General features: G+C 44.3%; 1 protein-coding gene and 1 long non-coding RNA gene across 3 annotated transcripts; one reads left to right on the top strand and one right to left on the bottom strand.

Annotated features, from left to right (window-relative positions):
• Window positions 1-53,950: 53,950 nt before the first annotated feature.
• LOC138267857 (hydroperoxide isomerase ALOXE3-like) lies at window positions 53,951-265,116 on the bottom strand. Of its 2 annotated transcripts, XM_069217078.1 has the most exons (14): window positions 264,844-265,116; window positions 144,972-145,176; window positions 126,877-126,961; window positions 112,209-112,331; window positions 111,008-111,111; window positions 107,882-108,054; window positions 89,045-89,188; window positions 86,869-87,072; window positions 86,539-86,625; window positions 83,317-83,486; window positions 57,446-57,567; window positions 56,889-56,989; window positions 55,935-56,105; window positions 53,951-54,623 (listed from the first exon to the last, which is right to left on the bottom strand). In XM_069217078.1, the coding sequence occupies exons 1-14, from the start codon at window positions 264,988-264,990 to the stop codon at window positions 54,444-54,446; spliced, it is 2,016 nt and encodes a 671-aa protein (XP_069073179.1). In that variant the 5' UTR covers window positions 264,991-265,116; the 3' UTR covers window positions 53,951-54,443. The 2 variants fall into 2 exon arrangements, with proteins under 2 accessions (XP_069073179.1, XP_069073180.1); XM_069217079.1 differs by lacking the exon at window positions 112,209-112,331.
• On the top strand, window positions 169,684-207,424 carry LOC138267858 (uncharacterized). The gene is made up of 4 exons (XR_011199884.1): window positions 169,684-169,799; window positions 180,472-180,591; window positions 185,416-185,531; window positions 206,559-207,424. It is a non-coding gene; the product is annotated as an uncharacterized lncRNA (long non-coding RNA).
• Window positions 265,117-288,358: the final 23,242 nt, after the last annotated feature.

Genomic DNA, 288,358 nt, shown 5'->3' with positions numbered 1-288,358 from the left:
TGCCAGCCTGTTGAGCTCTGACCATTGGCGCATCTTCCCATACCAATATACCAATGGGTTTTGATCCACATACACCTCTTTCAGGTCATCCAGATTCTCCAGTAACAGCCTCTGAATGGTCATTGGTGCTATCACCTGCTCAACTACTTTTTCCTTCACCTCTGTACTGGACTTAAGACCTGCCACTTGAAAGCAAGCCAATGCAAAGATTGGGTCCAATTCTTCTATTGCTTTTGTTGCTAGTTTTCCTGTTGGTGGATGTGAGACAAGACTGCCCTCTCTGTAACTTGAAGGTGGCACCCCAGAATTGCAGAGTGGGACCCTAAGTTCCAGCCGTTCTTACAGTTCTCCTGCTTGCTTAACAATCCACCTCTTGTATTGTGAAACATCCCCTTCAGAAAAAGGAAAGACAGCGTAAAGAATTGTTTTGTAGTGTGGATCAGGTAGGCTGCCACAGATGTACTCTTTAGATGAGACAATGTCATTTTGCAGCCTTGCATAACAAGTCAAGCAATAGCTTAAGCTATTAACCCAGGCATGCACTTCTAGGTTTTCTATTGCACCCCTAGCTCCTCTTTGAATGACAGTCACTGATCTTTTGTTACTGCTCAAACAGATGTTGAAAAATATAATATGTTGAGTTCAAACATGTTGGCACCTCCTGTATCAGGACTTTAACTGGTACTCTTATCACGCTGAATAATCTGCAACTGTTTCTAGGCTTTAAAAGAATTGATGAAATGAGTGCAGATGTGTCTGCAGGGGGTCAGTGTGTTGCTGACTAGGTCTGTTTTTTTAAGGAAGTCTTGCACAACCAGGTTGATGCCATGCACCAAACATAGGACACTGAAATAGTCACTGTCTGCCATGGCGTAGTCTAAATTACTGCCATTGGCCATGGCAACAAATCCAACGAAAATACCTGAGTTGCAGCCATTCAGACGATCTTGCTATTAAATTCCTCCAAGATGTTTGCAGCTGTATGTAACTTCTCCATGGTGAACATTGCTACTTTTGCATGTTGCCTAATGCTCTTAACAATTTCTTCAGGGCCAACACCTGTAGACAGCTTTTGCTTTACCCCCGAGAAAAGAGATCCATTGACCACTGATGCACATGTACTCAGTCGCCTGACAACTAGTCCACGTCTGTCGCCATGTGAATAGCGTAGACAACACTTTGCCTGACCAACCAATTGCAGCATATCATGTTTCAGCACTGTAACAGAAACTCTGGAAAAATAGGTCCGGCTTAGAACCTTCCTTTTTGGGCGGAGGGCTGCCACAAACTATAAGAATCCTACTCCTTCCACATAAGGAAACGATAAGAGGTCCAGCGCTAAAATGTTTGCCATATTCCCATTGTACAAACATGCCATTGGGTGGTTGTGGTTGTAGAGCCCCTCCTGCCTAAACATGTCCGTAATTGTAGGCTGGATTTTCTTCTTTTGTGCGGCCACTGACACAGGCAACTTTTCAGATGTAGGTGATGGTAGACTCAATGGCTGTCATTGTGCAGTCACCGTATGCTGAGGTGTCTCCAACTGACTGAGTCTTCCTGTGCTATTGTGAGGTTGCAGCGGCAGGTGATTCTGGCACACTCTGGGGAATACGGCTGCTTTGTGCAAGGATGTCACCCTCTTATTCCTCACCTTCCACCATGATTTGACCAATTGTAGCTGATGTTTCTTGGCTCTCCTCACCTTCACCACTGTGACCACGTTGAGACTTTTTTTTTTGTTTAAAGGTGCTCTTCTCATCGGATTGCGTGATGGTTTTTCATATGGGTAGTCTGTCTTCCAGTACCATAATGTGAACCTGGCCTACCTTGACAAATACTTGAGTTGCAAATGGAGCATATGGCAATGCTCTCCTCCTGTTTGCCAATCGTAAAAAAGTCCCAAACTGGGGAGGAGTACTCTATTGAGCCACTACCAATGCCTGAAGAAGAGCTCGAGATAGGTGGGTGTGTAGATTGCCTCTCAGCAGTGCATACTTCTACTGAGGTACAGGTTGGTTGAGGTCTCTACTAGGGCCTTACAAATATGGGAGCTGGCGGTACTACCTGTGCCACATCCCTCAGAGCAGGTTAGATAGTAATGTCAGAATCCTCTGTGCCAGCTTCCACTATGACTGGCTCGTCTTCATCTCTTTTCATGATTTTCAGGCTTTCTGGAACTTTTCTTTTCCCTTGCCTCTCCTGGCATCTCCTCAACTCTGCCGGAATCCACTCCACTTCCCTATCATTGCCATCAGAAGTGGTGCTTAGAGAAGATAGGGGAGTAGTACCCTTCCTTTGTCTTGCTGGAGATCTCGGAGTCCCCGATTCTAAAAGAGGAGGTTCTTGCTCGACAGAGAGCTGGACCTGTTCTGCTCCAACTTCGGGAAGATCTGACTGCTGTCCACTTTGCTCTGTTTCCTGAAACAATTGGGTACTACTTTGCAAAAGAGGCAAATCCAATTCACTATCCTAGTTTATCGGCATCGCCATGATTGCAGTGGCTACCTCATTGACAGACATTGTCTTGGAGTGGTGATGTGATGCAGGAGTGCTGCTCCCAGGTTCCTCCCCGGAGGCCTGTGTAGCAGGCACACACGTCTCCTGAAAAAGGTTGGGGTTGGCACACCACTGGCAGAAAGCTTCTTCTGACTGGTCACTTTCTTGGGAGCAACTTTCTTTGGGTCCATCTTAAGCTCTAGGCACTAAGATGCACAAGCCAAAGAGTTTGGCGCCTGTGGACTGAGTTAGTGAAACATGGCATTGTTGCATGTTGAAAATAGTACAGTGAAATCCCATCTTACTGCAGTTGGTTACTTATGTAATATACCCATTTAATCAAACATTGTAAAGGCACACCACCACATCATAAAAAACATTAGATTTCAAAACAGACAGCACTACAGACAGATCTAGCTCTTTGCTTTATCTCCATCTGTTTTAAAAGAGACATATGGGGTAGTCAGTGAGAGGTGCATGGTTAAATGGAATAATTCTTTAAATGACCTATGGCAGCAAGGTGGCCCTGGGGAAATTGAATAATCATCTACAAAATGAATTATGCTGTTGATTTGTTTGCTGCGCTCCACAGCCAGGGTGTCCTGGAGGAAATGGAATTACACCTAAGAAAGTGAATGCTGTAGTGCAGCTGTGCGTCTTTGGTGGATGGATAGATGGAGGAATGGATGGATGGACAAGGCAAAATGCAGAGTTAAATAAAAATTAAAAATTAAAATAAACATTCAAATAAAAAAAAATAAAAAAAATGTAAAAATGTGAACAAAACTAAAATAAAAAACTGAATGTAAAAATTAAAATAGAAAAAATAAAAATAGAAACTTAAATGATCAATAATTAACTATGTTTGCATGCAAGCCTATGGCAAAGGAAAACTAGCTGCATGCACAAAATGGCTGCCAGCCACATGGTCAAACAACATCCCATCAAATATTATTAGCTCAGCAATATATACACTTTTTGCAAAATAAATGAAATGCAAACAATAGCCTACATTTTAAATTTAATCGCATGCCATCCCTGCCCAAAATGAAGTTTTAAAAACGTACCACGGAAACATTTATTTCATACACTGATGACTACTAGTACTGGCCTGGGCCAACTGGCTAAATTGCCCTATGGGAATCTAGGCCACATACTAAATTAATATTGCAAATGTTACAAACGGGTAGAAAAGGTACTGAGATGTGCAACAATTTTCCCTTAAAAAAGGTGAAAATTACATGAAATTCAAAATAAATAATACCTAGGTCCATACTTAAACTCGAGGCCACCCACCACTATCAATGTTTTAAACCAAATTAAAGTACAGAGAAATACTGGTGCATGTCCAAGGAAACAAACAGCCCCTTATTCAATCATTTTATAGCTTACTTGTGTGATTTCAGAAAAACAAAGCCCTTAAATCCAAAGGGATATCTAGGAGAGACAGAGTAATCCTTTCACCTTTAAATCGACAAGAAAATTGACCAGGCGATGGACAAAGCACTGGCAGGAGTCTGCTGGACAGGAATGGGAAATTGGAGTCGGACACTTCCTTCCTATTTGGAAAAAAAGGCTTCTGAATCTGAAAAACAAATTACAGGGTCCACTAGAGAAGAAAATCTAGTCAAAAAATCTTTTTGACTAAATTTAGTGGATCTGAAGTAGAACATCTACTTCAGAAGGGCACTTGTGCTCACGAACTGCCCTATTTTGGCCGCTTGCATGGCTGGAAGCAACGCAAGAGAACTTGAAGTCTTGCACGCACTCACTAGTGGCCCTGGAGTATTGTTCAACTCGAGAGAGCACCAAAACCCAATCTCGGTGGTGTGATCAAACTCCGCGCTGGAGTGCGGAATTTGGGAACCATATTCTAATCCACGTTGCGCAAAGTGCCTGAATCCTGCAAACTCCGCCAGCAGAGCTCTACACCTAGACCTAATTTATCTCTTTATTTTTTCTTAATAAGAGATAATTAAATATTTAATATATCATCGACATCTTCTGTAATAAAAATGCCAGATCTCTCTTGGGTTTCAAATTCACCAGTGGAAGGAGCACTTGGGGTAAAGAGTCATCAAACAGTTACAAAGAACTACTTTGTTTTTTGACCTATTTATTCTAGATCCATCCACAGGCTCCTGAAAGATGTCCAAAACCCTCTGTAGTGTGACATCAGGTTTTAAAAACAATGTCATGTTAGCAGCATATATTTTGATTTTTGCCATCCCCTTCAGAGGTTGTTTGCTATTAGAAATGAGTGTGTCAATCGCTAAAGGTTCTATAAAAATTACAAATAATGGATAACAATGGGCACGCCTGTCTGGTGCCTCGATTTATCCTACAGGTGCCAATATCATCAGAAGTTACTATGACTAACAATATAGCCCACTCCCCCACTCACAAATTTTACACATGGTCTCAATAAAATGTATAGGAAAGCCAAACTTCTCAAAGATTTAAAAAAAAAGTATTTTCCAACAGACCAGGTCAAAAGCCTTCTTGGCATCCAGTAACAGCCCCTGTGCCGGAACCTTTTTATTATGTTTACAATAATCTAGATCTTTGACCAAAACGTTTGTATTCAATGAAAATTGGCTATCTAAAATATACCACACTGATCTGGATGGATAAGGGTTCCTATTACTTTATTCATTGGATTGGCCAGTCGTTTCATTACTATTTTATAATCTGTATTTAGGAAACAAATGGGAAGCTACAAGTTCTCAGGATTCTTTTTTTTCTTTAAGAAAATAGACCACGATAGCAGTTTTAGATGATGGGGATGTTGCCAGACTTCAGAATATGGTTAGCACATTGCGCAATTTGGGATTTCAACAAAGACATTTTTTAATAAAATTCAACTGGTAAGCCATCCTACCCACATGCCTTCACTAGATGGCCTCTTCAGTGGCTGAAGCAGTCAAAGCCTGCATCTGATTTTTATTTTTATTTTTAGCCTGGAGTTCTGGGGTCTTTTAAGGAATCTTTCAAGGTGTTCTACACTGGTTTTCTGCCTAGTACTATAAATCTGTTCAGTGTTTACGAAACTCGCCCCAAATTAGTCCTGAATCTGTAATTGGGGTCCTAGTCTCCTCGTTATACAGTGACAAATTATTATTCTGGGCCACCTTCTCTTGAGCCTGCCACACCAAAAACCTCACCATGTACTTCCTCTCCTCATACACCTTTTGTAAATAGGCACAACTGGCAAAGTAGGCTTTCTCGTGGTAATAGACTTGTATTAACTGTCACTTTTCTGAGTTCATTGATTGTTAAGACTGTTTGCCACAAGGCTTTTCCATTGGCTTTCTTCATGCACTGCTCTAATTTAATTCTTAAATTTTTTCACTACAACACTTAGAGGTAATTCAAAACCATATGGTCACATAGAAAGCATCCCATATGATTTCTAAGCTGGCTGCATGCTGATTGGTCAAATTAGTACTCAATTTCAACCTCAATCTCCTTAGACCAATCCTCATCCTCTAAATTGACCATACTAAAAGTCCATCTAGCACTGAGTTTGTCGGACAGTATCCCCACAACTGAAACATTTACTAGAGTAGTAAACAATCCATTTGAGACATGCATATAACCCCATAGGCCCAATGGCTTTCCCCCATCCCTAAAATGGGTCTGCTGCAGCAAAACAATATTGGGGGAATGACCTCTTATCCAATCTTCGACTGCCATACAATTTCACTTGTTGTTTGGATCATTAGCATTGTATGAGATTTTAAGAGCATCTACTTGTACCTTCATTAGGTTCAATTTTCCTTCAAACTGTCACAAATGAGGGGGAACTCATTAATATTGAAAAACCGCAGATCAGAGAGTCGTCTTTTCCCTCAGCTGCCTCTAAGAAAACATGCACTGTTAAAGTGCCAAGTGCAAGTTGCCACAAAAAATCTTATCTTTATCTGAGATAGCTTCACTATGGCATTTCCAAGCCAGAAAAGTACTTCACTCAAGAAGAATGAACTGCTAAGTGCCAGTCTACAACATGCAATGTACAAAAGAGCTCAGATGTATAAAATGCTTAGGCATGCTTTATTGACCATCCACCCGTCTTTAACCAGCACAGCAGAAATGGCCAGTCTTGCTGCTCTCACATCTTTCACCGAGAGAAAAAGACCCATTACTCAAAGTGCAAAAAGTTCCTGAACAATTAAATAAATTGAATTGCTTAGCAAGAGAAAAGATACCACTAAGCAAGGTGTGATGTGCCAAAGTATTAGCCTGAACCATTATGGCTCAATCTCTTAGATGTCTCATTATGTGAACTCTTCTAATTTTGTAAAATTCTGCCTCCCACACACAGTGCCATCTTCCCTTTTTCTGAACTCCTCCCATGTGACCCCCTGCAAGCCCCCTCCCCAGTGTGGTCCCTGAGCTCCAGCTTTCCCAGTTTGGCACCACAGTTCTGTGCCAAGCTTTCTCACCCCCTCTCATCTCCCACCCCACCTCCAAAAGGAATATAAAGATTAGTCCACAGTCTGCCAAATTTATGCACTCTCAGAGCTCCTGCAGGAACTAGTGTGCTTCCTCTACCCTGGCACACAAATTAAGCCGACCTTCATGCAATATTTCAATTTTGGCAGGGTGGATGAGGTTAGCCTGTACCCTCACTTGACAAAACGCTGTAAGTAATGCTTTAAAATCCTTTCTCCTCTGAGCGCATACCACTGCCATGTCCAAAATCTTCTCATTGAGCACCGATTGTTCACCTCACTTACTTTCTCCTGGAATGCCTTCCTTTAAAACCTTCACTTTAGTACACAAATCAGCAACATTTATCAACAGCCTGCAGGGGAGTTCAGGATTAGCGGGAAGTTGGGTAGATGTCCAACATGCATACACAATAGTTAAGTCCTGTGGAAAACTGGCAAGTACATTTTATAATCAAATGGTTCACATAATTGCGCACACTGCATTCTTCTTAAGCTCCGGGTGCCTTTGATTCTAAGGTTAGACCTTCTGGAGTGATTTTCCAATTCTTCATGTTTTATCCTTAACACTGCCAGCTGTTTGTCAATTGGCTAACAGTCCCAGAGACTGACCACAGTTTATACCTCTAAACTGACTGCGGTTTTCCAGTTGCTTTGCGATTATTTGTTGAGTGACTTTCATTAACTTTATTTTTGCCAGAATCTGATATAGAATACCTTGCAGGGCACCAGGATCATCCATCAATTTCAGCAGTTCCACTGGAGTGTTATTCCACCAACGGTTAGGAAGCGTTAAGCCCTTAGCTATGGACAGGCTCTGATCTTCCATCGGGACTTGGGGGACTGCTGCTCATGAACCTCTGCTTGCCCTGAAGGTGTATCTGAGTTCAAGTGGGTGCAGGGGGGCTGACTTTAATGATCTCGGAGCCCTGAAAGATTCCTCTGCTCTGGATACTCGTTTTGCTCTGGAAGAGCGGAAAGAACTCTATCTTTGCTGCTCAGGACTCTCTCTGCCCCCCACATTCTTATTGCAGCAGTGTTGTGTAAAGACTTCAACACCCTCTCTTCCCTCATGCGGTACTGATCCAGTTTCTCCATTTTTAGGCACCAATTACACCCTATCATCAGTGGCCAAAGCATGCGATTACCCCCACCGTTGTGTCCACCAGTGACCCCGGACAAAAGGCTGCTTGCATTTGTGATATCTGGCACAGCTTTATGGAGACCCATAGTCACTAGTGATTGAGAGGGAGAGTCGTCTACCCAGCTCAGAGGTCACCATTTCTGACCCAGACCAGTTTGCCGCTAGTGTCACCTGGTGCTTTTTAGTCATTTGTCCTTTGACATCATTTGGCCATATAGTACCTGAATCTCTTGAGCCCCCTCCCATTAAACAAGTAAGCTTCCTACTTGAGTTCACCTTTTTAACCTTGGTGCCTCCTCTGAAGGATTTTATTGGCATAAACACTATCAGTCCCCTTCAAAAATGGCACTGGCCCCTTTAGAGAACCCCCCCCCCCCAAATACTTGCACACCCTGCTTACCTCTGGTGCGGACACTCCACAGTGCAACAACCACACCATGTCAGATCTCTCCAGTTGTGTATCCAAGGCAAGGTGTTTTCTTTGACTGCAGTGATGAATATCCATTCACCTCAAATGTATGTGCACCATACTGAAATTGAATCTGATGTTTTAGATGATTTAACCAATATTGTGTGAAACAATGTAACAATTGATGTTTGGACTTTAAAAAAATCTGATGTGGGCAAGATATTGAGGCCCATATTTATACTTTTTGACGCAAAACTGCACAGACGCAGTTTTGCGTCAAAAATATTACCGCCGGCTAACGCCATCTCAATGCACCGTGCGGGCGTCAAGTTTATACTTTGTCACACGGCGGCGCAAACCCCAGGTGTGAGTCATTTTGATTGACGCACACCACAGCGTCACGTCGTAAAGGAAAACTACGTTAACGCAGCAGAAATGTCAGAGCCGTTTCACGACACCCCAAACCGGATATGCGGCGTTTTTTGACGCAATTGCTGATTTGTGTGATTTGGCTACTACTATTGTTGTTGACCAACTGTGTGACCATCACAAGATGCATTATAACAAATATGATTGTATGCATGTGGAGTCAATGTGTCCAACCCTCAGATGCAAGTCAGTGTGGAAATGAGAGAGGACATGTGTTAGTCATACATGTAGCAACAGCTGATGTGTGCACTTTCTAGTTTTTGGGTAACAAACACCACAAATGATAAAGCATGCACTGGATAGATAACAGACGGTTGTTCATGTCAATGGTCCAAAACGTGGTCATCACATGTCCTGGAATGTTGGATACTACTTCCTCTGCACTTGTTGGTTAACCCACAATGGGTCAGGCACGGGTACATACTAAGTGGGTACCGTGTTTGTGACACGGAGACCCACAGATAAATCACATTTGTAATGTTACGCCACAGTTGGGGGTCATATAACTGAGCCACGACTCTCCTGTGGCCTCCGCTAGGCCCAGAAGACCAAGCAGCACGTGGCCACATATTTCCAGTGGTCAAATGCACAGAGGTGTCTGGTTCATGTGTGTGGGCCAATGTTTACCCTGTATATTTTTAGGGGTCTATGTTGTCACTGTTACGTCCAGGTCTAGTCATGTGTCTGTGGCAGCTATTCCTGTATCTACTAAGTATCCTTCGGAGATCAATAGAAGTAAAGCCAATGAGGATTTGAGAACCCACATGGGGATGGTCCAGCCCTGTCACTGGAGACATGTTATGAGACTGTCAACAGGGCAACCTTGGTGTACTGAGTAAGTTAATATCACAGGATTCTTGTACCGGCAGGTGTCATCACAACATTTGTACACAGGTTGGCCTCTAAAATTTCCACTGCATCTGGGAACATCATAGCCTCTGTGCTGATTATTCTCGCAGCTATTCACCACACATGCCCCATCAATATGTTGTGAGCAATGTGAATAAGCGTGTGGACTGTCAGGGTCCTAACATGTGTAGACATTTCATGCACATTATCTGATGTCGCTGGTTCTGCTGGAGGCACCATACCCAATCCCTGCATACGGCCATGGTACACTGTCATAATTTGTCACTCATGCATACATGAGACCCAGACAAGGGATAGGCCATGATTTGGTTATTTGGAGACAAGTTCCCAACAATGGTACGATAAATAAACATATTGTGCTATACAATGTATTTGAGTATGCATTGTAGACCCACCTGACAAAATACCCCTGGAGGAATGTGAGGGTTGGGAAAGCAACTATGATACAAATGTAGCCACAAGGAACCTTTAGGGTGACACACAGACATACAGGCTAACAGGATGCAGGGTCAATCAGGATCCAGACATTTCACAAGGTAAATACACAGTGGTCAGACTGAGACTGGTCAGAGGAGGAACAAGACAGTTGAAATGGAAAACTGTGTTTGTCCTGTGTTTTGGAATGTGACACATTAACCCAAGGGCTGTGTTACACAGCTGAGTTAAACGACAATGCATAACAGTGTTATCGATAAAATGGCACCTTCTATGCTGTTCCAAGCATCTGCACATGGGAATCACTGTACAGGTGATAACAGGTCTTAGAAACTACTAGCCAGTGCATTATTTAACGTGACGTCCATGCAGAGAGAAGTACAATGACTATGGCATAACATACTAAAGGGGGAAGCACACTGGATTAACATTGTGAGTCTGGGAGTGTGTAGAGGAGGGATTATCTGGGTACACATATTACCATTCAAGGGACCTCTCAAAACGGGTGGGGTGAGACCGGGAACATGGGTGCGTCAGGACTTAGGACATGGGCTGACATGCACATGGGATGTCATGTGCGCAATGCTCATCATACCTGTGGCACTTGTGCTATCTATTTGCTGCTTATATGGAATTCTAGTCACACATAGTCCTTGCAAAGATAGGTAATGTAAAAGTTACTGCTGTCAAGGGTCTGGTCATACATTCATGTTACTAATGCAATAGCACATCCACTGCCTCATGTATGATGCTTTTTGTTCCATTATTGACTGATGGTGTCTTAGTTGTGTGCCATATGCTGCAATGAACCATATTGCCAAAATGTATGTGTGAAATAGGTGTGGTCCTCTGATATTGCCCTTCAAATGTGAAATGTACAGGATATATGTCATTTACAGTGTGTGTGAATGTGACTGTAGATTCATACGCATCACAATAGCTTTGGAATTTTCTGTGTCCTGATCGCAAAAATTATTACCCAGACCATGATATGGTGATAATTATAGGTGTTTATTTACATATGTTAAAACAGTGGTGATGGTGAGTTGAGTCAAAAGAAATTGTGGACAATATGTTGGCACCTACGCAATCCTGCAGCTGTGTTTGGTTGGTCCCCCTCATGTCGATGGCCAGCATCCTCCTCTTCCTGCTCTTCAGGCATGTGTGGCTCTGGTTCAAATAGGGGAATGTTCCTTCGTACACATATGTTGTGCAGGATGGCACAGGTCAAAATAATCTTGCAGACCATTTCTGGTGAGTATAGGAGGCTGCCTCCAGTGATGTCAAGACACCTGAATCTTGACTTCAGGATGCCAAAGGTCCTCTCGACTATGGTGTGTGTCCTCCTATGTGCCTCATTATAGGCACGCTCTGCCGCAGTGCTTGGGTTGGCAAATGGTGTCATAATCCATGGCTGGATCCCATACCCCTGATCAGCTGAAAGACAAAATGATTGAGAACATGTTGATGTAGCTTGCCCCATAAATATCACCTTGCATGGCAGTAGTTCTCTTGTGTTGTCTGTGACTCATTGGTTATTGTGTCGATTCCTAGGCTTCTAGGATGTACCATCAGCATTGGGTTGTTTCTTTAGCTGAACGAGTGTTGGCTGCTGACCGGATGTCAGCAGTATTTTTGGAGAGTTGCAGTACAGTGTGTACTCCCTTGCATTGTGACTTGTGATACAGGTGTCCCTTTGTCTTAACTGGGGGTGAGATGATAGTTCCATACACAGAATCAAATCGACAGTGGTGGTAACACGTTTGCATCTATGTACCCTGGACATCCCATACATTTTGATATATGCAATAGATTAATGTAACCATCAGTGAGACCCTTAGATTTTGCAAGGTGACAATTTGCCAAACTTCTCCGTACGTTGTGATCACTGACGTGTTAACATTTGACCATACACTAATTTCACATGTGTGACAAGTTCACTGCAGACCTATTTCTCTGCCCTTGCCAAGTTGACTCAGGTTGTAACGTGTACCTAGACTACTGCACATGTTCTAGTTCAGCTGGTTAACTTGGTTGTGAGGTTGTCATTTTGAGTTTCAGAAGGTCTGTATGGCAGTACATCTGTTGTGTGTGTGTGTGTGTGTGTGTGTTAATTTGTCACAATGCGTATGTGTAGGAATGTGCACTTTCCATATTGTCCCATCAAGATGTTTCCTTCGCACAGTCCACTTGCCTCTTGGTAGTGGGCAATGTGAGAGCAGGAGTGATGTGAGATATTGGAATGGCCTCAATGATTGCATGTGACCTTTATTGTAGTCATCATAATGCTGTGTGTGTCATGGTGTTTGACCTGCAGCAAAAAACATTCCACACCCCTTAGACAGTACGTATTGATTTGAAGGGTGTTTGATTGAGTGTTATTGATGTGATATTGAAGTTTCATCTTCGCAGATGTACTGCCAGTTGGGGCCATGTGTTTGTCATTGTGTTGTTTTACATTTTCCCCTTGTGTCTGTGGAGTGGCATCAGTTGTTATTTGGAACGGTCATTTGTTCCTAGGTGTGTCTCACATTGGATGAAGATATCAAACATGCCTAGTGGTGTCACAACCGCAGTGTGTTCCTGTCCACATGTCGATGTCGTGGTGTATGTGTTCTGTGTCCTAGAGGGTTGCTGTGCAGTGTGTACATAAGTAGGTTTCTGGACTTACCAACAAGTAGTCCATTTCCATATCGTCCATCCTGGAAGTGTTGATTGATGGTGCAGTGACGGAAGATGAATGAATCATGGACACTCCCAGGATAATTTGCCACAATGTTGGTGATCAATCCCTGGTGATCCACAATGGCCTGCACATTGATGGAGTGTGTGCGCTTCCTGTTGCGGTATAGGTGTTCAGTTGCAGCAGGTGGCACAATGTCGACATGTGTGCAGTCAATGGCACGAAGGACATGTGGGGAAGCCATTCATTAGGTAAAACCCCTGCTTTGTCTCCTGCTGCTTCTGCTGTGTGTTGGGGAAGCAGATGTGGCGGGATGTGAGTGAGATGATGGCATCGGATACCTTGGGTAGGGAGGCGGAGAGTGATGGCTGTGAGATCCCAGCAACCAGGGCGCCAGTGGTTTGAAAGGAGGCACTTGCCAACATGTGTAGTACAGCTAGCAGCTTGGTTTATGGTGGAATGGTGCGGGGTGTCTCAAGCTGGTGCCAACTGTGGCTCAATGTTGCGCAACAGCTGCTGAATGGCTTGCCAGTTCAGCCTGTACCTCTGGATGATGTCATGTTCCCTGAGGCCATGAAGGGTTTTCCTGGTGTTGAATATCCTCCACTATCTTCTGCGTTGCCTTTGGGGTCCATGCTGGTGTTGTGGAAGCTGCTGTTGCTGGTCCTGTGCTCTGCGTCTGTGTGCATACTGGATGGGAAGCACCTCCATGTCTTCCTTTTGGAGCTCTGCTGTTGCTTCTGTGTGTTTTCATTAAATACAGGTGTGTTTGCCCCATTTTAATGCCTGCTCTGACCCAGGCGTTAATTTTTGACGCAAATCGGGCTGTGCGTCATTTTCCGACTCCGCCTACCAGCCGTGCAGCATTTTTGCGCGCTAGCATAAATAAGGCGCACGGGTGTTTGATTCATTTTTTGGATGGGAACGCCTACCTTGCATGACATTAATGCAAGGTGGTTTCCCGCATCCAGAAAATGATGCTCACGGCGGGATTTTGGTATTCGCGGGCTCGTGCGTCAAAGATTAAATATGGTGCATGGTTTGCTCTGAATGTGTGTCAAAATTGTTGAGGCACATTCGGCGCAAACAGAGTATAAATATGCCCCTGAATGTTCAACCTACTCATGTTGTTTTAAAGGAGAACTCTGTACTGCCTTGAATTCCACACTACCGGATATCACAAGAAGGCGAGTTCGGCTTTAAGAAGCGAGTATTGGTAGAGGCAAAGGGGAGTGTATGAAACTCCCCATTCTCCCCAGAGGGAAACGAAGCAAAGAACACTTAAGACTTGATGAATGGTGTCTTGTACAAGACCTGCACAGAGATAGCATGACTTCCCTATGGTGCTTAACCCCATCACTATTCTTACAACCATACCTTCATCAGCCACTTACTAAATCATTTAAAGATTTGACCAATGTGTTCCCCATTCCCTCCATTTATTTTCATTTACATTCAGCCAACACAGTTTTTTGTGGACACGAAACCCACAAGGGTATACAGAATCACCCTCAGTTTATTCCAAAGTATAAAAGGCAGATCTCGACCAACAGGTTTAGGAACCAGGGGTGGGATTAATACAAAATGTAGATGACTTCCTAATAGCAGCCAACATGGAAGTACAGTTCACACTAGCTACTGTAAACATACTTCGCTTCTTAGCATCCAATGGTCAAAGTATTTCCAAAACAATTACAGTTCTGTAGAAAGCAGGTCTCCTATTTAAGATACCGGATTTCTAAAGCGGAAAGGTGAATATCACCAGAACGCATCTGTGCAATAATGCAATATCCTGTGCCCACAACACAGTAGGAAGTACGCTCATTTTTAGGCATGCCAGGATATTGGAGAAAACGGAGAGTGAATTTTTCCACCATTTTGTAACCGTTTCAAGATTTGACAGAGGTTACTGATCCAGTTCTTTGTATGCAGGTACATAATGAAAGTTTCCAAACCATTAACCCCTTCACTGTTATGTTTTTTTCCCCTGTGGTAAGCCTTTTTATGGCTATTTAGGGTAGTTTGCACTTAGTTTCCCAAACCTTTTTGTCTGCATAAGCTATCCATGCCAAATTTGCATCCTTTTTTTCCAACATCCTGGGGATTCTAAAGGTACCCAGTGTTTGTGGATTGCCCTGGAGGGGACCGAGAAAATAAGCAAAATGTTGGGGTTTTTGGGAAATATGGGGAATAAGTGCAGTAGAAGAAAACATCTATTTTTTTCGTGAAAATAGCATCAACAAAGGATTTTAAGGTGCTAAAATCACCATCTTCCCAGATTTCACAAACAGGCAGACAAATCAGAAAAACTAAAGTTTCAACACAGGTTTGACATTTTACTGAGACAAAGCCTGTTTTTCCTATTTTTTGTGCTTTTAGTCTCCTTCCAGTTAGTGGTAGAAAATGGTGTGAAACCAATGGTGGTTTCCAGAAAGATATACATTTCTGAAAGGTAGACAACATTTTGAATTCAGCAATGGGTCATTTGTGTAAATCCTTCAAAGTTTTTCGATAGAAAGTAACAGTTGAAATAAAATATTAAAATAGAGTTAAAAAACCAGCCATTTGTGTGTCTATTTTCATCTGTAACTTTTTCTATGGCAGAATTCCAAAAGCAATATACCCCTACATCTGCTGGATCCTTCTGGTTGCGGTGCTATTTAGGGCTTGTAGATTCACCAAGCACCTGAGATACCCAGAGCCAATAACGAGCTGCACCTTGCAATGGTTTCTCATTTTGTACTGGTATACAGCAAATCATTTGGTAAAATATAAAGAGTGAAAAATAGGTTTCCTATGTATTTCCAAAACGGGCACAAGATCTGAAGTTTAGAAGCAGTGGTTATTTGCAAATGTTTGAATTTGTAGGTCCCCGTACTAGCATGTGAATTAAATTGCAATTCTCCAAATTACTTCTTTCTTACATACATTCTTACATCTGGAAGGCACAAATGCGGAGAAAGACAATTGCTAACACTTGTTCTGCTATTCTGTATTTCCCCAAGGTTCCCAATAAACATGGTAGCTCACTTGTGTGGGTAGGCCCAGCGGCCGTGACAGAAAACAGCCCAAAATGCAACATGAACATATCACATTTCTCCACTGAAAATAGACCATTTTTTTCCCAATGTGCCTAGCTGTGGATTTTGGGTCCTAGCTCAGCCTGCATTTAGAGAACCATAGCAAACTAGCACATCTTTGAAATCTGGATTCCTCAAGGAATCCAGGATGGGGTGAATTGTGTGGCTCTCTCAAAGTTCTGTTACCCAGAACCCTTTGCAGATCACAAAATGTGCCAAAAAAACATTTTCCTCACATTTTGTGGCTACCGATCAATATGGTGTGTTTTTAATCATGGTTACTTTGCACAAAGGTTAAAAATCTTGATTTTCATAATTTGAATGTTTGTGACATCACTGAAGTAAAAGACTTGGTAGCCTGCTCGCTTCTTGTAGTTGCTGATAGTAATTTGGTACCCACACATGGTTGGATTTGGCACAAGAGTGAGCAAAGTTTCAGAATGTAAAATGTTATTAATAGATTTCACAAAAATGAAAAGAACTGTTAATTGAAAGATCATAAAACTGAACCTATGACTCTGAGCTAATGAGCTGTAAAGCCATGTTAAGCCACAAACCGTTTTACAGTCCATTCACACACTTTTAATACATGACACAAGACCCTTCACGCTGCCAGCGATGGGTCCAGCACATTACAACACTTGCATCAACAGACGTCTGTTTGAAATAGGGTCTCTGGTTGGCAGTCAGTTTGCACTCTGCCCAAGCAGGGACCCTCACTCTAGTCAGGGTAATGGAGATACACACCTATGATAGTCCCTGTTCACCCCCTTGGTAGCTTGGCACAAGGAGTCAGACTTATCTCAGAGGCAATGTGCGAATAATTTATACCAACACACACACACACACAGTAATACACTGAAAACTCTACAAAATGGACACAACACCAGGTTAGAAAAATAGCTAATATTTATCTAAATTAAACCAGACCAAAATTACAAAAATCAAACATACAAAGTAAAGTCAGGAATTTTTAAATTAAAGTCTTACTCCATAGTAAACAATTGATGCGTTGAGGTTACACAAAGTACCTGGTTTGCATCAAATTTAAAGCCGCACGGGCGAGCATGCTTCAGAAAAGTCAGCAATGCATCAATTTCTTACTCGCAAGTGAGGCCCTGCGTCATTTCTTCTGGGCATGTAAGAGATGTGCCGTTTTTCTCTCCCTCAAGAGAGCAATGCTTCGACTTACCTTACTGGCACCTTGGGTCCACGCAGGTTTACATTGATTTTGATGCCCAGCAACAATGCATGTGAAATCTGGCCACACCATGACGAGGAACCGCGCTGCATGGGGGTTGTGCTGATTTTAGCCACTTCAAGCAGGTGTTGCACTTTCTCCAGCCGCAATGCAAGTTATGTGTCAATTTCCCAGCCGCAATGCAGGTGGTGCATCTAATTTTTCCTGCATGGATTTCAGTCCTACTTCCACCAGTTTCACCTTTCAAGTGCCCAGGGACTGGAGTGGGCACACCTTGGAGCAGTGGTTCCCAAACTGTGCGCCGCGCCTCCCTGGTGCGCCGTCAAAACTAGCCAGGGGCGCCGCACACAGTCTGGAAACCACTCGGAGGTGCTTTGAATTGGTAGCTTTTCCTCGTGGTATTGGAAAAAAATACCCTGCATTAATTATTCTGACCAGCGGAGGGCGCCAAAGTACCATTAATAATATCCCTGTAACAAAAATTGTTTCCAATAAATGGTTTTCAGCAACGTGAAGGAGAGAATAAAGAAGACAAACGGTAAATAGTGTAGGTACAGGTACAGGCTGGGATTACGTTCCCCCACCCGCCAAAAAAAGTAACATAACGGGGAGCCGTGGCCAACACGGCCAATAGGTCAAAGGAGCCGGGGATCAAAAAAGTTTGGGAACCACTGCCTTGGAGGGTAGACATCTCAGCAAGAGCCAGGTGCTGGAAGAGGAAGTCTTTGATGGCCCTGAGACTTCAAAACAGGAGGCAAGCTCAGTCCAAGCCCTTATAGAAACTTCACAATTAGGATTATACCACAAAGTCCAGTCTTTGTCCTCTTTCAGGCAGAAGCAGCAACTGCAGGCCAACCTAGAAACCACAATCACAGGCAAAGGAGCACTACCCCTCCTTCAGCCATGCAGCTCTTCTCCTCTGCAGAGGTTCCTCTTGACTCCAAGAGTTTTGGGTCCACTACTTATAACCCTTTCTACATTTGAAGTTGGCAAACTTCAGAGGAAAGTCTCTGTTGTTGACAAGATCCTGTCTTGCCCAGTCCTAGCTCCAGACACACACCGGGGGTTGGAGACCTGGAGACTGCACTGTGTGAGGGCAGGCACAGCCTTTTCAGGTGTGTCACTCCTTCCTTCCCACTCTAGCCCACGAGACTCATCAGGATATGCAGGCTACACCCCCAACTCCCTTTGTGTCACTGTCTAGTGGAGATTCACACTCAGCCCAACTGTCAGTCTGACCCAGACAGGGAATACTCAAACAGGCAGAGGCACAGAATAGTTAAACAAGAAAACACCCACTTTCTAAATGTGGCATTTTCAAACTGACAATCTAAAAACCAAATTTACCAAAAAATGTATTTTTAAATTGTGAGTTCAGAGACCCCAAACTCCATCTGCTCCCAAAGGGAAACTGCACTTCAACTTTATTTAAAGGTAGCCCCCATGTTACCCTGTGAGAGTGATACGCCTTGCCACGGTGAAAACTGAAATTGGCAGTATTTCACTGTCAGGACCTGTAAAACACATCAGTACATGTCCTATCTTTAACATACACTGCAACCCTGCCCATGGGGCTACTCAGGGCCTACCTTAGTACCCAGACGTTAAATCAAACATGCTATGAAACTTGGCATCTCCCAACTGATCAATGAGCTCATCAGCTCTGGGGATGGGGTGCGCGTCAGTCTTCGTGATGGTGTTGAGTCCACGTAGTCCATATGAAACCTGAGTTCCGGGGTGGCACCGGGGGCAACTGCCTTTGAGACCAAGACCACTGGGCTGTACCCAAGGACTGATGAAGAACTCAATTACCCCTAGCACTAACATCTTGGAAATCTCATCCTTGGTGCTAGCCCTGACCTTGTCAGTCACTCTGTAAATTTTGTTTTTTTGCAGGTGGAGTGTCCCCAGTGTCCACATCATGTGTCCACGGATGAGTGTCCCCTGAGGGTGTGCTGACCACAGAAAAAGTTTGGAGGGGAGCCTTACATTTCCCCCCCACTCTTCCCACTTGCTTGAAAAGTTTGGCAAGACCTGCAATACGCAGAGTGAGTGCGCATTTGGGGCCAGTAAAAGTGGGTGAATCCTTTCAAAGGTCTTGTCCTGCCCCAAATGTCCTGCTAAAGGCACATCATGAACCAAACCCAGTAGCAAGGCTCTGAAGCACTGGGGTTTCACCAGCACACGTGCTGCCCCATGCTCACCAACCTTAGACTCACTATAAAGAGGCCATCCTCCCAATTGATCCAGTGGGATTCAGGCTCCTTGCCAGATGCTTGGTGTGCAGCCTGGTAGGCAGCCTGCTGCTGCAGACCCTCCAGTTAATGGCATAACTTCTGTGCCTCACAGAATTCCTTCCTGGTAGGACCCCCTTCCTGCTGCCAATGGGTCCACTCGGGCACCCCCCTTAGTTAAGCCACTTGTTCCCCGGTAGGCTCCGTAGCGTCCCCCTCAGGTTCAGCCTCCTCCCGGACCGTGGGAAGCTCTGGGGTTTTCCACACCCCTTGCCCTTCCTCTTTCTGGCAGGCACCTGGGCCACTCTTTCAGGCTCCAGGGCCTCTTGATCACCTCAATGGGGCTGCCTTGATGAGGTGGTCACACATGCCCACCCAGTCAGACCCAACATCTCCAAGTGTGACCTGAGTTCCACCTCACTCCAAGGGGAATTCTCCAGGTCATTGCCTAGCAGACAATCAACAGACATGGTTGGACTCACAGCTACTCTCAAGGAACCGGAGACCCACCCCACACTCAAAGGGAACCTGCACCTCTTTGCACAGGCACTCTGAGATGTCTATTGCAACTACTTGGTGAAGTACAATGGGAACTATCTACTCTTCAGAGACCAAGTGACACTTCACACTGTCTTTTGTGTCTCTCACAGACTCCACCCTCTGTCCATTGATCGATCGATCAATCAATCAATAATTTATAAAGCGCGCTATGTACCCGTTAGGGTTTCGAGGCGCTAGGGTTTCGAGGTGGGTTGATTGTAACCCACTGCCTGTACTTCTTAGTGTTCTCAGGCATGAGGGTCTTCTGGACCATCTCACTGTCCCCTAGTTAGACAAGGGTCATACCATCTGGCTCCCACCCTTCTCCTGAAACCAACTCCTCCACAAGTGGTACACTGGCCAAACCCGGTGACTGAGCACTAGTGGGTGCCTGTGTCCCCATGTGACCTCCCTAATCACATGCATAGCACCTGCAGGGACAAATCTGTGCAGGTTTCCCTGTAGAGGCCCATGGTTTCTTCTCACTGGGGAAATTGAAGTCCTTACCATGGGAACAGCTTCCAGCCCTTTAGCGAAATCCCTGTTTGTCATTCCCCCCCATTTTTTTCTGATGGGGATTCTGCCCACCCTTGGCAGTGTCTCCCCCATACCTCTTTTGGACCCTGGTTGTCTCCCACCAGCCGTCCTCCTGAGAAGCTTCCTGGGGTCAGTCAGCTTGCTCTCAATTAGGTGCTGGCGCTGCTCGGGAAAACAAAGACTATATAAATGCTCCCAAGCAATCAAATTGTACAGCCCCTCAAAAGTTGTCACCTTACTGCCCTTCACCCAGCCATCCTCTGACCTGCAGAAAAAGTCTACATATTCAAACCAAGTTAAGGATTCCTTTTCTTATTTGATCTAAACTTCTTTGTACTGTTCGGGAGTAAGACCATATCTGGTGAGTAGGGCGTCCTTCGTGATAGAATAAGTGAGTCCCTGAGGGTCCTCTAAGGATGTCAGAGTGTCCCTCCCCTCTACCTCAAAGTGCTTCTACAGACCGGCCTCCTAATGTGCTTCAGGGACAATGTTCATGTGGAGAGCTAACTCATACCCCCTTAAAACACAGATAGATGTCATCCTCCCTCTTGTAATCCTTTACTAAGTCCTTTGGAATGTGTACCCTCCTTTCAGACTGCACTGAGGTACTGCTGCAACCATCTATGCTGGACTAGCTCCTTTGGTCCAGTTCCCTGAACCTTAGCTCATGAGCCAAAGGCATATTTTTCTCCTCTATGGCCAGTCTTCTCTCTTCCATCTCCATTTTATGTTTCTCTAAGTCCAACTGGTGCACCCTCTCTGCTTGTCTGTCCTGCAACTGCTCAGGGGTCAGGGACTGGAGTGAGCACCACTTGGCAGGGTAAGAGTCTCAGCAAGAATGTCCAGGTGCTGGCAGAGGAAGTTTTTGATGGCCCAGAGACTTCAAAACAGAAAGCAAGCTCAGACTAAGCCCTTAGAGATTCTTCACAAAGTCCAGTCTTTGTCCTCTTTCAGGCAGATGCAGCAACTGCAGGCCAACACAGCAAAGCACAGTCAAAGTGGTAGTACTCCTCCTCCAGCTTTTTTCCTTGGCCGATGTTCCTCTTGACTCCCGCAGTAATCTACAAATCTGGGGTTTTCGGTCCACTACTTATAACCCTTTCTGCCTTTGAAGTTGGCAGAATTTAAAGGAATGTCTCTGTTGTTGACAAGATCCTTCCTTGCCCAGGCCTGGCTCCAGACTCACACCAGGGGGTTGGAGACTGCATTGTGTGAGGGCAGGCAAAACCCTTTTGGTGTGTCAGCTCCTCCTCCCCAATCTTGCCCAGGAGACTCACCAGGATTTGCAGGCTACACCCCAGCTCCCTTTGTGTCACTGTCTAGTGGAGATTCACAAACAGCCCAACTGTCAGTCTGACCCAGACAGGGAATACACAAGCAGGCAGAGGCACAGAATGGTTAAGCAAGAAAATGCCCACTTTCTAAAAGTGGCATTTTCAAACTGGCAATCTAAAAAACAACTTTATCAAAAGATGTATTTTTAAATCGTGGGTTCAGGGACCCCAGACTCCATTTCTCGATCTGCTCCCAAAGGAAAACTGCCCTTGAAAGTTATTTAAAGGCAGAGTCAATGTTAACCTACGAGAAAGAGAGGCCTTGCTCTAGTGAAAACCAAATTTGGCAGTATTTCACTGTCAGGACATGAAACACACATCAGTACATGTCCTATATTTAACATACATTGCACCCTGCCCATGGGGCTACCTAGGGCCTACCTTAGGGGTGCCTTACATGTACAAAAAGAGAAAGTTTGGGCCTGGCAAGTTGGCACACTTGGTTGAATTAGCAGCTTAAACCTACCCACACAGACACTGCAATGTCAGATCTGAGCCATGTTTCCAGGGGTACTGATGTGGGTGGCACAATCAGTGCTGAAGGCCCACTAGTAACATTTGATTTACAGGCCCTGGGTACCTCTAGTGCACTTTACTAGGGATTTACTAGTAAATCAAATATGCCAATCATGGAAAAGCCAATTACACATACAATTTACACAGAGAGCACTTGCACTTTAGCACTGGTCAGCAGTGGTAAAGTGCCCAGAGTATCAAAATCAGCAAAGAAAGTTCAGCAGACAGTCAAAAACAGAGGAAGCAGAGGCAAAAAGATAGGGTAAACCACGCCACGGATGCCAGGACTAACAGCATTATTCAATGGCCCAGCACGTTTGTACACCCACATGCCTGATGCAGCAAACACACCACCCACCAAATGCCAGCTCACGTACTGCTCACAGTTGCTCCCAAAAACTATTTTGTGCATGGTACAATGTAAAACATGTGGGCACACGTAGCCCAGGTTTGGAAGGACACTCAGGGCAGTGCATATGATTTTCCTCCTGCATGCCTTTTCACATACTAACTTTACATCTCTTAAAGGGATTGTTTTTTTTTTAAGGGGATGATGAATGTAATCAGCAAAGTGGCGGTCTTTTCATCTAGCCACATCCTTCACCACTCCAACTCTTGGAACACTTGCTATTGTACTACAACACGGCTGTCTATTACAGACTGTTGAAACTGAACAAACATTATCTTTGACTCTGGAGAACAATCCTTGAAGACAACAAAAGCGTTGAAGGTTCCTAAAGGGAACAAGTGGATAGCCAACTTCTTATACCATATGTTAGCCTTATTAACAGCACTGTAAAGTTCCAACCTCTGATGTACACCACCTATGTGCTTCTTGTAGTCTAAAATGCACACAGGTTTCCGCACTTCAGTAACCTGACCCCAAGCAGTCACAGGTGAAGTTCTCTCATCATGGATGGGAGACAGCATGTAGACATTCCTCCAGTCAACAAATTTCATAGCTAGCAGTTCATCACTACGCAAGGCACTGGACTGTCCCCTCAATTTATTTTCAATTTGTTTTTTACAATGTCCTTTGGATAACGTTTACGATTAGAGCGGTCTGTGCCACAAGCAACATTGTCAACTTTGAACAATTAGCTGAACAATTACACACCAGTGTAGAAGTTATCTATGTATAAATGGTAACCTTAGTTTAAACGTTCTCTACCATGTTCCCACACAATTTTTTCACTAACTCCAAATGTGGAAGGACAACCAGGGAGATCAATTGTAGCATCCCTGCCAGTGTATACCTGGAAATGGTACGCATATCCTGTACTTCTCAGATAGCATATATATCTTAATACTAGGAGTGTACTGCCTAAAAACAAACAGCCCCTGAATAGGACTAAAGACTCATCCACAGCTATCTCTTTTCTGGGAACATAGATCTCTGAAGATTGATCTACAGAGTGATCAAGGGCAGGCCAAATCTTAAAAAGACTGTCACAATCAAGGTGATCTTATGGCAAAGCTGAAACATTATCAACAAAATGCAGCATCCGAAGCAGAAGCAGATACCAATCACGACTCACTGCATGAAAAATAGCCATTGCCAACAAGGGACTAGTAGACCAATATGAAGACAGTGACGGCTGCCTTATGAAGGGCTTCAAAAAAGTTAAACCCAAGAATTCAACTCATCCAGATTTGTAGACATGCACAGGGTAGCTCTATAGCGAGTCTTAAATCTGGCATAGTTGTCCCTCAAATACCGTTCAGTATCCAAATTTGTCTGCTCAACAATCGCATCCACTAATACATCATCCATAAACAACTAAAAGAAATTTATAGGCAAAAAGCTTTCAGTATTCACTCTACACCCTGCAACGGAGTAAGCAAGGTAGGCAACTCCGGCTGCACCATATTTGGGGCAACCTAGAGTTCAGCTCTTCCAATGGGAAGCCTTTAGTCCCAGGCCGCAGTCCTGATGCCTCTTGCTGCACTATCCCCACATCAGTGTCCTCCTCTAGAAAAGGCACTTCCTCCACACAGAGTTGCTTCATCAGATGATTCTTCTTAGAAAATTCACTGCTATGATCTTGCACTTCCTCATCTGCCTCAGATGCAGAGTCAGTCTCAATCATGGTCAGTTGAATATTCAAAAAGCATTCCAACAACCTGCTGAGCGATAATCCTGTGGCAAGCCATTATCCTTACTAATAAAAGTAACTTAACAAATGAGTGGGACAGAATGCACACACCCCACCAGGCAAGCGCCACTCAACGTACACCGCCAGACAAGCGTCACTCAATCTGCAAAGTCAGACAAGCGTCAGTCCAGGCACACCATCAGCCAATCATTCAGAAACTTTACCTGGTGCCTAGTGGTTGACTGACCCCTGGGGGCGGTTGGGCCTAAAAAATGGTGGATCTTCCCACAATGGGGGGCAGAAAAGTCCAAAATAATTTCCCCATAAAGGGAAGCTACTCTTTCCCAGTGGGGCCTCTTCCCAACATTGTCAAAATGTGAATCCCTGGTGGCCTGTGGTTTTGTCTCCCCTGGGGAAAAAGGGCCTAAAAAAATTGCCGTTTTGCCCCGCTGGGGGCAGAAATGGTCAAAATAATTTTCCCCTAAAGTGGAGTGGCCTCAAGCTGCGGCAGGCAGTAAAGCAAAAGGGTATTCTTAAGGAAAGGATTGCCAAAATGCATAGAGACTGAGTTAACTTGGGTAGATATGTTGCACTTAACGCTTCTCAACATATGCAGTACAACAAGTACATGAAATTGCTACTGGCAGATTGATAGCTAAGTGGGGGCTTCGAGAAAATGTTTTTGAATCAACACTGAGAGACTACTGCATTTCCCTAACTAAAAGACAATGTTTTGTACAACCATGTAAAGGACACCTTGCCTGCATCATCCTCAGCTGAAGGACACGGTCTCTAGCCCCGAGACTGGGTCGTTACTAAGAGCTTTCAGTGCAACAACTGTCTTAAGCAGAAGTGAAATGGCCCCACTCATGCTATTAACTACCAACACTGCAGTGAAATGTCAGGAGCATAAAAGCTGTATACACGGTAGCCATCAGAAGAGGGCGGATCCACCCACATCTACAGATAATCCTTAGCATCTACACACTGCAGATGTACCACCGCATACCAGTAACCCTTGACACAATTTGAGTCTAAGACCACCTTCTGAGTCCAGCCAACAATAGCTTGTCTATCAGACTCCAAGCTTTGACATGTTAGTAATCTCCAGTCGAGGCTTGCGGATGTTAAAGGGGGTGGCACGTGGGGGGGAGAACCAGGGGGTTGGGCGGGAGGGGAAAAATAATAAAATATCAAAATAAACTTACCTGAACGCCATGCTCTGTCTGCAGCTGCTCACCGTCTCCTCAGTATGCTGCAGGCATAGGCTCCCAGCCGGCCCTGCGACCAATCCAGACGCTGGTCAGAGCAGCATCAGGATTGGCTGGGAGCACCTAGCCAGGGCACTCCCACGCAGACTAGGAGTCTGTGCAGGCTCACTCTAGCTCAGCAACTGGCTGCTGGGCTGGAGAGAGCCCTGTGCGCGTGTGTGTTTGGCCGGCCCAAGACAGCCGGCCAAACACACATGCGCACTGAGGGGAGTGCTCTCTGCACTCCCCTCAAGTGCTTGTCACCCCGTGGCCCAGTTTGTTATCTTTTTCTTGAAAAGGTTTTGCAGCTGCCGCTGCTGGCAGGGGGCGACGCTCCTCTGCCCTTATGGAGGATCCACCATTGGTAACCTCTCTTTGCTTTGGGGTGGTGACGAGTCTACACATATTGATATCATTCATGTAAAAGAATGAAGGAACCGCGACAATTACAATGAATGACAATTTTGTGATAAAGATTAAGCAAAACAAACAAAAAACAATGCCCTTACACAATAAGAGCCAGCCTCATACCATTGGACATGGTACTTGTTATTATGGAGTAAATTATAAAGAAAATTGACCCCTATATGCACACCATGGATTCTTTTTCCTTTCTAATGGAATGTATTCCAATATCTATAATGGTACAGACGATGTGGCAACATGAAGGGTGGAAAAGTCAGATAGTGTCCAACTCAACCATCTCTGCAATAAAAAGCATCACTTTATAACTAGAAAGTATATGTAAGCCACCTCAAAACAAAATAAGTATGCAATAGAGTTCATACTAGCCCAGGAAAGAGGAATTTGCACTACAGAGAACAATAAGTGTGTTATATTAGTTTGCAATGCAGAAAGAAATATAACCACACAAACTGAGGATATAAAATCTTCAAGGCCTGGTGTTAGAAAAGGGGTCTCTAGTTGACAGTCTGTTTGCATTCTGTCCAAGTAGGGACACTCGATCTATTCAGGAGAGATACCCACTCAGATAATCTCTGCTCACCCACTTGGAAGCTTGGCACGAACAGTCAGGCTTATCTCAGAAGCAATGTCTAAAGCACTTGCACATAACACACAGTAATAAATGAAAATACTACAAAAGGACACCACAGAAGTTTTTGAAAAATAGACACTATCTATATAAAACAAGACCAAATATGAAAAAAATCCACCATACAGTAATAAATATGAATTCTGCAAGATTTACTCCAAAATACAGTTTCTTGAAGTCGATAGCTCCACCTGAGGCTATCACGGTGTCGTGATCAACAAAACCAACAGTTCAGTTCAGGCCAGCTGCAGTGTCACGTGCCAGCTACGGTTTCAGGACTTTCAGGGCGTCTTGATGAGCTCCAGAAATCGGAGTCGCTGGCGTTGTGGTGTCGGTTCCAGAGTCGACGCAGGAGTCGTCAGGCCCTTGAAGTCACACGCCTTGCGGATCGAACTCTGGGCTGATGAAGTCAGGAACGCTGGCATGGATGGAGCCAGGGCTGCAGTGCACAGCAGGACGGTGCAATGTGCAGTGCCCACAGGAGAAGTCACACGCCTTTCGGATCGAACTCTGGGCTGATGAAGTTGTCGAAGTAAGCCTCAGTAAGGCCTACTATTGCAAGGGGTTCGCCCTTGTCTGCACAAAGTCCTCAGACCATATAGGAAGAAGTTTGCACAGAAACTGAAATAAAAGACAAAGTTTATTAAACCTCATGAGGTGGTACTACAGTTCAAACAGCACCCTTTGGTAATGTTTGAAGTAGCACACTGAACTAAGAGAGCATGCAGGGGTTAAAGGAGGTGGTACAATTATAGAAGCAAGACTTATATGCATATAAGGTCATATGGAAATGCACAGTCAACAGGTAGGAGGGGCTAACAGTTTTCAAAGACTAGTTGACAAATTACTGTCTGTTACTAATTACTAACAGCTGCAGATCTTACTGAGCATGTGCAAAGTTGGAGATGCTAAATATCACTTGTCACTAGAAAGATTTTCAAGAGTAGTTAACAGGAAGGTAGGACAGAGCACATGGCGAGCACATGGCAGCATGTGGCAGAGAAAATGGCTGCCATGAATACAAAATGTATTCCGCGAAATGTTCACAGTAGTTGCTAAATACAAGATGTCTTTTACTAATGCTTAATCTAATCGCTACTAAATTACAACAGACAACCGTTTCAGCATTAGCTGAAGACATTCGTCTTTCTGGGCTAATCTAAGTATTCATCTTGTATATTTATGCTCATCATTTCAGCTATTTCCTTATCCAACACGTGTTGTGCTTTCATTTCTGTAATATCTCTTTTGGTAGGCATACAAGCAGTAAAACACATGGAGCAGAACATTGGACCACACTGAATACAGATACAGCATGTGAAAAATATTGCAATCATTACACATGGGATAGTCAGTAGTTTCCAGCCCCAGGCGGAAACAAGAGCCCAAAACCATCCAGAAAAAGTCCAAGTACCAGTCTCTGTGTGAATTTCTGCAGCAATGTTATGCAATTTAGATATTGCATCATATACTGAAGGTGAGTGATCTGGAATGAAAACGCAGCAACTACTACCAATGATGCGACATGCACCACCTCGATCAGCTAATATCACATCTAGTACCATACGATTTTGGAGCGCTACAATCCTCGCAATTTGGAGCTCCTCAGTAATATTCCCAAGTGCCAGAGCTGCCTGATTGGTAACAGCTTCCACAACCCTAGTCAATCGTCTCACTTTCCTACTGTTTAATGCAGCTCCCACAAAGGAGAACATCCCTAAATTAAAATCAACATATTGTTGCAGGCTAGTGTCCGTTTGGTCTACCTCGTTTGTACTTATTGTCCTTTTTAATGATGTCATTGAACAGTTTAAAATCTTGGTGATATGATGCAGGTGCCAAAAACACAGGGGGTAATAGAAAAGATACATAACACACACCTGACCACCAAACAGGTAGTTGGTAATATCCATAGTTACCACAAACAAACTATGTATTATGTGAAGCTGTGAAACTACTATTATTTGCACCCTCAATAGTTAAAATCAAGGTACAATCGCTTGTCACCACTGGAATTCGCCCATTGCTACGTATACATAAATCTGCTTTAGTTTTTGTAACAGAAATCACAACTTGTTCTTTCTTGTCAGAGTCTCTTATTTTTGTGAAGACATATGGTATTGAAACATTGTCCGGTTGATACTATTCCCATTCCCATTTAGTTCCTTTGGCTTGGGGATACCCATCTTTGTCTTGGTAGCATACTTTATTAAGGCGAAAAAGAAGTCCGCCCTCATTATGAGTATGATGCAACATCTGAATGAAAGTATTATTGAAGTACGATTGACGGTGCTTCTGCTCCTGATAGGGAAGCGTAAGGTAATAGTGATCCTCTGGCACTGGAGTAGCGGCAACAAAAAAACTCACGAGCAGGGGCCTTCTTTTCAACAAACCAGGTGATTATTGCCATAACCACCAAAACAACAACAAACCCCATAGTACTAATGATCACTTTGTTATTCATTTTAGCAACTGTGATAATCGACCCTTCCAGAAATTAATTAAAAACAATAGCTGGAGCTCTTATCCCTGGGCAGCCGCTGATTTCTTCACCACGGGCCAAGACGGGTTTCACTACTCTAATGCATGGATGATCCCCCCCCCCTTGCCACATTGGCTCTCCGTTTCACTAACCCAGGGCGGTAGCTCAACCAGTTTTTTTCTGCATTTTTTCAGATTCTTTCCTCGGTCTCCAATTATATCGCAACACTCCAGAAATCTTATGGTCCGGGAAGGACTCCGCAGATTAGTCAGGTGATGTAGCACGGCCTTTCTCCATAATCCAGATCTCTTGATGATTGGTCAGCACAGCAGGTTCCACCAAGGTAGGTAGCACTCTCTTGCAGTGAGTACTATGGACCCAATTCTTTCGGTTCGTCACTCGAACTGCTGTCCTTGTCACAAGGAGCACCTGCTCTGGGCCTCGCCACCTTGGTTCCAAGCTGCTTGATCTTTCAAAGGACTTAATATTCACCTGGTCACCAGGTCGGAGTTCATGGCCTTCACCTGTAGATCTGTCAGGAAGTGCTTCTAGAACTTGTTGATGAATAGAAACCAAATTGTCGGTTAACTGTGCCAAATAATCATTCATCAGGACACAAGGTACATCATTTACAGAATTTGTCTTAGGAACTCCCCAAATGTTCATTGGCCTTCCAAATACTATTTCATAGGGGGTAAGGCCTGTTCAAGAGTGTGGCACTGACCTAATAGGCAATAATGCCAATGGTAATGCATCCGGCCCAGTAAAAGACGTGGAAGCCTGTATCTTCGCTAACTTCAGCTTCAAAGTAGCATTATACCTTTCCACCAACCCTGCTGATTGTGGGTGGAAAACCGCATGGAACTTCTGTTTGATCCCTAATCCTTTCAGGGCATACTTAATAACTTCCCCAACAAAATGAGGTCCGTTATCATTCCATAAAAGTCTGCAAACACCAAGCCTAGGGAAAAATTCTTTCAAAAGCACCTTCGCTGTGGTAATGGCAGTATTATCCTTTGTGGGGTACGCCTCTATCCATTTACTGAAGGCACATACCACCACCAAGACATACTTTAAAATGTTACAGCGTTCAAGCTGAATATAATCCATTTGTAGAACTTTGAAAGGTGCAGTTGGTGTAGCAAACCCTCCCCCAGGAGTTTGTGTCCCTTTTCCAGGATTGGATGGTAAACAGATCAAACAAGACTGTACTACTCTCTTAGCTGTACTGGAAATTTCTGGATGATCCCAAACTTGCGTAAGCAACTTCATTATTGTTGAAGCTCCAACATGTGCCAGCCCATGTGCCATCTGAACCATAGGTCATACAAAAGCTATCGGCATTTTCCATTTATCCATCTGCTTATTCTGCCAACAGCCCTCATCATCCAATTCTCCTTCTTCAGACCATTGCTCACGTTCTTTCACAGAAGCAGATTTCTGTATATCTAATACGTCTTGTCTAGCATTATGCCAACGTTCAGCTTGTGACTTCACTACATACATAGAAGTAGTACTTCGCTGCATCGCAATCTCACGTGCTACGCAGTCCGCAAGGGCATTACCTTGCCCTATCTTATCGGTCACTCTCTTGTGTGCACTACATTTCACAATAGCTATTTTCTTTGGATATGTCAATGCAGTCAAGAGGTTATGCACTAATTCTCCGTGCATTATCTGCATCCTGTGGGATGTGAGAAAGCCTCTCTCCTTCCAAAGCAAACCAAAATCATGAGCCACTCCAAAAGCATAGCGCTGTCTGTATAAATGTTCACACATAAGTCAGTACTAAGCTCACATGCCCGCGTTAAAGCTATTAGTTCAGCTGCTTGAGCTGACTTCTGTGGTATACGAGCTGTCTCTACTACCGTGTGTATTGTGGTGATTGCATATGCAGCTGAGGTGGTACCTTCTGGCAACTTCAAACAAGACCCATCAACCCACAATTCCTCGTCTACTTCTGGAAGGGGCGTATCTTGCAAATCAATATGTCCCTTTGTCTGTTCTTCGGTAAGGAATGTACAATCATGTGTTTCTTGTGACTGAGGCTGATTCACCGGATATGGCAACAAAGTGGCTGGATTTAGTGTTGCACATCTCTTCAGTGTAATGTGAGGAGCCAGCAATGTCAATTCATATCCTGTCAGGCGAGCGCTAGTTAAATGTTGCATCTTTGTTTGATTTAAAAGAGCATCAACCGCATGGGGTACTAACACTGACAGCTTATTTGACAAAACTATCCCTTCACTCTGACATTTTGACACAGCTGTTGCCGCAACTGAACGAAAACACCCAGGCAACGCTTGAAGGACAGGATCAAGTACTGCTGAAAAATATGAACAGGGACGTTGCTTATCCCCATGTGTCTGTACTAAAATTGACAATGCACATCCATCTTTCTCATGTACGTAAAGTGCAAAAGGCTTCTTGTAATCTGGAGTACCTAACACTGGTGCTGAACAAAGGGCTTGTCGTAGCTGCCGGAAAGCAGTCTCACATTCATCTGTCCATGAGAGGGGCATTGGAGTCCCTTTAGTCAAAAGTGCTAGCAAAGGTTTGACAATGTGTGAAAACCCTAATATCCATTGCTTACAAAAAGAAGTAAGACCAAGGAATGCACAAACATCTTTCTGAGTAGAGGGTCTGGTGTGTCTAAAATTGCTTGAATACGATCTGATGTAAGTGCACAGCCCTCCTTAGACAAAAGGTGACCTAAATAGGTCACCTTTGGTCTACAATATTGCAATTTCTTTTGTGACACTTTATGATGGTGTGAAGCAAGAAAAGAAAGTAAGGACAAAGTGCACTTTTCACATTGCTCAGGGGTATCAGCTGCCAACAAAATATCATCGACATATTGTATGAGAGCCACACCTTCAGGCAATACAAAAGAATCAAGTTGTCATTTTAACGCTTGACTATAAATACTAGGACTCTCAGTATAGCCTTGAGGAACTCTGCAAAACCTAAATGATCATTTATTCAAAGTAAAAGCAAACAAATATCAGCTGTCAGAATGAATAGGAATCGAAAAGAAAGCATTCTTCAAGTCTATCACAGAGAACGTAGTTGCTGTCGGGGGAACCAAAGTAAGAAGTGTTGTGATGTCAGATACCACAGGATATTGTGGTACCACAATCTTATTCACTTCTCGTAAATCAATAATGAATCGCTAAATCCTAGTATCAGTATCCTTTTTCAGAATAGTAAGAATCGGACTGTTACAAACATTATACCGAACTTCCTCAACAACTCCAACTGCAATAAGATCATGCACAATTCGTGTGAATGCTTCTTCGCCCTCCTGTGTAATTTTGTATTGAGTCAAACGTGGCAATACAGCTCCCTCCTTGACACTAATATGTACCGGTGGAATAATCATTTGTCCCACATCAGTATCTGAAGTAGCCCACAAAGTACTAGGGAGTGAAGCTAATGCAATATTTTCTTTAACAAGACAAACTCTTTCCATCACAGGATGATTATCAATCAAAATAACATGCACACCTTCAGGAGAGCATCGTATTGTACCCCTGAAATACTTGAGCATATCAAGACCCACAATATTGTCTGGTGTATTTGGAGAAAGCAAAAACGGACATGGAGCAGTACATTTATCAACATGGAATGCAAGTGGTTGTGACAATGGGCTAGGGGAAGGTGTTCCATCTAAACCTATTGATGTAATGGTTAAGCAAGACAGGGGAGCCCTTGGAACCAATTGTTTAGACAAGGCGCTACGAGTAGCTCCTGTATCAACCAGAAACTGATCAGTAGAACCCAAAACATGTGCTTTAAAATAGGGACCCCTCTGACCTACTGGAACTTCAACTGATTCCTTACCCCATCCTAGGCAATCCTATGCATAAGTAGAATCTTGGAAATCAGGCTGCACATAGTTATACATCTGGTATTGGTTCCGTCTCTCAAAAGTGTTAAACGAATCCTGCCTTCGTACATTAGCATCAAACCTAGCATGATCATTCGTGCTTCTTCTGGGCCCTGAATATCCTGAGCGATTTCTCATTTGTCCTCGACCACGTGAACACTGCTGAACATGTAGTGCTGGACAATCGACAGCCCAATGCCCAAATTTCTTACAATACGCACACTGATCAACAGACAAATTCGAACGAGTGTAAGAAGAACCATAAAATCCACGTCCACCTCTATCACTACCTCTAAAAGGCGGACCATAAGCTCGAGCCAACATATCCTTCGTCTTTAATTCTTTAATCTTTTTATCCTCGCTACCTTTTGCTTCTAATTCCTGACGTTCATAATACTGAGCCATAGTCAAAAGAGAAACCGGAGTAGAGGTAGTCCATGAACTTTCACTAGCTTTTAGACGACTAACTATTCCTGGTAACAGATTTGCAACATATTTATCGACGAACAAATGTCTGCCCGTATCATCTGTCAATAACTGGCCGCTAAAATCATGAAATGCTTCTTCAAAGCGTGTGAAGAAATCAGAGACCGATTCATCTGCCTTTTGCTTACAAGACGCTAAAAAAAGTCCAATCTATCTTTTTAGGGGGAATAATCGTTTTTAACTTAACTAATATGGCTGCAGGAAGATCTAGAATCAACGAATACGGCTTTTTCGCAGGTTCCCTATTCCCGTCCATCTGTTCTAATTCTTTCCATGACGCCCCAAAAACTACACGATCATCAACTTTACGAACAGTTCTCCACATATCTGGCGGTAATATCAATCCGAAAAATAAATCAATGTCAGCCAAAGTCATAGTACAAGAACTAATTGCTCCCTCAACTTCCTCATAAAAGGCGGCTGGATTTTTCCGCGGGTCAGGTAATGCTGTTTTAAGTGCCATTAAATCTGCCCTATTCCAAGGAGTATACACCCAATTATAAATAAAATAACCCTTAGCATCAACAGAAGTTTTGTCATCACTTGTACCCGATCCTTTAGGCGGAACGTACAAAGGCGCTGCCTCCCGCATTGGTTTCACGTGAACTATCAGTCTTATCTGTTCCGAAGATGGAAGCTTGCACCCCTCCGGTCTGAGATGTCCGTGCAACTACGTCCACGGCCCTTTTCTGTTCTTGCAAACAGTCTGCTGCAACACATAATTTCACCAAACGCCTGATTGCATTAGCCACCTGGGAGAAAACAAATAGACCATCACGCATTTGCTTACGATCAGCTGCTACATCACCGGGCTCTAACTCATCAGAATATTTCTGAAATAGTTCAATAACTTCTGTGCCAAATGCCTCAGTAAAATATAGCTGCTCCTTTTCCGTCCACCCTTTCATGTTGTCTAAAAGTTCAGAAGCAGAGACAACGATACGAATTGCTTTACAAGCAATAGATCTAAGCTCAGACGCACGGTCAGCGGGCAACATAGAGCAACTGTCTCGTATCTTCTGTTGCTCCGTACCGGAGACCTCAGCTAACTCCGAAGGAGTAGGGCAGAAGGAACGACATACGGAGGTGGAGGGCGATCTAGTAACAAAAAATCATTGTGCGGTTCATTAAGGATAGGATAGAGATGTTGCCGTACAGTGTATTGGCCAGTTTTCTGTAATTTACGTTCTTTCTCTTCTTTCTCCTTTAAATCATTTATTTCTTTCTTTCTCATTTCCAATGCTTTCACATATACATTCTTCCGCTTCTCTTTCTCAAGCAAGGCTTGCTCATGCTTCACTCGTCCACGCACTTCTTTCTCCCACATTCGTACACAAACATATCTTGCCTAGACCTTTGCTTACACATACATTGTTCCACATACTCAATCTTCCACAAATCAAATGACCCATGCATAGGCCAACGTAACTCAGGATCCGCACGAGTGTATTTATTCCATAATGTGCTGTACATTATAGAAGAAAGACCATGTTTAACATACATATCTCTATTGGGCGTCCCCCTCTGGGGGTGCCGGTTGCTATTCTTTCAGTCTCAAATTGGTACTATTACAAAAGCAACACATCCTACGAAGTGCGATAAAAACAGGCATGCCAAAGATAGTGCAGAATATGCAGTATTATAATCAAAGTAACACTTAAGGTGCCGTTCAAATCAAAATTAAATTGGAGAAAATTATCCACATTACCTACCTATATAAATTGCAATTTATATATCAATTCAAAGGACACAAATTGACTAGTCACCCAAAACACGAGAGCCACAGTAAGTGGTGAAACAAAGGCATCAAAACCCACAGCAAGTGCCGTAAAACGGCTCTTACCAATCACAGGGCGTCCAGGTTCCAACTGCCAAGTTCTAAAATTGACCAAATGGTCACTGCACGACGAATGAACAAAAAGCATCTCAGTCGAGGACCCGGCCACCTAGATGGTCACATCAGAAAGAAGGAAAAAACGCTGTGGTTGCCAAGACTCGGGTCTCCTCAGGCACTGATCATCCGCAGCGAGATCCCAATCCTTCGTCACGACCAATCAGTCGGGCATCCGAGTCGCCGATGAGTCCCTGTTTGGGTGCCAATTTGTCGAAGTAAGCCTCAGCAAGGCCTACTAGTGAAAGGGGTTCGCCCTTCTCTGCTCAAAGTCCTCAGACCATATAGGAAGAAGTTGGCACAGAAAATGAAATAAAGGATAAAGTTTATTAAACTTCATGAGGTGGTACTACTGTTCAAACAGCACCCTTCGGTAATGTTTGAAGTAGCACACTGAACTAAGAGAACATGGTCCTTTTATACCCACGCAGGGGCTAAAAGGAGGTGGTACAATTATAGAAGCAAGACTTGTATACAAATAAGGTCATATGGAAATGCACAGTCAACAGGTAGGAGGGGCTAACAGTTTTCAAGGACTAGTTGACACATTACTGTCTGTTACTAATTACTAAGAGCTGCAGATCTTACTGGGCATGTGCAAAGTGGGAGATGCTAAATATAACTTGTCACTAGACAGATTTTCAAGAGTAGTTAACAGGAAGGTAGTATAGAGCACATGGCAGCATGTGGCAGAGAAAATGGCTGCCATGAATACAAAATGGATTCCGCGAAATGTTCACAATAGTTGCTAAATACAAGATGTTTTTTGCTAATGCTTTATCTAATCGCTACTAAATTACAACAAAGTCAGGAACTCTAGCGTGGATGGAGCCAGGGCTGCAGTGTGCAGCAGGACAGTGCGATGTGCAGTGTCCACAAGTCACGGTGCAGGCAGCGGCTCAGTAACGGTCGTCCAGCAGCGTCGGTGTCACCAGGTCACGGTGCAGTCAGCGGTGGCATCGTTGCAGAAGCGCTACCGTCAGTAGGCCCAAGCCGGTAGTGCGGGACAGTGCTTTGTGACCCTCACGAGCGGTGTCCACAGGCCACGGTGCAGGCAGGATGCAAGGTGACAAATGCAAAAAGAACAAGTGATGGACGGAATGCTGAACAATGTCAAACATTCGCCCCAGTACAGAGATCTGGGCCTAAATCCATCATTTTTTTGCTGCCCATGCCATTCCAGTATGTTCTTGAGGAACAGGGTCAAGACTGATTTGCATATGGCTGGGTCCAAACTGGGGTGGCATGGTGAGCAAAAGAACAATGGATTAAACCCAGATCTGTGACTGGGGGTGAGTGTTTGCATTGTTCAGCACTCTGTCCATCATCTTTTTGTGTTGCTAAGGATGCAAGGTGACAACACTGAAGTTTATGGTGCTGCGGCGGTGGACCGATGCTGCAGTGCAGGACAGTGCTTTGTGTACCTCATGAGTGGTGTCCACAGGCCATGGTGCAAGCAGCGGTGCTGGTGTCCGCGGGAGCGTCGTCTGGGATGCCCTGGCTGTGGTGTGAGCAGGTGATGCCAGAGTGTGGGGCCCACAGGTAACGTTGCGAGCAGCTCCTCAATTAAGTCGTCCAATGACTGCATCGGTGAGACCAGGGTTGTGGTGCAAAGAGGGGCAGTTTCCGTGCGGCTTCGGCAGGTCACGTTGCAGGCCAGCAGCGCCGCAGTGGTTTTTCCTATTAAACAGCACAAAACACACAGTTCCCAGTGCTGCAGGTCAAGAAAACTAAAGTCTTTGGTGTCCCCTGAGACTTTCAACAGGAGGTAAGCTCTACTCCAAGCCCTTGGAGAACTTTCTCAATAAGGATACACAGCAAAGCTCACCCTTTGCTCTCTTAAGCCAGAAGCAGCAACTGCAGGCCAATCCATCAAAGTAACACAGCAAAGGCACAGTACCCCTCGTCCTCGAGCTCTTCTCCTTGGCAGAGGTTCCTCTTGCTTTCCAGAAAGATTCTAAAAGTATGGGGTTCTGGGTCATCTTCTTATACCCTGTTCTGCCTTTGAAGTTGGCAAATTTCAAAGCAAAGTCTCAAGTGTTTGCAAGATCTTTCCTTGTCCAGGCCTGGCCCCAGACGCACAGCAGGGGGGGGTGAATCCTTCATTGTGTGAGGGTAGGCACAGTCCTTTCAGGTGTAAGCGACCATGCCTCCCTCCACTCTAGCTCAGATGGCCCATCAGGATATGCGGGCTACACCCCAGACCCCTTTGTGTCACTGTCTAGAGGGAATTCACAACAGCCCAACTTTCAAACTAACCTAGACGGGGAATCCATAAACAGGCAGAGTCACAGAATGGTTTAAGCAAGAAAATGCCTATTTTCTAAAAGTGGCATTTTCAAACTCACAATATAAAAACCAACTTCACTAAAAGATGTATTTTTAAATTGTCAGGTCAGAGACCCCAAACTCCATAGTTCTATCTGTCCTCAAAGGGAATCTGCGCTTTACAGTTATTTAAAGGCAGCCCCCATGTTAACCTATGAGGAAGATAGGCCTTGCAACAGTGAAACCCGAGATTGGCAGTATTTGACTCTTAGGACATGTATAACACACCAGTACATGTCCTACTTTTTAAATACACTGCCCACGGGGCTACCTAGGGCCTTCCTTAGGGGTGCCTTACATGGACAAAAAGGGAAGGTTTGCCCACTTGCCAGGTCGAATTTGCGTTTTAAAACTGCACACAAACTGCGGTAGCAGGTCTGAGCCACGTTTACAGGACTACTTATGTGGGTGGCACAATCAGTGCTGCAGACCCCCTTACAGCATTTGATTTACAGCCCCTTGGCCTCTCTGGTGCACTTTACCAGGGACATACCAATAAATCAAATATGCCAATTATGGATAAACCAATCATCAGTACAATTCACCAAAGGGAGCACTTACACTTTAGCACTGATCAGCAGTGGTAAGGTGCACAGACAATAAACCAACAAAAATAGAGTCCAGTAAACCATAAAAACAGGAGGTCAGAAGGCAAAAAGAGTGGAAGACATGCCAAAAGGCTGCCAGGTCTAACACCTGGTAAGTGATAACTGGAAGTGAGCTCGGTCCTTTAGTAGTTGGGGGCTGGATAGTAAAAGATATAATCCTCCTGCTAGTAGTATTCATTTTTGTTGCATTTTAATTCAGGCTCTACCATCCTGTATTACCGCCTTTATTTCTAAACTTTCAGGCAAACATTAGGAAATCTATGGTGTCTCAAACAAATGCAGGCCAGTCTGACATTCTACAAATGATGAAAATAGAAATAGAGTGAATGCATGTGATAGGGCATTTAAAGGGGAGACTTGAGAATGACTCATTTTTATTCCAGTTATTTGAACTTCAGTCCCTTTCTGCTGAAAAAAGAAAAACATGTTTACCAGTCTATTCGAGCATGCTTAGTTTTATGGAGAACGTTAGTTTGAGTTTGTTCACAAATAAATGCCTTCATTAGAATGTTTTTTTCTATAGTTCATGGAATGCTCATCTGTTGCTTAGCTCTGTACATTAACAGGGGGTCAAAGAGAACTGTTGAAGTCACTGTTGTGCAGCTGTTCACATAAGATTGTATACAGTTACGTTAACTCGGTTCTGTTCTCAAGATTGGTAATAAAAATATTGTATGAAGTGTTTCAAAGAAGTAAGTAAAGAAGTTAATCAGTTGTTGGTAACAGTAAGTAGCAAAACTGTGCGAGAAACTTCCTGCTGTTGCTGCAGTCTTTCAATGACCTTTGTGTTTTTGATAATTTACTATTGATATCATTTCCATTATATCTAATGTGGTTATCAAAAGTATTTAAACTGAGTAGCCTGTAAACTGTCTCAGACTCTCTGGTCAAGTGATTCAAAGATAATTATCATTACTCTAGCAAGATAATAAATACTGGAGTCTTTCACATGACTGACTCCTTTATTTGAAAAGTAATTTTAATTGGGTTATCAAATACTGTACAAGGTACATATTCTGACAACCAGAAACACCAATTTCTAACAAGCAGGAACCACAATCCAACAATTCAGGCAGACTGCGCTGGAGCGCAGGCTAGGGACAAGATCCATGCAGGCCCAGTAAACAGAGTACCTTGATCCTGACCACTACAGCGAGATGTGGTGAGGTGATGAAAGTCCGTCGAGCGATGGCTCCATGCTGGGCCTGCAGTTGAGATGATGGGTGGATTTTCCTCACACAGTGGTGGTGATGCGTTAGCTCAGAGGACGAAGCACAAAACCGCAATACATTGGTTCTGAAGTGCAACTCACCAGTTTTTCTGCACAGTGGAGAGGATGTGCCGATCTCTGAGCTGCTGCGATGCACAGTTCCAAGTATCAGGGGTTCTCAAGGCGACTGGTTGGTGCTGAAAGTCATGCGCAGGTCTGCTCTGGCAACAGGGTTTATGCACCAGTTCTATTCCAAGCAGGCTGGAGATAAGTCGATTTCTCTGGTGCAAGTATCTGGGACCAATTCCAGTGAACCGGGCACAGGAGCAGGGGTAGAGACTTTGATATTCCAGAGTCCCAAGCAATGGGAGGCAAATCAACAAGCCCTAGAAGATCACTTGGTGTGCAAGACAGCATTCATCTCTCCCTCAGCAGGGTCAGAAAGCAGTAGGCCATTTGGTGCCCCTGCGGACTGCTATACGCAAAAGGTTAAGTGCAGGATCCTACAACATAAGAGTAGGATCAGGTGCAAAAAGCCAGGCGCTCCATTGGTTGAACACTATGAAACACTACAACATAAGTGTGAAGATGGCAAATAATGGAACAAATCTCCTTCGGACCAAAGGGCGGAGACAAAGAGTACATCTTATCAAAACGAGAATTATTCTGGATAGAGAAATGTGGCACTATCAGAGAAGGACTGAACACAATCGAAGACTGGCGTCACTCTTCCCTATAAAATACTTCACCATCAGATACACATACACGCTATGTACATTCCGAACTCCTGATCCTTTGGTTTTGCGAAGTCACAGCTAGACAGAACATACGCAGTATACCTTATAATCTATGCAATGATGGTTTTTCCACATGTACAAACACAACTTGTTCCACTGGATAATCCATGTACATCAGCAGTGTACAGATGACCCAATATGGCTCTCTACATAACCAATAATGGCAGGATAATTTATGCTTACAAACTATGTGATTGTATTCATTGATATGTTTCTCTATACTGTATAAACAATAACTGTACAGCTTGATGTTCCATGGACACGGACATATGATCATACATGGGTCTCCACCTAGCATACCATGATACATTATTGATTGCTATTTGGCCATTACTATCACCACATACCACTCGATGTGTTTCTCCCAGCCATTTCAACTCGCATCATGAAACACGCTATGCAAGTGTATTCACTTTTCATTTTTTTTTTTTTTTCATTTGTATGTTTTATTGTTGACTTGTCAATACAAATATTATCTTGAGGGATTCATTCCCCACAATGTCCCGAGGGGCATGTCTCTTCCATATCTCAGCTATACAGTACCTTATTAGACCCTGCCACTCCACATTATCCCACACGTTTTTTTTGTTTTTTCGTTAAACCTCGGATGTACAGGACATTCACAGATCTCGCGGCCTACATGCGCCTACTCAAGGTGTGCGGACCAGAAGGGAAACCTTCCCTTCACGGTCCTCCGGCACCCGGCAGTATTCTCCTATCGCCGCCCTGCCATCCAAGACCTCGTCTTGTGATTGGTTGCTCTAAGGACCAATCACTAGACTGAATGCTTGCTCCAAAATGGATGCGCAGCATTTTTAAGTTGATACGTCCACCATACGTGCGGCTTCATTTCTTGCAATACAAGATACATCGTGTGCATATCCAGGAGTCTTTGAATTGCCCTGGAAAGCAGAATACTCGCTCATGACTCACCCTGGCATGCTGAATGTAACACCATCAGCTTTACCTGATAAGTGTTCACACACTCACTCTATTTTAATTCAATTCTACTCCTGGAGTAACACTCATTATAATTAGTATATACCACCATTGTTTTTTTTTTTAGATAAATCGAGCCTGAGATTTTATCAGCGCTCTCTGGCACCTTGACCGCATACCATCTACTGGATAATTGTAGACCCCCAGATCCTGGGACACTTCCATTACCTATACGTTTTTTATAGCTTAAATGATGATTACAATCTATACAATTATTTTTAAACTGATTACCACAAGCATTGTCATTTTCCTACCAGGAAGATGCCCCTGACCACCAGATTGTTTTCTTACACTGGAGGTTAGGTGAGTGTTGTATCCCCAATACGATTAATGCTATAAACTGATAAACCAGACTTTTAGTAATGTAGTAATTTAAATTACCCATAGGTGCTACCAACTGGAATCTTTTTGTCCTGATGATGACCCTCTTTTGATTCACCCTTACTACAGGGTTGAAACATCGACATCTCTAAGAGTGGATGATACAAATATAAAGTTTCAGGGCTTCCTGGATTAAAGGAGGCACTAGAAGTTCATAATTTTCTTAATACCACCCTCTGTACATACTGTATATATCACCTTCACTTACCTGCACCTTTTCATCACCTTCACGGTTTTTATTAGGAGCACCTATTTAGACCAATGCAAACTTTATGTTCAGAATAACATGTTCAAACACATGTACATGCAAATGTCTGGCATAATATATCCAAAGAAATATATGACTTAATAAATTTCTGTTGATGTTACATTAGTTGTACACAGAGAATTACTTTAGTCATTTAATCACCGTGGAAGTCTAGGTTACTTACCCCTTGCATTGAACTTTTAATTTAACCACAAATTTAGAAGCAGAGCATAAGCACGGAGGTTCTGATTAGCAGTGACAGTCAAACACTATATACGAAACACACATTAGGCCATAAAGTATGAGCACTGGGGTCCTGACCAGCAGGATCCCAGTGAGACAGGCAAAAACATACTGACATACAGGGAAAATGAGGGTAACATGACAAGAAAATTGGTACATCCCTACATCAGTGTAATGTCTTGTCATCGGTCAGGGTGGTTGTGTTCTGGCTACTGTACAAGCACTGCCCTAGAAACGTCCTTCACGGGGAGGGCGAGGGAAGGCGCGTGACCATCTGATACACAAGTACATCATTTAACGCCTCCCTTCCCACTCTACATATAGATGAACAGGTCCCCTGCCCTTTCAGAGAATAGTAGCGTCACCGGTGCCTGTGCAGCGATGAAATGAGTAACAGCAAAAAATGGCATTGCAAAACTGAACCGTAAAGGAATCGGTAGGCGAGCAAATAGATGCAATCATGTTTCATAAGAGGGATGTTCTCAAAAGGCTTGTGACGCAAGAGAATGGCTAGGATTGCCTGGGGTGATGCAGAACTATATGCACAGATTCCACAATTATGATGTGATGCTCTGTGCCAAACTTGTCATCAAAACCAGACTCTCTCCGCCTGGTGCTGCTGCGGCCATTATGCGTTGAATGCCCTGTCTGCCCCATGCAAATGTATTTATAAATTTAACAAGTGAGGCATTTTAAAACGTTCTGCCTTTAAAATACGTGTGCCTATACGTGATTGTCAATTATATTTCTTAGATGTAAAATTCTGATTGTTAAACTGGTTAATTTTACACTGATGACCACGTAGGAACCAAAAAAAAACAACAACAAAAACGGTAGAATGCTGCATAAGTGAACCTCGCAGAGCTCACAAAAGTGCCCTTATGTTGACAATGTGCCACGCCCCAACAAATGGTACACTGAACACACCCAGCACGCCACAGCTAAAGGGATACCGTGGGCCTTAACAGAGCCCCACAGTCAATTTTCCATTTCTTCTGCAAATCCTATTTAACAAAATTGAGATACATTTTTTTAAATAAAAAGAACCAAAATAGCTTTCATTGGCCTGGCTTGGTAGGCAAGCCTGACTTCCTTCTTTAGCAATGTGTACAGCATCAAGACGTTTTGGGGTTGATCTCTCACTCACAACATGTTTGTGAAATAAGTTCTCCTCTCCATGTGAATATGTCAGGCTGATATATAGAGAATAATACCATAGGTAGGGGCTTATAATCACAATTTTAATGATGTTGCTGTTGCATAAAAAGTTTGGAGCTGTCTATTGACATGCCAGAGATAAAATGGCATTCAGGATGGTCCAACAGAGTCAATGCCTTCTTAGTCCATACAATATATTGTTTAGTTTTCCCATACTGAAACTCAAGATCATGCATAAAGGCAACTCACATACACTAAAAATACAGAAACATGGAGAGAAAATATATACATGTTGTAATGCTGTATACCGGCTCCCTGAGCCCACACAGCACTGCGTATAATGCCCGTATACCAGCTCTCTGAGCTGACATAGTACTGCATGTTGTAATGCCATACACCATCTCCCTGAGCCCACACGGTACTGCACGTAATGCCCGTATACCAGCTCTGAGCTGACACAGTACCGCCTGTAATGCCAGTATACCAGCTCCCTGAGCCCACACAGCACTGCAAATAATGCCGTATACCAGCTCCCTGAGCCCACACAGTAATGCCCGTATACCAGCTGAGCTGACTACCGCATGTAATGCCTGCATACCAGCTCTCTGAGCTGACAGTACCGCATGATGTAATGCCAGTATACCGGCTCTGAGCCCACGCAGTACCACATGTACTGTCCGTATACCAACTGAGCTCACACAATCACTCCTCGGTCCTACTTTGAAAGAAATGCCAACCTGCCGAAGTGACTACTGCCACCTCATGGTGGTTGTTGATGATCACCCTGTAGACTATATCACTAAACATATTGCTTTGCCATCGAGAAATTGTCGTACAATGTACATTCTAGTTTAAGTTTAATGTGTCTAAAGTATACTCTTAAACATAATTATGTTATAGTTTACATAAGAGACATGTAGAGTTTTAACTTTAGCAGCAAAATATAAAGACTAATCTCATTTAAAAGGAATGTGTCTTTGTTTTGATTGAGTGCAGATCTACTCAAGTGGGACTTTTTAGTAGAATCGGTTCGAAGCTATTACACTGAGTTACAGAGTATGTTTTCCCACGGATATGATTTTATAAGACAGAAGGAATGCAAATAACTTGTCTAACCAGGGCTCACACTGATTTTCACATACCACCATTCAGTGATCAAACATTCGATGCACTGTTTTTGTCCTGAAAAACTGATGCGAGCCTTTCCGCCTGTCACCACACCCTTGCCCAGCTCGTCACGGGGTGAGAGGTCCCACCACGCCCTCTGGCAAGTTGGGAAAGGGTGGGGTGACAATGCTCTCCACTCCCTGACTGACGTGGAGGCTAAGCACTTCAGGGCTTGAATAAAAACACCCGGGGCTAACAGCCTCTGCGTCATCAGGGAGTGGAGACTAGGCCTTGATGCTTGGACTTTGCTGAGCTGATGACCTCACAGGCCTCAGGGCTGTGAGATTATCAGCCCGGCAAATACACTCACTTTGGGCCTGCCTACAAGGGAGCCGTTGAAATGAGCATGTGACGTCACATCACTTCACTTGTCCAGCAACAATAATGCTGGTGTTGGCTGAGTGGGGGGGGAGAGAGTGCCCCCTGTTTTCTAAAGTTTTAGAGGTATTTTTTTATTTAAAAAAATGATCACTTTGTTTTTAAAGTGATTGGAGCCCCGACGCCCATGTACAGAAACCACCATTGCACGCGGCCCCTTCCTGCAGTCTTCAGCTTGTTTTATCCGGATGGATTCTGAGGAGACCGGAGTACAGAGTCTTTGTTTCCTCTTTCCTTGTCTTTTCCAGCTCTCTCATAAGGAGGCGTGTGGTCTGAGAACTATTAACTGGTTTGCTTACAAATAAAGGAATGTACAGTGTCCTACCTTCAGACACACCTAGGATTTGCATAAACAACTTTCACACTTCTAAGAATTTGGCCGTGACTATGCAAATATTTCTAGAGAAAAGGCTCCTGATAGCTTCACGTTGTCTTCTGCTGTATTAAAACACAATGTGCATCAAAATAGACACTCTGGTTTGAGGCTTTATCTTTACATCACCTGCTGAACAACCGACTCAGACGACAGCCGTGAAACTTATTCACAGAATAAAAATACATTTCCGGGGAACATTCACACTGCCTAGTCAGCAGTGGCAGCTGGTGAGGTTTGTGAGTGGTGGGGCTGGGCTTAGCAGCGAGGGGGATGGGCGTGCGCATTTTTTCTGGGAGGTTAGTAGCAATTTTCCATTTCTTCTGCAAATCCTATTTAACAAAATTGATACATTTAAAAAAAAAAAATAACCAAAATAGCTTTCATTGGCCTGGCTTGGTAGACTTCACTTGTCCAGCAACAATAATGCTGGTGTTGGGTGAGTGTGGGAGATAGTGCCCCGTTTTATAAAGTTTTATAGAGGTATTTTTTAATTAAAAAAAAAATGATCGCTTTGTTTTTAAAGGGGGCGGAGCCCCGACACCCATGTACAGAAACTGCCACTGCTAGTGAGAATTCTCACTTATGTTTTCAGAAAACCAAACTATTTTCATAGCTACACGCAGTGGTCTAAGTGCATCAAAAAAGTGCAGGGAACTGTGAACCAAAGTATTAGGGGGTCACAGTCACTGAGTAGGGGACGAGGTCCAAGATATGCTCATTGTCCCTCCTTGGGGCAGTTTTGTTACCGCCTTGGCCATCTACCCTGTTACATGGATAATTGCACATTTGCCAATATGTTTGACAGCCAGCAAACTTTTTTCCTTTTGCCTCTCCTTCACGCTCACGCAGCCGTGACGCTCTGAATTGGCTCACCTATGTCAACTGTTTGCTTTTCATTTTCAATTTATGTGGCAAGAAAAGTCCAGTTAAGAATTTACAATGCTAATAGCGCTAACTCGAGCAAATGCGAGACCCATTGCATTGCAAAGCTGCCTGCAGTTGTAATGAGTTATCCGCCGCATTGGCCACCCTGCCTTCACTACCCTTCAATCTTGTTTTCTCTTGGCCCCGAATCCATTGCACTGTGTGTCCGATGCAGAGATGCTGCCCTTGAAATATTAGGGAATGCTGCTCATCCTGCTGCGACATTTGCGTCTCTTGCATAGCAGAAGTCAGCAGGCAGAAGATGGAAACCGAGCTAAACCTGCCTTCGCTTTAAGAGCTAAAGTACGCGCCAAACCCTGGAAACGTTTGTCATGAAGATTATGCTATAGCTGTTATGCAAAATTATGACAAAACACTTTAAAATTAGAAAAACATCTTTAATGTTTATGCTTTGATTTCGTAGATTATATTGTCTTTTGCGTACTATGGAACCTGTAGCTACACATCAGCATTATAAATGAATAAATATGACTGAGTGATATAAATTAGAATATTTCAATTACTTCTCCCTTTAAAGGCTCTGGCCTTGCCATGTGCGAGTCAAGCGACAGTTAAGTGTCACATAATTTATATATTTCGCAAATATGTTGGTTATATTTGGAGCCAATAACTATAATAGTGGGTGACCAAACAGTAAATGGCACTGCATGTCATATAGCCAATATATTTCCTATACTACTGATGGTGCACTTGGAAGATCACCCTCTGCTTCTTAATCGCAGTGACGAATCACTGAAAATCATGTACATGTATATAAGGCACACATCCAACATAACACGTGTTTCGTCAGGGGTGTGCTCCATGACTTCCTCAGGGCTGCAATTATATATACATTTCAAATTATCCATACAATCCATCTTACAATCAGAAAGTAATCATTTTTATAAATCACTCATGCAAATAGTGGGGAATGTGCATTAAGCAATTCATGCCAATCCTCCTAACAAATAATATTAAGTGAAGTCTGTATTCCAAAAGAGCCGATTTAACACCCTATTAATGATAATGCGTGTACAAATTCATCATGCAATTACAAAAAGAAGAACAGAAGCAGGCAGGCACTTTTGAATAGAAAAAAACTCTGTGCTACTCCATATTTTACTTATATTGTCAACCGCAGTCTGGTTCCCCAATGTGCAAGCATACAAGTGTGTAAATTATAATTAGTCTTAACAAGATATTAAAATAAAAATTGTAAAAAACGAAAAAAGGAGAACCCTCCACCTCACATTAAGTACCTGATGAATCTATATTTATATCTTAGGTTTCTTATGAATCTCAATTGATGACTCCTAAAATGAAATCAGTATAATTACGGTGAGCGGTTCGTTTATTTTTGGAATTATAGGCTTTTGTAAGTCATATTTACATAATTTCTGAATGAGCGTTTATAAATGGGATACTCGAAAAGCTCCCCCGGTAATAGAATTGGGAGGGTGATGTTTTTGTTGGTTTCTTATAAATATATTTGTGGCGAGTTCTGAAACTTGGAACCGGCTCGGTTTATGGGATATGGCGTTCGTGCTGTCGCTCCGGTGCGGACTCACGGGGACATTTATAATGACGGGAGCCGCATTGCTCTGACTTATTTACTGAGTGCGTTATGTTCTAAATAATTGGCAATATAGCATAGGAATTTTAAGTGACTGATCGCGTTTACACGGAATCAGAGTGTACTCTAACAGACTGGGACCTTTTTATTGCAAAGTACAGGATGGGTCATTAATATTTTATATACTTGGATCTTCATTGGATAGTGTTTAGAGGTATATGGTGTGAATTATACTGATTTCATTTTAGGAGTCATCAATTGAGATTCATAAGAAACCTAAGATATAAATATAGACTCATCAGGTACTTATTGTGAGGTGGAGGGTTCTCCTTTCTTTTTTACAATTTTTATTTTAATATCTTGTTAACACTAATTATAATTTACACACTTGTATTCTTGCCATTGGGGAACCGGACTGCGGGTGAAAAGATTTGTAAAATATGGAGTAGCACTGAGTTTTTTCTATTCAAAAGTGCCTGCCTGCTCTTATTGTAATTGCATGATCAATTTGTACACAGACTACACTTATTTGTTAGGATTGCCATGAATTGCTTAATGCACATTCCCCACTCTTTGCATGAGTGACTTATATAAATTATAACTTTGATTGTAAAATGGATTGTATGAATAATTTGAAGTTTATAGAATTGCAGCCCTGAGGAAGTCATGGGGCACACCCCTGACGAAACACGTGTTCTGTTGGATGTGTGCCTTATATACATGTACGTTATATTTGGAGCAACATTATAGTCTATCAAACTATGCCCAAATGAGATTTGATTAGCAGCCGCTCTTTTTAGGGTGGTAGGAGCTATATAAAACTGTGGTCACTCCAAGCTGTCCCTATGTTTGACAATCAAGGGGAATGAGGCGCATTCAAGTGAAGGGATTTGCTTACAGTGTAAACAGTTTGGTTGAGCCAGGAAGCCAGGATTTGAGCCCAGATGTCCCTAGCCTCAAGTCTGCAATGCAGCCACTGCACATAACTCCTCTCCCAGTTAACTCCTAAGAGTAATACTTTTCATTTAATGATTTCAGGAGGTAATTAGTAAACTGTGCTCAGTAGAGGTGATAAGCAAATTGTCTCATCTAATGTTAGATAAATCTGACATTGTATAATAAGTCTTTCTAAACATCAGAAAGTATTTACTAGCAAAGGGGAAAATGCAGAAACAATAAGGAAGCAAATTACAATAATGAACTACCAAGAATGATTGTTCTTGCTCCCTTATCCATAACTCACTAGGATGAAGAGCAGAAACAGTTTGTTACCAAAAGGTGGCAGAGATCTGGTTGAGTTTGCGACGAGGATCCACGTTCACACTGGAGGAAGGAGACTGCCGGCATTACTGAGATCCAGTCGCGCAGTACAAGTGCAGCTATTTCAGTGAAAGGCAAGGAATGAGTATCAAAATACACTTGGTGATGGGGCATAGAACTGTATGTCAGCATAGCGAGGCAAGATACATTGTGCTGGAGGACGAGCCTGCAGTCCGACAGAAGGCAATCTGTTTAGGTAGCCTCGAACCCTCATCTTTTACGGCAGTAATTCTCAAGCACCTAGAGACAATCAGTTTGCAGTGCGCGCAAACATACAAAGTGCCCTCTCTCGCGCCGTTGAATGCCGTTTCACCCCTTTGTTTGGTGACAAGCCCATGTACTGTGCTGTGCTGGTGCACGTATACAATATACGAGCGCCGATGTCCTCCTTGGAGCGATAAAATAACCCGGGAGTGAGCCAGCTCGAGTGACCGCTGTGAAAAGCAAACCGATACATGCACAGTATGCACAGATACACTGAACCCCAGCTAACTATACACAATATACTACCCACCATAAACACTGCGCACCAGATGTGCGCATATGAATCCACCACCTGGCACATCTAAAGGCACACGCCGCACCACAAGCTACACGTACAGCCTCTGTTATACACTGCACGGATACGGTCTTTCAGAGCGTGTACACGTGCAGTATCTTGTGTGCACAGACACATTCAGAACACCCAAAACACGTGACGTACCTGCGCACACACCTGACACCGCTCTTGGTTCCCACACAGCACGCTTTATATTTAAGTGCAGTCGACGCTGCACACGGACACACTTCAGCATCTGAACAGAACACAGAACTCGCATCACTTTACGCCAATTCCACACATACGTCCCAGCCTCTAAACAAATATACACACAGGCATCCCACACCACCGACAAGCGCACAAATCATGACACTTTTACAAGGATGCACACTCACCCAATGCCACCAAAACCCAAATCCATCACCCACATAGAACACCAAACTCTTTACAGGTATACAAAGGGTCCAGGAACTACTGCGCGACCGCACACAGCATTATTCACACACCACATACATACAACGTGCCACACAAACACGAGCTGCCATCCACACTTAAAATAGCCACCCCAAACACATGGTATCGCCCGCTCCAACAAATATGAACACCCCAGTATCATCTAAACACACAGAGTTCCCTCTGCACACACATGCGCTGCAGAGGCGACTGCTGAGGTGACAGTGTCGCTCCGATGTTTTCTGAACCAGTTATGCATGCTACGCTTCCCACCCACCTTTCCGGTGCTGCAAGCCCGAGAAGGGTCATGTGACTCACGAAGCCCCTTCAACGCAGAGCTCGTCACTCAGACAATTGCTATCAGTGTCTCATTGGCTGGATGTGCAGTGACACCTTCTCATTGACACCTAAATGGGAAACACCAGGCAGAGGTCTGCTGCCCCCTCTGCACAATGTCACCACTCTTTCTATACGACGGGAGACTAAATAAAATAGACAATGAGACCATTAGGGTGAGTGGGGAGTACTCGTCAGTGAATTCCGCTCCACCGGTGGTTGGCAGAGTAGTTTTGCCAAACTAGAGGCAAAACTCCACCGGCAGAGCAGAGTATACTGACCACTCCTACACCACTTTGTATCCAATAGCATCTTCAAGCTCCTAGTCTCGTCCGCACCCCCCACACACCCCAAGCACAGTACTAAAATCACCCTTCCGAAAGTAGGACATCCTCCAAATAGCAGATAAAATATGGCTCAGTGCTAGTCCTTTTTTGACCAGTCTACGATTTACACAGTAAACTCACCATTTTTCGGAACCACCTGCAGTCTGCTGCCCATACCTCAGACTAGTCCCCGTCCCCTTTCAAATACTTTCTGAAAGAGAGATGCCAAGTAGTTGGACTGAGAGTTAACCTACCAGTCATGCCAGCTCTTTCAGCATCCCCTAGGTTTCCTCCTGCACACCGCTAACATTTTTGTAAAACCTTGCTGGATGTCACCTCCCACATCCAATTCCACTTCTACACCAGTGCCATTCAACTCTACCTGAACGTCACTTGCCCCAAACAGTGTACCACGCTTGTATAGGCCTCAAGGTCTTTGAAACGTAGACAATACTGCTTACTCCAAGAATGAAGTTCTAGTCTTTAGTCCATCTCCTAAAACAGATTGAATCCCTCTGTTCCCCAGCCACACAGCTAGATGCAATTTAATTATGCAGCGTAAAAAGACATCTTTGCATGATCACCCCATTATTTTTAGACCGATTTATTTTGGGCTCTGTACACAGCGACCCTGCTAACCAGGTCCCAATTGCCTAGGCAAACTAAAATTTTCCGGGCCTAAACTTTTCTTTATCTTGCTTATAAGTCACCCTGAAAGTAGGCCCTAAATGCCTGTAGGTAAGGGTGCATGGTATTTAAAAAGTAGGACATGCTTACTTGTGTTTAACATGTCATAGCAGTAAATATCTTCAAAGTTGTTTTTCACAGCACAGTGGCAAGATTGGCTCTGCCATAGACAACCAGTTGATTACATTATAACTCCTTAAAATGGACATCTTCAGTTTGGGAACAGCTAGAACCATGATTTAAGGACTCACATTAATAGTAATTTAAAATCTAATGAGTCAGGTTTTTAAATCACCATTTTGTCAGTGACACTTTCAGAAAATGTGCATTTTCCTGTCTAAGCCTCTAGTAGCCTTTCAGAGTTCCTCCCCAACTGTCACCTGGCAGAACGCTAGCCCCTGCAAGGAGATGTCTATGGCTCACCAGGAAAGGGAGCAAAAGCGCCATGGGTGGGAGATGTGACCTATTCCCACAGGATGGCTTAGGGCAAGTGTCCACCAACTTCACAAGCTTCACAGGGGCATCCCCCGTCATAGGCAGAAGCAACACACCTCAGCCTGCCCTTGTACCAGTAGCCAGAGTGGCATCAATGTGATGGGAAAACCCGTTTCAGAACTGGTTTGAAGGAGGAGTTCCTCAGTTCACTAAACACCTAAGGGGTGTGCCCAGAGCTCTGACCATGGGAAGAAAAGTTCTGCCTTGTTGAATTTTGGCAAAGTACTGTGCAACTGTTAAGGGTCAAACCACTTGGAAACCATGAAAGTGGCTATAGTGGCCCCTGAGAATTGCCCGCCCCCATTGGCCATGCAGTTTCCCCTAGCCACAAAGGAGTGTCAGGCATAAAGGTGGCAATTCTGGGTTTCTTCTTCAGACCACTTTTGGATCTATACAAGACAGAAGAACTGCACCTGTTTTGAACCTGTGGAGAGACACCCCAAGGGCTGGACCTACTCCCACTTGTACCCAAGACTGAAGAGTGGGCTTCAAGTGCTCCTTGGCTCCCTGGATCGATTTAAAACAGCTGGCTTTGGGGATGGAAATGCAAACCACCAGAGGCAAGATAATGGGGAGGAGACCAGTAGCAAATATGAGATGAAATGATTAGTAAGAAATTCCTGGAACTAAGAAGTGATGAAGATGGTGTGGAGCCCTCTAAGGTGGCAAGAGGTGCAGGCTAGGCAATATAGTAGATAGTGAATGTAGTGAACAAAATGTAAAGCTCAATGAGCATGCAAGTTAACACAAAGCATCTACTAGGGAAGACTGCATCTCACCAGAAGTATGGCTAGGGAAAAAAGTGAACCAGTGTCCACATCAGCTCAAGTATGAGATTCTGCATGTGAAAAGAAATCCAAGCCGAGAGGGACAGGATGTGCCACTGGACGATGGAAGGGTTGGGAGAAGTCAGGATCGATCCAGTTCATAGAATGGTTCACAAATTAACACTATACAAGTTAACCAGGAAAGACCACGTGATGGGTTTGATACATATTCATCAGGACAGGAAGTGGCACATGAAATCAGATCAGAGGGTCAGCATAGGAAGAACAGCCATGACCAAAACAATAAGAATGAATGAGCAAAACTAGAAATGGGAAAACAGGAAAGGAGCGGTAACCAACAGTAAAAACAGGGGTAAAGTGGTGAGGAACTAGGGCGACACAATCTTGCCTCAATGCAGTGATATAAAACACATTTCAGTGAATGCAACATGAAAAGTGACACGTGAGTTGTTTAAGGAAGCATTATCTTTTCCTTCTCCCCATACCTAGGCTCAATTGTAACCGACTTTTATGTAACAATTTAATTAATTATGGAATTATAGTCTCCATTTATTTCAGGAAAGCAATGCATCAGATAGCAGTGATTTGCAAAGGAGAAGTACAGACCTGGATACAGAGGTTGGTATGGATGGATAGATAGAGCAACCTGGCAAACCAAGCTACATCATCTGTTAATATTGACAATATTAAGGTACTTTATTTCACTGATGCAGGTGTATCATTATGGCAAAGAATCTAAAGTCTGGTTGGATACACAGAGTACTGCATTTTTACCAGCACGTTTGTCTTCCAACCATGGCAATTATTGAACGACCGACTGAGTAATTCTCTGTGCGGGCATATGCATAGGTGCGTCATATTTGTCACAGTGTGTGTTTTTATGCATTCTCCCTCTAACAAATTGCTCGTCAATATGGTGAAGTGTGCATAACCTTAGTCTTGTTGATGGTTACTTACATCCACCTGAATCTACCTCTTGTACTCACGTCCTTCACCTCAATCACTACAGACCCAGAGTAACATTTTCGCCAATGATCACCTGTAAAGGCACGTGGACACAAGTACACATTTCTAAATAGCTAAGAAAAAGGACAAATTTTATGGTAATGTCTCGAATTTGAAAAGCTTGTTTATTAAAGGCTCTTACAAACAGGAACAGATAATCAGCGTGCCTGCATTTGCATACACAATATTGTTCGCTCTGTTATTTCGTGAATGGTGACAAATTTGCAGCAAATACACATCACTTCCTCTTAACGAATCGATCTTTAAAACCTAGAGGAACAGGGAAATCTGGTTTCTTCATCTTTTAAGTTCTTCTAAGGCAGATGTATAGAAGATGCCAGGTGTCAATTAGCTCTTTTTTGTAAACAAAATGCATTGCTTTCTGTGAATGCTTCTCTTGCTGAACTTGACCTATTCCCAAAAACAGGCGGTTTCTGTTTTTAGTTCCTGCAACACTAGAGCCCTTGACGTGACCCCTGACCAAGGTCCAGTGATGCTAATACTTGACCGGTCAGAATCTAGAACAGAGTGGGATGTGAGCCAAGAGATGCAATTTCCTTACTAGGAAAGATTGTGGGATGTTCTTGCTGGTTGTTTAGTTATATGGAGACGCTGTTCTCAACCACTTTGGGGTTCAGGTAGGTGTACTTGAGAGGCAAGGATTTGTTTCTGCTTTCAATCTCGGCGGATATCTGAGACAGGCGTTCCTGGAAAGCCTTGATGCACCGTTTGGGTTCCTCTTCTGTAAAAAGTTCGTCAGGGAATGTGCCTAAAGGCCTCTAAGGAAAAACAAAATGTAATTTTATAAATAAAGAAAATACATTAGGGAAGCAAGAAACAAAAGCAAGGGACACTGGTGAATATTTAAGGGATCATGTTAGTTTAGAATAGCCTAACATGGAATCAACCTTACTTGCCTCTCAGCTCCTTGTGCTGCTCAGTGGTTCTCTTACCTTTTAGCTCACTCTAAGATATCACCACTGATCCCATGACAACTCTTGGTCTCTCAAGGGTCTACCCTTGGCCAGTTACTATTCTTTTTATAAGCCAGCTCCCTTCAATGGCATCTCCTTGGCTTCTAGTATCACCTTTACACGGTCTGTACAAATATCTTTTCACACCCTCTACACATGAATCTGACTGCTTCTCTGATCAGATGTTGGATTCGTCTCATGTCTCTCATTTAGCTTCCCACAAGCTGAGGTTCTTCACTTTCTCTCCACCTCCACATCCCAGTGTCCATTTCTATAGACTTTCATTAAGACAGCTAAAATTTCTCATACTCAGAAGATTTAGTGTGAACCCCAAGGTTTCTAGCTATCACAGAAACTGCAGCACAGGACCACATGTTAAATGTAAGAAAAATAGCCACGTCTCCTTTTTCATACTAGCAAACGACTTTACCTCCTCCATGGCCACCCTAAAAAGCCCGGTTATCCACTAGACAGGGTATGGAACTGTGCCTCCAAAGACTTACACAACCTGCCAGGGCACAAGGTCACCACTCCCTTTTTGCCAAGGCTGGGTTGTTCTTGTCGAAAATCGACCCTCTATAAATCATTCAAAATCACATAAAGTGGCCACAGGACCTCTCCAGATAAGCTTTTCAGTGGCGTGCCCAGCTACACTCCCCCTCAGAACTCACTGGTTACACCCAACCCACAGCGTACAGCACATACATTCCATTTGCACCAGTCTAGTCTCCATCACTGGAACTCACTGATTCCAAAGAATGCCTCACACTCTGCTTCAAAAATCACTCTAAAAAAAACACCCAATAAGTCTGTAAATGCAATTAAAGCACACTGATAAAATTGTAAATAGGTTTACCTTGATACTATACTAAGTATAATTGTATTATTTTTGGTGTGTTGCATTCTCTATTAAAAAAGCAGCTGTTTGGTTTGAAGAGTGAATCACCTTTCTGGTTTATTCCCTCATACACTACCTACATAACACTCCACCTTACAGAAGACACTGTTGGACAAAATGTCATGCCAGTTATTCTTAAGTAAACAACTCACGAGTGGGTACTGTTTAACCTCAATTTAGAACTCCTAACATGTGCAAGGAGAGAATAGGATGCTTACCATGTCACCAGGCTCAGTACTCAGGAGCCGGACAGTCACCATTGAGCTGGCAGTAGTGCCCACCTCTGGCAATATCTCCAGGACACTTTCCAGGGTTGCTCTACCTTTGGTCTTCGGAGGAGGCTGTCGCATTGAACTGGGACTGTTCGGCATCCAGGCAAGGAAATCAAACTATCGTGGCAGAAGCCAGAAAGAAAGAAAAGTTATGTTAATTAAGTAGATTTATGTAGCACCAACAGACACAGGGTTGTCAGTGTGATATAGGAAAATATTTTTTCACTAGAAAATCCTACATATGCTACATCAAAAATTATTCCTAGATAAACAAGAGCTCATGACAGGAATCCTCGTTTGCTGGGTATATCACCGTTGGCGAGAAGTTTGGAAAAGTATCTGCTTTAGTCAGGAGCATGAATGTCAGTTTCTATACAAGGAATTATCACAGACCAGGGAATATTTCTAAAATGATATGAACAATGAGTCCCTGCTTAAGGCATCCTCTCCCAGCTGGTACCGTACCATCTTTCAAAACAGGTCCTGGTTACTAGAGTGCAAAGGGGAACAACACCTGCACAATGACCCACCGTGAGTAAAGGCTGTCCAGATTGTCTACATTCAGATTTGCACCAAATGTGCACCACGCAAATTAGTGAAGACTTAAGGAATCCTGAACTTTCCCATCCAGAGCAATAGCCTCGGGTAAACCTCTGGACTGCCTCAGGTCAACTTCCAATGTAACTCACTAGGTGCTTTACTGATCCCTTGTACAGATGTATGTGTGTGAGATTTATATCTGTCTCCCCTAGACTCGAGATCACAAACTACATACACCATACCACTGCTTGTTCTTAAACACCTTAAAGATGTAAATGGTACAGATGAGTTTTCTAGACTAACACTCCTTTGGTTATTTTCCCCCCCACCACCTACAGTACCAGAAGCATTCACAATTACCTGCCCACTGTTGACAGCAGCATGCTGAGCGGAACTTGTGAAAATGATCATAGTGAGATACTTGATCAATTCAGGGCGTGTCTGTAGATAAGATGGCACTCCTGAAAGAAAAATACCACAAAAAATTTAGGAAGACACATTTAACTGTTAGATCCTGTGCATCAAGGATCACCTGCAGTTGTGTGGTTGAAACGATGTGTGGAGTATTTAATTTTGGCAAAGTTACTACAGATTTACATTAAGGTGCTATAATCCAGTGGCAAGGACTGCATTGTTGAAAAGGTTTTATGAGTTCTATTACATTGAAAAGGGGAACAGAATTAAAGATAAGATTGGGTTCAGAACCCAAATTTAGCTTTTTAATAGGATTTTAAAAAATGCAGTGTATAGAAACGTTTCAATTCTTAACTTTGGATGGCACTTTAAGCATATAAGCTCCTAAAACCTTTGATTTCACAGTCCATCTCAATGTTGCGAGTCCACTATCAAGCCATAATGGTGACAATGTGAATGGGGAGGATGAACAAACACTTGGGGACAAGGTCAAGCAATCATACCTGAGGACTCCCTTTCCAGGAAGCCTTCTTTGAAGATCTCCCTCACCCACGCTTGAAGCTCCTGGTCCTTCTGGATACTCTCATCACTCTTATAGTAGAAGTCCACAATGCCAGACACATAGCTAAGAGAAAATGGAGTAGTGTCAGTAGGTGAAGGACCATATGCAACACCTCCAGATCAAGCTCTACCTCTTACTACAGAGAAAGTAAGCATTGTACACCTCACATTTTTCAGCATGTGTTTATAAGTCAACAGTATAACAGTAGTTCGGCTTGTGTGTCTTACAGAGAGACACCTTCTTGGGTCAGCAGACCACCAGGTCTAAGCACCTTTTTCAATGCAGCTTGTTTCCCTAAAAAGGAAACACGGATGCATTTAAAAGTTTTATTTTTTGAAAATGTTTAAATTTGGGAGTGGTTTCCATGGCCCACCTCTTATTCCCTTAACAAGATTTTTTAAGTTCACAAAACAAATTTGGACGGGGGTGGGGGGGGGGGGGGGAAGAGGGCCTCTGGCATGAGATTCTACTTCATTACCCATTTATAATAAGAGTAAAACCTTCTTGCATTATGAGCAAGTTGACCCAATCCATCTAATCCAGAGAAAGGACCACATTTATGAAGTGTTGGTGAAGCACAGCAGGTGATCTTGATGCGCTTCCCTGCTTGAAAAGGAAAGGGCAGGAATGCACTGCATCTAGGTGATCGCACTAGACAGCCAAAATGTTGCCACCACAGTTGTAACGAATAGGTCTGCTCTAACAGAGGCACTCTTGCACCATGCACTGTCTGCAGAATTGTTTTTGTGCATGAAGAGACACCTTCCTGCACAAAAAGATTCCAGGTGTTCTTTCTTTTTCAATATATGCTGCATTTGTATCACATGTAGAAAGTGGAAAGAATGAGGAGAAATGAACATATTTCTGCCCATTGCGCCTCCACTGGGTAGGTGTGTGATTTTGGTAAATCCCCGGGTTCACAGGCTCTCAAATCAGGGGATTGATCAAACTCCATGGGTGTTGCAAGGGAAAACCCACTGCAGTGCACATGGAACACCTCCCTGTTGCAAAGTAAGGAAACACAGCGACTTGCGCGGTCTTGCCTTACTCCATATTTATGAGGCCTTTCAAAGCCACATCAGGTGTCTTTGCTTGACCCAAGATATATTTGAGGGGTTTGCGCTCCCCTTGCAATACTAAGTTACAGATTAGAAGCACAAGCCTCTAATAAATATGCTCCCAAGTGTCTGATCTTTGAGTATACATGTAGAGTAGCCACATTAACACTGCTGTATCAAGTGGAGGTGTGATCAGTGTACACCACAGGGGAAGTTGGTGTCAAATGTACAAACCTATTTTAAAAATTGAAATACTGAGTTCATTTACATTTTAGGAATCCGCAAATTTACTGACCCCTAAAATGGGATTATGAACCCATTATGATTAACTGTTTGGAAGGGGCTTGTTATAGGTGTCCCTTTTAATTTCCTCATCAGTACAAAATAACTGAAATCTGGTTGCAAGACATTGAAAAATTTGACTCCTGATTTGAGGCGGGGCCTGCAGCAAGCCGAAAACACCTTGCCTGCTCCCCAAATTAAGATATCCACATGAGAGTAGGAGCTATAAAAAGGGAGTCTTTGCAAAGAGCACTGATCATTCCCACTCTCCCCAGAGAATGATTAACAGTAACGCAGGATGTTGAAAACAAAGATTGTTTGCTGTGCATGGAAAGATTCTCTTTGGAAGATAGGACATGAACGAAGAAAAACAAATTTCACTTTTAAGGGTCTTCGGAAATCATTTTTTGTTCTGCTTGCAAAACTGTTTGCCAGGTAGCTTGAGTGTTCTCTTATATGCTAGATTCAGTTCGCAGTTACAGGACTGGGTGTGTTCCATGGAACTATGAAAGTTGGGCAAGTCAGGCCTTTGCACAGTTAGTGCCTTGATTAAACCCACGTTTGGCACCTGTCTTGGTCCTCTTCACAGCTTCTTTCCAGGGTGCTGATGTTGTAATCTCACTGGGGCACCCTTTTGTATTTGGCTAAGGAGAACATGCACCTTGCTCTGTTCCACTCTATTCAAGACTGTTTTAAATGTTTTGTCTCAGCAAACAGAACAACCATGTACGCTCAGTGAGGAACCCTTCCATGGTGGTAAGGCAAGCCCTCTGATCATGGCTTCAAGGTAAGGATACATCCCTCAAGTGTACCATTCCTGAAAAGGAACGGACCTTTCACTGGGCCAAGACTGACAGATGGCTGCAAAAGTTTATTAAATGGACACGTCTTTTTTGCCTTTCACTGGTAAAAGCGAAGGCCTATTGGCAGCTGATGGTTTAAAAAAGAAAAATGCCTAGATCTAGCATTTTACTCTTTCCACATGATGTAGGACATGGATCGGGAACATATATGGGGATGGCAAGTAAAACACACTAGAGCGATGGAAGGTGAAGAGAAGTTTATTGAATCTAACACCCCAGCCAGAGAACATCACTGATCCAGCCATCAGGATTCACCTGATGGAATGTTGGTAAGAAACATTGTAAATAGAGCCATTAGGGGGTGGGGGGAAGGGGGGAAACAAGGACAAAGAAGGAACCATTACAGGAGATACTACACATCCCATTTTGTTACTGAACAAGGAGAGGGTCTATGCAAGGAAGGCAAAATGGGAGGGGAGAGGTCCTTGCATAGAGGATAAGAGCATGGTTAACCACAGATGAGGAAGAGAAGGGGGTGGATACAATAACCTGAAAAGGGGAGATGCAGTGCATGAAGAAAATTATTACTGTTCACATACATCTTGTGAGCTGTAAAGGGTGGGAAAGTAATGTCATTACAGATCTATGCCACCCGTAGAAACCATAGTATAAACACAACTTTGTTCACATTAGAAGGCACAATGAACTACTCTTCAGTCTCAGGCATAGTCCCCCAAATATCATTATGGTCTGATGGGCTGTGTTCATACTCTAAAGGGAAATCTCCCTGAGTTGTCCTGGTTTTTAAGTGACTGATGACCAATCAACAGTACCACATAGTTTGTCTTTATGATTGACATTGTGGCTGGATGTATTCATGACCATAGAGTGGCTTAGTAAATCTATTGTTCCTAGATTACATATCCTGCCATCATCACTTTTCATAGCATTGCAAAATAGTTTGACTTCTTTTATGGCTTTCACAAATTGAGTCTTTTGCACACCCAGTGGGAGCTTTAATCTTTACCAAGTTTCCTACTGCAATCTTCAGCCTCTTAGCATGATTTTCTCGGCCATACTTCTCATCCCTTGATATTTGATTTCCAGCTGTCTCCATGGCTGCCTAGCATTTACATCAATCCATCCCTTTTCCCATTTCACCCATGGCAGGAATGGACGCAAATTAGGTTTCATTCCTTTTAATTCAAAGTGTGTTTTCAGGGTGCTTTGGTGAGGTGAAATTCAATATCTCTATTGACAATCTCAGTTTTCCAATTAAGATTGTTGATTTTAGCCAACTCAATTCCTTCCTTTAAAGTCTTGTTAAACAGTTCTACTGCTCTACTAGCTTCTGGGTGGTATAGTGCTGGTCATAAATATGTAATGCCATTCTGCTATAGGAATGTTTGCATTTCCTTAGAGCAAAATTATACTCCATAATCAGTATTTATGAGGGTAATCCTCTCTCAACTATCTAACAATTTTGTAACACTGCTGTAGCTAATGTTGGAGGTAATGTTTCAATTTCAGACCACCTTGAGTACAGATCTATTAAGTCTGATGTGGGGTGTGGCATTTTCACCTGCCAAAGCACTGATCTTCAGAGCCAATTCATCCCAGGGGTGCTTTGAGAGCTTGTGTATGTGCATGGGTGGTTTCCTTTAGATAACATGGTCACTCATTGTATGGTACACACTCCCTTATGCACCTTTCAATTTGAATGTTCATTCTTAGTCTTTCTTTGGTCTTAGACATGCCAAAATGACCTTTGTGTGCTCCGTTGATGAGCGGTTGTCTCAAGTTCCTAGGGGCAGGGGCGGAGGAATACATTTAGTGCCTCTGAATAGACACTAGTCGTGTTTTGCTAATTCATCTTTAAAGCACCAAACTGCTCTTAATTCTTGTTTGATGGCATTCTTCATTGGCCATTTACTGTTCATATATTTTAAGACCATTTTCAGAGTCTCATCCTCCCCGAGGTTAATTTTCCCCATTCGGTTGGTTATCACACCTTCAGATATCATGTACACATTCGAAAAGGCTACCTCTTCCACATCACTTTGGGGAGTTTCACCTAAGATACTGTTTGCGCTGGGAGGTAGTCTGGAAAGACAATCCACTGCCTTAGTTTACACTCCTGGTATGTACTGGACAGTGAGCATGCATTCTTCTAGGTTGCTAAACCATTTTCTGATGCAGCTTGAAATTCCATCTACACCTTTCTTCTCAAAGATTTTTTTTTTTTGTGGTTACTTCTGATTTTAAATTCACCACCCAAAAGAACTTAAGTTGTTGAAGGGCCCAACATATGGCAAACGCCTCCATTTCAATCAGAGTAGTTGGCTTCTGCACCATATAATGATCTTTAGGCAAAGGCTATTGTGATTTCAGCCTTTCCATCATTTGGGATAGCACAGCTCTGAATCCTTTTGTGCTGGCATTGGTGGTTACTTTTACTGTTCTTCCTGGAATAAAGGCATTCAGCTTGGGTGCATTCCTAAGACATTGTTTTATATCCTGGAATTTGTCACATGTAGTGTTCCACATTAATCCCATTCTGAATTTCATCAGTGATCTCATGTGGAATATTCTTTCAGCAAAATTTCGAATGAACTTGCTACAGAACTCAACCATTCCAAGAAATGTGCAAAGTTCATCTTTGATGGATGGAGTTGTCATGTCTGATAGAATTCACCTGGTCTTCATTGGGTTTGATTCCTTTGCTTGAAATGGTATGCCCCGGGTAGGCTATTTTTGGACATGCAAATCTACATTTATCCATTCTCAGTGAAGCTGAATTTCTTAAATCTTTCAAGCACCTGCTCAACTCTTTCCTGGTGTTCTGTGTCGGTCGCCCCACAAACCAACACATCTTCCTGGTACTAAAACACTTCTGGAGTGTCAGAGTATAGTTGACATGGCTTTCTGGAATACAGAGGATGCTGAAATTATCCCAAAATGCATGCTTTCAAACTTATAACCACCTTCATTAAGCCTCTGGAGCATATGTCTTGTGATTCTGGGTGAAGTCTGATCTGATCTGATAATACGCTGATGCCAAGTCGAGAGTTGAAGACTTTGGCCCCTTTTAAGGCTGTGAACATGCCTGCAATTGTTGGTAGTGGAAACTTGTCCACCACCACTTTTGTTTAGTGCCCTTAAGTCAATACATAACCTCACCTTGTCAGCTTTTGGTGTCACAATGATAGGGGCTAGCCACTTTGTGGCTTCAACTGCTTTGATGACATTTTGTTCACATAGTTTTACCAATTCCTTTTTCATGTCATCTTGAATGCTTACTGGTAAACGCCGGACTTTGGAAACAATGGGGGTTGTGTTCAGCTTCACTTTTATTTTGTGAACGTAAGTTTTGAGACATCCTAGTTTTTCAGTGAATACTTCTTTAAATTTGTTTACAAAACAATTTAACTGGACAGCTTGAACTTTGATTTAAGGTGAAGCATTAGGGTCCAAAATTACTCCCAAGTTTTTCAACTGGCAAGCTTCGAATATGGTCATCCTTTTCAGCCACACACTTTATTTTGAGTTCCAGTCCCACCGTACTGAACCGTTGCACAAAAACAGCATCTTATGTTGATAGGTTGACACCCATATCCACCAGGTTGTATGTCCATGTTTAGTAACTTTAGCCGGTTTACAAATTTACTGTTGAATATCTGGTCGGAAATAATTCAACAGTGGTTATCTATTTTTGATGTCTTTGCGATTACCTTCACCTGAATCATCCATTTTCAACACATTTCTTAAACTTTAGAGATTTTTTTCACAATTTTGTAATATCTACCACACAAAATAAATGTCATTCTTGTCACAAAACTCCATTACCTCATTTTCTTTTTTTTTTTGGGGGGGGGGGGGGGGGGGGGGAGAAGGAGGTGGTTCATCCTTGAGTCGCAACTCTTCTCACCTTATGTTCCATATTAATAAAAACTGATCACAAATATGCTCATCCATAGTAGCACCAAATGTACACAATGCTGTTAACATTCTCAGATCAGACAAATCCTATGCTCATCCTCGGATTCCTTTTACCAAAATGATACCTTTCTAGAATGGTACATATCTTGGCCTAAAAGTGTGTCTAGTTTCTTTATATATATTTCACAAGCATTCAAGTCGTTTTCCTCCTCCGCATATAGATCTGGGATATGTTCTAGTACAGCCTTCCCTTCAGCTCCTAGGCAATGTGCAGTAATGCCACTTTACTTTCAATATTTGTGTTAGGACCATACATATGTTAATTGTTAGTGTTCATGAAAAATTGGGTTTGTGATGTTTTGCATTGTCAATGATGTGTGTGAACAGATTTATGTAATTATGTCAAGTGTACTATATGCTGCAAGGAAATTAGGCCCAATATGAATGTGTCCCCACAATATTAAAACTTTCACACCATGTAATAGGAGCTAACAACCACAAAATAAAGTGCACAATATACAATAGACATGTACACTTTCACCATAAACATTCATAACAGAATTTATACATATGATTTCGTAAACTTCGCACTTGTATAGCACACTACTCACCCGTTAGGGTCTCAAGGGGCTGAACTCATACCACTGTGGAACCCCTCCTGGCTTTTCCCTGTGAGGCGCCCACTCCTGGGCAACCTCCAGAGTGAAGCCAGGCATCCAAGCACTGTCAGGGTTGTTGTGGAGATTAAGCAAGCTATTGCCCAGAGTTAGAGTGGGACCTATTAATTATATTAGGCACTGAGGTGAGAATTATCTGCTCCAAGGGAATTAAGCCCAAGACCAGCTGAGGCGGAAATTGAACCCTGGTCCCGGGCCAGATCTCTGCATCAGGGTCTGCCGCTCTAACCATTGTGCCACACTTCTCCACTTTGTACACCATTTTTTGTCATCACCAAAGTAACGGTCTGTGCAAAATATGGTCCTATGGCACAAGTAAAAGGTGGATTCTTAGTGTGTGGATCACTGCATTTCCGCACAGGATCCACAGTACTCCGGAGAAATGAGGCTTAATAGAAACTTCTGCTCTTTAATAATCCAATATCACCCATTTTAAGACATCCACCAGATGGCGCTGTGTAAAGAAAAGCTCTTTATAGAATCGCTCCTTCCTTGACAGGAAAAGGAATTAGTCATGTGGGATAACACTATCGAGTTGGAATGAAGGACGACGGGTAAAAAGGTGGCGAGGTAAGATTTTCTGTTGATAGTTTACTATTTTATTACTATGCCGTGCTGATACAGGGAATACAGTGGGAGACTTTAGATTTCATGGCGCACACTGCATCGGTGATCACAAGGTTTTCATCAATGTTTCAGGGTCTGAATATGCTGTGCTGAGGAAGGGAACACAGCAGGAGAGTTGGGGCCTAATTAAATCTTGGTGGTGTTACCACCAACCCACACTGGCAGCGGGCTTAGTCAATGGTGTTCCACCTGTCATTTATATGCATTGTGGCTGAGTTGAAGACCGCAGTGACCGAGTGCTCTACTAAGCCATATTTAGATGTTGCAGTTGTACATGCAGTGTCCTGCTGGCTGTTTGTTGAGTGAGGACATCACTGGTCCCAATAGACATCAGACAATGGCAGTAGCTATGGAACACAGGTAAGCCACACACACTACCCATCACGTCTCCCTTCATCACACACACCACCACATACATAACATCCATTGCCATTCAACCATCACATGTACATGCCACAAACATTGATGCACATCCATGACAACACACACCAGTGATACTGCACCCACAAATGACAACCACCACCAACATCTACACACATGACAATGACTGCCACACACCGTGCACCAACACAACGTCCATACCATATGCAAGTGGTACACATACTGACAACTACATCATACTAAATCTCCCTGCACCTCATCCCAGCCAATCTGATTGCACACACACACAGAGTTAGACACACGACTATGCACAATACAACAGGTAAAGGTCCCCTTGAAATGTGCACACATCGGCACAGTTGACAAGTGTGAATCTACTGGCAATGAATACTGGCAAAATGACAGTTGTGTATGTGTTTTATGTGTTGTATGCCAGTGTCCCCATTTGTGTCTGACCCACGCATGTCCCCGACCTATGCAGGTCACAAATTTTTACAAATTACTGTGACGTGTATGTCTGCAGTGGTTCCAAGCTCATGTGCAGTCAGGAGCTACTACAAAAGTACACAATGCACACTGCCTACATTTGTGTCCAGTGAGGGGATTGTGTTTTCTCTGCAGTCCCGTGGCAGCAGAGGTTCCTGTCCAGTCATGTCCAGCTTGAAACAAAAGTTGAATCAGGAGAAACTTTACCTCTTCCCCCTCCGCCCCCAAGCCCCCAATAAGTGGAGGTCAGACAGCCACATTTTGCTTGGCAGCATGGCACATACAAATCTGCTCCGTGGTAAGTGTGGCTGGAGTTCTGCTATCAGCCACACTTCCCCATTGTGCCAATGCAGCAGATGGGAATGCTTGGCGGAATTGGTGGGATTTGGATGGGTTGAGGTCATAAAACCACCAGGAACTTAATACAGCAGTTGGACTGGTTTGCAGAGGGAAAAACGACTTAAATATTACCGTCAAGATCTAAAGTCAGGCCCTTCAATTTCATGGCACACTGTGCTTGGCATCGGCGGTGACAAGGGTTTTCTCAACCAATCTTTCAAGCTCTGTGAAGAGCCTTGCTCTGCAGCAGCAGCTGTGAGAAGTCGCTTCAGGTGATTAGAATGATCTAAATGCCGCCCGCTGTTGAAAGCACCACAAGCATGCGATGAATGTGAGCCAGCAGGCTGTCAAAACAAGTGTTCAGAGGCTCGAATAAGAGCAGAGAAAGGGGGCTGGCTCACTAGCACCTTCCACCAAGGGTTATAGTCGCAAATATATCAGCTAGACACAGGACTATCACTGCTCGACATTCACCCAACACAGGCATGATGCAACCTGACCATAAAGTAATCAATAAGTTTGAACTTTAAGAGGAATAAATCCTGTTACATGCACTATATACCAGTAGTTCCCAGCCTTTGGGGGTCCGTGACTGCTTAGAAAATGTAATATTAACAGATTAGGTCGGTGGCTTTCAGTGGGGGTCGCAGGGTTCCATTACTGGTAAAGTGGGAGGGCCACAGAACTCAAAAGGTTGGGAATCACTGCTATATACCACTGTCAGAGGCTGACTAATTATCCCACAGAAGGAAGTAAAGACTGAGCTATTCACAACACGGAAAAGAATAGAACTCCTCTCACTAGTGCAGCGCTCCTTCAAACCCTTTGGCTCTGCAAAGACACCCTGACACACAAAATTCCCAGAGTGTGAAATAGGAAAGTCATGGCCTCACTGAGAGGTTTTAAGTCTGAGCAACATTCAAACCAGACTTCATATCAGACAAGCCACTTACGAACTGGCGTGTTCTCTACCCAATAGCTGCATCACATCCAAAGACAATTTAGAGCGATGGAAGGTGAAGTTTTTTTTAATAGAATGCCAAAGCACATCACTAGTTGACCCTTCCTCAGTAGGCAAGCCCTTATTGGTCAGGATTCACCTGTTGGAATGTTGGTGAGAATCATTGTACCTAGAGCCATGGTGGGGGAGCCAGAACAAGGAGGAAATCATTACAGAAGAGACCACAACAGGTTTGCTCTGATTGCAGTGGTGCAGGTTTCAACTGCAAGTGTTGTGCTTGACTATAAGGACAGGATACCATTCTTGAATGCATGTATATAGATATCTCACAAAATGGACTGGAAGTGAGTTTGCAGGTTTTTTTTTTTTTTTTTTTTTTAAGTGTACATCTAGATATCCCATAGCCAACATTTGAATTGAGGGAAGTCTGTATAAGTTGGGCATTGGTGTTACAAAATAAATGATGCCGCCCCCCCCCCCTTGTGAAATGTGAAAAAAGGGCCTTTGAATCTCCTATATCTCACAGCTGTTCATGTTCTTGTTTATGTGGGACCCTCTGATGGGTTTGGGGAGTCCTGAAAGATTGCTGTCCCCGTACCCCCCCCAGCACGTCCACCAGGCACCACAGGGACATGTTATGCTCTTAGCTGAACTGTACAGTAACTGTCCATTTTAGTGTAGACAGACTTATTACATCTTCCCAAAAGTACAATTGCAGAAAAATATAAAATTGTGCAGTGACCGGAGTCCGCTTTCCCTCTTCCGTGCTTAGTTCTTATCCACTGCCAGGATATACTTATCTCCACATCCTCTTCTAGATGATAACAAATGATGGCTGTGTTCGCCTCTCTGGGCCACCACCCACATGAGTCATGAACCCACTTTATAAGCTTGAGCAGAGAAGTGGTTATCAGTGTGTAAGTATGTGCAAGATGAAATCTTGCAAATAAGGATTATGGCTCTTGACTTTGAATGGAGATAGTTGTGTGCAAACAATAGCATGATGGAGCACTGGGATGGGGAAAATGTGACAAGAAAGTACAAAAGTTGAAATGGCAAAGAGGGTGGGCCAGAGGCGGTTTGTCCGGGAGGGTAGGGGAGCACCACATGTGAGAAACAGAAGATGGCAATACCACTCTTCTATCCCCCACCCCCCGATGTGCGCCCTGCAGTGCCCCAGACCCAGAGGCAAAAGACATGGGGGCATATCCTCCTCTGTCGATTGGCAGCAGAGGACTAGAGTAGTGGCTGGGTGGATGCTCCAACATATGCATGTCACTTTGGCCAGCTGCTTTTCACCAGCCAAAGTGACATGGGCACTTGGAAGCTCTCTACTCAACTGTCTTAAGACAGCTGGGTGATCAAGCACAGGCCTCCAGGGCTCTGGGGGAATGTCCAGCCAGCCTGATCCATCCAATCCAGGCATTTCTCTCATGCTGGTTAACAGCATGACAACAGTGTCTGGATAGGTCAGGGCAGCTTCATAGCAAACTGCAGTTTGCAGGCAGACCGACCGCAGCATGTCCTCGTGCGTGTTAAGTACCTTTTATTTTAACATGGGGATTTGGAGGGAGTATTTATTATTATTATTTATTCGGGGCATTTGGTGGGGTGGAGGGTGTTTTATTTTCTTTTTTGGGAAGTGGTGGGGCACTTAGCTTGCCCCACCACTTTTTAAGGTTGCCAGCCGACCCTGGGGAGGGCTGGAAAACAGGAAGGGTGGCAAAATGCACATTTGTGTCTGCCAGTCAGGTATTAAAAATTGATACAAACTCAGTGTCTTTTTCTCTGCTTACCTTTTACCACAATTAATCATACTACACAGGTGTTTTTGAGCTAAAGGACTGAAGTTAGCTCCCTTTAGTACATCATGCAGAGTTTTACAAATTAAGAAACGTTTATTTAGGCTTATTGGTGCTAATTAACTACTTCGACCAGTTCAGCAAGGCTCCAATCTAATACTTAAGCGGTAAACAGCCAAGTGTTTAACAATTCACTGAATTTAAAATAATCTGACTGAACACAGATAAGAAGAGTTCATAAATTCCAGAGTGTTGGTCCTCGATCATGGACTGATCTGCGACCCCATGTGGTCAAGTTAAATTTAGAACAAGGATAAAAGTGGGCTAAACAGAAGATCCCAATAGATTAGTAGGGGTCTATTTCTTGAATCTGCTAGAAAAGAATAATAGCACAGAGACCAAAAATGTTCTATGCATCAGACAGGCAACCTTAAATTGGACTCATTTGTCCACTTAGCAATGTAATTACACCATACGGGCGATGTTATCAATTTGTTTTTTTTCAAGTTAAAGACTAGCCTTACTGCATCATTTTGGAATTTTTGGAGACTATCCAGACCTCTGTTTTGGGAGACACAGATACACACTGAATTACCATAACACAGACTGGTTGAATGAGTGGACTACAAAACACATTAAGAAAAGAACATCTATGGCTATATCCTCCTAACTGGTTTTAGCTGAAAGGATACAAGTTTGTGTAACAGCTGAAGTCTGAATTCAGCAAGAGATTGTCATCAAGTATGATGCAAAGATTACAGGCAATTTCCAGTTTGTGGGACACTGACCCACTGCATGAGGCCAGTGTTGGTTCCCATATTTTTGTCATTTTGATAATCAACTATATTTGTATCTTGCTAGAATTAATCCATTTTTGATAAATTCTAGCATTTAGGCCATGTCAGAAGTATGCTCAATGAAATTGGCAGAGAAACCGCAAATACATTGCATGTTGTCTGTATAAAAGTAGGTCTTGATTCCATATTCTTAAATCAAATATGCAGATGGACTTAAATCTAAGTTAAAAAGGTATATAGTTGATCCTTGTGCCACCCCAATGAGCAAAGGTTTTGGAGTGGAGTGATCATCCTCTGGAAAAGATCTGTAAAAAGGAAATATTCCATTGTAGAAAAGTCCCACTGATTGCTAGGCCCTTAAGATATTGAAGAGCAACACTATGATCAAACATGTCAAACGATTAGAGAAGTCCTAAAGAAATACAATTTCTCCTTCCTTCCCCCCCCCCCCCCCCAATTCCCCTCACCATCATCCACCACGTGATGTCCTTTGGGACTCTGGCCCTACTGGTTTAAGAGTATTGCATGGAGGTTTACTGCAGGAGGAGAATGCTATCCAGAAGAGGTGATTTGCAGCCAGGAGATTGCACAGGAGCATTCAAGAAAGCAATGTGCCACAGCACAACTTTTGGGGGGTGGGTGGGAAGCAGCCCAAAGTTTACTTTGGTGAGGACTCTTCTGTTCCTGTCAGCCAGTATTCAGCCCTAGTTGCTCCCATCTGACCTCACGCTTACTCAGGCTACCTACCTGATCAAGGAGTTATCAGGGTTGCAGACACCTGCAAGTATTCAAAACCTGCAAATCAAATCCAAAAACCATATAGGTGCAGCAAAGATAGTCACAGTTTAAGATCCACTTCATGTATGCCTCTGTCACAGACCACGTTTGAATGTGTGTGTGATCTGTAAGGGCAGGAAATCCTGACTGAAAGATTCTGTGATAATGGCTATAAAATGTGTTGCTCCAAAGAGCAATCCTGTAGTGCTGAGAATGAAAGAATTAAACCAGATTTCAGATGGACCTTAGTCCCCACCACCTCCAGCAGCTTTGAAGCACTGTGCATTGCACAACTGCAACTCCATTTTCACCACTGGACCTAGGAATCCTGGTGCTTGGGCACCACTAACCATCTGTAGCCACCCCCTGTATTCTCCCTCATTAAGACTACCTCTCACCTCATCTCTTCATGGCCAGCAACTGATGTGCCAGGGCAGACTCGGGCCATTGTTTGGATGTGTGGATGGGTAGGTAGGGTAGGGTTCAGTAAGGGGTGCAAAAGTTCAGAAAAAGGGAAGAAGCCAATTTGTAGTTAAAACTATGCTGGGCAAGTAGCTCTGCTTCACCAATGTGCCTCCCTTATATCCAGCACAACCTTGTTCTGTCCTGACTCACCACCCTCTGCATGAACATATGTGAAAGCCATTAGATGATGGCTCTGAGAACACCCAAATGACCCAGGTAAGTTGTCAAGAGTGTTCGGTCTACTGCATTGTCTTGAGTGGGGAGCTCAGATAGTTACTATAAGAGATTGACTTACTCCCTGAGAATCCTGTTAATCTGATTTCATCTAGTTTCCTCCTTTGTAGATTTTATTTCATGTGTAGTATTAAAGTAATTTTATCTTTAGAAGAGAAATCTCTGGTTGGACATTCCTGTCTCCTATCGAGCACTTAGTAAGCCTTGGACCATTCAACCTGGCTACCCTGAGGGTCAAGTGCTATATGGGTGTATTTGGTGTCCAGTTTTTGGGTCAAACAGTAAGATGGCCACAGGACAAAATGGTAAATGGCTACAGTTGTTACAAATTACTCCCATTAGTCCCATTACTGCTGCTCCACTATGGAACTCCCCTACCCTAAACCAGTTCTCAGAATGAGCCAAAGAGCTCACAACAAAATGTTTGTTGATTGAGGCTGACCCAAAGCCCACTCTTTCTATAATTCTCATACTTTAAGAATTTGTAACATGAGCCCTCACCACAGAAGGTTAATGCTTTCTGTAGCCACACCTAACAAACGAAATGAAGATTAGAATTCCAAAAACCTCTATCCTGCCCTAAAACCTTGAAACTGAAAAATGTTAATTCACAATTGAATGCCTAATTTTCCATTCGGGTTTGTTTCTAAAAGAGCAGGAGGCCTAGCAACTTTTATTCTTTTGAGAAACTTACTTTATAGTTTTATAGTCCACTGCAGAATGGTATACCAGTCAAAAGGCCCTAAACCCAGAGTAGGCCTGAGCCACAGGTGAGGTACTGTAATGATAGGCCTTACATGTATCAATTAGTAAAGGCCTATGAGCTATATTAGACTATTCCACCAATTTAGAGTAGAACAGTCCAATAATAAACAAGGAGCAACAGAAATAAATATTGGGATGTTGGCTTTGAGCTACTCAATGGTTTTCAATTTAGCACTCAGTTCTTCAGTGTTCTAGTAAACCAAAAAGATTTTAATTCTAGCAGTAAAGAGATATAAAAAAAAAACCTGATAAGTTATGTACAGTGAATCATAGGCTTGACAGGGGAGAAAGAAAAGCACCCTCATTTTCATCAAGTTTAAAACAGACTAAGGGTCAGGTCTGGAAATTCAAGCCCTCCTTGAAATAGGCGTAGAATTTGCAACATTAATTCCGTTGTGCATGTCGCACACTTGAAGTTCCAAAGGAAACAGTTGGACTATTAGGATGGCTAAACAGAAGAGAAAGATGTCTATGGCATTTCTGCCACGTCATTTGTGAAGTTTAATACCCAAAATGTCTTTCAAAATAGTTGTGAGAAAATGGACTAGTAGTTGGGGTTGATGGTAGCCCAATAAGTAATAATGTCACCATTGTTAGCTCCCAATAAAAGTTCAGCTCCAATTAATAAAAATAGGGCATCTTAAATGCATAAGATAACACCAAAACAACAAAAATACAATGAGGAGAATTAGACAGATCTGAGGTTTCAAAGTTTTAAACCTAACAAAATGGTTCCAGAAAGCACAAAGTGCCAACTGCAGGCTATTGGTTGTGCTAGACTGGGGCAGAGGCCAAAGTTAGGCAGATTGCAAGCAATTGCCAGTTGGATACAGAGAGTGGGTTTGTCCTAATCAAAAGCTACCTTCTTTCTTAGAAGCAGTTCACCGGTTTGTCATCATAGCAGGCAACAAGTGGAAGCTGGAGCAGGGCTTGAAGGAACCTGGCTGCATTAGACAGGGTCCTGATGCAGCAGTCAAAGGTGGGAGAAGTTTGGGTTTCGGTGTTGATAGAGTCCTCCCGATAGCTGCAGTGACGAAAATGCAGGATGGAGTTGAAATGCCCCTGACTAATTCTGACATACAGTGGAGAACTTAGCAAGAGCTATAGAGAAGTCAGGCCCACCTGTGATGCACACAGAGGATCAGCTTGCAGGTTGGAACCAGTCTTCTGTCAATACCCCAAGTAGAAAGTCTTTAAAAAGTTGAAGTCTCAGCTTTTAGGGTTAGACAGGAGGTGTACACACACTGGCACCAGCACTAAGGTTACCAGACACTCAAGAACAGCACATGAGTCAGGGCTCTCTCCAACAGAAGCCACCAGAAAGGTCCATGGAAGTTCAGCTGATGTAGGATGCTGGCCTGGTTTGTAGTGGTTACCTAAGGTACTTACACCTTATACTAGGTCCAGTCATCCCTTATTAGTGAAATGTAGACAGTGTCTAGAAGCCAGGCTCTCTAGGGGTAGTGTGGATGAGCAGCCAAGGCCTAACTAGGCAAAGCTCATGCAATACCACTGTAGTAACAGTACTCACATGAAAGAAAATACTCAGTTATAAAAATAAAGGTACTTTATTTTGGTGACACAAATGCCAAAAATACCATAGAGACTACACTCCCTTCGGAGGTAATACACAAATTATATGCACTTGTATGCAGAAACAGGTGTAAAAACAGTTAGAAAACAGTGCAAATAGTGAAACATTACAATACATAGCAATGGGCCTGGGGAACACAAACCATAGACTAAGTGGAATGCGAAAGTTGGTTTTCCGCCTAGGCAAGTGTATTGTGTAGAGGGGTGCCTAGAGTATTGTAGAACACCAAAGGTAAGTAATAGAACCCACTCCAGAGCCCAGGAAAGCAGGAGTAAATCACAGTAACTTCCCCAGAACACACAAGAACACATGAAAGATATTGCAAGAACCAGAAGAGACCGCAATACACCAATGATGGATACCTGGACCTGAAGACCATTGGAAGGAGGGGACCAAGTCCAAGAAGCACTGTAGAGTCCAAGGAGAACAGGAGCCCCTGCTAACCCGGACGAAGGTGCATTAGAAGAACCACCAGTGAACAGTCAGTACTGCTCCAAGAAGGTAGATGCGGGTTCCTGGTTGATGCAGAAGATGTCCCAAGCCAGATGGATGATAGCAGAATCCAGCGATGCAAACAAGCCTTGGTACACGCAAAGCTCACGGTTAAAAGAAAATGGCACTGCCTGGGACCGAGAGGAATCTGGTGGACCCTACCCAGGTGGGGAAGCCAGAGGGGGCTCTCAGCAACTCCGAGCCCTCAGAAGACCAGGCAGCATGCACAGGAGTCCCACAGCACGTGGGCAAAGAAGGTGCAAAAGGAGGCCCACACAGAACTACGACACAGGGTCCCACGCTGCTGGAGAACCACGCAGGAAATTGTTGCAGGAGAGTGCGCTGGGAGAAAGAGCTGCACGATGAACTTAGTGGAAGGGTACCAACAAGCTTTGGTAACTGCATAACATGGTGCATGGGGGTAATGTCTTGCGTGGGGAGTCAAGCTCTACCAAAGTTGGACGTTCGAACTACTTCAGTCCACCACCCATGATGCAGGATCCACGCAGCTCATCAGGAGAGGGGTTCCACACAACCAGTTGTCATTGCAGAGGGGTGCCTGCTGAAGCAAGAGTGACTCCTTCACTCTAAGGGAGATTCCTTCATTCTTCTTGTGGAGGAAGAAGACAGGCTGCACAACCGGGAAACAGTTGAAGTTGCTGGCAGGAGCTGAAGATACAATGTTGCAGAAGTAGTCTTTGCTTCTTTGCTGTAGTTTGTACAGATCCGGGAGGGTCCAGAGGCAGTTTCTTCGATAGGAAGGTGAAGTAAAATATGCAGAGGATTCCTGCTGGAGTCTTGCAATTTGAATCTGAAGCACCACCCAAGAGAGACCTTAAATAGCCCTTAAATGCAGATTTGTCAGCTACACAGGTAAGCAACTATCAGGAGAGGGCTCTCACATCACCTGCTGGCACTGGCCACTCAGATGCTCCGAGAGGGCCCTGCCAACTTGGAATCCAAGATGGCAAAACCTAGGTACCCTCTGGAGGAGCTCCGAGCACCATCCTTAGGGTGGTGATGGACAAAGGAGTGGTCATTCTCCTTTTTGTCCAGCTTTGTGCTAGAGCAGCATCTGGGAGACCCTGAACCAGTGTAGACTGGATTATGCAAGGATGGCACCATCTGTGCCCTTCAAAGCATTTCCAGAGGCTTGGAGAGGCTACCCCTCCAAGCCTGTAACACCTATTTCCAAAGAGAGGGTGCAACACCCCTCTCCCAAAGGAAATCCTTTGTTCTGCCTTCCTTGGCTGAGCTGCTCAAGCAACAGAAGGGGAGAAACCTACCTGAGGTGGCAGCAGCTGGGGCTGCCTGGAAAACCTCAGAAGACAGGAATGGCAATGCTGGGTGTCCTCTAAGGAGCCTCCAGAGTGCATGGAATCATAAAAAAATATATATATATATGTTGAAAAAGCATTGGGGTATGATCAACAAGTTTGATACCAAACATGCCTATGTTTGGAGTTACCATTCCAGAACAGGTGTAAAATGGCATCCCCGCATTCACGAAGTCTGGGAAAATGGTCCAAGAGGTCGTGGGGGCACCTCTGCTAGTGCAGGGGTGCCCTTGTATACAGGTACTCTGCACCCTGCCCTCAGGGCTGAAAGGCCTACTATTGGGGTGACGTATTGGTGACCTGGTGCAGTGTAAATGGCAGTGAAAGGGTGCATGCACCTTTTCACACAGGTTGTAATGGCAGTCCTGTAGAAGCATTTGTATGGGCTCCCTATGGGTCGCAAAAGAAATGCTGCAGCCCATAGGGATACCCTAGAACCCCAATGCCCTGGGTACCTATGTACTATACACTAGGGACTTAATTGGCACACTGGTGCCCCCTTGTGTTTGAAATACTGGATTACCAGTATGCAGTAACCATAATGTTAAGGGAGAGCGCTTAACTACTGGGGTCCCGATTAGCAGGATCCAGGTAGACAGTCAAACACTGACAAACAAGCCAAAAGTGGGGTGTAACCATGCTAGAAAGAGGCCGCTTTTCCCCACAGCTGAAACTAGTCAGCTGGGCTCCTTCAGAAAAATGGGGTTCAGCAACTTGCGTCCCTGTAGCTTAACAGGTCAGCAACCTGAACTCTGGAGTCCGCTTCTTTGTCCTGGGTACATGTGGGACCAAGTCAAGCCCTTAGGGGACTTCTCAGATGTCACAACAGGAGGTGAAGTCCTTCTGTGTCCCATCGGTCTAGTAGAGTCCTGCAGAGCTTGGCTATAGGTGCCATGTTTTTGCCTGGCATTACCCTGTGGGTGGGCAACACCTGACCCTTCTCTATGACCACTAGGAAAAGTGTTGACAGGAGTAACTGTACCCACTTTTGCAGCAATGCTTGTGTTCCCTATTGCAAATAAGCCCACAGTGCCCCCCCCCCCCCCCACCTAAATTCTATATAGCAGAACCTTGCCTCCCTTGTTCAGAGCTCCTGCTCTAGAGGAGTGGCCAGGGACATTAAACCCTCCCCTGTGGTCATTTAAAGGTAGCAAATCTCCAATTTATCTACTGAAGTGTGGTTTGAATTTGCTCATGAATTGGGCCTTGTTGCAATGATAACTTCAGAATCTCACATGAGTGAGACCTATATTGAGGCATAAACTTTAAGTACTTTCAAAAAGATCAGGAGAACATGGCTCCATTCTGAAGCCTTGAAAACAAAGTATTGCATATAGTAAAAATGCTGGAATGGTAACACTGTTCTGCACTACATGCGCGACAGCAAAACTGTTCAGTCAAAATGAGACATTCTAATGTGCTTGCACAGCTGAACTGGCTTATGAACCGGCTTATGAACCATTTGCACATTACAGGATATACTAAAAATGAGTGTTCGAAATGAGGTCTTTGGTTGGCAGTCAGATTACCCCCCTGTCCAAGCAAGGATTTTCACTCTAGTCAGGATAAGTCACACACAATCCAAATTATCCTGTGCCCACCCTCTGGTAGCTTGGCACTGAGCAGTCATGCTTAACTTAGAAGGAAATGTGTAAAATATTAGTGGTGTATGATTTATTTAGAAATATATACGTATTGCATGTTAATCATTTTTATCCAGATATTATATATGTTGAGATATCACTAAGAGTGATCAGAGTCTTTTTGAAAGCAATTAGTCTCTTTCAAGCACAAAGTACCCGATTCATGTGCAAAATCTCCGCAAGGAACCACAGAGGAGGTGGTGCATGGAAACAAAGGGATGTGCGTCAATTTCTCTGGCAGCACACAGCGATGCGCCTGAATTTTCACGCAGGGACGGCTCTGCGTCGATTTCCAGCACTCTCGTGGATCTTCTTTGGGCTGCAGCGTTTTCAGATGCCCTGGGGATGATGCATTGATTTCCTGTGCTGGCAGGACAAAGTCACAGGAGCTGCGTCGATTCAGTGGGTGTTGTGTCAGATTTTCTACTGCACGGCAGGCGCTGCATGGATTCCTCTGAAAGTTGGGCTGCGTCGTCCCGGCATCGATCCGGTGGGCCGTGCATTGCATTTCTGGTCACTATGCTGCCACTGCATCGATCTTGATGTGAAGTCGGGCTGTGTCATTCCGGTTCGGCGTGCAGTGAATTTCACTGCAGTGCAGGCTGTGCGTTGTTTCTGGCAGGCTGTGCGTTCCAGTTTCTTCTCCAGGAAGAGAGTTGGTAGGGGCAGGGGCCCTGCTTAAATACCCAAATGTGCCTTTGAAGTGGGGGGAGACTTCAAAGAGTGGCTTAGAAGTGCACAAGGTCCTCTTTCAGTTCAATCCTGTCTGCCAGGGTCTCAGTAGGGGGTGTGGCCGTCCTTTGTGTGAGGGCCGGCTACTGTCCTTTGACAAGCAAGTCTCAGGCCCTCCACCTTTCCAGTCCAGGAGGACCCATTCAAAATGCAGATGTATGCAAGTGAGGCTGAGTATCCTGTGTGTGGGGTGTGTCTGAGTGAACGCACAAGGAGCTGCCAACTAACCCTAGCCAGACGTGGATTGTAAGGCACAGAAGGATTTAAGTGCAGAGAAATGCTCACTTTCTAAAAGTGAGATTTCTAAAATAATATTAAATCCCACTTCACCAGTCAGCAGGAATTAGTATTGACATTCTGGCCATACTAAATATGACCTTACTCCTTTTAGATCAGCAGCTACCACTCAGTGTATGAGGGAAGTCCCAATGTTAGCCTATAAAGGGAGCAGGCCTCACAGCAGTGTAAAAACAAATTTAGAGGTTTTACACTATCAGGACATATAAACTACATAGGTACATGTCTTCCCTTTCGCCTACACAACACCCTACCCTAGGGGTTACCCAGGGCACACCTTAGGGGTGATCTATGTAGAAAAAGGGGAGTTTTAGGCTTGGCAAGTATTTTCAAATGCCAAGTCCAATTGGCAGTGAAACTGCACACAGGCTTGGCAATGGCAGGCCTGAGACAAGGGTGAGGGGCTACTTAAGTGGGTGGCACAACCAGTGCTGCAGGCCCACTAGTGGCATTTAATCTACAGGCCCTGGGCACACAGTGCACTCTACTAGGGGCGTATAAGTAAATTAAATAGTCCAATTGGGTATGATCCAATGTTACCATGTTTAAAGGGAGTGCATATGCACTTTAGCACTGGTTAGCAGTGGTAAAGTGCAGAGTCTAACAAGCAGCAAAAACAGTATCTAAAAAGTGAAGGGAGGAAGGCAAAAAAGGTTAGGGGTGACTACCCCAAGGCTGTCAGGTCTAACAATGAGAATCTATAAAAAGATTCCCATGGCAGAGAGCCGATTGTATAGTGAAAGAAATTACACAATGCTGGTGGTTAGTTGAGCATTCCTCACTTTGGTCTGTCATATTTAACTACTTGGGTTCACTATTAAGCATGCTTCCTCCCATCTTCTGTATTGAGATTAATCATCCTGGGAGTTCTAAAAACCCCATACTTTGATTTACCCACTTTTTCCGTTTCTCATATTAACCTTGCTTTGATCATAACCTCATTTGGGCTACCACTTTACTTTTATATGGCTGACTCATTGGTCTACATTTCCTTTCAGTCCCTTACCCATCCCCCAGGTTCTCTATCTTTTGGATGACAAGCTGATTGCTCTATGATCATCCCTTTTGCATCTGCTGCTTGCAACCTTGGTTGTAATTTAATCAGAACTAACATTTCATAACCCTACTACTCAGACGTGATTCTCTCCAACTCCTAATATCAAGTACTGGTGCTCCAACATCTCAGCTATCTATGTACTGTACACGGATGCCCTGTCTATTATCTTTTTGGTCTATCTTGTCCTCAAAAGACCGCATTCTATGTAGGGATTTCACTCAATGTTTTTTCCCCTCCAGTCACTTGACTTATACTCTCAAGAGGGATGCAATTTCATTGCTTATTTAATCCCTAGAACATCACCAAGTCATCAATCTGATTTATCAAGCATTAACCCTTTTTTGATCTGCACTTACCTATATTGAGGTAAGTTTGCCTACCTCTGCAGAATATCTGGACACTACATTGCCAACCCTTAATTTCAATTGACAGCCTAATGCATTCTGGGAGTAGTATTTTTAATTCACTGTCAATCGGATAAGCACAACTGTCAATGATCTGTAAAATAAAAGGAGGTTCAAAGAGGCGGCAGCTTTGACTATTTGATGGCTGCATTCAGGCAGATGCGCTGATAATTGCACCATACTTCTATAAGGGCTGCTTTTTGCTGCTACAGTGTGCATGTTGCTCAACTGCACTGTTTTATATGCTTTTGTCTTACTTATCTCGGGTTAATCTCCTGTTAAGTGTTTTTTTTTTTTTTTTAACAGGGCGCCAAAAGGAGTGTTAGAGCTCCATTCTCCCTGCCTTTCCACTCCCGCTCTAGTTGGAAGGAGTGGTGGCCTTTGTCTAGCTTTGACTACTTGATGGCCACATAGACACCAACACAAGCAAGTCTGTTTGCACCCATCCACGCCCAGACCCCAGCCAGCACAAGCAATGCTGCTCATTTCCATGTGGAAACCGTGAGACAACCTTTTTTATAAAAACAAGGAAGCTCTCAATGCTCAAACACTTAAGTACCCTTATTCCACCTGCTGTTCCCCACTTCAAGCACTTTTACCTGCCATTGTGTTTTGTTTTCTGCCTAACACTCAGTTCTTTAGTGTTAAAAGCCGGGTACTAGTACTACAAAACAATTTAGTCAAAGCACCTCTAAAACATCTTAAAAGCATACTTAATGTTAGATCTCTTCCCAAACAAAATTGAGATCTGAAGTTTACTTCAGAATCATTACTGGAACTTGGTCTTCCTATCAGAAACTTGGCTTACTCCTAGCTCTGGCCCAGATTTCGCTCCAGCTATACCGGTTGGTTATTTCATTTCAAACTTTGACAGTAGACAAAAAAGGGAGTGATATTGCCATTATATACTGGTCCAACCAGCTGTCCTCTGGATCTAGCACAAAGCTCAGAGGCCCTATTTTTACCATTGAAAAATTGTAAACTTTCGGGTTCCCTGATTTATTGCCATATGCATCCGGACACTAAGTTTACTGAACTTCTATCCACAGCAGCTATGTCCCTCTGTCTTCAACATGGCATTGTTCTGCTGTTAGGTGATTACAATTATTGTCAACAATATGAAAATTACAAAGTCACTCGAAAATTGACACTTTCGGATTTAATCTTTTAGAAAAAGTCAAGGTCGCCACTCAGTGATGGGCACACACTGGATATAATCTTGTCTAACATTCCTTCTCTGGAAGTTGACTTCTCTATGCCTCTGGCCTGGACAGAATTTCCTAGTTCTGTTGCTAGAATCAAGCCTTTTAAATCATCGTCCTATTGTCCATTGAATTCTGACAGATTTTTTTGTAATTCAGCCTGTTCGAGTAGCAGTCTACTTGTATGGACTATGTCAAAACAGCTGTTCTATCCATTGATACAAATTTTAAGGCCACTCTTGACAACTTGCTACCTCCAAGAGACTAAATATAGGAAATCATCCCCTTTGGCACCTCATTTTTCAGCCTCCCTCAGCAGAAAAATATACATTGCAAAGTTCGAGAGAAAGTGGCAATGTAGCTTCCCGGAGAAGGAACTAAGTTATCAAACATCCCTTACAAAGTTCAGGAAAAACAATAAAGGCAAAGCTTTACTGTTTGTGAAAGGAATCACCAAATACAATAATGCACCTCACACAATTTTTAAAATTGTGGGCTCATAAAATTAAGCCTAAGGCTCCATCTAAAGCTATTACAACCTCTCAAGAAATATAATTGACAAATTTGTTTTCCATGTAAAGGTATTTAACATACACTCTAAATGTCCTAATGCTAAGGTCTTGCATCCGGCGCTGGAGAATTCTGATTCTAATTTGCCTTATGGCTCATTGTCTTCTTTCGAGAAATTCACTTTTGAAGACTAAGTGATTCCGTAAGGTTCACTCTGGATCCCCCTCTAAATCTATGTCCGCCTCACTTTCTTAAAAGGGCATTGAAGTCTTTAAATCTTGTGATTAATACTTTTTAATCTCTTGACTCCGACATAGTACCTTATAGCTGAAAACAGGCCTTGGTACTCCCTCTTTTGAAAAAACCTAAATTTGATCCCTTGTGTTCTACTAGTTACAGGCTCATCTCACTTCTTCCAGCCTGCAGAAAAATGCTGGAATCTGCAGTTAGCCATCAGATCACAAGATTTTAGAGATTAACAATATCCTCCACCCTTCACAATCAGGATTAATATCCAGGTATAGTACAGAGACAGCCATATCAGAAGTGCCAGTTTATTAGAACCCACCCCCCAATTTGGCTACTAAAACCATTTTAAGCCTGTTAGATCAGTCAGCAGCCTTTGACACTGTCCCACATCATCCTCTTGTAAAGACTTGGTGCCAACAATTCCAGTCACTATGTAGAACTTGATTAATTATTTTCTTTTCAACCACAAGCAATCTGTTTCTATTCCTCCCTTTACATCAGAACTCCACAAGGTCATATGTGGGGTCCCACAGGGTTAAGCCTTGAGTCCCTGTCTTTTCAACATCTATATGCCCCCCCCCCCAAATAAAAAATACCCTTTGCAGCTTCTGTTCAACAATGAGGCTTTAATGTGTTCTTATGCGGATGACACCCAACTAATGTTTGCTTTTGAACATATCATTGCCTCAGTGGCTGCAAATTTTCAGGGTTATCAGCAGTTGTTAGGTTGATTAGTGTCAGCCGGATAAATCAGAAATACTGATTTGAGACATCTCCCATCTCAGATTTGGCTCTCCTTTGGCCTCTGGAAATAGGATCTCCTCCAATCACTATCACGATGGCCAAAAATCTAGGGGTCAAGCTTGACAATGTCCTTTCCTTACGACAATTTGTCAATGCCCCTTTCGGTGCCCGTTCCTCACTGTTTAAACCCTTAAGGAAAACTTTAAAATTTCTACTAGATTACTAAAGAAAGAACATTATTCATACTCAATTATGCTAACGTACTGCTCTTGGGCTTCCCTTAATTTCTATTAAACAGACGTTAACTGTTCCAAACACAGCAGCTAGGCTTGTGCTGTACGCTCCTGAGAGGCAATCTATTAGATCAGTTCTAAAGAGCCTACATTGGCTCTCCATTAAGCAAAGAACTGCATTGGTAACTCGGACACTGACATTTCGGGCGGTCAGAGGGTTGGTGTACATTAAGAATAGAATCAAGCATTATATTCCATACAGAGCTCTTTATTCTGCCAAGCAGAACCTGCATTTTCCAAACCAGAAAGGCAAGAGCAGGTGCATGTTCCTTTTGTTTTCTGGCCCTGAAACTATGGAATGTCCTACCAGATCGGAGGAGCATCCTCAGAGACTCAATTTAAGAGTTTTTAATTTATTTTTTTCCTTTGAGACCCTTTCATGGGATATTTTGTTTTCACTTGCTTTTATATTGCATAGTCCACTTACCTAGCACCAGGGCACTCCTTATTGGAGCAGTTTGTGCTCTATAGATTTTTTCATTCATTCAAAGATCACAAAAGAAAATAATGGAGTGAGGCAACACTCAGCCCAGATCTAGAGTGGACACTGGAAGCCTCTGGCAGTTATCAGCATCTGGTCCAAGCTGTGTGAGGCATTATCAATGTTTCTTCTGTTGTCCCAAGCTAATACTGGTCGCTTTTTTTTTGTAATATGTGATTTTCCTTCTTTTAGCTACTTGGTCGCTGTGTCATTTGAATTTTGTTATCCATCGGTCAATAAATATTCTCTCTCATTTATACACATACACTTAACTATTCACATTTTACATACAATTCTTTAGAGCAAGGGATTCCATTATATCAAAAAATTATAACCCATCACTGGAAGCAACAACCTACCAGGGACAAAGAATTTATGTCTCACCTATTGATGGCTGACCATATCTTCAACCCATCATCTCTGTAGTAAAAGTTGGGTAAGGACTCAACCTCACGGGATTTGAGATTGTCTGGGATGCAAATTGAAGTGTAGGTCACAGATTGCATGTCTCTTGATATAACCTCCGCAAGACCTGCTACTCCAATTGCAGTGTTCTGTGAATGAAAATTGCAGTTAGGTTGGGTCCCTTTTCTAGGCTGCTCCTGATTGATCTATGAGTTACAAACTCATTAATTGATACATTTTTGGTATTGTATTCTCCTATGTATTTAGTGTGTCTACCAATGTTGACTCATTCAAGATTTGGGTGTATAATTTGCCACAGAGGTTCTGCTGGACGATTATCCAATTGCTAATACATTTCATGGGACAGTAAAAATCCAGCTGCTGTTACAGGTGGACTAATTTTGGGTTAGAAATGATGTAGCTTATGTGACTGTATTGAGCATGACTGTGGCTCTGTCTAATGTGTTTTGTGAAGCAGTGGCACCAAAGTGTACAGGTTCTTTAGTAACTAACATGTGGAGTAGTGTAATGTGTTTTTGTTGTCTGTAAACAGTTGGTGCTGTAAGTAGCTATGTTGAAGCTATTCTATAGTACCTTGGATATAGTGTTAGCACTAGATTACCAGTATAGGTTGTGCTTCTGTGTACCATCATTCTAAGTGACCAATATGGTCTTGTATGTAAAATGTTCTGTTGAATGTTTCAGTAAAATAAACAGCAGTAAATGCAGGTCAGAGCACAAGGATAGCCAAGTATAAAGCATATGTGCGTATCCGATTTAATGACAATGCCTTCACCCTCTTCCCAAGTGCTAAAGAATTTGTTTGGATAACAATGGGCTAAATGAAGGTCTTTCTCCAGTGATCAGAATGCCCACAAATTTTTAAATGAACCAAGTCCCACAAAAACAACGTAGTGAGAACATGGCACACAAGCAACATTTGTGAACGAGGAAGGCCAATCCAAGAGGCCATAAGCTGGACTACAGATGCTATGGCAGCAGCAATCAAAAGAGCAAGGACAAGAGGGGCTCATTTACAGAACAGAGGCTCACATTTGGGCACTACTGGTCAAAGCTAGCTGGTTCCTGTCCAGGTTATGAAGTATCCACTTGAAGGAAAAGGCATATTTTGTTCCCTAGGATATGCACGGTATCTAGGAGGTTGGAATCGTTTATTTTTCAGGTGTATATGGTGTTCTTCTATAGGCAAAAAAGCACAAATGGCAAAGCTTCCAACCTCCATGTCATTACAACGGAGTCTTCACTTGAAGTAGTTGGGGAAGCACTTACAGTGGATAGGTATTTGATCATTGTATTTGGCACATCCACTTGAATCCAAGTAGAACATTTCCATAATCTGAATTGCTGCTTATCCTCAAACGAGATAAGACGCTGCAGTCATGACATGGAGGCTGAAAACATTGCTATTTGTCCTTTTGTCCCTATAGAAGACCACCACATACAATTTGAAGATAAACAGCCCCACCAAGATACAACCTCTGAAAAACACTAACAATTCAGGTATTGGAGATAGATTAATTAAATGTTCTAGTTCACTTAAAGTAGATATGCCCAATACAATGATCAAATGCCAGTGCACTGTATGTGCGTCCCCAGCTACTTCAAGCAAAGACTCAGGACATGGAGGCTGGAAGCTTTGCTATTTTTGCGTTTGTACCTATAGAAAAAAATATATATAAACCTGGAATATAAACTATGCCTACTTATAGATACCAAGCGTATCCTCAAAGAAATATTTTTGTTCTTCCCTTTCAGAGTAATGAGAAGTACATAAATGAGCCCCTCCTGCCCTTACGCTTAGATTGCTGCTGACATGCCATGTGTAGTCCAGCTTATGGCCTCTTGGATTGGCCTTGCTTGTTCACAAATGTTTGTGTACCATGTTCTCACTACATTGATCCTGTGGAACTTTGTTCATTTAAAGAGTTGTGGGCTTTGTGATCACTGAAGAAAGATCTTTATCTAGCTCATCTTTTTCCAAACAAGTTATTTTGCCCATGGGAAGGGGGTGAAGGGATAGTCATTAAATAGGATAAATATACATGCCATATGCTTGCCTAACCTGGTGCTCCCACCAGCATTCACTGCTGTATTTTACATACTGAAACATTCAAAACAGCATTTTACATACAATACCATATTGGCCTCTCAAAATGATAGTACACTGAAGCACAACATGTAACATTAATCTAGTGCTAACACTAAACTTCAGACGCAACCTCTCATATACCCAACATAGTATAGAAAAGCTTACACATAGCTACTTACAACACTCACCATTGACAGACAACACAAAACATTAGACCCCACTCGATACGTTGGTTACTAAAGAACCTGGACATTTCCTCAGTGCCTCTGATTCACAAATAAATTAGACAGAGCAACAGTCAAATAAACTACATTATTTGTAACCCAAGCTCAGTATGTCTAACTAAAGGTAGCTGGATTTTGACTGTCCTGTGGAACGTATTAGCAATTAGATAAATCATCCAGCAGCACCTCTGTGGAGTTTCATACACTCAGTGGCGAGAGAGAGGAGTACTGACAAGGGAGAACCACGTAACTGAATTTCTTCTAGTACAACAGCATTCCCTGCTAAGTGGCAATGAGGCTCGACCAAACAAAAATCCCTTATCTGGACTCATTTATGTAGCATTTGTATGTGTCTGGTTGAGACTGGGAAGATTCCTGGTTAGGTGGTTACTCAAACATGTGGCAACAAAATACCTTTTTTGGTAAAGAGAAAATGATTAGCCCATGGGAAAAGGCGACAGGTGCATTCACTGTGAACTTGTTTAATAAGGATAGTTTAGAATAAAAAAACGTTATAACATACACATGGTTAAGGGACTGAAAATGCTAATCTTATCCCTAGCAAGTCCCATCCATCTTTGACAAAATCTGGGCTCCTCACGGTGAGATCATAGTCCTCATTCCATCCCCTTTATCTAGCTGGGTCTGGTGGCTCAGTGGACTAATGCATCCATTCCATAGGTTCAGTGTTTGACCTCATGGTATTAGGTTTGAGTTGAGTAACCAACATCTTATATCAGCACCAAGAGACCGAAGAGTGAACATGGGCATTACAATATCACATACTATGCTTTTTTGTATCTTTCTTCAACCTGGCTGGCCTCTTTTCAATGCCAGAGGGTCTACAAAGATAAATTCCAATCTTACCTGATCGAAGGATCCTCCTGGTCCAATAAGGCTTTCTCTTGCAAGCGCATTAATTTGCAAAGTATAGCGATGGTGGGGGATGAGGAGCTAGAGACAGAGGGATAGGAGTTATTAGAAACACAGGCACAGTGATTGCCTCAAACCGATCCTATATCCTCACTATCAAAGCACTTTTATAACATGAAGCCATATACTCTTCTGGTAATGTCAAGTCCTCCAAGAACAAGTCATGCTTGAGGTTTTGTACAGTACTTGGGCAGCATGACCCATGAGCGCCAATTTATTGAGCTTGGAATTAACATTTTGAACAGTCAGATTTGTCTTTCTTACCTTGTACAGAGGATGAGACATTGGGAGTTGCCTCAACGTAGCAATGCAAAACACCTCTGCAAAGACGTGCGTACGCAGGAAGTGGGTAAGAGCCTGGTGGGTGGAAAAATTGGAGCTCCTCACCCACATCTTGGCAAGCAACCAGTCCCACTCGTTATCACTCGGCAGGAAGATGGGATTTCCTGGACCTGGAGTCTGATTAATCTGCAGAGAAAGATGCATAAGCAGCAAGTTACTGGACTTTCGTGGTCACTGACCACACAGCTGCTGTCAGAACTTAACTCAAGAGTGAGACAACACATTAGACTTAAAGAATGTTTGTATGATGTTTGCTGAAACAGAATGCCTAGAACATTTCAAACCTAACATTACCCATTCTTTAATTTTCAGAAATCCTACAGAAAATGACAGCTGACAATGATCTGAACCCATAGTGAGAAATGTTAACCCAACAGAAAAGTGTGGCGCAGACAGTGGAAGTGTGTTAGCTCTCAGAAAAGGAGCTGCTAAAATTAGGTGAGTATCAATCACATATGGACTCCGTCCACTGTGGGAGCCTTTTGACACAATAGACGGATTCGTGCTCTCAGACGTGGGAGTCAGTTTACTCACAGAATAATGTTTGGTAATCAAGCACAATTTAAGCAACAGTTCTTTTGTAAAATATATGTATCTACTTGAAGGCAGAAAGCATTGATTTTTATTTTGTAAACAGGTTTTGTGTTTGTGGGTAATGTGTATAGTAGAGTATGTGAAGTCTGATATTGGCCAGAGGAAAGATAACAGAACAAAGCCTTTAAAGATGAGACAAAGGCCATCTACAAAATGACAATGATAAAGGAGACGACATTAGCATCTTCTCAGGAAACAGATGGCCTACAGAAAAAAAGTACATCTCCCTTGGTTACTGTGGACAGCTCAGACGGAGCACAGATGAGAACAGGGGTATGTGTGCTGAAATGGGCTATGAGGAAAATATATTTGCACTGCCTAATACTACACTGTAATAGTTGTTTATATAGATCATGGGGCATAAATATAAATAAAAAAATGTATTAGTGATTACAAATGCAAATGACTAGAAGAGTGTTTAAGAGTGATGTTACTGAGCCACACATTTCCTTACCATGGTTCAGGTACAATAAAATCCATGTACTTTTTTTTTTTTAGGAAAAGGCTTTTATGGAACTGTGCATAGGAAAACCCCAAATACAGAAAGACTAAGGGCCAGATGTATGTAGCTTTTTTCTTGTCGCAAACAGCCAGATTCGCAGAATCTGGCTGTTTGCAACAAGGAAAAAGCATTTTGGCATGTACAAACCCCATTTTGTGATTCGGTAATCTATTTCCAAATCGCAAAATAGGTTTGCGAGTTGCAATTCGGAAGGGGCGCTCCCTTCCTAATTGCTAGTCGCAGTGCAATGTATGATTATTTTGTGACCGTGGTCACAAATCAATCGCAGTTACCACCAATTACAAAATCGGTGCTAACCCATTTTCAAACAGGAAGGGGGCCCCATGGGACCACTTCCCCTTTGCTCCGAAAAAAAATATTTTCCCTACCATTCACAGACAGTGGTCCTATGGACCAATGCCTGCTCTGAAAAAAATGAAAAGAAAAAAAAACAAAAAAAAAAAAAACTTTATTTTGAAATGCATCCCATTTTTAAACAGGCTGCATTTAAAAAAAGAACACAAAAACTGCTTTATTTGAAAGCAGTCAGACATGGTGATCTGCTGTCCCTCCCCAGCAGGCCACTATCTCTGTGAGTGCAGCCACTCCCAATGGGGGTCGCAAATTGCAACCTACCTCAAATATCAATGAGGTAGGCAATTTGCAACCCCATTGGGAATCACAAACGGTGATGTACATATGGTTTTGCGACTCTCAAATAAGTTGCAAATTGCGAGTTACAAAACTCTGGGTCATACATCTATCCCTAACTCCATGGCACAAAACATCCTCAGTCATAATAGCAAACCTTTGAGACAGTAAAGGGCTGTGGCATGTTGGGTCTAGCCAATGTGAAAAGAAAACTAGTAGCCCATATTTTCCAAGTAACAATTCAAACACTCAGGATGTGGATCACTTACATTTATTTACATTCTGAACAATTATCTTTTTTCAGATTTCAAAATTCTAAACAGGCTGGATGGCTCAAAGACAACACTTTACCTGGATGGCTAGGGGTATCATCTCATCCTTGGGTGAGAGGTAGAGAAGACACAAGGGAGCAGCCAGGTACTGATTATGACCATTCAATATATTCCCAGGAATTCCTTCTAATATCTTATAGTCCACAAGGAAGATTTTTCCTCTCTGCAAACAGAGAAAACAGTACAGTTGAGCTTTGCTTCAGAGGAGAACATACCATCAGCAAACATACAGAATTGCAAGATGGCATGGTGGTGCAGAAGAGATCACATCTGACTATTCACCCACCGAGGACAATATTCTTGTCTAGATGCAACAAAAATGAAATTCTAAGGCACCACTGACAATGACACTTTATATTCTTTTCAAGTACAGGCACTATTGAAAGTTTTAGTTTTGTATAACAGAGCTCTTTATAACAGGACACAATATGTAAACAAATCTAGTAGATATTCCTTTTGACTCTTCAAGCAATGTATGCCACTAAAATACCCCGATTTAAGAGGACTAAGGAAATCTGCCAAAAAAAAAAAAAACTTCTAATCGGCACCTCTGGCAATACATTCCCACTATTTAGTGGCACATGTACCAAGGTTACCTTAAGTCTGACAGATCTTTGGTTATATGTGATTTTGTATAAAACCGATTTCATAGAATAGCATTACTGAGAAACCATTTCACCTAAACTATTTATTATTAGAAACATGCTGGATGGCATGTACCATTTCATAGAAACCAGCTCATAGAATGTCTTATTTCGAAATTGGCTTGTGCATGTTTACTTTTTAAGGTATAAACAGGTCTTACAGAAACATTTTCCACAGGTATTTACATCAATGCTTAACTTCAGGTGATATTTTAGGTTTATATATCTTTTACGCTTTTAATTACTTTGTTTAGAGGAGGTGAGGGGTCGGTGAGTTAATAGTCACTGTACATCCCTGATTTCCTAACACCCCCTAAGCATGATCTATTTTTACCCTGTAAATCTCTTCACCATGCCTGAATTTCACCCATTCCAAACCTTACAACTCTGCCTTTGAAGTCTACCAAACTCTGCCCATCCAGGACCTCAAAACAAAACCCTCACACTTAAACTCCACTGAACCCTAAATACCCTCACCACCACTAATCCCCACTCATCTGTGAACCCTAAAAACCCTTCACTACCCTAAATTTCACACATTCGTGCACGTTACCCATCTCTCACCCCTTAAGCACTTCATCATCCACCACAGAACCCAACAACCATTCATTACCCGTAAATCCAATTTTAATGCTATTTTTGATTTTTCCTTATTATATATCCTTTACATAGTTTCCTTTAAATTTTGCAATATTTTATATTCCCTTAAAATTGCCTTTCCATGATTAGGTTCCCTCCAGTGTGGGTTCTCAGTTTCTGTATTGCCATTAATTCACATACATCATTGTGTTCATGCATTCGGGGAGCTGTCAGATTAAAAGGTGTTCAGAAAAAGATGGTGTGAATACTGTGAAGTAATGCAGTGCATCTCAGGACTCTGCATGGGGCTGGGCATCCTTGTGGGCTAGACTGCCATAGTTTAAGCAGTAGTAGATACCCTGAGTGGCGTTCTGCTAGTTGTGCAGAGAAAGGGAAGGACAGGGGTTGGAGTAAAAGGCCCTAAATCAGAGGAAAATTCTCACGCTCCGGGTTTTTCCATGTACCTAGTTGACAACAATGGACAAAAAGGTTATGCAAGCCCTTTTCCAAGATTGTGGTCTGCCGGAGATTGTCAGAACGTTCAAATTCAAGGTGAAATTGAGTCTTTTCCTGTGATGTTGGTTCATGTTTGAATCTGCTATAAACGGCACACTGACAAGTAATGGAGGCATCGTAATTCATCAATTTCCTTTTGTTGCATTTACCACCCACTTGCTACTAATGTCCCCGATTTTTGCTCCTTTACAATCAGATTTCCTACTGGATTTTCTTCTCAAAGTCTGCGATTGGCCCCTTCTCTGTGCAGGTGCTTACCTACTTCTGCTTCTTCAGGCAAGAGCAACAATATGCAGTGTTATTTGCCCTTTGTGGCTTTCTCCCCTACCTACTCCAACTGGGACCCATTTAAGACACTCAATGAGACCTTTTGCATGTACTAATAAGAGCAGGGTGGCACGCTGGCCATTGGGAGAAGCAACACTTTCCTCAGGCAATCATGACAAATGTGATGCACCTTCAGAGTCAGATGTGTGTCGAGCCTGCATCTCAATAGTAAAGCTTCTCAGTTCTGGGAAAATATTTCATAACCCCGCCTGTTACACAAGGTGTACTGCTGCCTCAGAGTCTCACAGCAGAGGCACACTTGAAAGTAATGGTACGCCACACAAGAGTAGGCTGCAAGATTTTCTAGACCAGAGACTGCTTTTACTACTAAGATGCAGGCTTGAGACACATACAAGTGTGTGTTCGCAACCTTCCATCGCATATTTCCATGCACTGAAAGAGCACCAAGGTTCACCATTGAGAGCACACAACAGATCTACCAGATTTATCATTGTGGGAGTGGGCACCTGAGGCCCTTGCTGCATGACTTATGCCAGTAGACCTACTGTTCACATGCTAGCTTGTGGAGTCCTGAGGTGACCAGAAGTTGACAAACTCATCAACCATATGTATTGTGGAGTCCATCAAGGAAGGCTAAAGAGGGAAGTCACTGAAGTTCCCAATAAATACTTGAAGGATTCATTGCTATTACACAAACTGGTGACATTTTATGGACTATTTACAGGAGAACCACTTTCAAGTTAAAGGACAGGATGATTTATTAATCAAATTGTGATGTTAACCCCGACAGTGTGGAAGTTGATGATTTTAAATGCATGAACTGTACAGAACAGAGTAAACAATTAGAGAAATCCCTAATAAGTTAAGTTAGATTTCTTTGGTCTACTCAAATATGATTAGGAGAGCGATATTGATTGGATGAATGGTGCAACATGTATACAAAAGAACATGTTCAATAATCAACTATTATTGTACCACAGGCGAAAGTTTCATGCTAGACAACCCGGTTTTGTATTTTTTTCAATTTCAGCAATACACCAACGTGGAAGTGGCGTGAGCACTGTTTTTCTACCCACTAATGATCTGCTCAGTGACTTCAATCCAAGCAAAATCCATATCATTTCTCAAAAGTACAACACAGTTACTGTGAATAACTATACATGATATCCTAATAGGCCTTGTTCTACAGATTAGCAAGGTAACAGGGGAGAGCCTTGGCAAAACGTCTCTATGCGTACCACATAACTCCTCCCAAAGTTTCATCCCTTCCAACCCAGTAAGGACAAAAAGGTAAAAGGTAAACACCCATTCCAGTTGGCCCCAGCCCAAGTTCAGTATTTTCAACTGGGATCAAACCAATGGTGTAAATACCTCTTTACTGCAAGTAGTCAAAAGAGAAGGCAAGAGGCAGAGTGCCATACTTCCTCTGTCAAGAGGCTGTTGAGACAAAAGGCAGCAGCCTATCCTTTATCGCAGCAGTTCTCGGAATAGGAAAATATCTTAACGATACCTTTCAAACTGGAGGCAAGGTAAAGCTCAAGGGGCTAAAGCTCAGGATGTCTATTGTCCTGAGAGAGAGAGAGAGAATTATGTGGCCCATTCACAAAGATATTACTGCTGCTTTCCAGAAATCCCAGCCAAGGAAGCAAATTAGATCAAGAACTCCTATACAAAAATGAATTCATTCTTAGGGAATATGAAAACACTGGGTTGAACAAGAACTACATTGATGAATTCTTTGATCACCTCACCCCTTCCTCCATCCGACATGCCAATACCACTCTATAGGGTAACTTCATCCTCTCAGAAAATACAAGAGCAAATATATTTATTAAAAAACCCCTCATCAATACACAACATGGTACAGTGTTTCACGCAACCAATATACTGCAAAGGCCACATCCTCGACCCAGTCTTCTCAGCATCACCACAATCAAATGTCAACCAGTTATGGCCTTAGACTGGACCGACCCAATTTGCCATCCCCAATCTCCCTACTCAATGTACTACTTATAAACCAAGGCCAACACAAAAGAAAATAGCAACCCTTCAGATCCATCGACCATGTATCCATGGACAACCTAATGCTTGAACACATTTTTTTCAACCCAACTCCTTCTCTGATGCTAACACCATTATTAGCAATGTTATCATTGTTTTGGAGAGATAGGTGACCATCCACACTCCAATTACAACATGCAAGTGCATGTCAAAGACCTCAGAGCCTGGTATTCTAAAGGCCTTGCTGACAAACAACCCATCTTCAGACAAGAAAAAAAGAAAAGCAGTACTTCCAAGGACCTATTGATACAGAAGTCCTTCCATGCACTAGACAGAGCTCATCACAGGAGCCAAAACAAAGTACTTTGCCATCAGCATCAATAAAGCCACCAGCAGAACAAACACTGTTTGTGTTCATTATCACATCAACCCCCCCCTGCGGGACCCAGCTATTCTACACAGAAAATTGCAATGCAATCAACTTCCGCTACAGTGAAAAAATGACAGAAGAGTCACCAGCACATCAAATGTACAAAGCCTGCTTCATCTTGTACACCCACCTCTTCCTTTAGAAGACTGCGATGCACAGCTTTAGCTCTCCTAGATCTGACTGGCATGCTTGACTGCCTCAAAGCCACTTCTTATGATGACTGACGATCCTTCAAAGCTCTCAGGTTGCTGTCTTACCCCTGCTTGCCATTGTCAATGCTTCCTTCACTCAAGGAATCCTCGCAGAAGTTCAAGAATGACCTGACCCTCCCACTGCTAAACAAACATTTCAATTATAACTATCCCTGCAAGAGCACCAGTCTTTCAGATCATGCTGCAGCACGGAAATTACTAGGTACAACTTACACATCGTAAACAATGCCCTCTTGATCAAACATGAAGGCGAACCCTGTCCCCTGCTATTGATGGACCTCTCAGCTGCCTTCAACACAGCCAGCTAGCCCACCATCATACACATCCTTGTGCTGCAAATGGAATTCACTGGCAATGTCCTTCACTGGTTCTCCAAACACCTTGCCAAATTACACCAGTCTGTTCACAAGGGCACCTCCAGGTCACAACAGATCTCCATCACTTTTGGTTTTCCAAAGTTTCCTATGGTCTTCTGTCATCTTTAATATTCACATGACATTGTCTGATGCTCTACTCAGACAACGGCATCAAGATTCCCCAAAATACCAATGAAACAGCTCTACACGAAAGCCTCCTTTGCTTCACACATCTAACCCACACACACTACCTATACAGCACCCAGACCTGAATGTCCAGCCCCTGCCTGAATCTCAATTAAACCAAGATTGAAGTTCTGTTATTTGGAAAAAACAAAGACGCAGTTCATAACTGGCTGAATGACATGGCCCTTGACAGCTTGATCCAAAATTCACTGAATGGCAAGTCACTTGAATGAAATCTAGATGTCAATCACACAAAAAAAAAAAAAATCTGGTAACACCTCTAATGAAAGAGGAACTGTTTCTTTCAGAAAGCCACTGCAGAACAGATTATTATTTATAGATTTATAAAGTGAATGGCTAACCTGAAAGCAGGCTTCGAAGCGCTAAAGAAAGCCATTAAGATGTAAGTAAAATTACTTGGGAAAAAATAGGTTTTTAATTGCTAACGAAAACTGTTCTTTTCACCTCAAGTACATTGGAAGAGAGTTCCACAACTTACCGGCTCCATAAGTGAAGGACCACCATCCACCTCTAGATCTTTTTATCCTAGGTACGGCAAGAAACTTCAAAGAGCTTGATCTCAAATCTCTACTAGGGAAGTATGGAGCAATCGAATTATGGAGGATTTTAGGGACCTGTTTATATTTGACATGATGTGCAGGACAGTGCTTTGAACAGAATTCTACAGCTTATAGGTAGCAAGTGCAGTGATCTGAGGGCATCCCTAGCGGACTGACATTTGGGAATTCCTAGAAGAATATGAGCTGCCAAAATTCTGAATTATTTGCAGCTTCCTAAGAATCACTTTAGGACACGCCAGAAACTGCATTCACATAGTCTAGGTAAGATAATATCAACCCCTCGACCACAGTTCTTGCTTTAGAAGGAAGAATTTTAAAATTTTACAAAGTTCTCAAAAGGCCTAAACAGGTGCCTGAGATTCTATTCGTTTTTGTGTGGCCATGGAAAGCTTCTGATTTAGAATGGCACCCAGACTTTTCACTTCATTTTTTGGTGTAGGGCGTTCACCCAGTGCCAGCGGGCAAATTAGTTGTTGCCAGAGGGGTTGCTTGTTGCGCACTATTACCTAAGTTTTTTTCTCCATTCAACTTGAGGCAGCTCTCCCTTCCAATTTGCAACTTTAGACAAACAGCTATTAAGTATAGTAGAGGTAGCTGCAGTAACCAGAGATAAACAATAAGCTGCATGTCGTCAGCATAAGATACCATTGAAAGTCCACATGCTTCAATGATATTCACCAGTGGCCATGCATAAATATTAAACATGGGTCTCAACGAGGAGCCCTGTGGAACTCCACACTTCAACTGGTGGACTGAGGCGTAGCAGGATCCATCAGCCTTGAATGCTCCTCCCACGAAGTAAAGCCGCCACCCAACTTAGAGCCAAGTCTGAGATCCCTGCAGGCTCCATACACTGCAAAAGTACCTCATGCAAAAATGTTAAAGGCTGCACTCAATTCAAGAAGAATCAGAGCTGCAGAGCCCCCTACATCCAGAGGTAGTTTCAGATTCTTTGTTGCCCTCAGCAGTACTGTTTCTGTACTGTGATCTGACCAAGAACCTGTCTGGGTCGGGTGAAAACTGATAGGATGTCAAAGTCTGTCAGTTTACTCTTAATCTTGTCCAAGATATTGCTTGGCCCTGGGAGAAGGGATATTGGTCTGTAAATTTGCTGCTAGCGGGTCTAACAAAAGTCTTTAGTAGTGGGAGACTACAAGCCATTTCCAGTCATTCAGAACACAGCTACTCACCAATGATACTGAATAATTTTTATCAAAGATGTAACCATAAAATCCACCCTTGATTAAAATATGTATGGGGGCTGGATCTAAAGGAGATACTAATTGAACAGATTTAGCTAGAATAGCTACTTCCTCTTTCTTTACTACAGAGGAAAGTGTAGACGATTGCTCCAGGGGGATTCAAGTTAGTCCCTCAGCATGGTGCTCCTCCGTCCTTACTGTCAATGAATCATATTATTCACTTTCTCTAAAAAGTACCTTGCTAATAATGTTCATCTGAAGGAGCCACCTCACCCCTCCACCCCCCCCCCCCACCCCCCCACACATGCACTACATTTCAGAAAATGTTCCACAATGCAAAAGATTTCTCTTTTGGCATTAGGAGCAGTGCTCGCCCTATTAGCAAGGTTGTTTATTTGGGCTTTGCAAACATTGACATTCTTCATCAGAGCTTTATATCTACTTTTTTCCTCTTCATTATAGCTCCTTCTCCATTTTCTTTCCTGTATCTTACATTTTGTTTGTGCTTTTCTTTTTTAGGTCCATGGACAACCAACTTGACTTTACAGATTTTGATCTTTTACACGTCACTACAGGAACTATCCCATCCAATGGCCTAATGACCCAGTCCTTGATCACTTTGTATCTCAAAGCAGCATCCTTTACTTCCAGCGCCACCTTTCCATATTGCAGGGAAGAGCTATGTAGGGCAAGCTCCCCCGTATCTACATGCAATTTAGAACACTGGTGAGATTTTACACATGTGCCAGGCTTTGTACCCACTACCCGGAAGACCATGATGTTAAACGGAATAGCGTAGTGGTCTGACCAAACAATTTGTGTAGGGGGCTCCACTTAAGTTTTTCCACCTTAGAAAATATGGTGTCAAGTGTATGTCCCGTAGTATGAGCAGATAAGCTCACTAGTTACGTTAACTGAAATATTTCCATTTCCTTTAGGAAGTTAGAGACCACATGAGATTAAGTATCTTCCATATGCATGCTTAGATCACCTAACAAAGTAAAATGTGTAGATAGGAGATAGAGTGAAGCTAATAGTTTGGGCACAACCTTTACAAAACTGCTGAGGGGCCAGGAGGGCAATAAATCGGCACCCCCGTAAATGTGAAAGTTTAAGATAAAAGATTATCACAGCTAGGGATTATATTAGGAGTAAATTTACATTCAAAGGTTTGGTGATAATAGTAACCCCCTCTGCCTAATTTCCCTTCCCAATCACATCTGTTGATCTGATATCCGGTAGATTAAGCGTCAACATCTGCCTCAGTACCCTCCCCAAGCCATGTTTCAGTAAGAAAAACAATTTCTGGGGAGGAATCCCCCAGCAGCCTAAACATACCATTTGTGCTTAGGAAGCAACCTGCAGTTAACTAAACATTTTAGACATATTAGTTCCCTGTTGTAGGATACATGGGTTATCTGCACATTTCAATACAATCTTCTTCCCTCAAAATGCCATTAATTACAGTGCGAGGCTTACCAAGGAAACTATATGTATAAAAGTCACATTTGACCCACAGGTTATCGGGCCTTAAAACATAGCTACAGTTACTGCCTATGGGTATGTTAAACCAAGCAACTTGTCTGCAGTATATAAATACCCATCTACCCCATCATTGGCAGAATACCAGGCCCCTTGTCCAGGCCGGGTGCGGACGGGCTTGCCTTCGGCGTGTCTCCACACTAGCCTCCATTAAGTAACAGAGAAGAGAGAGAGTCACGAGAGCAGCCAGACCACTAATGCAGTCGTAAAAATAAAAAAATGTCTATGGCACTAAACCTTGCCAAAGTCCCTTTTCAGCCCAGTAAATGAAAATACGTTCCCCCTGTGTTGAGAAGTCACAAAGATCTCAACAGACCCCTCCAAAGTGCCCCCTCCAAGTGCAGTAAAATATTACTAAAAATTGTCCCAAGACACAAAGGCAATCAAAATAAGTAAAACAAATGACTGATAGAATTAATAAAAAAAGCAAGGTGCTTACTGGCCCTTCACTCTCACATCTCGATGGTAATAGTCTACTACACTGCATCCTCAACTCTGCATTGGCACCCCTTAGAGACATTGTACATGCTGCAGTAAGTCATCCTGAAGAACTGGAACTACTTCACCACTAAAAAAAAAGAAATCTAAAATTTACTTCACATTAATAAGTGAAACTGCACTGCCATTAATCTCTTCTCACAATATTCAAGTACGCCCAGAGAGTGATCACTTCCTACAACATTACTATATGACACAAATGGAAACAGCTACCATCTGCAGACATCATAATCTCTGCCCCTGTGACCTTTGATGAAAAATGAAACAGGGGGCCCGCGCTCGAGAAAGTGATGGAAATGTACTGCTTTGTAGGGTCCACTGAAGAGCTTAAAGAAAAACTAAGAATGCAGGAACAAGTAGAACTGAATCCAGGAGAATAGGTGAAGGCTTGGAAGCACTTATGTGATTCTTTATTGAACAAATTCCCCATTAAAAAGCGTCCTCCAATCATGGCAATTGAGGCAAATACAGTTAAAGGTGGGCCAGTGGAGCACCCATGCTACAACAGAACACTGCGCAAATAAAAACAAGTCTAGCGAAACAGAGAAAGTCCAAAAGGATATTCGGTGGGGAAAGAACACTGAAAACAAGGCTTCTTGACCTAAGAGCTAAATACAAGAATAATTGTTGGACGGAAAATCAGACATTATTAAGATTTGTGGACCAAGCTCCTTATGTCTAACAGAAGAATAATAAATATTTGACAATTTATGAAAGGGCTAAGCCAGGGTAATAATTGACAAGTGAAAGCAGGTATAGATGCAACCACTTGGGAAGCCCATGTATTGATGTATTTGCTCCCAGAGCATCTTGGGAAGGAGGCGGCCTCTTAAGAACATTCTAATGAACAGACATTGAAAAGCTGACAGGCCTCATTAAACTAAAACTGGAAGGGGCAGCTGGTCAGGATGGAATTCCGAATGCCCTTTTCAGAGGAGCTACTACATTCTGGGCTTATTATTTGGCACTGCTTTTTAATGATCTCCAGGGTACCAAGCAGCTACCAGATGCATGGAAAGGCAGCATCTTCCACCCTATACACAAGACAGGAAATCCTGCAGCCCCCTCTAACTATAGGCTAGTAGCCTTGATCGATCGGAAGCCAAACTATGCAGCCTGTCTATTGCAACAACTATCAGAATGGATATGTGCAAGACAACTATTACCACAAAGTCAGAGAGGCTTTAGAGATGGCATGGGAGCCTTAGCCAACCTGGCAGCCCTGGGTCTGTTGGGTACTAAAGCCAAGCTCAAGAACAGTCTGTTATTCACATGTTTTATTGATCTGCAGGCTGCCTTTGACCACGTGCCAAGAACTCGCTTATGGGGAAAAATTGAAAGGTTGGGGCCATCTAATGAATGCAACAATGTACTTGTATTAGGGTACTTGGGTGCAAGTAAAAATCGGAGAGGGTGACCAAGTCACCAATAGAATTCAAACAGCACATGGATTAATCCAGGGTTTGTATTAGCTCATATACTGTTTAATATTTTGTAGCCCTAGCCAACACCCTTGTACCCAGAAATAGTCATCTGACGGTTCTGGCCAGGGAAGGAACAACATGGCTTAAGTATGCAGATGACAGTTTTACTCAAACACCAGCAAAACTAAAGTTGTCTGTTTGGTTATATGAAGTTCAAATCTTTTGAGTGGTTCATTAATGGAACACAGGTGGAGGTTGTCCCTATATATGAATACTTGGGTTTTTACCGTGGATCATCATTTGACCTTCAAACCGCAGCTTGCTTTTGCTCAAGCAAAGGCCACTCCTTGACCTATGGCTTCAAATCATTAAAACAAAAACTGAGTTGCCAGTCATACAATCAACTACTTTCTGTTATGGCAGCACAGCTAATGCCCACTGTTATTTATGGGGCTGAAATAATTTTCAGTAAGGAAGCAGTTTGATAACCAAGTTCAAACAAAGGTTTATAAATTAGTATTTCAGATCCCACGTTCAGTATCCCCTGCTTAGGTTCGCTTACCATTTGGCCTGCAAAATTGAGGACACCAGAGTAAATGTGCCTATATCAAATTTTGCTGGAGGATGCGAGCAGCTGAGACTGGTACCATCAACAACCTATGCTAGACTGAATTTGAGGAGCAACGGCATTGCAATGATGAATGCACATGGGGTCATCACAAACATCTCTATTAAAAGAACTAGGCTTGCAAGAAGCATGGGATACTAACTTGGGTAAAGTGGAGTTATATCGGAAGGCAAATGCTGCCACTATGTTGAAGTCCTTAACCGTTGACATACACTCAAGTAGACATACCTGGACCGTATTATCAAACCAATCTCTACAGGCTCAGGACTATCTAGCAGTACCTTTCACCCAGTCATTGAAACATCACTAAGCTTTTGCGATTTGGTATGATGGAAACCTAAGATATGGTCTCTTCATGGAGACAGCAAACAAAGACACAATCTTAACGACTTTGTGGGTACAAACTAGTCACTTGTACATGTGTTGTGTGCCCAGCATTGTCAGAATGTAGGGGAATGTATTTGAAAAATATTCTTCGGTCTCTAAACACACTCATGTAGGCCAGCCATTATCAGTTGGTTAAGTGGTATTTCAATCCCATTTTCTTGTTGGGGACTAAATTTATGGTTCAGGCCCATAGTAGTAGTGTGTGTCCAGCATTGTCGGTCCCTGTATGATGAGAATCCAAATGGTAAAATTTTGCATTTTAGTTAGTTATTAGTAATTAGTTTCAATTTGTCATTTATCTTTAGGAAAGCAACTGTATTTTTAATAACTAGGATGCAATGCTACTTCCATGGATGTAAGTCAGTGCTTGAACTCAAGACCAACAAAAATGATGAAATTACTTGACCAGATTTATTTAAGACTCATCACGTTTAAGCCTTATATTTTAAGACATGATTTAGGATTAGGATAAGTCCAACTTTGTATGTGTTTTTAATTTTTCAACTACAAGCATGTTGGAGTGTCTATTGTACGAATGTGTCATTAGGGATGGTTTTAATTAACCATGCTAATAGATGTTCTTACTACTTCATCCATCCATCCCCCCCAATCATGAAGGAACTTAATGGACTCCCTTTGCCAGCCCACACCATTTTCAAAATCCGCTGCATCACTAACAAAGCCATCACAGCCAGGGTTTCTGTTTATGCAGATAAACTCACTATCTCTGGTGGTTCATGGCACACCTGTAATTAGGAAACCCTCAAGCTGCAAACGGAGTATAAAAAAAGAAAAAACAAACAATACTGCAAACCTTTTTCCATATTTGTACCCATGATTTGAATCCTCATCCCTGCATTTATCAGGACTGCCCCAGCGCTGCTCCAATTTAGTAAGGAGATGATGACTTACAAGTTTAAAAAAACAATACATCACAATGCAGTAACTGGCCACAGCACAGCTTCCTCTCCTATTACTAGTTGACTCCAACCCAACTTTGCCTTTGATCACGTACAGTGCTCTGCTGCCTTTTGCCTAGGGATGCACTATAGAAATACCACAGGGTCTGAAATGTACATGGGGACATGGAGCCTGTCCTCCCATGCTTAGGTAGGGGATTGACCGATGGCTCAGATGACTGGCAAAGAAATATAAAGCATTTTCTATCCTGGGACAAATACCACAGAGGCTTGACAAAAGCTATGGTTAAAGAGTTATTTTGAAGGCTGAATAGAAGACTTTCACAGGACTAAAGGCCTTTTAACTCTAGAGCTACATGATCGATGACAGGCAATAGATAAGATGCAGTGCATGTCACCTTCAGTGCTTTGATGTGGCAAAAGGGCTGATCAAACTTGGGTATCTATCATTAAAAAGCATTAAATACCTTTGAGACAAGTTAAGTATTATACGCTCTAGCTGCACCCCCATAGGACTGTTATGCAACCTAGTAGGTTCTAATTGTTCTGAAACAAACTCCACTGACAAACAAAAACCTAGTATTTCTGCTTAGGATATGAGAGATTTCAACAAGGGCCAAAGTCAATTGATATAGGCATGAGGTACATTTATGGTTCCTTACATTTAGATCTTAAAATAGTGCATACACTTAATTCAAATGGAATGCTAATTTGAATAGTGTTCTACATTTCAAAGATGGAAGTGGAAATGGTGAATGTTTGGTGTAACATTACTAAATGAAAGAGCCACCCACACAGTGAGCAACACTGCAGATGAAAACAAATAAAAACAAACTGGCTAGAATGTGGTGGCCATCTCTGAACTCTCAGCTTGGAATACGGCAATGGAAGAATGTGCCGTCAACAGGACCCACTGCATGACAACTCAGTGGGGCTATATCTGGATAGAAAGCTCTTTGTGGCACACCGGTTTAGTTTGTCTGGCACCCAGATTTTGCTCTGCTCCCATTACAGGTTTAATTGAATATTGTGCTGGGCTCTACGCAACCGGGCATTTTAAAGCAGTTACCAAATTCTAAGCTACTTGCATCCAACTTCAGACAGATGAAACAGAGTAACCTGGCCAATTAGAAGCTCCGATCGCTACAAGGTCAGGGCATTTATGGACAGCATGCTCTATTTTAGCTAAATTCTTTCCAACACTATCAAAAGTAGCAGTATCAACAAACCCAAAAAGGTAATGATTGGAACACAACTATAACCCTCACTAAACAGGCTGATCGTCACAAAGGGCACCCAACCCACACACCTCTCCAGTCTCCAAAATAATTTCTCAGACACATGCTGCTTGATTGAACACCTCTGCCACACTAGTATTCTAAGCCAATGTAACCCAAGTTGAGCACATCTCCAGCTCTCATGAACACCACAACTCTAGCCACATGAGGACAACACTGATGAGTAAAAGTTCCACTTCTGGTAAGTTTCTTAATAGTTTATTCCAAGTACAATCCATACGTCCAACAGGGTAGCTCCCAGAGCAACAACTGCCACATTTCTAATACTAACATTCGACCCTCAAACTTCCCAGATTCCATTACCACAGTTACTTAACCCAACCCAGATGCAACACATCTTTCACCTTAAAAACAAAGGGCTGAATACGATTGAAATTGGATTAATACAAAATGAACTTTGCTTAAATGAAAAAACATAACCAAAAGTTTAACTTTGTACATAAATACACAAGAAACAATACATTTGAAAACATTTGTACATTGTGGACTACTCCGCATACTCCTGTAACAATGCTTGTTTCTTCTTCTCCCTTTCCGACTTGCTGCATTCCAAGCCATCCACTCCTTCTCCACACCCTGCACCATCCTCACTATCAGTTACTGATTTAATTCCCTCATTCTTTTGAATATATAGTCTCTTTATTCCACCATTTGCCATCCTCCAATTTAACCACACACCTTTTCACCCGTCACCCTTTTTGGAACAGAATTTGGAACTCCATTTGGCAATTTAATACAAACCCAGTCTCCTACCTTTACAAACTTTTCCTTACATCCACATATTTACTTTGTGCACCTTCACACCTCCTTGCCACATTCCTGTTTTTTGTTTTCCAATGACTCCAAATTGTCCATCCATGGTCGCACTTGCATTTTTTTCTGCTTCCCTACCCTTGATTAAAGCAAACTGACATCTCTGTAACAGCATTAGGCATTGTACATAAAGCCCATATTAAATCCTCAAATTCTTTCTTCCATTCTAAACCATTTACAACAGACAATTGTATGTTATCCTTCACAACGCGATTACATCTTTCCACTAAACCATTACTCCTAGGAGGGTATAAAGACATAGTAACATGCTTCACACCCCACTGTCATTAATTCCTTACATTCATGAGCTATGAACTGCACACCATTGTTGGTATCTCAGATGGAACAACTTCCCTCATGAACAACTCCCTCAAAAATGTAGACCCTTCTTTAGTACTTGGCATCCTGATCAATTGAATCTCTGGCCAACGTGAATGATAATCTAACAATACTATGCCAAATCTGATTATCCCCAACATATTCATGGGACCAATTATATCCAATCCCAATTTATGCCAGGGTTTCCTCTGGAAATCGTACCACCTCAACTGGGCTAGGTGTTGTCACTTAAAGCGCATGCCACACTCCCTTACCCAATGTTCGACCTGTCTATCTACACCAGGCCACCAAAATGTTTTATTCTTCTTTTCATTGCACTCATCCCCACATGCCTCATGTGGGAAACTCAAAACCTTACTGCGCATAGTTTGTGGCAACACTAACAAATTTGCTCTTCTCAATGCCATCAGAACAGCTCAATTACTGAAATATCTCCTTATACACTTATTTCTTCGCACACCTTAGTCCATCCACTACACATCTTTCAAATCAATTCTTGTGCAATTTATCCTGATTCACTGCTTCTTTTCATTCTTCTTCACTAATACATTCTTTCTCATCCAACATGGTGCACGCAACCACATGAGTCAATACTACTATCTTCTTCCCCTGCATCCATCGGAAAACACGATAGACAATCGACAAAAATATTTAACACCAGCAATATACTCCAAACTGAATCGAAATTCTCGCAGACTATGCCATTTGGCAATCCTAAGCTTCACTTTGACAGCACCCTTAGTCGAAAACAAATTGGTCAATGGCTTAGGATCTGTCCTCACAGTGAACTCTGTTCCCCACAAATACTTACTGAAATAATTTACTCCCCACCAACATGCCAAAGCTTCCCTCTCAGTGACCGAATACGTACCTTCAGCTCCTCTCAGAGGACGAGAAGCAAACGCCACCACTTCATCCTTCCCATTCCTAGACTGCATTGAAACTGCTCCTAATATGTACTGGCTAGCATCGGTCACCACAATACTGTGATCACATGTATCACACAGTTTCAATGGCATAGCAGCAGCCAATTCACGCTCTCTCATTAATTCCTCCTCCTTATCCTTTGTCCATTCAAATTTTAACTTATTCTGTAGTACGTCTCGCGTTCCCTTCATGCTCTCAGCACACTTTGGAATAATCATGCATGAAATTCCACCAGCCCCCCCCCCAAAAAAAAAAAAAAAAAAAGATCTTAGTTGACCCTTGTCTGAAGGTGCTGGAAATTCACTTATAGCCCTTAAACTCCCCTTAGCTTCCACCCCTTTCTCAGACAGTGTGTCCCAAATAATCCACACTCCAAACTTGCACTAGCTGATTTCCAAAATGACTCCTCATTCTTTCAAAATAGTCAAAACAACCCCTAAGGTTTCATCTAGCTCCTTCCAGTCTACGCCCCAAATCAGAATGTCATCTTGAAAACATTTAACTTTGTCCACACCCTTAAACATTGCTTCCATTACTCTTTTTAAAACTGATGAAGCAGAAGCCAACCGGCATACGTTTAAATCAATGTGCCCCATTAGGTGTGACAAATGTCAGATGCCATTAACTTTTGTGAAACAACTGGATGGTATGCTGATGACAAATTCAATGTCTCAAAAACTGGCAACTTTAATCACGGTCAACGTCTCAGTAATGTTGGGCAAAGGATGCCGATCAACCCATATTCTTTAATTCAATTCTCACATCATTGCACATCCTTAAAGCCGCCTTGGATTTTTTTGCTAAAACTATAGGAGAAAGCCATTCAGAACATTCTATAGGGTCAATTACATCATCATCACACAACCTTTGCAACTCCTTTGTCAACTCATCCCTCATGACTATTGGTACAGACCTAGGTTTGTGAACCACGGGCTTCACACCGGCCTTCAATTGTATCAGATGGGTAAACCCTTTTATTTTCCCCAAATTGTTGAATCCTTCTGGAAAAACTTCAGACCAATTCCCAGTTTCTGCTGAAACTGAACTTACTACCTCCTTACGTACCATTACCTGTTCAGCACTGTTCGGATCTATTACAATTTCCAGCATTTTTTGGTCCAACCAATTCAACAAATTTCCTCCTGTGTGTGCCACAAAGACTGTAGTTTGAGTCTGATTCCCCTTAAAATTAAACGATGCATCAAACTCACCCACTACATCAATCGGTTCCCCCCCCATAGGCAACTGGCTTCACGTTAGATTGCTTTAAATGAACACACTGACACCTATTACAATCAAGGTTGATCAGAGTAAACAAAGAACCCAAATCCACCATCATCCTGTAGCTGAACCCATTGATTTCAACTGAACATAGTTTTTTTGCTTAAGAACTACAGCTATATCTTCAGGAGCTGAATCTTCTTCCACTAAAAGTACAACACTTTCATCATGAGTCACCAGGACTGTTTTTTGCTGCAAACTTTGCTTCATAAGACTCCACTGCATTGACAGATTTAACATTCTTAATATCTTTTCAACACTCCTTTACACACTTTCATGACAGGCCCCTTCTTGCATTTGTTACACCACTTATCAAACGCAGGACAGAGAATTTCCTAAATGCCTTCTACTTCAACAGTAACATTCTAATGGCTTCCTCTTATTATCACTAAGTGCAGCAATATTCTTCTCCTTCGGTTTGATGCTGTGTTGGGATTGCACACTTTGCACCTCAAATGTCTTGTTTGTTTGCTCCATAAACCTTGTCGCAGACTCAATGGTGCTAGCCACTTCTATCACTTTATCCAACATAGGATTCTGAATACTTAACAGCTTCTCTTGAACTTTCACATTGTTCGATTTTTCAACCACTTAGTCGCGAATTACTTCCTCCTCAAATGCTTTAAAAATCAGAAGTTGCAGCTAATATTCTCAGTTCACTTACACAAAAAAAAAAAAAAAAAAAAAAAAAAAAAAAAAAACTTTCAATGGATTCATTTGGCATTTGCAGTCTCAGGTGAGATTTGCGACGTTCATTAGGACATTCCTTTTCTTTTTAAAACGTGCATCTAAAGCTCTTACAGTTGCCTCATATTTATCAATCTCATCACCTTCTCCCAGAACTAGTACAGTTGGTAAATGTTTTCCTGCCCTCCATGCTTAGAGAATGTTTTAACAAGGCACTTTTTTTCTGTGTCAACATTTCCCCATCAATTGCATCCAAATATGCTTCGAAGCCCTCTTTCCATTGTTACCATTCAACAGGAGGAAACCCTGTAGATGACAAAAACGTAACAGGAGGTACGACTGCTTGTTGCATTTTTTACCTAAATGGCTCAGATATGCAAAACCTTGGAAGCTGCAATAAATGTACAAATCATTGTAATCTGCACTCAAGTGTGCAAATCACTGTACTCTTCAATGACTCCAAATAATACCATAGAAGTGTGCAAATCACTAATTTGTCCCAAAGAAATGCAGGACACCCACCGAAAGCGTTGTTCTCGTGCTGACCTTAAAGTTGACATATGTTGTCCAGGCAACAGCACAGCTGCAACACATGCTCCTTGAACCTTGGTTGCCATGGATACATGAACCAGGAAATTAGAGCGGCACTGATTTCCAAGTTGACAAGTGCTGTCCAGGCAATAGCACTGCTACGACGTTAAATGCTAGTTAACTTTAAGTGCTACAAAATGCTGGTCTGGTCTCAAATGAAAAGGATGCAACATACACAAGTTACCAATACATGCCCAGGGATCTAAGGTATAATAAAGACTCCCAAAGGCTGTAACCCTCTGGGAAAAAGTGGTCAAGTAACTAACGCTTAGCTTATGATGATCTAAAATAAGCATTAGCACAGCAAACAGGACCTCATTATGACTTGCAAAGTGTCCAGAGTGTAACAAGAATTTTCAATATCCCAAGCTAAATGATTTCATCATTTGGGCATTCCCTGCTGCTGTGTGGGTATATAAAATTACTACTGTTGCCTGTGCTGTCTTGTACTATGTGCTGATGCATGTGCTATACTTGAGCAGTTTGCTGCTGTGAGAAAACAGAGACCAAGATCAATTGTACATACCTCCAACTCTGCTGTAAGGTTTGTCTTTGGCCCCAGGATACTCGCCACCATGCTGTCTGTCACTGGGAAGTTGTCTGGGATTTTGTTGCACTTCCTGATCATCATTGGATCAACGCCATTGAGGAACTGGTACCCAAAGAAAGCATCTTCTTTCCAGTGTTGTGACACATACTCTATGCGACAGGACAGGAATGTGAATAAGATTACACCGTCTAGAAAATATTTTCCATTTGTGAATACCGTTAAGAGGATCAGCTCTTCACATTTCTCCCCAGAATTTGTGGCCTATTTGCATGGTTAGTGAACTTAGAGCTTATTACTGTCTATTGTGGGTTTTCTGCATTTGATGGTTTTGGAAATGGTGTCTCTAGTTGGCAGTCAGTCAGTTTACACCCTGTCCAAGTAGGAACTCTCACTCTAGGTAGGGCAAGGTAGATACACAGCTCAGATAACCCCTGCTCACTCTTGTTAGCTTGGCACAAGGAGTCAAGCTTCTCAGAGGCAATGTGTGAAGTATTTGTGTACACACACACACACAGTAATAGTAACAAAACCACAATAGGGTTCCACACCAGTTTAGAACAAATAGCCAGTATATCTAAATCAAACAAGACCAAAACAAGTATTTTTATTGGGATTTAATCTTTAAAAATTCATATCTTGTGTAGGCTGGATTTTTGTTAACAATAGCTCCAGCTGGTGCCATCACGACATCATTGACAGGGTGGTTCCAAACAGTCTGACTCCTCTCACAGGGAATGTGCATTGGTCACGGAGTTAGACTCCCAGGTACACTACCTTTAGTAACTAAGAAAACAAGCCGGTTCACAGAGTCGGGGGTGCGAGGCGTCACTGGATCTGGTGTAGTGTTGGTTCCTTACAGCAGAGCAGGGATGGTGATGTGGTGTTGGTGCAAGGTGTCGGTTCCCCGCCGGGTCGATGAATCCAGCAGGTGAAGACAATGGTGCCCTCATGGTCACGCCACAGGGCTGTAGGTGCAAAAGCGGTGTAGTTTCACAGACATCAGTAACACAGCACTTCAGGACTCACTGAGTTGCGGACCTTCGGATAGGGGTGTCAGGCCTGTGGTGTCTGCCAGCATCATCACACTCCAGCAGGGACCACTACTTTGGATTGCCGGCAGCGGCTCTGGGCCGTCTAGAGACAGGGTGCCTGGATCATCTTGTTCTCACCAGAACTCACTTCCAAGGGCCCAAGAACTGGTCTTGCATGTCAGGGTCCACAGCAGGAGTACCCAAGGTGGTGGCAGGTGAAGTCTTTGATGTCCCTTAGACTTCTTAACAGGAGGCAAGCTCAGTCCAAGCCTTTAAAGAAACCTCACAAGCAGGATTTCAGAAAGCAAAGTCCACTCCTTTCCCTCTTAAGGCAGAAACAGCAGCAGCAGGCCAGCAAAGCAAAGCAACAAGCAGAGTGCAGGTCTTTCTCAAGCATCAAGCTCTTCTCCTTGGCAGAGGTTCTCTTGACCCAGAAATAATCTGAAAAGCTGGGGTTTTTGGTCCATTACTTATACGCATTTCTGCCTTTGAAGTAGGCAAACTTCAAAGGAAAGTCTCTTGTTCACAAGATCCTGCCTTGCACAGGCCTGGATTCAGAAACACACCATGTGTTGGAGACTGCATTGTGTGAGGAAAGGCACAGCCCTTTCAGGTGTTTCAGCGCCTCCCTCCCCACTCTAGCCCAGGAGACTCAGACTATGCAGGATACTCCTAAGCTCCCTTTGTGTCACCGTCTAGATGGAATTCACAAACAGCCCAACTGTCAGTAGAAACCAGATGTGGATTCCAAAGGCAGGCAAAGGGATATAATGGTTAAGCAAGAAAATGCCCACTTTGTAAACGTGGCATTTTCAAACAGAATCTAAAAACCAATTCCACCAAAAGATATAATTTTAAATTGAGAGTGCAGCGACCCCAAACTCCAAATCTCCATCTCCTCCCAAGGAGAAACTGCACTCAGGATATTTAAAGGCAGTCCCTTAGTTAACCTATCTGAGAGATATGCCTTGCAATAGTGGAAACCGAATTTGGCAGTATTTCACTATCAGGACATGTAATACACACCAGTACATGCCCTACCTTTTAAATATACTGCACCCTGCCTATGGGGCCACCTAGGGCTTACCTTAGGGGTGACGTAAATGCTGTAAAAGGGAAGGTTTGGGCCTGGCAAGTGGGTACCCTTGCCAGGTCGAATTAGCAGTGCAAAACTGCACACAAAGACACTGCAGTGAGACATGTTTACTGAACTATTCATGTGGGTGACGCAATCAGTGCTGCAGGCCCACTAGTAGCATTTGATTTACAGGCTCTGGGTACCCCTAATGCACTTTACTAGGGACTTACCAGTAAATCAATGTGGCAATTATGGAAAACCAATTACCAATGTCTTTTATACAGAGAGTACCTGCACTTAAGCAATGATTAGCAGTGGTAATGTGCTCACAGTATCAAAGCCAGCAAACAGGATCTAAAACCAGGGGGATGGGGAGGGGGGGGGAACACAAGACCTGCTAGGTCTAACAGATGTAAATAAAATGAAGTCTTAACGTGGGAAATGGAAATTAACGTATAATATTTTGTAGTAATGACATGGTTGCCTTAATGGAGCTAAATTCATTTATTCTGAGCATGAACCGATGCTAAGGGAATTGGAACCTTCCTACCACAATGTTTAACAGCATGTGCTGGTAAAGCATGTGACGGGAAGCATTAATGTTTTTCAGATCCAGTCACTGAGGGCTGCAAGTTAAAATCTGCAAATGTCATGATACTCGGATGTTTAATCTGGTGAAACACTGATTTAAACAGTGAAGTGCCTAAAGGTTTCAAGTGCTAGACTCACTCATTCCTCTGCTCTCTACAATCAAACACTAGAGTATCCTTCGAGCAGTAAAATGAGGCAATAGTAGATTTCTAATGGATAACAAGCCTGTCAGCCAAACATTCATAATTCCTCGGTTATAATGAATAACACATCTAGGTGGTAATCCTGAATTTTGTAATTTAATTGTGACGAGTGCTGGCAATGTCAGCTTACCCTCAGAAATAAAATTTCTGAAAGTGAACTTGACACAGTGTTCACACTGCTTTAAAGGAAATGTCCTACCTGAAGTAGCAGTTTTATGGGTCCAAAAAACCTTCCTGAGGTCTTCGAAAGATTTCCAGGATTCCTGACGACCAAAAAATCCTTTCAGTTTTATTTCCAGCACTCTAGGAGCATGAGAGTAGATGGCGTTAGAAAGAACCATCACATCACAATGTTTATTAGCGATTTTTCAAAAGATAGCATTTGCCAAACAAACGCTGCCACTATGTTGAATATTTGTGGATTGTGACGTAACAGTACAAAATTGAAAAGAAGCTGTGAAAGGTTACTATGCTAGAGTAAAGGAATAACGATAGGACATTCCTATTTTTTAATTTCTACAGCGGGGGAAGAATACGATGCAAATATTTTCCAATGCAAGAATAGTTCTAGAACAGTCAGATAATTACTGATTGATGGAACCAGTGGACATTTCAGTTAAATCATGAATCAAACAGTGACAGTACTAAGAAACAAAAGGCAAAGTCTAACAAATAAAGCTTGTGTCCTTAAGAGTGAAAACTTATGGGAATAGGAGATTGCCGTTGTGGTGTTTCTAGGTTTGTTATGCCAAACCTTTCCCAAGATAAATTGGTCGATTTGTAGCATTTCTGAAGAACTGTTGCCTGAAGCTGCCCATTGTTGATAATGGGCGCTTACCATCTGAGCTTTACCTAGCTGCGTGTCTCACCTCTCACCCCAAACCCCCCATGTTTTGGTGGATGGACAGTAATTTCAGGTTTACCTTTAAGAATAGCAGAGGGATTTTAAACATTGGAGTATATAGATTTAAATTACTTAATGTAAGTCATCTTTGGTTAATTTGGCCATAACTATGAACGCTTAAATGGCAACCAGTGAAGGGCATTTTAGGGTTAAAATGACAGAATGAAATTAGAAACAAGTTCAAATGTTCTTCCCCTGCTCTTCATTCTATATGTAATGGATGGCTTGTTTTACAAGGTGCGCACTAGAAAGGCTGCCCATTTGTACTATGGTTCTTAGAACAGGAGCCATACTTTGTGAACACTGGACACTCCGTGGTAACAGCCAGAGTAAAAGATTTGGACTTTCTAAAGAAGAACCTTACTCGAGTTATACATGATTTCATCTGTAGGAGCCCATTCTTACTATCTTCTAAGAAGAATTGCTATAGAAAAAACAGCTCCCTGTGGAGCACCAATATATATTAGTTCTAATCACCATGACACCCAATACTTACGAAGTACTCTTGGAGAGGGCAAAATTTAGTTTTTTAGTAATGGAGTATTTAATGTTAGAGTCCAGTTCTGTGACGTCACCCACATCAATGCATCTGGGAAAGGCTTTGTGGTACACTTTCCACCTGGAAGTGATGGAAGGATACAGAATACAAGAGCAGTGTCAAATACGTATGTCAAAAGAAACCTGCCATATATACATGGCAAAATGGCTGCCATTTAGCCATATATACATAGCAAAATGGCTGCTATTTATATCACATTGTTATTAAATAAACAATCACAAGTAACCAAGACATTCAAATAAAGTATGTGAGATAGTCAATGGTAAGGGTAGAGGTGAAGTCTTTCTGGTCCATCTTAGATCCTGGTGTTTAGAATTTGCTGTCCAAATATTTTGCAAGTAATCTCTCCTCACTCTGGTTCAAGTTTGTTTTATACCCAACGCAGTAGATAGTCTTTCTTTTTTAAAGTCTGGACTTTAAACCCTTCTGCATTAAGTGGAACCATAAAGATTTGCCTTGTAATGACCCCCCTAAGCCCCTCAAGGTTTTTCTCAGTCCTTTAATAGATACCCTAATGGGTGGCCAGCAACGATCATTTTTTATATTAGGTGGCCTTTTCTTTCAGTAACCTATCAATGTATTTGATCTTGTGGTTATTCCTGCAGAACGACATTTGCCTGCAGTACCCTCTTGGGAGAGGGCCATGTGAAAATATATTGATGCAGCCTGCTTGGTCTCAGCCAGCAAGAATCCTTCTGCTGTTGACGCTAGCTCCAAAGCCTGAAGAACACCCAGGTTTGCTTGCGACAGGCTTGAGATTGTTTTGACGGGTGAAACGTAGCATAGGTAGCCTCATTTCTTTAAGAGCTTGTGTGATGCAGCAGTAAATATGGTGTAGTGTAACGAGGTGCGGTATGATGCAATTTGTGATGTAGTATGGTGTGACATGCAGTAGTGTGATGCAATGCATGACCTTCAGAGATGCGTTATGGTATTGTGCAAGTATGATGTGATGTTGAACAATGGTGTGATTCATGGTCATGGATGGTACGTAATAAAATGTATTATGTATTGGGTACTGTAGTGCATTGTATGGCGTTTTGTGCTAGGGTGTGGTATGGTTTGTAGTATAAGGTGTGATGCAGTATTTTGTGAGGTAGTGTTGCATGGCATTTGAATGCGTGGCTGGATGTGTTGTGGTTTTGTGATGTTAAGGGTAATGTAGGTCGATCTGGCACAGGGTTGACTGTCAGAGGGCGAGAGGAAAGCCTGACCCACAACAATGTCAAAGTGAGACGGATATTTTGTACACCCCTCTTGTTAGGTCTATAGACCTACTGGTTATGTGCATAGTGAAACAGATGTGTCAGACAGTGGTCCAGCTTTCTTCACTTAATAGGGATAGGAAGCAATGTCATTAGCCCCCCCCCCCGAAGCCTGCCATAAGGGACAGACTGTCACCCTAATGCACCAGCAGTTATAATTTCAAGGCTACATGGCTCAGCAGTAGCTAGACTGGAATCACCTTCTGGCACATGTATTTGTTAGTCATCAATAAATATAAGGTTATAAAAACGTTGCGAAGACTGTTTAACATCAACACCCACAAACCACCATATCATAGCCCCTATTTAAAGGCCAATTTAGATTGAAGATTGTAAGTTAACTCCCTCAATTTTTGGGAAGGGTCTACATATACATTCCAAGGAAATGTGGCGAGAGGACACTGTAGCCCTGTCATTCTGGAAGTTAAGATGCCGTACAAAATGGTCCATGTGGGAGTGAATGATGAAATGTAGTTGTGAACAGGGTGGTGTGGAGAAGAGGGGCGTGCTTTAGCGAGGTACTGAATAAAGTAACACTGATCAAAACAGATGTCATGATGCAGTATAGTATAGTAGTGGGCATAGTGTTTGGGGTTACATAGTATGATCTAGTACAGTATACTGTGATATAGTGCATTTTGGAGTGGTATACTAAAGGTCTGGGTTTGCGGATGGTGTGCTTCGGTACAATGTGTAGAATTTTATGGTGCATCATACTATGTTAACTAAGGTTATGATCTGACAGTTTGTGATGTCTTAAGGTGCAATGCACTGTGGCATTCCAGACATTTTATTAGTTGCATTATGGTGTACTGTGTATGGTAGGGAGACATGGTACAGTTTTGGTATGGTATAAGGTGGAGTTGGATTGTGTACTATGTATGTGATATGGAGGGATGTCAAGTTGAGTATTGTTTTAAATGTTGCCGTAAAGTAGGATTCCATCTAATGTTATTTAGTGTGGCATCGGTTCACAAGGTGCTGTGTACTATGAGGTGGTATGTTGTAATGCTGTACGGTGAGTTATAGCATAGTATGGTAAGTAGAACATAACTCAGGGAGTGGGGGGGGGGGGGGAAGAGAATGTATCTTGAGTGCAGGGGCAGTCTAGACCCTTACCTTAACACGGGATCTCCTAAAAGCCAATTCTATATTACGTTTCTCTCCCATTTCAACCACAGTTGGTGTGGGTGGGGGGGGGGGGGGGGGGGGGGGGAGGGAAGGAGAGGGGAGACTAGGAGCTAGGGCAGTGTGATCAGGAGCCACAGCAGATCCAAGGGTTTTCTTAGCTTTCTGTTCCACTTCTTAAAGAGGGACAGAAAAATCAGGATAGTCTCCTTTGAGCCAGGTCTGACATTGTGAAGCTAGTCAGCATCCTGGGTCAGGAGGAGGAAAACAATCTTTCTAGTCTGATGCCACTGCCCCTTCCCAAAGTATGAGAACACTGAGAAGTGCAAGAACAGGTCAATCGCAAGGTAGATTTTAGAACCTCAACTACAGACTGTAGAGTCCAGGAACGCTGCACACCCCATGCTGTATTTGTTTTGTCTCCATGCCCCAATTGACTCTCCAATTGTGCTATAGACTTCCACCTTGCTGCTTAGATGCTCAGAGTATTGAATTAGCACAGAGTGGCTGGGCGGTCACATTTCCTCACTTTGAGCAGGGAAAAGTTGTTTAATGGAGACAATATCAAGGCGTTGAAGCTAATAGGTCCCTCCATAAAAGTGAAGTGAAGGCTTTGCCTACATTGTCAGTATTACCCATCAGACCAAATTCTAGACTTAACAGCTGGTCCTGGTTGAGGGACAGGTGCCAAAGCAGAGTTGAAAAGGGATTTGCAAGTGGTCCGACCATAAATGGAAATAGGTGGTACAATTTGAATGCTGGGCATGTTGAAACGAAAGTCTAACTAGTGGCCTATCCTGTGAGTAGGCAAGTTGATTAATGTTAGTGCAATGCATTTATCAGCATAACAAACCTAATGAAAGTCGAAGTCTCGCTTACATAGTAATTGTAGGTATCATCCTCGGTTTTTCCCGTTTGCTGCCAATGCTCTGTATTACGTGGGCAAACGCTTATTTCTGTCTCAGCAGAATGTTTGAATGTGTTTACACAGGCAAGACAGTGGCCGTTACAAGGATATTACAATGTAGTAGTAGTTCAAACTATTAGACTTTCAGCAAGTCACAAAAGTATAAAAAAAAACACATCTATATATAATAGCACAATAACTAATTAAATAATAAAAGTAAATATCAAAAATAATACATATCAGCTTTCCCAATCACAAGTATTTAAATAGACTAAGATTACACCAGTACCCCCATGGACTTTCTTACAGTTAATAAACAAACAAATTCCACACATTTCAATAGAAGATAAAACCTGAAGTCTAACATACGCGCTACGACACGGACGCAAATTAATCAATCTTAAAAAGGGGCACTAAAAGGCGCTTTCTCGGTTTAGCGTAAAACTTACAAAATAGAAACACATGGATCGTACAATGTAATTTCAGCAAGGTTGCACATTTCAAGGACTCACCTAGCCACCGTAACAGAATAGTTGTCCTAGTACAGATTGAGTCTGAGGAGCTCCTTGTTGAGATTTTTTTAAAGTTTCCTTGCAACGGTTTAACTACTTTTAATTGCTCGGTTTTGAGGGAACTGTGCACTGAGTGTTTGAAATGTATGGTTCAGAATGCTATCTAAGTGTGTTTTTTGGATGTGTTAGGTGGCTTTTTCTTACTGACCTTTGGACCATGTTGGATTGCTCTCATTCTACACCCTGTAATTCGCCGACCTGAATTTTGCGGAGATCTTTGATTCTGTACTTTAACTGAGCTTTGTAATAAATTTACTTTGACAAAATCCCGAAATTAAACCTTTGAGGTTTAAGTCTCCCTGTCCATCATTCTTGTAGGACCAAATGGCTTATAAGTGTCCATATTGAAGTTATAATTTAGAATGCATTTAAGAGGAACAGGGCCAGAAAGAAGCACCGAAATCCATTAAGAAATTAACACAGCCGCTGTTGCATTCAGTTGCACAAGAGCGAGGTAGCGTGTGATGGCAAATTCTGGTACCAGAGGATGGTGGAGACTGGACCTGTAGCAGTGAATGTGAGCGGAAAACTGTACCTTATGGTTCAGCTGGTCTTGACTCTAACACATCTACATTCACGATTAATGAAGGCCACGTGGAGTAAATGAGTTGTCCCAGTGTTCTAGAAGAAGCTTGTGTGAATATCAGTAGGAAAATGCATTGCCCACGCACTAGTGTGCGTGAACATAAACCAATGCGATGCATGTTGGGATTTGTGGTTGGGAAGATAGTGTGGTGTCATGAATTGGTCTGAATCTGAATGCATATACTACATGCCTTATTTGCAGGCTTGTAAGGACTGTGGTAATTTGACTCCCGACATCACTATTCGGGGCACGACAGGCAGCCAGCACTATGATTTTCCCTATGCTTGCTAATGTGACTGCAATTGTGATAAAGCTGTGGTTTACGTTGGACTCGAAGTCCGCGATCTAGTTGAATTGTCTGCTAAAAGTGGAGATTTACATTATGAAGCACTACAGATCATCAGATAGAAGTAAAACTAGTGTGTATGTGAGCACTAACCTGGGTCCGTATTAGTTTATCCTCCTGTGCACAGGAGTAAATCTACTAGTTCAAGTAAGCTCCTGCAGTTCAGTTTTTGCTGTTGTGCGATTGTAGGTGACATAAAAAGCACAAACTGAATCTTTAAACTTTTTTTCGTTTACATTTAAGTGAAGCAGACAATAGCGTTCATTTCAATTTTGATACTGAAGTTATGCGTACTGTTGATTAAACAGGTTGTGCTGGGATAGGTTCAAAAGTGATGACAGCCACGCTGCGATTGGTTGACCTTTGCCCCCGTCACATTGGGGGTGACTGAAAGGTTAAGGCAATGTTGCAGTTGAGACGTTTGCGTGAGGATTGTCGCTAGTGTTTGTTAAAGCAAACAAAATGGGGAATATCTATGCGACACCTGTGATGATTATTTGCAAGAAAGATGTTGCTGTCCAAGGTTCACCCACTAGAGCGATGGCCACACAAAAGGTTAATTAGTTGCATGCGGCTCAACCAGTGACATAAGCACACTGAGAAAGACTGGGATATGGAATTCTCGTTGGTTGGAAGCACAATGTAATGACAGGCAAAGGATCTGGTGTAAAGCTATGATGGATGCTCCAGGTGCTTACACTGAGAATTCATAACAGAAGAAATCCCCCATTAAGAAAAAAACAGAATGAGGCAAGGACTGAAAAGGGAGGAGGATGATTATTTGGATGATTTACTGAAGGTCAAGACCACTTCCTTGTAATTTAGTTCAACCCACAGGACAACCCAGACATAAATCCCTAGAGGATGGTGCAGAAACAGTCTCCCTAAAGATGCGAGTGCACTGCGATATATGTAGATGCAAGTGCTCCTCAAATATCAGTAGGTCAAAGTGTTACCCAAACACCAGCGGTTCAAAGTCTTCCCTTGGTGTCAAGAGCCTAGATTTTAGCGAAGACAAGCATTCCTCTGGTGCAAATAATTACAATCACTCCACATGTACAAGCAGTTGTGGGCACCCCAACAGACCCCCAAAAATGCAAGGGTTCTCCCTCTACTAGCGACCCCTGAGAGACCGTCCACAATCCCAATGGTACAGATAAGGCCACTGTGGTTGCAGCCCCCTGTGACCGGATGGTAGGGGATGAAACACTCCGACAGAGTTCCAGTTGTGACAACAAAGAAGTTTTATTTTGAGTAATAGATGCAGGTACGTATTTGTCTTTAACTGCTGGGTATAGGGTGGTGGGGTGTTTTCTGTGGTCTGGTCTTCTCTCCTCTTTTCTGTTCCTTTTCCGTAGGGTGTTCCCCGGGAGGCACATGTGGAAAGAAGAGAACAGGAGCGGTAAGTGGGCAAGGCATTTCCGTCTATTTGCTCTTACTGTAAGTGTTAATTGTTTCTGTCTTATCCCACTATTCTTTTCAAGGTACTAATTCTCCGAGTGATTCTTATGGTTAATCATATATGCTTTGTGTTTATTCCTTCTACAGTGCTAGTTATCCTGTGCGCGGTGTCTTCGGTGACCTATAGTACTATTGTTTTCTACAGTGTTCAGTGGTAAGTTTTCTGACCCTCCCCCTCGATTCAGACCCTTTCCCTCCCCCTTCCCCTCTCTTGTGTTGTGCTTGTGCCCCTTATTTGTCTCTCCACTCTTTCACTTGGATTCAGGGTCATAGTCCCACGCACCTGTACGGCCACGCTTCTCCAGAAGCGTGGCGGGATGTAGCGGCTCGTCCTCCCAGGTTGCTGGGCTTCGGGGCATCCAATGCTCATCTCCAGCCATCTCTTCCAGGGTGCGAATGCTTCAACTGCCTCCGGTTATTCCTTTGGCTCCATCCTCTGCTTTCGGCGTCCATCCTATTTCCTCCAGGCTCCTCCTTTGGGAAATGGTTCACGGTTCCTCTCTCGCCTCCAACTCCTTCCTCACAAACACCGAACGCCGTACGCTCAGGTAGCGGCGATTTTGACTTCGACGTCCAGCCAATCACAGGAAGGTAAACTGGGCTGCCGGAGCCCACCAGTGGCAGTGTCAGCACAAGCAAAGTCAGAGTGCGGGCGAACAGGTTCCAGCCCGTCACACCCCCAAATCATCCCAGCCCAAAGAAAGCCCAAAGAAAATGCCCTCCAAAATATCAATATTGTGCATGTGAAAACAGAGCTTGAGCAGATTTACCTTCACAATCTGGGCACAGGTTTTTTCAGAAAAAAAAAAAAAAAAAGTGACAGTTTCGAAGATGCAGACGCAACAGAGTACCCTTTAAGAAAGTTCCAGGGATGAGCATACTTTGATGTTCTGTGGACTCAAGCAGACCTTTACCATTTGAAAAAAGTCTTCCGAAGTTAAGACCTCAGACAAGTGGTACACCCATTGGAGATAATTGGGACTATCTGGATGGTTTTATGTGAGGATCTAGACAGGTTAAGGTGTAGTTACCAGAGACTTGTGGATAGAATGTAAGTGCTATTGACCGGCTGAATCAAGAGCATGAGAGAACTGTGAATACAAATGTCCCTTAGCTTTGTGAATGCTAAATATGCAGTGAGTGCACATTTGAAGATGAAAGTGCCACAGGAGGAAGTAAATTGGCCTAAGTTTTTGAGGAGGATGCAGGAACAGAAGGAGTCGGTACACAGTTAATCATAAATTTTGTTCCTAGTTTGTAACCAAAGATTAGCACTCAAATACAATAAAATGTGATTTTCTGGTTAAAAAAAAAAAAAAAAGTATCTCAATGAGATCCTTCAGTATGCAAATATAGCGATACTAATGAGGAAAAACCTAGGAAATCACAGTATATGGTAGCATGGACAAAGTTGGCAACAAACTCTGATCCAAGAGGTTCAGTGATGATGGATTCAGGTCATTATCATGCAAGGAGTTGCTATTTAGTATGGGCAAAGCAGGTATGTAGTTCCACAGAGGAGTGGAAAGGCTGATGGTATGAATATTAGAGCTTTGAAATGTACCCCTTGCCACATATGCAATAAGGTCAGTCACTGGAAGAGAATGTAGATGGAATCCTGACAGTGTGCGCAACTTTATGCTTATTTACAGAATGCCATGCCACAGGATGGGGGAGGGGAATGCAAGTAAAAATCCCAGTATTGAAGGCCTCCATGCAAAACATCCAGAACCAGAGATACATTAGGTCAACTTTGCCCCAAGCAGCCTTATTACAACCACAAATGCAAAATGGAGGGTTAAACCTCTAGCCCAGTCCTAGGGTTAAGCAGAATCAATTCACAATTACCATTCATCCCATTTCCACTTAATATTTGGAAGTCCCATCAGAATGGTTCAGTCTGAATGACCATGCTGGGGTGGGAGAAGACAGTGTTTGGTGCAATTATACAGGTAGACCAGACAGGCACCTAAGACAACGGTAAATGGCCACCCCATATTCTTGATCGATACAGGAGCTACCCACTATACCATTAAGACAGTTGAGGTCCCTCTCTGGAAGAGATCCAAGTAGTAAGCATTACAAATCAGCAGCATACAAAAGGCCAGTCCCCAATTCAACTGAAAATAGGTTTAATGAGAAATAACCACCATTTTGTCATAAGGGATTTAATGCCAGTGAATCCGCCAGGAAGGTACTTACTCTGTAAACTTAATTGTGGGATGTAATTCACACGAGAAGGTGTGAAAATGGACTCCGGCAGTTGATGCAGATTTCAAAATAATGTTCCAAGTGCCAGTAGTCAGACTATACCTAGCCCTCATGATGAAAGATTCTCCGATTTAAAAAAAGACAGTGAAGGAAGAAGTATAGAACTTTACAGGAAAATAAATTGGGCTGATAAAAAAACAAACAAAAACACATTGTGGCAAAATAGTCTTTCCACTGACACCCCAAAACAAGCCCCTACCAGAAGCAATAGTTATAAAGCTAAATCATTGAAGGCATGTTAGAATGGGACATTCTAAAGGAGTCATTCAGAGTCCATGTAACTCCTACGATGGCCCTTCAGAAACCAAAAATTGAGGATAGTGCAACACCTGTGAAAAATGTGTTGTTTCCTGCTGTGCAGTGGTTCTGAATCCTAGTTTAATTAGTTTCCCAATTCCCCTGAATGCAGAGTATTTCAGTCATTGATGTGTCAGACATTTTGTTTCCATTATTTTACATAACAGTAACTACACTCATGTTCAGATGCAAATATTACACAAGAGTTTTATGTTGAGCTCCTCAAGGGTATATCACAAGCTGCTCATTCGTTAACCAGATGTTGGAAAAAAAATCTGGAGACCTTACAGATACCTTGAAGTTAGACAACTGGTGCAGTATGTTGATTTGCTAGTGGCATCTGGCCAAAGAAGCCTGTGGACAGCACAATTGCCCTGCTCAACTATTTTGGTTATAATAGACACTAGGTTTCTCTTGACAAATTGCAGTACTGCCAGAACAAAGTCTTATCTAAAGCACCAACTTGAGAAAGGGGCAAGGAGTGTTGCATGTGCGCATCTCCAGTCTTGAAGAGGCAATCTTTAAGGAAAGATAGGCTACTGTCAGTGGATTTCCAACTTTTCCTTAGTGATGAAGCCTGCACAGAGACTAGGACAATGACCTCAGTGAACTGGTACCATTTGACAACGAATGCAAGTGAGGTTAGAAAAATACTTTGTAATGTGCCCACTCTAGGAATACCAGTCTACAACAAGGAATTTACCTTACATTGGAATAAGCTCTATGGGTGCACACTATTTTGGCACAGAAACAGGGAAATGGAGTGGCCAATTGCAGACTTCTCCACACTTGATCCAGTGGCTGCCACGCTTCCTGATGGTTTGAAATCAGTCACTGCTGTTAATCTGAGCATACAGCAGAGTGAAGGTATTGTGATGGAGTATACACTCCATGTGATGGTTCTGCACTCCATAGAAATCCTCTCAACCCACACAAACTAAACACATGATAGGCACCCACCTTTCTAAGTATGGCTGGGCAATTTTAGCAGCAGAGAAGGTATTAAGAATTTGCAGAGTGCTCCATCTGGCTACCATTTTCCCCCTTCTTGACAACATTACTGAAGTTATGTTTGACCATAGCTGTGTTCTTGTCAAAACTAGACATTCTAGATGCACTACAAATTGAGTTGTGGAAGCAACTTACTTGTGTAATATAACCTTTGCACAGGTGGCAGAACTACTAACTTAGGCCTTCAGATGTGCTACATGTCAGTATAAATGTTAATCCTCTGACACTGACAGCCAGTATGGATTCAGTGTGGCACAAGACTTCAGGCAGCTGTGGCCGCAGTTTTCTAGACCTCCTCTGGTTCCCTTACATGAATTGACACAGATGTTATGAACTTGTTAAATGTACTCCTGTAACCCATGGAAATAGGTCATGAAATGTGCTGCTCACAAAAATGGAGATTCACTGCATGCACTAAACCGCATTATGTAATTTGTGTGCACAGTAATAGTTTGCTTCAATGGGAGGATTATATGGTAATGCTGTACAGCCTTACCGTGTAATACACTTGCAAAAACTGCTTTGGGTCCAGTAAGGGTCATTTGTAAAGCCTTAAACTCAACCCTGGGTAGCTGTGGTTTTGATCAGCAAGGCTTAAACAAAGGACCAGTGTATAGCATTTAACACTACCAGAACAAAATAAGGAAGCCACACAACACAAACTAAATCTGACACAAATTTATAAAAACATTTTATGAATTTTTAGAGATTAACATGAGCAAAATCCACTGGAGTGTTCCGTAGATACATTTTTTTAAAGAAAACTTAAATCTTACTGCAACTGCAAACACGCATTGGTAACAGTAAAGTTTGTAAGAGTTGTGTTTGGCGACTTCGGTCAGACTTGAGCAACGCAATCCGACACAATGTCTAGGGGTCTAGTGAAGAGCATTTAGAAAGTCACCTGGTCAAAGCGTTATCCAGTCAAGTTCCAAGCTTTATAACAACCCTCTGAGTTTAATGGAGTGGTTCTGATGATGCAGGAGATGCTCAATGATGTTTTGGTTGTTATGTAGTCAATGGGGTATTCTTTGGGGTTACGCCTCACTTCAAGGGTCAGGTGACTGAGGGACCGACGTTTGAGGCAAACTCCTCTGAGACAGTAGAAGGCCAGCTGCAGCTTTCCTACCTGTCTGTACACAGGAGTCCCAGTCATACCCTTGGGTAGAGATTCTTCTCTTGGGCAATCAGTCTGGACTCAGATGATACTCCCAGGTTTGGCATAATAGGGGGCAACTTTTGGCCATTGAGGGTCAGTCTCTTGGGGCACCCAGCAGCAATACCTCTTCTCAAGTGGCTACTGATTTGACAAGTTGTGGTACTTCAGCTATATTGTCCATGGTGCTGGTTCAAGGTGGGCACCTGATTCTTTGAGTCACTTTGGTCTGGGGCACAACTTTTGCCCATGCCAGGGACAATAAGCAGTGTCCTCTTGTCTTTCACCCAAGTTGTGACAGATGCAGCCCAGCAGACAGGGCAGCCTCTTTCCCACATCCAGGGGTCAGCAGGGCAGTATTTCAACCATTTGTCCAGTTCCGGTATGATCGGAGGTTCAGTGTGCCATATTTATGCCCAGGAAGTGCCTTGGAGGGAGGATGGGGTCACTAGCAAATGTGCTACCAGCTCCCCTCACTCATGGTGATGACTTTCCAGCTATGTTTGGCATCTAGCAAGTTGTCTGTACCATTCCTTGGATGTTAGGAGCTTGGTAGCCCACCATAGAGATGGTGACTACCTGTGGGCTAGATGCCAACAGAAAAAAAGGTTTTGGGCACTGGTCGCCCCTCTCTGCCCCCGCAGCCAGCCTGTCTACCTGAACAAAGAACAGTCCTTTAGGAGTGTGACTGACATTTGCCCACCATAAGGCAGCTTTGCCTTTGAAGTTGACCTCTTGGGCTAGTACCCTGAGTGGCGTCCTGCAAAGAGGGGACACCTCACCCTGTAATAGGCTATTATTCTCAAGTCTGAGTCAGTCACACCACTCTCCAGGAGGGCAGAAAGCTGACTGGTGGCCAGTGACCGTTTGTGACCCCTATGTTCAGTGGTTTCAGAGTGGGAACTTTCTAAAAGATGCATTTCTGCGATAGTGACATTGAGTTAAACTTGGGCATCAAGTCAGGTTTAATGCCACAATTAATTTGATACCTTACAGTAACCAACTACGTAGTCGCATTCTGAATTTAGCCAGGATGGAGGAGTGAGTCGGTAACCTTGTGTTAATCAATGGGGTTGCTAATTCTTCCACAGCAAAATGAAAATTTGGAAGTGTTGCTGATAAGACATTTAAAAATGCATGTCCTACTTAATATACAGCTCCCTCCCCTTAGAGCTTTATAGGCCTTCCTTAGGAAAGACTTCCATATATTAGGTGAAGTGGGGCTTTGCCACCGGTTTGAATGGCAGAAATCGAACTAGCAGTATTATCACTGCCCTTCCAGACTGCAATGGAAGGCTGGGATCCATTTTGTACTTTTTCATACCCAGGGTGGCATAATTAATGGTGCAGCCTGGGATGGAGACAATGCCTTACATGCCCTGGGTACCACATACTAGGGACTTCTAAGTAAGTCAGTCTGCTCCAATTGGGGGTACCCAATTAGAAACACTTTAGTGCCAGTGTTCCAACCCCTTACAGAGTCTAGTAAGCAGGCCTAGTACACGCTGAGAGTTGATAAACCAGCATCAGTCCGAAAATGTGGGGGTGAACATGCAAAAAGAGGGATTTCCTTATGGTCAGGCACCAACATGCAGACGTACTGACAACAAGTACTGTGCACCCATAAAACAACCTGGTGTAAATGTTTCAACCCATTTTAGCCACCTACTGCTCGCCCTCGCTTCCCCCCCCCCCCCAAACTACTTACAAAACAAATAAATAAAAAAAAGCAGGAAAGAATAAATAGTACTTGGTGTTTCATATACCTTTCTGCCATGGCTGATTGAATGGATATTTTACTAATATGTGAAACACAAGTTAGATATAAACAATAACCACAGTTTTCAGAGTGCTTGCTTGTGGTAGGTCCATGGCTTCAACTTGGATACAAGTGACATGGCACCAAATGTGGAACACTTATTTCAGTGTGCAATATAATTTTAAAATGTCCTACCTATTGACAGTGCTTTCTCGTTGTCAAGAGGAAACACGTCACTCTTACCCACTGCACCAAAATGGATTGTTTGGTTTCTCACTCTCCACACATACCTCCACAGTGATTGCATTGACATTTCATAACATAAAAAATTGCATTTCCCACCAATTACTTTAACTTTCATTGGAGAGGTTTTATTTTATATACAGCTACCTGAATGTGAAAGACTAACAAAATAGTTATTGAATATTTTGTCCTTTTCAGCCACATCTTTGATTCTTACCCACACTCGGGCGACGCCCTATTGAACACTCTGCTGGACTCACCTGTACCAACCAGACGTGCTTCCACAGTGTCTGCCAGATGGAGCCAGAGCGCACCTTTCAGGCGGGCCACTTGTGCCACGGGATGCCAGACCGTGCGGATTGTAAGGGGCGGTTCTTGGGCAGGCTGATCGGGGCTCGCCTGGTAATTGACTGAGGCTGCTGCGTAGAGCAAGCTGAAGAACACAGGCTGCTTTTGTTTAATTATATCCTGCAGCTCTTTGTCGCACATTGAAGAGGTTGGAGGAGCTTCAACCTTCACAGCTAATGCCTTATAGTGCGGTGATGCACATAGCAGCACTAAAATGCATTAATGTAACACCAGATGTGTGCTACTTGACAGGTAGGACTTAGCCACTCTGTTAAAATATTGCAATTGTACTGAAACACTTGTGCTTTAAAATGTTCTATTAGAAAGGATGCAACAGGGACCAGGGTCAAACCGGAACAAAAATGAGGTCCAGGCACCAAATTTAAAGTGGCTCACTTTAGCGAGTCAGATAGCTAAATGTGGCCCAGATTTGCAAATCAGGGAAGTTTGAAACTTGTAAAAACAGGTTGTACAGAGGTTTTGCAAGGTATGGGACACTGCATGCAATATTTGTAGTAATTCGAGATACAGTAGAAACCTTACCATAAAACAGACCCCCAAACAGCCTAAACCCCAGCCCACACACTGACCTCAGACGAGCCTTTGGGGCCCTGTCAGATTGCCGTACAGACTAGTTGAATCCTATCGGGAGCAGTTGCCTCTGCATCCATCGATTCAGGAGGTGCTTATAGTACAAAGCTCACTTGGGAGAGGGTTGAACACTGAGGCAGTAGCCGAAGGGTATATTCTGCAGAATGATCCCAAAGCTAGGGGTATCTGAGGTGTGGTAATGTGGGGTGGGTTCTGCACCCTCGACTAGCACCCTATTCATGAGACTGCAGTGCCCCTTTTCTCCTATTAGAAACAGCCCTTAAACTATTCACATTGATCAGTAGGTGCAATAATGATGCAAGGGAGTAGGGGAGGCAGGCTTTCATGGAAGTGAAAGTGCGCAACCCGAGTTTTTTTGCAATGAATCGGATCACCCGCAAAGAAAACTGTTCAATTCGACATATCACTGACTGAAGTGAAGGACCACCGCCCCACCAAAAATATTTCCTTAAATACTCAATATGTAGCTACTTAAATTATAAAACACTTGTTAATAGTTTTTCTGTATAAACTATCATTAAAGTGCTGACAGTATTATGATATCCTGTTAGGACTGCCTATAAACTACAGGGAGGGAGATTTGTATATATCAGTTGCTAAAGTTGTAGCACTAGATAAGTTCCCATAACATAGAATAACTCACTTGTAGGTCTCTCGTCTCTCTTTCAGCTCATTCTCTCTCTGCTTCAGGAGAAGGGGGTTGTGAACGTCTGCAGAGGCCAGAGTAGCTGCTCGAAAAAGTAAAAAAAAAAGTGTTCTGTTCAGGGAGGTCTTTCATTGAATAAATGGAAAATATCACATAACAATTAAAAGGCATATGCGTTAGAATGGGATGCAAGAAAAAAAGATCTGATACGGTTGATTAACCTGTCCAGGTAGACAATAGGACTAACAAGCAAGACATTTGGAATTCTCAAATACCAGTTGTCGTACATTTCCCTTCAATACAGCGTTCATGCTTATTTTGAGTTTGTTTGAGGAAGATGACAAACCGGGGAGGCAAAGGATACCTGCTTCCAGTAAAGTTCAGGATCAAATCCAAGGTTCTCTTCAGTCCATGAATCAAAGTGGGGCAAAGGCTCAGCATACTTCCAGAAACTGGCCTTACACAGCTCCCCAGCCACACATTTCTGATCCTCCACCCTCCTTATTTATTAAGGACCATAGAAGAGCATGAAACGGTGAAAGATCTATGGTAGTGCAATACCCCCGATTTTGGAGCACCATCAAGCCAGACTAGTCAATTGAACCCAACCACTTACGATTAAGGACCTCCGCCCCGCGCTTCCTCCCCCCTACCATTTACCCCCCCACACACACACACACACACACACACACGCACGGGGAGGCTTTCAATGAATCAGATTAGATCCCAACCTTAAAAAAAAAAAAAAAAAAAAAAAAAAAACACACACTTTACATTGCCATGCCTGTTGGATTTCTGAAGTAAAAGGTATGACAAAATGTGGTGTACTCCTGTGCACTCAGTTATTTCTCACTGCAGAATTAAGACTATAGAATTTCTTTAGCAATGCTCTTTGGTACATTACAGAGTTCTGAGTGAAGGTTCTTGTAAAGTCAGCTGGAGCTTGGCACGAACAGCTGTGGTGGTGAGGAAATAAACCTTACTTAAAAATTTTCCCTGAGCAGAACAATCTTCCCTGCCACACAAAACCGAGGGCTTTGTACCTTTTTTGGATCATTTGTATGAAGCTGGTGCAGATGAGCTGGGATGCAGAAACCTATGTTATAGGTATTTTTAGAGTACACTACAAACCCAGGAGGGTATCCTAGTGCTGAAAAGCAAGAGTGGTGTGGGCCAAGGCAGGGAAGAACTATTCAAAGAATCAGATCTTCAGTTTCTTGTGAAACTGAAAAACTGAGGTGGCTCAGATGTGGAGGGGTAAGCCATTCCAGGCTTTGATAGCAAGGTACATGGCCTAAACACCAGATCTGGTTCTGCATGTGAAGGGCATGTGTGCACGGAGTGTTTGGTTGAGTGAAGGTGTCCGCTCTGTGTGACCAAGATGACATGAAGCAGACCCTTGTTTTAGCAACGCTTTTACATGGTAGATGTATACGCTCATTAATAATACTCACGTTTCATGTTTTTTAGCCCTTCATTTTGTGGCTACAAATAGTAGACATGACGATTTACTGGTGACCACTTTATAGTTTGCACAGCACAACTCAGGGGTACAGATAGATTGAGTCCACCAACTATTTTCACAGGGTGAACACGGTCTCCTTTGCTATGTATCTGGGCAACAGTGAAGTAAGCTGAATTAGTACCAGTGTAATTTTCCAAAACTAGGGCACATTCAACAGTGTCTTCACTTTTGACCGTTCTCAGCAGCATGCAGGTTTTTGGGGGTCTTTTCCCCTTCCATGTGGGCTCAAAACAAAGGGCAGATTTAAAGGCCATCAGCTCTTTCATCCGAGTACAATTCTGGTTGGGGGTTATGGGCAGCCTAATTCCTAGGGGCCAGAGCAGTGAGGGGGAAACAAAGGCACACAGCGTATCATTTTACATGCATTTAAGAGAAACTATGATCAGCTTTTGATTTGGTTCATTTTCAATATAAAAGCATGCACTGTAAGAGTATCAGCTGTATCGGACTGAGTATTTACATGAATAGCCATTTAAAATCCCATTTTTTATTCTTTTACAGATGCCACTTCCTGTAGTGTCACTTCCTGTGATGGAACATATGAGGCCCACGTACAGTGATTTCACATGCTGTGAGGTCACTTGCATACGGTCTAAATTTGTTTCCCCAGTCAAACTGTACTTATAAAAGTACAGCTCACCCACAAAGGTATCCAGGTACTGGGCTGAGGGTCTCTGGCAGACTTCAGGAAGGAACTCTAGGCCTGGCTCTACAACAATGAGGGTGCGATTCAAAGGTGGAGGGGAAGGGCGTTCCAGATTTGGTGGCAAGGTGGTAGAAAGATTGGCCTCCAGTGTGGCAGCAGCAGATGCATGGTGTCTGTGCAAGGCCAAGGTGAGTGGAGATTTCTGGATGGTTGGTGGACGTTCAGGTGGTGTATCATGGACATCGGTCCTTGGTCATGGAGAGCTTTGTAGGCATGGGTCAGAAGCTTGAAGAGGCCTCTCTTCTGGATGGGGAGCCAGTGGAGGTGTCTTGGGTGCTAGGAGATTTGGGTCTTTTTGGGCAGGTTGAGGATCAGTCTGGCTGCTGCTATCTAGATATGAAGTCTTGAGTTCCCCGGTGGTGCCTGCATAGTGCATTGCCATAGGCAAGACAGCTGGTGGAGGGCCTGTGTCACATTTTTCCTGGTGCTGCTGGGTAGTTACTTGAAAATTCTACAGAGCATGTGAAGCGTGTGGAAGCAGGCTGAGGAAATGATGCTGACCTAAGATTTCATGGAGTTTGTCATCAAGGATGATGGCAAGGTTTCAGGCATGATCCTTCTGAGTGGGTCCAAGTTCTGATGGCCACCAGGAGTTGTTCCAGAGGGAGGTGTGTCTGCCGAATATCAGCACTTCGATTTTCTCTGTGTTGAGCTTCAGCCAGTTCTCTTCCAGGCCGAGACGGTCTTGTTGCAGTTGTGAAAGCGGTTTGTTATAGTGGGGTCTGCTGGGAGTGAGAGAATGAGCTGGGTGTCATCACCATAGGAGAGGATGTTGAAGGTTCTGACAATCTTAGTGGTGTCATGTAGACGTTGAAAAGGGTGGGACTGATGGATGATCCTTGCGGGACACCACAGATGGTGTGCTTGGGCTGTGAGGTAACGAGGGAGACAAATCCGCTGTGGGCATTTGGTGAGTCATCTTGGATACCGATCTTTTGCAGACAGTTGACGAGTGTGGTGAGTTGCTGTCAAAAGTAGCAGAGGTCAAAAAGGATCTGGGTGACTGCTTCTCCTTTGTTGAGTAGGGTGCAGATGTCATCTGTCACATCAATCAGGGCTGTCTCAGTGCTGTGGTTGGCAGTTAATCAAGATTGGGAGGGGTCTAGAAGGTTGTTTCTCTTCAGTGAGTTGGAGGTTGATGGCCTTCTCCAGGCCTTTGGAGGGTGACTGGAGGCAGTAAGATGGGGGGCCATAGTTCTTGAGGTTGAGGTATGTGGAGCTTTTTTTTTTTAGGGGGGCGGACCTGTTTCTAGGCATCAGAGAAGATGGCTGTAGAGGAGTTGAGGATGGTGAGGTGGTGGTGGATATAGTCGCTCCCGAGGTTGAAGAGTTAATGGGGGGGGGGGGGGGGGGAGGACCATATCAGTGTGTGCACCCGAGTGGATGGAGTTCATTAAAGTCCTGGTGTTTGTTTATTTGTTCCCATGTGGTATGCGGGTGGCTGGCAGCTGTCTTCCCAGGTGTGGGGATGGTGAGGTCAGTGGCTTGGGGCTCAAAGTTTCTGTAAATGGTGGCTATCTTGATGTGTAATCGTTCTGGAAGGGCGTTGCAGAGTTCCTGTGAGGGCAGAATTGAGTTTTGTGGCAGATGGGCATTTGAACTCTGCATCAAGGCCAGGGCCAACCAGACCAAGGAACCATTGTCAATGTCAGGACACGGTCACTGATTTGAGTAGGTGCTGGTAAGCCTTCTTGCATCTGCATTCCGTCACACTGAGTTCTGGGATATATCAGTTGGCTTGTTTGGTGGGGACAACTCAGTCAGGGGTGTAGGTGATCCAAGTGTTGAAGTTCTCAGTCTGGTTCAGGTTGGTGAATGTGCCAGGCTGGAAGAGGCTAAGGACATCAGTCCATTGGTACTGAGTAACTTTCCTGCAGCTGTGGAAAGGGGCGAAATGGTGGCGTGGGGGAACTGGTGATGGTTCAAGTGTCAGACCAGGCGAGTTCCATGGTGTAGCTGTATCAGATTCTGTTGCTTGACATGAAGATGGGGTCCCGTGTGTCCAGCTTCATGTGGTGTCTGAGACAAGCTGCGTGAGGCTAATGGTGTCCATTTGTTCCAGGAGGCCGGTGAAGTTGGTGTCTGTGGGGTCGTCTAGGTGAAAGATAAGGTCTCCCAACATACGTGGTGTTTAGGTTCGATGGCCAGCAGGGTGATTAATTCAGTGATGGCGTAGCTGAGGCCTGCTTGGAATCCCGGGGGTCTGAATGCAATTGTGCCTCAGATAGTTTTGCCATCGGTGTGAAGCTAAAAGTTCAGGGGTTTCATGAATGGCATGCTTTTGTCTTTGCTATCGTACACAAGGAAGCAATCATCTGCACAACTATCAATGCTGCTTCGGTGTCAGTTGGTGCGGTCACGGTCATCTTGTAGTGGCTGGGAGTTGGGGGCTGACGTAGGAGTGAGTCAAGTCTGTGGTAAAAGAGAAGTCGGGCAAGAGTGGAAATGGTGTCCCAGACTTCAGTGGCATGTTTGAACAGCAATCTTGTCTCAACTCAGATGCTTCCTGATCAATGCAAGGGATACTCTGGCAGCAGCGACAGCCAAGTGAGGGAATCTGTTAGGGTGGTCAGTCCTAAGATGGCAGTGAAGCGGCAGTGGAGACAGGTGAAGAGTCCCACTGTGGAGTGAGCAGATGAGTCCGCAGTTATGTCTGGTGTCAAGGGTGGTAGATAAGCAACAGAGTACCTATGGGATTCAGGAGGACCAACATTCCTGGTGCTGGGCACAGTCCAGGCATGGACAGGCACAGATGGGCTAGCCTTTGGCACACTGGTGGCATGCCCACTGGGCACAACTGCTATGGTCTCCATTAAATAGGTCCTGGGAGGGGCACAGGGGAAGTGGGAAAACAGTGTTATGGAAAATGGTGGGAAACTGGCGAGTGCATTGGGCTTGGGGCACCAGAGACCTGCATACTGTTGCAAGCCGGAGTGATGTGCTGGGTGGTGAGGGCCATCTCAGGAGCAGGAGCAGTCTGGCCATCAGCAAGGAGCAACTATCAGCGAGGGAGGAGCTTGCAAGGGCCCGCACACTGAAGCCGCATTACTAAATAGGTCCTCGGAGGGGTGCTGGGAGGCATGGCAGCAGGAAAACTGCATGTGGGAAGCAGCAGCAGGAAACTGGTGAGGTTGCAGGGCCAAGGGTACTGGAGACATGGGTACTGTCGCAAGAAGGCACTTCCTTTCACCCTACCCAACTGAAGGGCCGAATGCTGGTCCCACTAACCATGAACAGGGGAGGTCCTAATCGGAGTGTGGCTTAATCCTCAACAAGAGTTGTTCATCTATTATCCACATCAGGACTGTAGTCGGTGTAAAACAGAGTTACTGGATCCTGCTCCAATAACCACACAATTTCAGATCCGTACCACACAATGTTCAACCACACAGACAAACCAGCACATTTGCTTTTACGGGTTTATAAGTGGAACATTTTCGGACTTTCCAGTATTTGATCCTATGGAAGGGTTCTAAACTAAGATTCAGTATTCAATCTTCCAAGGTGAGCCACGAGAACAGGATGCTCTTCCTTTGACAACTTTTAAACGTTTCCAGAGAGTCTATTTGCATCATTCTGAAGAACATAACATTTAAAACTTCAGTGGTTCCTCTCCCATACCTTTTGTCATTCTATTACTTTCCCTTTTCATCAAGGTACTCATTTACTCCCTTTCACCAATTTGTTTGAAAAGGAATTGCCAATTTATTGTTTTGGTCTGCAAATGTCAGGATTCCTTTTTGAGGGCATTTGCCTATTGAGTTCCTGTTCTTCAAGGGAATGTCTATCACAAGCAACCACAGAAAGACAAAAATGTGTAGCATTAAAGGGGTTTGTTGAGAGCTGCAGCTCATCGTATGTCCATAGGTGCTGGGACATCTTCCCTGCACCAATAATCAAGCCAGAATCATAAAAACAGTACATGTTTGTGCATGAGATGCAGCCTTTTCCTGCAGGGAAAAAAAAGTTTTACATAAGAATCAAATACAGAAAACCAAGGTAGTGCAGGGGATGAATTCTTTATGGCCCTGGCTGTAGGACAAATATTTAGGGTTGGTCTTTCGAGTTTAAAACATTTTTTTTATCTCCTTTACCTAAATATCTAGAACAATATAATGGGTTTGAAATACTGAATAGGACAAGAAGAAAGATGCAACAGTTCATGTATACCTAATGTCCTGAAAGTTCTGCCTTGGACACTGGTTGTACTCCAACAAGCTATCTAGCATTAGTTACCTTTTGTACACAAAATAGACAATTGCTTTCAGTTTGAACTCGAAATGTGCCACAAGGGACGAATACTGGGGCGACACCCAACAGCTGGAGGGATTTCGGAAGGGAGTTGAGAAAAATATACGTAATAGAAAACTATGTAACTTAAGGAAGTCTACAGAGTGTAGCTATGAGCTACAGCTTAAAAGCTGAAACCTTTTTGTAATTGATGCGACATTTGCATTGATTGTTAATGCAATCTGCAATGTGCTTTAGAATCACTTTATGAATGTAATCAAAGTATTGCTTTGCTTAACCCCAAATTAGTCTAAAACTAATCCGTAACATGAAAAATGACACTGTAATGAGTTACTGTTGGCAAACAGATGGGGCAGTTTTCTGTAATCTTCTGCCAGTGATAGAAGGGGGCGGAGGGGATGAAGCTCTACTCGGATTGTAATATTCGATTTCAAAATCAGGTCGTATTTAAAAACGCAGGTAAAGCGAGTTTCATCCTCTGATTTCCACGTTGGATTGCTTCTAATTTATCACCTCCTGAGTCTGTGCATCTCCATTACCAACCTAAAGACACCCATACTGTATCAAGTCATCGTTTATGATTAGAATATTTTGTCAGTATGTACGGTGCAAGATTGTGGCCTCTTTACTTAATATGGGGCAAATTATTAGTGTCCAGAATTCCTCTCCCTTTGTTAGTTATCAAACAATTAAAGCATAACACACAACATACCTCTCAACTTGGCATTTTAACTCTGTGGATAGACATGTAGTCACTTATTAGAGGAGACCTAAATTTCATATTGCTTTGTAAGGTGCAGATTACATTTAATTGAAACTGCTGCATTTCTAAGGTTTTTTTATGAGTAAATCCCTAAAATAACTAACATCCCTGTAACCTTTGTTTTTTCAGTGAATATCTAGGATTTTATTTTTTTAAACGCTTAGTGGGAAATCAAAAAATGCTCCTGCAAAGCGAAGTCACACGTTTCCTTGCCTGCATTAGTGCAGGCAGTGAAAACACTATGGGGGTCATTACAACATTGGCGGTAAAAGCCGCTTACCGCCGTGCAGAAGACCGCCAATACACCGCCGCGGAACTAGGACATCTCGGAATCCGCCGAAATTCAGACACCCACACAAGTCTGCCACACCAAAGGTCCGTGTTAAACAGGCGAAAATAAAACCTCCACCTCCACGCCAACAGAAACATGCCCATGCTATTACGACCCACGAATCCATGCGGCGGTCTTTCAGCTGCGGTATTCCATTGGCGGTACACACCGCCGCGCTCAAAATACACACATCTCCAAAACACCACCACATTGGACATTTTGAAACACACACACCTGATACCTGTACCCACACCACTCACACACACACACACACACACACACACACACACACACACACACACCACCCACAAACCCCTATGACCAAAAAAAATCACGAACGAAGGCCAGAGAGAGCACAGAATAGACAACCCCACCACACAGAGGCACACAACACCATCACCCACACAACATCCACACACCACTACACATCACCACACTCATCACCCCATACACCACCCCACACATCACCTACACCACCCCATGTCACGCCAAAGACACCCCCGGTTTTCCGAGGAGGAGCTCAGGGTCATGGTGGAGGAAATCCTATGGGTAGAGCCTCAGCTATTTGGCTCACAGGTGCAGCATACATCCATAGCCAGGAAGATGGAGCTATGGCGCAGAATAGTCGACAGGGTCAACGCTGTGGGACAGCATCCAAGAAATAGGGAGGACATCAGGAAGAGGGGGAACGACCTACGGGGGAAGGTGCGTTCAGCGGTCTCCAGGCACATCGCGGTTCAGCGGACTGTTGGCAGACCCCCACCTCCTCCCCCACAACTAACATGGGAGGAGCAAGTCTTGACCATCATGCATCCAGAGGGCCTCTGAGGAGTCGGTGGAGGAATGGACACTGGTAAGTCAAATCTTATCATATCCCCCCCACCCTACCTGCATGCTATCACACACCCCCACCCTCATCCCCTATCACTACAACTCCTCACTAATGTACTAATAACACAAACCACACATCCCAACACCACGCCCTCCATGACACAACAAAGCATGGTCACCCCTCACTAAAGCATGCTCACTGCACATACCCAGAACACCCCCCAACCATCATCACACAAGCCCCCCCCCCACAGGAATGCTTGCACTGGGGTACACGGTCAGCCACCCATTGCACACCATTACACACATGCAATAATCATGCACTTATGCCCCTGCAGGATCACGAAGGACCGTCACCACACCGGAGGGTCCAGACAACTCCACTCCACCCACAGAATGGGCCCACAGAGACGATAGCAGCTCTGCCCTACTGGATACTGTTTACCAGCCCGGACCATCGTGGGCCTTGGGACAGTCGATCCCCTTGCACAGGCACAGCCCAACACGGACCTTCCACCCTCTGGTAACACCAGCACAGCACCCACCCAGCGGGCCCATACCTCCGTACCCAGGACAGGTCAATCAGCGGTGTGTCCACCACTACAGGGAACCCAGGATAACCCACCACCCCAACAACAACAGGGACCTGGGAGCAGTGGTAGTGGGCACATGGTCCAGGGGACGGAGGCACAGGAACACAGGGGAACTGGGAGGGCTGCTGTGCGACAGGGGGCGGACAGGCCAAGGGCACACTCTCCACGAAGCCCTCTCCTCCATCATGGGAGCCTACCACCACTCCCAGGAGACAATGGCGACGGTCCTGGCCAAGTTTCAGGACAGCCAGCGCCTGCAGGAGGACCAGTATTTGGGGTTCAGGGAGGAGCTCAGGACCATCAGCTCCGCCCTGGGTGCCATCGTAGGGCTGCTGAAGGACATACAGCAGACCTTGAGGGACACCGTGGCACTCCAAGGGGCCCCTGACACTAGCATGGACGATGAACTGCCCACCACCTCCGCTAGTGGACAGGACGCCCTGCCACAGGACCAGCACCCCACCCCCTGCAGACGGACAACCACCACACAAGCGGTCCCTGAGATCCAGGAACAGGACAGAGCAAGATGGCAAGACCCCCGCCAGGAAATGAGACCACCCTGATTGTCCTCCCACTGTCCTACTTTGTTAGCCTGTCCATACTTTAACTGCCCCAGCTCCACTTCCAAAGCCCATATGGCCAGTGCACCTGTGTGACCAATGGACTGGACTCTGCCACGAACATTCCTCCACCGTCCCCCATCACCATATTACAACCCACCTCCATTTTTTAGCACTTAAATAAACACCCTTGAACCACAAAACAATCTGGAGTCAGTCTGATTTGGTAAAATGTAGCATCAATGACAGTGTCAAAATGCGTTTATAGTTGTAAAGCCAACATACCTATGTCACACATCACAAGTCCTTGAAGGATGCAAGCAGATAACACGTTGGTAACCACACCTGTGAAATCGTAATGGAAAGGTACAACTCAGTTACCAAATAATGCTATGAAATTACACACAGGATAGAGGAAGAGGTGCGACAGTGAATGTAATGGTAAAAATGAAAATGTTCTCACATGTGTCACTGGAAATATTGCTGTATGACTGACTCCCTGTTGTCATTGCCTTCTTCCTCAGCTTCCTCCTCATCACTGTCCACAGGCTCCACAGCTGTCACAACACCGCCATCTGGACCATCCTCCTGCAGAAAAGGCACCTGTTGTCACAAAGCAAGATTGTGAAGCATACAGCAGGCGATGATGATGATGATCTGGCACACCTTCCTTGGTGAGTAGAATAGGGAACCACCTATCATATGGGGCACCTGAACCGGACCTTCAGGAGGCCGAAGGTGCGTTCGATTTCCCTCCTAGTCCGCCCATGGGCCTCATTGTAGCGTTCCTCTGCCCTGGGATTCCTCACTGGGGTCAATAGCCAGGAAAGGTTGGGGTAACCAGAGTCCCCTAATAGCCACACACGGTGCCTCTGGAGTTGACCCATCATATAAGGGACGCTGCTATTCTGCAGGATGTAGGCGTCATGCACTGAGCCAGGGAACATAGCATTTACCTGGGAGATTTACTGGCCTGCCAAACATACCATCTGTACATTCATGGAATGATAACTCTTCCGGTTCCTGTACACCTGTTCACTCCGGGGGGGAGGGGGGGGTTGAACCAGAGCTACATGGGTCCCATCAATTGCACCTATGATGTTGGGGATATATCCAAGGTCATAGAAGTCACCTTTCACTGTAGCCAAATCCTCCACCTCAGGGAAAATGATGTATCTTCATACGTGTTTCAGCAGGGCAGCCAACACTCTGGACAACACGTTGGAAAACATAGGCTGGGACATCCCAGATGCCATGGCCACTGTCGTCTGAAAAGACCCACTTGCATGGAAATGGAGCACTGACAGCACCTGCACGTCAGGGGGGATTCCAGTGGGATGGCAGATTGGTGATATCAGGTCTGTCTCCAACTGGGTACATACTTCCTGGATAGTGGCATGGTCAAACCTGTAGGTGAGGAGTAAATGTCGCTCCTCCATTGTCAACAGGTCCACCAGCGGTTGGTACACTGGAGGATTCCGCCATCTTCTCAATTGTCCTAGCTGACGGTGCCTAGGAAGGAAAACAGCGACCAGAGTCAACAAAGTTCCAGGTATGTACCCACAGATACACAGAACACGACACCAAACACAAAACCCTTCCTGTATGTATGTTGAGTGTAGGCCTAGCTATGTGTGACGCAGTAGTAAAAGAAGCCATGTGGGCCCCTGAAATGGCGGCTGCCTGACCTCTAAAGTGTGACAATGGGATTGTGAGGTAACTGCGCTGGCGTTGCACACCGTCGCGGTAGGCAGTCGTACAACGCGGCACAATGCTGCATTGGTTAACATTGGACCCTATGGGTCCCAGGAGCCAATGAACAGGTGAGCCGGCGGTGATACGCACCGCCGCGGACATACCCACATTTTCTATCTGTTCAATCACTCAATACCGGACCTTCAACAGGAGAGGACCTACACTGCAAGTGCTGCTGTGACCTTGGTCTGGAAGCGATGTCGTCTGCTGCGTCTGGGGAAAGGGCCCCTGCCTTCACTGCTCAGGAGTTGGAGAAACTAGTAGACGGGGTCATCCCCCAGTACACGCTTCTCTACGGTCCTCCAGACCAACAGGTAAGTACACAGGGAGCATGTTGAATGGGCTATGCCTGGGTGGAGAGGGCTGGTTGTAAGAGGGAAGGGGGCAGAGTTCAGGGAACATGAATGCATGTGAATGCATGTGCCACATGGCAAGGGTAGGGAGGGGGGACACTCACATCGACGGTGCAGTTGGTAATGACTTCTCTTCTTCCCTTGTGCATGTCATGTAGGTCAGCGCCCACCAGGATGACATTTGGCGTTCCATCGCCAAGGAAGTCCGCACCTTGGGGCCCACCAGAGACTGGGCACCCACTGCCGGAATAGATGGGAGGACATTCGCCGCTGTAGCAAGAAGACAGCAGAGGGTCAGCTGGGGATGGCCTCCCAAAGTCGGAGGGGTGCCCGTTGCACCATGACCCCCCCCCCCCCCCCCCCTGATGTTCCAGATCCTGGCAGTGGCCTACCCTGAGTTGGATGGGCGCTTGAGGGCATCACAGCAGACACAAGGGGGTGAGTACAACCTCTTTCTGGGTACTTTGCGCGCAGTTGAGGAGCTGGCTGAGGGAGGAGGGCTGTGGGTGTACCTAGGCCAGGCAGAAATACGTAGGCTAGGCCCCTCCGTAATGCAGGGCATGTGGCACTCCACCCCACCTCAGTAGTGGCCCAAGTACAGGTACAGATGCCCCTGTGGCATACATGTGTGCAGATGTCCACCATAGGCATGTAGGTCAGATCCCAGGATTTGCTTCTGTAGAGGCCAAGAGCACAGCCTAGTGCAGGGGGCTGCTGTGTCTATTGTCCGCCAGCGGTAGTGGTAAGCCATACACTCAACCGGTCTTTCTTCAGTCGTCCCCTTCCCCTTTTTCTACTCTCCCTGTTCTTATGTGCATCAGCATCATCAGGCGGAGGTACAATGGCACTGGGGCACGAGGGAGCTGCATCCCACATGGCCATGGAGGGCCACACCACAGACTCAGATTGCACCAGTGAGACCGAGGGCGAGGGGAGCTACCCGTCGGTCACCAGATCACCAACCAGCGACACGGACTCGTCTGCCGATGGGAGCTCCCTTGTGGTGGCGGCAACATCTGTGCCCCCCCCACTTCTACAGATACAGCCGCCACCTCCCCTACCAGCACCACCCTCCCAGCAGCCCCTCAGCGTTCGCTTGTGCCCGCTCACCCAGGAGGGTGGGCATCACCTTCGCCCCAGGCACTTCAGGCCCTGCCCCAGTCACCCCTGCTGCCCTCAGTGAGGAGGCCATTGACCTCCTCAGGTCACTCACTGTTGGGCAGTCTACCATTGTGAATGCCATGCTGGGTGTAGAAAGGGAGTTGCAACACTAATGCATTCCTGGAGGGCATTCATTCTGGTCAGGCTGCCCTTCATCGAACCCTGCAATCTCTGGCCTCAGCACTGATGGCAGCCATTGTCCCAGTCTCCAGCCTCCCCCTTTCAACTTCCTCCACCCAGACCCAATCCCCTGTACCCCAGCCTGTCCCAAGCACACCATCAGACAAGCACGCATACACCTCAACATCCAAAAGTAGCTCAGCCAAACATAGGCACCACACAACCCACAGGCGCACACACACACATCACCCACATGCAGACACAGCAACATCCACTGCGCCCCCTCCTCGTCGTCTCCCTCCCAGTCTCGTCTACACTCACCTGCATGCACTACATCTACAGGCACCAGGACTCTCACCATAACACCCAGCACCACACCCCGCTCACCTGCACTCACCACCTCCACTCCCATTTACACGTCCCCCGTGTCCTCTCCCAGTGTGTCTGACGCCCCCTCCCAAAGTACACAAACGCGGGCACCCACACACCCAACATCCATCCACCTCACGACAGCCTCCAGTACCTGCACCCAAAACACCTAAAGTGACACCTCCTACAACCACCTCCTCTTCCTCCACTCCCAGACCCCCTCCAGCTACCCATCCCAGTGTTCGTCAGAAACTGTCCCTCTGCAAAGTTAACCTTTTTGCCCCCACCTCCACCCCTCCAATTCATCAGTCCAGTCGTAGCGCCTCAGCCAAAAAGCCTCCTGTACCAGTGGTGCATGTTACAGGTGTGTGGAGTGCACCGGCCACCAGGGCAGGCAGTGTGACACGGAGCCAAGGCACTGTCAGTCCACCCCCTGTAAAGGCTCTGAAGTTGGAAAGTGGCTGACGGGACCGGGTGAAGACTCCTGGAGGCAAAACAACTCACAGGGGTCCCAGGGGGATTGCAGAGTCAGCTGTGACTCCTCCAAAGGTGGGGAAGGGCCAGAAGAAGTCTGCACAGCCTGGTGGGAGCATCACGGCGGAGAAGGGCGGCATCCTTCCCGGCGGCCAGGACGCCACCGCCAGCACTGTCGTCACTGGTCAGGAGACCACCGCCATTGCCCAGGAGGGCCCAAGTATAGTCACTGGTCAGGAGACCACCGCCATTGGCATTGCCCAGGAGGGCCCCGGCAGCCACAATCCCGCTGGGCAATGAGGGACAGTCATGCCACACACCAATGCCCAGTCCAGAGACCACCATGGCAAAGCACTGCTGAACAGGGCATGCACCGCTGAACAGGGCATGCACCGCTGAACAGGGCATGCACCGCTGAAGGTAAAGACCGCAACATCAAGCATCATTATCCCATGTGCAGCTGGGACAGGAACGGTCGCGGGGAGACTAATCCAGTCTGGGCACCATTTCCCCCCTCCAGAACCAGTGGAGAGATCCATCCACTACCTCTGTCCTTCACAGGATGAAGCACTCTGGGCACCAGTCCCCCTCCAGAACCAATGGAGGCTGTTATCTACTTGTGAGACTGGCTTTGCACTCCCCAGGATACATCAATGGGCATGGAGCCCCGTCGTGGATGTGGCGTGGTGCTGTAATCCAGCTGAGGTGCCCCCCCCCCCACCCCCTGAGGTGCATGTTTCTCTCCGATGCCTCCGGCAGTGTTCTCTCATTTGTGGACAGGTATCTTGTGTGGGCCTCGCCCATGCATTTTTGGACGAGTGGTGCACGGACATTGAGATGTGCATATCTGCACTGCTTCTCATAATGTATATACCTTTGTATGAGTTGATATATATCTGTATATATTTAACACATGTATATTGATACATTACAATGTTTGAGCTGATTTCGTTTTGTCTTTGCATTCTTCCGGGGGGGTTGTGGGTTGTTACTGTGATGTTTGTACATGCATTGGTGTGTGTGTGTTGTAATATGCAAGGGTGGGGGTGTTTAGTGTGTGTCCCCCTGACTTTTGCCTCCCCCCTCCCCTATGTCGTAGGTGCAGTACTCACCGTTGTCTTCGCCGCAGGTCTTCGTAGATGAGTAGGAAGAGCAGGGCAGGTAGGATTTGTAATTCCGGCTCCATGGTGTCCTTCCTTGTGGGATGAGATAAGGGGAGCGTTTTCCCATTGCAGGAACTGTTTGTCGTGTTTTTATCCACGGTGAATCCGCCTCGGAAAAGGTGGCGGATTGGCGGGTTGTGATACTATGGGCGGTACATTGTCTTCCGCCCGACTGTCTGTTGGCGGTGACTGCCGTGCTGCTCGTCTGTACCGCCGTGGCGGTCGGAGTGTTAAAGTGGCTGCCTTTGTTGGTGGTTTCCGCCAGGGTCATGATTCCCATTTTTGTCCGCCGGCCTGTTTGCGGTATTACCGCACCTTTAACACCATCTGCCAGGGTTGTAATGACCACCTATGTCCTGTCCCAGGAGTTGGCTCCCAGTACATGGCTACTGAGCTGGCCCCAGGGAATGGGAATGGTGTCTCTGGGCCATTACTGACTCCGTGAAGGGGATGTGCTGTGCCCCTCCCCTTCACTTAGATATATGGCTCCGGGGAATCGGGAACTTGAGGCTTGGGAAGAGAGGCTGTGAACGCCCTTCCCCCCCTTTGAAGAGACACTTCTGCCGCACCACAGGGGAAAATATACTTCAGTTTCCACCCCCATGTCTGCCCTCCCCCACCAGGGTTGGTCCACACTGGGTTTTCACCCCCACCCCCAAAAAACACAACAACAACAAAAAAAACGTGTTTTTATAAAGTACTCAAGCGTGAGGCTCCACATCTCTATATAGTAAGCTTTTGAGCATTAATTGTTCATGAACTACTGAACCGATTTACACCGAATTACAAAGAGCACATAAGCCAATTTTGGTGTAAATCTGTTCATAAGTCTGTTGAGTGATTTAAGCTGTAGCCGTTTCTAAATTTCCTACAGGAAAATGAAATGGCAAAAACATTTTGTTATGACCCTTTTTTCTCCCACCCCTTGACTCACTGAAACTGACCATGCTCAAACTCTTCACAAAGTAGCACTTTTTTGGGAGAGTTTTGTGGTAATTCATCTATCTATACATCTGATATCTCTCTCTCTCCATTCTCTCTCTCTCTCTCCATTCTCTCTCTCTCTCTCCATTCTCTCTCTCTCTCCATTCTCTCTCTCTCTCCATTCTCTCTCTCTCTCCATTCTCTCTCTCCATTCTCTCTCTCCATATTCTATCTCTCTTCATTCTATCTCTATTCATAACATATGTATAGCCACTCAAAAAAACTAAAGGTTACAAGGAATATTATCGGTAGGCACATTTTACGAGTTCAAAACCTTAGAAATCCACCTGTTATAGTTCTCAAGTAACTATAACTCGTGCCCTAAGGCAATTATAACTCATACCCCTCCATGAACAGTTTTTTCATCACAATGATTACTAATATTACATTGATATTATCATTGATGTTACAAATCTAGTCCTGGAGAGGTCCCTCTGGGAGTCCAGCACCAGAGCTAAAGGGTCAGGATGACTATCCTGGCCCATATATTTTTCACTTTTCTGTGGGACTGAAGCAGAGTCTCAGGGTGGCTGCCAACAATTCCTTGTTGAAGTGCTTGCAGTCAATCAGATATCAGTAAGGGCACAGTTGGATCCGTGAAGGACCAGTGTTCCTAGATATCTGTATTTTTAAACTCCAATTACTGACGGGATTTACACCAAATGACAAGAAGCATGCTTTCTGGACCAAGAGCTAGCCTTCTGCCAAATTTGGTGTATTTCCATTCAGCAGTTCTGTCTTTAGTGGAGATCAAATATTTGAAAAATCCCATTAACATAGAATGTGGGCAGTGTTTTGGGACCCCCCCCTCCCCCACCTTTTTGTCTGCCGCTGCTTGACGGATCACCACGAAAATGTCAGAACAGCAACTGAACGGACCAAAGTAATAACCTTTTTCAAACCTATTGGCAAAATAAAAAATTAAGTCTATGGAAAAATGCCCCCTACTATAAAAATTTTATATATATATATATATATATATATATATATATATATATATATATATATATTATCTCTCTCCTTGAAATTTTGTTTTCTTTGTACTGAAAGACTAGTTAAGTTTAATTTTAGTAGACACTGCATTGGATTTATTAGTGTAGGAAACAAGTGGATCAGCTATGAATTTAGAAAAACACCTAGTTGACTTCAATGTAATGTTTACAGATAAGACCAATAGTGCATTTAAGCTGCAAAACACAATGGTTCCTTCTAGAGGTGGGCAAAGTGTACACTAGGTCAGTAAAGTGTCATTTCTGAGAGCCTTGGGTTGAGTTTGGCACTCAGAATTTGTCTTTTTGTGACACTATTTCTGAGGCATAGCTAGCCAAAGGTGTGGAGCGGGAAGGTGATAGAAGGGCAGGATGAGAGGTGGACTTGGGTGATGGCAGTAGAGAATGAGACTAGCAGGATCCAGGAATTAGCTGCCACAAAGGGCTGCTGAAATAGTCAAATAGTTGAAATAGACATCAACATCCTTGTGACCACTAAACTTGATCTTTGTTTTTTAAAAACGTGAGAGTTCAACTGGAGAGCTTCCAAGGTTTGGGCTTAAACTGACTTTTTGAAGTAATCTAGTCACAACTGTTGAAAATGGATTCTTTGGGAGCCAGCGACAGAACCATGGTGCCCAAACAATACCTTTTAAATATGTAGACCTGGGTCTTTCCAGTGTAAGGGTAGGAGCCTCTGAAACCCTTACTTTCCAACTCCTGGATAACTGATTATCTGTAGTACATTTGTAGCTGTAGATTAGTCGTAATATTGCTCGAGTAAATAAATTAAGATTTAGCTAGGAAGCATACTTCAATGCAGGTGCAGTCACTCTGGAGAAAGTCTAATGGCTGGCTATGCCAAAGGTGCGATCTCAAAGAGATGCATCCTAATGCAAGGAGGCTCATTAAGCTGCTTCAAGTTTGGGGAGGGTGGTCATGTGATGGAATTTAATTTTCATCCTCCAACTGTATATTCAAAAGCTTGACTCATGAGACTGACCTCCAATTTTGTCTTGTTCTATCCAAATTATCAGGATCTGCGCAAGCAAAGGCTTATTTTGAGTTTGCAATAAGAAAGCAAATAATTATCCACTTACAAGTAGTGAATAAGCACTCAGTCCACAAACCTGATGTCTATGTTCATATTAAGTAGTATTTTACCTGTCCCTTCAGGGAGCTCCACAGTGATGTACCCCTCGATCCAGCGGTAGCAGGGGAAATGGTAGATCTTTCCTGTAGGAGATTCCACAGTAACTTGGCTACAGAACCAGCTGTCCTCAGGGAAGAAGGAAAAGGGCTCTTTGTGAAGGCGGATGAGTTGAATATCCCCCAAGTCATGTTTTTCATGGATATTGTACACATCAGTCTAAAAAAAAAAAAAAAAAAAAAAAAAAAAAAAAAAAAAAAAAAGATAACCAGTAGCCTTATTTTACTGTATTATGTTCTATTTAGATGTACCAGACACTAGGACATTTTAACATAAGCAAGAACAGCATTGCTCAATTTCCTCCGACTATCCTTATGTTACAGTAGATAATAAATTAATAAGCAAACCAATGGCTCATGTTTTATTTCCTCCCAAAGGCAAACAACTAAAAAACACGTTCAAGCTTACAGGTTAAACATCTCCAAAACAAGTGGTAACATTACCTAACTTTGGAAGAAATTCCACTTACTGCAAAACAGTGCCTTGGGAATGAAGTTCTGATATGTCTCAATTGCTAATTTTACATAATGAATCAAAATTCCATTTGTTTCAGTAGTCCTAAGGGATCCAGTGCCCAAACGAATGAAGCAACGGGATCTAGTAAAAGCAGTTTAAAAACTGGATACCAGGGATTTTCTCCAGAGAAAGTCAAGTTGTATGAAGTGTTGAGTAGTTAATCCAACAGCCACTAAAATGGAAACTGTTAGGTTTTGCTGAAAATGTGATCAATCTCCAAACTCTTAAAAAATGGTGACACTGGACAGTGTGGCGCAAACCATAACATTCCACAGCAATACTGTTAAGGATTTGATTTCAAAGGACCATTGTCAACATTTTGTTGAACTTTGGATAGAACAGCAGTTGCTGGTAAGAGGAGCAAAGAGCTACACCCTTTCAGAAAAGGACCATTTACGTAAGCACCAGATCAAATCAAAACATCTTCATGGCAAACCTAAGGAGAAGCCTTCACTGGTAGTTTAGCTACATTTTTATACATCTCATTTGGGAGGGCGTAAGACGACAGTGTCAAACAAGTCACAATAACTCTTCCTTACGACCCGTTTTCAGACAGAATTTACCAGGTGGTTGCTGGAACCTTTCAAAACATTGGTACATAAAAAAAAAAAACTAAAAAAAAAAACTAAAAATAAAACAGTGGCAGGATACCACGTATAAATTCACATTTTACTGTAAATCTTAGTTTACAAAAAAAAAAAAATCATTCTATTGATCTACTCTATGCGGAGTCTTTACTGAAGTTCCACTACATGTACAAAAACAAATCATGCATTTAAAAAGTGGAGAACTGAAAAAGCCCATCACTATACAAGTTGTATATTTGGAATAAAATCATGCTGAAATGTGTACTATCAAGGACATTCAAATGAGGAAGAGACATTTAAGGAAACAAGCCAGAAATTAATACATCTGATAGACAGAATCTAATTAAAAGTAAAGGTGGCCAGAAGTTAACCCACGCTGCCAAAAAACAAATGGGGGTTCACACATTAAATAAAAGTGCGCATTTATTCCCTCCCCCTACAAAAGAAGTGATTTACAAAAGACTGGAGATTTACCCCACTGTTAAAGAAAAACTGATAAAGGGGGCTTGAGGGGGGTTTATCCTCAACGGTGCACACATAAAGGTCAGTGTTTCGTAAATTGCTAAATACCTTTGTTGAAAAAATATATATATTTTACACACACACCTACATATACACACACGTTTAAAAACCATGTCATAGTTCTGGCTCAGATGGCCTAAACCACTGAAATGTTCCACTTTTGGTCTGCAATGTACACAACATACAATATGCACATTCCAGCATGTGCTCCTTTCTCGCTCTGTGGTTGGCTAATTGTTTTGAATGTCACACCACACGTGTGTGTGTGTGTGTGTGTGTGGGGGGGGGGGTGGGGGGAGGGGTGGAAACTGCAAGCAAAATTTCCTGTGACAGCAAAAAAATGGGAAAACAATCATTTTTCAACCCAACGTGCTCAATCCTCCCCTCATACTTTGCCACGCCAATTTTGGTGAGGATGACGCCTTACAGAAGTGTTTGATTTGGTATGCACAATATTTAAAGCATTACTCTAATTAGTGTAGAAAATGTAGTCATATAACCAGACCTACATATCTATTGTACACAAAAGGAAAAATCCATTTTCTTAGTGGAACTCCGTTTGGCTTGCAGGTTTGCCCTACTTTCAAACCCATTATCTCTGAAGCACAGTAGTTTACTTCCCATCTTCAAAGACGTCTAATAAAATGTTTTCCCCCCAGTGCTTAGTTTGTAAATAAAAACATGCCGTGCCCAAATCTCTCTGAAACATGTGGCTGCTGCAGTTAAATGTGTAAAGTCCTAACAGACAGCATAATCCTAAAGCCTTCTCGGGCCTCTATAATCCATTTACAGCCACTCCCTGCCCCCTTGGCTCACTCCTGCAACTTTCTGCTTTCTCCCATTGAGGCTTTTTTGTATTCTCTTCTTCCGCCTTTCCCAGGTGTCTTTAGCTCAGAGTAAATGCCGGATGCAGAAAGCTAAGTGTCGGTCTTCAAAAATAAATACCAGTGCCCCGCACAGGAAACCACCAGCGGAAAGTAAGCACTGGTTGCCACAAAGACTGACATACCGAAGTCTCAACATGCCAATACCAGCTAGGACTGTGTGGAAGGACACTCCCAGCTTAGACGAGCTCTTCCAAAGAAGAGGCTGGGAATAAAAGTCCTGAAGAGGATGGGTAAAGACTGATCATTTGGGAGCAGGACTGGGCTGGTTTAGGGTGGAGATAAGGCAAGAATTGTTTGGGGACGTTTTATGCAGCTATTATGACTAACATTTGCACATATCTATGGAGCTGTATTTACACTAATGCACTTACCTGACAAAAACATTGGGTCACACCGTGCTATAATGTAGCAAGGAAAGCTGTAAAAACCGTTCAATTGATTTGGGATGTTTCTTTAATCACTGACCGGTTCAACTTCTAAAAACTGTCGGACGCCCCCTGAGCCAGACTGATGGCCAAGATCAAATGAAGAATACCTTGTGTAAATTTCCTTCTGCCTCAGAGGGACAGTGGAAAGCTTAGCCTTCAGCTTTATTCTCAATGACTGGTATTGGGATAACTCCAAGACCATTCCACAAGGACAAAGACCCTATCTCCTGTCCAGCAGAGCCGACTTCCCTTTTTAAAAGACATTCTCCTGAAGTTGAAGCGTGAAGTCAGACCTGGCTACAGTAAATGCTAGGCCTGCCTTGAAGAGAACCGGAAATCTCATTGCAACTGGTTGTTTCTGGACCTGGCTGGGAGGTATAAGGAGCTTTGACAATTTGTACATATTTTTGCACCTAGGAATTTGCCCTGCAAACTCAGACTTTTGAGTTGCAATGAATAAAAGGAGATAATACCTTGCAGCTCGAGCTCCCCCCTTTGGAAGGTGGATCCAGGTCTGAATTCTGATCCCTGCGATAGGGCCAATATTATGTGGTTCCAAGCATGTCGCACAATCTCCCTGTGCCTGAATATGTGTAAAATCACTGTGAAATACCCACTTGTAGTGATTGATCAATCCTCTCCCAGGCCTTCATTGCTTGACATGACCATCTTTTGAGTGGTGCAGTGCCAGATGTTTGCCTTTACTGTTTTTGCTAGCTATAGAACTCTGTATACTTTACACCTGCTAACCAGGGGTAAAGTGCTTGAGCCCCTCCTTCAGACATGCTGATACTGACATTCCCTAGATTGCATATTTAACTTACTTGCAACTTCGTAATAAATGGTGCCTGCTGTGCACCCAAGGGTTGTAGGTTTAATGCCACCAGTGGGCTGCTGCACTCATTGTGGCACCTAATACAGTGGCAGAGCAAACACAGCTGCAGGCATGCCTGGTATAATACCACTGTATAGGTTTTAACCTTACATCTGACCTGTCAAAATAACCCTGTGACAGGCACCACCCTTCCTTTAAATACAAAGTCGCCCCTAAGTAGGTCATACATCCTTTAAAGGTTGTACTGCTTTAAATACCATGCACCCATGTAAAGGTTTAATGTTAAACATGTTCTTACAGTAAATGAAATCTAGAAGCTATATTCACCACAGCAGAGTTGGTTATTCACTAGTGAAGCACATAGTTTTAGGTAGTTGCTTGTGACCTGCTTAAAGCCCCCAGAAGCCCATTTGCAGGTCACCTGGGAGCTGATTTAGCCCCTCTGATGAGGTGGGAGCTGCTTGCAGAGCAGAGACAAAGGCCTTGGGTGTGGAGTCCTGTTCTGTTCCTTTGGAACATCTATGATGTGTCCTGGAACTTGATTAATGTGAAAAAGGGCTATCTTGTCACAGACACCGATTGCTGTTACGTGGATGGGCCCTTCTTTGAACCCTGCCCCCTGTCAAGCAGGACAGCTGACCCCCAGAAATAGTTTGAAGCAATCACAAGGGAGGAATTGCTCATTTCCCTGGCTGCAACTCTGGGGTGGGTAACAAAGCGCCACAAAGGGGAAGAAATGACCTTTCATATTAGTTTCAGGCAGAGGAGCACTGTGGGGATGGTTTGTAGCAGAACATGCAAAGTACTGCAGATGTTGGTTGGGTCACCTGTAGGAACTGTGACCCATTTGGTTAGAGGATGCTCAGATGTTTCCCCCATCCACAGGGTGGCTCTGGGCATAAATGTGGCATCCCCAATAACACCCAGAGAGCACTTTCTGGACAAATGGGAGACAAGAGGACTGGGCCAGTTGTCTGTGTAGACCTCCTGTTTGAGTTAATGACAGCATGATTCTATAGACAATTTTTCTGTATTATTAGCAGACCAGTTCCAACTGGACCTGCCCTGCATCCTGCTGCTGGCCTCTGCTTGAGTGACTTCACCCCTATGCATTGTCCCCATAGTCCTTCACTCTTGGCTGTTGTCAAAGTGTACTCCTCTTACCAAATCCTGAAACTGGGCCTTAAACATTTTGCTCTGAGAACCAACAGACCAGGACTAACCTGCCAAGCTGATCTAATGAAGGTGTGTTGCCGCTGGGCCAAACAGTCAGGTTGCACCTGCTGCATTACCTGCAGCAGCAAATCAGATTCAACAGGACCTTGCAGAAAAGTTATCCTGCCTTGTGGACCCCTCTTCAACTGCATGCTGGGAAGTGACTAAGTCAGAAGGTAGAAATGGTCACTGGCATGACCTGTGAAATTCAGATTTCCCCCCTCCCACTATCAGCTTTCCTCCCAAAGGTCAACAACTTCACCAAGACCTCATCCAGCAGCCATCTAACAATGTGGAGCACTATTCACCCACAGCTTATTCTCTCGCCCAACTGAGGAATTTTGACTTCTATTTTAGAGACTAAGTCTAAAAGTAAAACTTCTGAAGTAGTTTAACTTGGTTTCTGTAACGACCCGCACTCCATCATGGACCACCTTAACTTTAGCCTAGGTACCAGTCAAGCACAACCACGAGTGATTGGGTCCTAATGGTTTTTGGTGTAATTTTGAACCTTAGGGTCTGATTTACATTTGGGTGAGGAGTTCCACTGTCACAACAGTGACTGATAGTCTGTCCACCAAAATCTAAATACCATTGTTTTCTGGTATTTCGATTTCGGCGGACAGGAAATCAGTCACTGTTGTGACAGAGTAACCCCTCTGTCCAGATCTAAATCAGGCCCTGAACCTAAAAAACACTCCGGTTGCCCTTATTGAGTTTATTAACATGTACCTAATTTTTCCAAATTGGTCTGGGATTCTTCTTGTGTTTGACTTCTTACTATTTGAGCACTGTATAAATACTTTACACATTACCTCTAAATAATGCCTATATGCTCTGTGCCATAGCTATCAGCAAGTTGAGCTCGGTAATTTAGTGACTTTAAGGGATAAGTCTTACAAGTATTGTCGTTATTACTTAAGATGGGTATTCACCCCCTTCAACTGGTTACATGAGCGTAAAATAATGGGTGATCTACAGATAAAATTGTACAGCACTTCGCTGCATCAGTCAAGTTTGCACTTAACACAATACCTATATACATACAAGGCAGTTACAAGTTTTCCTGTTTTCTACATCTTAAGAATGGGGATAAAGTACCCATCCTGCCTGAAAAGATGTAACTTCTGCATCTATTTTCCAATTTTGTTTTTCTATGAGCTACTGATTTCAAAGGCTTGAAGCTACTGCAGGTCTGTGAAAAAGATTAAACTACGTAGTGTCATGTTCCAGTTCAGCTACAAGTCTTTTTCCACTAAAGGTTTTCAAAGCCTAAAAAAGGCTTCTGTATGAAAAGGTGATGCTCTAATGAGAACCCTTGACTGCCCTTCCCTAACCTTGCTCCATCGTCAGACTGGGTCATTGTGCTCAACTTTTGAAAAGGATGAACCAACAGCATGTATCCAACTGCATTTGATCCCCAAATGGCTTCAGTGTATATGTCCTGCAACCCACTAGTTATACTGATTGGACAATATTGTTTCTTTATTTTGCTGTCAATAATTAAATAATCTATTTTAAACTAAATTGGTTTGGATGTTTTATTTATGAACTGATTTTATTTTTGTATTGGGGTATATGCAACGTGTGCATTTCCCTGATGAATTTTGATTATTTCACGAGTACCTGGTTTACTGTTGACAGTTTAACATATGCATCTAAGAATTAAACTGGCTGACCCAATATGAAAAGCTCAGTCTGGTTACTCATAAGGCTTTTAAAGATTGCTCAAATTTCTCTAAATTTAATCAGCACTTTCCAGGTGGGCTTGAAGTTTGAATGTGGGCTTTAAGTGTTCCCCTCCAATGTTCACTCAACGAAGATAATCCTTCATAAGCCAGCATGTTCGAATCTACTTTTATCTCAAGTTAAGGCACCTATGAGGGAATCCAACTTGCTTTCATCCCATTAGCTGGGGCGTGGATTAGAAGAACAACAACTTGTGAAAGCAGACATCTGTTTACCGAAAGCAGATGTTGCTTGTAAGCCGTCTTAGTAAAGACCTTTTTAGGTAAGAAGATAAGAAAATAAGTTACTTACCTGTAACTGTAGTTCTCCAGTATTGGAATCTTTCATAGATTCACATGCTTGAATCATTCCCCGTCGTCGAGATGGGAGTCCCGGTATAAATTTTCATAAGTAATGTTAAAACATATTGAAGAGAAAAAGGCCCTAGGCCTCTTCAATTTGATAGTCTGAGTCATTTTGTGAAAAGGACCAAACTTGATCCTCCACCAATCAGGCGACAGCACCCTTCAGAACCTCCTGAGAGAAGCTCTAACACCTCAGATTTTCCACGCACAAGTGCGTATCTTACAATGAGTATATGTACTACTAGAAAGAAAGAGGTGAAGTGAGTTTCTCCGGGGAGGTGGGTGGGTCGCATGTGAATCTATGAAAGATTCCAATACTGGAGAACTACAGTTACAGGTAAGTAACTTATTTTCTTACTCCAGTATTGGAACTTTCATAGATTCACATGCTTGAATCAGAGTAGAAAGCAATAAGTATGCACATTGTAAAATGACAACCCTTTTAATAAACAGGTTATCTTAGACCACAAAACCTGATCATCATGTATAAAGTGATGAAGTATGTGTACTGACATATGTCCCTACATATATATCTATAAATATAGATATACATATATGCACATCTATCTATACACACGTATATACATAAATAACAGTATGTTTTTATCTCTAATATAAATAGGTATATTCCTGTGAAGATACATGCTGAAATTTAAATAACAAACCAGTATTAAAACATAAGACAGTAATGTAAGCTGATCAATATCTGATAACCCGCTTACTATGGGATTATGATAGTGTTCTATTATCTTTAGATACATTTTTTTTTTTTTTTTTAATGTGCATACCTTTTCTAGGATGGAGGGATGTAGGAGAAATGGCTCACCTTCACCTGAAGAGATTCCTGAGAACCGCTTGGCCCACTGCTACCTCTCCGTGCGAGAGGGACTCCAAGCAATAGTGCTTAGTAAAGGTATGACAGCTCTTCCATGTTGCTGCCCTACATAGGTCTTGTAGTGGCACTCCGGCAAACAGTGCCGCTGACTAGGAGACCTCGTCGAGTGAGCATGCACAGATGACTGCAAAGGTTTGCCCGCTGCCTGATGGCAAAAGCTAATAGCAGAGGCGATCCATCTTGAAATACTCTGCTTGGATAGCGGGTATCCCTTCCTAGGGGCACTGTACGCCACAAATAGCTGATTAGAGCGTCGAAAAGCTTTTGTCCCGTCCAAATAAAATTGAACGCATCTTTTCACGTCTAGAGAGTGTAATGCCCTCTCTGCTGGAGTAGATGGATGAGGGAAAAAAGACTTGAAGACCAAAAGGTTCGTTAATGTGAAAGTCTGACGGAACCTTTGGAATAAAATGCAGGTTAGTGCGCATTAGTAGTCTATCTTGTTTAAACTGTAGGAATGGCTCTTGGATGGAGAGCGCTTGTACCTCACTGACCCGCCTAGCTGATGTAAGAGCTCTCAATAAGGCAACCTTCCACGATAAATGTTTGAGGGAAGCACGGTGGATCGGTTCAAAAGGATGCTTCATCAGTTGTGCCAAAACAATGTTCAGGTTCCACGAAGGAGGTGGAGGTCTGAAAGGAGGGTAAACCCTGAACAGCCCCTTTAGAAATCTCTTAATCAGCCGAGAAGAGAAGAGCGAGGGTGTGTCCACTTAACGTCTGTATGCAGCCATGGCTGCTACATGAACTTTAATGGACGAGTGTGCTAGGCCAGATCGAGCTAACTAAGAGATACAGCAAAATCTCTTCTGGTAGTGAAAGAAAAGGGTCAATTTGACGTTGATGACACCAGGCACAGAATCTCCTCCATTTACACTGATACGCCTTGTTAGTGCTATCTGCTCTGGCCTGTGACAAAATATCTCTGCAGTCCTGCAGGCTATTTAAATGCGCAAATTCTGTGGTGAGGAGCCATGCCGCTAACCGCATTGAGTGTGGATCGGGGTGTCGAACTTGGCCGTTGTTCATTGTTAGTAAATGAGGTAACGGCTCCAGCGGAATATGAGGTTTGACAGAGAATGAGGAGCTCTGTGAACCAATGTTGGCGCGGATAATACGGGGCTCAGTATGAGAGTGCACGGTTCGGTTTTCATCTTCGTGAGGACCCTTGGGATCAACGGAATGGGAGGAAAGGCGTAAGCAAAGATGTCTGACCAGACTATCGAAAACGCATTCCCCAAGATCCCTTTTGGTGATGCCAACTTGCGAAGAACTGGCATTTGGCGTAGTCCTTCTTCGCAAACAGATCCACTGTTGGTGTTCCCCACTGGGAAAAAATCTGGGTGAGTACCGTCTGGTCTAATTCCCACTCGTGGCATTCCGATTTCTGTCTGCTGAGTGCATGTGCTGCTTTGTTGTTTATTCCCGGCAAGTGCACCGCCGACAGTGTGACGCCTTGCTGCGAGGCCCAGTTCCAGATCGCTTGGGCTTCCCTGGAGAGGGTGAGAGATCTTGTACCTCCTTGTTTGTTGAGATAGTGCATCGTAGTGGTGTTGTCTGTTCTTATCACCACTCGCGATCCATGGATTCTTGGGAGAAACACTTGTAAAGCAAGGTGCACTGCCCTGAGTTCTAGCCAATTGATATGCCTTGATGCCAGATGAGTTGACCATCTGCCACTTATTTTCAGGTCCTGTAATACTGCGCCCCAGCCTTCCAGTGAGGCATCTGTTATGGTCCACGGGGCTGGCTGTTGAAGAAACGAGAGACCGATTGAGAGATGATGCTTTTGAGACCACCACTTGAGAGTTTTGATCATTATCGGAGTAATTCGTATCTGGTCTTCGAAGGTTCCCGATACTTGAAACCATTGACGGTTTAGCTGCTCCTGCAAGGGGCGCATCTTTAGCCGACACAGAGGGATCAGGTCTGCATGAAGACATCATGCCCAATAGTGATTTGAAGAGACGGACTGTAACCTTTCGTCTTCTTTGTATGAAACTCCCTAGGGTTAGTAACCTTTGTTGTCTCTAACGTGGGACATGCGATGCCGGATTCCGTGTTCAGTTTTGCTCCCAGAAAAGTAATACTGCGGCCTGGTAGAGGGTTGGCCTTCTCTCAGTTGATCGTGAATCCGAGATTGGTCAGCAAGGAAACGCACTTTCTTGTTGACTTGTGTGCTCCTGTGTAAGTCTTTGCCTTTATTAACCAGTCGTCTAAGTATGGAAAGACCTGGTGCTTTCTTCTCCTGAGAAAGGCTGCCACTGGTGCTAGGTATTTGGTAAATATTCTTGGGGCTGATTTGAGCCCGAAGGGAAGGACGCGATATTGATAATGGCTCCCGGCTACGGTAAATCTCAGATACTTTGTGGGCAGGGTGGATTGGTATGTGGAAGTACGCGTCCTTGAGGTCTAGCGATGACATAAAATCTTTGATTGAGACGCAGAAGGACGTCTAGCAGGCTGATCATTCGAAACTATTGCTTCTTTAGGTATACATTTAGTTGCCTTAAAATCGAGGATCGGTCTCCAATCCTTCCACTTTTTTCGAATTATGAAGAACCTGGAATAAAATCCTGTTCCTCTTTGAACCCGCGGCACCTTCTCTATAGCTCCCTTGAGAAGGAGCTTGTAGACCTCTTATTTGAGTTGTTGAGGGTATCTTGATTGAGTCCTGCAGGGATGGTTGGGGGGAGGTTTCTGGACAAATTCTAAAGTATGGCCCCGTTCCACTAATTGTAGGACCCACTTGTTTGACGTAATGGTTTGCCATTGACTGAGAAAAAAGGAAATTCTTCCGCCCAGGGTGACAGGAGGAAGACTGGGCGTAGCCGGCGCCTCGAAGACATCAGGTTCTAGGAGCTGCATCCTTTGCAGGGCTGGTTGAGCGTCCACGGCCTGCCGGTCTATTATAGGCTGGTTGAGTCAGTTGTCTTTGGGAATAGTATGGCCGAAATTGTTGTGAAGATGATGGATAGGAAGAGTATCTGTTGTTGATACCCTCCTCTGTAAGAGGGCTGGCCGCGCCCCCTAGGGCGAATGGACGATTTCCGATATTGCAGGGTCCCTAGTGACCTTGCAGTGTCCGTGTCAGTTTTAATTGACTGTAGGGCTTCGTCCACATGTTTCCCAAATAACGCTTGGCCATCAAAGGGTAAGTCTAGGATCTTATTCTGGACGAAATGAGGTGGCTTTGAGCCAGCCCTGTCTTCTTAATACAGCAGCGCCTGCAAGCTGTCTGAAAGCAGTGGTCGCTATGTCCATTGCGCAGTCTATAAGCTCTGCAGACGCGCGTTGACCCTCTTGCACAGTCTTATTTGCCTCTGATTTTACGTCTTCCGGCAGTTGACGAATGAAAGGTGCATTATCTGCCCAAAGCGGTCTGTCGTATCGAGACAAAATAGCCAAGGAGTTGGCAGCTCTAAGCACTAAGCTGGCCATAGAAGAACATTTTTCCTATGTTGTCTAGCCTTCTACCCTCCTTATCTGGGGGCGCAGAAATTGGAGCCGAAGGATTCTTTGATCTTCTTTGAGCCGCTTGAGCTACTACGGAATCTGGAGGAGGATGGCCTGTCAAGTATGTTGGGGCATCGGGAGCTTTGTATTTCTTATCCAGACGTGGTAAAACTGCTGTGACTGTTGCTGGATTAGTCATGACTTTAAGGCCTTCTTCCCACAAGTAGTTAACCATCGGGATGGAACGCACAGACTTCTGGAAGGGCTCTTTAAAATCATAAAGGAAACAATCTGTTTGCTTCGTAGGTAGCGGCAATGCAAAGCGCTTGGCTGCCCTCTCTAAGAGATTGTGAAAACCTCCAATGTCTTCAGGTGGGGACTCCACCTTCGAATGAGGAGAAGATGGAGCAGGAATAATATACTCGTCCCACTCTGAGTGAGCATCTATGAGCTCTCCTTCTTGATCTCCATCTGAAATGTCAGTGTCCTGGGGAATTGTCATGTCTGGGGTAGCCACATCTGTGAGATGCAAAGTCGTCGGTCTTTGATGTGGAGTAGAAGGACCAGAAATGGGCGATGGATGAGGCTGTTCTCCTTGTGGAGGAAACCTTCTGTTATAATCCACCAACATGGCTCTAAGGCCAGTAAGCAGGTTGGAAGGGATATACGTTCCCTGTTGATCCTGCTGATGCTCCAAGGAAGCCTGGGGATCATAAGCTTCCTCATATTCCTCCTCTTCCTGATATTTTACATTCAATTCAGAGGGGCTGTGGGCCGTACCAAAAGGCCCATCTTCGTCTGAATCATCATCTCCCTCCAGAAGATGTACTGGTACCAGGGAGGATACCTTACTAGGTGAAGTGTGGGTTGGAGTTAAGGTTTGATCTTTTTTGGTATTTTTCCCTCGTCGACGGTGTCGTCGACGACGTGTAAACTGACTTTGTCGTAGACGGTGCAGTCGATGCTGGACGCACTGTTATTTTAATAGCCGCAAGCTTCGCCAACGAGTCTACCGTCGACGAAGTCCTCGTCGACGGTAAAGCGGATACTGACATCAGCGCCGTCGACGATGACGAGGTGTAGATGGTCGTCGACGCTGAAGTCGTTGTAGTTCTCGTCGACGGTGGTGTACTCAGACGATGTCGCCGACGGAGCCGTGGACGACGGAACACCTAAAGTAGTTGTAGTCATCGGCAATGCACCCACCGACTGTGCCGTCGACGGGGAATCCGTCGACGAGGCCTTTTTTCCAGTCACAGAAGATGGCTTTTTGAAAGGCACAGATGGTGGAACAGATGAGGATTTCCTGTGCCTCTCCGAACTGGAAGAATGTTTTTTCCCCTCTTTACTTGAGTCTAGTTGGGGAAGAAGATGGGCTGCGACCCTTAGAAGACCCTGAAGCAGTCTTTTTGAGGGCTTTCTGAGGTTTGTGAGGGAGATCTAGAGCGTGATCTTGCTCTTTTAGTTGATCTCTTGGAATTGGATGATTCCTCACTCTCAGAATCAGAAACTGGATCCTTCCTATGCTTCAGTTTCTGCAGCCATATTAGTAATCTGCCTTCTCTATCCTTTAAAGTTTTAGAAGAAAAAGTACGGCAAATCTTACAGTCCTTGGCTGAATGATCTGGATAGAGGCAGTAAATGCAGTCTTGATGACGATCTTCAGAATGAAGTCTTTCCTTCCCACAAGTCTTGCAGTCTCTAAAGAGACTTCTTTTCCTTGTCAGACATAATTGAAAAATAGCTGACAAATCAAAATAATTGAGTTTCTCTGAGAGAAAAAGAGCTGAATAAAGGTGTGAAAACCGAGCAGAGCTCTGAGGAGACTCCCTAGCACGACGTGCGGTAGAAAATCTGAGGTGCTAGAGCTTCTCTCAGGAGGTTCTGAAGGGTGCTGTCGCCTGATTGGTGGAGGATCAAGTTTGGTCCTTTTCACAAAATGACTGATAGACTATCAAATTGAAGAGGCCTAGGGCCTTTTTCTCTTCAATATGTTTTAACATTACTTATGGAAATTTATACCGGGACTCCCATCTTGACAACGGGGAATGATTCAAGCATGTGAATCTATGAAAGTTCCAATACTGGAGTAATTGTAGGACTAACAATGATGTAATTCCTACCACAGGTCAACTAAAGATCAGTTTGTGCAAATTAACTAATCTGTGGTAACCCTTGAAGAAAGTACATTTCCGATTGCTTCCTGGATCAGTTGGTTAATCTCATATACCTTCTGTACAAACTGTGGTTTAAGCCTCAGCCACACTTCCGTACTCTTCAGCCACAAACAGAAATTCATATTCACACAGTTGAGGATTGTGGCAGTGATCAGTACTTAAACATGCACATGAAAATACAGATTTTTTTAAGTTTATTTAAAAATATGTCTAACTGTGTAAACTGGCAGTTAGACCCAACATACTGGCCATGGTTTCCCCTGACATTCTTGAATTCTGACCTCTGGTTTTTCAGACTTCGTTTTTGCAGGCTTTAGAATTATGTGCACTCTACCACTGCTGACCAGTGCTAAAGAGCAGGTGATCTGTACCCTAAACATAACATTGGCTTATCCACAATTAGCATATTTAATTTACTAGTACGTCTTTATTAGAGTACACAATACATGTACAAGGCCTATAAATTAATTGGCACTAGTGGGCCTGCAGTACTGGTTGTACCACCCACTACAGTAGCCCTTCAAACATGTCTCAGGCCTGCCATTGCAGAGCCTGTGCCCGCAGTTTTAAACTGCCATTTCCACCTAGCAAGTGCAACCACTTGCCAGGCCCAAACCTTCCTTTTTATTACATATAATTCACCCCTAAGGTAGGGCCTAGTTAGCCCTATGGGCAGGGTGCAGTATGTTTAAAGAGTTGGACATTTACTTTTAGGTTTAACATGCCCAGATAGTGAAAAACTATTACATTTGTTTCACTTCTGCAAGGCCCATCTCCCCCATTGGCTAACATTGGGGATACCTTGAAGCAACGTTTTAGTGTAACTTCAAGGTGGGAAAAAGTAATTTGGAGTTTGGTGTCTCTGGACTCAAATTTTAAAATCTGGCTTCCCTGTGTTTAATTAAGTCTGAAAATGCAATTTAGAAAGTTGGCATTTTCTTGCTTTAACCATTGTGTCTGACCGTCTCTCAATGCATGTCTGGGATGGATGACAGCTGGACCTTGTGCATTCCTGCTAGACAGTCACAAAGGGAGCTTGGGTGTGACGACTACATCCTGATAACCCATCTCAGGTGTGTAAACTACTCCTTCCCATCTAGCCAAGGAAGACCATCAGACTGAGTAGGTTGTGCCACTCCTCATACAAAGGACTGCACATCTCTGTAGAGTGTATGACGCCAGAGTATGAAGGGAAGGACCTTGTGATTTTCAAAGGCTTCTTTCAAGTCTCCCCCAGTTCAAGTTTGAGTGTAAGTAGTGGACCTAAAACCCCACCATATCAGAATTCTAGTGGACCCAAGGACAATCTGTCACAAAGGACTGCTGTGCTGCCAGGAGGGACTGCCATTCTGCAACTGCATTGCTTGCTGTACTGTAGCAGGGACTGCCATTTTGCTACTTGCTTTGCTCTGTTGGCCCACTGCTTCTGGCCTTGAGTGAGAAGTAACTGGCCTGTTCTCTACATCCTTGAACCCAAGAGTCTCCAAGGGCTAGTTGGCCTGCCCCCTGTCCGCCAGCAGTCTCAGGGACATCAAAGACTGCCTGCAATGCTCACAGTGCTGCTGGGCTCTGCCATTTGCGAGTCCTACCCTTGCCTGAGGTGACCACACACCCTCCCCCCCTCTATTACTGGGACTCAAAAGTGGGTTCTGCAGCAGTTTTCTGCAAAAACTGACACCGACCCTACAGAGTGAAAAAAATTGCACAACCCTCTGACAATGCAGAGTCTGCTCGACTAGTGGAACTACAGTCTGCACAGGTCACCAAGGACGCTCTGTGCAGCTCAATGATGCATCACACTCATCTCAATGGAGTTTGTGAAGATTTCTTGTGAATCAGGCAGTGGGGTGGAATGTTCAAGGTCTATGACGTCCGACATGGAATGTGGGGACTGAGAAGAGGAGGAAGGAGCTGTGCTGGGGGTGTTGTGTACATGAATCCTAAATAAAGAAGTACATATTGGCTGTAGTATCATATTTACAAGTTCAATGCAGATGTGGCACCGGACTGAGGCTCAACGGAAACACGTTGACCTAGCCACATAGAAAAATATTGAAGTAGTCTTTGCATTTTATCCACATCGGTGCTTGTTCCTTCCAATGTACTGTTTCAGTGGACCCTGTAGGCTTTGTAACTGGCCTACCCTCCATCGCAATCAGCCTGAACTTTGAATTTGCAATGGCCCCACAGGACTTCAAATAACCTTTTGACCGCTAGTGACTTCTAAACACATTTTCACACTTAATCTTAAAAAAATCATATAATCTTCTACTTATTGGATGTTTCTCATTTTGGTCTGGTTTTACTCAGATAAATATTCTCCATTTTTCTGAACTGGAGTCTTTTTTGGTGTTCGCTGTTACTGTGATTTAAGTGTTGCAAAAATACTTTACACATTGCCTCTTAAGTCGGACTACTCTGTGCCAAGCTACAAGAGGGTCAGCTCAAGGTTAATTTAGGGTGTGTACCGGACTTCCCCTCACTAGGATTGTGGTCCCTACTTTAACAGGGTGCATACCTCTGCCAAATAGAGACCCAATTTCTAACAATGGTGATCAGCAGTGAGGACAGGGCTTCTGTTTGTGTAGTGCCTTACAGTAATTTGATGTACACTACTACTCACATCTAAGTCAATTTGAATCAACTGCCTCTATGGCATCATTTTTTTCCTACTCTTCAACTGGTAGCGTTAATGTTTCCATTGCCCCTCCCCCCCCCAAACTGGCAATTTTGCTTTTCACTCTAAATCATGTCTGATTGGATGTCCCATATCTGTACCTGCATACAGATTTTTAGTTGTCCAAGTTGGAGAAACAATACAACAAGGATTTTTGCAAAACTGAGTTTTACTCAAGGTTTCACCAAGAAGGTGGACCTGCAAAAGGCGCTGAGGGTCGTATAGGAAGCTATGAATGCGTTAGGACACCCCTGAGGATGTGAAATTGAGGAGGAGGAGCAGACCAAGATTCACTGGAGAATCTGGGACTGCCTCAGACCGTGGACAATCAGCCTGCAAGGAGGGATGGACCCCCTTTCCTCCAGGGCAGGAAGCAATGTGTCATCCAAGGGCCTGTCCCCAGAAGAACTGGAGGACAGGAGGGAGGAGAGCAAGTTTAGAATTGGGCTGGCCAAGCTCAAATTTGAGGAGAAGCATAAACAAATGACCATGGAGAAACAGAAAATTCTGTTGGCTCAGGAGTTGTGCTTGAGAGAGCTGGACATCAAAAGCCAAGAGTGCCAAGTACAGTTGTGATGGTGGAAGCAATTCTTCTGTGGCATTTGACCAGAGGGTCCACATACCCAAGGGTATGGTGTCCGACTATGGTGGGAGACTATAGTGGGAGACCCCATACACAAATGGTTTGAGGCCTATAAAATTGCTCTACAGATGCACCGGGTCCATTTGGGAGGATTGGGGGGCAAGCCTGTAGAGGCATATTACCAGTAGCGGAGGGACACTATTGGCCATAGAAAAGAGACAGGAAGAGGAATCCCCCCAATGAAGGAGTCCTTAATCAGGAAGTTTGGTCTGACCCCAGAAAAGTACAGACAGAAGTTCAGGGACAGTCAGAAGACTTCAACTGACCTGGGTGGATTGTGTGGATTACATTTCCATACCACTGGATGGCTGGGTGAAGGGCAGGGAGGTACAAAAAAATTATCAGGGGATGTATTTGTTTGCAACAGAGCATCTGCTCAGTCTGTTTTACAAATCTGCGTCAGTACCTCATGGGTAGTAAGCTCACTAACCCCAGAGAACTCGCAAAGGCAGTAGACTGCTCTGTTAACACCCTGGTCCATAAGGTGTCTGTGTGGGTCGGAGGAGAAACAAAACAAAGAATAAGGGGTTCTCTAATTTGCCCCAAACTAGTTCTACGGGACAGGGTTCCCTTCCACTCCTGAGAAAAAGAAGAAATGATTCTCTGAGAAGACATGGCACCACAGAGGAGATGCTTAGTGTCCCAAGCGGGCAAAGCACTGCCCACCCCACCACTGGTGGGCAGTCACCAGGGCTGGCTAATGTAGTAATTTGCCTTTAACATTGCAAAGTTTGTTCCTTACAAGTTTAATTTCCCTTTTTTTTTTTTTAAGTAAACGTGGCATTGTACAACTTGTTTGTATTAGATAGCTCAATTGCATTTGCGTAGTGTATCATACCCATTTATGCGGCACCGAACAGTAGTGCTGCACCATCCCCAAAATAACCATTGCTGGCGTTCAGAAGGTGAGCAAGCAATTACGATACCTTTACATTTTGTTTTCATCTTGACATTTGTGGTGCGTTCAGAGACAAAAGTCAAATGTCAGACTACGTCTTCTGATAGTTGCTGATAATTCTTTTAACATGGAGTAAGGTTTACTTTTCTTTATCAAACTACATAGTTAGAGCATTTTGTACAGTGAACTGTGAATCTTGCTGAGGTACAGGAAACTGCAAGGAAGGGCTGTAGGATACCCGTTTTAATATTTAAGTACCTGCAACTGAACTGTGTAACTATTCCAAAATATATTAGAAGTTGGAAGGCACAAATGAGAATTACAAAAAAGAGCATCAAGTGTGATAGAAACAGATTCACAGGATGAAAAACAAATCAAGACAATTTACTTGGCAAAGTGCAAATGATAAATATATGCTGGAACATTATATTTTACACACTGTGCTGCGATGTGATCAGCAAAACTGCAGGTCAATGTGCTGCCTGTAAAAAACAGCATGCTACTACACCCTATTTTAGTAATATATTTGCAAGAGTTTGCTCCAAATAAATAACCACCACCAGCTATATTCCATTCCCTCGCCACGTTTCCTGCTGAATGGGTGTGCTCAATTTTCACATTCTCAATGACTTCACTGATGTAACACTGATGGCAGCACCACCACTGAACATTGTTCCAGCACCACTGCACTGAAGTGCTCTCCAAGAAAATAATCAAACCACATGCATTAGTGTGTGGTTGGGAGAGTGTGGTCTTAGTTAAGCTGATGTGTGAAGTGCTTTTGTGTCCTGCGTGAGTGACACAAGTGCCTTCATCTTGTCGCAAGACAATGTAGGCAGCGTGATGGATGAAAGTGCTAAACACTTAGGTTTATAAGACTATTGGCTAGTGGTCCTGAAAACCAGCTCTGGAGATTGGTTGAACTTCTAGGTGTTCAATGAAAAACCATCGTTAAAACTAACTTGTAGTTCTGGCTCAAAGGCACACAAGTCATAACTCGTGCTGCCTGCCAGGATTCTCTTGAAGAGAGTGTGAGTCTTCACGGTTAGCATTTTGATGTTTTGAGAATGGTGAACACCTTGAGTTATGATGTGCTCTAATAACCATAATTGCAAATTTATGTTACTTTATGAGTTTGGGCCAGGAGCGTAATGCAATTTTAACAGTGCTTTTTCAGCAAATTTTATTTAAAAAGCTCTACCACTGCGGCCAAACAGCAGAAGGGGCTGGGCCTGGAGCCAGTCATGCGGTTAACTCTAGATCAGTGGTTCTCAACCTTTTGACGTCTGTGGACCCCTACTTTAACAGTAATGGAACCCGGGGACCTAGACTGAATTATTGGAGTCCTGGGACACCCAAATAAATTGTTAATGAAAGCTGGGGACGTAATCTGTTAATATTACTACATTTTCTAAGCAGTCACGGACACCCTGAGGAAGCTTTGCGGACCCCCAGGGGTCCCCGGACCACAGGTTGGGAACCACTGCTCTAGATTACTGGAACTTTATTTTACAAGAGGGTTGGAGGCTGCTATGTTCTCATCCATCTTTTTATTTGCCCCACTCTGCCTTACACCAACCTCATCCACCTGGTGCATTGGACCAGAGCATTTTTTGAGCAATAATGGACATTGTAAGCATTTTTTTTTTTTTTTTTTTTAAGACTATTTACTTTTCATATTGAAGACTTCTATTCAGGTATCAAATAGGAGAATGACAACCAAATTACTGAGAATTTGGTAAAAAGTACCAGGTGTTTCATGCATAGTCCATTTTGTCTTGATAGAACAAGCATTGCCAAATTCAACAGGTGCATTAAAAATGGAAGTGACTGCATTGATTGGCAAGTCTGAGTGCGCAATATTTTGCATAGACGATTGGGTGAACGCAAGAATGAACCAAGGGGTAAACGAGGGAATACATGAGTTCCAGGGCGAATCAGAGCATGGACGATGATGGAGTGTAAGCACTAACGGATGAAGGACAGCATGAAAAGAAGTATTCAGGCTATTTTGTTATAGACCCTATAGCTTTGGCAATGCTCATGTTAGCCTTACAATACCAGCTCTGGCTACAGCTAAATCTAGTCTCTAGCAAGACTCCCCAAAAAATGTAAACAGTACAGAAAGAAACTACTAAAGGTGATTAAAAAGGAGCGTATGGGCAAACTTTAGGAGGAGATGGGGCTTATTTTCAGTGTTGCATCATGTGACTAATATTTTAATTTTCAGTACACTAATGGGTAATGTTCGCTGATTTTTTGTGTATTGGTTTTGACCTAGCTCAACAAATTCAAGGAACTAAACTGGCTTTCTACAGTAGTTTCTGCCTTCGTCCATTCCTTCACTGGAGCGATCTGTGTTGATCTCCACTTAGTCACTTCAGAAACTGTGCTCCCCTGGTCAGAGAATCTCCGGTGCTCCTGCAGTCTGCCATAACCTTGCTGTCTCTGCTGCCTTTCTGCATCATCTTCTGTGGCTTTTGTCTTTGCTGTGCTTTTACGATTTCTCTTGTGCTCCCAGTCGGTTTTGTGCTCCTGCATTCCATGTTAGGTTCCTAAGGTATCTCTTATCCACCAGTCTGTGGTGTATCCCAGTCAGTCTGGTAATATGCTTAAGCATCTATTGGAGCATCTTTGCTCCAACATGGCATACTATGCTCCCGCAGTTTATCCCATGCTCCTGTGCTCTGCTGTGGTCCAGCAGCCCACATAAAGCTCCTACGACCAGTGTTTTGCTTGCTCTGGCAGTCCGTGTTGCAGAAGTCTGCTGTACTGTCATACTCCTCAATCTTTGCCTCACCCCTACAGCATCACCTGATCTTTTTGCCTCTTGTGCACCAGCAGTTCATGACATGCTGTTGAAGTCTATGTTGCACACTCAAACTTTGTGCTTTACTCCTACCGTCTCTGCAACAGAAGTACTCTGCAGGCAAATCAGATGCTGAGCTACATATAGAAGCGGATTAACAAAGTGACAGCATCAAAGCCCCCTCATTACTCCTTTTTTAGGTCTGCTTTTGAGACTTAGATGTCTCTCCTGACTATTGGTTTTTCAAACTATACATTAGTAAAGGAACTTGGTGAGCTACTTGATTCATTGTTCTGTTAAACTGTCATTCACATCTTGCTTCCAGTCAGAGGTTACAGCATGGGGAAATGGTCAGCCCACTTTACTTTTTGGCTCCCTTCACTTTGAGTGACTGCAAAAACCTGGTGCACATTGTTTACATCCACCCATCATTCCTTTCTCTCCATCAAAAAAGGGGGTGAACAGGGGAGAGGACAAAAGGACCAAATCTCATCTGCTTAATCCTAGCCTGATCTTGGGCAGATTGGAGGACTGAGAATGGGAGCAGGCTTTCCAAATTGTGATTTATTTTGTTTTTCCTGTTGACAAGGTCCTCAACCTTTCCACTGGTGTACAGTTCTCTGACACCGATAACCGTTTATCATTCCATGTACCCCCACTGCCCATTGGGAGTCTATGATCGCAATAGAGCACAGTCAAATCAGACTAAGCCTTTATTAAAGCATTCGAACGTTGGCAGCTCCATTGAAAACAATGGAGAGCTGCGGGCTTTTACTGGCCGGTAAAAGCCCGCAACGCCAGCATTCCAATGCTCGCTTTGTTCACAGCAACAGCTGTGAACAAAGCCTCATGGAGCCCGAGGGGATTTTAATCCCCTCGGGCTCAGTGAGCAATTTGTTTTATTTAATAGAACATTCTGCCCCGAGTGGCAGAATGTTCTAATAGCCTTAGAACCCGCCGTAGCGGACTCTACCGGCTATTAAAGGCCCTTTCCCTTGTTAAATGCCCTCGCCTCGGGCATTTAACACGGGAGCAGGCCTTTAATAGCCGGTAGAGCCCGCTACGGCGGGTTCTAAGGCTATATTCAAAGCCATTCTTTGTCCTTCTCCTCGACAGTGATAGGACATACCAAAAACCCTGCATAAACATGTACCCCGAGATCCCTCCTAGGACCATCAATTTTTGCCTAAGCTCACAAGCTCATTCCATTGGTTTTGCCATTTACAATGGGATGCTCTTTCTATGGATTTGTTGGCAATATCCTTATTACATAATTCAGCTCTGCACTTTAAAGAAATTAGATAAAATTGCATTGCCCCATGTGTTAACCAAATTTATTTTTCTCATGAAATACGCCAACAAGGCTCTAGATCACTTTGGTAGCTTCAGTTTCACTCATTTTTTGTAACATTAGAGGACAAAAATCTGATCGAATTAATTACAATTATTGACAAATGTAATTGCAGAATCATGCATAAATACTCCCCAAATAAGTTGCAATGCTATTTTTTAAAATGATAAAAGCCTGCAGGCATTCTGTAGAATTTGGCCAAATCGAAAGTTAATGCAAGCGCTAGGTGAATAGTTTTGACTGAAACGGCCCCATACCTAAACAAAATGTTCATAAATAGATTAAATACAGTAATCTACTCAGAACATCACTTGAATGGGATTCAGAGGTGCACAGTGCCACTGACTGATTTGACATGTATACTTGTCATACAGAAGAGACAGCTCTACCCGCCTCCATTAAAACATTTCATAAGCCCAAACCTATTGATGTGACTTTAGTAACTTGATATGATTCGTCCAGGTTAAATTATTAATATAATAATTCCTCTGTACTTTATTATAACTCCTTAATTAAGCAGCTTGTAGTACCAATTCTTGAGATTTCCTGCTCAATGGCCCTATAACTACAATTTGTATTTCCTTTTTTCACCGTTAAATTATGAATTTCTGAATAATTTGCTCACTGTATTTTGAGGCCGGACAGGGACAGCAAAATTAAATCATACATTAACAAGGAGACTGCCCTCGAGTCAATTTTTGGGGGGTACGGGATTAGCGCAATAGTCTTACTAATCAATTCCAGAAAATCAGCCAAATATTTGGAAGAAAAGAGATAAATTGCAACCCCACATTACACCATTTAGGAAATTAATTGCAGAAGGTATATTCAGACCAATGCGCCAAGCTATTATGCTGCTTTTGCATGCTTGTAAGTTTCAGGTTTGCCTGTCCTCTGCCCATGAGTGATAGAGAACTTTACGCGACACCTGGCCCACTCTTTACACTGCACTGATTACCATCCGCAACAATCCCTGCTCCCTCTGGCCCCTTCAAATGGAACTTTTTGTACTTGGCTTATGAAGTGAACTCCTTCAGCAGGATTAACCTGGTCCTGGGGTCTAGCCCAAGCTCCATCACAGTCAGTCTGAACTTGTAACTTTAACCAGGTGTCAAACGACCAGATGGCTGCAAGTGGTGCTCTGTACTTCTAGGAACAGTACTAACCCAGAATCTTTAAAATTCCATCTCCCCAATTCTAAGGACTGGATTTTTGCTGTTTTTGGTGAAAAATGTATTACATTTTACGCTAATTTCTAAATTAGTGTAGGATTCTTCTTGTGCTGTGTTTTTGCTTTATTACTGTGCTAGATAAATATTTTACACATTGCCTCCAAGTTGACCCTTGCTGTTTTTGGGCCAAGTTACTAGTGAGTTATGTACACATTAAATTGGGGTTGATGGTCCTTCACTCTGACAGATTGTGGCTGTTGGTTAACTCCAAATAACCTAGTTTCTCACATTCTCCGTATGAGGTCGCTAGTGATTTTCATCAAGAGGAATCTTGCTTCAAGTAGTCCCTACCGATACATTTTGTGATACATCAGAATTTACTGAATATTTCTGACAGCATTCTGTACAGAATTTCACTTATTTGCGATATCCGTCACTCTACACTTCTTCTGGGTTCTTATTCTGGATCTCCCTCTTTAAGCACAATACCCCAACTAGGTATTTTCTTTTGTAGTACACAGACCACCACTTTCACTTTTTTTTTTCCCCTTTATTTTATGTCGTTGCAGGACGAACTGACGCAAACAGTCTCACAGGCCATGGAAATGACCTGAGCTCACAATTGGTTATCAGTCACAGTGATAAGTATCAAGAGTAACCCTCGGCTCCCAGCCCTACTCATTTCGATTCCCGTATCAGCCCCATTTCATTTTTGGGATATGTCAAGGTCCCTTTCTTGTGATATCACTGAATCCAAGAGCACCCTTTCGAAGCGTAGAGGGGGGGGGGGGGGGGGCAGTCTATCTCTCCCTTCTTCCAGTGTGTCCCTCACAGCTCACAGGAATGCAGCAATACACAAGTCTGCCTGGAGGATTCTTCTCCCTCATGTCTTCAGTGGGTTTCCCCAAAATGGAACTCAGGGACCTCCATGTAATGGACCATTACAGTCGTACTTTCACTCAGTGACCATACACAGCACACATAGTATCTAGTACAGCCACCTCCATGTATTGTGCCACCCCAGGAACACGTACAGTCAATTGTAATGATTTGCGTTTTGACCACCGACTCTACGTTGCATTTAGCCTTGCAGCACATCGTCACATTAGTGACCAGCAGCTTCATTTTGCCTATTGAATTTATTTTAGCGTTAGCCACTGCCACTTTAGAGGTGCAGATGTTAGAAGTGCAGACGCTGCAAGTATTTTTCAGTGCCCATGTTATGCAATAGGCTTTTTCCTCCTGTATTTGCTCTGCCTGTTCTTTCTCATCAAGGGCTTAGAAATAAAAGTGTACTAGGATGATGTTTGTGGTATGGCAGGAAACTTGTTTTGGGAGAGCACCTTGGGAACCTGGCCAGTTACATCATGTTCCTTTCAAAACTGACATGAACTAGCCAGCATTTAACAACTTGCTGAGTGGGAAGTGTTTTCTAGAAATCTTTGGCTTGTTTATGGTATATAAGAGACCAAAGATTGACGGTGAAGTGATTCAGAGACCTCTGGCAGGGAGGACGCCAATGCCCCTTATCCTTCCCATGAAGGTTCATCTTTCTCTTCAGTTGATCTGGGGTCAACGCCTTTGTGCTTGCGGAAGAAAGATGACGCAACTGTCCCCCATGGTGATTAATTTTTAATTCCTATTATCTGCTTTGCCTTGTGTGTATAAAAATCTTTGCATATATATTTGCTGTTTATAGATCGGAGATGCTTTAAAATGTGCGCAGTAATTAAATTAAAACCTGTACAAACGTGCACTTTCGGTTGTACTGACCTTCCGTTAGGAGCCTCCCAGAGTGATTTAATAAATGCATTTCCTAGACAGTTGCATGAGAGAGAGCGTGCAAGCGCTCAGTCTGCAGTGACGCAAAACATTCACTGTGTGCACTAGTCAGAACTATATCCTTTCTGTATTGTGCCATGGTGTGGTATTTCCAAAGACAAACTGCCACTAAGCATGTGATGCACAGCACTTTACCATTCATTTGTGGTATTTCTAGCAAGCACCTACACCCAGCACATGCTTCATTGTGCATGCAAAGTCCGACATCTCATGTATTCTTTGCATGCGTACATAAATTCAGTACATGCACAAACCAGGATTGCACTGCATAGCACTATTTTATACCTGTACTGTACACTTCACAGGCATACATCCTGCACCAGGTCACCACTCCTGCGCTGCACAGCAACCTTCATCCAACTGATGTAGGCCAGTGATGAGTAAGCACGTAGCATTTTAACTTTTTTGTTTTAAGTTGAGTGGGCCTGTAGATCTCACTCCAGTGACGGCGGAGAAGGACCTGTTCACTCCTACTGTTCGCTACAGTGTTGTCGCCCCCGTGCTCGTGCTATAAACGCCTGAAGGCAGTAGCCTTCCTCCACGCTTTGGGGACCCTTCCCGGTCCAACAAGACCGCAGTCAGTCAAAACTGGCCTATGGCACACAAGCATGATCGGTGTTTGCCTAGGACCCCAAAAATCAGGTTTAGGGATTGCAGTACGGCGCTCAAGACAGGAGTGCAAGTGTTACAATATCGGAGTTTACCGTCACCGCAGATGTGCTCCCAAAATGTGCAATTCGTGTGAATAATCAAGTTAAAATAGTTAATTAACCCCACATCCTATAGCTGGGAAACGAGTTTGAGTTAAAATTTAGACCAGGGCAATATTTTGCCTGCAGATGCCCATGTACGGTATTTTGGCAGTGTGCTTCTCAATATATTGTGTGGTTCTTTGAGCGCCTTTACCAGCTGTGGTCAAAGGCTCAGTTAAGCGATCAGCTTCCGGCAGCCTCAGTGCAGAGAGCGGTGAAACGGGGGAGTACAAGGGGGGGCGGGGAGAAACGGCGGGGCGACAACTGCAAGTCGGAAAAGGCCTGGTTTGAGGTGAGGAACTGATGGAGTAACAAAAACCGGAGAGTAGAAACTACGAAATAAAGTGATAAGTATCCCATAAGAAAACGAAAGAAAGGTTCAGGGTCTGGCGAGTTGAGGGAGCGAGTCAAAAAAGGCAAAGATGTGAGGAGATCAGAAATTGTTCAGTAGATAAAAAGGTAAAAAAACAGAACTACAAGTGAGAAACAGTTCGTTCAGCAAGACCTGGAGAGGAGAAAAAGCAGGGAGAAGAGCGAGGGGTGACAGGAGAAATATGAGCGAGGGGGAAGCTGAAAATAGGGAGGCCAGGGTAGGAAGCCAAGAGCTGGACAAAGAAACCGGGGCAGTAGGAATACCTCCTGGGAGAGCAATCCAGGAAAACGGTTGAGTTGGGCGGCCAGCGCAGAAAAGCATCGCCAGCGAGCGGAGCACGAAAAAAGTACCTATTAAGAGACAGGAAAAACATCAAAACTAACGCGGGCATCTCGAGCTATGCCAAACACCCGCAGTTGCACAAAACTACAGCAGTCCCGCGCGCCCTTTTACGTGCATTCACGGCCCCCATTTTCACTGCGGTCCCTAACGCATAGAAGCAGCACGCAACGCCGAAAATAACGAATATAAACCATAGTATACATGTAAGGGCGTGTACATCACGCGCACCGTACTACTTCTACCCTCTTCTCCACGCGCGTCCAATTCTCTCAGTTGGATCTACTTACAGCTCCCGGTATAAAATCAGGGCCAAAGTGATCGAGAAAGCGCTTTTCACTTTCGCCCTTTGACCCCACGGGGGTGATGGAGATGCAGTCCAGGGTCCTGGCAAGGAGGGATCTGCCCTGTCTCCACCTCTATTTTGTACGCCATGTCCCGAGGGCAGCTCTGCGGTACTGGGTCCCAGGGCGGAGTCCCTTCCTTTTTAAAGGACCGCAGTGGCGCTTTATAAAAAGCCACCCCAAGGAGGCGGCCCAGGTCCGTATCAGGTGCGCACGTCACGGACATGGACACCTCAAGGCTGTTGGGGTCTACCTGCTATTTCCGGAGAATAACTTGTTCAGGGCAAATTCACTTCACAAAGATCGCACATTGTGTATATTTTGTCCCGTTTTACCACCCTTTCGTCGAACGCGCATCGAACCGATGCCTTTAGTGCATCAGTTAATTAAAACCGTGGCAATTCAAGGTCAAACACGATATACAAATTCTAAAAAAGAATATATAACATAACACAATACGTGGATAAAACAGATAAAATCTATAAAGGTCAGCACAGGCTCAAAGAAATTCCAACCGCACTATAAAATTGTTCTTAGCACCCTCCTAATAGCCACAACCATATGCAGGATTGATTCATTCTTTTACCAACATAGCCCGAGACCAGCCTCCTTGGAAAATGGTCCTTGCTCCGCTCTGAAAAGGGGATTAGCTTGCCTATAAATAGATCAATTTTTAATCTAGTTTTCACTGGTGGAATATATTAACTTTGTTTTGAACGTTCCTAGTAGAATAGGATAGAACGTCATAGGAAGAGACGTTAATGAGACTCCCATACACATTTCTTGAAGCATCTAGATGGCATGATTATATATGTGGACTTCCAAGATTTGGTGGAATGGCTCCGACTTTCCCCAATGCCAAGTCGCAGGTGGTGTTAAAACACCACCTTTCTTTAGGTCACTAATGGTGCAAAGACTTTTAATGACTGAAGAGCCATTTGCCAATTTTATTCTCACCCAAGTACCGAGGTAAAGAGCCTGAATAGCATGAACAGTGACATGCAAAATACACCAGCTCTGCAGTTTATGCAGTAATCGGTTTCTTTCCACCCCATTAAAAGTGGTACTACGATCCTCTAAGTAGGTTAACAGGAGATCATAACTAGAGGGGGCTGACTGATGCAAAGTAAAACCAATTTCAATTGTGGTGCGAGTTGGGTTGAAAGCCAGTGTTGGAACAGGAATGCCTGTGGTTACTAAAACAGATCTGTACCCCCGTCAAGACCGCCCAACAGCGAGTTAATCTGGTATTTTGACTTGATTTCGCCCAGCCATCACACTAGCCCAATGTGTGCACAGAGGCCTATACAGGTTTCTGACAATGGAAGATCAAAGGCTTGTCCTGGGATCTGGATGGGCATGCCAGGCTTCCATCACGAACAGAGGACTACTTTGTGTCATAGATGCAGCACACCAAGTGGTGAACATGTGCTGCAATTTGTGAATCCTTGCTATGATCAAACTGTCTACGAATGTGTGGCTTACTGACCCCCTCATGTAAAATTCCAGTGTTTATCTACTAACTTTGTGCTGGCAGTTTGTGAGTTTGTCAGGTATGTGTACTAATGTAGTGCAGATGTGATAGACTACACACCCAGAGCCTTACTAATACTAAAGCCAGTAGGATCCATTATGGATGCCTCTGGGTTAGGATGGCAGAAGATAAAGGGTGAGGACAACTTCCCCAGACCCAGGAAGTTTATTGCCTACATTTCTTTGGTTGCATGGTGGATATCCAGACACCGGAGTGAACAGCACAGAGACAGGGCTTCCTTTAGAAATTTATGAAGGTTTTTAAAGTAAGGGACTGCCAATTAATTCTTCTTGAGCACTGACATTTGGTACATTGTAGGTGTGCAGGGTAGCAATCCAGTGTGTTGCTCAATGGAGAAGTTTCTAGGTCAGGTCTGAAGCTTTGTCTCAGGTTTCTGCTGTAGAAAGGCGGATGACAGCTGGTTCCATAGAGCTTGCACTTCATTGTGTCCATAAGGTGAGTGCTTCAGCTTGGACACAGCCCCACGGCTACACGTTGTGAAAAGCATCACTTTATGAAAAGGTTGTTTACAGAGAACAGCTTCAGAATTACACTTGAAAGTAGAATGAACTCATTTTGGTTCAGAAGTTTGACAGTGGATCATCAAGCCATGTGGACGAATTGGTATGAAAGTAGGGTCCAAACCACCACACTGTTCCAGTCCCAAGCTCTTTTACTGGCCAAGTAAGGTAGTGCTCTGCAAAGTACTCTAAAAGCTACAATGTAACCAGTGTGGGTGTCTGACACTCCTTTTGCTAGAGGCATTGGGGCTAAACCTTAAGATTACATTTTCTGCTAGAGGAGCTGCCTGGTGCCTAGATGTCCCTTTACCTGCTAAGAAAGGGAAGGCGTGTGCCTGGTCCTGCAGGAGGAGGGGCTGTCAGAGAATAAACAGCTTGTTCCCAGGGTGTGAAGCACACTAAAAAAGCAGACCATTTCCAAAAGCAAAGCTTCGAGCAACCCACACTATGTGGAGTCTCTGGTTCCCTCTTTGTGGATCCTACACTCTTGCTGCCCCAAAAGGCTGCACCAAATCAAGCATAGCCAGTCACCACAGGCGGCGAACTAGTTCCGTCACCGATGACGTTAGCAGATCAATAGGACACCTCCACTGTGAGCCTGATCTGCCTGGGAGGCTACAACTCCTGCAGCACCTGTGCAGTGACCCCAGCCCAGCTGTGCTGCTTTCATCCTACAACTTCTGAACTAAAGAGGTTATTGTCAAGACAGAACCTGCATGCTGCCACAAAGTGATAATCTGTACCTTTGCCTACTTCATACATCAGATACTGAGGACTGTAATTCCTAGGGTTACCTGGGTGGGGGGTGGGGGGGGTAGATACTAAAATAGGAGTGTAGTGCTTTCTATAGGACAATTGGGGAGTACAACCATGTGTTCACTTACAATAAAGTAAATTGTATAGTATTTAGTTCTGTTTGATGAAAGTACTGCTTTTTCTAAAAGGCACACAGTCCTGGTATCTGGGGGGAGGCAGTAAATGGCTGGGGGTCAGGTGCTCCAAGTCATTTATGGTGAGGAGTATTTGATTTCTCTTTTTTTACATCCACATGCAGACAGCCAACACTCGTTTTTGTTTCAAAGGACTTAAAATAGTTTTGTCAAATAATTTTTTAGGCACTACATAATCCACACTCCTCTCCCATCTTTCTGCTCCTTAAGCACCTTACTGCCATGCTCCTCATGTAATGTATTTTAACCAGCGTGGTTCTTGGGAAATCTGAAGCTCACCCCCCCCCCCGCTAATCTTACTGACCAAGCAACGCCCCTGTCAAGATCAGTCCCAAAAAACGGCATTCAAGTTGGCCAGAGAAGAACAAGATTTTGGTAGCTGATCTTACATTCAGTCTTTTGGATTCAAATTCCAGCCATAAGTAATAATTTAGGGTAGAAAGGCAACATTTTGGGAACTTCTGCTTGGCGTCTTAGTGGTTGTTTTACCATGCCAAATTCAAGTCTGATATGTGCTTGTGGTGTGCAAAAGAAAATACTTAAGTCTATTACTAGAGGATAAATCAGATATTTTTGAATCCTAGTAGTGCTTCCGTTTGAGTACAGAGGAAGTTTGCTTTCTATAACTTAAGTTGGGCTCTAGCACCAATTCTTCAGTAGGGCCTTAAAAGCATATCCCAAGGAGTGTTCTTTGGCTCATATGGATGAGATGAGCGATAACGCAGCCACTACAATCAAATGTCAAGATATTTAAAGCTGGGTGCCTTCTCAGTTAAAGAAACAAATGAAGTATCAGCGTCTTGACAGTTTCTGCCAGAAATCCCCACTTTAGTGTTTTTCTAAGTTGACCTCCGTTTTGTTACTCTTCGTGTAAGAGGCTAGTGAGGTTATGAGTCTCTGTAGAAAAATAAAATAAAAAAATATATATATATGTATGCCGGAGGTGCTTTTAAGCCTGCTGGAAATGCATGTATATTCTCGCATTCAGGGCACTTATTCTCCAAGGATCACAGAGCCTCAACACTTTAATGTGGTCTTTAAAGATCTTAGCAACTTCAGGTTTATTCTGGTTTTTTTTTTTAACCCATAACAGTGGTATCCAAAACTGGATCCTGGAGAAAATTTAAATCCCCGCCAATAATGATTTTGCCTGAAAGCTGCAAAAGACTGAAATAGTTCCACATGAGGCCCGATCATCTGTCAGAGGCGCATAAAAACTGACAAAAAATAAATCACTTTAGCGATTAGGCAGTGTACCAAGCACCATCGCCCTTCATGGTCACACACCAAAAAAAAAAAAAAAAAAAAAAAAAAAAAAGGGCCCGAGCGCCAAGATTCTTAGCCAGAAAGACCACTACAACTCTGGGCGACTGGAGCTGCGGCAACAACCATAAAAGCAGAGTTTTTAAACATATTGAAGCACGCTACTTTAGCAGGAATTAGTTTCTTGTAACAAGATGACAAAAGGATTAAGAGCATTTACCCTCTCCTCAATTACAGACCTTTTTCTCAGATTATGTAACCCATTAACATTCCAGGAAACTATTTTTAGTGAGGAATTTAACCTTACCATTGAATTCTTAGAAAGAATTGCCTATATATTAAGTAATCAGAAATCAGAGCGCGTAAACCTTGGCCTGTATCGAATGGTGTCATCCGGAGTATAAAGTTAATCATTCCACATAGCGCATAGCTATATTTTAGTATGGTAAAGGGTCTTGTACCCCTTACCCCGACATCCACCTACACCCCTATCCCACCCCTTGGGTGGCCAACACCTGGGGCCCTCCGGAGCCACCCCCACCAACCCCCATGTTCCCTAGTCTGGTCCCTTGGCATGGCGCCATAAATTGCAAAGGGGGACTGGAATGTAAATGTCCTAATAATGTGCTATTAGCTACAACAGACCCTTCCAAAGAAACTCAACCTTCCATTCTCATTTTAAGTCCCCCCCCACCCCCCCCAACCTCCCGCTCCCCTTTGTCCTGAACCATCAGAGTTCTGAACTGAGTGCAAAAGAGCAAAAGAGTCTTAGCGGCATCCACTGTGTGGACCAAGTTAGTGACCCAAAAAAATATAAAAATAAATAATAATTTAGATTGTTGGACTAGTCCTGCTGGCAATCTGGTGAGTTATTCTTAATTGCTTGCTGTAGAATACGTTCCTAGTTGCCAAAGTCGCCAAAATTGACGAGTACAGTTTCAGGATATTTTACGTTGGGTGGCTGTACTGCTGGGACCCAATGGGCCCGCATAATAGTGAAATCTAAATGTTTATCCTTTGGTTCTGAGAGACCATGATTTAAAACAAGGTCAGTAATGAAATCTTTAACAGTCTGCGCATTTTTGAGACTTTCAGGGATCCAGTGAACCTCAGATTAGACCTGGGTGAACAGTTCTCAGCGTCATCTAGCAGAATCTGCAGGTCCAACAGATCTGCTTGACATTTTGCCACTGCGAAAGCCAAAAAAAAAAAAAAAAAAAAAGCGTGAATATTCCAGATCCGAGACTTTTTGCCCTCACCTCTTTAATACGTGAGCTAAGTTGCTGTATATCACCAAAAATTTGACTTAATTGCTATTCCGTTTTCTGACTTGATTCTTCTTGCATAATTTTCCGAGTTCTTAGTTCAGATAGAATTTGAAGGAGCAAGTTTTCTGAAGGAGTGCCAGAAGCTACCTTTTCTCCATATTCCTGAGATGGATGCCGAACTTTTCAGTTCCGCTGATCTTTGGCGATCTGAGGAAGCCCATTTATGATGGCGTGCACAGTGGGCCGTTACATTCTTCCCCAAGACATGCAGTGTATCATGAAGTGGATTAGAAGAGCGACTGTCCACTTGAGGGGCGGAGATAATGTTATTGGTTAACGCAGGGATTACATCTTTTGCCCCCTCCCCACTCCTCCAGTAAACAGTGGATACAGCAGCTTGAATGCAGAGCCTGTGTCCTGAATCTTACTGCAGTTACTCAGTTCACAGTAGGCATTGACTGATTCTGAAGTGAGCCCAGTTTATTGGCTGATTTCAGATTTGAGTCTGAGTCTTGGACTAGGTCCGGTTCTCTCGTCACCTCAGCAAAAAAAAAAAAAAAAAAAAAAAAAAAAACACAACACTAGTGAAGGTGCAGATCGGCCGTGTTAATAATCGAACATGGGGATTTGTGAGGCTGGGTAATGCCGAGAGATGAATCAGTTAGCCAGGAGGAAGCACTTGGTGGAGAGTCTACATTTCTGAGGTTAGAGGGAGTAAGGTGCTTTGTTTTCACACAACTTGCCACCTTGACATTCTTTGACGCAGGGCACCCTTTCTCCCCTGAAAAGGAAGCTGGGACCAATGCATTGTTCTTTTCCTCCCCCTCCTACAAAGATAGCTCTGGCTCTGCCTGAGAAGTACTTGACGCGTACCAAATCCCACCAGCGACTGTGACCAGTACTCATACGTTATTTGCTAAAAAATACTAAACCGATCACCCTCTCATAGATAATTCCCAATTCACTGCAAGTGCCATCTGCTCACACAAGGAAGTGATTACGTTTCTGAAAGAGGAAAGGGGACGCGCGGCTCCCGGGCATATAGAAATTAGCTTGTGCTGCAGAAAAACACCGGGCTGGGTTTGTGTTGGCTATTCAGAATCCACAAATGTTTCCCCCCCGAGCTCTTCATGCTTTCACTGTGTTCAAACTGCATCCCCAGCCTTTCAGTAAGTCTTTTCCGGTCACTGTTTCACTCTAGTGCTCAAAAGGTGCTTTCTACAGCACAGGGTGTCAAACCTATATAGCTCTGAAAGAAATCCCAAGACTGCTTGAGCGTGCTTCCCAAACAAAAAAAAAACACAAGTCTTACGATCTGATAAAAAGATCAGTTCACAAAAAGCCCAGTTATATATTCTCATAATATGAAACCAGTGACATACCGTGCAACAAGTATTTCATTTTCTGGTAGAGCTCAGTGGGAGGTGAGATGAATCTGACCTCCTCCCATGGAGGCCGGGCAGGATCGAACACCTGAAATCTTCTTTGGTGACAACTCCTTTTCAAATAAGTTAGGCGTTCTGAGAAAATTCAGACCATTTCCGAGGTCGGACCCATCTTATGGCAGGCCGAAAGAGGCTGCCTCCCCCTCAGCAACCTCGGCTTGGCGATGTTCTCCGTGGTCAGGAGAAAATGCCGCCGCATAGCATGTCCGTACTACAAGCGTCCATCCTCTGCATTGATGGCGAGCCGCGGAGCATGTCAGGAACTCCTACGTGGCTGAGTCTTTTCAATACTTTGAAGTGCTTGTACATTTTTGTAGTTGAAACATTTAGATCAACAGGGTCCACTGGCGATAATATTCAATACATCGCAACAGACCTGAGTGAAGGGGGGGGTGGATCTAAGTTTCCAGTTCAACATGGCTATAAATGTCCAGAAGTATTTTCTTGCACATAGCAAGCAAAGTTTCCCCATTGCAAGAATGTGGGCTATTACTTGAAGGGTGAGAGTCCGACTCAGAGCTCCAGGGTGTCATTACAAAGATCCCCAAGTACCACTCCCATCAAGCTAGTGGTATATATTCTCCATTCAGCATAAGCACCATTCCTTTTAGACCCCACTAGTAATCAGTCTCATGAATTTCACTCTGAATTAAAGTCAATAGTGTTCCAAGTGCTGACAAGCAAGTTTTCCCTGGTGCCGAATGGCCTGAAATCAGTCTTCTCTGCAGCAGCAGCAGAGCGACTGGAGTCTGAAGTAACCCCCCCCCCCCCCCCCCCCCATGGGAGCTGAATCTGCAGTGACTGTCTCTTAAGCCCATCACACGAGATCAGGTGGGCTGTGATCATCGGTCTGATTTCACATGTTCTGCAGCAGCCAGTAGGGCTCTTGATGCTCTTCCCAAGGGTAGGGGTGCGATGGTCCCCAGATATGGCTCAGGCCTGCTAGGGTCACCACAGCAACCTCTCTTCAAATCACCATCTGTGACCAGGTCACACTTGCTTTGTCCAAGTCACCTCCTCTTGCACATGGTGTCATTGTCTCCCCACCTCACATGGGCTCAGACGCCATCAGCATAGCACTCTTCACGGCGACTCCACCTGGCATATGTGGTCACAGACTTCCTGCACAAGGGTGATGACATTCAGTGCAGAAACAATCACAGGTGACTTCAGTGGCTGTTCTTTGGCATACATGTCGTTGACTTTCTCTGCACAATGGCAACAATTTGATCAGTGCAGCAGCTGTATCCTCACACCTCTTTAAAGAGAATCACTCAACAGGATTCTCCACTGCACCTTGCTCCCTCCAATGCTCTCCTCTTCCTCACAGGGAACACTGGTCTTGGAAAGCAGGCAGGGTCTGGTGCTCCAGGATCTAGAGCAGTTGATCTTGGATTCCCAGGGTGATGTCCCCACACTCAGCCAGAAGACTAAGGCCTTGCGCCCCCCCCCCCCCCCCAACCCAAACCCCCGTCCTGGTCCCATGCAGAAGTCTTGCAGAGCGTCTCCTCACACAGCTAGACTAACTGCTGATAATTTGTGGCATCTCAAGCTCCCCTTATTATAATCAATTATCTGACATCATATATGATTTAGAATCTAATTCTTTGAAGTTTATGTTAGGTGCCTGCTTCCTTTAAGTGCAAACTTCTCTGCTTTCAGGAGGAACAGAGAAGTCTGTCACAGCAGGAGTGACTCCAAATCTGAAACCCCACAAAACCATCCATGGAAGCAACTGGAGGTTCACATCTGGCCGTCAGTCACAGTGATGTGTACCAGAAGGTTAGTCTAGGGCCTCAGCCCTGCTCCTTACTTCTCTCAGCCTCCTTTCCTTCTAGAAATGTGTACAGGCCCCATCACGGGCACCTTTCTCTGACTCAAAGAGCACCATTTAACATGTACATAAGAGCCTGGCTCTCCTTTACTCCAGTGCGTCCCACCCCACTTACAGGAAATCAGCAATACACAAATCTGCCTCTGGTGTTGTAGGGGAGAAATCTACCTCTTCTGCTCATTTTGCACCATTCAGCCCTTGGTCTCCCAAAATTGAACTCAATGTCCATGTATTGTACTATTGACAAGCACACATGCACCCAGCACATGCATATAGCAACATACATACACTGCATAGAACTATATTATTTATGCATGGCACCATTCAGGCACACAGGTTCTCCCAGCAGATGAATATATTATACATGCACAGCACTGTTAGACCTGCATTGCTGTTCACAGGGACCAATACACAAACGAATACTACTACAAACACTGGGCAGCACTACATACTGTACCAAAATAAGCCAAGGGTAAGTTAAGCACATAGCAGCTGAAGTGTAAAAGAGTGCGCCTGTAGGCCTCACTCCATTGACTGGTTAAAAAAAAAAAAAAAAAACCTGCTGCCTTCAACTGATCACGACACTATGCTGCCACCACAGCACTCATGTTGCTTAACTCCTACTTAAAAAAAAAAAAAAATCAGCTTTCACCACAGTGTAGCATTTTGGGCACCACTCCTGGTCTAAAAAGACCACAACCTGTGAAACAGGCCTATATCATGGTGTGCACACACATGATCAGTGTTCTGCCATAAAAAATAAGCATTAGGGGTCCAGACATTACAGCATGGGCACACGTCCGCCACCATGCAAGGGACATTCTGTCCCAACACACTAAATTAGAGGAAAACCAAACTAAAATTAGGAAGTGTAGTGGGAGAGATACAGAAGCTGTGTAGGTTAGATGGAATGAGGGAAGAAACATTGGAGTTAAAAGGCAAGTGGGGGTCAGGTAGAGCAGGAAGGCAAGCCAGAGAGGGAAGCCACAGGGAAAGAGCATACAGGATGGATAGAAAAGGGAGCTGTGGTGAGAAGAAGAAACTAAATATTTAACAACCAAGTGTCTGGGAGAGGGTTGCATAAAACAATGGTTTGGTGAATGCAATTGAGAGGGGGAGGAGTGCAGAACTCTGGGGACAGCAACATGCCTGTGCGGTCACAAAAGCATTTGTAAAAGGCTGAAATGCAAATGAATTGATCTGAATACCAACGATGAGACAGGGGGGGGGGGGGGGGGTCACAGAGACAGAAAACATTAGCAGATAGCAAGAAACAAACCATCTCAGACTAGATTTAATAAAAAGCACTATAAAGTGCAGAAGATTGCGAGCTTTAAGGACTGCTTATGCTCTTAAAACATTAATCTTCAAGAGTTAAATACTTCTGGAAGCACCCTAAAAGCAAAAAACGTACACAAAATCCGATTACCAAAAACCAGCCTTAAAATGCTGAGAAGGAACAGAATGTTGCAGAAAAGCATCTGGATGTGAGAAGGACTAACTCCCCCCCACCACCACCACCACCGATCGTGCACCATTTGCTGGACTCTTTGTGCTGGCTGCAGAAATGTGCACTTTATCCCTGCTAACCAGTGATAAAGAGCCTATGTTCTCATTTCAGGAGCCTGAAGGTTGTGCATCCTAGGCCAGATTAATTGCCCTGTTAAAATCCATTTACTTAAGTTACATTAAATTTGACTTGAGAATCAAGTGGAGAGTAATGCAGCGATTCCTTTGATAATCTTAAGTATAAACTAGGAGTTGGTGGAGTTAAATTCCATGAACTTCATTAAAGCGCTGCAGAATTCCACAGAATTTTTCAGAGGGGTAGAAAAAAAAAAAAAAAAAAAAAAAAAAAAAAAAAAAAATTCATGAGTGCTGCAGTGGCAGTAAGCCTAAAAACTTTTTTTCTTTCCTCTTCAAACTGCCCTTTTGGACTCATTTTGGTTCCCCCCCAAATTTTGACATGTTTTTGGCTCTTTCCTGTCACAGGCACTTGGCCCACCTACACAAGTGAGGTACCACTTATCTGGAGACTAAGGGGGAAACTTTGTGTTGTAGGAAATTTGTGCTGGTGCGGTGATCCAACACAAATGTGGGGAAAATGTGATTTATATATTTTTAGCTAAATTTGACGTTTGCTGAGGATTCTGGGTAAGAAAACACTGGGGGATCCATGCAAGTCACACATCCCTGGATTCCCTTGGGTGCCTAGAAATGGCTGCTGAGCCCAGGACCAAAAAAATGCAGGTGCCCCCCTCCTGTGCAAAAACAGGTATTTTTGTATTTGATCAAATTGATGTGTTCACGTAGTGTTTTGGGGCATTTCCTTTCGCGGGCCTACCCACACAAGTGAGGTAATAAAAAATAAAATCTGGAGTTGTGGGGGAATGCTTGGTAGAAGAAAGTTTGTAGTCCCACTCAGATTCCAGAAGTTTGCCGAACCAAAATGTGCAGAAAGTTCTTTTTTGCCTAATTGAGGTTTGCTGAGGATTCTGGGTAACAGAACCTGGTGCGACTGCCACAAGTTACCCCATCCTGGGTCCCCTAGGTGTCTAGTTTTCATGAAGTGTCCAGGTTTGCTAGGTATACCGAGGTGCCGGATGAGCTAGAGGCCAAAATCCACATCTAGGTACTTTGTAAAAAAACACAGCAGCACACACCACAAAACAAGTCAGTTTTTATAAAAAAAAGTTGGTGTCCATGTTGCATTTTTGGGTAGTTACTGTCGTGGGCACTAGGCCTACCAACACAAGTGGGGTACCATTTTTAATCGGGAGACTTGGGGGGAATGCTGGGTGAAAGAAAGTTTGTAGCGCCTCTCCGATTCCAGAATTTTCCACCACTGAAATTTGAGGAAAGTTTTTTTTTTTTGTGAATTGTGAGGTTTGCAAAGTATTCGGAGTAACAGAACCTGGTGAGAGCCCCACAAGTAACCCCATCCTGGATTCCCCTAGGTGTCTAATTTAAAAAAATTTACAGCTATTATAGGTTTCCCTAGGTGTCGGCTGCGCTATAGGCCGCAATCCACAGTGAGCAATTTCCAAAAAAACATATCAGATTTCAATGTAAAAATGGGATACGTCCATTTTGCATTTCCTCTCGCAGGCACTAGGCCTACCCACACAAGTGAGGTACTTTTTTTTTTTAAATATAAAATCAGGAGACTTGGAGCACAGAAGTGTTATCGCCCCTTGCTGTGTTTCTGTACATTTTTTCCTTACAAATGTAAGTGTGTAATAAAGAAGTCTATTTGAGAAATGCCCTGTATTCACATGCTAGTATGGGTACCCTGGAATTCAGAGATGTGCAAATAACCACTGCTTCTCAACACCTGATCTTCTACCCATTTTGGAAATACAAAAGGTTTACTTGACACATTTTTCACTATTTATATTTCACCAAATGAATTGCTGTATACCCAATATACAATGAAAACCAATTGCAAGGTGCAGCTCATTTATTGACTCTAGGTACCTAGGGTTCTTGATTAACCTAAAAGCCCTCTATATCGCCACAACCAGAAGAGTCCAGCAGATGTAGAGGTATATTGCTTTAAAAAAAAATCTGCCATAGCTAGGAAAAATTAAAGAAAACGTGGACAGAAATGTCTTTTTCCTCCTCAATTTCAATATTTATTTTAGCTGCTACTTTCTGTAGTAAAACCTTGCAGGGTCTACACAAAAGACCCCTACACAAAAGACCCCTAGCTGAACTCAGAATTGTGCCTACTTTTCAGAAATGTGTAGCCGTCTGGGATCCAGCATGGGTTTATACTCATTTCTATCACTAACTAGGAGGAGGCTGAAAGCACAATAAATAGTAAAAATAGGGTAGTTCCCATTAAAATGGCAAAATTGTGTTGATTTTTTTTTTTTTTTATTCAAGTCTGCCTGTTTCTGAAAGCAAGGAAGATGATAATTTTAGCACCACAAGCTTTGTTGATGTCATTTTCAGAGGGGGGGGGGGGCAGGGGGTAAACACCCTGTTTTATTCTGCAGAATTTTCCTTTAAAAAAAAGGAAATAAACATTTTAGCAGTATTTTGGCTAATTTCTTGGTCCACTGTAGGGAAACTCAAACTCTGGGTCCTCTAGAATTCCTAGGATGTTAGGGAAAAAAAAAAAAAAAAAAAAAAAAAAAAAGCAGACAAATTTGGCATGGATAACTTGTGGACAAAAAGTTGAGGGCCTAAGCGCAAACTACCCCAAATAGCCAAATTAAAGACTCTGCACCCGAGGGGAAAAGACCTGGCAGCGAAGGGTTTAAAGGAAGCTTTTGTTTCACTGCAGGCTAATGCACACTGACAAAGTGAAAGAAGGGAGCACCAAGAATGCATCACTAATTTAGAATTATATTAATTAACTTCCTAATTGTAAACATTAGTACAGAGATGTACTACTGACCAGTGTTCCAAAACTAAAGAAACAAGCATTTGCAATGCAATGGGTCTCGCGTTTGCGAGAATTAGAGCTATTAGTGTTATAAAATCCTAACTGGACTTTTCTTGCCACAAATTGAAAATGAATGTGGCAGAGCGCCACGGCCACCATGAGCGCGAAGGAGAGACACAAGGAAAAAAGTTTGCTTGTAGTCAAACGTATCGGCACACGTGCAATTATACCTGTAACAGGGCCCATGGCCAAGGCAGTAACAGAAGTGTCAAGGAGGGACAAACATAATGCATTTACCAATGATAAAGGATTTTTCAAAGGTGAGTGTGTTTAAATGATACCCACTTGTTTTATATCTTCCTATTGTCATTTTATTCAGGGGCCTGCTGCCAGGAAAGGGTGTTTGCCTGGTGATCAACCTCGCTGCTGCAGGGATGCAGCCTTGTGTAGAACGCAGCCTCAACAACGCAGCCTCAGAAGGGACCAAGGCAGCTGGTGAGTGGAAGCCTCAAGTGTGGGGGGGGTGATTAGTCTTCCATTTGGCAGGGGGTTTATAATAAGGGGCCTAGTGTCTCTTCAAAGAAGGAACAAGAGGGTCAAGGTAAAAAAAATAAAATAAAAAAAAAAAAGTGCTCATTGTTTAATTCCGCCAGTGGAGCAGCAGAGTTAATTTAGTAATTCTGTGTTACATCAGTATTCTGCCCACTCCCAGTATAAACTTCAGTAGTTCCATTCAGAAGGTACCACTTCTGAGTGGTCGGCATGCAACCCTTTAGTTGCCAATGGGGCTACTAGCCTTTCTACAGTAAAATGTAACTCTAGGTGCAGGGCCAAAGGGCTGAGGTTTTCAATTTGATGTGGCACTGCACAGCAGTTGCCAGCTTCTGGGCAAAGCTACAACAGACCCACATTGAAATGCTTTGGTTCACCATCCTGAGAACTCCACTCATAACCTTACTGGAAGACGGAGTGAGGAAATTAAAACCATTGTGCTAAAGCTTGTGAAACGGAGTGGCTATACAGTGGGACCGTGACCCAAATTAAAGACTATAGAAGGGATATTACACACTAACGAAAAATATCCCAGAACAGTATTTAAATAAAGCACAGGAAATAGTTAAAAAACAAATCCAAAACCAATTTATAAAAATATAATCTCTTTAAAATGACACAAACGAATAAAAATCGGATAAGGGGAACCAGAGATATGAATTTTTAAAATAATTGTTTTTGTAGCACCTAGGAACAAAAAGCGCCAATCGAGTCATCTGGTTGCACCTCAACCGGGCAAAGTCAAAGTTTAAGGCCAAACGCGATTGAGCCCTGCTCTGCTACAACTCGCGGGAGGCCTCGGTCAAAAGTTTACCTTCAGACTTAGTCTCTTTTTCACAGATTTTCTTCAGCGGTACGACCCTGCAAATCAGACCTGGTCGCGGTTGAGCAAGCCTGCTAGAGTTGCTGCGGCAGGTCGGTCCCTCTATGGAGCTTTTTTCCAAACGTTCTCCAAACGTCTGGGGCTTCTCCCAGATGTTCAAGGTTCTTTTGGGGTCCACAGCTCACCCCAAGGGTCCAGAAGCTGAGATGATCCTTGGGGTGTGGACTACAACTCCCAGAATGCACCTGGCACAAACTCCTTTTTGGCCACTGGACAGTGGTCAGCTGGTCGCTTTCTTCAGGAGTTGTTGCAGGGGGCTCTGGTTAGCAATTTTTCACCTGTAGCAAACGGAGTCCCTCCTTGAACCAGTTGAAGCCAGGCAAAGTCCTTCTTGTGGTGAAGCCCAAGTGTGCAGCCCTTCTGAGTGAAGGTTCCAGGTGCAGGCCAGGGGTCCAGCAGGGCAGTCCTTATTTAGTTCTTCCTGGTAGGGATGTGGTAGTGAACTGAGGTGTGGGTGCACGTCTTCCAGTTTTATCCTTGCTCCTGGGTGAAAAACAGGGGGGGGGGGGGGGGGGGTGTCCTGATTCTCCAATCAGGTGCAGGGTCCTTCCCCCTGTGATGACATCTTCCTGGGAAGTGTGGCAAAAATCAATCCCAGGAGGCAACATTCTTCAAAAATCCATCATGGCTGAATCTGATTTTTAGAATTTACATCTGGCTGAGCCCACCCACTGGTGTGGCTAAAAATCTTACACACCCCTCTCCTAATCTAATCAAGGGGGCACTTAATTGTCTGGGGTTTCAAAATGTTGGGGGTGTTGCTGGGTTGCTTCAAAGGTCCTTCTCTGCCTTTGAAGACCAGTTTGGCAGCCCTCCCCCTTCCTGACTCACCAATTGATGAGGGGAAATTTCCTCTCACAGGCACATCTTTGTGTGAAGCCAGGCCACTTCACACTTAAGGCAGCCTGGCCAGGCTGGCCAATCAGCACAGCAGCAAAAACATTGCAGGGCTGAAATTGGCAACTTTTTAGGTAAAGTTTAAAACTCTTTACCTGAACAAGTTATATTAAATCCAGCAACTTGAAGTTGTGGGATTTATTATAACAATTAATATGATGCCAAACTCTTGGTATCTGTCATTTAAGGGGACTTTTAAAAGTAAAATAAAGTCTCCCCATTCTAGTCTATGAAGGCCATTCACTACAATGAGGGGAAAAATGTATTTGGCTGTTTTTACCTCACCAGGGATTATAAAGCTATTTTATAAGGTCCCTGCTTATAGTTACATGGCACCCAGCCCTAGGGGCACATAGGGCACACTTTAGGGGTGACAAACTACCTCATTCTTACATAAGACTTTGGAACTACTTTTAATTCCAAAGACAAATTTGCATACAACTTTAATTTAAAAGCAGCCAGCAAGGGAGGCCTGCCTTTAAAATGACACTGGGCACCTCAGCAGTACACCTATAGGTGCACTACCTATGCTGTGGTCCCTAAACCTACATGTCCTACCATATACTAGGGACTTGTAGGTAGGTTGACTTAGCCAATTATAATTAGCCTAATTTGTATACTGATCTGCACAGGGCACAGGCCCTGGGACTGGTTAGCAATACCCAGGGCACCAGAGTCAGGAAAACACCAGCAAACAGTGGAAAATGGGGGCAAAAAGTTAAGGGGCCTCTGCAACCAGCCCTGTTTTCTCACATAGTCACTGAGCCCGATTGGCCTGTGAAACCACAACTGCTGGAGGATCTTGCGGAGGCCCCACACTAGCTGTGCTGCCTTTATCCCACAATTTTGGCAACACAGACAATGCTGCAAAAATTGAAGACAAGGGCTTAGCCACCTTACCACCTGATCTTTAAGAACTGGTGCGCAGGCATAGTGAGGCACAACAGAAACCAGAGAAAAAGGTCTGCAATACGCTCCTAAGAAGTTGAGCATGGAGACTGGAGACCACCTTCCCAAGATTAGACAAAGGTACGAAGAACTGACGGAGTTGTGCTCCATGTCTCATTGTGCAAACTGATCTGCATTTTAGCCCAGTTATGCCACTGCCAACCAGTACGGGGGCACTGTAGTTCCTAGTGTTAGGAATTAAGGGAGCAGATACTGGTGCTTGAGCAGACGGTCTGCGTTTAGCTACAGACAGGAGTCGGGGAGGTTAGGGTCAGGGCACAAGTCCAAAGTAAAAATGAAAAAAAAAAAATGGAAAAAAAAAAAAATGAAAAAAAAAAAAAAAAAAAAAGAAGAAGAAGGACTAACCAAGTTACGGAGAACACAAAAATAATGCTGCTTAACATCACAGAATTGGCATGACCTCACAGGAAGCGACATCACAAGAAATTCAATCAGATCTTACCACATGTTTGCAAGCTTATCGTTTATCATGAGTACATTACAAGATCTAATGAGATTTTGCTTCACGTTTGTGACAAAAATAAAAAATAAAAAAGAAACCACCACCAACTCTGATGCAAAATGTGGGCCTCAAATTATTTATTTTTAAAAACCTGACAAATTGGCAACAAGGCGAAACATGGAATTGGTTGCAAAGTCTCCATTTTAAAGTCTTCTGGGGTTAAAAGAAATGAAATAGGGGTAAATTAGTATTTGTGTAAATTTTGGGATAGAACACCACACCTGACATTCTTACAGTACATTCATCTCTTACATACAGGGATTGACTATATCACTTCACAAATACTTGAACCATGCCTTCTGTTTTAAAGTTGTGTGCCTTTATTTTCCCTTCCTTACATTTGGCTGCTGGCTGGGAGATTCCATTGCTCCCAGCCAGGATAGTGGAACAAAAAGGAGGCCTTGTGTCCTTGAATTCAGCTTTTTTTAACGGGCCAAGCTGGACTTGGATAAGGCCCTTTGCCCTCTGTCTGCTTTGTTAGGGGCTGCAAAGTGCCATGTGCAGGTACTGATGAATGTGTCCTGGTGTCTGACATTACAATGGGACAAGTTCAGCATTTTAGTGGGGCCCACTTCTTGCATGGTGGACGGGGTAAAACATGTGAAAATAGTGGGTGGATGCCCTCTACCTGCAATACACCCTCTCTTCTCTTCCCCCCCCCCCCCCCCCCCCCCCACAACCACACTCGACTTGTGCTTTAATACGGTCTCCTTTACCTACCTACTTAACTGGCATGTCAGCCCCTCCTCTGCTGTGTACAAGGAGCAGTCACCAGGCGGAAAAACAAAAGATGAAGGCACGTGCATATGTGTGGTCTTAGGCTATAGCAGATGCAAGGGAAATGCATTACTGTTTGATGAGTGAATAACCTTCAAGCGTCAAAAAAGCTAGCCAGACAATCTCCATGAAGTTAAGAGGTAATTACTGAAGATAAGGTGATATGTGCTGGTACAGAAACTAGCATTGGTCAAAATACCTCTACCAATGAGAGCAGAGAATAGGGGCCCTCAACACGGACTGTGCTGAACACACTAAAGTGTGCTGGTAATTAAAGTAGACAAGCTCCAGGTTCGGACTGGTGAGGAAGGCACTCGGGCCATGGTCCGGTGTCCCAGTTGCAGCGGTCAGCCACTTTTTTGTGCAGCACAGTGGCCGATTTGAGGCACTGTAGGAGGCTGGACTGGCTTGTAGTGAGTACCAAGGGTTACTTGCACCTTGCACCAGGCCCAGTTATCCCTTATTAGTGTAGAGGGGTGTCTAGCAGCATAGGCTGATAGAAAAGGTAGCTTAGCAGAGCAGCTTAGGCTGAACTAGGAGACGAGTGAAGCTCCTACAGTACCACTAGTGCCATATGCACAATATCATAAGAAAACACAATACACAGATATTGTAAAAATAAAGGTACTTTATTTTTATGACAATATGCCAAAAGTATCTGTGAGTACCCTCAGTATGAGGATAGCAAATATACACAAGATATATGTACACAATACCAAAATATGCAGTAATAGTATTAGAACACAGTGCAAACAATGTATAGTTACAATAGGATGCAATGGATACACATAGGGATAGGGGCAACACAAACCATATACTCCAAAAGTGGAATGCAAATCACGAATGGACCCCAAACCTATGTGACCTTGTAGAGGGTCGCTGGGACTATTAGAAAATAGTAAGGGTTCGAAAAATAGCCCACCCCAAGACCCTGAAAAGTGAGTGCAAAGTGCACTAAAGTTCCCCAAAGGACATAGAAGTCGTGATAGGGGAATTCTGCAGGAAAGACACAAATCAGCAATGCAACAACAATGGATTTCCAGTCGAGGGTACCTGTGGAACAAGGGGACCAAGTCCAAAAGTCACAAGCAAGTCAGAGATGGGCAGATGCCGAGGAAATGCCAGCTGTGGGTGCAAAGAAGCTGCTACTGGACAGTAGAAGCTGGAGATTCTGCAGGAACAACAAGGGCTAGGAACTTCCCCTTTGGAGGACGGATCCCCCACGCCGTGGAGAGTTGTGCAGAAGTGTTTTCCTGAAGAAAGACCACCAACAAGCCTTGCTAGCTGCAAATCATGCAGTTACGGTTTTTGGGTGCTGCTGTGGCCCAGGAGGGACCAGGATGTCGCCAATTGCATCTTGGAACAGAGGGGGGCATCGAGCAAGACAAGGAGCCCTCTCAGCAGCAGGCAGCACTCACAGAAGTGCCAGAAACAGACACTACAAGGATGCGTGAAACGGTGCTCACCCGAAGTCACACAAAGGAGTCCCACGTCGCCGGAGGACAACTTAGGAGGTCGTGCAATGCAGGTTAGAGTGCCGTGGACCCTGGCTGGACTGTGAACAAAGGATTTCCGCCGGAAGTGCACGGAGGGCGGAGTAGCTGCAAAAGTCGCGGTTCCCAGCAATGCAGTCTGGCGTGGGGATGCAAGGACTTACCTCCACCAAACTTGGACTGAAGAGTCACTGGACTGTGGGAGTCACTTAGACAGAGTTGCTGGATTCAGGGGACCTCGCTCGTCGTGCTGAGAGGAGACCCAAGGTAGCGGTGAAACAGTTCTTTGGTGCCTGCGGTTGCAGGGGGACGATTCCGTCGACCCACGGGAGATTTCTTCGGAGCTTCTAGTGCAGAGGAGGCAGACTACCCCCACAGCATGCACCACCAGGAAAACAGTCGAGAAGGTGGCAGGATCAGCGTTACAGAGTTGCAGTAGTAGTCTTCACTACTTTGTTGCAGTTTTTCAGGCTTCCAGCGCGGTCAGCAGTCGATTCCTTGGCAGAAGGTGAAGAGAGATGCAGAGGAACTCTGATGAGCTCTTGCATTCGTTATCTAAGGAATCCCAAGAGACAGAGACCCTAAATAGCCAGAAAAAGAGGGTTTGGCTACCTAGGAGAGTGGATAGGCTAGCAACACCTGAAGGAGCCTATCAGAAGGAGTCTCCGACATCCCCTGATGGCACTGGCCACTCAGCAGTCCAGTGTGCCAGCAGCACCTCTGTTTCCAAGATGGCAGAGGTCTGGAGCACACTGGAGGAGCTCTGGGCACCTCCCAGGGGAGGTGCAGGTCAGGGGAGTGGTCACTCCCCTTTGTCCAGTTTCGCGCCAGAGCAGGGCTAAGGGGTCCCTGAACCGGTGTAGACTGGCTTATGCAGAAATGGGCATCATGTGTGCCCATGAAAGCATTTCCAGAGGCTGGGGGAGGCTACTCCTCCCCTGCCTTCACACCATTTTCCAAAGGGAGAGGGTGTAACACCCTCTCTCAGAGGAAGTCCTTTGTTCTGCCATCCTGGGCCAGGCCTGGCTGGACCCCAGGAGGGCAGAAGCCTGTCTGAGGGGTTGGCAGCAGCAGCAGCTGCAGTGAAACCCCGGGAAAGGCAGTTTTGGCAGTACCAGGGTCTGTGCTACAGACCACTGGGATCATGGGATTGTGCCAACTATGCCAGGATGGCATAGAGGGGGCAATTCCATGATCATAGACATGTTACATGGCCATATTCAGAGTTACCATTGTGAAGCTACATATAGGTAGTGACCTATATGTAGTGCACGCGTGTAATGGTATCCCCGCACGCACAGTCCAGGGAATTGGCCCTGAACAATGTGGGGGCACCTTGGCTAGTGCCAGGGTGCCCTCACACTAAGTAACTTTGCACCTAACCTTTACCAGGTAAAGGTTACTTATAAGTTACCTAAGTGCAGTGTAAAATGGCTGTGAAATAACGTGGACGTTATTTCACTCAGGCTGCAGTGGCAGGCCTGTGTAAGAATTATCAGAGCTCCCTATGGGTGGCAAAATAAATGCTGCAGCCCATAGGGATCTACTGGAACCCCAATACCCTGGGTACCTCAGTACCATATACTAGGGAATTATAAGTGTGTTCCAGTATGCCAATGTAAATTGGTAAAATTAGTCACTAGCCTGTTAGTGACAATTTGTAAAGAGAGCATAACCACTGAGGTTCTGGTTAGCAGAGCCTCAGTGAGACAGTTAGGCATCACACAGGGAACACATACCTATAGGTCACAAACTTATGAGCACTGGGGTCCTGACTAGCAGGGTCCCAGTGACACATAACATACAGAAAACATAGGGTTTTCACTATGAGCACTGGGCCCTGGCTAGCAGGATCCCAGTGAGACAGTGAAAACACCCTTACATACACTCACAAACAGGCCAAAAGTGGGGGTAACAAGGCTAGAAAGAGGCTACTTTCTCACAGGCACATTAATATATGCTGATTGAGCAAGTGGGCCTAAGGGGTGGCTTCACTGACAATTCAGGTGTGGTTCAGTGTAAACTAACCCTTGAACCCCAGGAGTACTGGCAACCTTTGGGTTTGTTATTTTCATCTCAGTGAAGTTAAGAAAAGTGTTAATTGTCAGTATGTTCTTGAGAGATCTACAGCTAGACTGACAACTGGGAGCATTCTTCTGCTGGGACGGATACTGCATCAAAATGGTTCAAAGGAGCATCAATTAACTCTCCCTCTCTGATTACGGATGCCCCAACTGCTACGTTTTTAATGGTTTTCTTTCTGCACGTCTTCTAATGGTGACCTTGGGGACACAGTCTGGAAGCCATAACAAAACTCAGGCGAGCTACCCAGATACAGGTACGGCATAGGACTTTAGTTCTCAGGTTTTAAATCACATCCTTAATTACTTGGCCAATGCTCCTTGGAAATAATTCAGTTTCACTTGTTTGGCCATGCCTCTTGTAAAGAGCCACTTCACCATCCTTTATATGCTAGTTTAATCAAGAACATTTTTCATGAAATAGGTGCAATTTGCAAATGAGGGTCACTTTTTGTTGGGAGCCTGGGCCTATTTTTGATTTCAATCCAAGCCGGACAATAGCCTCATCTTAAAGGAGGTTGTAAGTAACACAATAGAAGTTCATTAACTATAACAAATACTACATAGTTGGCTGTCACTCATTCTCCCCTGCTCACTGTAGGAGGTTGGCATGGTGTGTAGTGGTACCTACGGTACTTACACCAGGTCCAGTTATCCCTTATCAGTGAAATGTATGCAGTGTCTAGAAGCTAGGCTCTCTAGAGATAGCCGTGGATGGGCAACCAAGGCTGATCTAGGAGACATGCAAAGCTCATGCAATATCACTGTTGTCACACAGTATTCAAATACATATACAGAAAATACTCAGTGTTCCAAAAATAAAAAAGGTACTTTATTTTGGAGACACAAATACCAAAAATACCACAGAGACTATACTCCCTTAGGACGCAACACAAAGCAGAAACAGGCATAACAGTTGTAGAACTGCGCAATTAGTGAAAATCACAATAGTTAGAAATGGGCCTGGGTGAGCACAAACCACATACTAAGAAAGTGGAAAGCGAAAGTCGGCCTACCACCTAGGCAAGTGGATTGTGTAGAGTGGAGCTGGGAGTACTAGAAAACCCCAGAAGGTAAGTACTAGAACCCACCATATTGACCAGGAAAGCTGGAGTAAACCGCAGTAAGTTTCCTAGAACACACAGACACTAAGAATTATGCAAAACTCAGAAGAGACTGCAAGACAACAGTGGATTCCTAGAAAAGGAGACTTGTGGATGAAGGGGACAAGTCCAAGAAGCACAGAAGAGTCTAGGAAGAACAGGAGCCCCTGCTAAACAGCAAGGTGCAAAAGGAGAACCACCGGCAAAGAAGGAAGGTCAGTACTGCACCCAAGAAGACGAAGTCCGGTTCCTGGGGGTGCAAGTGATGTCCCACGCCAGATGGAGGACTGCAGTTGGATTGATGTCGGAGTCTGCCACCAAGCCTTGGCCGATCCAAAGCTTGCGGTTCGCCGAAAATAGTGCTGCCCTGGACCAGGAATGACAACCCCAGGAGGGGAATTCAGAGGGGGCTCTCAGCAACTCAGAGCCCTCCGAAAACCAGGCAGTGCACACAGGTGTCCCACAGCACCTGGACAAGAAGTTGCAAAAGAGGCCCAAGAAGCACTACGTCAAAAGATCCCATGTTGCTGGAGAAACACTCAGGGAGTTGTGCATCACATGATAGAGTGCGGGGGCCAGAGCTACAAGATACAAAGAACTTGGAGTAAGGATGCTAACAAGCCATGGCAGCTGCAAAACATAGTGCACAGCAGTACTGTCTTGCGTGGGGAGGCAAGCTCTTACCTACACCAAAGTTGGATGAGAGGACCATTGAGACCACTTCAGTCCACCACCCATGATGCAGGATCCATGCAGCTCAGCAGGTAGTCGTTGCCTGCAGAAGTAGGGCGGTGACTCCACCACAAGGGAGATTCCTTCTCTCTTCTGGTGTAGGCTGAAGGGCTGTCTTCAGAGGATGCACGGCCAGCAAACAGTTGATGGCAGGAGCCGGAGATACAATGTTGCAGAAAGTGTCTTGCCGCTTTGTTGCAGCTTAAAAAGTTCTTGGAGGATCCAGATGCAGTTTCAGTGATAAGTCAAAGTGGAGTATGCAGAGGATTCCTGCAACCCGAATCGGAGGAACCACCCAAAGGAGAAACCCTAAATAGCCCTGAAAGGGGGATTGGTCACCTAACCAGGTAAGCACCTATCATGGGAGGGCTGTGACATCACCTGCTGGCACTGGCCACTCAGATGCTCCGAGTTTCCTGCCAACCTTGAATCCAAGATAGCAAAACTCAGGGACCTTCTGGAGGAGCTCCGAGCACCACCCCTGGGGTGGTGAATAGGGGAGTGGTCACCCTTTGTCCAGTTTGGCACCATAGCAGGGACTGGGGGTCCCTTAACCGTGTAGACGGTTTTATGCAAGGATGGCACCAAATGTGCCCTTCAAAGCATTTGCAGTGGGTTGTGGAGGCTACCCCTCTTAAGCCTGTAACACCTATTTCCATGGGAGGAGGGTGTAACACCCCTCTCCCAAAGGAAATCCTTTGTTCTGTGTTCCTGGGGGGGGGTCGAGCTTTTCAAGCTAAAGGAGGCCAGGAACTGGTCTGTGAGGCGACACCAGCTGCGGCTGCCTGGAAAGCCTCAGAGCACCCCCAGTATTGCTATTTCAGCCTTCTAAGGAGTCTCCAGAGTGCATGGAATCATACAACCAATGCTTGCAAAAGCCTTGGGGTAGGATTCCAACATGTTTGATAACAAACATGCCTATGTTTGGAGCTACTATTCTGTAGCTGGAGATAGGTAGTGACCTATATCCAGTACATACAAAATGTCCTACACTCGACTGGAAAAATGGTCCTGAGGCACCTGTGGTTATGCAGGGGTACCCTCACACAGATACTTTGCACCCTGCCCTCAGGGTTGGAAGGCCTGCTATAGGGGTGATTTATAAGTGACCTGGTGCAGTGTAAATGGCAGTGAATGGGTGCTTGGACCTTTTCACACAGGCTGCAATAGAAGTCCTGCAGAAGCGTTTGCATGGGCTCCCTACGGGTGGCAAAATAGATGCAGCAGCCAATAGGGATCCCCTGGAACCCCAATGCCCTGGGTACCATATACTAGGGACTTAAGGGGGGTACCAGTATGCCAATTGAAATAGATTTTTGGCAGAGAGCATAATCACTGAGGTCCTGATTAGCAGGATCCCAATGAACAGTCAAGCACACTGACATCAGGCAGAAAATGAGGGTAACCATGCCAATAAAAGAGGGTACTTTCCTACACTCACCAGTTTGAGGATACCACTAAGTGCTTCTGCACAGCACTATGTTCTATTTCATCAGCATATCATTGTTTTATAGCAGTAGCCCAATCCGTGGCAGAGGTCTTTATGGTAGGGTTCTTTGTGTTACTTTAGTTGCATTATTAGCACCTAATATCTATGTATTCACTTCCACAAAACAGGTAAAAAAAACAAAAACAAAAAAAAACACCACAAGTTGGTGCTCACATGTAAATACAAATATCCACCACGTACCTCTAGTGCTATACTGTTTCACAACTCTACATATTGTTACAGGGACTGAGCTGTGGGTGAATGAGTGCCCTATTTCTAAGCCAAAGTGCTGGACCCCCGATTCTCAAAAAGAGTAATAAAAAGCCAGTAGTACTGACCCTCTCAACCCCTCCCAGTACACGTGTCTTAAGTATGGAGGAGGTGAAGACATCCGAAGAAGTGAGCAGCACAGACAAAGGATGAATCATTGAGTTACAGCTGGAAGACCGAATGACCACAGATGTGCAAGAGCGAAAGATCCCAGAGTGAAGACATGAAGGACTCGGGCCATTACATGAGTGAACCTACAGACAAACCAGCCACCAAGGTGCAGCAACTTCACTGGAAACAGCTCTGCCGGAGCACCGAACACAAGTCGCCTGCATGTACACACTATGTACCTGCACCACGCTTCACCAAGCAACCGTCCAGCCACCAGTCACCAGCTGCTTGAAGCAGATGGCATCACTGCTAGCAACGGGACATGCCTGGGGAGAAGAACTGCACAAAATATTTGACTGGTCACATAACTGCAAAGTCCCTCCTATCACCCTGACTTTATTAACACCTTATTTTCTTGCTTCTAATGCCCATTCACTTTATACTGCTGCTGACACCTACATGAAGAACACTTTCTCCCCCCCATACCCCCCCCCCCCCCCAAGTACCGTCATGAGTGGTGCAATAATTCTATCAGAACATTAAACTGTTAAAGGCGGACGCCCTCTTACATCAACCAAACTAGGTATTTTTTGTAGGATTTTTATTCACTTTAATTTTTTGAATGCTGAAATATATAGTATGGTTTGCATGAGAATTTTGTAATGGCTTTAACTAACTATAAACAACATTTATTCCTTCTTTATGTTTTATCCTTAAGAGTCTAAAAAGTATTCGCAGGCACTCATGGGTTCTTGTTTAAAAAGATTTGACAAAGAGATCTAGATATCATACTGGCAGTCGTCAGTAGGTAGTTAGGGCTAGGGCTTAGTTTTCATAGAAAAAGCACTTTGACTTGGCTAGCCCTTTGGCACCATTTGACAAATGGTCACAATTTCCCCCACCCCCCTAAACAAACAAACAAACAAACAAACAAACAAACAAACAAACAAACAAACAAACACCAAGTCCTCTAGGATCTTCAGTATGGAAAGTTTGGGGTGATTGGTCAAGCAGGGACCGAGAAAAGAAAAAAAAAAAAAAAAAAAACAAGGGGGAGGAAACCAAAAAAAACAAAAAAACAAAAAAAAGTTACTTCCCCATACCATTCCCCCAACCACTGGATGGAAAGACAGTAAATTTGGCAAAAAAGTAGCTCTTGGTCCAAAAAGAGCCCTTTGTTATTTAGTGTAAATCCATTAAGTAGTTTGAGATATTAAAGGGAAAATGAATATAGGGTTCTAGGTCTGCAGATTCCAGAGATCTTGTGCTGGGATCAGATTGACTGCCAACACTTCAACCAGGAAGTGTTGGCAACCATTTTGAGGCTTGGCTTCAGCTGATTGCAAAAACTAAACAAAAAAACAAAAAAAAAAAAAAAGGGTCAGGCTATGAATACCCTAACACTATAACCATTGAAATTAAGCAGTTCGTTCCCCAAGCCAACTATTACTTACACCCCACAATGCACGGTTTGTACTTCACATATTACCTCACTCATGACATGGTCAGTGACATTACTGACGGAAATGGGGTTGCTGGGGCCAAAATAGGGTCAGGGAGGGGGGGGGGGGGGGGGGGGGAGCAGTGTGGAACAGTCACCATTAAAACACATAATACCCTAGGGGGATGGGATCCCTCAGAGCCTAATGCTCAGAGAGGGGGCCGCGTTGACCCATCCTCCCCTTTATAAAAAAAAATATGGCCCTGGGTGATTGTCACCAAGGCGTAACAAGGCTTGGGGAGGAGGGTCACTTGGTTGACTCCTGTATAAAATATATAGGTACCTAGGGGATGGGATCTCCAGGGCCTAATAAGGCTCAGGGAGGGGGGGGCAGTGTAGGCTCCCTTTTGAAAAAAATATATTTGACCCCGAGGTAAGGGGGTCCCTGGGCACCCAAGAATGCTGGAATATGGAGGCCATGCAGATCTCCCATTTTTTTTTTTTAAAGAAATTGTATTTGGGAGCAGGGATGTGGTCCCCGGGGCCTATTCAGGATGGTGAGGGGGGAATATACCCCCCCTCCAGTTAATATGTTTTGGCCCTAGGGCATGGGATCCCCAGGCTAGAACCCCAACACACCACTGTGCATGGCAAAGACTGTACGTGGTGGAGGTTGGCAGCCTGCTGGGTGTTTGATACATGACCTTTTGCCAGGTCCTGTATTCAATGCCACCGCTCCACACGGTCAAAGGCTGTTCACAGCATGCAGTTGGTTGCCTGCGTGGAGTTGTATGCAGCCAACCCCATGCCATGCGCAGCAGGAGGAGGAGGAGGAGGAGGAGGTTGGTTGCCTGTAGGTTGGGGATAAGGAGTGTCATCTGCAACTTGGTGAGTTGGTCACAGCCTGGCCTCTGGCCAGGTCCTACTGCCAATGTTCTGCTGTGCAATGCCAAAGGCTCTGCAGCACAAGATTTGCTACCTGTGGTGGTTTGCTGCAGGGCTTAGTGGCAGGACAAGCCCTGCAGCACATGGCTGTCAAGTAGGGTGGCTTTATGTATGGTAATAAAATATTACTTTGTTTATAGAAAAAAAATGTAACTTAAAACAACTGCTTAAAGTGATGTTATTGTTGTTTGATTATATCAGTGTTAACATTTTTTTTTTTTAGTTAAAAACAATCACCAGTTAGTTTGAGGAGCTAAAAACATGTGCCCGACATACACTACTGTTGACCTCACGTATTACATCACTCATAGCAGGTTCTGATGTCAGATGAAATCTCAATCACTGATGAGTTCTCAAGTGACATCACTGATGTGTGTTTGTTTTATAGTTTACATAGTGGCGGGTACCCAACATTACTTTTCTACCTAATTCAGTACAGCCTGTCAAGCTAATGGGTGTGTTTACACACCTATGTTGTAAAAGGAGTACGTGTGGTTTTTAGAGGTATTGAACACATTGCAAATCTTTGCACTGATGAGTAAGTGTGCACAGATGACGACTTATGTTCAGCATGTTCCACACAAGTTTACGTACTAAGTATTGCAGGCAGCCTTGAGGCAGTAGATAGAATGGTCACAGAATGACAATTTCTAAACATAGGTGACTGGGTGCACCAGCGTATGTACATGTTCTTCTTTTGCTTCAGAAGATGGGCTATCTGTAAAGCTTTCACCACAGCACGAAGGCTGTAGGTAGTATGATGTTTAGCACCTTCAGACCTTTGTTATTTTATGCGAATAGTGTCATTCTGGACACGTGTTGCATAGACTGAACACCGTTCTTAGTAGATTCCATTTAATGGTGCATTTCTCATGAGTTTCACTTTCTGCAGAACATGTGGTACAGAGTAAACTCTCCATAGACGAAACACTATTTACAGTACCCACGTTTCTACTCCTATCAACTTCATTCCTCAGTGTAGGTTTGGTGCCTTAGGGATTTGAAGCATATAAAAAGCTGTCCACAGTAGGGCATTAATTTGGTAACAGACATTGAGTATCTAGAGTAACTTGGCTTGCTCTGAACAGTTTTATACATACTGAAAACTATGTGCAATTAGCGTTTCCCATATATCTGTGGTTGGTTGTTAATGTGAACTATGCTGCCCAGGAAGTGTATGGTATAGGGCTAATGTTACACAAACCACATGCTTGCTACACCGAAGAGTTGTATCTGTGGTGGCATTAATGATGCTTCGTGTTATTCCGAGCCATTATATACACTTGGGTTCAAGCCACCAATGCCTTACTAGTTTATAGAGCAATGTGTGTAAAAGAAGCATTGATTATGTCAGTGAGGTCATCAATTCTCTTATGACATCACTGATATCTCAAATGACATAGAACCTGTCATGAGTGATGTAATATGTGAGGTCATTTGCAGTGCATGGTGGGGGTGAAAGGTATAGGTAGCTTTGCTAACTTTAACTGGTTAATTTCTGTGGTATTTTGAGTTCAAAACATTATCACTGGCACTCACACAACTGTAACATTCACTTTAACCTTTGTTGAGATATACACACACACACCTATATTCATGTTTGAATACATATCTACAGATATCTATATCAATCGCAGAGTGGAAGTAGCCACTCTGTAGTATAGCTAGGATTCCCAGGTATAGAATCCCTTGGAATTTGTTAATAGATCCCTCAAATGGGGATAAAGTTTTTCATCAAATAACTTTCCAGACCTACATCTTTTTCTTCACTGGCAGAAGATGAAAATTATTGGGGCGATTGGTCAAGGGGGTGTAAAGATAAAAAGGGGGGGGGTGTCACAAAACGTGTTTTAACACATGCAGTTTACAGAGACCTTGGTATTTTGGATAGTGCAAAAACAGCAGAATGGATTTATATGAAGTTTGACAGGATTAGACAGGGCACAGATGATCCTTCTGGGTACCACATGTAGGTAAAGTATGTATATTTTAATTTCGGGCATTTAAACTTCATGATATCTATAGTTACAGTATCTCAGAAGTACCATGGTAGAGAGAGATGACAAGGCATTAGGTGATTGGTGTATTACTGCCTCTACAGAAGGCAAAGGCAGCTGTGTTGTTTTTAGGTACACTTTAGCTGGGTTTTGTGTTTTACCTCCACATAGGTATTTGTTTTGATATTTTTCCCCTACATATTACCATAAATAAGGTGGTAACAGGTAGGGGAAATTATTTCTAAGTCCCTATATCTTTATTAAAACATTGTGTACTAGGGTACCTAAAATAAAAATTTAAACATTGGTCATTGGAAATACACTGTAATGTCCCATATTTTACAAATAGTTTATTTTCTATATTTAACATTCATATCTTCACAAAATGTTTATGGAGTACTAAGGCAATACCTACAAATAACTAGGGTACTTACATTTAAAATAAAAATGGAGTTCTCCCTAAACGGAGGTAAACCTATAAAATTATATAGCTGTTGCCCTCCATATTATTTTAATAACGTTGTAATAATTAGGGAAAAAAAAACAAAAAAAACCCACACACAACCACCAATATGTGAACCCCTAACCCAGAACGCAGCTAAACTCAGAATGCAGCCACACTGTGCTGAACACATCATGGTTGCCTTATGTTTGGTAAGCATAGCAATCACCCAATGATGTACTGCCTTTCATGTGCATGGACCGCAAACCAATATACAACTAAGGATCCGGATTTAGATTTCAGCGGACTGAAACTCGTCACAATGGTGATGCACAGCGTGTCCGCCAACATCAATCCCATTATTTCCTATGGGATTTATATTTCAACGGACGGGATATTCATCACCACTGTGATGGAGTAACCTGTCCACCAAAATCTAAATCTCGCCATAAGTCTTGTAAAACTACACACATACTACCAAAATATACCATTTACAACTAACGTATTTTCCTGCCCCATTATGCTACATCCATTCACACCATATCGTTTCAATTACCTCACTCCACCCTACCTCCCTATATACCACTATACAGCTAACCACCCCATCCTAAGTACTCTACTGTTCCACAGTTCGCTATTCCACTACATGCCACTCCACTGTATGCTACAACACTACACCACTCCATTTTAGGACACTCCAGTATATGCTAATCCACTACCGCACTCCAGGTTATGCCCTTCCCAACCACTATTCACTACTCAGTCTACACCCCTGCACCGTACCATTCTCTATTCCACTGTATTGCACTACACTGTAAAACAATTAACTCCCTCAAGGCCTCTGTACAGTAATCTATTTTACTCTAAAGCAAATCACTGATTACTGCTCTACACAGCTCTGATGTTCTACCCCAGTTAATATACTCTATTCTGAGACACTAATCCACTGTACTCCAATAGGGCAATCTATGCATCTCCATTTTATGCTTCCTTATACCACTAAATTGTATGACAATCCATCCCCCTCCACCATACCTTACCACAATCTACGCCACACCACACAATTTTTATTCCACTCTGACACCAATGCTCTACAACACACCAGTCCATTTCACAACGCCTAACTCGACTACGCCACCGTACTCTAAGACATGCTACTTCACTCTATGCAACACCACTTCACTGGACTCCATTCCACAACACTTTAATCTACTCTATGGCACCACAACACTCCATGCCGACCCACTGTGCTACAATCTTCTCCACACTATGCATAAACAAGACTACAGCATTCTGTCACTATACAACACTGTACTCCACTATGCCTCTACATCCCTATGTTCAAACTATTCCCCTACAACAAGGGCACAACAGTACACCACTTTCCAACACTCTGCAACACACTGCACAGTACAAGATGCCACTCCAGTTTATAACAATTTACTGTGCTCTACACCTGTTCTCTATGCCACTGTACTATACGCCACTACACCATATAACAATTTACTTCACTGTACTGTATTTTAGTCTCACACTCGTCCACTCTACTGTATAACACTCCATAACAGTAAACACTTATTTGGGAATTTGTCACAATGTTACACCGGGGTCTGGACAGGGCATTCACAAGGTATTCGTGAATATCACGTGTCATCCAAAAAAATATATATATTCTCTTTACATATTAACTTTACCTACAAGCACTTCTATATTTATGGCCAAGGGGACAGACTAACTCCACTCACCCATTATTTCAATTTCTAAAACCACTTTTCACTCCCAGGGACAGTGTCCCTGATACATAAAATGGCAGACAACTTTCTGGTCAGCTTGCAGCCAGCTAATCAGAGACTCCCTTTGCTGGCGTATTCACGACTACTTCAGTCTCGGGGGAAAATAAATAAATAAAATAAATAATCCACACACGACGTTGCAGCGGTCAGAGATATACTAATTTATTTGCCCTTGAATATCTCCTAAACTACTGAACAGATTTACACTAAATAACAAAACGCACAATCTGTACACTGGCAGATAGCCTTCTGCCAAATTTGGTGTAATTCTGTCCAGTGGTTCGGGCTGTCGAGGTGTTGACAGGTCCTATGGGAATTAACATGGGAAAAACAGTGTTTAGCCCCCTTTTTGCCATATAGGCAAGTCAAAAACTGCTTTTTTCTAAGGAAACAAAGTCCTAACTACCTACTGGCGACTAACAGTAGAATACATATACACAAAAAAAAAAAGCCAACTCTGGGTACCCAGTTTAGGTGGCGAGCAGTTCTAGTAAGGAACACCCTAGAATTGGTCACCTCAAATGCCTGTTTATCTAGCAAGATTTTTAAGCATAGGATCAGCACAGTGATATCCACGCTGAGCTAGATAGGGACAAAGGCTTTTACCATTTGTACGGCAAAATCTTTAAGCATAAGACTGATAGGGTTATCCTCGCCGAGAGCCATTCACCACACCAGGCACAGAATTACAGCTTTGGACTATGTATGTATACACACACTCCAGTGTTATTTATTCTTTCCTATCAGAAGAATTACACAACTTATTTGCAATGTAGCAATTCTTTTAGACTGCGCACTTCATTGGCACAGGACACCTATTTGTATTAAATGTCACCACTGACTTGAAATTCAATTTGGACAACAGTTATTCAACAAACACCACTCTATAACTGGAAATCTCCCTGGTGAGAACAAATCTACTACTAGTCATGACCATCTGGCTTCGTCATAAGGACGCTTTCTCCAACAAGACTGCTGGATTTGGGGGGGGGGGGGGGGGGGGTAGCACCTCTGTTGTAGAGTGATTGAGTCACTCCCACACCAGTTAGTGAGCAGGGAGGGTTGGGCCAACCTGCTGCCACCAGCACCTTACCAAAACCCAACTGATAAAGGTGATTTGTTGCAGGGACTGCAATCTAGTATAATGAGCTGCAATGATTAGGATAATGAGAAATAGAATCAGGATTTGGAAAATTAGGTGTAAATATGAACAACCCAAACATAGCATCATAATATGAATAAACAATTCCTACCTAAAAGCCTAATCTCTAGCCCCCAAATGAGAGCACGGCGATGTAAGCCAAATCTGTCCATACAATGTCCACGAGAAGCACACCCCACTCCATTTACGTTGGTGCAAGGTATGGCTGCCAGTCTCCAGATCAGGATCCATGGAGACACAAAGTCGGAGGTAGATTGAAAACAGGCATGTAGCATGAATGGGAATTCTGTCTGGAAACCCCCCCCACCTCTAATGCCCTTTATCCTACAAGGCGCTTTTACAGGGGACATGTTTATGCACAGACGCGGGTATGTACCAGAGCGCTGGACTGTTTATGCAGTCTTGGGGCCAGCTATACAAAATATTATTCTGTGCACCTCGAATTCTGTCCTCGTGATTGAGGAAACGAACATGATGCATAGTATGTCATCCATAGCTCCAATAACGCTTTCACAGAATAGCAACTGATAAATTAAAACAATGTCACTAAAAGAAGCAATATTAAAATGAATACAATCGGATTACAGAAATACAGAGCAGAATTACTGGGTAAAAGGACGCAGGCCTTAAGCTTAAACTAAGCTATCACTGTGCCCAAGTGACTAACTAAAATGGACCCACCATGGCCCCAGGAACTCCGCTTTCTGGTGGCATCTATTGTAAAAAAAAAAAAACTTGGGAATGATTGCATGCACCACCCTAAATATCTGCTGTCAAATGAAGCAAGTCACAAGAAGAATATATCCCATGATAACCTTCTAATGCATCTTTTGTCACTAGGGTTGCCAAAAAAGATTTAACCACCATGGCTTTGTTCAGATAGGGTCTGAAGTACGCAAAGAGTTCACCTAGAAGTACCAGTCTATTACAAAAGTGAAACAATCCAAAATCATTCACCAGGATAACCACTATACTGGAGACCACTTAAATGCAGCATTCCAAGAATTATATTTGTCTATAGCCAGATGCTCCTTCACCCTCATTTATTTCAATCATCAACAGCATCATCAATGGAACTGGACCATCCTTTAATTAAAACTTCAAAAGATACAGAGACTTTAACTGAATACTTTAATCTCCAATAATAGTTCCACAACACAAGATGTCACATCAACAAACTCCTAAGGCAGTAAAATTATTGAATTACCACCTGCACAGACAAACATCCAAGACCACCTGCAATAATGGAGGGATCAGGTGATTCAATCATCTTACCCAAGGGACAGAACCAATCTCCTATACAAGGATGCTAGACAAGAGTTTTGCACAGTTCACTTTCACCCTACTCATATCATGAGTTGCACATGGCATGGACAATGATGAGGACATGCAACACCAGACAATTTACAAAATACACTCCTGTCAATACAACACCACCCAGGCTTAAATGTGCTTTTTTTCAAGCTTATTGGTTTCAGCACAGCTGTGTCAGAGCACATCGTTGACTGCACCAAAACTGTGGGACTTTATCCCTTCTGCAGGCAAACCTTTTGCCTTTACCCATCCCACTTTCTAAACTTTTTTTGTTGGCTTTTAGGACAATGGGCACTTTATCACCAAGAAAGTATGCTAAGGAGAAATTCTTACATCCAATTAAAATATTTAATTTTAAGACCCTAGCAAAGTGGTACTACTCATACCCAGGCTTTAAGTTAAATGCTACTATTGGGTCTGCAGCATTCATTGTGCCAGCACTTAAGTAGCCCTTTAAACATCTGTCATGCCACTACAGCCAGTGTTCAGTTGTAAACTATTATTTCGACAGTAAAATAAAATCTGTTGCCAGGTCTAAACCTTAATTTTAATACATATGTCACCCCTAGGCTAGGTCCTACAGACCAGAGAGGTGCCCCAGGCAATTGCGATCAAGTGCCCACCCTGGGTTGATTTCTCCACCCATCCACAATGAAGTCTGCAGAAGGGATCCAGAGGACCCCCGGACCGAGAAGCTCCAGACGAAGATATCCAACACCCAAGAACGCACTGCACCCGCAACCCCAAGCCTTGGAGAAAGACACCCGGTGCCTCAATATTCAGCAGGCAATCCTCTTCCCTGTTTGACCGGTGGTGTGCCAGTGATCCTCCACCCACCCCGACCTTGCCTGCAGCCTCAGATGACCCCGGGGCCTCCTCATAGACTAGCATTGGAAACCAGATGTCCTGTTTGCACCTTGCACCCGGCCGCCCCTGTGGCACGGAGGGTGTTTTTGGTGCCTACTTGTGGCCCCTCCATTGCTCTTCTAATCCCCCCCCCCCCCCCGGTCTGCTCTCCGAGCCACAGGTACTTACCTGCAGGCAGACCGGATTCCAAGTACCTCCTCTGTCCATAGGAGCCCATGTTAAATTTGCTCAACTTTAACCTCTGCACCAGGCCGGCCCCATGTTGCTGGTGGTGGGTGTTTGGGGTTAACCTGAACCCCAACCAGTGGATTTCCTAAAACCCAGAGACTGAAACTTTAAGTGTTGTACTTAGCTGTAAAAACAACCACACATTTCTTCCCCCCCAGGAACTGCTTCTGAACATTGCACTGTCCTTTTTTTGCCAATATTAAAAACATTGTATTACTTACATATTTCAAAACAAAGTACTGTTGATACCTGTGTAAAACATGAAACTTAAGGTACTTACCTGCAACTTGAATCTTGTGGTGCTAAAAATAAAATATAAAAGCCATTGGTCTGGAATTCATTGAGTGTGTGCTTCTTCTGTTTTCAGTGTTAGTCAACAAATGCTTTGTACTACCCTCTGATAAGCTTAACTGCTCGACCACATTACCACAAGAGAGCACTGGTATTATCTACTTTCCTGTTAAAACTTTGGGGACCCCTTGGACTCTGGTGGATCAAAGTGAGATACAGTGTGCACAATGTAGGAAGCCGACTATATATACTATATCAGTGGTGGGGTCTATGACTTTGCTGGACTACTCAGCCAATACCTGATCACACAACTAAAATTCCAAAATTGCTTTTAGAAAACTGGACTTTAGAATTTGACTTTGTTTTTTTTTTACAACAAAGTTAAAAAAGTCCTGCTAGGGCCTTGGTTAAGCCCCCTTAGCATCTCTTTTTAAGTTTGAGAGATTTTTAAAGTTAGGATTTAGTTACTAGAAGCAGGTTTTAGTTTCTAAAAAGTAATCCCAACTTTTAGTAACAAAGAGCAGCTCTGAGGACATGGTTGTGGAACTCAACTGCACCCCTTACCTCCACCTAGGGATAGCAGAGTTAAGGTCCCTCTGTAAGCTGAAAAAGATTAGAACTGGTTTCAACCCTGCCAAGGGCAAGCTCCAGGAGCTCTTGGCGGAGTACACCAGGGATCACCCTCCTCAGGAGCAAGTCCACTCAGACAGGGAAGATGTTAGAGATTAGGTGAGTGACGACCCCCTCACTTAGCAAGTGAGACCAGGGTCCCCAGACCCCAGTCTCCAAGGATCGAACTCACTGGATATGGATCTTCCACAGGTTAGTCCATCTCCTCTGGGAACATTGAAGGCAGGGTCAATGAAGAGGGCATCCTTTTAGAAAGGATGGCCAAAAGGATAGATTTAGAACAACAACTCCTAGCTATAGAAAAGGAGAGAGCAGAAATTGGCTTAGCACCCATTAATGGTGGCAGCAATATAAATATGGTCAGAGAATACTGAAATCCTAAAAATCTTCAAAGGGATGGTCACAAAATATGAAGGTGATGTTATCACTAAGTGGTTCCATGCTTTTGAGACTGCTTGTGCAAAGAGAAAACTAAGCAGATCTCACTGGGGAACTCTCCTATGGGAACTGATTACTGGTAAGTGTAAGCAAAGACTCCTCACAATCCCTGGTAAAATACAGAATCCTATGACCACATGAAAGCTATCCTGATTGAGGGCTTTAGATTATCCACTGAGCATAAGATTAGGTTCGGGGGGCTCACAAAACTCAGCCAGACCTGGGTTTATTTTGTTGACTACTCATGAAAACAATATATGGTTGGATAACTGGCAGTGGAGTGCATGACTATGATGGGATTTATAATTGGTTTATGAAGGAACAATTGTTAACATCAACATCTGGTAGACCCAGGCCTATTTCTCCCCAAGAATCAGGAAAGAAAGCAGACCACTGGGTCAAGACTAGGGTGACCAAGACTTCCACGGGGGGGTAACCAAAAGAAAGGGGGGGGGTGGTCACAAAGCCTCCCAGGGGAAGGGTGGTGAGACACCCAAGGACAAAAGCAAAGAGTCTTCAAGGGCCACAAAAACCTGCTAAGGAGGGTAGGCCTGAGCCTCTTCACAGTTCACAATTGGGCAGAAAGGCAAAAACCTTGATCACAAAAAGGCCTGGTGTCAACTGTAAACAGCATGGACACCAAACTGGAGACATGGCCTGTCCCAAGAAAATACCCAATAGCACCACTCCAGTTAGTACTGGAATACTAAGTCTCCAGGTCGGATCAACAGTGTACCTGAAGCAAACCAGGGTTAACACTGAATCTATTCTAGTCTGAGGGTGGGGTGGATATAGCCACACTACGTTTGCATGTTGGGCAGCCAGAGGCAGCAGCTCTTGATCAATGGGACAAAGGTAGAAGCCCTGAGGGATACAGGTGCCAGTGTCACCATGGTGACAACTGGTTTCCCCAGAACAGTATCTGGCTGGAGAGACCCCATCTAATTACCAATGTTGACAATGTAACTGAAGTCCATCCCATGGCTATGGTGACTTTAGAATGGGGAGGGGTTGCTGGCCTGAAACAGGTAGTGGTCTCTTCTGCAATCCCAGTGGAATGTTTGCTAGGGAATGAGCTGGAGTCCTCAGCATGGGCTGAGGTAGAGCTCAGACCCCTATGCAGCCATGCTGGGAATCCCTGAACTGGTGTGTGTGAAAACTAGAGCACAGGGTGGGAGTGTTGGAGCCTGGAACAATGGCCCAACCTTCCAAGAGAAAAAAGGTGAAAGGACTGGGGTACCAGCCTCTGAACAGCAAAAGAAACAAGACACCCCTCTTCTCAGGAAGCTGTCTAATCCCCTGAGGGAACTTAGTCCATGGAGCCTCATCAGGTAGAGCTCTTGGGCGTAGAAGGGGGGGGGGGGGGGGGCACAAGGTAACAGCTGTGCCAAGGAACAAAAGACTTGTCACACTCAAAGGCCTGATAGAGCACGCTGCTGAACAGGAGAAAGGAGTGATCAGTGGCTACCACAGGGTCTATTGGGAGGATGGACTCCTTTACATGGAGGCCAGAGATCCCAAACCTGGTGCCACTAGGGGAGCAGTAGTACCTCGGGAGTGGAGTTCATCCTCACATTGGCCCAGGACATCCCCTTAGCTGGGCATTTGGGACAAACCAAAACATGGAGCAGACTTGTGAACCATTTTTAATTGGCCCATGTCCCAGAAAGTTAGGGTGTTTTGTAGTCCCTTCGTCACCTGTCAAGCTAGTGGCAAGACAGATGGTCATCCAAATGCCCTCATTCCACTTCCAGTGGTGTGGTACCCTTTGAGAGGGTTGGTGTAGACATTGCGAGTCCACTTGAACCTTCCTCAGGGAATCCGTGCATACTGGTATTATTGGATCATGCTACAAGGTATCCTGAAGCAATTCCCCTTTGGCTACTGCTGGGGCAGTTGTTGACCTAAGCCCTAATTGGTATTTTACCAGAGTGGGTTTCCCTAAGGGTGTGGTTTCGGATAGAGGTACAAACTTCATGTCAGGTTACCTGAAACATGTGGAATGAGTGTGGGGTGACTTACAAATTCACCACACCACCCCATCCCATCCACAAACTAATTGACTGGAGATTCAACAAGACATTGGAGGGTATGATCATGGGGCTCCCTGAAAAAAACTCAAAAGGTGATGGGATGTCCTCCTGACATGCCTGCTTTTTGCCTACAGAGAGATGCCTCAGAAGGTAGTAGAGTTTTCCCCTTTGAACGTCTGTTTGGCCATCCTCTAAGGGGATCACTGACACTTGTTATAGAAGGCTGGGAAAGACCTCTCCATAAGCCTAAACAAGATGTGGTGGACTACGCTTGGCCTCCGCTCTAGGTGGCTGAATACATGGAAAAGGCATTAAAAAAGAAAACGGAGGCCAGACAACTTCAGAAGTTGTGGTATGACTGGAAGGCTGGGTTCTGGAGCCTGTGGCTCCCAGGGTACTTCAGGACAGAGTGGTCCTTACCCAGTCCTAGAAAAGAAGAGTCAGGTCACTTACTTAGTGGACCTGGGCACTAGCAGAACACCCAATAGGGTGATCCATGTTAACCGCCTGAAGCTCTATGATGACCGGGCAGACAACCATGCTGCTGGTTGCTGATGAGGATCAGGAAGCAGAGAGTTAACTTCTAACTGACCTTAAGGATGGGTAAGTAGATTGGGTTATCTATTCATCTACCCACTCTGCCCAACAGCAAGTTGCCTGCAGGTACATCCTACAGCAGTATGCTGAGCTCTTCTCTTTGAAACCCTGGTCAGACACACCTGTCTAGCCATGAGGTGGACACTGTATATTTTGTTTTTGACTGGTAAACTGTCTGACAGTCTGACCAGGTCAAAGAGAGCATCAAAGTGGAAGTCCACAAGATGCTCGAGTTCGGGGTAATAGAGCACTCTGACATTCCCTGGGCTAGCCCAGTGATTTTGGTCCCCAAACCTCATACCAAAGATGGCAAGAGAGAAATAATGTTCTGTGTGTACTAGAGTGCTCAACTGTCACCAAGACAGATGTTCACCCCATACATAACAGGAATTGATAGAAATGTGGCTGCACCTAATTTATCAAAGTACCTTTGACTTAACTGCAGGGTACTGGCAAATAAAGATGGCACCTGGAGAAAAAGAACAAACCGCATTCTCAACACCTGATGGGCATTAACAGTTTACGGTTATGTCCTTTGGCTTAAAGAATGCCCCTGCCACCTTCCAAAGGTTGGTGAATCAAGTCCTTACTGGCTTGGAGTCCTTTAGTGCAGCATATCTAAATATTGCAGTTTTTAGCTCCAGCTGGCAGGATCACCTGGTCCACCTGGGGAAGGTTTGCAGGCCTTTCAAACAGGATGCTGCTCTATTAAAGCATCCAAGTGCCAAATAGGGCAGGGTACAGTTGTATACCAGGGCACCCTTGTAGGAGGAGGCCAAGTGCAACCTTTACAACCCAAGATCCAGACAATTCCGGACTTGGAAGCTCCTCATACCCAGACTCAAATAAGGGAATTCTTTAGCTTGACTGGGTACTACAGGAGGTTTGTGAAGGGATATAAATCCTTTGCGACTCCCCCACTGAACTGACCTCGAAGATGCCAAAGAAGGTAAAATGGACCCTTGACTATCCAAAGGCCTTTGACACCCTGAAAGAAGCAATGTGCTCAGTTCTTAAAGCTCCAGATTATTCTTGGCATTTCATTGTGCAGACCTATGCCTCTGATCATGGGATAGGAGCAGTCCTGTCCCAAATCAATGATGGCCTTGACCAGGCTGTTGCTTTCATTAGCAGGAGGTTACTCCCCAGGGAGCAGTGTTGGAGTGCCATTGAGAGGGAGGCATTTGCTGTGATTTGGTCCCTGGAAAAGCAGAGGCCATACTTGTTTGGCACTCACTTTGTTGTTCAAACTGACCACAGACCTCTCAGATGGCTAATGCAAGTGAAAAAGGTGAGAACCCTAAACCTCTGAGGTGGTCCATATCCCTACAGGGAATGGACTTTGTAATGGGACACTGAATTGGCATGGGTAATCCCAAGTCTGATGGCCTTTCCAGATTCTTACAAAATGAAGACTCTAACTTTTCCCAAGTCTCATCCTCTCATTTGGAGGGGGTGGGAGGGGTGTAGGAAAGTACCACGGTTGGCATGGTTACCCCCCCCCCACGCTTTCCCTAGTGTTGATGCCAACTTTGATTGAAAGTGTGCTGGGACCCTGCGAAACCGGCCCCCCAGCACCTGTGTTCTTTCCCTAAAACTGTACCTTTGCTTCCACAATTGGCACAGCCCTGGCACACAGTTAAGTCCCTTGTTAAAGGGACCCATGGTAACAAGGGCCCTGTGACCAGGGAAGGTCTCTATGTGCCGCAACTTGTAATATGCCACCCTAGGGGACCCCTCACTCAGCACATGCACACTGCCTTGAGGCTTGTGTGTGCAGAAAAAGACAAAGTCGACATGGCATCCCTCTCAGGGTGCCATGCCCACAAACCACAGCCTGTGGCATAGGTAAGTCACCCCTCTAGTAGGCCTTACAGCCCTAAGGCAGGGTGCACTATACCCCAAGTGAGGGCATAGCTGCATGAGCAATATGCCCCTACAGTGTCTAAGTCCATTCTTAGACATTGTAAGTGCAGTGCAGCCATACTGAGTATATGGTTTGAGTGTTTGTCATTACGAACTCCACAGCACCATAATGGCTTCACTGAATACTGGGTAGTTTGGTATCAAACTTCTCAGCACAGTAAACCCACATTGATGCTAGTGTGGGATTTACTGAACAATGCACACAGCATATTTGAGATGCCCCCTGTATGTTAGCCAAACTGCTAGTGTAGGACTGATCGGTCTGTGCCATCCTACCACTTTCAGACAAGTTTGACCACATGGGGTGAGTGCCTTTGTGCACTTTGGGGTCCGAAACAAGCCGGTCCTGGGAGGAGGTGCTTCACACCTCCCCCTGAAGGAACTGTAACACCTGGTAGTGAGCTAAAAGGCTCAAGCCTCAGGTTAGTGCCCCAGGGTACTCCAGCTAGAGGAGGTAACTGCCCCTTGGACAAAGCCCCACTTTTGGCGGCAAGTCTGGTGGGGGGGGGGGAAAAAAAAATAAGTGAGGAGTGAGCACCCCAGACAGGACTACCCCTATGGTGTCCAGAGCTGAGGTGACCCCCCCCCCTCCCCCGTAGAATCCTCCATCTTGGTTTTGAGGACCGGGACCAATAGGGATAGGAATGTGCAACCCCCACCTCCCCAAAGGGAGTGGGCACAAGGAGGGTGTAGCCACCCTCACGGACATTGGCCATTGGCTACTGCCCTCTGAACCCTAAAACACCCCTAAATCTAGGATTTAAGGGCCTCCCTGAAACCAGCTCACCAGATTCCTGGCTACCTTCAAGGACTGTTAAGTTGAAACCCCCAGCAGAGAAGAAGGAAGACAACTGCTTTGGCCTAAGCCCTACCGGCCTGTCTCCTACTTCAAAGATCCTACTAAAAGACCTGCAACACCTCTAGCGGGCCCAGCAACCTATGAAGTCTAGGTCTTTTTGGGTGCAGGGCAGTCCTCTAGAGGACAGCGGCTCTGTTTAAAGAAACAAAAGGACTCCCACCTCACTCCAGATGTGCAAGTCTTAACCCCTGTGCACCCTAAGCCCATGGCATGTGTCCAGGTGGTCCACCCAGCAAGAGAGGATCCCCAGGCGATTGCAAGCAAGTGCCCACCCTAGATTGACCTCTCCACCACAACACCTGCAGAGATAATCCCGAGGACCTCCTGGACAACAAAGCTCCGGATGAAGATATCTGATGCAGAACACACTGCACCCACAGCCCCCAGGCCCTGGAGAAACAGACCCGCAGTGCCTCAACATTCAGCAGGCGGCCCTCCTCCCTGTCCGACCAGTGGTGTGCCCTAGACACCTCCCTGGACCTCGCATGCAGTTTCTGATGTGCCAGCCCCCCAGGTCTCCTGATAGACCAGTATTGGAAACCCGACATCCTGTTTGCACCCTACACCCGGCCACCCCTGTGCAGCGGAGGGTGTGTGTATGGTGCCTACTTGTGGCCCCTCCACTGCTCTAATCTCCCCTGAACAGTGAAACTTGCGCCATGCATGTGCGTGGATAGGACACTGCTTTAGATTCAACTACTTGTAATTCTTCAGTGTGAAAAAGTGGTAAAGGACTTAATTGAACAGAGTTTAGTGTGCCAACCATGCTAGTGTTGAAATATGCCAATTCGTGCCTTGTGCACCATCTGCTCAAAAATTACCTTGATAACTTGAGATGTAGTGGAAATTCATTGTGGGTATACCTTCCACCACTGCGGTTAAGTGAGGGTCGGTATTTTTCAGCATAGGTGGTGTCTGAGATAGGCATGTTTAACATGACTTACGATTACTTCCCATTATTAAAGGGTTACTTGCTGAAATATACAAATATTTATTTTTTAATAATCAGTCTGGCAAGGTTGGTTACTCATTATTTGACGGAGTGTCAATTGTTTTATTTGGTGCACTTGTCGAGGCATCATGCATCTAGGGACAAGGGCGCTAGCAGTACACCAATATCTGTTCCAGAATCACACACCAGCCATCCGGTCTCATTGGGTATTGCCCCCGAAATCCAACAAATATCTTCAGTGTTGGAGTATCTTAAAGCAACTCAAAATAGCCCCAAGTACAATCTCCATTCAGGTTTCTAATCACTGCCTATTTAACAGTGTGCCAGTTGTGTCTAACGTAATGGGTGGTGTATGTACAATTTTGCACACACAAAAGCACAAAGGGCACCTCACAAACAAGCTTGGCTCACTCCGATGCATGTGGCCATTCAGATATCTGTGTAAGCTGTGTCCAAGGTATTCAGACATCTGTTGAATGAGGTCCGTCTTCCAATTAAAGAAAACTGTGAAACAAGTGAGGTCAATATGTGGGCCACCCACTGTAATGGGCGGTTTTCGGATAAGTCAGGAGAACGAAGGATTGGCAGCAGCCATCTACACCCCGCACCCAGTCTGCGTGCTCTCTGCCTCCCCCGCTTCTTCATGCTGTGGCTGTGCAACCCAACCCTTTCCCCTTCTGTGGCCCTTGTGTCCCACCCTCCTTGCAGTCCATGTGCCAGCCTGCCAAACCCTTGCTGAATTCCTTTCCGGCGGCCCCCAAATATGCTTCTGCATGCTGGCCCTCTGTGCCCCTCTGAGGGCCCATGCAGGTCCTGCCACTCCTCTGAATGGCCACTTCCCCATTCAACCTTCTCTATCCAACGCCCACCCCCGCGAGATTTGCAGGTCTCACACTTGCCCCTCTATGTAGCTCTGCTCCCCTGCAGTTCCTGTCTTTCCCTTCTTACACTTGTCTAGAGTGTAACACTGCCATGAACCGGAAGCCTTTCTGGGTGCGACCCTCTCCTCCTCCTGGTTTTTTTGCCCTCCCAGCCCCCTATGCCAGTTGTGTCCCTTAGTGGCAACGTACCATGCCCTCCTTTGTGCCCCTAAGCGCCCCGCAGCATTTCCTCTGCCACCCTTTAATCATCTTGTGCTGCCATTTCTCCTGGAACTGCTTGTTGTGCCAAAGTCCCTTGGAACCCCTACATGTCCCCATACCTCTTGCAGCCCTTTTGTGCCATTCTGTGCTAGTCCCTTTGTGTCCCAATTTGTTCCTGAACGTTCCCTTCATGTACTTGTGCCTCCGCAAACTTTACGGCTGTGTCACCCCCGCTCATGTGACCTCTGCTTAGAACCTGGCTGTGTGCCCATCTGCATCCAGTCCGTGTGACCACTGTTCCCTACTGCCTGTGTGTTGCCCTGCCTAACCGGCTGCTTCAACCCACCACCCATCTTTGTTTGGCCAAGCACCCCTCTATAGCTTACATCGTCCTTCAGCTTTTATACACAACCCTTACCGCTGCCCATTTGCATACCCATTCTTCTTGCAGCCACAGCATGCCAGCCTGCCCAGCCCCTTCTTGAGCATCTTTGTGCTATCCTACAACGTAGAACACCTTTGGTGGGCGCCCACGTCAGTCCTGTACCCTGCATCGAGTCTCCACCGCACCAATGCCTGAATAGGACAAGGGCTGGTTCATTGGTGGCTTAAATTGACAGTGAAATGTCAGACCAGTGCACATATCTTTCTCCGGCTCCAATTATTACTCTTTTTTGCCTCTCATCCAGACACCAGACACCAGACACCAGACACCTGCGACAGCATCTGAACCCATCTGCTTGGGGCAGTAACACATGCTTGACATTTAGTAAGTCACTTGACCGTATATTTTATTTTTGCACTTTTGTTCTTCCTGGCTCAGCACATTGTAATGCTGTCCCTTATTCTCCTACATCCCCCCCCCCACAGAGAGCAAGGCATTATTTTTCATTACATTTATCGGTGAGCATGCACATCTTTTGCATGTCACATCTGTACCTTTTGGCATTCAGGTACCCCCATTCAAATATTTGTTTACCATATCCGTTTTACACCTGCTCAACAAGTGGGTCTATACATCTCTCAATCACATAGGCAAAACCTATTTGTAAATGCAATGGTTGTTTTGGTGCCACATTTATTAGAATGTACTCCATTTTGCTAAATTGGTGTGGGATTTTTCTAGTGTTGCTTTTTCACTTTATAATGGTTTGTTGGCTGGATAAATACTTTACATGCTGCCTCCAATTTAAGCCTGGTTTCTTTTTTTTCCCAAGCTACAAGACAGGTAAGCGCAGGTTAATTAAGGGGTTTACTTGTGTTTTGACCCTAACAGGGATTGTGCGTTTTGCTTGAAGAGGGTTCATATCAACCTGAAACAAGCCACTTTCTAACAATAGTTCCTAATTTAGCTATACCCCACTTACACCCTTTCAATGAAGCGCAGCCCACAGACTAGCATGTTATCCCATCCACAAAATGCTCTTCACACCAGTATAATACATCTACAAAGGAATACAGATATTTGTAGAGAAAACACTTTATATGCAACAAACTAACAAGCAACCCCTCTCCCAAAAGAAGCCAGGATATTTTCTCCTGACCACACTGCTTCCTCACCTGGCCGTATTACACCTGGTTTGCATAGATGCATGAGAGGAGGTCCCAAAGTCCCTGCCCACTTTGTACAAAGGAGGTATATTTTGTTAGATGTGGTAGTGTTCAACCAATTATTCTCTTCCTGATGGCCTGTGAAATCATTTCTGTGACGTGCAAGAGGGAGTATAAGAAATTAGAGTATTAGTTGAGGGAGTTGAGAACCCACCTCAAATAATCACAACCCTTGTCAGCATGAACCACAAAATTCAGTAAATAAAAATGTGCTTAATTCTCTGGTAGCTTGGTACAACTCAGGTATGACTTGTAAGCAATTTGTAAAGTATTTATACAATATTCAAATAGTAATAAACTGAATCAATTTAGAAAGATATTTTATTAATTAAACTGACACCAAAATAAAAATACTATCAGTAGAAAGGGGAACATGAAGAATATTTGAATTTTAGGTTCAAAATAATGTTAAAAAAGAAATAAAAAACAATAAAAAAAAAAACACCCCCCCACACACACACACACACACACACCAGGACCAACCGTGGTCATCTGGTTGAACTTTAGCAGGGTCAGAACATATGCCAGATTGTGGGGGAGTGCAGTTCGCTTACAGGGACCAGGTCCATCCCAAAAGACAAGTTTAACCTTCAAATTTAGTGTCGGGGATAAAATAAAACCTCTTCAGCAGGGCAATAAAGCAGGCTTTATCTAAAGCAGGATCCAAGTATTTAAATATATGCTTGGAGGTCTTTGCGACCCAGTTTGTTGGGAAATCTCAAAAAGGGGAGAAATTCGAATTTCTCACCTATAAAATAGGTCCCTAGGTTCCCTAACCCCGTCAAGATTACTACCTTCATATTTCCCCCCCCCCCCCCCAGAGATCAGATTCTTTCAGCAGGCCAAGGATGTGGCTGAAGGGGGCTCTACCAGGCTGACCACCTTCTCCCTGATGTCCTTCTGGATCAGATTTACTGATCAAGAGAAGAACATAGAAGAAGCAGCCTGAATCTTTGGCCCAGCAAAGATGCACCTTAGTGTGGCAGGGTGATCCTGGTCCTGTATCCTCTGAGGGTGACAACATTGGCAAAAGCTTCCATGTCCCAGGAAACTTTAGGGGGTGGGGGGGGGGGGGGGGGGGGTTTCAAGGGAAGGACACCGACATCAAAGGTCCAGGATCCTGGGACAGCACTTGGAGTGTCAAGACTCGCTCCAGCTAAGCCCAGTGAGAGAGTCCAGGGCAGGTCCAGTTGGAACTGGTCAACTGGGCAGTAGTAGGTTAGTCCTCTGTAAGCTTGTTTTGGCCCTTTAGCTCAGAGAAAAGGACAGTTTACTGAACCTTGAAATCACTTCGGGGATCCTCGATTCAAAGCAAGCAGTTCCAGTCTTCCTTCTGTATTCAGGCAGCAGGCAGCTTTCTTCACCTTCACAGGTCCGAAGTGTTCCAAGAGAGATACTGGAGATGCCACATTTATTTCCAGTGCCTGCCTGTGGGTGGGCGACACTCCTGCCCACTCCCTAACCAATGTAGTAAAAGTTCCCAGGGCTGCCCCTACCCAATGTGTAGTACTCCCTGCAGATTATTTTACTGTATACAATCACACAGTCCCATTCTCCACCAAACTCCAACCTGGCAGAACCCTTCTACCTCTGGACCGCCCTCCTCTGCCCACCCAGATGTCTTTCTATGATAATGGGCAAACCTTCCATTGTGGTCACTGTAGACTAGTTCTGGGGCATTCTACCACTGGATTGGGAGTGAATCAGATTAAGACGACAAAGGGAAGTAGTTCTAGGTGTGAGCTACATCTGCCAGTGGAGGCCCTTTAGAAGCTCAGGAACAGGCTGGGCACAACACCCCAGGCTATCTTGCGCAAGGAGGTAAACAACCTCTCCAAAGCCTTTTGTCCAATATTTGGGAGCAATCCACATCCCACCACAAGGGAACAATTCAACAGTCAAGCGTCACTGATCATTGGCAGAAAGGCAAATTAATCTTATGCAGCAAAACATTTCAAGTAATAATAAAGTCTAGGTTGCCACCTCAATATATTTCATAGGTGTCTCAAATCAATAAATATGTACAATAACTATAAGCAGTTTAGAAACATTTTAGTCAGAAGAGCATGTGTGAAAGCACAAGGTTTGCAGTCAAACACTCCAAGGTGAAATAGGAATCAGCTGACTACATTTTGAATTGCTTTTGATTTTTTTTTTTTTCTTTAAAGAAAGCATAATATTCAGCACTTAATAGGCACTGCTCTGGGCACCCCATGGTCTATGCAAATATATATCTATACACACAGTTGTAGACTGTCCAAAGATACCTTTCCAGTCTGCAGGAGTGTCAAACCACTATTTTACATGGGCAGGGGCTTACATTCAATTGTCACTTATTTTATTGTACAGAGGACAGTCCTGCAATTTTCCACAGAGCTGAAATACCTCAAGAGTACTAATCCCCAGTAGGAATTAAGTACATATTGAGCACTGGGTCTTCTAGCATTTATGACTTCACTGTGTCATCCTTAAGCACAAATTCCTTGCCTGGTTTCCATCTGTAGCCATACCAAATTTGATTGGCCTTGGATAGACACATCAGCAATGTCAATTCAGTTTCAGCTTGTGTTCCATCACTTCTGGTAAGAGCTTCGATTTCACAGCATTGTCTATGGATTTGTGAATACTACCTGGGTCTTCTAGCAGTGTGTGATAACATCACTACTTAAACACAGTTGCAGAGGAAAGTAGATGTGCTGAATTCATAGTGTCTTTATTCGTTTATACATTTATTGGTTATTCCTTGTAGAGGTACAAATCACAGAAATGGCTTTGGGGAGGGAGGGACTTAGGCATGAGCCTGGCTTCCAGTTGTGATTGTCAAAAGACTAGCAACCTCTGGGCTAAGTCTACCAAAAGATGTAGCAGGATCTACTGTAGTGACCCCTAAATGACATCTCTGATCAGCAGTACCGAAAGTTCTGCTCATTTGCACGTGGCCAGTTCAAATAAATGTGTCAGACCCAATGCCAAAGCTGCTTTTTCTTGTAGGTCTCTTTAATCTACTAAACACCTCTTCCCTTTATCCTCATTGTTGCAGGTTCCTGCTTTCTAGCTTTATGATGGAATTGGTCTCTTCCAGTCTTTCTGCTTTGTCTCCCCCCCCTTACTGTTGGGAAATGTCTGAAGTAGAAAAGTGGCGGTCCCCAATAATGACCGCCAGTGGCCCCTGCCAGCAGCCACCAGCTAAAATGAATCACTGTATGTTAGAAAGTGAGTATCCTTCCAATGCCGCACTGTAATGTTACAGACTTTGCAGAGTGCACGTACCAGAAAAGATTTATTGGCGAAGAGTAAAGAACGGGCAACACTATCAAAAACCCATAAGCACCAGTGAATACTACTAGATGCAGCTCCTCCACTCTGAAACTGTTCAATCTCCAGCAACTAGGTATGGAAGTTGCATGACAATTTTGATGGAAAATTGAAGAATGTGCAATAAAATACAATTGACGTTTCAGGTGGGGGGGTGGTGGGGGAGGAATCACACTGCATGCAAGATGTGCCAAACAGCAACAGCGTGTCCAGGAAGAAAACAATACTTTCAGGATTACCACTGTGCTACCTTCAGGTTTGGATAGCATGTGCTAGAGAAGTTTGTAGGAGGCTGGCCTGGTTTGTAGCGGGTACTTACACTCTATACCAACTATATCCTTTATTAGTGAAATTTAGTAGTGTTCTAGCAGCTTCAGCTGCTAGAGGTAGCTATAGCAGAGCAGTTTAGGCTGAACAGGAGACTTGCAAAGCTCCTGCAATACCATGTAAAGTTCCACAGTAGTTAAACACAAGTGAAGACAATACTCCGTGTTACCAATAAATAAAAAGGTAGTTTATTCGGGTGACAAGGCCAAAAATATCTTGGAGGCAATACTCCTTCTGGAGGTAAGATAGATCACACATATATATATATATATATATATATATATATACACACACACACACACACATACACACACATATACATACATACACACACACATATACATACATACACACACACACACAAAATAAGGTAAGTAATTAGACATAGGGTGGTGCAAACAATAGGAAATGCTATAGAAAGCAATGGTAGAAAATAGGTCTAGGGGCAACCCAAACCATATACTGAAAAAAGTATATTGTGAATCACAAATTCTCTCCTAGACAAGTGTAGTGTGTAGCAAATCACTGGGAGAGTAGGAAAACCACAAAGGTGAGTAAAACGCCCCACCCCAGAAAAGTAGGAATAAAGTACTGCAAGTTTCCTTAGGACACAATACAAGACGTGATTAGAGAGTTACTGCAAGAACCAAACACGTCTCCAAACAAATGGTGGATTCCTGGACCTGAAGACCTGCAAAGGAAGGAGACCAAGTCTAGAAGTCGAAAAAATATCCAGGAAGGACAGGAGCCCCGGTCAACCTAGAAGAGGGTGCAAAAGAAAAGTCCCCGTTTGGATGAAGACTGCAGAAATGCACCAAAGTAAGAGGTCTGCAGGTTCCTGCATGATGCATTGGATGTCCCGCTAAAAGATTTTGGATGCAGGAGAGTTGAGACGCTGGATTCATCAAACAAGCCTTGGTTCAAGCAAAGTCACGTTTTGCGTCGAAGTGGCGCTGCCTGGACCCAGGAGGGACCTGGGGGCCTCAACTCTGACTGAGGAGGCAGACGGGGCTCCCAACACTGGAGGGAACCCACAGATGACCAGGCAGCACCCACAGAGGTCCCAGGACACAGGGACAAAGGTGCGAATTGCAGTTGGTGCAGCACTACAAAAGAGGGTCCCACACCACAGGAGGTCAACTCAGCGAGTTGAGTGTCACAGGATCTAGTGCTGGAGACCTGGGCCAGGCTCTGCACAAAGGAGTCTTGCAAATAGCAACAGCACCCCATCTTCACCTCCTGGGGTCCCAGTGCACCAACAGGGAAGGCAAGCTCTTACCTCCTCCAAATTTAGACAACAGGATCTTAGGACAATCTGTCTCGAAGGGGTCCACCACCTGTGTTCCAAGGAGCATGCTCGTCACCAGGAAAGGAGTCCAAGAGAACCAAGTATCGACTTACAAGGTGACTGCAAGAGCAGGGAAGTGACTCCGTCACTCCACTGGAGATTTCTTCCATCCTTCTGGTGCAGGGTGAAGACAGGGAGTCCCCAGAGTGTGCACACTGTGGAACTGTTGCAGTTGCTGGCTGGAGCTGAAGTTGCAGCTGTAAAGTAGCCCTTCTGGATACTTTGTTGCTGTTACAGCAGTTCCTGGAGCAGTCTGCGGTCGATCTGAGGTCAGAGGGTGAAGTAGTAGTTGCAGATGATTCCTGCTGGAAACTTGCAAGTAGAATCTGAAGAGAAACCCATAGGAGAGACCCTAAATAGCCCTGAAAGGGGGGGGGGGGGCGGGGTTGGCTGCCTGATCAAGTATGGACCTATCAGGAGGAGTCTGACATCACCTGCTGCCACTCAGAGGCCTTCATAGCATCCCCACACCTTGGAAAACAAGATGGCTGAAGTATGGGCGAGACTGGAGAAGCTCTGGGCACCACCCCTGGGGTGGTGATACAGGGGAGTGGTCACTCCCCTTTCCTTTGTCCAGTTTGCACCAGAGCAGGGACTGGGGATCCCTGAACCGGTGAAGACAGGCTTATGCAAGGAGGAAACCATCTGTGCCCTTCAAAGCATTTCCATAGGCTAGGGAGGCTACCCCTCCCCAGCCTGTAACACCTATTTCCAAAGGGAGAGGGTGTAACACCCTGCTCCCAAAGGAAATATTTTGTTCTGCCGCCCTGCTCAGAACCCTGTCTGAGGTTGCATCAGCTGTAGCTGCAGTGCAAGCCTCAGATCTGGTTTGGCAGTACAGGGGGGGTACATGGTGGAGCCCCCAGGATGCATGGAATTGGCTCCTCAATATCAGATTTGGAATGGAGGGGGACATTCCATGATCTGAGACCTTACAAGGCCGTATTCGGGGTTCCCATTGTGAAGCTACATATAGGTATTGACCTATATGTAGGTGCAGGAGTGTAATGGGGTTCCCACACACAGAGTCCAGGGAATTGGTCCTGGACTATGTGGGGGCACCTTTGCTAGTGCAAGGGTGCCCTCACACTTAGTAACTTTGCTTCATTAAATGGAGGTTAGACATATAGGTGACTTTAATTACTTAAGTGCAGTGAAAATGGCTGCGAAATAGTGTGTGCACTATTTCATGCTGGCTACAGTCGCAGTCATGTGAAAGGGTTGGTCTGAGCTCCTTAGGGGTGGCAAAAGAAATGCTGCAGCCCATAAGGATCTCCTGAAACCCCAACACCTTGGTACCAAATACTAGGGACCTAAGGGGGGGGGGGGGGGGGGGGGTCCAGTGTGCCTATTTAATTGGTAAATGAAATCACTAGCCTAGAGACACACATTTAGAAGCAGAGAGCATAAGCACTGGTTAGCAGACCCTCAGTGACAGTTAAGCACTACTGACATTAGGCCACAAACTATGAGCACTGGGGTCCTGGCTAGCAGGATCCCAGTGACAAGCAAAAACACACAACCAGGCCGAAAGTGGGGGTAACCATGCTAGAAAGAGGCTTCTTTCTCAAAGCTAAGAACAGCATTTTGAATAGGACCTCAATGATTCAAATGCTTCTTCACACACATATGGAGCTTCTAAGTAGCGCCCCTTCAGGCAGATTATATTTCTCTGTTAAAATAAATAATAAAAAAGTTGTGCTTGGGAGAGCACGTATAAGAGCCAGAAATTAAAAATAACCTGGTAACAGTGAGGGGTGAGGCCAGCAGAGGAAGACGGAGGACAATACAGTGGAATGTTGCACATACTACTGTCTGCCATCTTGATAGTCTCAAACTGGCCATCCTCTGTTGGTGACGTGCCTCTCAAAGATGTTGGAAAAACCATCTCCATACTTAGCTGGGCTTTCAGAAGGGGGTGCTGAAAAGACTTGGGTTTGCAGCAGGTTGGTATGCTGCAATGCTGTACTAAGTTGCAGCAAACACGATAATTAATATTGTTCCATTACAGTATATGCGCTCATCATAGTGCGTATACTGATACCCCTAAGCCACTAATGATATGGCTGGTAAGAAAGATATCTTCTGTGTTTTTCCAGAGAAAGCAGATATTTTATTCAAGCAATGGTTTAAGTGAACTGACCCAGAGGCATCAATGGTTGAAAGGGGAGGATCCAAAAATACCTTTCTGTATGTTTTGTATTTGCATTCATCCCAAATAGAATTGGATAGCTGCAGGCCTAAAAACACGGAGATGAGATGGAGAGACACACCACCTGTAACGGGTCAGTGGTGAAAGTAGTGTCATTTTTGGCTTTGCTTTACCAGTAACCAATCTCCTTTTGTTAAGGACATTTTCCTGGGTTTGTAGTCACTTATCAGTTTATGCTTTCCTTTTGCTCATATGAAAAGCATCTGTGTCATGAAGTTGGTCAGCATTCACTGATCAATACGATGTCTATTGAAGTAGTTCTGATGGCTCTCTCTCAAACAAGGTAGCTGGTCTCTCACCCGCAGTGGAGTGAGGAGTTGATCAGTAGGCCCGGAGGACCTGGCACATAGCTGGGCTCAAATAGATTTCTTCTATGGACGCTTGCTGAATCACCCTCAAGAGTGCCTATAAATCTTTCAACTACACCATTAGTTTGGGGCCAAAGGGGTGTACTCTTTTGGTGTTTGACTTAGAGCTGTACAAGAAACACTTTTGAAGGGTGGGCCATTATCAGATTTGAGGATCCCCGGGAATCCCTGCTGGGCGAAGATGCAGTTAAGTCTTTCTATGACTGTCATGAGTTGTCGAGGACAGTGTTACCACCAAAGGAAAACTGTAATATTCATCTGATTACCATGGGCTGCTGCTTGTTCCCTAATGGTCTGAAACAAATTCAACTGCAACCCTTTCCCAGGCATGGGCAAGAAGGACAGACAGTCAATGGGTGCTGCATCACTTTGGGGACAATTACAAATGTGCTGTGCTTTCAATTACCTTTCAGCTCACTCATCTAATTAAGGGAACCACACTGTACCTCAATGCTCTTTTAGAGACTATGCCATAGTGTCCATCATAGGCTAGCTTGATGACCTATTACCTTAGGCTCTCCGGTATGACAATTCGTGAGGTTCAGTATTATGCCTTCTAGAAAAATAGTGAGCAATCCCTGGCAGTCCGTGACGACAAACTGTTTCCTGATGAATAAATACATGAAAATGTTCACAGGCCGACACCACACCTAGACTCTCCTTCTCCAGCTGAAAGGAGGCATGTTCTGTTTCAGACGGGCATAGATTGGCGTAGGCCACAATGCTTCTTTAAGCATTCGGATGGATATTGTGTTGAGCAAGGATTGCCCCAGCCAAACTGGGTTCGTATCTTCTGTGACCTCAGTATGCAGCATGGGGGTCGAAGTAGGCCATTTCAGTTGCATTCTCAATTGTGCTTTTTATTTCTTTGAAACTGATAGCAATCATGAGACCACTGAAAAGGAACGTTCTGCCTGTCAAGTGTCTCAATGGGGCACTCACTATGGCAACATTGTGAATGTATCTTGAGCAGTAGCTGGTTGTGCCTAGAAAGGATGGCAGCATGGTAACATCTTTGGTGGGGGCAGAGTGAATGACCATTCTTGAACCTTGTCTGGATCTGGAGTCATTCCCCCCCCCACCCAATCAGAAACTATGTGCCCAAAAACTGAAGTTTGTTTTGTGAAATCCACATTTTGCTGCATTCAAAGTGAGACCTGCATCAATAAGTAACTTGAATGAGGGTTTTATGCTCTTTCTGGTTTCTCCCAAAGACCAGTATATCACTGTAATTGAAAGCATGTGTAACAGAATGAATTACTTGGCAGAGAAGATCCTGAATATCACTGCAGCTGAAGTGACTCCAAAACTCAGGGCCTGATTTAGAACTCAGCAGATGGGATACTCTGTCACAACAGTGAGGGATGTCCTGTCTAGCAAAATCTAAATCCCATAATGTCTTATGGGATTGAGATGTCAGTGTACGAGATCAGTTACTGCTGTGACGGAGTAACCAGTCTGCCAAGTTCTAAAACAGGCCAGTCTCCTGCATCTCAAACCAACATGAGTAGTAAGAGTAGAAATATATCTGCAGTACTAACCTGGAGTTGGTGATACCCTTTGTTTAGGTCAAAACAGGAAAGACTTCACCTCAGTTTATTTGCATGATCATGTCCACTATATGGGGGACCAGGGTGTGTCTCCCTCTCGATTGCTCCGTTTGGTTGGCGCATATCAACACAAATGTGCACTGCTCTACTACTGTCCATTTTTGGCACAACAGCTATAGGTGAAATGCAAGGTGTGGTGCCTGTGGAACATTCAAGGATGTCATTTTTCAAAAGCGTTGCCAACTCTCTACAGCTACTTGCAGATGAAAAGGAGCTCTACAGTGCTGTTGGTCAACCGGACGAATGCCTTAGTTGATGTGAAGTTAATTTGATTTGAGTTTTCCAAAACCATGAAATAGAAATTCACTCATTATCAGGCTGAGAACGAAGGTTGTAGTGGCGATATTAACCCCATATTAGTCACTGTGGCAAAACTGAGCAAACGCGCATTAGACAAGGTTTTCTGTATTGCATTACTGCTGTGAAGAACCCCTAGCTTTGCCATTGAGAAGCTGAACAGGTATATACACTTTCATGTTTTAATGAGTAAGGCATGGCCAGGTGAGAAATCATTGAATATTTCCATTGGCATGATATTTGATGCCTCACTGTCTATGACAAAAGATATGGGGAGACTGTTTACCTTCAATGTAATCCTGGGACAGCATCCAAAGAAGTTTGGTGGTTTGGCTAGTGAATCATTATTGAACTTTGGCCTTCTTCACAGGCAGCTAACCCTCTATGTGCATGCTGTCTTATGGTGGACATCACGCACCCATCATCTTCGCTTGTATTCGATAACATCGATTAACTATTTTACAACGAACGCGATGACAATTTTGCCTAGTCTCAACTTGACACTAGACTAAGAGTCTTTCACAGAACTTGCAATGTTTAATTAAGTGTTAAGTCTTTCAAACTCAATTGTTCCACCAGTCTGTCATCCTTGGTTGAAGATATACCTTTCATAAACATTGGATTGAACTTGGCTTCCAGCACTTTTCAGTACAATGTTGATTCAGTCTGGAAAAAAAAAAAAAAAAAAAAAAGCTCTTTCACTCCATCACGAGCAAGGTTTCTGAAATATTTGATGATTTTCTTGTTCTGTTTCTTGGATGTGTCGAACAGCAGGGACTGCTTCAAGACCACTGCTGCATTGTATTTTGCGCTCCCTTCGCACACCATTGCATGGGCATGTTTTGTTCAACTGATGCCGCTGGGCAGGGTAACAACAACATGTGCAAGCATTAGTTGCTCGTGGAGGTCTGTGCTGCTGTATGCTTCAATCGTCCCTTCAATCACCCCTGAATGAGAATACGCTTTGTTTCTTGTACCTTCTTGGCCTTCTGGGTGTTTTCTTACTTCATCTGAATAATTGCTGCATGTTTGGGCGCACCTCACCATCTCAGACAATCTCACCAGCCGTATTGATTGACATTTTGAGTACACTGTGGGGCCTTCAACTGCTTTGGTGGCTAAGCATTGGCTTGAGTGGGGCTTGGACTATACGTGCCAGTCTCAGACTGCTTCACATCGATTCTGGACACAAGCAGTTTGCTGTACCGTTGCAAGCTATCAGGGGGAGCAGTCTGGTTTTCCAAGAGCTCATAATCCCCTATTCGTCACCAGTTGTAGCATCTTCTCCAACCCAAGAGCACGAAACCAGATTATGCCACACAGGAGGGGCATTGTAAGCAACTCATGCACAAAGCATGGAGTGGGTGAGCATTCAGGAAAGAGAGGCTGTTACAAGTGTATGTTTAAGCCACTGGTGTATGTGAGTACAGACGAGCCAAAAAGATTTAAGGAAGAAAAAACATTTAGCCTTAAGAGCAAGCAGATATTTAAATATATCAAAAGGTGGGTGCAAAAGCATTAGTAAGGCCCAGAAACATTCCAAGTAGCTACAGCGCCAGGACTATGGTCATTTTAGAGGCACAAAACATAAAATTGAACATAGACGTAATAGTTGGGCTCTACAGTAATACAATAAAAATGATAGCATGAGAAAAGAGGTATATACATGGTAGAGACTGATGCCAGTTATTGAGCTGAGTAACATATTGCGAACCAGTAGCAAAGAAAATCTACAGAGCAAGTAAAATTCACTTTACTGAAAGAGGAAGGGCCATGCCAGACAGCGAGTGTTTGACACCAACATTAAATTATCGAAGACGAGTTTTTTTTTTTTTTTTCAAATTAAATAAAGTATGTCAGTGTAAAGGGACTCTTTAAAACATGTAAAGGCAAGTTTTGTTTCCCGGAGCTCACTTCCCTCATGTTTTTTCAAGGAAAAGACGGTAAGATAGGCCAGCTTCTAATCTCCCACCTATTCAGTCACGCAGATTGTGTGTAGTGTGTTCATTTTCAAACCCGGTAAGTTGTCCAATGCTACTGCACCTCTGAGCAACACAGTGGAATGCTCGGATTACTTGCTGGTGATTTAATTTCTCCAACCCTTCCTCACCCAGTTCTTTACATGCCTGGTTGCCATACCTTGAAGGAAAACATTAAAACTGCTCTCCTTCCAGGGGTGCCTGTAAAGCATCACCTCTACCCTGATCTTCAAGAGCTGCAAATAAAGCAGCCAATAGCCAGGCTGACATGAGGGCGATAAGGTCACCACCAAGCTGCAACAGTCCAGATATCATCATCTAATAAGCCGCCACCCAGTGGAGATGGCCTTATTGCAGGACATGACAGAGTGCCGAAGAACATCCTCCTGGACCGTGAGTGGGTACTGATCTCACCCAAATTTCTAAACAATAGATATTTCTAAGTACTTTACAAAGTAAAACCTTTTGCTTCTAGTAATGTTAAATACTGAATATGTACCTATGCTCATTTTAATGGAGAAGCTACTTTAGCAGAGCGAGACCGTGGCAGACAGTTCAATTCATTTCCTAAAAATATAATTTAAAAATAAAATAAAAATAAAGACTCCGTAAGTGGGGACAAACTGGCTGAAGCAGTATGCGGACTGCTACCACTTTCAGGGCACAAGCATCTCCACAACAATAAACTGCTGTGGCTGTTGGGTCACTCCAGGTTTCCAATTCTGTGAGAAGAATTCTTAAACGCTAGGCTCTACACAAATTTCCTTGACTCTTGACTAGAAGGAGAGAAAAAAAAAACACACACACACACACACACACACACAGGTATTAATTTTATGATGCCAACAGACACCTCCAAGGGTCTTTTAATGTTGTACAACCTTTGAGATATATTGCCTACTTTTCTTCCATCCTGCGTGTACAACAAAGAATGCTGAAAAGAATAAAAGGTATGTTATGCATGCCGGCTAATTCGGAGAAATAAGCCTACTTTCTACCAGAGGAGATACACGCCCTTTGCCACGGACTAGGTTCACACTTTACAAAAACCCACATACAGCGGTCTATGAACCATCATGAGCACAGGGTATGAAGTTGCAAGGAAGACAGCAGTTAATGCTATGATCAGTCAGAGTCCAAGTTAAGCCTTCAAGCTCAGTAACAATCACAGCAAGCACCTGCACCCATCAAAGCTTTCTGTACCATTTTCTCACAGTTTCCTTCACAGGAAAGACAAAGACAAACAAGATTCCTTCCAGGTTGATGTTGAGAGCCTTCAAGCGCAGAAAAAGGGTTGGGCGGAATGCTTGACAAGCATAATTACTGGCAGCGCTCAGGGTAGTATTCCACCATCATTCTTTGGCTCACACTGCCACCTCCGGTTTGAGCCACCTATATTCAAAATCAGTCTGGGTCCTGCTTCAATAGGATCAGTCCAGACCAAACTGCCATGCCTGGTCCTCTGAACCCAAAGACAAACAACCCAAGACTGGTTTCTTCCTGACTGGGGATTATCAGACGTTGGAAGATCGGTTCCAGGGGCACAGTGAGCATGGGATCCATGTCTGGACAAACACTTGTACACTTACGGTGGGACATCAAATACAAAGTGTGACAGGAAGAAAGCTTGCTTCAAGTCTAACCACTGGCAATTACTCGGGGTAGGATTCCGACCCTTAATTCTTTTTCCCACCCTGCCACTTCAGATTAGACCCACCCATATGCATATCACCCTTGGTCGAATATAAGCTGGCACGGTTGGCAAAGGGACGATGGGTTGGAATGCAAACAAGTGATCGCAATTTCGGTTTAAAAACTTTGAGGTTTGGAAAAAAATAGAATGCTTATAACTTTGGGGGAAACCCAAATACACGTATGAAGGGCCACATTAGCTGCCCTTTATGGGAGAGGGAAACTTTCTGCTGCCAGGAGAGGTTACAGATACACCTACCAGCCATCACCTCCCCTGGACCTTCAAGTTAACCAATGCCAAGAGTCCTACCACATTCCAACCATGCACAGTACCTTCTGAGCATCTGCCACACTAGCATTCCTCAGTGACGCTCCATTCAAGCCCCTGCTGCCTGCCCCCCCCCCCCCCCCACACCTTGTACCTGTGCAGACAGGTTTGCAATTTAATACCAGATAGCTTTAGGGGTTTCCCGCTAAAGGAAGTCCTGACTGCACGACCGGTTATGTCAAGAATTCCTGCAAGTGCAAGCTGGTTGAATTATACCTCCGACGTAGTTGGTGACATTTCTCATGACTGCACAGCTCTGGACTTCTAGCCAAGATTATATTAAGCCCATCCCCAATGCAATACAGTTTTCACTAAAATACCACAAAAGTCTTGGCTATTTTAATTCAGTATGATGCCGAACTACAGTACAGCATGCAATCATTGCTTCAGTCCCAGCTTAGAGGCTAGCAAGATCACGTAGACATCACATTACAGTAGCTGAACAGCCCATCACGTGGACAAGGCTGCCTTGCACTTTGCATATTCTGGCTTTAGGCAGCTTGCCAAAGCTCCTGGAAAGGTGTAGATCCGGCAGGTGCACTTCATTTTCATTAAAGTGTAACAACTGATCACATTTATGCTAACACAACATATTCCAGAATTAAAAGGCACATTTTTCACTCCTTTCAAATCCTAAGCAGAAGGAGCAAGATTTGGAATTCCCTGACCTTAGAATTAACGTTGGTTATTGGGTTGGTACCAGTGGCAGCTACAAAAACACTTAGTGGTGAGCTGTAAATAGATACAGATACCCAAAATTAGACTGAAGTGATTGTGCCCAGCATTCTCTACGGCGGATCAAGATTTATATATGGCCAAACTGGACAACTTTCAGATAAATCTCTGAAGGCTTGTCAGGTAAAGAATTTAATTTTTTTTTTTTTTTTTTTTTTTTAACCTTGACTTTGCACAACCGATAACAATATGCTCAAGAGTTGCAAGTATTGGCGGCAGCTAAAAACAAACTGCTATATGGTATCATAGAAAGTTCTAAAATGTATACAGCTTTTCTCTTCACTTAATGTTTCCAGCATGTTTCTTCCAAATCGCCTTAGACCGGTAGGACATACCTGAAGCGACTGGGAAGAAAAACGTAAAGTTGCACTGATCTCAAAGAACGGGTACGGGGAGAAGCAGTATAGGCTAATTCAGCACTTCTCAAATTACTAAAACTTTACACAACTAGATACACTAAACATCGATCCTACATGCTTAGATAGCAGAAGTAATACGATGTGCACGAGTGCTTCCACACGAGTCAAACTCTGGTGCAGTAGTTGTCTTTGGTACCGAGGTACTAAGGTCAGAAAGAATGCTGGAGAAATCAGCCTGAATCATTACCATCGGCCCCCACCTCCACCCCACCAGGCTGCAAGTGGAAGCAGAGACCAAATATTCATACAAGACAAGCCTTTAGGTCTGTTAGCCAGGACCTTTTGATTTTAATCAAAATATGTTCATGTTCTACTTACAGGGGGGGCTTTCTCCCATTCACTACTTTGTTTGTAGTATCACTCACATACTACTCCTACCAATTACATCAAGGGGCAGTGGTTACGCCCATGTCAACCTTTGGCAGCTTTCACAGTGAGCAATGGCTTTCTGCATCCTTACACAAAGTAGTTCCCTTAAGTGCTAGGACTATGACACTACATGCTTTTTGAGACCAAAAAATATTTTAGTTTTAAAATGACGAGGGCCTAGCAAGCGCCTTAACATTAAAGTTTTTCAAAAATAACTGAAATTGACAAATCTAAAAAATGTAACAAGATGCCAGCCTTCTTGGATTTGCCATGCCTGGTTACTCGTTTGTACAGGCATTTCTTGTTTAGGATTATGTGCTAATCCTCTAAAAACAGGCCCTTCAACACCTGTATGGTACAACCGTAGTATATGCAGGTTTATTCTATTTATGTGTAGTGGGAATGAGCTTGGAGCAAATGTTCTGGACTGTTGAAGCCCAGGAATCTATTTTGCCTGCAAAATAGCGTTGTAAATTGCAGGGCTCCTCCAAAACATTCCTGAAGTGCTATGAAATGGACCAGATTCTAGGATGTTAATGATGGTGGTTGGAGAATCCCTTTGAAATACAGGGGCAGTCTTTGACCGGTTCACCTCTACTCTTCTCCAGAGGTGTTTCCTCCCAACAGGTTGTGTGGTAGCGGAGTGAGGTAGCATTTTCCCTCTTTTGTGCCTTTGTTTCAGGTCTTGTCAGTAGTAAGCTACCAGCCACACCCTGTATTCCTGCCAACACTAGAAGACAAAGATGCTAGCATATTGACCACTCTTGGAGGAATATAGACCTGTCAAAAACCACCTGAAATCAGTCTCAGTGCTGAACTGTGAAATCAGTAATCTGTGCATGGCAGTAACCCTGCAGTATACCCCACAGTGAATCAACTCACTCCCAACTATGACGCATGTTGGCGTCATGATCTCCGCCATTCTGATCAGAAGGCTGCTAGAGATGGCCTGAAGCACAAGCCATGAAGTTTCAAGATTTAGGTCTGACAGGTTGAGAATCCATTGTAGTGCAATACATGCTTTTCCTTTGGTTTAGGGTTTGCAATGCCACACATACATGTATAGGTCACTGCTTGGAGCTTTCATAGATGCCGTTCCGGAACCACCTCCAACATCTCCAAACACACCAACATAATCAGTCATCGCTGGCAATCTGAACATTTGGCTTGACCAACCATCAATACTACAGCCAAGAACCACTGCAAAATATCTGGTTGACATTTGTTGAGCTGCCAGTCACTGGAGCTAATTACACTGCAGGCTACACAGACGCCATATTCATCCCACCTAGAACTATCATGATCAAATGGTTTGAACCGATATGCTGGAGCAGCCACCATTTCATCTGTTTCACTCAAGCTTAAGATCCAGAGCCATAACTACACTGCCATTAACCACCTATAGAGACAGTGGAACAAACCAGATCATGCAAACCTAGGATCTCACTTAACTACACTCATCTTGCCAATAAATCTACAACCTCAGTGGATCCTAAACAGTGATCCTTACATGGGAGATTGGTAAAACCACCATCCTCAGAGTCTGGCTCCAAGAACTAGGAACACAGGCAACATAGAAAGAATTGAGAAACATTGGAGTGGTCATTGATTCCATCTTTTCTATAGCTCTGCAAGTGAGCCAACTCATAAAAAGCGTCTTTCAGACCAGGGACATAATACAATTCTCTCTCGATAATAGAGACAGGCGGTTTTCTGCAACAACCCTATCACCACAAAGTAACTGGACAATGGAAATTGTTACACCCCCCTACCCCCCCCAACATTAGTACAGCCATTACGTCTGAGGTGGCTGCCAATCTTTTGACTTTTGCAAGAACAAAGATAGGCAAACATGGTTGGGAGGGATGCGGTCAGGTCCTCAATCATAAAGGCCAGAAATGCTTCTTGTGAAAGATAATTATTTTGTAACTCAAGGTGAAGTCAGACAATGGCTGAAGTGGGCTGTGAATGGAAGAAAAATTTGAACGACAGACTAATGGATGTGGTTTGGCTGAAAACCCCTATAAGAAACTGTTATACACATAATTGTAGTAAAATAAAAAAAGGTCAAAAGCTGGGCCTAAAAATCCAATTCATCTGGTGTTGGCTGCCGGCCCCTTGCCTATTACTTTTTTGGTAATGTTAATTGTATATCTTTGTTACAAATAGATAGGATTGAAAAGATAAACAGACTGAGAATTGCAAAGAGACAGATTATACAATACTATATAGACAAAGAGCTAGAGGGACAAACAGGTAGTTAAAAACAAAAACAGGTAGGCAGGGCTGCAAAGAAATTCAAGCAGTAATATAATAGGTAACTATATATATATATATATATATATATATATATATATATATACACACACACACACACACACACACACACATATATACATACATATATACATATATATATACACATACACACACACACACACCATGGATCACTCAAAGCAAACTAGAAAGTCAGACATGCAGACCAAAATGGTTAAGTATATCTGTAGACCTCAATTAAGATACATACATGAGTGCATGCATTCCAAAAGGAGGATTAATTCTTAAAGAATTCACTCAAATGGATACAATTTGGTATACTCTTAGGGTAGTAATAAGATAAACAAAGGCAGCTCGAAAAAGGAGTTCACAAAATCATTAGCAAGAGACAGGAACTGATAACGCTAGAATGTGCTGTGAAGAGCTGGTAGCGTCATCACATCAGGCTCTTAATTACTTTAGTGTTGCCTTTATTAATTACAAACAAAGGCACTAGTACTGAAGTGAACTAAGTTCTTTGTGGATGTGTCCCTTGTGAAAGGGCAAAACGCAATCACACAAAGTGAGATTGACTAGCAGCTGAAGTAGGCTGGCCCACTGTTACTTGCTGTAGTAGGTGTAAGCATAAATTGAAGGGAAACAGACCCACAGATGACGAGAGCTGGTTGAAAGCACCTTCAAGTGTATTATACATATACCTTTTTATTACATCAAAAAGGGGTTGGCTAACACCACACCTAAACATGCCATGGTGAGATAGCTTCTACATGTACATCTACGTAACTACAACATTTAATGGACCATTGAGAAACTTGTATCAGATTGTGCTACTCTTACTATGGATTGGCATAACCTAGACGACCTATTGGAATGGAGAGAATAAACTGGACAGTGACTTGTGCAGACAGTCTTTTCCACCTTACTTGCCTAGTCTACGATATTAGTGTTTATTCTTTAGCATTGCTGCTTGATAGAGTCTGCATGACTGGCTTCCTGCCCTTTCATTACCACTGCAGGACACTCGCTCGCAAGTGCCTTGTATTGCTTTTTTGTTTAAAGCTCAAGCATTGGTGAAGTGACAAAAGTAGACCAGAGAAATATCTACCTCCTAGATCCTCTTTATTCAGGACACTCGCTCAAAATAGCAAGATACTCCGCATATAACGAGACAGTGAGGTGCTACCTACCTATAATCTAAGGCATGGATGGTCATGGCTACAGTGAATACAAGTGAGCACCATGTGGCTACATAGTGAAAACATTGGAACAAAGCTTGCACAGCAACACAAACACCATGTATGATGAGGCAATATTCACCCAAGTACAAGCAGTAGCATGATTGTCAGGGAGGTTGTATGAAAGTGCCCTTTTTCTTGGCATGGTTACCCCCATTTTCTGCATGTTGTCAGTGTGACTGTTCACTGGTATCCTGCTAACCAGGACCCCAGTGAGTATGCACTCTTTTCTAAATTTAGTTCCTAACCTTTCCTCCCCACAATTGGCGTACTGCTGCCCCCATGTAAGTCCCTAGTATATGTTACATAGGTACCCGGGACATTGGGGTTCCAGGTGATCCTTATGGGCTTCATTGGTTATTCTGCCACCCATAGGGAGCCCATGCAAAGGGTTCTGCAGGCCTGCCATTGCAGTCTGCGTGAACCAGGTGCATGAACCCGTGTTCACTGCAAGTCACCCCTATGGTAGGTCCTCTTAGCCGAGGAGGCAGGGTGCAGGTACCTGTATGTGAGGGCATCTCTGCAATAGCAGAGGTGCCCCCATGAACTCCAGCCCCATTTTTACTGGACTGAGCGCAAGGACATTTTAGGAGTGTACTGGACATGGGTCACTATGTCCAGCTACATAATGGTAACTCTGAACCTGGGCATGTTTGGTATCAAACATATCGGAATCATACCCAAATACTGTTGCAAATATTTGAAGTGTGATTGCATGCACTTTGCAGGCTCCTTTGATGACCCTTAGCATTGCTACCACCAGTCTTAGAGGGTTTTCCGGCCAGCCCAGTTACTGCCACCCGTCAGGCAGGTTTCTGTCCTCTTGCTGCTTGATCTGATCAAATCCAGGAAACAGAACAAAGGATTTTCTTTGTGAGAGGGAGGCAACACCCTCTCCCTTTGGAAAAAGATGTGACTGGCTGGGAAGGGTAGCCCCTGGCAATGCTGTGAAGGGCACATTTGGTGCCCTCCATGCATGAACCAGTCCACACCAGTTCAGAGACCACCCCCCTCCCCCCCCCCCCCCAAGTCCCTGCTCTGGTGTGAAATTAGACAATTAGAAGGGGAGTCACCACTCCCCTGTACGTCACCACCCCACGGGTGGTGCCCAGAGGTCCTCCAGAGGGTCCCTGGGTTCTGCCATCTTGATTCCAAGGTTGGCAGGGAACTTTGGGAGCATCAGAGTGGCCAGGCCGGTGACAGAGGCCCCAGCAGATAGCTAGTTACCTGGTTAGGTGACCAAGCCCCCTCTTTGGGCTATATAGGGTCTTCCTCTGGGGTGGGTCCTCTGATTCAGCTTGCAAGATTCCAGCAGTACTCCTCTGTAACCTCTGCTTAGACTTCTGGCTTCCGGAACTGCGACTGGACCCTCCAGGAACCTACAGATCCACAAGGAAGACTCTTCTGCAACACTATCCAGAATTCCTGCCAGTTTTGCAACATTTCCCCGTCTGTGCATCCTCAGAAGATTACAACTCTTCAGCCTGCACAAGAAGGAATCTCCCTTGGGGTGAAGGCATCACTTCCCTGTAAGTGCAGGTACCTAGCTGCAACTACCACTGGCTGCGTGGATCTCCCCTCATCCTGAGTGGCGTGGGTCCTGCATCATGGGTGGTGGTCGCAGGAGTCTCTTGGTCCTCTCTACTAGCTGTCTCACTTTGGTGGTGGCGGCAAGTCCTTTCCACTCTTGCACCAAGACAGTACCCCTGTGCACCATGTCCTTTGCAGCTGCCAAGGCTGGTTTGCTTCACCTCCAAGGGGAGCTTCAGCCAACATGCAGCTCCAGCCCCCAGGACTCCCTTCTGCAACTCCTGGGCCTCTGTGTGGTCCTCCAATGGCATGGGAGCAACTTGTGTGGTGCTGTGTGGACTGCTTGTGACTTATGTCCCTGTCCTGTGTATGCCGCCTTTGGTCCTGTGGGGCTTCTGCAACGTGGAGGGTCCCCTGGGACTCCCTCTTCTGGGTAGAATCCTCGTGAACCTTGCTGGTCCCAGCAGCACCTCTTTTCCTCAAACCACAAATTTTCCTTTGTTAAGGTTTGTTGCCGGAACTCAGTCACCGAAACCAATCTGCAGTCCAGCGTGGAACACCTTTTGCATGCATCAGGAACTCTTCTACAGCTTCCTTGCTGCCATGCGGACCCATCTTCCTTCTTAGTCGACCAAGTCCAAAAGCTACTGCTGGGTGGGTAGCATCTCCTACACCCCCCGGACTCCAGACACTTCTGGGCTTGGTCCCATCTCGTCATCTTTGTTAATACACTGCTGGTTCTTTGCAGACTGTTCTGGGTGCCTTATTTTTCTGCTTTTCATCCTTCTGGTGGTTTTGGAGAAATCCAGTGTTTTACTCCTGCATCCTTGGCCACTGGGGGAGGGGGGGGGGGGGGGGGGGGAACTACTGCATTACTTACCGGGGTTGTTTCCTATTACTCCCAGCTCCCCTCACCACGATTTACTTACCTAGGTGGGGGCCCTGTGCTTGCATTGAGCTTTTAGTATATGGTTTGAACTCCCCTAGAGATCCTATTGCTAACTGCTATTTCACTGTTTTCTAACCTTTGTGCCTCTTACTGTTTATTAGTGCGAGATAGATTTTTTTATTATATATATTAGTCTATTTACTTACCTCTGGTTGCCTCTCTAGCATTTCCCGATACTGTGTTCCAAAAATAAAGTAACTTTATTTTTGTAAAGCCAAGTGTTTTCTTTCTTGTGTTCAAGTACTGTGTGACTACAGTGGTATTGCATGAGCTTTGCAGGTCTTCTAGATAAGCCTTGGCTACTCATCTACAACTACCTCTAGAGAGCCTGGCTTTTAGACACTTACACTTCACTGAGAGGGCATACCTGGACCTGGTATAAGGTGTAAGTACCATAGGTACCCACCATACACCAGGCCACCTTCCTACAGAGGTGGGGAAGGGGCAAGTGGTCAGAATTAAAATATAATTGACAATACCTTGACTGCCAGCAAAGTTGAGAAAAAGTAATTTAATTTTACAGCATTTACTAATTAATACACAAAATCAATCAAGTACACAGAGCAGCAATGCGGTCACTATTTCTCCTTGTGCAATCTCCCCAATCGACTGACATTTGGTGAATTTGTCACCACCCCCCCCCCCAATAATTACGGAAGAAGCATCAATATGGTGGCCCACAAGTCAAAACCAAATTACGATCATGTGTATTGCTTGTGCATACACATGGCGTAGTGGCCAAAACATTTGTTCCTTTAATCTACAGAATATCTAGTACTGAATAATGTTACGAGACTTTTTTGAGAATCTGTTTTAACCCCCAGGAATATCTTGCAAATGTAACTCTCCGCAGAGATTGAAACACATAGGCATTGCAGGGGAGTGCTCCTCTGAGGATCTCCACCCCACCAGTAGCAGACCTGGTCAGGTCCCTTCCCATCAAAACTTCACTGGGGAGCCCCTACTGTGCTGGCGCCAGATGTCTGGGATTCCTCCTTTGTTCAGTGGCCCTGGGCTGACCCAGCCCAGGTGCAGTAAGACCACTAAATGGCAGATGTACATTTCCCCCACATCACTTGCCTCTCCTAGGAAGTACGTCAATCACTGATAAGGTTTCCTTTTGTGCGGGGAAGCCTTTGTTCACTCTTCTGGGGAGCAGAGTAATGAACTTGGCCCAGCAGGTGGGACAAGGGCCTGGAACCAAAACGTGAAGTGAGCCAGAGAAATGACAATTTAACACACCATTAGATGTTGCTTTTATTGAAAACTATAAACTCAAAATGCATTTAACCAAGATTGACACCTGCTGAAAGATGCAGGCCTAAGTGGAACAAAGCTTTAATTTAAATCACGTTTCACCTAGATGTATAGAACCATGAAAGCACTACGGGTTTTCCAGTAAACCCTACTGACCTGTCTATCAATGCCCACTAATAATAGATGGCCTAACCCAGGTCAGAAACTATACTTGCAAAGTCCCTTCTATGCCAGGCTACTTGTGAGCAAATGCCAGGCTGTGCACCACAGTAGTCCGTCACAGGTAGCAAGTATGTGTGCGCACACAAGTTCATGCATAAGCAGGCCCATGCTCCTTACCGTAGCAGCCTTATAAAGGTAGACACTTTAGTTAAACATTCCCACATCAATTACTTTTGGGTAGTGAGGCTCACCCATAGTAAGAGTCCAAACATCACTAACCAATGAGATTCATTGCCACTTTACTTTTTCCTAGGTGCACACACCACACTTACAACTTAGAGGTTCACCTTAGATTGTTTGCCATCTTTGCTTATTGACTTTTTTTCTAAAGTGGAATGGGAAATCTATTATTTCGTGTTTCCACATTAAATTAGTTTTAACTGCTTGATCTTAACATGCATTTCTGAAAGGAATTTACTAATGCTTGCGTCCACGCTAACTGAGGTTCAGCAGAGATTCTCTAAGAACTGATTACTGAGCAATAAGTTTTTGTTCCTGGTGCCCATCACCTACGATACCTACTCGCTCCAATACATTTGGCCTGAAATTAATTGCACCTGGGTCAGAACGCACAACAAAATACTTAATTGGTGCATTACTTTGGGCTATAGCTTTAATTGAGCTCACCAATTCCCTTTGCAGGATTTTGATCGTTTTACTTATTAACATTATCTTAATGTTTCTAATAGTATTAGAATTTGTAGGTTCTGGAATTTGAAATTGCTCAACTACCTCTGGCTATGACATGCAGCATTCAAGCCCCATAGACATTTGTGTTACGTTCAAAAAGTACCAGAGATTCTCTCAAGTTCTGCTCAAGCCTAACCAGATAGTGTTTACTGGCTTGAGAGGGGTACCCTTGACCAAAATTAACAAACAGTTCTGCCACTGGGCATCACTTGTTACCAAATATATACAAGCAACAGTATATTCCTCTTCTTTGGGAAAGATATATATTGTGTTATACTCCAAAAGACGACATTTGTAAAGTTTTACTTTTCTGTTCAAGTATTTGTTTAAATTGCAACAGAATACAATCTATTTATACCAATCATCGGCAATTAAAATCTAACCTGTTTTCACATATCTGTCATGATGTATACATTTTAAAAGCCCACTTTTTAGGTTATCAAATATAATCAGCGTGTATCATTTGTATGAGATGCTTGCGATTTTGCATGTTGATACAGATGTGAGGTAGGCTCTATTCTTGAGAAGAGGATTATTGTATTTGTAGATTATATCAATGAAAACCACTTGACAGAGTCAATTGTTTACAGACCCAGCACTTTAATTTCACTTTCGGCGTGATTGTCACTCTGCTGGATTTCTATGAGGATGCAGCTGAGACTGCTACTGCAATTGCACAGCAGATCACAAGACTGAAAATGTCAGCAGGTCGCTGCATACTGGGGAGAAAAGGCAAGTGTCAACTATGGACAACATGACTCTGCATTTCAGCTTTTGACAGGAGAAAATGAAGACATTGTCTGCAAAGGTCCTCCCACATCCTACACGACTGTGCTAAAACAAGCCATTAATGGCTTTCTATGGATGTAGAATCCTTAATTCTAGAAGTCTACAGCCATTTATTTTCTTCAGCTAAACGAGCAGCAGAGTTAAGAATCATTTTTCTTTTGTTGACCTAAAGTGGAAGCCTTTGTTTCAGCATGTCCCAACCATTGATGGACTACTGAAGTACTGGAATCCTATTTCTTTTACCTCTGGCACAGAAAAAAAAAACACCCAGAACAGTAGGTATTGTCAAGGACTTGAAAGTGGGAGGCCATCTTGTCACAAGGCGAAGCTTACTTTTTTGTTAACATTTTGATCATTTTCAATGCATCTACCCCGCAGCTTGAGTAGGATGAGAGGAGGGCCCCAGAGGTACCAGGCATCTTAAGGATATTGCAGAACAAATTAAGGAACAGTGTAAATCAGTTCTCTCATTTCCAAGTGCACAATTACTCGATGTCCCTTGTTTTAGAGCAGAGTACAAGCATCCAGGTGAACATGAAACATTCATGCGCAGACTTCTACAATCAATTCGTACTTCGGTTGGTTGTCTACTTCCTAAGATACTATAGGGTGGCCTCCTCTGTCTGTAAGCCTTACCATCTGTCCCGAATTTTGACCTGTCCGGATTCTTTGTCCTAATTTTGGACCCTTTGTTTTGAATTTTTACACTCATCCTGAATTGGCAGCCATGCCAGTTGGTCACCCTAGTTAAGGATTGTAATTCACACAAAACACGGTCTTGAATGCCTCTTGGTGCCCGCCAGCGATGCAGGACTCCGTAAAAAGAATTGTTCCACTTGGTAGCTACACCCTTATATACACACACCTGTGTCTCATCATGGGATGGGACAACGCGGGGCTTGAAAACAAAAATGGAAACAAATAAATATGCGGAAGGATACCAAGGACCGCGTGCTTTCTGCGAATGCAGATATTTTACACGAATGGATCCAATCTGAGCGGTTGATAAAAACTGGAGTAGTGCAGAGGCTGTAGCTGTACTGGCACTGCCGCCATGTGACCTATGCAACATGCGACACACAACAAGTGATAACTTTCTTGCCAAAAGAATTTTGCGAACTCGTTTAGGTCTGAAAAATGTTGAAAAAACCGCTGAAAGGCACAGAATTTTTTTGAATTATAAAAATAGTACTCAAAGGGCCACACTCCAGTTCTCGGGGAGAGCACTATGACAGTGTGCCCAGCACCCCGAGTGCCAGCCTCTGCAAGGGGTTCCACGACAGGATGTTATGCGCGCCCTCCTTACTGTTCGCACGCGGCAGGTGTGTGCAATGTACCGGAATACAGATTTTAGGAAACAATACGTGGGCATGATTTGTGCGGGTTGTACGCGAGCGCATTGCTCCTGGTCAGGGATGGTAAATCCCATACCAGAGATACCAGTCCTTCGAGAAGACGCAGACAACAGCAACCACTTGCTACGGAGGTATTTTGGCCTTTTCTAGACATTGTAACTAACACGTGTTATTTGTTACAGTACACAGAAGGCTGGGAGGCGGTTCCAGCCTTCTCAGGATTTCGAACGCGTAACCTGCATAACCGTAGATATCAACGGAGAGCGTTTAACTGACCGAGCTCTGTGGCATGTTGGTGACTAAAGGTAGCACCACAGTCATTAGACATGCCTTGGCCCAGAGTCGGCATAACGTACATAGAGAAGGGCACTAGCTCATTGCTTTTATAGGGAGGATAAGTTGTAGTAGAGTCCGCCCTTGCTCCCGCTGGAACTAGCGCCCACCGAGGTGCCGGGACTCTTTCTGCAGTCACTGCAGTTTGTCCTTAAGACTTGCAGACTCCAGGTGAGGTAAACCGGGGAGGAGCTAGTGCTACTCAAGGTTAAAAGGAAAGGCTTCTGCTGTACCCGAGAACAGTTAATATGTCCCCATCCAGTTGGGTTAAAGGGGCTCTGGAGCTCATACAACCTTTGGAAAACTGTTTTGATATCGTGGCTACTACGATTTCTATCCATGTGCTTGTGTCTGGATAAGGAAAGAAATCGTCGCTGGCTATCAAACAGAGCAGCAGGCACCCTGGGGAAACCGCTTCCTACGTTTGATCTCAGTTTTTCCATGAACAGCAAATGGTACAAAATCAAATTCACAGCTCTTTTTTACAGCAAAGCACAAACGGATTGATCGCTTCCCAAAAATACAAACTGAGCTGAAAGATGCCAATCTGTCTAATTGGCTGTAAAGGAATATCTTGGGAATATAGTCAGGGCATTTTTGCAAGTGTATTTGCTTAACTCTGGTTTTAGTTTGTTTTTAAGTAATGCTATTTCAGCCGTAGGAAAGCACGCTTGAAAAGGGATTTGCAGAGGACACATTCTTTGGTTAAGTGATCAACCGGGATTATAACAAGTTTAGTGGGGCCACACCACCAAACCACTTCCATACCATGAAACCAGCCAGGCGCACGTTTTCCACAGCGCAGCATCTTCTAGCCGCACCTTCCTTTATTGCAGCACATTTCCAAAATGCACACTTTAGAGGCGCATGACACGCAGGATGATTCACGCCTGGAGGCTATTTAACTAATAGCAATGAAAGGACCGATGCGGTCCTCACGGAGTGAAATAGTTCGGCTGTAGTTTAATCCCATAGTGCACTATTCCACATCCTTCTCATTAGGAAGAGAACCCAGGTAAAGTCATGTTGGATAACTACTGAGGGGCTGCATGGTATAATCTGTAGGTGCCTGCTCGGCACGGGCATCGTTTAATAAAAAGCTTTACAGGGAGAGACAAGCAAACCTCACAACAAACCTCTCTGTACAGGTTTGTAGTTTTTAGGGTTGAGCGCGTGCAAGCGCTCTGGAGCATGTTGTAATCTCTGTGGGCTTCTAACCACGCCCATCACTTTCATTAGTTCGTCGGCTTGCCTTAAAAAGCAAAAAAACGATTGATTCCATTTGTGAAAGGCGTGCATATGTCATGCCTTTTCCAGTGCTTAGCCTGCCTCGAGTGCACTGCTAAACTACTGTAAACATAAGAGGCTGTGTGTTTTCAGCTGGTTTCTAGATTACTTTATCTTTTCATTTCCTGCACAGTGTGATCTCACTAGGCAGAAGTCGAGCACTTTGTCATTATCCATGTAACCGGGTCGATGTCATGCACTTTTGCCAATAAGTCTCCCTGCGAGCGAACTTCCGTTTCCTTTTCTGTGTCTCCTTCACACTCATGGCGATCATCAGCTCGCATAGGAGACAGTTCTATTTTTCATTATTAGTTTCTGTGGCAAGAAGAGTCCAGTTAGGACTTTACAACGCTAATAGCTCTAATGCAAGCAAAAGCAAATGCTTGTTTTTATTTGAAACTCAGTCCTCCAGGTAGCTCCATCCAGGGATGGTTGCTGAGGGCACCTTTTGGGGGTTTGTTTAGTAATGCAACGGAAAAATGTATGTCAAATGAGCTACAAGGGCGCAGGCGACAGTGTATGCACCCACCATGCACAGCAAAGATGCCCACATTGTACTGTGCAACCCTCCGCCTGACCAACAGAACTCATAAGTGTAAAAACTAAACCAGGCAAAATGTGGGTATTGGAGTCTAGAGAGGTAAAGACGCCTTCCTGGGCTGACAGTTGGGCTTTTCTGGGGAAAAGCCAGTATGCAGTGGTTGAAATAAACTGCGTTGGGGTGAGCTTGGAGAAAAGAGTGAGGAGTATTTCATAAAAGAGAACTGGAAGCAGAAACGGAGTAGCCGTGTCTACAAAATAACACCCTATTCTCATTCAGTATGAGCGGAGCTTCACCACTGAATGCTTTTTAAAAGGTGCCTGGGAGGCAGGGTTGTGTCAGCAGGGAGGTGTAACAAGTTTATTTTATACCGAGTTCCAAATGCGTATGGGTTATAGGACTAACATTTATCGCACAGAGTTGAAGACCAACATTTATGCATATACCAAACCCAGACTGCATGCACATGCAAGCCATCTCACAATTATGAATTTAGAAAGATTTAGACATTTAAGGATGGCCCTAGAAATAAACACGGATTTGCTTTGAAGTTCTGCTTGCATCATAAATGAAGGAGAGGCAGCCTGGGTTAAAGCTACCTTACTCAGCCTGAGGACGCACATTCTGACACCCCAACCCTTTGATGTTGGCTCCTATTTATAGGAAAGAGGCACAGGGCACGTGCCACACGCTATCTGCGTGACTTCCCATCAAAAGCACTGCATGCATACAGCTGCCATGCCTGGTCACATATGCTGTGCCAAGAACTGAACAACCAACCTGCTGTCCCACAGCTACATAGAATAGGGAGGAGGTGGCTGGAAGGTCGCTTCCTATCCTCTTACCGTGATGCACAACACAAGGTATAGTTCATCGAGCTGCTGCACCCATTTTTCCATGAATGGGGCAATGCCATTTCAAGTCTATCACTCAGCTCACGTTTAGCTCCAAATGTTAACAATGGCAAATTGCAGGAGCACCACTTATTTTGCTGTTATTTGAAAGCCTGTGCTACGACAGCCTGCTTTCCATAGGAAGAGGCAAGGAGAGGTGCTCTAAAGACCGCCTGCCCTCTTGAAGAATGATCAGCCAGCAACAGACACAGGCAGCTAGGCTCCTTCGCTAGTTTCAGTGAGATGCGAGATGCGATTTACAGCCCTATTTACACAAGGGTGAAAAAACTCAAAGCCTTCACGGAGAAACAAAAAAAAAAAAAAATCCCACCCACACGGCTGTCTGAAAGAAAAGAAAAGCTGAGCCTGTTAGCAACCTTTGGTTATGGTTTAATGGCGGAGATGTTCTAAGAGCTACAGGAAAACCAGGACAACACTGGAATGAATGCAAAGAATGTCAGCAGCATGGGAAGTGTGAGGGACTAATGTTGCAATAAAATTCGAGCAGCTATAGCCAGAAGTACCCACAGTGCGGCTGGAGCAACAAAGAAATGAGACATTTCTTTTCCCCCCCCTTACGAGTACAGACAATCCCAAACACGGTTAGGTTTTAAACCTAGAGTTTGTGGAGCCAGATTTACTAATGCATTGCACCACGTTTACTTCACAAAACCGTCAAATTCAGTTTAAAGAGTTGCCTTGGGTTTTAACTTTCCAACGTAAAGCCAGATTTGCATTGTAAATTAGCCATAAAGTAATATACTCCCAAACACTACTTTGCATTAAGGGGGCGTACTTGGGGGTTCCAGTGCAACCATCCATGGATTTTGATGGAAATCTCTAGTGGGAAAAGTATTTTACTTGGTCAAAGAACAGACTTTTGAACCGGAAGGGGAACCCTTCCGATACAAAACCTATTCTTGATACACACGACTGCACTATAGTACAGAGGTGTGTGCACTGGTGCAAGGCAGCCTAATGTATGCCACCGCCAGGGCTAGAGCAGCAAAGCCAGATCTAGCATGATAAGGACCTGTTATACTAACTCCATTTCATGCAACCCAGCAACTTTTGGTTACTACGTTGTATGAAAACTCACCAAATCTGCCCATTTCTCCAGTCCAAACACCTAACATATAATGTCCGGAAGTATGAATGATGACTCCAACACTTTGTAGCCCACATCTTATGTAATATTTCCTATGCACTGATTTACGTGCTTGTATAATGAATGGTCTCTATATAATATGCAGGGCCATTGAAATTCTACGTTAGGACAGGAGGCGAGGATTACCGTTTTCTCTTCGCCAAGCAGAGATGAACAAATCAAATTTCCCATGAACCCTTGGGAAATAAGATATATATTTACACACATATATATAAAAATAAAAACAAACTGGTCCTGCTTCTGGCGCGCTCTCATGTTGGTGCAGGTGTGAGGAATGGACCATTTCCTCTCATGAATCCAAAAACAAACAGTTGCAAGCAACTTCACCACCGCACTACAGGAGGAAATTATTTCTTTTTATTGCAGTCAGGATTAAATCACCATCCTTCACCACTGACGTGTTTCGACCTACTGGTCTTGATCACAGTCCAGTAGGTCGAAACGCATCAGTGGTGAAGGATGGTGATTTAATCCTGACTGCAATAAAAAGAAATAATTTCCTCCTGGAGTGCGGTGGTGAAGTTGCTTGCAACTGGGTTTTTGGATAGATATATATATACACACACACACATACACACACACACTCATTCATTCATTCTTTACTCCACTAATCAGCATCCATCTCCAGCATGAAAGTCCTTCCACGCCGTCAGGAACCCTTCTTTCTTCACAGCTCTGCAGCCGAGCTAAGTGCTTAGGGTCCTTCTGACACATTTTCTTCTGCTCATACTTTTTTTTTTACTGTATTAGTGCATAACATGTTTCTTTACAGGCACCAGGAGGGGGAGTGTCTCGAGTGCTCCTTCGTGGTCACTTCAATAGTGACTTAGCGCAGTAATGTACCGAGGGCAGATGTGGTGGGTTCCTCTGGCCCACAGAGGGCACAGCTTGGGAGGTGTGATAGGCCCTGCTCTTAACCATTGGCAATATCGGCACGCAACTCCGGTTTATTTCATTATGAATTGCGCACCAATAGGATGGTCTATTTTCAGTCTCCCTGCCCACCTGGAGCTAGGCACCTCCCAGAGCTGCGGGGTCTGCATCAAGCATGATGCTTGCTCTCTCTGGGTCTCGCAGCCCACTAAACACCAGGCCCAGGCAGGGAAGTGCCAGATTAATGTAAAGGGCATCTGGTGTCACTAGGCCCCCCAAAAGAGGCCCAATAAGGGGTTGGGACAAGGACACCCCCCACCCATAACTCTGTAAACCCCATGGACCCATACTGCTCAGAGGAGGAACAGTTAACTCCCAGTGGATAAAAACTTCTGTAGAATTATGGGTGCCTCTATTTGGTTGGCGGTCCAACAGGTGGTGTGGTGTGGTGCAGTGCCCCCCCCCCCCCAAGCAGACAAACAATACGTGCATCATCATACACCCCCCCTCCCCCCAGGGGAAGAAAACACCATAAGGCGGATGACCCTTTTTACCTCCAGGACCGACCTCCCCTGTGGACACCCCATAACATAAAAGGGACGAGGGCCGCACAGACCTACACTAGACGGCCTTCATGGCTCACCCAAACCTGGTAGATCAGGCAGTCCCAGGCCCGTCAGGAGTTTGCTCCCTAAACCCTGGCTTCTGACTCCCCAGCAGGGACAGATTATCCCTCAGATAGGGAGCAGAGTTTGAGGTCATGACCATGGCACCCCTGCCCACAGTCCCCACCCAGCAGAGATGGCGGAGGGTCCCTCTCAGGGCCCATCTGACATGTTGGACCCCGATCTACTCTTCCACACACACTAGACCGACTGGTCCTCAGCAGACAAGGTGGCAACAGCAGTAGCCCCTTGACAAGGAGGTCCACAACAGGGTTGAGTGGAGTGCCCCTGCCCCTCCATCAGGGATAAGGTTGCTCTCACCTGAGGTGGACGATAAGATGGCCACTTTCCTCAAAGTTCATGTGGGACCCCCAAAAAGGGGATTGATCGGTCCTGGTGGACATGCCAGGATAAGCTCTCGGACGTGGCTGGCCCGCTTACCAGCATACTGGACGTGGAAGATGCCACGGCTTCTGGCACTATTATCTCCCCAGAGATGCCATCATGCTGGGCTCAGAGAGCTCTCGTCTTCATGGGGAACACAAACTGCAATCTCGACCAAGAGATTGTATTTGCTCCTTACTCAGATTGATTCCAAGTTGCCACCTCTGAACCTGCTCCGATGCCCTAGGGAGGCCTCTTTGTGGATCCCTTTGCCTGTGAGCTATGGAAATTCATCTAGATCTTTACATCACTGGATAAGGCCCAGACATCAGTCAAGAGAATACTCACTCCCAGCATTCTCATGGGGGCCGATTGTGGCAGGGGCGCTCAGCCGGTCAATCACAACCACGAATAATGTGTCCAGAAGGGGATAATACCAAGATGCCTCCATGTTTGGAACGTCCTACCCCACTAGGCTGTAACCCAGACACCGAGGAACCCACAGTGGTCAACAAGGCGAATTTAACAATTCGCCAAGTAAGTGTACAGTTGGCCTCCCACCTCCGAGTCGGGGGAGGTTTTGAATGTTCCTATCCAATTGGGAGTCCCTTACTGCCAACGCGTGAGTTCTTCAAACAGTGCAGGGTTTCCACATAGAATTTTTCAGCTCTCCAGTCCAGCTGAGACACCCTCTGCCTTTGTTTTTCTTTTTGTCATGCAGGCATGGCAATGGTTGACCGGCTGCACAAGGGAGCGATTGTCAAAACCCGGCCACACCCTTCAGGGTTCAAGAGACATTTTCCTAATTAGAAAATAAGCAAGCACAAAAAAAAAAAAAAAAAAAAAAAAGGGGGAGATGGGGCCAGAGGTCCATCCTCAATCTCAAAGAGTTCAACGAGTGGCTGGTTTACTGTCACTTAAAGATTGAGGGTATCCTTCGGGACATACTCCAACCCAAAAACTGGATGGTGCGTCTTGACTTAAATGACACTGACCTCCCAGTCCCAGTCTTGTGGCCCAATCAGCAGTCAGTTCTTACAATTTCAAAGGAGGGGGATGGACTTTGAGTTAACACTTCCTTTTGGCCTCTATCACCCCCTGGCGTTTCACCAAGGTCACGAGGCCTGTGGTAAATTCCTCAGAGAACAAAGGGTATGCCTCAATGTCTAGCTGGATGATCTTCTAATGGGTCAGTGTCCTTGACTTCTCACCTTCAAACAGCAATACACTCCTGGAGTCTCTAGACTTTATCATAAACACCCAGACGATGGTACTCACCCAGACTCAATCACTGCTGTTCCTCAATTTTGTGATGGATTTGGTTCAAGCCACCCTCAGCCTCCCCCTCCCCCCCCAGAAAATCAACAAGATCAGGAACAAACTGCACAGGATGGAATCCAAGCCTTGCACCTCCCGCCAACAAATAGCCAGACTAGTAGGCCTATTATCTTCCATTCAGGCCATTTTCCTGGGCCCCCTCCATTATCAGACCCACCAGCACCTCAAGGAGAATCATCTCTGCTGGGGACTCACCTACTTCCAAGTGGTTCCCCTCTGAGAGGACACATTGGAGGTGAAGAAATGGTGGCTCTCCCACATGGAAGCATAAAATGTGAGAACATTTTGTCTTTGTGCCAGATTTAGTCTTAGAATCCGATGCCGGCAGTTCAGAATGGGAACTACGTGCAGGCAGTTTGCCAATGGAGGACTGCAGTCATCATAAGAAAAAGCCATGCACATCAACTGTCTCTCTCCTTGGGGGCTCATTCACGGTCAGATGCAGGACAAAATCCCAGGTGAGATGCTGTGTCCTCCTGAAAATGGACAACGTTTTGGTAGTCCATTACATAGACTGCCTAGGGTCACTCGGTCCACAACACTGTCAGATCTTGCCAAGTCCTTTTGGGAATACTGCCCGACGAATCAGATCTCTGTAACCGTGGAACATCTTCTGGGGCAGTCCAACCAGGTGGCCAACTGGCACTCCCGACACTTTAAGAACAACAGTCTTTGGGAGCTACAACCATGCCTCTTCAGCGAGATTCAGACAAAGTGGGGGTTCTTTCTCAGGGGACCTATTTGCCTCCCAGCTCAGTCAGATTCCCGGGTATTTCATTTGGCGACCAGATCTGGGGGCAGCCGCCAGGGATGTGTTGCTTCAGGATTGGCAAGCAGAGTAAGGTTATGCCTCTCCCCATTGTCAATGATAACCCACCTTACAGCACAGGTGAGGAGACAGCAAGCAGACTTGCTGTTAATAGCGCCAATATGGAGGTTGCAAGTATGGTTTCCAGTTCTTGGGAGTTTCCAATCCCTCTACCCCAGTGTCAAGAGCTCCTCAAAGACCCAGACAGCAATCCTCACCCTCTGGTGGCACAGGATGCGTTATGTCATGGAGGATTTCAGGGAATGATGGAAAATCCCAGGCTTTTCATCACAAGCTGCCATCCTCTTATCCAAGGCATGGGTTGACAACACCACTAAGTGTTACCTCTCCACTTGGGGTGGTGTCACAGCAGACACTTGGATCCAGCGAGGGCAGATGTCCACGTCCTGAGCTTCCTGGTTCATTCGGTGGGAGAACACCCTTTGGTGAGGCAATTGATGCGTGGCATCCACTAATCGTTCCCACCAAAACCCAGATATTCGGCTCTTTGGGATGTCAACAGGGCTCTTAACATGTTCTTGTCATGGCAGGCCAATAAATACCTCTTGAGGAAGGTACTATCTGCCTAATTGGCTACCCTCTTCTGTATGGTGTCATGGCTGGTATCCGACAACAGCTCTGGACCTTACAGGTAGAGTATTAACCCGACGTTCCATATCTAGATGAACTAGATAGGATTCTTGTGTGGTTTCCTATAATCCTTTTCCAGATTCTGACACTAATTCGATGCATCAACAGCTACAAGGCCATGATGGCTGATATCCATCCCCATGGGGAGAATAAGTTACTGATTGCGCTCAGAAATCCATGAGGCAGTATCTTTGCCTCAAAATAAGGGAGGGATCAGGAGGAATTATGGTCCAGTGTATATCCTCCAAATGGAAACATCAAAAATTAGTAATACACTGTTCCAACCATGTAAAACAGAAAATAGTGACCAGGGTCCTAAATTCTAGGAGCAAGAGGCCTCACACACCCATAGGGTGTCATGCTTCATCATAGGCACTGCTCCTCGTCAGACCGGCGCTGCTTCTTCTGGTTGGATAGCAAAGGTGCCTCAGCTCGGGATGCACATGCAGTGATTTGAACATAACAGTGAGTACCCCTGGCTACAGGGGCTTTTTTCCCTCTTTATTAGCCTGGCACAAGGAAAACAGGACGAAGAGAAGGGCAGCTCCAGCCAAGAAAAACTAAAATTTAAGTATACAAAAAAGTGATCGATTAAATGCTTGAATTAGTCTCGTTCACTGGCAATTACTCACAACCACATCACAGGCCATTTTTATTTTGCACACCATGCCACCTCAGTTTGGACCCAGCCATAGGCAAATCAGTGTGTAACTGGAGCCAAGGATACCTGGCTTTTGAGCCCTAACGAGGGTCCAAACAGTCCTGGGTCGCTTCTGTTCTGATTCAGGGAAGAGCTAGCCTGGCGGTACTGTTCCCACTGGAGTAGAGTTAAGAGTCCCATCCATCACTTTCTGTGTACTTTAAATAAACAAATTGACCACAACATCCCTTTTCATATTAAAGAAAAATTCTTGCATATAGAAGGGAAGGCTGGAAGAGGTGCGGCTGTCACAAATGCAAATAGACATTTGAGCTTGAAGGGAGCTGCAAGGTCTTTATATAGGCACCAGATCTGCCTCGAAATGGGTCCAGTTTCCCCAAGTGTCCGTGGAATTAACAGTTTTCTGTTTGGCTTCTACTTTGTAGTGATGTAGAGATGTATGCTGAGTGTAATGAGATTTCGTTAATGTCCTGACCAGCCAACTCACACTGCATGGCATTTATAAACAGCTACCAGTACAGTGATAACATAGATAACTGCGATAAGAAAACCCCGAGTGACGGAACTTAAACTTGATAAGAACATACATTTAGAACACAAGCTTGTGAGCCAGTGAGAGATGTGGTATCTGTTTGTAAAGAGATGGGGGGGGGGGGGGGGGGGGTTCGAGTTAAAGCATTTAGTAGGAGAGTTCATAAAGAATGCTTGAAAACCAGATTGAAAAAAAAAAAAAAAAAAAAACACCCTAGTTCAGAGCTGCCCGGTATATTTTCTGTTCTCGGTGACAAAGCATAATGAAGGTGTAAAACCTTCAGGTTATAACAAGTTCCTTAGGAACGTTTCAGTTGGGGGACCACCACCCCACCAGCATGCAAAGCATCCCCATAACACCTAAAGAGTCCTTCTAAGGCGTTTCTTCTTCGCTCCAGTGGACCCTCCATAAATTCATCCTCGGTCACATCTACAACAGTAACATTTACCTCCTTCCCTTAGTCACTCACAAATCCAGGCCTTCTGCCATGCTTACCTCCTGCTAAACAGTCACTCACACCTGCAAATTGTGCCCATGAAAGTTTAAACAAATGGGCAGAAACTTTTGGGGAGGGGTGGAAAAACAAGCCAAGCAAAGAGAAAATGCCCCATAAGTATTTGAATACGTATGCTGCTAGTCTCGTGCTGGCTTTGAGGCGGGTGGGGCAAGTTGTGAGGCTGCTGAAGGATCCGATTCATGGCTGGAGCCGCTCGGGTGCAGAGGTTGGGTCCAGACTTGCGGGTGCTGTTAGGGTTGGGGAAAGGTCATGCAGGATGGTTCCACTCCAAACCCCTTTCACGTTTGGCAGCTGCTGGATTCTGATGCAGTTCACATGCTCCGTAAAGAAGGCAGGGCAGGGCCACACGTGGCTGGTCTGATCTTGCTGCAGGCGGTGACCTCTGACTCCTGTGAGTACAGCAGGGTCGTACTGGTCACTGGTGGTTCTGAGACACTCTTGTCCAGACAATATTGTTGCTGCATTGTATAAAGAAAAGAAATCCAGACGCCTCCCTTTAAAGGATTTCCCTTCCCGCTACAACTCTCACTTAAGTGACATCACACCATAACTTTCAGCACTGAAAAGTGAGCATGAGCGCATCTATTTTACACCAGTGTGAAAAAAAAAAAAAAACAAAAAAAAAAAAAAACCACACACACACCTTTAAAGAAAGCAGGCACTACCCAAAAAAACAGGACATTTTTGTTCAATTTAGAAAAGTTTTGAAACTGGGACACTTATCCAAAAACTGGGACCATCTGGGGGAAATCAGGGCTGTCTGGTCACCCTAACTTTGGCACAGAAGGGTCCAGTTATGGAAGTGGCATCTTCTTCCATAGGCCTGAATTTTTTTGTAAACTTTGGCCTCGCCTCACAGAGATAGCAGGGTCAGGGCGGCCCTTAGGACAATCAGACAGTTCACCACAGGCTGATCCTCAGGTGAGTTTGAGGGCCAGTTTCGGCTGGCTGCTTTTGAGCCTATTTTATGGTCTGTTGGGCCAATTTATACAATTTATTTCCTCAATAACAAAACAAACCTTGCCTGCAGCAAGATCAGATCCATGCAGTCTTCCACACCTTGGAAAATACTGATACAGCATGCCTTCGCAAGTCCAAAACTGCCCCAATTTGCAAACCTAAACCTTTCCTCGCTTTGTATTTCAATCATAGCGCCACTTTTATTTTGGTACCTGAGCCTATTTTCCGCCCAAGTCCAACCCTGGCGAGAAGTGAAAATTGGTAGAGCAGTGTGGCCTGGTTGCTGCAGCAGGGCACTCCGGGAGACAACCCCTTGCCTACAGCTTTTGAAGGCAGAAGGCTTGCTCTGCTTCTGCCCCTTTACTATAAGGCTGCCTCGGAGTCTAAATGCATCCATCCAGCAAAGGACCAGTCTGCTCTGACCCCAGGGCAGATCAACAAACCACTAGACTTTCCCCTACCAGGTTACCATGCCCTGCCACAAATTATCTAAATAAGTTGCCACATCCTAGATTGTTATGTTGGGAGCACCTTTGGGGCCATACACACTAGCTTTACTCACTGTAATTATATTTACTGAAGTTACTTTCATTCTCAAGACCAACTCAACACCTTCTAGTTTAATAGTCATATTAGGTTAATAAGTACATTGTTTGGCAGGCATTATAAGTATTGTTACAATTACAGTTGTCGACAAATATCGAAAGCCTACACTGACACTACTTTCTGCTGCCACTTTCCTATTTTGTGAGAAATCGCCACTTCAAGACGGCAAGTGAACAGCAATGAACAGTACAAGGCAACAGCAATCATCTACAGAAGATGCTAAAACGTGCGTGCGCCCCATTTCCAACCACAGACATTGTGGTAGGGAGCAGACTTGTCGTCATCACGCTACTGCCATATTGTTCCCACATGGTGTGGAACTGTTTCCTATAGATTAGGCTATATGAGCAACAATTCAGTGATCATAAAATAGTTTTCCTCTAAGTGACGCTTTTAGCGCAGTTTGGGTTTATTTTTTAGATCCGGATAGAGAAAGATTTAGATGCAAGAAAAACTACATCGTATCACTGTACACAATGTACAATATGTAACAGAATATATACATGGAACGATAAAGGAAGAAGAATGTTGGCGAATCCTCTTCAGTCATTTTCATTTGGTTCAGTTTTTGTATGGCAGGGTTTTCACTTACGTCTGGAATTATTTAATGGCTGTACACAGTCTTCACTCAGGTAGTACTTATTAATGAAATTTTATTTTGTTGTAATATGGTTTTTGTCAGTATGCTATCTCCACAACAATGGTACATGCAATACTGCATGGGATGGACTACACAGAATTGCACTGTGGGGCTGCCACTCACTCATTGGTCCATCTCCCAGGGATTGCTGCTTGGGATCAGCAGCAGGGGCGAGCAGTAGCGAGCCTCGGAGGCTTCTCAGCAGTGCCTGCTGCGAGGGTCTGGTTTCATGGAGAAGCAGTCCAGAGCCACTGCACCAGCAGCGTTTACTTCACGAGATCTTCACCAAGATGCAGGATTGCTGTGGCGTCCACGCTTGGAATCTGCTTCCTGGTGTTGCATTATTACTGGGGAGTCGGTGCTACCACAACTATGGTTGTGAGTGAGTTAGGTTGTAGCTTGCAGAAGAGCCACAAAAACGTCTGTGCACCATCTAGAGCAGAGATCTGTGTGAAACTGGTTATCAGAGGGGAGCGCCGAGTTGCTGTGGTATTAGAAGAAATAGGAGCACGACGGTCTCACTAGAACTGGGAGTGAATCTGAGCTGTAACACTAGCAGTGCTCTGCGTGAGTCCGGTAGAATAGAGGCAGGGCCTCCTCTTACCAGCCCGGACGCTATCAAGAGCGGCCGCTGAATGAAGTTCGGGTAAAGAACAGCAGAGCCGTCACTGTGACAGATATCAGCAAGAGCAGAAATGTGAATGAATCTGCATATTTTTGTATGGTTAGCATAAAGAGCAAAGCTCCGCGTGAGGGTAGATACACGAAAGAGATCTAAGTCTTAGAAGTTACTGGAGGCAATCTGAATATTATCTGAAGCTAAATTACAGGTTATATGTAATCTGATTGAGCGTGTTGCTTCGTGCAAATTTTGGTTCCTGAAGCTCTCTCCAAGGATCTTTAATTCTGAAGGAGACTAAACAGTTATTACAGTTCAATAACGTCAAGCACATTAAGGTCCACAGGAAGATCAAGTGTTAAAGGATAAGCAAATTTACAGATTCAATTAAGTTAGTTGTAAACTGATAATCAAAAACACAAATGCATTAGTTAATATGTAGTTGTGGGAAGAAAAACACTTTACTGTTAAGCCAGGAAAGTTCTAGGGACCAAAAGTCAGGATAAAGGGAGTTCTGCTAGAATACTCTGAAAGGCATCTACAAAGATAAACATCACCTCTGAAACGGTCTACATTGCATGAGCTTGAATCGCATTTTTATATAAACATGTTACACCTACACGATCTCCACACCAAGGACTAATCAGGATAAAGTACATGAAGAGAACCAACTTCAATGTTTTGCTCAAGCCCACCGCACAACGAGGATTCTCTAAAATCCTTCTGGCCTACTTCTCAAAATGAGACTGGTCCAAGCAGTATTCTGCAGATGCCCGTTAGCACATTCAACAAGGAGTGTTTGAAGCAAACATTTCAAATGGCAACATAAAACAAAGAATGGACCATGACATGAAACATGGTAATCTTGAGTAACAGTAAATTATTCTGCATGATCCCTCCCTCTGGTGACTGTGATCCACCAAATATCACCTTTATTACCCCCCAATATCTTTACACAACAATTGTTGACTTTCGCAGCTTGAGTCTGGCTTCCTCTCCATCTCGGCTCAAATAGGACTGCAGCTGTTAGAGCTCGCCATTAGCTTGCTTCCCTTTTCTTCAACTCAATTTAGCAGTGCTTAATTTGTGCTCGTTTCCGGTGCTGAGCACTGGCACTTATTTTTCCGGGCCGGGGCTTATTTTTCTGCCTCAAGCATTTGCTGCGAGCTCTTGTAGCAAAAGATATGGGAAAGAGAGGGAGAAAAAAAAAAAAGCGAAAAGACATCACAAAGTTAGAAGGAAGAAAGCTGCGAGAGTGAGCTGGAGAGGCAGGGAGTGTCTACATAGATTAAAGAGACCAGAGATGTCTTCAGTGTTACTCTGCCTCCGTACTCGCACATTTAATTGCGGCAACCGCGTGTTTCAGAGGAGAGCTTTGAGCACCAGCACGTTTTTATTAACAAATTAAGCACCGCTTTGTAGTAATGCTCTTTACTTCCTTTATAAAATAATCCAGTGTCCACCCTTATACACCACTAGCCAATCTCTGAAAAACGCATTCCCCACTGCTCCCCAGGAACCAGTCTTTCAAATCCTTCATACTCTGAAGGATTATTGACAAATTTATCAATTGCATTATTTGGGTTAGTTAAATGTGTGCAGCATGGCTGAACGTGTAATATACAACAGACTATGCCCTCTTTTGAGAGTAAGAAATCTAAAGCAAGCCTATTTTGCATAAGCATTGCACTTATTGCCACATGTGCATAGGTAATAACAGTTAACTCAGAAGTGGTATTAGGAACTAGGTCATAAACCCATGTAGACAGTTCTCTAGTCTTTAAAATCATTTGAAGCTATACCTACAGAAGCAATTAGTGCCACGAATGTCACCTACTACTTGTAGTAGCACTAGTGACAGCTCTTCCATGAGTTACTACTGTTTAACCATATATTTCAGCTACATGATACATTGTGGTGAAATATACTTAGTTTCAATGGGAATCAGGAGTTTAGATTAGCCTTCTGTTTTTCAGGTCTGTGCCCCTGCCACCTAATCACTTTTAACCTACTTATTCTGCTCGGTCTAAGCCCATTTATTTTACTATTTCTTTTAAGATGGCTGACTTCATTTAGCATTAGAGCAGTGTTGATTTATGTTATCAGTGCCACTCACTGAAGGTGTCACTATCAAACTCAAAAGTAAGTGATGAACGTAGGTATTCCCATCATGTCCCTTTCCCACACATTTGACAGGAACATAATTTGGTTTTGGTGGGAATTGTTTACATAATTGCCACCACAAACTTGCCCCCTTATCTATGGTTTGAGATCATACCCGTGTCAGGGGTCCTACAAGATCTGCAGGAATATATCTAACGCAAACAAGGTTTTCAGAGGGATTCCTACCAGATGCTATCGACGCAATCTATTCTTCACATTGCCTTGATGCAGACACAGCCTTCATGTCACCATGGAGTCTGATCTAGAGACCTCATGCCAAGGTAACAAGGGTTTGGGGTTCTTCTCATGGACCTGGTACTGGGGAAAAAGGTTTTTAGAAAGAACAAGATGTGCAAGTGATATAAGAGTTTCCCCCACTTGAAAGGTTGGCCCTGGGTATAAATATGGGATCTCTTAAACCACTCATCAGATCTCTTGTGATATAGTGAAAGACTCCGAAGGATTGTGCTGCTGCCAGAGGAAGGAAGCCTGGACCCGCTTCTTGAATCCAGAACCACCAGAGTGACTACAAGGGCCAGCTGCTTGGCCTGGTGTTCTGAGCTACAGGGAAATAAGCTCCAGCGCCATCCTTGCAACTGCACAGCTGACCTGCTGCAACTTGACCTGCCTGAGCTCTTCTCACCTGTGTTAGAGCGAGTGCCTGATGCAAAAGAAGTGCCTCCCCATCTCCTGGACCCACGAATGGAAAAAAAAAAAAAACCACACTTTGGGCTCTTCACAAAAAACGAACAAGCCTACCTGCATAAAGACTGCCATCTGCACCTCCCAACGCAAAGCTCAAGCAATGACCACCCACCATGCCAGAGAGGATCTTTGCAATACAGCAACGACCATCCTAGGCTCTTTATAATCCTTGTAGTCTCCTCCACCAGGAACCAGAGTCTTTGCACTGAACTTTGAGAAGTTAACTTTCAGCAGGACTAACCTGGTCCCTGCATTCCATCACAATCAGCTTGAACTGGTGACTTTGCCCAAGTCTAGCACGACCAGATAACTAGGAGTAGTGATTTCTTCCGTTAGGCTCTATACTTACCTAAAGTTTCAAAACTGGATATCTCTGGTTCAACTTATTGTATGTCGTCTGGTATCCTTTTATCAATTAAAATGTACTCTATTTTTCCCTAGATTAGTGAGGGATTTTTCTTCTGCTAGGTTTTCACTTGGTGTGCTGTATAAACACTTTACACTACCTCCCAAGTTGAGTATGACTGCTTTCATGCCAAGCTACCACAATTTAGTGACTTTTGTGGTTCACCTTTACAGAGATTGGTGTGGTTGCTTCAGAAGTGTCTTCATCTTCCTCAGCCAATAACAGTTCTTTACAGGGAGCCACAAGTCCAGCTCAGGAGGCCCCCACGTATTGAAGCACTATTGGTCACATTGATGACCTGGAAAGGTCAATGCCTAATGGAGATCCAAACAGAGTTTTCTGACATGTTTCTTCACCAAGATCCAGTCCCCCAGACGTAGGTCATAACACCGTTCTTGCCTTGAAAGCAAAGCTACCAACTCTACCTGGCGAGACAGAACACACCACATCAACCTTTCCTTTTCTGTAATCAAGATTCAGATCTGTTATAACTCACAGGATCAGCTGCAGGCACAGCAGGGAGTCTCTTGGCTCTTCACTAAAATCCCAGGAGTGTCATTTGAGTAAAGTAGATGCACACAGCTCTGCTAGCCAAGTCTTCAGCATCCCGTGCATTTGTTCAACAACCCCAAATGTCTCTGTATTGGAGCTACGAAGGTGCCTTTGTTCCACTTCAAGAGCTACACACTGAATCTTCATGACTTCATTCTTTAAAATGTATGCTGCAATCTGACTGCACAGAAACTAATAAGCTGCACCTTGGAATCAATTCCCTCAGCAATAGTTCAGCCACTGTAAGAATAATTTCTCCTAGTCAGTTATGCTTCTGCTCAACAAGAAAACAAATAGGCCACCACCCAGAGATAGGAGTCCATTACAATGGGCATTCCTACAAAAGTGAGTTGCAGGCCATTAAAGGTACTACCTGTTCTTCCTATGCGACTCAGTTATGACTTTCCTCCTGCCTACATTTTACTGCTGGCAAGTAACACCTATGACATTCTCTGCAGTGCCATGGAAATGGGGGCTGAACCAGTAAGTTCAGAAGGAATGGGCCATAGCTCTCTCCCTATGTGTATATTGGCTTTGGTTTTTTAAAGACTTCTGGCACAACAAATATCTTGGCCCCTTCTCTATTGATAGATAACGTGAAAGCCTCAAAACGGCCTCTTCATACATGCATTATTAGTTATAAGGCTGCTTTCGACCATGTGGAATGGCCTAGACTCTGGGGGAAGCTATTAAACTGGGGGATACCCAAGGCTCTGCTGGATCTGGTAATTGCTCTTGATACTGATGGGGGTGTAAGTGAGGGTGGGAGAAGAAAACACTTCAAGGCAAAAGAGGTACCGCCTCAGCTCCTGGCACATTTCTTCCCTTTGCACCAGGCACTTTTATGTGGGCTTTTGCCACTTTTAATGATTGCATCTCTGCTCATGCGCAGCTCGCTTCTTGAATGTACCTTTAATGATTGTATTTACATTGCAGGTGTCTTTAGTAACAATGCTAATGATATAAACTTGAAACTATGCATGTGGGGCTGTGTATATCCCTTTCCATTTGACAACATGGCTTTCGACAGAACTGGTCTCCCATCTTGAAACAGACCTCATACTCATGCTTCACACACCCTGACTTAATCCACTTTATCTCGGGCTCTGGGCATTCTTCAGGAATAGACCAGCTCTTCTCAGGTACGAGTAGTGTTTAGCAACACGTTTAAAACAGCATTGATTTCAAATCCAGCTGTGTCTTGCCTATTGGATGTAAAGGACTCAGACTTGCCATGTCACCCACATACTGCTTTCCATAAGCCACAAAACCCACCCATTCACATGCTGCACATTTCACAACACCTACTTCTCTAGATGTTTGCCATTATTCCAATAAATCCATCTCATACTTTCAGTTTTGTATGGAAATACCAGAGGAAGTCATGATAATCCTCTGGGATCAAAACTATCCCAAAACCACGGATCATGTCCAAACCAGACTGATTATCAGTATAGATGGCAACTGTCAAGCGGTTAGAGAGACGGCACACTAGTAAGAGCTAGCAGCTCAGTCACCTTTGGATATGGGACTGACCTGCCAGTGGTCCTGGCCTTCTAGCCCTACCGCTGGTGCCCTTGAGGCTGCTTGGGCACGGCTAAGTTGTCACTGGGTGCCATGGCTGGGACAGGTTGCTCAGACTAGTGGGTCCTTCATCAGGGGGAATACACTCGCTAAATTTTAAAGAAGGATCCACCAATCGTTGTTACTATCAAGAGTTTGAAGTGAAGTGAACACTGGCCCGCCACAAATAAAGTCTGGCATCGTCTGCACCTTACATTCATCATTTATGTGCAATTAAGAAAGCCCTTGGATACTCATCCACTTACCTTTACCATTGGGTGCTGGTTTAAGCCACTTACAAGATGAGGTATCTGGGCTCTTAAAGAACAGGGTAGGATACCTTATCCATGAAAATTATTGGCATGCAATTCTACAAGAAAATGTATCTTATAGGACACAAAGCTCCCAAGTTTCACATCAGGGCTGGATCGCCAAGAGGGTGGATCCTTGTGGGTCACACCACACATGCATTGAGAGGTAACAGGGTGTCAGGCTTTACTAACAGGCCCTTTATGCATATACCTCGATGCATGTCTATTATCGCCAAGCCTCAGGGAGGCCTCCAGCCTCTCGTCTGCACACGAGGTTAAAGGGAGATACCAATCCTCAAACATCTTAATGGGGTAATAAATATCTGTGCAAGGGGTTGGGGGGGGGGGGGGGGGGGGGGAGCGAGTGACCTGCTGGTGGTGCTGGATCTCAGCCCTACCCTAGGTTCCCTGGGAGTGATTTTGCTTGGAGGCTGGCCCTGGCATTTGTATTAAGTATGTACGTCATTTTTCAGCCCTCACTTAGTCACGGTGGAACTTCAACAAGTTAATGTTGATAACATTATTTGCCTCTGACTCTTGGTAGAAAACGAAGAGAAATGGTGCCACAAGGGGAGGGGGGTGCAAATAGAAGATGCTTTGCTTTCCACAATGCACCTATTGGTAGGAGCATGCAACTGGAGGAGTTGATCCTCAACATTAAACTGCGTACCACTGACAACTGCTGTACAATCTGTGAGAAGCATTTACTTTCTTTTCATATCACTGATGTTTAACTGCCTTCCATTCATTGACTGAATGTTGAGATGAACTAGTTAAGTCGTGGTAGAACACACATCGTGGCGTCGGCCTCCTCTTTCCTGTGGCGGACTTTGAGGAGTGAGCTGCAGGGTGTTCCTGGCCGTAGGGTGGAGTGATCGATTAACCTTGTAACCACATCAACAGTTTCTTAAAATGAACAGCTGGGCAGAGGGAACTCCAGCGAACAACGGTCTCTGACCTGCGTCAAGGGATAAGCCCCTATCATGCTATTACAGGTTAAACCTGTGGGTGTGATAACTGACAAGAACCTCACCTCAATGCCAAGTTACTTTGTTTGCCAATGTTTGTTTTTCTCGCCTGAAAGCCCTCAAGAAGTGTTTAATTTTCTTTCTAGCAGCCCAAGCCAGCCTTGATATCTCCTACTCATATCAAGACCAGGCAGGATTTTTGTAACGTACTATATCTAGGTCTACCCTTGGCTCGTTTGCCAGACTGCACCATAGTCAAAAGTTTGCAACTACACTAGGCCGCAATATGGAGAAACCGGACCACGTTGCGACCGCTGGTCGGAGGAGCTGGTTTCATTTGCATCGAAGGAAAAGATTCAAGGTCTTGTGACTAGTTCACAAAAACCTATCCCAGTGAAGCCGCTCTGGGCGCCACCGTGCTGAATTTGTGCTTGGTGTTTCCGGTGCTGAGCACCGGCACTTATTTTTCAGGGCCAGGGCTTATTCTTCTGTCTCAAGCATTTGCTGCGAGCTAAAGACATATGGGAAAGACGGAGGAAGGGGGAGGGACGAAAAGCGTCATACAGGGAGAAAAGTAGAAAGCTGCAAGAGTGAGCTGAAGGGGCAGGGAGTGCCTTTATATGGACTGAAGAGGACTAAAATGGCTTCCGGATTACGCCGCCTCGGTATTCCGTGTTCACACATTTAATTGCAGCAGCCGCGTGTTTAAGAGCGCTTTAGGCACCGGCACCTTTTTTGGTTACAAATTAAGCACAGATCTTCTTCTGAAGCACTACTGTCCTCAAAGTACCCCGAAACCAGTATACAAACTGCTAGATTGTTTCAACATTGCAAAAATTAGAACCCCACACTTTTCAGTCTTCAGAATCCTTGCAAAGTTCCCCAGGCTACGTTCACCATCTATGTTTATCTGCGCCTAGGAGTAACCTGGACCTGCTGAGGCGAGGAAGGAAAGTCTAGAACTGGTGGCGAGAGCGACAGCTTGTGCTTAACCTGTGCCAGCGGGCGGACACCAGCACTCACGCTTCGGAATATGTTAAATCATTGGAATGTGACCCAGAGAAAGAGCGATCCAGACAATGAGGAAAGAATGGGGTAAAACGGGAGGAAAAAAGTGCCTTGGATAAACCCGGGGTGAAAAAAAGTTGCAGGAGGGAAACCCCAGAGACGGGGAGGGTAGGGTTAGTTGTACAAGGAGACATGAAGTAAAATCTAGCCTAGACAGACTTCGTATTCAGCAACCACAGGACTGGGTAGCATCGAAGGTTGACAAAAAAAAAAAAAAAAAAAAAAAAGCGCCCCTGCATTGTATTTTTTTTAAACAAATTGGACTAAACGCCCCAGGAACTGCTGCGACACAAGCAAGTTATATGGAGGGAACAGGCTCACGGAGGAAGCAGCGACCTAGGAAGGTTGTACTGGGCCCCGCTGCAAATATTTAATAGAGGCCTTTTAGCCCTACCCGCCCCCTTACCAAGTAGGGATCCATATCGGGGTAAAATCTGAAGGGCCTTTCAGTGGTCTGGACCCCGGTACCACTGAACCTGGTACACCATGTACAGGCAGTTCCTGAGAACGGCAAAGCTGTTGAACGAGAAAGAAGAGAGAAATGGGGCTACTAATGCGAGAGAGGTGGTGGAGTGGGGGGGGGGGGGGGGGGGGGGGGGGAGGAGAAAAAAAAAAAGTTAAATTCTGAAAACAAAAGCATCATATGGAAAGGCCATCACCAAGCGAGCGCGCGCACCTGCGCCGGTGCACACTGCCGAATTTCTGCCCGTTTTGCAAGGACGACTGCAAATAAATACATTTTCTATGAATCACCAACACACTTTAAGGCGTTCCGCCTCACCCCCGTGCTCTTGCCCAAGCAGCTCAGCCTCCACCCCTACTCACCGCTCCGGGAAGAAGGGCTGTGCCACATTTGTCCAGCGCGCTCTTGGTGCCCTGCGCCTGCAGGCCCACCAGGGTGACGGAGATACAGTCACAGGTCCCGGATAAGAGGAAGGAGCCCGTCGTCACCTTCACCTTGTAAAGAGCCATATCTGCGCGCGACTCTCACACCACCGTCCTGCCTGAGAGATCCCCTCACTCTAGCCTCCTTCCAGCCCAGCTGTGCTGAGGTTCCACCTCCCTGCCTTTTCTGCTCGCAGGCGGCCGGACCGTCATCATCCTCAGGCCTTGTTCATCAGTTATAATGAGCGCCACAGGTGCTGCGGCACCTGAGCCCGGACGCTTCATTGAAACGCTGTTTGTTAGCAGCCAACCGCCCTGATGTCCTCTGATTGCATCACAACCGATGGGTGCCTGGCTGCTCCACTGGCCTTTGCTGGTCGCCCCCTTAGTTCAATAGTTATTCTTCCGTTCATTCTAAAATTATGTTGAGGTAACTTTTGTGCCTTGCAAAAGTTACCTCGGCCTGCAGCATACCCGAGGCACTCCACAAAACTCCGGCTATGTCCTTTGTTTAACCAACAGCAAATTGCATTTTGGCCATGAAGGTTCCTTTTTATCACTCTCGGTTCGCTTAAAGAAATTCTAGCATGCAAAATGTTTCTAGTTCTAGAAAAAAGATTCTACAGTGACTCCAGTCTTGAGGTTTCCTTGATAAATTATGTTTTTCATGTGTGTTCATTGAATTGTAGCACCTTTGGAGGTCCAGGACTACCGCTCCCAGAATGCCCCTTGCTGTTTAATGAACACCTTGGCTGGTGCATCTAGTCCTTGGTGACATGGACTCATCTGTTAACTTTATGAAAACCAGAACTGTTCAAAGAACTATTTGAAGGTGTCACTCGAGACAAAGGGTCAAAATGGAGCGAAGCTCTAGGGCTACAAAAGTGCCGTCTCAGGCCGTCCAAACGTTACATACAATAACATTCACTTATCCCCCATCAACCCACGTTCCTAACCCGCACTGGTCGTGCTGCATGGTAAATCCTAAAGCAGATTGTCCTGTCACCCAAGCAACTCTGAAAACAAGCATCGGCAAAGCCAATACGTGTGGGATTGGCTGCTCGGCCTTCGCCAATATAAACACGCTTGGGCAAAGCTTAGTGTCTGGCTTTAATATTGCTCCATTTTCGGGGGAAGAGTAAAACAAAAATGAAAATAACATACACCTAAGCTTGGCACCCATGAGTGCGGACAGAGCCAGCTTTAGCCCTGGGGCCACCTGGTGTGACAATCTTTTTTTGGCATCCCCTGCAATTACCTCCTTCTCCACCGATTCCCTCATCGCCACCATCCAACGGTGCCCCTCATCTCTCCATAGCCCCTCTTTCACATACATTTCATTGGTTTCATAGCGCTACTCATACCAGTGTCTGGTATCAGAGCACTGCACATCACACACACGTTGTAGCGAGACGATGAATCACACCTGTGTAAGTCAGTCGATAAGAAATGTTACATAAACCAAGGAGGATTACAAGGCATAGCAATCACGTCATCCATAGTACGACCCAGTATATTTTAAGTGTGCTTGGTCCGGAGAAGCACACATTTATTTAGGATTTAAAACATATTATAGTGGATGGGGTTGGTTTTATTGATAAGAATATATTTCTACCCAAACAAATCCTTTTTAGCAACATTAGGATAACAAAAGACTGGGGAAAAAGACATAACGTTCAAACCTATATCATGCAGTCTACGTGCAGCTCTCTGACAATTCATAGGTCACTGTGCTATTTTAGGATTATAATGTATGAACTGCAAGCAACAATAGGGTCTCGGTGACAAAAGCAGTAACCCACTGAGCTATCCACATAAAATAAAGTTCTGTGATCTGTTAGTGCTGCCACTAGACAAATCTCTGATCTCTCTCCAGCAGGAACATTGATCACCAGAGTTATCTTGACATTTTTATTTTAGCCTGAAAAATGCTGGACACACAAGGAACTCAGCAGGTACATTTTACATCATTTTTTATATATGATATAACAAAATTGATTACATGATGGCTGCTCCTTGTATTACGCGTTACCAAAAAAACATTAAAAGTAGGTCACCCATGCGTATGCATGCATCATTAGAGGCCGAAGAGTAAGTCTAACAGGTAACAGTGAGATGGTGACGGCCTTGGTGTGATGGGAAGGACTTGGGGTGAGGGACACTTGGTCGGGAGTCTAAGTGGTAGTGGCAGGCTACCAAAATAGTAGGGTAGGCAAGTTTGCAATTTGAATGGATTATAGCTTGGCAACGGCAAAGGTGGAAATAAATACATTAACAATTATTGTTTTTCATTCTGAAATAAAACAGAGGCACACTTTAGTTGGGAAACGTAAATTGATTTTAGAGTTGTGAAAATGGTCATAAAAAGCAGTGGAGTTACATAAAAATGTACAAGCATTGGCAAAGCATTGGCAAAGCTAACAGGTATGGCATCACCCACCAGCATTTTAAGCTGCTTGGTGTTTGCCAACAAAAAAAAGGAACATTGATTAAAGGCAAACATGTTTTTTGGTCTCCAAAACGGGCACATTACAAAAGTACTTCCTGGCACTGACGGGAACTACTTTGTATGTGGATGTGCTCCTTGTGAAATGATCCATGTTGTAATACATAGTGATGTGAGCCAGTGGCTGAAGTTGGGTGACATGTTGCCCCTTGATTCATGCTGAAGTGAGTTGGAGAGGAATTTGAATGACACAACCACAGGGAAATTGATGAAGTGTGGCTAAAGTCCTTAATAGTATCTATGTCATGCACATAATTGTAATAACATCAAAAGGTTTTGGTTAACACAGACCTAAAAAGTCCAAACATTGTGCTATTGGCTGCAAGCCTTTTGCCTTTGAGATAGAATGAAAGAAGGAAAGTAAATCAAGAAAGGAGAAAAGAAGAAAATAAAGAAAAAGGAAAGAACGAAGAAAGACAAGAAGGAAAGAAAGGAGTCAAGAAGGAAAGAAAGAAGGCAATACATAAGGAAGGCAAGGAAGAAAGAAAGACCAATTGATGTAGACAATCAGAAGGAAGGAAAGAAAGAAATATGGATTGAAAGAAAACAGGAACGATGGGATGAAAAAGAGGGAATGAAAGCAGGAAAGTAAGAAAGAAAGATAGAAGGAAAGAAGGATGGCAAGATAGAAGAAAGGAAAAAATGGAAGAAGGAAAGGAAGAGAGACCACAATAAAAAGGGATGAACGTATGAAAGAAAGAAACAATGAAAGCAAGAAAAAAGGAGAGATGGAATGAAAGCAAAGAAGAAGGAATGAAGGCAAGAAAGAAGCAATAAATGCAAGAAAGAAGAAAAGAAGTAATGAAAGCAAGAAAGACGTTAAGAAGGAAAGAAAGAAGACAAGATGGAAAGAAAGCAGAAAAGAGAGAGAGAAGGAATAAAAGGAAAAAAGCAAGAAAATTAAATAAGAAATGAAAACGAGAACAGAGTAAAGAAGGAAACAGCAATGGCAGGCCTGCAGAACCCTTTGCATGGGCTTCCTATGAGTGGCAGAATAACTGCTGCAGCCCATAGAAATCCCCTGGAATCCGGATGCCCTGGGTACCTAGGTACCGTTTACTAGGGACTTATATGGAGGCATCAGTATGCCAATCGTGGGGTGAATACAGAGTTTTGGGAGAGCGCATAATCACTGGGGTCCTGGTTAGCAGGATACCAGTGAACACAGTAAAACACACTGGCAGGCAGAAAAAGGGGGTTACCATGTCAAGAAAGAGGGTACTTTCCTACAGTCAGATTTACTACTACCCTATAGGGCTCCAGTTTATTAGGTTGTAACTTGGCCCTAATTCTACACAAGTATAGATGGAGGAGGTATTTTGCTTTCTTAGGGGCTACCTCTTGGGATACTTTCTGTGCCTACTGTGTGTGATATCTACTGTGCCTATCTGTGCCTACTGTGTGTGGTATCAGCAAAAAGACATAACGTGACCCGGCTGATGTCTTAGAGCCTACGGTGGTCATGTGCTGATACCATGTGTTGTGTAAAAGAGTGCTCGGTGGTGTGTGTGTGATGTTATTGTTGGGTGTGGTGTAATTAAAGGTCAGGTGTGTGAGGTCCCTGCGCACTTGTGGCAAATTTTCAGAATAGACCCATTAGATCAGACTGTTCTTTGGAATTTCGTGGATGCTATAGCATCATTAGCAACCAGAGAATGTACAAAAGCATGAAACCTCTTAACTTAGGCATGATGTAGATCTTCAGGTGAATCTGAAAAGTCTTTGAGGCAAGTTGAGGTACGGGATCTGATGAGGGTATGGATGTGAAAAAGTCCATGGGGTGTGTTGTGACTCCTAGGAATAGTCTGTGGCTCTTGATCCTGCTGTGGATTCTGGTGCAGCCATAGCGAAGGTGATGGTTCACTGTAGAGGTGGGGCAATTAACTTCTGGACTGCAGGCCTCTTGGGCAAGAGCTAGGTTTGATTGTTGAAAAGAAAAAACATTGCATATCTGTACGTTGCCAATTAATCCTTAAGAATTTCTGTGTTCTTCATAAATTTTGGTGTGGCACCGTAGGGTGGCTCCCAATTTGGATACCTGGTTCTGGAAGAAATAGGTAATTTTTATAAACATTTCTTATCTACACATCATTGGGTCTCCCCACTCTCTGTGCTTAGCCTAATATACGTTTGAATATTTGAGTGGTGTACTTAAAGGAATGACAATTCAAAGGAATGATTCTCGTGTATACAGGTAGTCTTTAACTTTTTAATTGGTGCTCTGTTGGCATTGCAAGGCCTTCGGTGCCCTTGTGTGTGCACAGGGCAGTGTCATCGGCACAGGGCAGTGTTTATAGCCTACATGTGTGGGGTGATGCAAAAGAGGAGGTGTCTCACATTGAACGTTGGTTGGCAAACACAACGTGCCCTGGGGTCACATGTGCACCTTTCTGGTCTCAGCATTTGGCATGCCCCATTATCCTCCCAAGTGACCACAGGTGTATTAACTATGCCCTTTTTCTCAAGACTACCTTTGGGCTAGCTTCGGCTTTTTTGTTTGCCCAGTGGGCATTTCCCAGTCCGCTGAATTTTAGTGTTGTAACTGGTGGGGGTCAGAGTGTAGCTCCTTGGCCTTGTGTCTCCGATTTGTGGAGCTCGATATTGGAATTGCTGCTCCCTTTGAACAATGCGTGTGAGGCCTTGCTTGCTGCCTGATTGTCAAACCTGTTGCAGGGGTGAGCTGCTCGGAGTTGTGATGGATGTTTTTGACTCACTTCCCTGGCTTCCTCTCCAACCATATCTTCTTGGGTCTACTGTTCCCAGATAGTGTTGGGTAACTGTAGGAGGCTGGACTGGCTTGTAGTGGGTACCAAGAGGTACTTACACCGTGCACCAGGCCCAGGTATCCCTTATTAGTGTAGAGGGGTGTCTAGCAGCATAGGCTGATAGAAAAGGTAGCTTAGCAGAGCAGCTTAGGCTGAACTAGGAGGCGAGTGAAGCTCCTACAGTACCACTAGTGTCATATGCACAATATCATAAGAAAACACAATACACAGATATACTAAAAATAAAGGTACTTTATTTTTATGACAATATGCCAAAGTATCTCCGTGAGTACCCTCAGTATGAGGATAGCAAATATACACAAGATATATGTACACAGTACCAAAATATGCAGTAATAGCAATAGAAAACAGTGCAAACAATGTATAGTCACAATAGAATGCAATGGGGGCACATAGGGATAGGGGCAACACAAACCATATACTCTAGAAGTGGAATGCGAACCACGAATGGACCCCAAACCTATGTGACCTTGTAGAGGGTCGCTGGGACTGTAAGAAAACAGTGAGGGTTAGAAAAATAGCCCACCCCAAGACCCTGAAAAGTGGGTGCCAAGTGCACCTAAGTTCCCCAAAGAGTACAGAAGTCGTGATAGGGGAATTCTGCAAGGAAGACCAACACCAGCAATGCAACAACGATGGATTTCCTGACGAGAGTACCTGTGGAACAAGGGGACCAAGTCCAAAAGTCACGATCAAGTCGGGAGTGGGCAGATGCCCAGGAAATGCCAGCTGTGGGTGCAAAGAAGCTGTCATTGGATGGTAGAAGCTGTGGATTCTGCAAGAACGACAAGGGCTAGAAACTTCCCCTTTGGAGGATGGTTGTCCCACGTCGTGAAGAGTCGTGCAGAGGTGTTTCCGTGCAGAAAGACCGCAGACAAGCCTTGCTAGCTGCAAGGGTCGTGGTTAGGGTTTTTGGATGCTGCTGTGGCCCAGGAGGGACCAGGATGTCGCCAATTGCGTGAGGGGACAGAGGGGGCACCCAGCAAGACAAGGAGCCCTCTCAGAAGCAGGCAGCATCCGCAGAAGTGCCGGAACAGGCACTACGAAGTGGAGTGAACCGGAGCTCACCCGAAGTCACAAAGGAGGGTCCCACGATGCCAGAGGACAACTCAGAAGGTCGTGCCCTGCAGGTTAGAGTGCCAGGGACCCAGGCTTGGCTGTGCACAAAGGAAATCCTGGAAGAGTGCACAGCAGCCGGAGTAGCTGCAAAACACGCGGTTCCCAGCAATGCAGTCTAGCGTGGGGAGGCAAGGACTTACCTCCACCAAACTTGGACTGAAGAGTCACTGGACTGAGGGAGTCACTTGGACAGAGTTTCTGAGTTCAAGGGACCTCGCTCGTTGTGCTGAGAGGAGACCCAGAGGACCGGTGATGCAGTTCTTTGGTGCCTGCGGTTGCAGGGGGAAGATTCCGTCGACCCACAGGAGATTTCTTCGGAGCTTCTAGTGCAGAGAGGAGGCAGACTACCCCCACAGCATGCACCACCAGGAAAACAGTCGAGAAGGCGGCAGGATCAGCGTTACAAGGTCGCAGTAGTCGTCTTTGCTACTTTGTTGCAGTTTTGCAGGCTTCCAGCGCGGTCAGCAGTCGATTCCTTGGCAGAAGGTGAAGAGAGAGATGCAGAGGAACTCTGATGAGCTCTTGCATTAGTTATCTAAAGAATTCCCCAAAGCAGAAACCCTAAATAGCCAGAAAAGGAGGTTTGGCTACTTAGGAGAGAGGATAGGCTAGCAACACCTGAAGGAGCCTATCAAAAGGAGTCTCTGATGTCACCTGCTGGCACTGGCAACTCAGAGCAGTCCAGTGTGCCAGCAGCACCTCTGTTTCCAAGATGACAGAGGTCTGGAGCACACTGGAGGAGCTCTGGGCACCTCCCAGGGGAGGTGCAGGTCAGGGGAGTGGTCACTCCCCTTTCCTTTGTCCAGTTTTGCGCCAGAGCAGGGCTGGGGGATCCATGAACCAGTGTAGTCTGGCTTATGCAGAGATGGGCACCATCTGTGCCCATCAAAGCATTTCCAGAGGCTGGGGGAGGCTACTCCTCCCCAGCCCTGACGCCTTTTTCCAAAGGGAGAGGGTGTAACACCCTCTCTCTGATGAAGTCCTTTGTTCTGCCTTCCTGGGCCAAGCCTGGCTGGACCCCAGGAGGGCAGAAACCTGTCTGAGGGGTTGGCAGCAGCAGCAGCTGCAGTGAAACCCCGGGAAAGGTAGTTTGGCAGTACCCGGGTCTGAGCTAGAGACTCGGGGGATCATGGAATTGTCTCCCCAATGCCAGAATGGCATTGGGGTGACAATTCCATGATCTTAGACATGTTACATGGCCATGTTCGGAGTTACCATTGTGACGCTATTCATATGTCGTGACATATGTATAGTGCACGCGTGTAAGGGTGTCCCCGTACTCACAAAGTCCGGGGAATTTGCCCTGAACGATGTGGGAGCACCTTGGCTAGTGCCAGGGTGCCCACACACTAAGTAACTTTGCACCCAACCTTTACCAGGTAAAGGTAAGACATATAGGTGACTTATAAGTTACTTAAGTGCAGTGGTAAATGGCTGTGAAATAACGTGGACGTTATTTCACTCAGGCTGCACTGGCAGGCCTGTGTAAGAATTGTCAGATCTCCCTATGGGTGGCACAAAAAATGCTGCAGCCCTAGGGATCTCCTGGAACCCCAATACCCTGGGTACCTCAGTACCATATACTAGGGAATTATAAGGGTGTTCCAGTATGCCAATGTAAATTGGTGAAATTGGTCACTAGCCTGTTAGTGACAATTTGGAAAGAAATGAGAGAGCATAACCACTGAGGTTCTGGATAGCAGAGCCTCAGTGTGACAGTTAGTCATAACACAGGTAACACATACAGGGCACACTTATGAGCACTGGGGCCCTGGCAGGCAGGATCCCAGTGACACATACAACTAAAACAACATATATACAGTAAAATATGGGGGTAACATGCCAGGCAAGATGGTACTTTCCTACACAACCCCCCCCCCCAAATGAAGGACAATAAGACTAGCCATGACCTGATGAGTCTTCATTGTCTAAGTGGAAATATCTGGAGAGTCCATCTGCATTGGAGTGGGTACTCCCAGGTCTATGTTCCACTGTATAGTCCATTCCCTGTAGGGATATGGACCACCTCAACAATTTAGGGTTTTCACCTTTCATTTGTTTTAGCCAAAGTAGAGGTTTGTGGTCTGTCTGAACAATGAAGTGAGTGCCAAACAGGTATGGCCTCAACTTCTTCAGTGCCCAGACCACAGCAAAGGCCTCCCTCTCTATGGCAGACCAACGCTTTTCTCTAGGGGTCAACCTTCTGCTGATAAAAGCAACAGGTTGATCCTGGCCCTCAGAATTAAGTTGTGATAAGACTGCCCCTACCCCTAATTCAGATGCATCAGTTTGGACAATGAATTTTTTGGAGTAACAGGGGCTTTTCAGGACAGGTGCAGAGCACATGGCCTGCTTCAGCTCCTCAAAAGCTTTCTGACAGTTTGCTGTCCATAATACCTTTTTAGGCATTTTCTTAGATGTGAGGTCATTAAGAGGGTCTGCAATGGAGCCATAGTTCTTTATGAACCTCCTGTAGTACCCAGTGAGGCCTAAGAAGGCTCTCACCTGAGTCTGAGTTGTAGGGGGAACCCAATCTATAATAGTTTGGATTTCCCCCTGAAGTGGTGCAATCTGTTCTCCACCTACCAGGTGTCCCAGATAAACCACTTTGCCCTGCCCTATCTGGCACTTTGAAGCCTTGATAGTGAGGCCTGCCTTATGCAGGGCCTCCAAAACTTTCCATAGGTGGACCAGGTGATCATCCCAGCTGGAGCTAAAGACAGCTATATCATCTAGATATGCTGCACTAAAAGCCTCCAACCCTTGCAGGACTGTATTCACCAACCTCTGAAAAGTGGCAGGTGCATTTTTCAACCCAAAAGGCATTACTGTAAATTGGTAGTGCCCTCCAATGGTTGAAAATGCAGTTTTTGCTTTTGCATCCTCTGATAACTTGATCTGCCAATACCCTGCAGTCAAATCAAAGGTGCTTAGATACTTGGCAGATGCCAGTGTATCTATTAGCTCATCTCCCCTGGGTATAGGGTGAGCATCAGTTTTAGTTACCTAGTTGAGACCTCTGTAATCTACACAAAATCTCATTTCCTTCTTTCCATCTTTGGAATGAGGTTTTGGTACAAGTACCACAGGAGAGGCCCATGGACTTTCAGAGTGCTCAACCACTCCCAGTTCAAGCATTTTCTGAACCTCTTGTTTTATGCAGTCCCTGACATGGTCAGGCTGCCTATAGATCTTACTTTTGACAGGCAAGCTGTCTCCAGTATCTATAGTGTGCTCACACCAAGAAGTGGTGCCTGGCACAGTAGAAAAGAGTTCAGAAAACTGACCCAGGAGATTTATGCAGTGGTCTTTCTGCTCAGCAGTAAGACAATCTGCCAGAACTACACCTTCCACTAGAGCATCTTGTTCTGTGGAAGAGAAGAGATCAGGGAGAGGGTCACTCTCTTCTTCCTCTCCCTCATCTGTTGCCATGAGCTGGGTGAGATCAGCCCTGTCATAGTAGGGTTTCAGGCGATTGACATGGAGCACCCTAAGGGGACTCCTGGCAGTGCCTAAGTCAACTAAGTAGGTGACTTCACCCTTTTTCTCAACAATAATGTGGGGTCCACTCCATTTGTCTTGGAGTGCTCTTGGGGCCACAGGCTCCAAGACCCACACTTTCTGCCCTGGTTGGTACTGAACCAGAACAGCCTTTTGGTCATGCCATTGCTTTTGGAGCTCTTGGCTGGCCTGAAGATTTTTACTGGCCTTTTTCATGTACTCAGCCATCCTAGATCTTAGGCCAAGTACATAGTCCACTATGTCTTGATTAGGAGCTTTTAAAGGTTGTTCCCAACCCTCCTTCACAAGTGTTAGAGGACCTCTCACAGGGTGTCCAAATAGGAGTTCAAAGGGGCTGAAGCTCACTCCTTTTTGGGGTACCTCCCTGTAAGCAAAAAGGAGGCAAGGTAACAGGATATCCCATCTCCTGCGGAGTTTTTCAGGGAGTCCCATTATCATTCCTTTCAGAGTTTTATTAAACCTCTCAACCAGTCCATTTGTTTGTGGATGATAGGGTGTGGTGAACTTGTATGTCACACCACATTCCTTCCACATGGCCTTTAAGTAAGCAGACATGAAATTGCTTCCCCTGTCTGATACCACCTCTTTTGGGAAGCCCACCCTGGAAAAGATTCCCAGGAGGGCCTTTGCCACTGCAGGAGCTGTAGTGGTCCTTAGAGGAATTGCTTCAGGATATTTGGTGGCATGGTCCACTACCACCAAGATAAACCTATTGTCTGAAGTAGTAGGAGGGTCAAGGGAGCCAACTATGTCAACCCCTACCCTTTCAAAGGGAACCCCAACCACAGGCAGTGGAATAAGGGGTGCCTTTGGGGTGCCACCTGTTTTGCCACTGGCTTGACAGGTTTCACAGGACTTACACAATTCCTTTGTGTCCTCTGACATTCTAGGCCAATGAAACAAGGGGACAAGCCTGTCCCAAGTTTTCATTTGCCCCAAATGTCCAGCTAAGGGAATGTCGTGGGCTAGAGTTAAGAGGAACTTTCTGTATTCCTGAGGGATCACCAATCTCCTGGCAGCTCCAGGTTTTGGATCCCTTGCTTCAGTATACAAAAGATTGTCCTCCCAGTAAACTCTGTGAGAGTCACTGACATCCCCATTTGCTTGTTTGACAGCTTGCTGCCTTAGACCCTCTAGTGTGGGACAGGTATGCTGTGCCACACTCAGCTCCTCCCTGGCAGGCACCCCTTCACCCAAAAGCTCAGCAGTGTCTGCTTCCAGCTCCTCTGGTATAGGATCTGCACAGGGTGGAAATTCTTCTTCCTCAGAAGTTGAATTCACTGTAGAGGGAGGGATAGTAGGTAGTGTTTTACCTTTACTAACCCTAGCTTTAGGGAGCACTTGGTCCATTCTTCCAGGAACCAAGTCACCCTGTCCTTTTTGCTTTTTGGCCTGAGCCCTGGTTAAAGCAAAAATATGCCCTGGAATGCCCAGCATTGCTGCATGAGCCTCCAACTCCACTTCTGCCCAAGCTGATGTCTCTAAATCGTTCCCTAGTAGACAGTCTACAGGTAAATCTGAGGCAACCACAACTTTCTTTGGACCAGTAACCCCCCCCCTCAGTTGAGATTCACAACAGCCATGGGGTGGCTAAGAGTGTTGTTATGAGCATCAGTCACTTGGTACTGGTGACCAAGTAGGTGTTGTTCAGGGTGGACCAGTTTCTCTATTACCATTGTAACACTGGCACCTGTGTCCCTGTAGGCCTGAACCTCAACACCATTTATTAGGGGCAGTTGCTTGTACTTATCCATATTAAGGGGACAAGCAACCAAGGTGGCTAAATCAATAGCCCCCTCAGAGACTAACACAGCCTCTGTGGTCTCTCTAACAAGACCAACCCCAACTAAATTACCAAAAGTGAGCCCAGCTACTCCCTTGGATTAGCTATTAGTAGGTTTGCTCCCACCACCACTGCTATTACTAGGGGCACAAGGTGTAGCAGCAGGGGTTGTAGTGGTAGGAGGCTTGGTGCTTTTCTTTGGACAACTGGGATCTGTTGTCCAATGGCCTTTTATTTTACATAAATAGCACCATGGTTTCTTTTCTTTGTTTTTATTTGAAGAGGATTTGGGCCCACCACCCCCACCAGAGTGTTTTTGTGGGCCTGATGAAGACTCATTTTTAGATTTGTCCCCACCCTTGTCAGAAGACTTACCATCCTTCTTCTTGCCATCCTTGTCACCCCCTGTATGAACTTTTCTGTTCACCCTTGTTCTGACCCATTTGTCTGCCTTCTTTCCCAATTCTTGGGGAGAGGTCAGATCAGAGTCTAGCAGGTACTGGTGTAACAAATCAGACACACAATTATTAAGAATATGCTCTCTCTGGATTAAGTTATACAGGCTTTCATAGTCAGAAACTTTACTGCCATGTAACCACCCCTCCAAGGCCTTCACTGAATGGTCAACAAAGTCTACCCAGTCTTGTGAAGACTCCTTTTTGGTTTCTCTGAACTTCATCCTGTACTGTTCAGTGGTTAAGCCATAACCATCTAGGAGTGCATTCTTAAGAACTGTAAAATTATTGGCATCACTTTCTTTAACAGTAAGGAGCCTATCCCTACCCTTTCCACTGAAAGATAGCCATAGGATAGCAGCGCACTGCCTTTCAGGGACCTCCTGTACAACACAGGCCCTCTCAAGTGCAGCAAACCACTTTTTAATGTCATCCCCCTCCTTGTAAGGGGGAACTATCTTGTGTAGATTCCTAGAATCATGCTCTTTTGCAGGATGACTATTTGGAATACTGCTGCTGCCACCATGGGGTCCTAACCCCAACCTCTGCCTTTCTTTTTCTAAGTCAAATGCTTGTCTATCTAAATCCAGCTGTTGCTTCTTGAGCTTCAGCCTGGATTCCTCCACTCTCAATTTATTGAGCTTCCTTTCTAACATTCTGTCTTCAGGGAGGGTGGGATGGGCATGCCTTGACACGGAAGAATGGTGAGAATGAACAGAGGGAGACCTGTCCCTAACAGATGGCACTCTAACATTCTGGCCTACAGAAGTAACACTCCTACTGTGATGAGAAGTAACACTCTTACTGTGATGTGAAGTCACATTAGTACCAGCCATGCTAGGTGGCCTGCTAATGGGCAGGTTGGGAAGGTTCCCTCCCAAATCTTTCACTAGGGGTGCCCCAGAATCAGAGTGGGAACCATCAGCTAATTTCTCACCTGAAGTGCCAACTAAGGTCTTATCTTGTTCAATGAGCATATTAACTAACAGTTGTCTTGAGGGATTCTTCCCTACCCCTAAACCTCTATCTAAGCAGAGACTCCTTGCTTCCTTCCAGCTAAGGTTGTCATAAGCTATGCTGGCCAGATCAAGAGTTTGGCCTGTACCAGACATGATAGACAAGAGTTTAAGGAACAGAAAAAGAAAGAAAAAGTTTCAGAACTTTTTAAAGAACAGAAAAAACTTTTAAAGAACTTTTTGAAAGTTTAGAGGTACTTTTCAGCACTTAGAAAAAGAGTAAGAGAAGAAAAGCAAAACTTTTTGGTTAGGTGTACATACACTGAACTTGTTTTGTATATTTTTCTCTTATGAAAAGTACAATATGACAAAGTGGTAAGTAGTTGCAAGTACTTATCCCACCGCTGCACAACCAATGAAGGAGGCTGGACTGGCTTGTAGTGGGTACCAAGAGGTACTTACACCTTGCACCAGGCCCAGGTATCCCTTATTAGTGTAGAGGGGTGTCTAGCAGCATAGGTTGATAGAAAAGGTAGCTTAGCAGAGCAGCTTAGGCTGAACTAGGAGACGAGTGAAGCTCCTACAGTACCACTAGTGTCATATGCACAATATCATAAGAAAACACAATACACAGATATACTAAAAATAAAGGTACTTTATTTTTATGACAATATGCCAAAGTATCTCAGTGAGTACCCTCAGTATGAGGATAGCAAGTATACACAAGATATATGTACACAATACCAAAATATGCAGTAATAGCAATAGAAAACAGTGTAAACAATGTATAGTCACAATAGAATGCAATGGGGGCACATAGGGATAGGGGCAACACAAACCACATACTCTAGAAGTGGAATGCAAACCACGAATGGACCCCAAACCTATGTGACCTTGTAGAGGGTCGCTGGGACTGTAAGAAAACTGTGAGGGTTAGAAAAATAGCCCACCCCAAGACCCTGAAAAGTGGGTGCCAAGTGCACCTAAGTTCCCCAAAGAGCACAGAAGACGTGATAGAGGAATTCTGGAAAGAAGACCAACACCAGCAATGCAACAACGATGGATTTCCTGACGAGAGTACCTGTGGAACAAGGGGACCAAGTCCAAAAGTCATGATCAAGTCGGGAGTGGGCAGATGCCCAGGAAATGCCAGCTGTGGGTGCAAAGAAGCTGCCACCAGATGGTAGAAGCTGTGGATTCTGCAAGAACGACAAGGGCTAGAAACTTCCCCTTTGGAGGATGGATATCCCACGTCGCGAAGAGTCGTGCAGAGATGTTCCCACGCAGAAAGACTGCAAATAAGCCTTGCTAGCTGCAAGGGTCGCGGTTAGGGTTTTTGGATGCTGCTGTGGCCCAGGAGGGACCAGGATGTCACCCCTTGGATGAGCGACAGAGGGGGCACCCAGCAAGTCAGGGGGCCCTCACAGAAGCAGGCAGCACCCGCAGAAGTACCAGAACAGGCACTTAGAAGAGGAGTGAACCGGAGCTCACCTGAAGACACAAAAGGGAGTCCCACAACGCCAGAGGACAACTCAGGAGGTTGTACACTGCAGGTTAGAGTGTCGGGGACCCAGGCTTGGCTGTGCACGAAGGAAATCCTGGAAGAGTGCACAGGAGCCGGAGCAGCTGCAAATCACGCGGTACCCAGCAATGCAGTCTAGCGTGGGGAGGCAAGGACTTACCTCCACCAAACTTGGACTGAAGAGTCACTGGACTGTGGGAGTCACTCGGACAGAGTTGCTGAGTTCCAGGGACCACGCTCGTCGTGCTGAGAGGGGACCCAGAGGACCGGTGAAGCAGTCTTTTGTTGCCTGCGGTTGCAGGGGGAAGATTCCGTCGTCCCACGGGAGATTTCTTCAGAGCTCCTGATGCAGCGAGGAGGCAGGCTACCCCTAGAGCATGCACCACCAGGAAACAGTCGAGAAGGCAGCAGGATAAGCGATACAAGGTTGCAGTAGTCGTCTTTGCTACTTTGTTGCGGTTTTGCAGGCGTCCTGAGCAGTCAGCGGTCGATCCTTTGGCAGAAGGTGAAGAGAGAGATGCAGAGAAACTCTGGTGAGCTCTTGCATTCAGTATCTGAAGAATTCCCCAAAGCAGAGACCCTAAATAGCCAGAAAAGAAGGTTTGGCTACCTAGGAAGGAGGATAGGCTAGTAACACAGGTAAGAGCCTATCAGAAGGAGTCTCTGACGTCACCTGATGGCACTGGCCACTCAGAGCAGTCCAATGTGCCAGCAACACCTCTGTTTCCAAGATGGCAGAGGTCTGGAGCACACTGGAGGAGCTCTGGGCACCTCCCCTGGAAGGTGCAGGTCAGGAGAGTGGTCACTCCCCTTTCCTTTGTCCAGTTTCGCACCAGAGCAGGGCTGGGGGATCCCTGAACTGGTGTAGACTGGCTTATGCAGAGATGGGCACCCTTTGTGCCCATCAAAGCATTTCCAGAGGCTGGGGGAGGCTACTCCTCCCCAGCCCTGACACCTTTTTCCAAAGGGAGAGGGTGTAACACCCTCTCTCTGAGGAAGTCCTTTGTTCTGCCTTCCTGGGCCAAGCCTGGCTGGACCCCAGGAGGGCAGAAACCTGTCTGAGGGGTTGGCAGCAGCAGCAGTGAAACCCAGGGAAAGGTCGTTTGGCAGTACCCGGGTCTGTGCTAGAGACTCAGGGGATCACGGAATTGTCTCCCCAATGCCAGAATGGCATTGGGGTGACAATTCCATGATCTTAGACATGTTACATGGCCATGTTCTGAGTTACCATTGTGACGCTATACATAGGTAGTGACCTATGTATAGTGCACGCGTGTAATGGTGTTCCCGCACTCACAAAGTCTGGGGAATTTGCCCTGAACGATGTGGGAGCACCTTGGCTAGTGCCAGGGTGCCCACACACTAAGTAACTTTGCACCCAACCTTTACCAGGTAAAGGTTAGACATATAGGTGACTTATAAGTTACTTAAGTGCAGTGGTAAATGGCTCTGAAATAACGTGGACGTTATTTCACTCAGGCTGCACTGGCAGGCCTGTGTAAGAATTGTCAGATCTCCCTATGGGTGGCACAAGAAATGCTGAAGCCCATAGGGATCTCCTGGAACCCCAATACCCTGGGTACCTCAGTACCATATACTAGGGAATTATAAGGGTGTTCCAGTATGCCAATGTAAATTGGTGAAATTGGTCACTAGCCTGTTAGTGACAATTTGGAAAGAAATGAGAGAGCATAACCACTGAGGTTCTGGATAGCAGAGCCTCAGTGAGACAGTTAGTCATCACACAGGGAACACATACAAGGCACACTTATGAGCACTGGGGCCCTGGCTGGCAGGGTCCCAGTGACACATACAACTAAAACAACATATATACAGTGAAATATGGGGGTAAAATGCCAGGCAAGATGGTACTTTCCTACAATGACCTAGAGACCTCAGGTTGGGCTGAAGTAGAGTTTTATACCCATGCAGCCATGCTCGGTATCCCTGGGTATCACTGCGGGTCAAACATTGTTATCTCACTGATAATATAAACTGATATAATGTGGCATAGAATGCTCACTATTGCTAGCCCATCTTAACTCACATAGCACTTTCTATATGTATTTAAACCGCCAAAGCACCAGTGTTCACAATTTACTGCATTGTGTTAAAGTCTTTTTTGCTGGTGCTGGGAAACACTGACGCCATCTGCCTGAACACTCAAATGTCATCAAACTATGCCAGAAAACAAATAGTACATACTTAGCACTGATTGCTGTGGCGGTGTGTTCAAAATCCCTCTTTGTAGCTTCTGTATAAAAAATTTGTTACAAAGGACTTCAGATATAAGGTGCGTAAAAGTCGGTCTTTCCAAAGTTAGGTGTAGTGACTAACAGACCTGTTGGACCTGTCCTACTCGTACATGGCGATGACATCCTCCGCAAGAGCCGCCATCCTCTTTCAGCATGCAGAATCAAGAAGCTGCAGCAGACGCTACTGGCTATCTCATCTGGTGTGCTGGAACTCCAATCTTGGCCACCATCTTGGGGGACCTTGCTCCCTATCTAATCAATATTGCTTAAATCCTGGCTCTGCAGGGTACATTGTTTACTGATGATGTGAGGGGTGACTGGAGGGGGGTGATGTAGAATAATGTCTTCATAACCACAGTACAATTAGTTATACATATAGAAACAGTTACACAGTTTGTAAAAAAAAAAAGTGAGAACATTCCATAAGACATCCTGTCGTCACACTGCACCACAGTGTCACTGGTGGACTCTGAACAATATCTGTATCACTCATTGTGGCATAACTGAGAGTCTCCTTAAATTGTTCACATTATTCAGGCCTTCCAGAGTGCTATTTACCATCCACTTGCAGTCATGTGTGTCCAACATGTCTTTAATATTGCCACCTCGACTGCTCATGGATACAACTTCTGCCACTTGCCAGTATATTTCATCCTCTGTGTGCTGGTGTTCCTTGAAGTGTTGTACCAGGGGTACTCCTTTTGCTTTGCATCTGATTCTGCTCTTGTGTTGCACACTCTTTTGCTTGACCATCTGTGTTGTTTGGCCTACAATCAACTTCTTACATGGACATCTGCTAATTTATATTATATTTGTGTATTACAGTTGGATAATGTCTGTGGTTTGAATGCCCATTGGGTATCTTCTAAAGTTTTTTGTGTTAGATGTGAACTCACACACTACACCCCCCCACATCTTTGAAGGCCTATATATCAACACCAGAACAGTACGCGCTCTATTGGCGACAAAAATGCAAAAACCCAGCACTCTCAAAACAACATAATTTATGCATTGTGCTGATATGTTGTGGTTTAACCTTTTGCATTGCAGAGTTAAATCCTGAAATCTTATTTTTAATATGCTTACAAATACTGTTCCTTTGCAATGTATTGCTGCAGGTTTTCAGAGTGTGTTAGGGTGTGGCCCCTTTCCAGGGCCTTCCAGAGACTTTCCCTGCAACATGCCTGGGCGTGGTTCTGGGCTGGGCCAAGACTCTATAAAAGAGAGCCAGCCCAACTCCCAGTGCTCACTATTCAGAAGTCCAGGTGCAGAGCAGCAGCTTCTTCCTGAGCTCCTGTCCCAGCGGCCTAGTTGGATCTTCCAGTCTTCTGCCCTTCATCCTTCATTGGTGATCATTGTTCCAGGCGGTAAGATGGTGGTTGGACTGTTCCGACACCGTTATTGAGAATTTTCATATTCTTGGTTTAATTCTTAAATGAGTAACAGATTACTTGTGCCCTACCATTTCTTGACATTTATATGGTAGTTTACAAATAGGCAAGACGCGTGATTTGTTTCATAAAGGTTTGACTTTGTTATTCATTGCGTGCTACCATTTCTTGACATTGGCATGGTGGCTTAAGAATCGGCAAGACGCGCGATTCGTTTTATGGTGTTTAAACATTGTTGTCCATTGCGCGCTACTATTTCTTGACATTTACATGATGTTTTACGAATTGGCAAGACGCGCAACTCGTTTCATGAGGATTTAACTTTGTTGTTCATTGCACGCTACCACTTCTTGACATTTACATGGTGGCTTAAGAATCGGCAAAAGAAGCGCGATTTGTTTCATTGTACTTTGATCTTGTTATTTATTGTGAGCTGTTATTTCTTGACATTTACATCGTGTTTTACGAATCAGCAAGACGCGCGATTCGATTAATGATGATTTGACTTTGATATTCATTTCGTGCTACCATTTCTTGGTATTTTACATGGTGACACTCGAATCGGCAAGACGGACGATTCTCTCCTCAAGTTTATTTCATGTTGTTTATTGTATGCCACTATTCTAAGATATTTATTATGTAATATTCGAGTTGTCAAGTTATGAATCCATATTGTGTTATTCATGGTGCACAATCCTTTTATGGTGTTTAATATATATATATATATATATATATATATATATATATATATATCTGCAATATGTGCAAGTTGTGTTGAAACATTTTAAGAGTACACAGAAGGCCAGAGTTTCTAGATGCAATATTGTATGGTCCTAGTATACATTCTCAAAACAGGATTTATATGACTGGTTTAAAATTTAGTCAGAACGTTTTTTTCTGATTCTCATGTAAAGGAAAGTACTTGAATAAGAAAGTTTTCATTTAATTCATCTTGATTCCCCAACAGGTATCCGGCCATCTTGAAACTCAGTCATTTTAAACTTAACTCTTAGATTGTTCATGTTTTCAGAGTGACTAGGCTTAGAATCATAGTCTAGTATTGATTTCAGGAGATATAATTTTCATATTGTGTGTTCTAACCTTTTTCTTACTACAGGTCTCCTTCCCAGCAGTTCCCTTCCTAATCCCCTCTTCCCCTCTTGAACTCTCTCAGTCTCTGTGATTTATCTATCAGAGTCTTGGAGCTGTTCAGTGGTGGACGTGTTGGGAATGTGCACAGACCCCGAGGATCTGGTGACTCTGACAGAATAGTGAGCCCACAAATTATTATCCTCCTGGCTTGTGTATGTTCTCAGCATGGCCACGCTAGACGAGTTAGTCAAGGCTATCACCCAGCTCCAAGCAGAGGTGGTATCATCACAGAGTTCAGGTCAGGAAAAATATATATTTCAAAAAAGCTCTAGTCAATTCTGGGGCTACTCGGAACTTTGTTGATGTCCAATTGATTTGTGCATGGGGGATCCCATGTATTGAAAAGAAGACCCCAGAAATCATCCAGGCAGTTGATGGAAAACTCTTGACTGGAGGTCCGGTAACTCTTCAGACTATCCCCTTGTCGATGATTTGTGAAGATAAGAATCAAAGAAAGAAACATAAAGAGAAAATCTTCCTTGACGTGATCCATGCTCCCCAATATGGGATTATCCTCGGCTTGCCATGGTTAACTCATCATAATCCGGAGATCAATTGGGCAGAATGAAAAATCGTGTTCTCATCTGCGCTATGTAATGAACAATGTATCCAAAAGATTCAAGTACCAAAAGTTTGCAACTCTTACATAGCTACTGCCGTGGAGAAAGAAATTCAGCTGCCCAAACAGTATTCATCTTACAAAGATGTATTTGATGAGAAAGGAGCAGAGACTCTACCACCTCATAGATCTTATGACTGTCAAATTGATCTAGCCCCAGGTGTGATACTTCCCAACTGTCATGTATATGCCCTGTCAGAACATGAAAATCAACATTTACGAAAATACCTAGATCAATTTTTGGAGAATGGCTTCATTCGCCCCTCTAAGTCTCTTGCAGCTTCGCCTTTGTTTTTTGTTCCAAAAGCTAATGGAGAAGTTCGAACTTGCATCGACTATAGGGGTTTGAACAAAGTCAGCATCAAGAATAAATATCCTTTACCCCTAATTCCAGTCTTATTGGAACAAGTAAAGAGAGCAAAAATCTACACGAAGCTTGACCTTTGAGGTGCTTATCATTTGGTCAGAATGAGAGAGGGTGACGAATGGAAAACAGCGTTCAAGACAAGATATGACCTTTTTGAATACACCGTCATGCCTTTTGGTCTGTGTAATGATCCAGCAGCATTTCAATTTTTCTTGAATGACTTTCTTAGAGAGTACCTCGACATATTTGCCATAGTCTACATCGATGACATTTTGATCTACTCAGACAATGAAAACGAACATGTCCAACATGTCAAGAACATTCTTGCAGCCCTTCGAAAACACCATTTATATTGCAAACTAACCAAGTGTGAGTTTCATGTTACCACAGTTGAGTTTTTAGGGGTTATTCTTACCCCTCAAGGTATGGTGATGGAAGAAAAGAAAGTAAAAGCTGTATCTGATTGGCCCACCCCAAAGACTGTTTGTGATGTACAATGTTTCCTGGGGTTTGCAAATTGTTACCAGAGGTTCATAAATCATTTCTGTCAGACAGTGGCTCCAATCACTAAGCTACTAAGAAAGAAAGAAAAGTTTGTATGGTCCCCAGAAGCTGATCAAGCCTTCTCGACTTTGAAGGAAGCTTTCTCCACTGCCCCAGTCTTGACTCATCCTGATGCGAATCAACCTTTCATAGTGGAAGCTGATGCTTCAGATGTAGCAATAGGAGCCGTCTTATCACAACGAAATAAAGACACTGGTCAACTTCATCCTGTAGCTTATATGTCTCGGAAGTTGAACAAAGCCGAACAGAACTATGTCATTGCTGGAAAAGAGCTTCTGGCGATTTGTGACGCCTTTAAAGAATGGATACATCATTTGTTGGGTGCCAAATACACTGTCACAGTATATACTGATCATCGTAATCTTCAATTCATGAGTTCCGCCAGACTTTTGACCCCTCGGCAATTACTCTGGATGATTTTTTTTGCCGGATTTGATTTTGTAGTAACCTTCCGGCCTGGTAAAGATAATCGCAAGGCTGACACCTTGTCCTGTCAAGAGTCTACCACGTTGCCTGCATTTCAAGCCTCCAGAGCTATCATTGCTCCTGACAAGGTTCTATGTATCATAAAAACTGAAGATTTCTTTGAAGAAATTCGCAACTCTTTCACTGTTGAAAAATAGCAAACATGGGCCCAAGCAGATCCCAAAAGGTCAATCAAGCAAGGTTTACCCTTTCATGACGCTCGTTTGTTCGTACCCACTACCAAACTTTGCAAGATAGTGTTTCATTGGTTGCATGTTATACCTATGGCAGGTCACTCAGGTACTCCTAAAACTCTTGAACTGATCCAACACTATTTTTGGTGGCCTACCCAAACAAAAGATATAAAAGCAATGGTAAACAACTGTGAAGTTTGTGCTTGCATTAAAACAAGTCATTCAAAACCAAAAGGGTTGTTACATCCACTTCCAACCCCAAGTCGTCCATGGGAGCACTGTAGCGGTGGGCCAGGTGATAATAAGGACTTGGATGCTTGAGTGGGGTGAAACCGTGAGTGTATTTATACTTCTTTATAGTCTTTTGTTTTGGCAACAGTGTAGGGGTGGTGTGATTCTTCCCATAGAGTGTCTTTTTTTTTTTCTCTCTTCCCAGGTCCCCTCTTGACCAGCGAAGATGTTCTGCCGTACTCCCAGACGCACCGGAAAAAGGAACGAAAATGAAGGTAAGTCAGGGTTATATAGGTTAACAGTTCATAGCAGGAGCAGATAGGAGGGGGAGAGAGAGAGAGAAAGAAAGGGAGAGAGAGAGAGAGCAAGAGAGAGAGAGAGAGAGAGAGAGAGAGAGAGAGAGAGAGAGAGAGAGAGAGAGATAACTCCTGGGTGCGTAGGTGTTATTATATAAGCAAGAGTGTGCAAAGTCACCTCCTTGTGCTTCACCCGTGAATATGACTTTTGTTTCCCGTGCTCTTTAGGGTTTTTTTTGCCTGAAGGAAGTCTTATAGTTTATAACCCCTTTCTTTACTCCTCCTCGTCTCTTCCCTGTTCCCTCCAAGCCGCTCCCTTCCCTCCTCCCGTACCGACCCTCCCCTCCCCCCTCCTGCCGTAACTCTCCCATTTTGTAAGAATACTGTCCTTTAAAAAGGACCTTACCTTCGTTAGGCACGTCCCTCCTGGGGCGTGGCGGTCCGTGCGTGTATCTCCGTTCCTTTCTCTTCCCCGCTGCTCGGCTGCTTCCGTGGGAACCACGCTGTTCCCGTTCCTCCTGCCGTCGTCGTCCTCCTTCCTTTCCTCGTCCTCGGTGTCTTTTCCGTTCTACTTCCTTCCTGGTTTCTCCACGTCCTCCTCATCTCTCAAGGGTAGTCCGTCCTCCCTTTTACTTCTGGAGGGAACCCGGATATCCTGGTTCCCGAGGGAGGTTCTGGCATCTTCGTTGCCCAGGTAGCAGTGCAAGCCGTCTTTCTCGCTGAGGACGCCGCGCGGCAAATGCCATTCTGAGGAGTCATGAGCCGGGTTCATCGACAACCGGCTACACACCCCATCCCAAAATCGGGACTGATACAGTACCCAAGGATCCGGAAAACGAGACAGAAAGTCCGCGGGACCCTGTAGAGCACCCGGAATATGTCAGATCTGAAAGGAAAAGGGCTGAAGTTCCATGAACCAACAAAGTATTCGGGAGTTGGAATCCTTATGAGAAGCTAACCAAGTCAAAGGAGCATGGTCTGTAAACAGCACGAAAGGGCGGCCCAGTAAATAATATTTCAGGTTGTCCACAGCCCATTGAATAGCTAAGCATTCCCGTTCAATAATCGGATAATTACATTCACTGGGAAGCAATTTTCTACTAATGTAAACTATCGGCTAGTCTCGTCCCTCCTCGTCGGGTTGTGAGAGTACAGCCCCTAACCCCACATCCGAAGCATCCGTGTGGAGATGAAAAACCTTGGAAAAGTCAGGACACTGTAAGACTGGCTCTGTAGTGAGGCATGTTTTCAGATGGTGGAAACTAGATAATT

The sequence above is a fragment of the Pleurodeles waltl genome, chromosome 12 (assembly GCF_031143425.1).
Source record: "Pleurodeles waltl isolate 20211129_DDA chromosome 12, aPleWal1.hap1.20221129, whole genome shotgun sequence".
Classification (NCBI taxonomy): Eukaryota; Metazoa; Chordata; class Amphibia; order Caudata; family Salamandridae; genus Pleurodeles; species Pleurodeles waltl.
Note: the sequence above shows the minus strand (reverse complement) of the source record. Positions and strands in the feature narration are given on the sequence as shown.

Bases quoted from the DNA above. Each gene is read 5' to 3' on its own strand.
- LOC138267857 (XM_069217078.1), bottom strand. From the start codon at position 264,990: ATGGCTCTTTACAAGGTGAAGGTGACGACGGGCTCCTTCCTCTTATCC. The intron at 111,112-112,208 runs GTAAGTATTGGG...TCATGCTCCTAG, and splicing joins GCCCTCTCCAAGAGTACTTC to AGTGCTGGAAATAAAACTGA. The intron at 56,106-56,888 runs GTAATTGTGAAT...CTGCCACGATAG, and splicing joins CTGCTGTCAACAGTGGGCAG to TTTGATTTCCTTGCCTGGAT.